This window comes from Mercenaria mercenaria, chromosome 3, assembly GCF_021730395.1.
Source record: "Mercenaria mercenaria strain notata chromosome 3, MADL_Memer_1, whole genome shotgun sequence".
Classification (NCBI taxonomy): domain Eukaryota; kingdom Metazoa; phylum Mollusca; class Bivalvia; order Venerida; family Veneridae; genus Mercenaria; species Mercenaria mercenaria.
Genome location: NC_069363.1, coordinates 4591457 through 4879814, shown reverse-complemented (window position 1 = coordinate 4879814; position 288358 = coordinate 4591457). Strand labels below are relative to the sequence as shown.

Sequence of the window (288358 nt, the reverse complement as noted above, 5' to 3'; positions counted from 1 at the left end):
TTTCCCTACATTACTGTCGATATCTTATTAAAATCGTTATAGAATTCAAACTGTATTACTTCTTAAGCGGTGTTGAAAACTTGAAGCGATAATATTAAAAAATGAATGCACTACGTGTGTTTTTTTTTTAACGTGTTGATTAACAAAAGTAACGTTGAGCGATGTAAATTAGATATTACGATAGGTCGCACGTGCTCGTGGAATGGAAAATTACCGGCATGATGTTTTGTCTCTTTACGATTCCCGGGTAAATTCCAGTCAATCCAAATAATGCTTGTTGACGTTTTTCACGATGTAATTCTGAATTTTGGTAAAGTTACGACGTAAAAACACTTTTCCTAAATTTCCTGAGTGGACTGGAATTAATAAAACTGATTTTTAACAAAATAAGGAATTCTGTAAATGAAACACTGAAAAAGTATTTAAAGGAAGACTATGTTGATAAAGGAAAACGACTACGATACCCGAGACATTATGATCGAGACTTAGTGCATCCTAGAGAGAAGGAAGTAGGAATGAAAATGTTTAAATCTACAATACTTCGCTGTTTTAGCAAAACACTGAATTAGTATTGATACGTTGAAGTACATGAAAAATAAAAAAAATATACTGAATGTACCTGTTTTTCTTCAAGTTTTCACTTTGCAATTATAACGACAAGTATGAAATTAAATAAAAGTTTATCATATTTAACTGCACTTACCTTGTCAGACATTATTTGTCACATGTCGCACATGTGTGCTTACAAATATACTGATTAATTGATATAATCAATAGGTGTGATAATCCAATCAAACTCTTATCAGGACAAATGAGAGGCACATGATTGTTGCGCCGCATATATTCAAAGGATATTAATTGTGCTTTGGAAATAAGCGCAGTAAACGTTTTTATATTTATATATTAAACATTATATAATTCTTTTGAAAACTGATTTTTCTTAATTTATTTTCTTCTTAAATTATCAAATTAAACATGAAGAAATAATTCAGTTAGTTCCAATAACAAACATACGGCCGGTTCTTTCCGATCAGCGCGGTTTATGCACTGACATGTGTTTTGTGTATAATTCATTTAAAAATTGAATATTGATATTTTTTCTTAATTAATTTTCTTTTTCATTTGTTAAACGAAATGCGAAATGTGAAGAATGATTAAATAATTTCCAATTATAAACATGTGACATGCCCTTTCCGATCATGTTATGTCCTTTCCGATCAGCGCGGTTTATGCCACTCGTATTTTGTCTATAATTCATTTAAAAATCAAAAATTGCTATTTTATCATTCATAGTTTATTTTCTTTTTTATTTGTTAAATGAAATATGAAGAAACAATTAAATAAGTTTCAATTATAAACATGTGACATGCCCTTTCCGATCATGTTAAGCTTTTTCCGATCCGCGCGGTTTATGTCGGGACCCGTATTTTGTTTATGATTCATTTAAAATCGAATAATGATATTTTTGTCTTAAATTATTTTTTATTAATTGAGGAAATAATTAAATAAATTTTAATAATCAACATTCAGGTATCTAGTCATAGCGACGTAAGCGTAAAACATTTCCGTAAGATCGTAAAGTTATAATCTCGTATACAGAATTAACTTTTAATAAACTTCTCTCAAATATTCATTCATATTTAATCTGATTGAACATGGTTCTACAATTTACAAAAAATAATAAGAAGTGTTTATTTAAGGGAATACTATTTATTTTTTAAAAAGGACGAGTGCATTTATGTTACGGAAACTTCCCGTGCGCTCGCCAAATCCAAATCTCGTATAAAATCGTTTTGCGTTAAAGTATTTTATTTTCCTTTTGTAAACTTATTATTTATATTATACACGAATTATTTCTGCAATAAACCCTACAAAAATACCATTTATTAATAAAATACGGGTGTATTTCGGTTATAGAAACTTCCCGTGCGTTCACCGAACTTCATTCTCGTATAAAATCATTTTGCGTAAACGTATTTTATTTTCCTTTCGTATGTTAATTATTTATGATATATATGATTGAATTATATCAAAAACCCTTCAAAAATGCCTTTAACTTAAAAAATACAGGTGTATTCCGGTTATGGAAAGTGTATTCCGGTGTATACCGGTTTTTAGGTGGATTCCGGTTTAATGTGTGACCGGGGTATTGATGCTAGAGGAAAGGGTCCCATTTGGTTAACCAAGAGATGGCCCATACAAAGCAACCTAAGTCCAAAGCGAGGTCAATCTCAGGTCAGGGTCAATCTGAGGTCAGGTGATGTTTGAAGATGAGGAATGGTCACAGGTTACATCTATATTAGTATCAATTCATTCTTGTAAGGGGTATTGATGCTAGACAAAACGGTCCCATTTGGTTAACCAAGAGATGGCCCATATTTATAAAGCAACCTAAGTCCAAAATGAGGTCAAGGTCAAACTGAGGTCAGGTGATGTCTGAAGATGAGGAATGGTCACAGGTTACATTTGCATTAGTATCAAGTAATTCTAGTAAGGTGTATTGATGCTAGACGAAACGGTCCAATTTGGTTAACCTCGTACGGACGGACAAACGGACGACAGACGGACGGACAGGACAATCACTATATGCCTCCCACATCAGTAGATGCCGGGGGCTTAAAAACCTACCTGAAAATTAAATAATTGCTCTTTTTTCACGTAGCAGCATCGGTTCTTTAATCAGGAAAATTACCAACATTTTTTTTAAATTTCAATCAAACATGATCATTTTCTTAATCAAAGACACCACTCATTTTCTGTCATGTACCCCACCCTGTTTATACAAAATGTATCAACTTAACCAGGGCTTTTCATCAGGAAATTAGGAATAGGCCTTGGCCTTTCAAATTGGGAAATTTATGCGCGATAACTGTCCATTTTGGGAAAAATAATCAACCGGAAGTAAACACCAAAAGACGAATTAAATTTATCTCCCCTGAAACACAGACTAAAATCCAGTCCATGGAACAAAAAGGATTAGACTGGTAATGCGCCACATGTTGTTCTGTGTGCTGTTAGGTTATAGTGGGACAAAAAATCAATACCAGACAAACGCTTCCTCTGGAAATTCTAAAATGTAAACAAAATCTTAACCATCTGTTGGCCTGATTTTGGGAAATCTTACCTTGCATTTTGGGAATTATCTCTGCCACAGTGGGAAAAAATAGTATATTTTTGGATCGGGAAGTGGCCGAATATAGGCCTCTGTTATATAAGGATGAAAAGCCCTGTTAACATTGATCACACTTAAATCAACGATTAATCAAACACATCAATTATTACCTAATTCAATAATAAGTAAATCAATGCCACTTAACACATGATTGATTTCATTCATCTTCTGACTGCCAGGGTCCAGGAAGAAATATGTACTACAAACAAACAATCAATAAAAGTGTCAACAATGCCATGCTAGATAACCAAACGGTATACCACAGTTTTTATCCTTGTCTACATTGGGTTCAAGATACGGTTTTTTGCCAGATGACTTTTTTTTTGGATTTTTTTTTTTATGGGAGATTTTCATGTCCCGACTGGAGACTGGGAGATATACTAAAAATAAAAAGTCCCAGCTGGAGATATGGCATATATGCACATAAATGAAAAAAAGATCCATGACTGAACCTCATTTAACGGTTAATATCACTAAATTGCAACATAGGTGATTGAATTATAACCTCGTTAATATCACTTACATAAAAGTGATACAACATCACTGACTGAATTAGATTATGATTAAAGGCATGTTTGTTGCACCTCTATACTTGTATGAAAAGGCTAACATAATCGGATTTTGGCGATTAAATACAGTTGATATTAAAACACATTATTTACAAAAACAAGAGCTGTCGGAGGACAGCAACGCACGACTATTCAACAGCCTTGTCAATTGAATGAATACAAAAGTTGAAAAAGGGGCATAATTTTGTAAAATGCAAAGTAGAGGTATTGAACCTCTGTACTGCATGTCATATCATGACATTGAACAAGTGTGTGAAGTTTCAATCCTTTCCAATTTGTGGATACTGAGATACCAGCTTACATACAAAAACTTAACAAAAAAGTGCTAAGTCAAAGGGGCATAATTTTGTAAAAATGCCAAGTAGAGTTATGGGACCTTCACAGTGCATGTTAGATCATGACAGTGAACAAGTGTGTGAAGTTTCAATCCATTCCAATTAGTGGATACTGAGATATCAGATTACATACAAAAATTTAACCAAAAACTGCTAAGTCGAAAAAGGAGCATATTTTGAAAAAAGAGGTAGAGTTATGGGACTTGCTTAGTGCATGTCAGATCATGATAGTGAACAAGTATGTGAAGTTTCAATCCATTCCCATTAGTAAGTACTGAGATACCAGCTTACATACAAAACCTTCACCAAAAATTTCTAAGTCGAAACAGGGGCATAATTTTGTAAAAAAGCAAAACAGAGTTATGGAACCTGTGCAATGTAGATCAGTTCATCACAGTGAATAAGTGTGTGAAGTTTCAATCCATTCCCACAAGTGGTTACTGAGTTACCAGCTTACATACAAAACCTTAACCAAAAATTTCTAAGTCGAAAAAGGGGCATAATTTTGTAAAAAAGCAAAATAGAGTTATGGAACCTGTGCAGTGTAAGTCAGTTTGTCACAGTGAATAAGTGTGTGAAGTTTCAATCCATTCCCACAAGTGGTTACTGAGATACCAGCTTACATACAAAACCTTAACCAAAATCGGGACGCGGACGCCGATGCGGACGCCGACACATGGGCGAGTGCAATAGCTCACTATTCTATGAATAGTCGAGCTAAAAATCACTAAAAGAATTCTTAAACTTCATTGAATATAAACATTGAATGATGGTCCAGGTCTTCAGCAGTATGTTCCGCCTCTTCCATAACTTTTGTCAGTAACTGAAGTTTATCTACAATGAATAGTTCATCCATGGCTCTACTAGTAATTCTAAGAAATCAAAATAACATAGTTTTCCAAGCAAATAGTGGTCTAGAACTTTCAGAAACATGGTCTTGGTCGTGCTACAACGTGCAGTTTGTGTAGGACCAAATTAATGATTTTGAACACTTAGTAATCCTGAGGATACAGTTAACTCGCCAATAGCGGATCACTGCCAACAGCGGGTCACTTGAAAATAAAATGTGAATCTCTCTTAAACTTACTGGAGTATACAATATTTAAGTTTCCAGTTATAAAGACTTATCACTTAGCAATTCTTAGACAAAAGAAGATGGATTTAATCTAATGAGTTTGAGTGTCATGAGTGGATAACTCTTGCAACCATGTTTCCTGACTTGGATTTTAGCACTCTTGAATTCTTCAAAGCAGATTATTTTTGAGCATACTCCACAGTTTCTTTGATAAAACCTTAAAAACCATACAAAATTGGTACCATTTTGAAGCGTGAAACACACACTTTCATAGAAATAATGTGATTTTGAATTTTTGATTGACTCCGATGAAAAAAAGTGCCATCAAGCACAGGAGGCCATTTAACCAGTTAGAGGATCACCCATTTCAGGAATAATCAAAAGGTTGTTTATTCTGCTTAAAAATGCAAAACAATGCTTGATTTGATGTTGTAATGGTTTGAAGTGGCACAATTTGATAAATAAATTAGGTTCTGTGCACCAATATTTTGATTTTAGATATAGTTGGTGCTTATTATGCATAGAAATACAACTGTGAAAACTAGCACCATATTCTTTTACCTAGTATGTCCTGTTTGAAATGTAAACATACTGATTCTTATTATATTCTGTCTTGAAATGTTTATTTCTAATACTTGTAACAGAGGCCTGGCATTATCCTGTTATTTGGAACGCGTTCCAAACAAATATTTAACATAATACCTTATGGCAAAATGGACGATGTTTACATTCCGAACCGGATAACCACTTTGGAACTACTTTTTTAATTCATAATGATGATCAATTCTTTTATGTAATAATACTTCGATTTATTCTGTAATTGAATAGAGTCTAATCATTCAATTACTTTAATTAATTCCACCTCTTGCTTCTAAACAATAGATATAAAAGAAAAACAAGGGCGTTCCAAATAACAGTCCTGAGTATATATATAGCGAGTGAGTTAAGATACTAAAAATGCCTTGCAAGGGGAAGGTTTCCCCGGGAAAAGGGTTTTCTTTGGGGGATATATTTCTTCAGAAAATGGGGCTTGGCAATCTTTTGGGGGTTAAAAGTGTCTGAAAATTGTATTTTTTAAAGAAAAAAAGAAATATTTAGTATGCGTTCCAAATAACAGGAGTATATATACGCGACGAATTAGGTCAGGTTTGTTTACAAAGTATTACTACGCACCTGTGTTACTGTCGGATATTTCGGTGTACATACGATCTTATCCTACCGGCTAGGTACTCGTATCTGTTGCTTGAAACATTGTAATCTTAACTGTTATCTTAATTTCCATCCACTTTTCAAAACTTCTCAATTATTCCTTTCGCTCATTATACATGAATACTACACATTAAATGATTTAAACCTCTGGTACACTCGAGCACAGACTGACCACTAGGCAAGCGGCAAGCTATTAATGCCAGATAATTTTATGGCTATCTTAATGATCCTTATCCAGGCTCTTCCCCAGCCGCATAAGGCGCCGCGCTGCCGCGGCGCTTAAAACACGAAATACAGCTTCCCGCAGCGCTTAAATATCCCGCGCAGTGCCTCAATTATTAGCGCGGCGTCTTAATTCAGTAAGCGATTTCATCCCCGTGAGATACCTCATGTGTAGTGTATATGTAATTTCCCTGTTGACATGCCTCGACGATTTTTGTGATCAGCAAATTACGTCACGGCGAGTGCACACAGGTAATGGGAATCTATGAAGTGTTAAAATTAATTGATAAATAGTATGGAACTTGCGTAAGCAGCCAGCTGATTACCAAGCACGTGAAAAGTGCCCTAGATTTCTTCGCGCAAAATTTAAATTATACCGTTGTTTAGTATAATAACAAGTATATATCAATGCAGTTTGATTCTACTGTAATTTAAACTAGAAAATGCACAAATTTTAATGAATATCGAAAGTAAAAGTACGTTTAGAATGTCCGTTCACGAGTCGTTATTACTCCCGATGTCGTATGCAATTTTTCCATATTTCCTTCAAAAAAAGCTGACAGTCGGTGTATTTTTTACGATGAGAAACATCAAAATTTGAGGAACTATCTCTGGTTTACCCTAGTAGGTCATGTAACTGAGTAAAAACTACTTTCAGACAACATTCCGAAAGTGTACCAGTATCCGGATAGTATATTTTGGATATGCGTTTTAGTAAACTTTAACCTGACTGTAATAGCACTTTTCTGTTAATGAAATATTGATGAAAGACCTGATAAATACAACAGGACTTTTGATAATTATCAGTTTACAATGTGACCTGAAACAGGCCTTTAACTATGTTGTTTACAACATGATCTTGGTTTCAAGATTAAGCTAATATACTAAGGCCCTCCACTATTTCCTATTCATATGAATAAGTTGACATTCTTGGTGACGTTTTTTAAGAGAAAGGCTTGAATGGTTTAACCTAAACTATAAAGTAAGTAAAAAGCCTTTATAAACTTTGTTACTGGTTTTGGGAAGATTTACCGCTTAAATTTATTCTGTGACATTTCCTTTAAGTGTGCAATAAAGATAAATGGAATACATATTAACTATAGACATCTAGAAATGCAACTACTGCTATGATAACTTTCAGGTCGAAAAGAGCACCCTGCCCCTTTCGGACAGCACTCTGTCCCTTTTTGGCAGCACCCTGTCCTTTTTGAGCTCTAGAAATAACACTATATGATATATTGATGGTTATATCATTGTGTGAAAATGTAGAAGTAATGAAATACATGTTGTTGTGTTTTTTTTGCATATGGTATACTTAAAAAAGCACCATTTGGGTTCGATTTTTAAAAAAAAAACGAACACGGGAGGGGATACCCCGCACCCACCCCTTATCCCGCCATACAGACTTTACCCCAGCGCCTTAGAAAATTTCTGGGGAAGGGCCTGTTATCACTTGGAAGTTTGGAACATCATTCAGTTAGGATGTAGCATGCTGGAATTCAGCATAATTTATTAAATAGCATCCATTGTTCAGATGGATCGAACTCTGATAAGGACATCGCATGCACGTTTTTTTTTCTTTCTGACCGTTCCAAAGCATGCATGTTTTTTTTACCGTTCCAAATAACAGGAGTATATATATACCGAGAGAGATTTGATTTCAATAATGCCTTGCAAGGGGAAGGTATCCCCGGAAAAGGGTTTTCTTTGGGGGATATAATTCTTCAGAAAATGGGGCATGGCATACTTTTGGGGGTTAAAAGTGTCTGTACATGGGACTTTTTCAAAAGAAATGCCTTTTTTTAGGATGCGTTCCAAATAACAGGAGTATATATACGTGACGAATTTACTGAAGCACGTGTCACATCCACAGCAGAAACTTAACTTTGGCAGTTCAAATATTTTATAAATACATAAATTGGATAACAATACGGAATAAAGCGAAGCCTACATTCTGCCAGGTGAGTTGCTAAGTTGTATTGTTTTATGAATGAAACTTGCCCCAGATTGCTCCGCCCCAGATAGTATTTCTTCAATGGCGGATGAATACAATCAGTTCTTACTTGACCTAATTCGTCGCGTATATATACTCCTGTTATTTGGAACGCATCCTAAAATTAGGCATTTCTCTCTAAAAAAATCCATTTTCAGACACTTTTAACCCCCAAAAGATTGCCAAGCCCCATTTTCTGAAGAAATGTATCCCCCAAAGAAAACCCTTTTCCCGGGGATACCTTCCCCTTGTGAGGCACTATTTAGAATCACAACTCTCTCTCTATATATATACTCCTGTTATTTGGATCGCATTTGTTTTTCATTCATACCCATTTTTGGAGACAAGATGTGGTATTCAATAGAAGTGAATTGAATGATTTGACAGTATTTAAAAAGCTATACGGAATAAATCGAAGTATTATTATATTAAATTATTCTTTACTAAAAAAAGTAGTTCCAAAGTGGTTATGCGGTTCGGAATGAAACAACGTCCATTTTGCTGTAAAATATGGTAAAATATTTATATGGAACCCGTTCCAAATAACAGGATAATGCCGTAACAGACATGCTTTGTCAGAAAAAAAGCTATCTTTAAATGGATACAAATTAGAAAATGTGATAAACTAGGTGACCCCCTATTGGCAAAAGTGATCCCCTATCGGTAGGGGTGGGTATTGCCAAGAAAATTGGTATTGCGATATATTGCAATATTGTATGTGGATATTGCAATATACTGCGATATATTGTACCAGTTATTTAATGAACAAAAACATGACGAATCATACTGTTTTTTTTTTCAAATTTATTCAATTAAAAATGAGTAAAATGACTAGTATCAACAACACGAGTGTTTGCTCGACCTTCAAAAGCGAAAGTAGACTGCGTCAAAACATTATATAGTCTAATGTGGGGCACTACATTCGGTTTATGGATACAATCATATAAAACAGGTTGCTCAATTCACCGATTATAAATGAGGAAAGTGGTAAAGCTGTTGTATGAATAATAAATTCTAGTTGATAGAAAAATTACTAAAGAGTCGCTGACAAATACGAAATAATATTTATCTTAAAAAATTTTATTGGTTTTATTATGTGGAATTGGGTCCGTAAAATAGCTGTAAACCAGTCTGCTACCTGCACCGGAAATGAAAGGAGAAAAATGAAAACAAAGTTGAATCGTGCTGGCAAGAAAAGGAATTTCTTTTTGTGAATCTTCTTGGTTTACGTTAGCTCTACTTAATGTAATAAAATAACCGGTATTCGAAAATCATATCGCAATATCGTATCGTCCGAAAATACATCGCAATAACCGGTCTACCGCGGTATATCGCCCACCCCTACCTATCGGTGAATCGGACAGGTTTAAATATTTCTTCATAACTTCAGACATAAAAGATCGATTCAAATAAATCAAACATTTATATGAATGCGAGCAACAGTTCTAAGTGTTAGTAAGTTTAGATTATCATGAAAGTCTAAACATTCTTCACTACATGTATGCTAAAAGTGTAGATAGTGACCCGCTATTGGCGAGTAATCTGTATCAAACAATCAGTTTTTTTTTTAGATAAAATCATTCAATTACATATTAGCTTTTTTTAGGATCTCATGGTTCTCCTAAATTGGGCAGAAAGAAGGTTACTAAAAAGGAAATGACAAATTCTGCAGATGAACTTCAAGTTCAACAACAAGTGACTCAGATAATGTTTTGGACAACAATTGTGTCATTGTTCAGTTCACAATTGTTCATACTCTGCATGTCCAATTCTTTTGAAATTTTACCAGACGTTTATATATCTTATTTTCAATTTCAACACCACATCAGTAATACAAATAAAGTTAAAAAGAGCTTGCATACGCTAAAACATTCCAGTGGATCTCCTGCGTTGTGCCCGGCCATGTTTACTTTTTTTTTCGCAATAGCCTCTAAATAAAGTACTTTTAAAATCTAATAGGATATTCCAGCGAACCACTTTTTCAACTAATTTTTAAAATAAAGTTTTATTTAGAAGTTATTTTCATTTAGAGAAGAGAACTTGCAAATAATTACAAGATAATCATTTGACTGTTTTACGGAAAAGAGAATATCCAAAATGGCGCTTTCTTCAAAAATATCATAAAATGAGATTTCTTAGCTAGAGCAAAGAAAATACTGAACTGTTTTTGCAAATACTTCCAGAGTAACTATAGATTTTGAAATGGAAACAATAGATAAGTGGTTTCAGAGAGAAGTAAGCTGAATTCTTGTTTTATATTATAAAGTTTTCAGTTTTCGCGATAAGTAATTGGCGAAAATTTTGCTTTAGAAGTGAAGTAAACCCATTTACGGCCAAGCTCGTCAGAAAGACCCCACATATTCACCACATGAGTCCTTTAAACATTCTTATTGCAATTAAAGTAATCATTCTTTCATACAGAACAGGAATCCAATAAAGGAATTGTACAAAATATTCTAGACTGCCTCGGTAGCCTAGTGGTAGAGCGTCCGCTTCAAGTGCAAGAGGTCGTGGGTTCGATCCCCGGCCGCGTCATACCAAAGACGTAAAAAATGGTACAAGCAGCTTCTTCGCTTGGCGCTCAGCTTTAAGGGGATTCATAATTTTAACATGTCCAAAACATTGCGGAATGATACTTATTTCACTTGGGTAATGATAACATTTTACTCGGACTTTATCATAGACTCCCTGTGTAAAATCTCCAACTTTAATCTAATATAAAGGTATTAAATCGATATAATATTTCAATGAAACTTCAAAGTTTTGTTGTTTGTAGCATTATCTGGGGCATGTGCAATGAGAAATCTTGATTTGATAGCTAAAATAGTGTGATATTTATTGCTAAAGTCACTATATGTTCATTGTAAATATACTTGGTTATACCCAAGTGGAAACTGGCAGGTACTCGAAAATGCAGCTCTCTGATTGGTCAGTTAGAACCCCTAATGTACTGTGATGTCATGATAAAGTTATGAATAGTGCTAGGACTGGTCAGCCCGGTGTCAGTTAGTGTTATTTCTAGAGCTCAAAAAGGGCAGGGTGCTGCCAAAAAGGGGCAGGGTGCTGTCCGAAAGGGGCAGGGTGCCCTTTTAGATGTGAAAGTTACCATAGCAGTAGTTGCATTTCTAGATGTCTATAGTTAATATGTATTCCATTTATCTTTATTCCACACTTAAAAGAAATGTCACACAAAGAGCTATAAAAATAAATTTTATTATACTTCTTTGTGTCACAGAATAAAGTGCTAAATCTTCCCAAAACCAGTAACAAAGTTTACAAAGGCTTTTTACTTACTTTATAGTTAAGGTTAAACCATTCAAGCCTTTCCCTTAAAAATGTCACCAAGAATGTCAACTTCTTCATATGAATGTGAAATAGTGGAGGGCCTTAATATAAGCTTAATCTTGAAATCAAGATCATGTTGTAAACAACATAGTTAAAGGCCTGTTTCAGGTCACATTGTAAACTGATAATTATCAAAAGTCCTGTTGTATTTATCAGGTCTTTCATCAATATTTCATAAACAGAAAAGTGCTATTACAGTAAGGTTAAAGTTTACTAAATCGCATATCCAAAATAAACTATCCGGATACTGGTACACTTTCGGAATGTTGTCTGAAAGTAGTTCTTACTCAGTTTAAATGACCTACTAGGGTAAACCAGAGATAGTTCCACATATTTTGATGTTTCTCATCATAAAAAAATACACAGACTGTCAGCTTTTTTGAAGGAAGTATGGAAAAATTGCATACGACATCGGGAGTAATAAGACTCGTGAACGGACATTCTAAACATTCTTTTACTTTCGATAATCATTAAAATGTGTGCATTTTCTAGTTTAAATTACAGTAGAATCAAACTGCATTGATATATACTTGTTATACTAAACGACGGTCTAATTTAAATTTTGCTCAAAGAAATCTAGGGCACTTTTCACGTGCTCGGTAATCAGCTGGCCGCTTACGCACGCTTTTTTGACGTTTCACAGGATCCATACTCTTTATCAATTTGTTTTAACACTTCACTGATTCTCATTACCTGTGTGCACTCGCCGTGACGTAATTTGCTGATCAAAAAATCGTCGAGGCATGTCAACAGGGAAATTGGCGGGATTTAGCATAAGATCAAAGGCAAGAGGGCACATTTTACGTGCAGCGTGGCGGCAGTAAAAAAGGGCAGGGCGGGGCGCCCCGCTGCGTCGCTCTAGAAATAACACTAATGTGACTGGGTGGGGTATCATGCCACGTGTCTACGGCGTGAAATTTTAAACTGGTCTGAACATATTTTATATATTATTATATATTATAACATATTAATACTATTTCCTCTCAAGCAAACAACTCTCTTAAATTCATCAAAAGAAATGTTCAGACAACAAACAAAAAGGTCAAAGAGAAAGCTTATAACACCTATGTCCGTCCACAACTCGAGTATTGCTCATCCATCTGGCACCCCTGGCAAAAGTCCCTCTCATACAAAGTCGAAAAAGTGCAAAGATCAGCAGCACGGTTTGTCTTTAACGACTATAACTATACAAGCAGTGTAACCCAGATGATTAACACCCTAAACTGGCAAACTTTAGAACAACGGCGCATACAATCTTCTCATCTATTTTTACAAAATCCGAACAAATCATGTATGCGTCGACCATAACCATCTAACTCCGACCAGAAACCTGAACTACCTAATTCCACAGTCCCGTACTCAATACCACATGAATTCCTTCTTCCCCCGTACAATCAGACTATGGAATGGCCTTCCCCAATATGTACAGTCCAGCCCCAGCCTCAACATATTTGCTGAGCGGCTGGCCACTGTACATCTGCAGTAACTTCCTTCACTATGTTTTTTAACTTAGCACCTGTAGTAATTTTTATTCTTTGCACCTAATGAGTTTTCTCATTTTTAACACTGCCCAGACAAGCGCCTTCCAGTCATAATCGTTAATGATTGTTGGAAGTATCATGTAGATGTAGAGATGTAGATATTCCAGTGAGGCAGCACTATATTTTAAAGTTGGGCATTGTGCTCATTGCTACAAGTAGACACGGTCGTTTATATGACTGAAAAATTGTTGAAAAAGACGTTAAACCTGAACACACACAAAATATTCTACAAGTATAGTCGTCCGCGTTATTCTCGCGTCATTGGTAATTTCGTGTTATTTCCATTTTGCACTGCAGCGCCATCTTGACATTGTTTACAAACAACCTACTTTCATTTTCAGTTCAAATTTTAATCAATTTATCCACAATGCATAGAATTTTGGTAAGTTAACTTTCAAAATAGTTAGAATACTTAAATTTCTATCCAATTAAACCCAAATCCTGTATTTTTCACATGTTAACATCGTTTTCGCCAATGTTTTGTTTATGTCGTCTGTTATAAGTAGGCCCGATTGGGATGAACGACGATCCGACAATGCCCCGCTTCCCTTTAATTCCCGCCTTGGTACCATAATTTCCGACACGGACAAATTTTAGTGGTCACATACAAAGGTTCAAAGGTCAGGGTTCTGAGAAGGGACAGGTCTTTCAGGTGTACACACTGTCCAAATGAGTAAATTGTTAAGTACTGGGTGTGGAACATTTCACATAGTTTTACCAATATTCACTGCGGAAAATGGTTCCGTATACGGGAGTGTACGCATTCCGTATACTCCTTATATACGGGCGTATATGGAAACATTTTTCCCGTATATGGAACATTCCATATGCGGGAATCCCATATTCTTTAATTGGACATTCCTGTTTTTCTCACATGGATCCGTTCATTCATACTTAGCATAAATACTTAAACAAAAAAATACGTTTCAACAGTTTATGTCAGTATTTAAAGTTAGGCATTGTCAAGGTCCATGGTTATGTTTAAGGCGTAGGTTTTGATCATACTTTCAGGAAAGATACCTTTTATATGATATTCGTATATTAGACATATACGGGACCGTATACTCCCGTATATGCACATATTTTTCGCAGTGATTGTTATTTATAACTAAACTATAGTCTGACAGCCCGTGGCTACCAAATTTCAGCTCGGGCTACCGATTTTTCACAGGTACAAGCCCGACTGGGCTACCAAATTTTCCTCATTTGTTTAAAAAACATGCTAATTAAACAAGTACTGCATCGTGATTTTCCAGACTGAGAAACGCTTATGGAATTTATTGGTTTTTGCACTCTTACGTGTTGACAATCAAACACAGTGTCAAAGACGTAACCGCAGCGCTAATTGGCTGAATACAATCACCTCTAGCGTAACAGATAATTTGATTAGCTTTCACACTTCTCGCTAAAATCTCACAAGTACCTGCAGTAGGTGGAGCTTAAATTATGCTATCAGCATGTGTGTAATGTGTATTCAGCACTCGGTATTACATCTTACAAATTGTCAACAGTCCGAGTTGCAGTAATTGGTGAGTGCGTATCCTAAAAAATCGGGCATAACAGTTTAGATTTCGTTTTGGCAATGAGTGTCATGTCCGATGCTTTTGGACTCTGACGATGCTGATCTGGACTGGAGTATTTCGAGTTAAATTTTTTCAAAAACATGGCAAACATGTACTGTATGTCTTTTTTATTACTTCAAACATGCATAGAGATGTCTGTAAAAGAAAATGTTATATGGTGCAAAAATTATGTATTTTAAGGTGTTAAAGTTCAGGCAAGTGAAATTGGTGTCGGGCTTGGAAAATTTTTTATCTGGTAGCCCTGAACGGGTTATTGGATTCAAATCTGAATTTCGTACACTGTTAATGTACTGGAAATAAACAAATATTGTGATATTAACCTTACAATAATGATACAACTACAACAACTTCTTTAACGCGAAAATACCAAGGACATACAAAATCAAAATGGTAGAAAGTGTACATGTTGACATGTGATTGTCGGAATATTTTAATTATATTTTGTGTCAAAACTTGTATGTTTTGATAGATAAGGAATTATTTTAAATTAGGTATTAAACAAAATAACTGTTATATCATCATTTGCTTGCTTACTGTATTTAGTGTCACTAGTACCACGAGAATATAGGGGAACAGGCTACTTGGTCCTCTGTCAGTGAGGTGCAAAGACTGTAAAGTTAAAACATCAGGGTTTCTTTTTCTTAAGAAACTGAGGTCGATGTCTTCTCCTAGAAAAAAATTCCGCTACATGTATTTAATTTACATTTTATTTGTTCTAAACTGTCAGATGTCTCTCATTTTTATGGTGCGTTCGTGCATGTGCCCATACATTGACATATGTTGCTGCCGGCAGGTGCGATTTTTAGTCCATTTCTCATTAAATGTTCGGTCAACCCTCTTATTTTTGTACATTTTTTTTTTCACTACAATTGTCGGGCGTTAGTATAACATTTCTTTCCCAGTTCTGCCCCGGCATAATATGTTAGTGACACCATTTTGGTGTATTGTACATGAATGATGTTGCGGTTCTCAGGGTACGATAAATGCCGGTAAGTCAGACCACATCCAGATTAAGAAACAGCGGACCGCTTCAAAATTTTCTGGTCATGTCCGTCGGACCGACGACTTTGCAGAAGTCTGGTCTAAGCCAAACCTGGAAACAAGTTGTTCTACCACAACCCAGAGTCTTTGAAGGACTCCGACTGTGACAGTCTTGTCAGTGCCTTTAAAAATAAACAGCAAAGAGACATGCCACTTTAAATTTAAAAAAAAAATGTTAACAGTTTCTGAAAATATAGTAAAATGTGTGACTCAAACTTGTTTTATGTTGTTAATATCTAAAAAAATATTCCCCAGTTTTAAAAAAAAAAATAGTGCGCTAATTTTTCCCATCTCAAAAGGCCTAGGCCCCTTCCCCAAGTCCTAAAAAAAAAACTGAACGTCCAAAGATCAGACCACCTTCTGGAAAAAGACAAAACTTAAAGAGTAATTAATGAGTCGCTCTCTTTAATACTTACTACAGGAAAGTAAAGAATAAAATCTAAGACATACACCAGGTCAAGTCAGATATCATCTGTTGCACTGAATTCTGGTTAAAACTAGATATCGGCACAGTAGAAATTTACCCAGATAAAACAATCCAGAAAGAAAACATCACCAGAGATGCCAGTGATCCTCATCTGTGAGGGGTTTGAATAAGTTGCTAATGGGGCTAAATCCTGGCGATTGAACATTTCTATAAATTTTGTATTATTATATAAAGTTTATTTTTGATTTTCTGTCCATGCTGAGTCATATCTCAGACATGGTTTGAAGGATTTCAATAAAGAATGGTAGAAATAACATTGTAGAAATGTTAACTTCAATAGAGAAATGTGGCCCTGCAAGTTTCAGTTTGATTGCTTAAGGAAGACAAGATTTATGGCCCTTTGTACAAATAGTACATTATCTTTTTATGACATTGATAATGAATTTGGATTTTTTGAAAACATATTGAATTGTAACAAAATATGTTTTAAAGCAGCATGCCTCCAGATTTGGCTAAAAAATAATCTTTCTTTCAAATTGAAGTTTTGGTCATGTTATGAACATTAAAATATGAATTTTCGTTTCTAAAATATTTTAAACATTCCAAATCAAGAAAAAAAGATGACCGCATCGGGAATCAAACCCCGGACCGCTGCGGCAATAAAGACATTTTCCCGTTGTCGTAACCAATAGCGCTTTAGCTGAAGTAGTGAATAATGACTTCTAAATATAGATATTTATAATCGAGACAGTTTACCCGGAGTAAAGGCGTGACAAACGCTTTTCGATTTTCATCGTAAAAAGTAGTAAAAACAGCAAATTCTCATGTGTTTTCGTAACATAAAGTTTGTCAGTAATTAAGTTTTAATGCCTTCTTAAGAAATGTAGCATTTATTTCAAGATATCTTAAAAAAAAAAATTTTTTTTTTGTCGAACGATATGGAGGCATGCCGCTTTAAGAAAAAATAAGTTGGTGGCTTTTGAAAGAAAATAGCAGTATGACTCTGGCATTAATAATTTCAGATGATTCTGGTGGCAAATGATGTAGTTGCTAAATCTGAACAATAAATTCTGTTTATTGATAATCATATTTGTTTAAGATATTCCGCACAACTATATAGTGTTTGTATGTTGCAGGTACTTCAATGGAGAACAGGAGCTTCTGTAGCATGGTCTGTTATCACATTGCCAGTCATTAGTATTGTGTACTTGTTTCTGACTAGTTTCCAACTGTTTCATCCACTGCAGTGGATCACAGGTAAACAAAGAGATGTGGCATAGTGTTTTAGATTTGATGTCAAGTTAATTGAATGAGTTATAGTTGCATTCCTTAAAATTCAATTTTATTTAATACAAATGTATTTGATCATGTGGGGTCATGATATTGGGTTCTCTGGTCTGTTTGAATTGTAAAAAAAATGCAGTGGAGAGTATAGAACTTTTGAGACCTTAAGATGTTGAAGAAGATAATTATTGTATATGGTAGTTGAAAAAGTTTTTTTTTTCTAAACAGTAGAAGACAGAAATAACACTTTAAGATACAGGGTAACTGTTTCTTTTTGATTCATTATCAAGCATTCCTTTTGACACTTGATATATATTTATTGATGATATTTGTAATGGATTTATTTTCATGGATTTTATGGTTTAACATCAATTTATGAAATTAAATCCCAATATTGAAAAAAATAAAATCTGCTTTATTTAAAAATGTTAAAATCCATTAATTCATAGCCTCATATTAGCTGTTTTGGCTAAAAGCAAGGCCAAAATTAAAAATATGTTTGTTTGCTGTCTCCCTACCTACTCACTTAAAATGCTGTGCCCCGAAAGTTTTTATTGGATAATGCTGGTCAAATTTTTTTCAAAGTTGCGATATGACAAGTGCCGCATATATTTCAAGTAAGCAAAATAATATTTATAAGTAAGAATGTTTAATTTGTATTATTTAGTTTCATCCTTTTTTACAACATATACAGTTTGTCTTATTTTAACAGAAGAAATTCTGTAAGAAACGATCATATATCTAATGGTAAAAGTAAAATCTCTCCACCAAAAAAAAAAAAAAAGAATTGCCTACCTATAGTGGACGCAACTTGACCCCGATGGTTGACCTTTGCATTATAATACATAATGAGGCACAACCTATTATTGAAAAGGAGTGTACGGTAAAACACAAGCTGCACGAAAAAAGAGGAAATATAAATTTGTGTAAATATGATAAGTGTATTGGAAGGTTTTAATTGATCAAATGTTAGTATATACACTTTGATACTGTATTGTATACAAACTAATTCCATATAAATATACACGGCTACCCTAAGCACCCTTGAGTTCTATAATAAAATAATCGATATGAATAATCAGCCTAAGGTCAACCATCGCGGTCAAGTTGCGACTACTATACCTACCCAACTTTAAAAAGTAGGGTCGGGAGACAGCAAACAAAGACTTTTTATGCCCCCACTTTTGAGGGGGGGGGATATAGATTTGCCCTTGTCCGTCTGTCTTTCCGTCTGTCCGTCCTTCCGAGAATGTTGTGTCGCGCCTAGCTCCAAAAGTATTTGACATAGAGTCACAAAACTTTACAGAAATGTTGGTCAGCATGTGTAGTTGTGCACCTGGGGTTTCCCGTCCGGATTCATTCAGTCGTGTGGGAGTTATGGCCCCTGACTCTGTAAAAATTGGTCATTTTAGTGTTGTGTCGCACGTAGCTCCAAAAGTATTTGACGTAGAGTCACCAAAGTTTACAGGAATGTTGGTCAGCATGTGTAGTTGTGCACCTAGGGTTTCGTGTCCGGATTTATTGAGTCGTGTAGGAGTTATGGCCTCTGACTTTGAAAAAAATTGGTCATTTTAATGTTGTGTCGTGCGTAGCTCCAAAAGTATTTGACCTAGAGTCACCAAAGTTTACAGGAATGTTGGTCAGCATGTGCAGTTGTGCACCTGGGGTTTTGCGTCCGGATTCATTTAGTCCTGTAGGAGTATTGGCCCCTGACTTAGTTAAAAATTGGTTATTTTAATGTTGTGTCGTGCGTAGCTCCAAAAGTATTTGACCTAGAGTCACCAAAGTTTACAGGAATGTTGGTCAGCATGTGCAGTTGTGCACCTGGGGTTTCGCGTCCGGATTCATTCAGTCGTGTAGGAGTTATGGCCCCTGACTTAGTTAAAATTTGGTCATTTTAATGTTGTGTCGCACATAGCACCAAAAGTATTTGACCTAGAATCACCAAAGTTTACAGGAATGTTGGTCAGCATGTGCAGTTGTGCACCTGGGGTTTCGCGTTCGGATTCATTCGGAATTGTAGGAGTTATGGTCCCTGACCTTTGAAAAAATTGTCATTTTAATGTTTTGTCGCGCGTATTGTTTTCCCAAAGTTAATCTGTGTCTTTTGTCATGTAGTGGGGGCATATGTGTCCCATGGACACATTTCTAGTTTAAATGTGGCCCAACAAAATTTCACATGATTTCACAGAGTACTAGTAACTAGTGTACAAATATAAAATCAGTAACAGTCCTAAACTGGCTCTTTCTGAGATGATTTACATGTTTCTTGGCAACTCTAAAATGAGCAGACAATTAGTTTCTAATTTAAAAATGATTTTAATTTCATCCTTAATTGCAGGTTTTGTGAGCGGCATGTTTTCTTTTACTTTCGTCAGTACTGTAATATTGATCATGATTGTGAATGCTGGTTTCTGTATCTACTCAAAGAACACATTTACAGGTATGTTAGAGTTAACTATTGTTTAGTTTCAATATATTAATTTCACATGGATTGTGGAGAAAGTTCTCACAAATTATGTTAACAGTGCTCAGCGATAGATTTCTGGACTTCCGACTTTTACTCACACTTTGCCAAGCGATTGTAGAGACTGCGTTCAACTTGCACTCTTACTCGGATTCAAATTCGCAGTCTCTAAGTCAGGAGTCTGATACTCAACCTCTGCACCATTGTGCCTCTCAGTAAACTTGAATACATATGGCTATATGTTTAAACATGATATTCAATTTTGGATTAGAACAGTTTCAATTTGTATGACAATTTAAGACCGGATTCTGGATGGCCCCCTACATATTGTTGTAGCCCGCCCGCTTAGCTCAGTAGGTAAGAGCGTTGGTCTACGGATCTTGGGGTCGCGAGTTCGATCCTCGGGCAGGGCGTATGTTCTCTGTGACTATTTGATAAACGACATTTTGTCTGAAATCATTAGTCCTCCACCTCTGATTCATGTGGGGAAGTTGGCAGTTACTTGCGGAGAACAGATTTGTACTGGTACAGAATCCAGGAATACTGGTTAGGTTAACTGCCCGCCATTACATGACTGAAATACTGTTGAAAAACGGCGTTAAACCCAAAACAAACAAACAGACATATTGTTGTTCTAAATGCCCTGTATTCAGGGTCTGTATAACAATTTTGTATTGTCTGATATGTATCCTACATGGCATTGTGTCTGATATGTATCCTACATGGCATTGTGTCTGATTTGTATCCTACATGGCATTGTGTCTGATATGTATCCTACATGGCACTGTGTTTGATTTGTATCCTACATGGCACTGTTTCTGATTTGTATCCTACATGGCATTGTGTCTGATTTGTATCCTACATAGCACTGTTTCTGATTTGTATCCTACATGGCATTGTGTCTGATATGTATCCTACATGACACTTTGTCGGATATATATCCTACATGGCACTGTGTCTGATATGTATCCTACATGGCTTTGTGATCTGTATCCTACATGGCACTGTGTCTGATCTGTATCCTATATGGCTTTGTGTCTGATATGTATCCTACATGGCACTGTATCTGATCTGTATCCTACATGGCACTATGTCTGATCTGTATCCTACATGGCACTGTGTCTGATATGTATCCTACATGGCATTGTGTCTGGTATGTATCCTACTTGGCTTTGTGTCTGATATGTATCCTACATGGCTTTGTGTCTGATATGAATCCTACATGGCTTTGTATCTGATATGTATGCTACATCGCTTTGCCTGATATTAAACTACAGTCTAACCTGTCTTAAGCAGCCAGCCAAGGGAAGCAGACAATCCGGCCGCTTAAGCCAGGTGACCGCTGATCGGAGGTGCAGCCAGTATATGTATTTTTTTCAGACTTCTGACCAGTCTATAGCCTTTAGGCCCATTTCTTTTTAGCCCACCATCATCAGATGGTGGGCTATTCAAATCACTCTGCGTCCGTGGTCCGGCGTCCTTCCGTCCGTCCGTCCGTCCGTCCTTCCGTTAACAATTTCTCGTTATCGCATCTCCTCAGAAACTACCAGGGGAATTTTGACCAAACTTTGTCAGAATGATGTATTGATACCCTAGTTGTGTCCCCCTGAAAATCAGACTGGTTCAACAAATTTTTAGTAAGTTATGGCCCTTTGTTTATTTCTATAATTTACATAGATTTATATAGGGGAAAACTTTGAAAATCTTCTTGCCCAAAACCACAGAGCCTAGGGCTTTGATATTTGGTATGAAGCATCATCTAGTGGTCCTCTACCAAGATGATTGAAATTATTTCCCTGGGGTCTAGTATGGCCCCGCCCCGGGGGTCACATGGTTTATATAGACTTATATAGGGAAAATCTTCGAAAAACCTCTTGTCCAAAACCACAGGGCCTAGGGCTTTGATATTTTGTATGTGACATCATCTAGTGGTCTTCTACTAAGATTGTTCAAATTATCCCCTTAGGGTCAAATATGGCCCCGCCCCGGGGGTGACATGGTTTACATAGACTTATACAGGGAAAAACTTTGAAAATCTTCTTGTCCAAACCACAAAGCCTAGGGCTTTGATATTGTAATGTAGCATCGCCTGGTGGTTCTCAACCAAGTTTGTTTAAATTTTCCCCCTAGGGTCAAATATGGCCCCGCCCTGGGGTCACATGGTTCATATAGACTTATATAGGGAAAAGCTTTTAAAAGCTTCTTGTCAATAACCTACAACATTCAAATTTTGACCACATGTATGGTTTTGAGTGGCAAGATGAACCTTGACATGAGTTGACCTTGATTTTGACCTAGTGACCTACTTTCACATTTCTGTAGCTACAACCTTCAAATTTGGACCACATGCATAGTTTTGTGCACTGAAATAAACTTTGACCTTGACATTGACCTAGTGACCTACTTTCACATTTTTGAAGGTACAGGCTTCAAATTTGGACCACATGCATAATTTCGTGTTCCGAAATGAAATTTGACCTTGATTTTGACTTAGTGACCTACTTTCACATTTCTCAAGCTACAGCCTTCAAATTTGGACCACATGCATGGTTTTATGTACCAAAACAAACTTTGACCTTTACATTGACCTGGTGACCTACTTTCACATTTTTGAATGTACAGGCTTCAAATTTGGACCACATGCATAGTTCTGTATTCCAAAATAAAATTTGACCTTGATTTTGACCTAGTGACCTACTTTCACATTTCTCAAGCTACAGCCTTCAAATTTGGACCACTTGCGTAGTTTTGTGTACCGAAATGAACTTTGACATTAAATTTGACCTAGTGACCTACTTTCACATTTCTGTAGCTACAGGCTTCAAATTTAGACCACATGCATGGTTTTGTGTACCGAAACAAACTTTGACCTTTACATTGACCTAGTGACCTACTTTCACATTTCTCAAGCTACAGCCTTCAAATTTGGACCACTTGCGTAGTTTTGTGTACCGAAATGAACTTTGACCTTAAGATTGACCTAGTGACCTACTTTCACATTTCTGTAGCTACAGGCTTCAAATTTAGACCACATGAATAGGATTGTGTACCGAAACAAACTTTGACCTTGACATTGACCTAGTGACCTACTTTCACATTTTTGAAGGTACAGGCTTCAGTTTTGGACTACATGCATAGATTTGTTTCTGAAGTGAAATTTTGACCTTGATTTTGACTTAGTGACCTACTTTCACATTTCTCAAGCTACAGCCTTCAAATTTGGACCACTTGCATAGTTTTGTGTACCGAATTAAACTTTGACCTTAAGATTGATCTAGTGACCTACTTTCACATTTCTCAAGCTACAGCTTTCAAATTTGGACCACATGCACAGTGTTGTGTACGGAAATGAAATTTGACCTTGAGCTAGTCAGTAAGTCTTGAAATTTGGAACACTCAAAAATGGCACATTGGTGGGCACCAAGATCACTCTGTGATCTCTTGTTGAGTTTTCCATTATTATTTTACCAGGATACAATGACGTGCATTTGCCTTCGCAATACGAATGGTATTCTTAGCAATCTAAAACTCCGGTGTGTTTTTTTTACCTACAAAAATTGTTACAGACAATTTTCCAACTTCAAAAAAAGTTTGTTTACAATTTTCGCCATTTTGGTAAGGGAAGCTACTCTCGGCGCTTATTGTCTATGCTAAATCTAAGATTGCTGTTACGTTCCGTAAAAGATAGAGTGGTTTATATAATTTTTTCAAACACAATTAATTTTGAATAAATTTGATAGTATTATTGATGACAGAAGTACAAAAAATCACAAATATTATGCTACTAATTAGTTATCAAGTATTATCTTTAACCAAGATGAAACTGTGGACAACAAATTTGACACGAGGTGACACGTTAATTGCCGATAATTACTGGCCATTTGATCATAACAAAAGGGGATTTCACCTTTGGTTATCAGTTTTAATTGAGAAGCTCATGTCATTTTGTCGTTCTTGTGGTGAAGTCACGCGAAACTTAACAACCACATGCTTCTCAAAATCGGGTATCTTCGGCGATTATTGCCTAAAAATAATTGGTTTTGGAAGAAAAATGGCCGCTGAAAGGGGTCAAATACGGCGGTCGGGAGGCAATTTCGGTGGCCTCTGGCCGCGGACGGCAGGTGGCCGCTGAATAAAGTGATAAAATAGAGGAAAATCCGTTGGGGGCGTCATAAAATGGCCGCTGAACGGAGGTGACCGCTGATCTAAAAATCTAATTTTGCACAGGTCCTATGTTCACAAATCATTATTTGGTCTCAGTTGAGTTTGAGACTGAAATTTTGATAGAAGGTTTTACTAGAACTTAAACTACAAATGAGACTGACCATCAGCTCTGAATAGTCGCTTGAAAATTGTCAATAACGAAACATTTAATTTGAATCTTGCAGTTTAGATATAAATTCATTATTAAACTCACATGAGACTGAAAATGTTTTGTAAACATGAGGCCAGAGCTTCATATATATACATATTGTTATTGTACATTTTGAAATATGTGTACATGTGTTACCATATTTGTCTGTGTATAACGCCCACATGATTTTTTATTTAAAAATAGTATACTGTACATGGCTAGGTACGTTGAAATTTCAATACCGGTGGTTCTCTTCAGAGACATGTTTTCTTTCAGTGATACCATCAATGTCAATAACAAGATTCTCCCAGCTGCCTCAGTTGTTTAAAGGTTCTGTGATGCTGTATGCTGTAGTTTGTTGGGGGTGTGGCCTCCTACTGGGCTGGATGTGTACATGTATACTTGGAGACAGATATGCTAGTCTGTCAAGGAAATGTGCTGAAAGCAGGTAAATATTATAGTGAAATTGTGCAAGCAGTTATTAAAGCTACTGTACCCATTTGTATTATCATTTGAATTGTTGATGTCATGAGGTCTGCTTATTTTTGAAGCTGAAAACAAATATTTAGATTTGCTAAAGTGTTTTCTAACATACATACATAAAATTAAATTTGAAATGATAGCATTACATGTACCATTTTTATGGTCTTCAGTGATATTTCAAGCTTTTTCTTCTCAGACTATGAAAAATTGGATCCACATGTGCAATGCTAAGTTTTGTTTAACATTTTTTTCTTTTTCAGTGACCTGTACTGTATCAATGAATACCACCTGTTTATTGTGTTATATGGAGGTTACTCGGGGCTCATGTATATTGTGTACCACTATATAAAACAGAACAATGTTCTACATTTCCCAACATTACAGGTTGGTCTTTGCAAACACTGTTTTGAAAGTATAGCTGCATTCTGCCATTTACATCTAGATATCATTTAATTTTCACAGCTTGATTTTGAATGATATCTGAACCTGAATGATTAGTCACTAACTAACTTCAAATCACAGACCGCTTACCACTGTTGGCTTAATACTTGTGTTTTGAATATTCCATTTAAGGAATCCATACAACTGACACATTGAATGTTGATGGTTCTGTGCAGCACAACATCCATGTTTGAAAATAATGACTGCAGTAGCAATTTAAGTCTTTCTCTTTTGTAAGGCTGGAAAGTGACCTTGAAACCTTAACTGCCTTAGTGTTAACCCAGCAAATTAGATAAATACTAAAAGAGGTAGTGGATGAACATACTGCAAAGATTTCTGTTAAGAATGAAATTAGGAACTTTCAATATGCTGCTTGTTTATACATAAATACCCTTTGTCTTCAGATAGGCAGGCAGAATTAAATATGTTCATTAAAGTCAGATGATTTAGTTTTAGCTTACCTAGTCAGAGAATAGTGAGAGATATTCTTTTCAACCAAGCATTGCCGATGTAAATTCAACTAAGTTGTTAGCAATGCCAAAAGAAAATTATGATTTGTAATAAACTGTTATAAGTCAGTTACCGGTATGTAATGTTTACTAAGAAGTTGTAGAAGTGTCTAAAGTGCTGTCTTACAGATAACTCATTTTCATATATCTTCAGCAAGCCAAATTTTTCCAAGTGAGAGGACAGATTCCTAGGACAGGATGGTCTTCACTTGGTCATGTGATCTGGCAGATAAAATTCTTCTATATATTCTATTATTTGTTTGGTAAGTGCTTGGATAATGCACCTCTTGAACAAAAATATATTCTTTCTAAAAATAGTTACAATGATAATATTATTAAGGTCTGACTATAGTACTGAAATGGTGATCTGTATCACTAGAATAAGTATGGATGGTAAGTGGTTCTACCCAGTTGCCAGCCCATACCAAAATAAGGAAAGTCAACATATGAACTGAAGTTGTCTTGGTGTGACTTTAACCCTTACCCTGCTTAATTTCTTAAGTGAACTTAACCATCTTTCAATTTGGACAGTACCATTAAATGTTAAAAGGGGTGCTTACCAAAAAGATACTGACTGAATAGCGAACAGTGCAGATTTTGATCAGACTGCATGGATGTGCAGGCTGATTAAGATCTACACTGGTCGCAAAGGAAGAATCAATCGTGTCCAGCATGATAAGGGTTAAACCTAACATGACTATGTTTTCAAAGGGCCTTCCCCTGAAAAAGTTGAAAGGTGCTGTGCACCACATTACAACCTTTGTCACCAGGTTTAATCAAGTGCTCAAATGCCCTGTAGACCAAGTTAATGTTTCTGTTGTGATTTGATTTCTTGTCAGATGTAAGTGGCATTAAACAGTTAGTGACACTAAGTAGAATACTAATACATGTTTTATAATCGAATTACAGTAATAGAATTGAAACAAGCATTTTGTCCAGACCAAGGACATTTGTTAACTTTAAACATTTGTGAAGCAGTAATATTCTAGGGACATGTCCATGGATTGTCTTGGTGACATGTTGAAATACAAAACATAGTAATTTATAAACCTATCTAAGTTTATTCATTATAAGTGTACATTATCTCAACCTTACAATTTCAGGGAACATTCCAAGAGATGCTATAGCTGAAACCCTTTCTCTCAAACATGAGTAAGATTGTTTTTGTTTGTAAAATAATGTATTCTAGATTGAAACAAGATCTGTAGTTACCTTTTGGATATGGACACATTTTTTGGTGTTTAAATGTTTTGGTCTGAAAAGTACTGCAATGCTGTTTCATGTTTTATATCCATTTTCTCTTACTTGATATATCTACGTAATTTTTCAAGTTATAGCACTTCACAGCTCAAGGAAGTTAAAAAGCAGAGAATTTTTTAACTAGGTCACCATCTATGCTTTGATGTCATGCTCGGATTTTTTGACAAGTTCAAGCATGTAACTTGAATCAAACTTTGTGACCGTAGAAACTTTGTACTTACAAAGCCAATGATTGTTCGCATATAAAAACTTCAGTTGCTTAAAAAGTGACCAAGTAAACGCATATTAAGTTGAGTGTATGCAGTCATGTTTTATTGAAAAACATGTACTCAGTTTATCGACTGATATAAGGTTTCAGAAAAAGTTTCTGTATTGTTTAATCTGGTACAGGAGAGAATCACGATTAGACAGCTTGTATGGACTGTTGCTGGACTTTGCACTGTTATGGCAGACTTTACTGGTTGGCTTATTTATCCAGTTCTCCTGGAGTTATGGTGCTCTACTCTACAAAGTCTACAATACACAGGTGAGTTTATCCAGTTATCTTTGAATTTTAGTGCTTTTAAAAATCTACAATACACGTGTGTTTATCCAGTTCTCCCGGAATTATGGTGATCTGCTGTTTAATTTCTACATTACATGGATGATTTTATCCAGTTTTCCTGGAGTTAAGGTGCTTTACTAAGTCTACAGTGGAAGGATGTTTTTATCCAGTTCCCCCATTGTTATGGTGCTCTGCTGTACAAAATCCACAATGCACAACAGAGTTCATACAATTTTCCTGGAGTTAAGGTGCTTTACTAAGTCTGCATTACACCAGTAAGTTTTTAGTTGCTGTAGTATCACCAGAACTGTCTGTGTGATTGAAACCAATCAGCTTTACTCAACCCAGATTGTAAACCAGACACTGGTTGCTGCAAATTTCTTATCACATAAAGTGTATCTTGCCTTCAGCACAATTGACTGTCCTGAAACATTAATTGCCCAAATATATTCCTTGATATTTCTTATAAATATCTTAATTAATAGGTTTATTTTAGTATATTCTGTGGAACGAAAAAGTCAGATCTCAGCCAGCAAGTTAAATGTTCATTTATGTTACCGTCTAAAATTATGAATTTATGTCAGCATAAAACCCTCACTTCGGGTGTAAGCACAGACTTGTAGAGAAATGTTTTATTTCAGAGTAAGTTAATAGTCTTAAGGACTACCTATTGAACTTGTTTTCCATATTTTGAAATGCTTCATTCAAGTCTATACAGTTTACTAATAAACTAGATCATAACATAAGATATATTTTTATTCCAGAGTTACGAGTTTCCAGTGAGTACAATGTTTGAGAACTTCAAGAACAAATGTCTGGTAGATGCACTGTCTTGCACAAAACTGCGGCTCCTCCAGGTAAAGTTATGATTTTTTGTTACAGATGTGTTTATCAAGTAGTCCAGTTGAGTTAGTCACTAAATCTGCCTTAGTTTTCAGTGTACATTATATTTCCGGGCAAAAGAAATGCAGAAATGGCTGAAAACCAGTGTTTGGACAGTACCAGTTTTCTGGACACACATAACAATTTTATTTAGGCGTTATTCAAGCAGTCATTTCATCCTGATGATTTGGATGTTTGTTCATATCTGTGGAAAAGCAGTGTTCACAAGATTATTACATTCAGTTTTATGATGATATCTCACCTGTGTTTACAATCAACTTTCAGTCTCAGTGGTGCATTGAGATAACATTATGCATGCCCAGTAGTTATAATTAGTCAAGTGGGGAAGAAGTATTTAATCTGCATAATCCATTTATGATGATGATTTATTCTGCATAATCCATTTATGATGATGATTTATTCTGCATAATCCATTTATGATTATGATTTAATCTGCATAATCCATTTATGATGATGACATGAGTTACTTTTATTTTTACATGCGGGGCTGTGTATATTTGTGCTAATTTTATTCTGTTGATGAATTACATGTATCAAGAATTCACGTAAGATGAAAGTCAAGTTATTGAGAGTTAGCTTCTCATGCTTTCATAGCTTCTTTTATAAGGTTATTTTTAATCTGCTGGAAAGGTCAGTGATAAAGAGATGTGTAAAAATATTTTATTTACTTATTTGGTTATCCATATAACAAGTCACTGGTTTACCACAGGGGGAAACACTATGGCACAATTTGAGGCCCTAGGTAACCAGTACTTTACCTCATTATGTGATGTTAATCACATTTTCAGATGCAGTAGAGGCTGAAGTTTATGCAGTATGGGTTTCTTTATCTCAGATGTTTTTGGAGAAAATATTGCATTAAAAATATGAAAAATTTGTCTTCCTGCTGGTTTCAAGGGAGTACATAACTGTTTGACCAAACCATCTGTTACATATGTTTTTGAAGCTGTAATATTTAAAAGATTTTGATACTATATACAATAGCGTATGCAAAACTTTAAGAGGCAGGGACATTGTTTACTCTGTAAACAGGCTATAGTGCAATATTAACTTGAGAACATTTTTAAAAATGTACAACAAAATCCAAGGTTGACTGTATTAAGTCATTTTCATTTTATCTGCAGGCACTTGGTTTCTTGGATTTGAATTTACTGTCTAAACACTCTTGCACAAGAAGAAAAGAACTTTTTAGTTTGAGTCAGCCTGGTAAGTACAGTAACTTTAGAAGACATTTGAACTTCTTTTATTGTGAAAAATGTTGCAACAACTGTACATGCAGTAGGGTAGAGTAAAAAGGTGTGCTTAAAATGCCTTGCAATAAGAGCTAGCTTTTATAGTTATGTGGTGGAGTGCGTGCCTTAGGTGTGAGAGGCAAAAGGTTCAGTTCCCAGTTAGGGTTGAAATATTTTCAGTCTGTTACACATATAACTCAATGACTTACTGTCATGGACACTAGTATCCTAGATTATTCTCGCATAAAAAATATGTTATGATTTTGTCATAAGCTATGTGTGATATACGTATATAAAATACTTTATTGGTGTTTATTATACTGTTTAATATTATACAGTTATTGAATGACTTACTTTAGACTGAGGGCTAATAGTTTTGATTATTGACTGACATGTTTTACTAAGTATTGCATGAGATAAGAAATAAATGTTTAAGTTTTTATATCAAGCTTGACTTTAGTCCAGCAAACCTTTGTTGAACTATAGACTGATCATACAATACAGACTATGGACAGGCTATTTTTATGCCCCCGAAGGGAGGCATATAGTTTTTTAACCGTCTGTCGGTCTGTCAATCTGTCGGTCTGTCAGTCTGTCAGTCTGTCCGCAATTTTCGTGTCCGGTCCATATCTTTGTCATCGATGGATGGATTTTCAAATAACTTGGCATGAATATGTACCACAGTAAGACCACGTGTGGCGTGCAAGACCCAGGTCCGTAGCTCAAAGGTCAAGGTCACACTTAGACGTTAAAGGATAGTGCATTGATGGGCGTGTCCGGTCCATATCTTTGTCATCCATGGATGGATTTTCAAATAACTTGGCATGAATGTGTACCACAGTAAGACGACGTGTCGCGCGCAAGACCCAGGTCGGTAGCTCAAAGGTCAAGGTCACGCTTAGACGTTAAAGGATAGTGCATTGATGGGCGTGTCCGGTCCATATCTTTGTCACCCATGGATGGATTTACAAATAACTTGGCATGAATGTGTACCACAGTAAGACGACGTGTCGTGCGCAAGACCCAGGTCCGTAGGTCAAAGGTCCTAAACTCTAACATCGGCCATAACTATTCATTCAAAGTGCCATCGGGGGCATGTATCATCCTATGGAGACAGCTCTTGTTTTTGATGAGCCTTTTGATATCTAGGTTATCTATTTTTAAGAATCTTGGATCTCTTCCATGAGTGAGTGAGTTGGGTTTTACGAGGAATCGACACAAAATGGTCATATATCGCCAAGGCTCTTCCATGACTTCATTATTATGCAAAAAGGTCAATAACCTCAGGGTATAAGTGAAAATGAAATACTATATTGCAGGTGGACATCCACATAACTGGAACAAAATTTTGGCAGTTTGTCTATCAGTGATTCAGGAATTAAATGACACAGTGCAAGAGGTCAACTGGAAAATACTGGCTAATGCTCCTGTCAGGCAACCTCATACTGAGAAATCTGGTAAGCTCATTTTAGTTATGGTTTGGTCATTTTCCTATACAATTCAGCACTGATTGCTGGAGGTTGCAAGGAAAAATCCAGGGTTTCAACTTATCAAGACACATAAAATATGAGGAGAAAGGCCAAGGACCACAGAAATGCTCCAGTTAGCCCAGGTTGGAAACCACAAAATTTCATGTTGATGTAATGAAATTATTTCACAGTAGTTAATTAGAAGGGGACGAGAAGGAAGGCTTTTGGTTTTAGCGTCCAGCCCCTTAGACCCTTGGTCAGGGCTATGCCCTTGACCCACCACCTAAATTAAATCCTCAGTTTTTTCAAGATTTTTAACTTTCACTCATGGGTATTTAATAGTAACTTGTAGCTAAATATATATAGTTTGCAAAGTTTTGTCTATTTTGTCAATTTCAGTGAGTAATGGTTCAAGTGATGGTTTAAAACAGAGAACGTCTTCGTCTAATGGAACATCCAAACCTGCAGCAACAGCAGTCAAAGATAAGGTACAATTGATGTTATGTTAGTTTGATTATCTTTATTTTTTGTGGGGAGGGCATTGGTGTTATGGCATGAAAGAATTAGAAAAACAAGTTCTAAGTAAAATCTTCAGCAAAACAAGAACAATATATTCTTAACAGCAATGAACTGTCATCCAGTCTACTTTATACTGCATAAAATAATCGAAGTACTCAGGATATATGTCTTGTGCAAAATCTTATTTTTACTAGTGTATTATGTATCAGTATACTGACGGGTCATGAATATTTAAGGGGAACTAATTTTTGTTTTTCTTTGGTTGCATCAGTCCCTACAATTTAAAATCCCATTTAACATTCAATATCCTAATATTTTTCATCTTCAGAATTTGAAATCTTTGAATTCGTGTCAACTCAAAAATAGCCATTTTTGCAAAAACTAGAGAAAAGTATGCCAACAGTACTTTAATCATTTCACAATAGTGCTGGTAGTTGGCTCAAAAAGTACCTTGCATGAGATGATTTAATTGGGGCAGCACTCACTTTCAGGGCGAATGATTTGAAATTGACATTTGTAATTTACTTACCCTTGTAGATAGTAAATGGTTTGAAGAAGCGGTCCTTACTGACATTTTTCACAGGAGAAGTACCTGACAGTGCACACAAGAATCTGTTTGCTTCAGCTTTTATACAGATATGGGCAGTTGATGGTGGGTGTTCTTTTAATATTGGCTTTTTGACAAAATTAAACTTTTTGGATAAATTATATATAAATGCTATAGTTCTCAAATGCAAGAAGATAAATCACTTGCCCTTCACCAGTGTGGATTCCAGCTGAATTCTTCATGTGAGGAAGCCTTCCAGTTGGCTTATGGAAATTCGGTGGTTCTGCCCAGGTGCTCATCCATGATGAAATGATGCATGGAAGGGCACCTTGAGTCTTCCTCCACCATGAAAAGCTGGAAGGTCACCATACAACCTATAATTGTGTAAATGTGATGAATGTGAGGAAGCCATCCAGCTGAAATACGGAATGCCGGTGGTTCTACCCAGGTGCTCGCCTGTGATGAAAAAATATACAGGGACACCTGGGGTCTTCTTTCACCATCAAAAGCTGGAAAGTCAATGTATGACCTATAATTTTGTCGGTGTGACATTAAACCCGACGAATAAAGCAAGAAAATAATGACTGTTCATTTTGAATGTTATTGCAATTTTCAGATTAAATCCATCATTGATTTTTATGCCCCTGGTGTTACAGACCCTGAACACAGATATATTATACCAGATTTATATAGCACCCTTTTCATGATAAATGTGTTCAAATGCACTTTACGTAGCGTGTGTTTGAACTGTATATCTGTCACACTTCCTTATGTGCTCAACTGCTCCTACAAATCCGTTCGATTCAAATGAAACTTGTCTGTGTGTGTTCTGGTTTAACGTCTTTTTCAACAATTTTTCAGTCATATAAACGATGGTGTCTACTTGTAGCAGTGAGCACAATGCCCAACTTTATAGTGCTGCCTCACTGGAATTTCACGCCGTAGACACATGGCATGATACCCCACCCAGTCACATTATACTGACACAGGGCTGACCAGTCCTAGCACTATCCACTTAATGCTGAGCGCCAAACGAGGAAGCTGCTAGTACCATTTTTTACGTCTTTGGTATGACGCGGCCGGGGATCGAACCCACGACCTCCCACACTCTAAGCGGACGCTCTACCACTAGGCGTGCATATTGTTAGAACTTATATGTCCGAGTTACTGGTACTGATGATAAACCTGGACAGATGATAAAGTCGACCACCTTGGAAATATTCGATTGCAATCGGTTATTTATAAAATAGAACACACCATCTAATAGTTTCCACTTACAACACCAACTGGTGTAAATAAAAACAAAATTGGTATTGGTAAATATTCTGTATAAATAAAAGACTTACATTTATCTGTATAAAATATTTATCCAAAATTACTGGGGAAGAGGGTGATTTTTTGCGCATGCTCACTGTTGCAACATGAAGGCCTGACATTGGGTCATTTTTCATTACTTGATCAGGAATGACTGTTGCAGCTTATTGGGGAAAGTTTCAAAAAGTAATACTACGAAGAAAATTTTGTAAATGACAAAGTGGTCGAATTTATCATCAGTCAACCTTTGTACAGCCCCCATTTTACAAACCCCTTTCAGGGCCTCACTTCGTGTGAGTTTGCTAACTAAATATAAATTTGAATTATGTATAGTTTTCAGCAAATGTTAAGCTTTATTTTGATACTGACCATTGATTACAAATTGCAGAAATAAAAAAGTTACAGGTAAAAAAAACTCATTTTCTGTTCGGGTTTATCATCAGTACCAGTATATCCCTTTTTTGGACTTTGATGTATAACATTTATATCTGCACATTGTGTACTCAGCTGCTCCTACAGTGGCCATCCAATTCAGATGAAGCTTAGTATACATTATTTGAAATATTACAACTTCATCTGTACAGTCTTCTCCCAAGGTTGTTGAAATGGGGGCATATATGGCACGTTTAGGGTTCACCAGAACGAAAAATAGAAAAAACCATTAAACAATTGCTTCTCATGAATCTCTTGATGGGTCTTCACCAAACTGTAGCATCCTTCTATAGATCTCTCTGACATTTGTGTAGGTGGTTCTGCTTGGTCACTTTCTAGGGCTGCCACAGTGAAAAAAAAAAAAAAGAGTGAATACCTTTATATAACTTTTATTGAACTGCATAATGGATGTTTTCAAAGCTTAGTTAGAATCAAGGTCTAAAGGTCATGGTCCCCAGGTGAGTGACTTAGACCCATCTGGGATTTTTGTTTTTTTACAGCTTTATCCTCGTTAGTAGTTGCATCATTCAATGAAGATTCATTTGGAGTTGTTCAGATGTCATTGAGGGATATTATAACAGCTATACTTAATTTACAAGAGGTATAGTATCTCAAATATATATTACTACAGTCTAGTCCAGTTTTACATTTCTCAGATGCAAACATAGCAGTTCTATTTATGAAAGTGCATGGTGTTTAAGGTCACTTGCCTCTCACTGCAGTGAGTTTGAAACATCAGTTGGACGGTATAATTCTTTCATGTGAGGAAGCCATGTAGCTGGATTATGACAGGTTGATGGTTCTACCCAGGCGTACACCTGTGTTAAAATAATGCATAAAGGGGCACATTGGGGCTTCCTCCACCACTAAAAGCTGGAAATTCACTGTGAAGATGGCCCGACCTCCTTCCCAACCCCAAAGAAAGAAAGAAAAAAAGGAAATCTGAAACTGCCAATGATGATTCAGTATAATATTGAGAAAAGTAAAGACTATCAATCCAAAAGGAGTTACTTCCCAGTAGTCTATTAGCAGTATATAAATACATATTTCTGGTAGTAAAAACAGCAACACATGAAAAGAAGGCATATTTGTGATATATAGGAAAAATTTCTCCCGTAATAGGAACAAAATACTGTGTACTTTGGACAGTCTTACTATTGCCTAAAAGCTGAGTTTGATCTTGGAATGGAAATGTAGCTGACATTTTGAAATGTAGTCATTTAATCTTTTGAATGAAATGTTTTCTAGGCTTTTCATCTTGTAAACGGAAGAGAAATCTGAGATTTCAGAATTTTAATGTTTCATGTAGCTTATATATTTTAGCATGTTGCATCATTTTAGAGCATTTGGTGGTATAACATGTAATAAGAAAATTGGACTAGAAAAGCAAAACATTTCTCTTATAAAATCAAAAAGTTTTTTGTTTTTAACAGAATATTGACAAGCATTTCAAGTTAACAGGTGGTGTAAGCAGACGTGTAACAAAAGACTCTAACAGTAATGATGTACCACTCAAATATTTACTCCAGTCATCATTGAGGAGTTCCATCTACAGTATTGTCAACACATTTGGGAAACATCTTTTGTAAGTTAATAGTAGGCTTTAATGACCTGCTGTCTTAAATATTGTCAACACATTTGGGAAACATCTTTTGTAAGTATATAGTAGGCTTGACCTGGTGTCTTAAATATTGTCAGCACATTTGGGAAACATCTTTTTTAAGTTAATAGTAGGCTTTAATGACCTGCTGTCTTAAATATTGTCAGCACATTTGGGAAACATCTTTTTTAAGTTAATAGTAGGCTTTAATGACCTGCTATCTTAAGTATTGTCAGCACATTTGGGAAACACCTTTTTAGCTCGACTATTCGAAGAATACCGGGTAGTCTAGCTATTCTACTCACCCTGGCGTCGGCGTCGGCGTCACACCTTGGTTAAGTTTTTGCATGCAAGTACATACAGCTATCATTTAAAGGCATATAGCTTTGAAACTTATTTATTCTTTTTCTAGGTCAATAACCAACCTCACTGGGTCAAGTTCCATAACTTTAACATGTATTTTGAGCAAATTATGCCCCCTTTTGGACTTAGAAAATTCTGGTTAAAGTTTTACATGCAAGTTACTATCTCCAAAACTAATGCAGATATTGAATTGAAACTTCACATGTGTCTTCAGGGTTATAAAACTAGTTGATAGCACCAAGTCCCATAACTCTGATCTTCATTTTGGCCAAATTATGCCCCCTTTTGTACTTAGAAAGTTTTGGTTAAGTTTTGCGTGCAAGTACATACAGCTATTACTAAAAGGCATATAGATTTGAAACTTATTTTTTCTTTTTCTAGATCAATTACCTACCTCACTGGGTCAAGTCCCATAACTCTGACATGTATTTTGGCCAAATTATGCCCCCTTTTGGACTTAGAAAATTCTGGTTAAAGTTTTGCGTGCAAGTACATACAGCTATTACTAAAAGGCATATTGATTTGAAACTTATTTTTTCTTTTTCTAGATCAATTACCTACCTCACTGGGTCAAGTCCCATATCTCTGACATGTATTTTGAGCAAATTATGCCCCCTTTTGGACTTAGAAAATCCTGGTTAAAGTTTTACATGCAAGTTACTATCTCCAAAACTAATGCAGATATTAAATTGAAACTTCACATGTGTCTTCGGGGTTATAAAACTAGTTGATAGAATCAAGTCCCATAACTCTGACATGTATTTTGGGCAAATTATGCCCCTTTTGGACTTAGAAAATCCTGGTTAAAGTTTTGCGTGCAAGTACATACTGCTATTACCAAAAGGCATATAGCTTTGAAACTTATTTATTCTTTTTCTAGGTCAGTTACCAACCTCACTGGGTCAAGTTCCATAACTCTTAACATGTATTTTGAGCAAATTATGTCCCCTTTTGGACTTAGAAAATTCTGGTTAAAGTTTTACATGCAAGTTACTATCTCCGAAACTAATGCAGATATGGAATTGAAACTTAACATGTTTCTTCGGGGTTATAAAACTAGTTGATAGCATCAAGTCCCATAACTCTGATATGCATTTTGGTCAAATTATGTCCCGTTTCGAACTTAAAACTCTTTTGATATTTAACATTTTTGGTAATAATTTCCTGCTTCTGTGACAATATTTCGAATAGTCGAGCTTGGCTGTCTTACGGACAGCTCTTGTTTTAGTTAATAGTAGGCTTTAGTGACCTGCTGTCTTAAGTATTGTCAGCACATTTGGGAAACACCTTTTTTAAGTTAATAGTAGGCTTTAGTGACCTGCTGTCTTAAGTATTGTCAGCACATTTGGGAAACACCTTTTTAGCTCGACTATTCGAAGAATAGTCTAGCTATTCTACTCACCCTGGCGTCGGCGTCGGCGTCACACCTTGGTTAAGTTTTTGCATGCAAGTACATACAGCTATCATTTAAAGGCATATAGCTTTGAAACTTATTTATTCTTTTTCTAGGTCAATAACCAACCTCACTGGGTCAAGTTCCATAACTTTAACATGTATTTTGAGCAAATTATGCCCCCTTTTGGACTTAGAAAGTTTTGGTTAAGTTTTGCGTGCAAGTACATACAGCTATTACTAAAAGGCATATAGATTTGAAACTTATTTTTTCTTTTTCTAGATCAATTACCTACCTCACTGGGTCAAGTCCCATAACTCTGACATGTATTTTGGCCAAATTATGCCCCCTTTTGGACTTAGAAAATTCTGGTTAAAGTTTTGCGTGCAAGTACATACAGCTATTACTAAAAGGCATATTGATTTGAAACTTATTTTTTCTTTTTCTAGATCAATTACCTACCTCACTGGGTCAAGTCCCATATCTCTGACATGTATTTTGAGCAAATTATGCCCCCTTTTGGACTTAGAAAATCCTGGTTAAAGTTTTACATGCAAGTTACTATCTCCAAAACTAATGCAGATATTAAATTGAAACTTCACATGTGTCTTCGGGGTTATAAAACTAGTTGATAGAATCAAGTCCCATAACTCTGACATGTATTTTGGGCAAATTATGCCCCCTTTTGGACTTAGAAAATCCTGGTTAAAGTTTTGCGTGCAAGTACATACTGCTATTACCAAAAGGCATATAGCTTTGAAACTTATTTATTCTTTTTCTAGGTCAGTTACCAACCTCACTGGGTCAAGTTCCATAACTCTTAACATGTATTTTGAGCAAATTATGTCCCCTTTTGGACTTAGAAAATTCTGGTTAAAGTTTTACATGCAAGTTACTATCTCCGAAACTAATGCAGATATGGAATTGAAACTTAACATGTTTCTTCGGGGTTATAAAACTAGTTGATAGCATCAAGTCCCATAACTCTGATATGCATTTTGGTCAAATTATGTCCCGTTTCGAACTTAAAACTCTTTTGATATTTAACATTTTTGGTAATAATTTCCTGCTTCTGTGACAATATTTCGAATAGTCGAGCTTGGCTGTCTTACGGACAGCTCTTGTTTTAGTTAATAGTAGGCTTTAGTGACCTGCTGTCTTAAGTATTGTCAGCACATTTGGGAAACACCTTTTTTAAGTTAATAGTAGGCTTTAATGACCTGCTGTCTTAAATATTGTCAACACATTTGGGAAACATCTTTTGTAAGTATATAGTAGGCTTTAATGACCTGCTGTCTTAAATATTGTCAACACATTTGGGAAACATCTTTTGTAAGTATATAGTAGGCTTGACCTGCTGTCTTAAATATTGTCAACACATTTGGGGAAACATCTTTTGTAAGTATATAGTAGGCTTTAGTGACCTGCTGTCTTAAATATTGTCAACACATTTGGGAAACATCTTTTGTAAGTATATAGTAGGCTTTAGTGACCTGCTGTCTTAAATATTGTCAACACATTTGGGAAACATCTTTTGTAAGTATATAGTAGGCTTTAATGACCTGCTGTCTTAAATATAGTCAAAACATTAAATTTTGAAAAACATTTTTTGTATAAAGTTTATTGTGAGCTTTAGTGAACTACCCTCTGAGAGTATTATCAACATCTTGGGGAAACAACTGTAAGTTTATTGTTTGCATTAGTGACCTGCTTTATTTTAATAGGTTTAAAGCTCTGGTCAAGTAAGTTCAGTAAAAAAAAAATGGCAGTTTTCCCTATGTGTGCTTCATTTAACTTGAAGTTAGTGGCTGAGTTAACTTGATGATATTCCAGGAACTTGAAACTTCCATGTATTCAGTAGATGAGGAAATACTTTGGATGGTTTGTGTATATTTCTGTGTCCAAATCCTCAACATTTATGAGTCACAAGCTTTTTAAATCAGTTTTACAGCTCTTTAAATAAAACTGATGAGAAAATAAAAATTCTCATAAAATATATAAAGGGTGAATTTTTAAAGTTTCAAACAGGACAAATATTCTAAATGGCATCAGTTACATTTTTGGCCACTTACTTTCCTCAATTAGAGAAGTTTTGGGACATGTTGATCCTGGTATAAAATCTCAGTATGCAATTAAGTTGAACAGGTAATCATTTTAAGGTGAACCTGTAATCAGTTTGAAATGGATTTTCCTTGTTGTCACTTGTTGACCAATTTTTTTATCTTATTTCAGAGATATTGGTCTGCCAGTAGACACAGAGAAGAAACTGCATAACTTCTTAGACTACAGAGAGTGATCAAATACTGTGAGAAAATAGCTTCTTGTTAAGGAAGAAATTAGTGATGCATGGACTGTTTATATCAAATGTTCGAACTTTTATAACAGACTGTGACACTATAGGGGAACAATCTGATCAAGAAATGGTGCTACTCGCAGTTATTCTGTAAAAACATTTTATGATTTCAGCATCATATATGGTATGAGAGGGAGGCACTGTGCTACAAGTTTCTGAAAGAAATGTTTCAGTTTAGCTCACAGAGTATTCTCTCAACATGAACTATTGTGATCATTCACTGTCCAGTATTCGTCAGTCTTTCAGCTACAGTACAATCGCGATCCTATGAAAAGCCAAGGGACGGCCCGATTTTTTCGTGATATCGCGTTTTCGTTGGAGCGTAGCATAGGAAATTTCGCTATACAGCACCTTAATATCTACACGTCGTAACTCCTGATATTTTTACATGTGATTTTCGTATCGGAGTGCATGTATACCAATTTTATATGTACATCTGGGTTTACTACAAATCTTACTTGAATCTAAACTTAGATGATATGTAGAATGTAGAACAGGTTGTTTTTTTCTTCACTTTTAATTACTGTACATAAAACGTATACAGGGTACATTGTTGCACGAGAAAAAAAATCGCACTGATTCCTTGAGACGTATAGATATCGAAGCAAGTGTGTCTTGTATGCCATCCGATCGGACAGTTATAGGAGAATAACTAACTTGTGTCATAGTGTACAGCATATGTGTTTTGAATTTAATTACTAAGTTTTCACACTTTAATCACTGTTTACACCCAGCTAAATGACAGTGACACTTTCCACTCCAAAGCATTTTCACGCCGTTATGGAAGATGTGAAAACTTAGACGATACATTCGTAAAATCGCAACTAAAACCATTTGAAAACAGGCTTGAAGGGGATCACAATACGTTCGTAGGAGCGCATTTTTCGTAAAATTGCATTTTCGTAAAACCGCCACTTTGTTACTTAGAAATAAGAAGGAAAGCAGCCGGGACCACAGCACCTTTTCGTAGTATACCGGTATTTCGTTAAATTGCGATTCGTAGCATCGCGAATGCACTGTATTTTCTTCAAAATACAAATGAAAAATGACTGAGATGTTCCTTGGATAGTCCTCCTTCAAAGTTTATCAAATTGTTTAGCTTGATTACACATTGGATGGCTGAAGCTAAATATTAAAAGAAAAATCATCCTTTTCTTAGCTAAACCCTAGTCCGATTTAGAAATGCTTTGTAGCTTCTACCAATGTTATGCTGATTAATTATGTGTCTAAAAACATGGTTGCCAGTGGGTGTGTTCTCTGTTTCTGATATGTATAGCAGAAGCTTTACTTAATCTTTTATGACTAACTGCTTTCCCGATTTAGAAATACTTTTGTGCAGTGATCCTTGGACCCACTACCCAGATTGTTCAGATTATTTTTCTTTTATCCAGATTGTTGCCTATTTAACTGTCAACTCTGGTGAGTGCTTTAGGGTCATCAAGGTCATTTTTTTTTCTGTGTATATGATTGAAGAGTAAATCATGTCTATTAAAAGTGCTAATTTTGTTTCAAACAAAAAAATTATGTGTATAAAAATAATGTTCTTGTGCTCATATTTTCACCATTTTTGTATTAATATGACTGCTTGTATATTGTTTTGTTTGAATATGTTTTTGTACTTCTTGGAATACATTGATTCATTTTTCAAAATGTTGCACAGTTTTTGTTTCCCTCAATGATTTAGAAGATTGTGCCTACTAAAAAAATTTATGGTGATTTTATGACTGCTATCGATTTTTGTGGTAGAAAGACAAGCAGAAACATGGATAGATAAATTAATTTTAATACATGATACATGGGAAGTCAAGTGGTAGAGTGCTCACTCAAAGTATGGCAGGCAGTGTTTGCTCCCAGGCCGCATTGTACCAAAGACGTGAAGAATACTACTTGTAGCTTCCTCGCTTGGCGCTTGGCATTAGGATAGTGCTAGGACTTGTTATCCCAGTGTCAGTATGATGGGACTGGATAGGGTATCATGTCAGGTGTCTACAGCAAGATATTCCAGTGATGCAGCACTGTAAAGTAGGGCGTTGGCTCTCTGCTACAAATTGACACCATATATGAAAGAAACAATGTAGAAAAGGATGCTAAACCAGAACAAAAACTAACAGACAAACCAAAATTATGAAGATGACGTATCACAAAGCACTTGATCTTTCAACAAGTTTAACCAACATACAGACTTTAAAACAGTAACATAATAAATGTACATTGAATCATGTATAAATAAAAGGTATCTAGTTCTGTAAGTAAGTTGTTGAAAAAGGGAAGCAACCTCATAAACACGAGTTTTATTTGATTTTAATTATTTACTGCTCCACACAGTAAGCTTTGTGTTTAAATTATGAAGAGTGTCTTGAGGAATAAGATATCTTGCACAATCTGGAGCTAGGCCCTTTTTAACCCTTAAACATGACAAAGTATGTTTTATTCAACTCCCTTTTTTAGCTGGTAACCAGTTAAGAGATTTGAAAGGTTCTAGTTTTGTTCCAGTTCAAATTGAGCATAAATCTTGTTAACTTATTCTGAGTTGTCTGTAACTTATTTCTGAAGACTGAAGTCAACTTGTGTCCAGAATTTTTTTTAATGAATACATGCAAGCTGAATAGGCATAGAAGCCTCAAACACAATAAGGGAAATTTTAAAGAGAAAAAAACAACACATTTTGTTTCCCTTTAATTTTAAAACCTAATGACTATTTCGGTAGGATTTTTTAGCTCACCTGCGCAATGCTCATGGTAAGCTGTTGTGGTCACGCCATGTCCTTCCGCCCGCTTAGCTCAGTAGGGAGAGCGTTGGTCTACAGATTGCGGGGTCGCGAGTTCAATCCCTGAGCGGGGCACATGTTCTCCATGACGATTTGATAAAAGACATTGTGTCTGAAATCATTCGTCCTCCACCTCTGATAATTCATGTGAGGAAGTTGGCAGTTACTTGCGGAGAACAGGTTTGTACTGGTACAGAATCCAGGAACACTGGTTAGGTTAACTGCTCGCCGTTACATGACTGAAATACTGTTGAAAAACGGCGTTAAACCCAAAACAAACAAACAAACACGCTGTGTCCATCGTGCGTCTGTCTGTCTGTCCGTCGTCAACAGTTGTGTTTGAAAGAAATCTCCTCCAAAGCCACTGAATGAATTTTCATGAAACTTTGCCTGGATGTTCCTTGGATGGTCCTCTATCAAAGTTGTTCAAACGGTTCTGCTTGGTTTCACATAGGGGCCACCAGAACTAAAAATAGAAAAATCTTCAAACAACATCTCCTCCTAAACCGATCGTCCACTTTTCAAATAATTTCTTGTATGACCGTCTTCCAAGATTGTTCAAATTATACTGATTCGTCAAAAAGCATGGCCGCCAGCGGGCGTGGTCACTTTTCCATATATGCATGTGGTGGAAATTTAAAAAATCTCGTGTGGAACTGCTGGCCCAATTTTAAAATAATTTTACACAAATGGTCCTTATGTGACCCTCTACCGAGATTGTTCAAATTGTTTTGATTCCTCAAAAAAACATGGCTGCCAGACACGGCCACACAAAATATGTGTGACCTATATATAATATATGCTAACAGAAGAAACCTAACTCTGTACTTATAGAAACACACTTGAAGCCTTGTAAACAGGTGAGCGCTTTAGGGTCAACTTAAAAATCCAGGAAAACAAATGTTTCTTTTGACAAAACTACAGAAATAGCCTTCAGTATTTTAAGAACATAGAGTTACTTTTACACAGAGATCATAGTAAAATTAGTATGAGCATATATACAAGATTACTTTGTTCAATATCCAACATGAAATTATCATTCAAGAAAATCAAGAGACAAAATGTCAGTGCTAGTGGAGTTCAGTTCAACAACATAAGATATAAACTTAGCATCAACATTCAACATTTGTAAAACCCCTTGTCTGCTTAGGTAATTTTTCAACAGTGGTAAGTCAGTCTAACATCAATCCAATTTCCAGTATATTCATGAATGAAACTTTGAACTTAACGCATCATGGTGGATAAAAGTCTACATATAAAGGGTGTAAAGAAAGTTTGTTCTGGTTAAGCAAACAGCTGTATTATTTTACTGAGATATAAAACACAACAGGAAAGGTATGTACCATTCACTGGAAGACTACCAATGACCAGGTTTTAGGTTTTGCTGTTTGATAAGTTGAGATAAATGTACCACATTTGGTAAAAAATTGCCAATCTCATAATTTTGTAATAGAAAATGGCATTTTTCACTAAATTGGGAGGTGGGGTGTGTATATGTTACAATAATTATATTTAGAAGTTATTTGTTTTGTTTTACGCCCCATGTGGTTCTGGGACGATCTGTGTATGAAAAGAATTGCTGTAACTCGGTGATTCCAGCTGGTATGCAACTTTTGATTCCATACTTCATGTTTTTATTTCGATGTTAATGAGATGTGAAACCAAAATTTGTAGTCCTGTTTGGCGCCGTATAACCTATACTGTGTTGGTGCGCCGTAAAACCCAAATAAATAAATAAATTGTTTTGTTTTACATTACAGTTGTTTACTTTGTATTGTACAAATAATTCAAGATCTGATATAAAATGTTTGTGTTAGAATTGATGAAAGAAGAAATGCTTGTTAATTTTCAAAAGTTAAAAAATTTAAATTTCTGACCTTAGTACATAGAATAAATTGTTTTTTTTTCTCCAGTAAGAAAATCTGAACTTAACCAAGTTTCTATAGCAGAATTACGTCAGCATATCAACATTTAATATTTATGTCTTACTTTCCATGGTTTTGCTATGCTGATTCACTCTTCCAATTGGAACGAACTTTCCTTACACCTTTTATGTAACCTTGCAGCATTATTTCTATCCCTATAAGTATCTGGGACAATAAGTAACAAAGCATCTATATGTCTGGACTCGTGTTGCATACATTGTCCAAGAATATTGTTTTCATGTGTCCAAGGTTAAGTTTGTTTTCAATAGCCCTGGAAAGGTTATTAAATACTCTTTGTTTTTCTTCATGCTTTCTAAGTTGGTCGTAGATCTTGAACTGATGGAAGTAATGGTACCTCAGGGAATCCACAACAGCCCAGTCCATCCAGAAAGCATTATCTCTGTGAGCCATGTTCTCTTCTGAAGATCTCTACTTTTCATGTCTAAGCTCTTGTGGTTTTAATATACTTCTATGTCTCTGAGGATAATTTCTGGTCTTTGGACGTCTCCGGTGTGGTAGAACATTGACGCTTCTTTCAGTTTACTAGATGTAGCATCTGTGTTCCAGTCTTATGATACCTAGATACTGCCAGTAAAAGCTTTGCGCGGTATTTTATGCTAATGAAGAATGTCATTGGATGCAAGTAAGGATCCCACTGATGAGCAATAATGCTGTAAAAAAGTATATTCTTAGTTTTTTGTAACCCTTTACGTTCATTTATGATTAGCACATCTGATCAGCCTTATAGAAGTGTGACAATACAACACAATCGTCGTTGTGTGTAACATGATATAAATGTTCGTCGATCGTGGAACAGAAGAAATAACCTTATAATGCAACAAGTGTAATTTTTTTGTTATCTTTTCGGGCGACGGTCTGATTTTGCATTGAAGCAATATACCTAAACAATCCATTCAATTCAAGTAAAGCTGTGCTTGTTCTATTTCACCGTGTCCAACGTATACGTCGCATTTACGATATATTGTACGCTCCATGATTTTGTCAACATTCTGTATGGTGAGAAAAAACTACTTATTTTCACTGAAGTTCAACGTGTTTAAAGAAGCGATATATTCAGTACGAGCTGCAGGTCATTCACGCTGCCCAAGGTAATGTGATTTTGGCCAGTAATTCTCTAGTTTCTTCAAACATTCGAGTAAACTGACGTGTGCATTCGGTTTCGGACGCGGACGTTCACTTTCAGGTTCCTTTTCTGTCTCTTAAAATCATTCTGTTTACTTTTGACCTGTTTGACGCGAGAATAGTATATCAAGTTACAAATAAACATATATATCATTGCGTGAATTCATATTTTAGGAGAGCTCGATGCCAAAATTAAATATAAAACGGCGCGCATACAGAAGTACGCCACATAAAAAGGCGGTTATATTTATAGCAACTGATTACATGTCTTCACTCGCATTTATTCTTTCATTATTTTTACATTTTTTTAACATTTATGAACGGTTTTGGAATTATATTATGTAATAAAAGTAATAATGATTATTCGAAAGATAAAATAAACGTGCTGTTTTGTATATTAACCAGTAGATCTACGGTATAGAATTGCCCGTGGGAATCATGAATATTCCATATATTGCATATTTTCGTAAATTTATCTTCGGTATCTGAACCTAAAACGAATTAAAAACTGAAAATGTATATCACAAGTAAAATAATGTCAGGTAGCAGTGCGTACACAACGTTTCTCGCTCCTAATTTCGCAAATTTGTTTTTGGCGCTTACATCTGACCATATCTTTTTCTTTTTTTTTCAAATTTATCTGTAGACATAACAGGAAGGAAAATTCTAATAAGGGAAAACTAGGTTGAATGTACCATTTTTTATATTTTGCCTTCTTCTCGAGCGCTGTTTCAGTTTATCAGTACATTAAGACTATGTTTACATGAAATAACATTTCCGTTAAAAATAAGATGTAACAACCGCGGATATAGTCTTTAGTTTAAATTAAGCATACTGCTAATGTAAACATGGCCTATCAAACATCACAACCTACCCCAAATCTTGGGTAGGTTGTGACAGTATGCGCGGTACACTGTGCGAGGTACATCCTTACCTTACAGTATGGTATAGCATTATAAATCTACATGGCATTTAAACTTTAAGTATTTCTAAATTCACGTAGATCTAACTCAAAATGCTGAATTTCATGATATATCTTATGTCGATATATCTACATGATAACGACCTGTCAGAACACAAATGTGTTATACCTCAAAAATTACTTATAGCGGTCCAAATCGGTATTTCAAACACAGATTGTCCTTTTGTTTACAATGCTTGTGCTTTCCAAGAAGTGTATTTGAAAAATGGCGCGTTTAAAATATTTGAAGTTGACGTCAGAAGCTCTGCAATAAAGATGGGAAGTCACGTGTGGCACGATCAAACCGTGGCACATTCAACACCACTCTCCCCTACTTATCTGATCAAACTAATAATCTTCATTGCTTGTTTATTTCCTGAATAAAAAACAATTGTATTCAAAATAACTGTAGAAGAAATTGTCGATTTTTTCTTTTAAAGTATCTTAGAAAAAAAGAAAGACAGATTTCATGTCATAAGTGTTTCCGGAAAACAAAATGAGCCGAGCCGTGAGAAAACCAACATAGTGGCTTTGTGACCAGCATGGGTCCAGACAAGCTTGCGTATCCGCGCAGCCTGGTCAGGATCCATGCTGTTCGCTTTCGTGTAATGTGTTTTCCACATAATTATGTAACTATTTTCAGCTAGGATACGATTCTTTTATATGCTAACGTAAACGCCCGAAAATATTGGCGAAGATTAATGAGTGCCAGGTAAATGCTTATGGACAACTGACTGAAAATTATACACGATGTCTTATTGTGAATATGGCTCTACAAACACATTAATTTCATATATTTAGTCAAGTTTATTTGATAACATTCGACATTAAAATAAATATTTTAAAAGAGACTATTTGCTAGGAATTTATCATAGTACGCTGTGGTGGGTTTTAGGTAAATTCCTTACAATTGGCAGTAACTTTTGCATTTAGATAAAGATAACGGCCTTTTTATGTGGCGTACTTCTGTAGACGCGCCGTTTTATAGGGCGTACGTCGCTAATTTTTGGCATAAAGCTCCCCACAAACATGAATTTACGCCATGATATATATTTGTATTTGTAACTCGTTATACTATTCTCGCGTCAAACAGATGATAAGTCAATAGAATGATTTTAAGAGACAGAAAAAGAACTTGAAAGTAAACGTCCGTGTTTGAAACCGACTTCACACGTCAGTTTACTCGAATGTTTGAAGAAACTGGAGAATTACTGGCCAAAACCACATTACCATGGGCAGCGTGAATGATCTGCAGCTCTTACTGGATATATCGCTTCTTTAAACACGTTGAACTTCAATGAAAATAAGTAGTTTTTCTTACCTCACCATACAGAATGTTGACAAAATCAACAGGAAATGCCGGTAATGGAGCGTACAATATATCGTGTATGTAGCGTAACCGCCGTAAATGCGACGTATACGTTGGGCACGACTCTTGGGAGTGGGATATTTTTAATGCTTTTGGACAAAATGCACTGACTTGTAAATACACCGTGCCAAACGTATACGCCGCATTTACGGCGTGTACGCAACATACACGATATATTGTACACTCCATTACCGGCATATTTCCTGTTGATTTTGTCAATTAACATTCTGTATGGTGAGGTAAGAAAAACTACTTATTTTCATTGAAGTTAAAAGTCGCATTTACAGGTAGCAGTGCGTACACAACATTTATCTGTAGATATAACAGGAAGGAAAATTCTAATAAGGGAGAACTAGGTTGAATGTGCCATTTTTGAAGTTGACGTCTAAGCTCTGCAATAAAGATGGGAAGTCACGTGTGGCACAACCAACCCGTGGCACATGCAACACCGCTCTCCCCTACTTATCTGATCAAACTAATAATCTTCATTGCTTGTTCATCCTACGTTAAGGATATCAACTCCCTGGAGAAAATTCAACGCCACGCAGCAAGGTTCATTTTAAAAGACTATCACTCTGGAGAAGATGGGTGTGTTACTGACATGTTACAAAGACTCAACCTGGACAGCTTGCAGGAAAGAAGACAGCAGGCAAGACTAATTTTTATCAGGCTATAAAATCATCAGGGGTATGGTGCCGGCAATCAACAAGAACAGTTATTTAACACCAGTATTTAATAAAAGACGTATACGTCCTAAAATTATAAGTGACAGTATCAGCTCAAACATCGTTGAAAAAATCTGCTTTAACCACTCAAACTGTTTCAAAGTAAATAACGCCAACTCAGATCAATACATACATTCTTTTTTTATTAAGGCAGTGCAGGACTGGAATAGACTGAAAGACAATATCGCATGCGCAGAAACAGTAGAGAGCTTTAAAACAGCTCTCACACATCGTTACTGAACGACCCCACTCACCCCGACGCCTTATACCAGAAGTGGTCCTGCGTCGTATACCTACAGATACAGATACATTTCCTGAATGAAAAACACTTGTATTCAAGATAACTGTAGAAGAAATTGTCGATTTTTCTTTTAAAGTATCTTAGAAAAAAAGAAAGACAGATCAAATCATCAGGAAATGCCGGTAATGGAGCGTACAATATACCGTGTATGTAGCGTACCTGCCGTAAATGCGACGTATGGTGTCGGCCCGGTATAATTTCTCCTTCTTTGCTGTATAGTAAAACAAGCACTTTTGGACATGGATTGTGAATTTCACAACATAATTGCAGCATTGACAGCTCTGTATTTCTGAAGAGTAATACTATCCCAGTCAATATATCACAGAAAAACACCACCATCAACGATGAACTTTTTTGCTACACATCAAAGTATCTAGTCCATCTTTAAATTTCCCACTGACATCTGTCATGGCCACCAGTCTGGTTTAGTTTTTTAATCCTTCCGCACAGAAATGTAATCCTGAAAAACACACATAAAACAACTGTTAAAGACATCAGAAATGACAAAAAATGTACACAGTATCAATAAATACATTTGGAATATAACATGTCAAAGTAGGGATAGCGTTAAATTGGGAACTTCAAAATTTCAAAGAACTACTTTCTAGGATACAACGACCCGGAAGTACTTCTATACCGGGGTGACACCTAAATCTTATCAAATTTTTAATTTAGCCAAATTTTTCCCATAAAATCTTGTAACTTAGGGTTTTGCGAGAAAAGTTACACAAGACATTGTCATCGCAAAGAAAATTTTGTCCCGCAGAAACATTTCAAACATTAGACCTACTTTGCGGAGAAATTGGCTCGGAAACCGGAATTTTGAAGAAAAAAGGCACATTACAAAATTTGCCTTCCTTCTGAAAATTTCAATCAGATTTTCATGAAATCAACTGTGATATCACTAGTTAATGCTTATAGTATGTTTTATGTAACTTTAAGCTTATTTATTTTGAAAAATGATGTATCAAAATGAGTATTTACTTTAAAAATATGCAATTTTTAGTAAAAAATGCATAATTTACCCACTACAATTGCAGAAAAATGAAACTTTTAATGATTGAAAGACCAAAACCCACAAGCAAAGACCAATATGTGATTATATTTATGACAATTACTGGAAGTAAAACAGATCAATACATCACAGCCTATCTTAAAATGAATTATTTCTTTTTGAAGTTCGCAGGGGACCAGTCTATCTAGGATACAACGACCCGGAAGTACTTCTATACCGGGGTGACACCGTATACGTTGGACACAGTGGATATAAAATAATCCGTACAGATGATACCGGATATACGAACTTAGTCCAATCTCAATGGCCTGCTGTTGCTAGGACGATAATGAAAACGTGAGGACGAAAACTGCAAATAAAAAGAAAATGACGGATATTTTATGTAGATGGCTCAATGATGAGCTGAAAATATCACAGACAGCGGGTTTGTTAAACTTAAAGATACTGTACTTTGCAAATTTGATCAGAAATTTTAAGCACTGTGTAACAGCCGTCATACGATAAAAACATTCAATTCGTCCTCAAAATGTTTCGAGTTGACATTTCTGTACATAAGTCATAAATGTTGTAAGCATTCAAAACTGTTTAAATGTAATGTCTAAAATGTTTTATTACTGAAAATTTAAATGAGTGGAATATGAAGTGCGATACCAGGTTTTCAATCTTGGTCCATCTTTGACATATGGGGTTTCAGTTCGCAGCGACCACAGATAAGGAATTCCAGACGTTTCACCCCCAAGACTTTTCCTCCCCTAGACATTTCACCCCCAAGACAATTTCCTCCTAAGACTATTCACCCCCAGTTTTACAAACCCTAGACTTTTCACCCCCAATTTTTAGCTCGACTATTCGAAGAATAGTCTAGCTATTCTACTCACCCTGGCGTCGGCGTCGGCGTCACACCTTGGTTAAGTTTTTGCATGCAAGTACATACAGCTATCATTTAAAGGCATATAGCTTTGAAACTTATTTATTCTTTTTCTAGGTCAATTACCAACCTCTCTGGGTCAAGTCCCATAACTCTGACATGTATTTTGAGCAAATTATGCCCCCTTTTGGACTTAGAAAATTTTGGTTAAAGTTTTACATGCAAGTTACTATCTCCAAAACTAATGCAGATATTGAATTGAAACTTCACATGTGTCTTCGGGGTTATAAAACTAGTTGATAGCACCAAGTCCCATAACTCTGACCTTCATTTTGGCCAAATTATGCCCCCTTTTGGACTTAGAAAATTCTGGTTAAAGTTTTGCGTGCAAGTACATACAGCTATTACTAAAAGGCATATAGATTTGAAACTTATTTTTTCTTTTTCTAGATCAATTACCTACCTCACTGGGTCAAGCCCCATAACTCTGACATGTATTTTGGCCAAATTATGCCCCCTTTTGGACTTAGAAAATTCTGGTTAAAGTTTTGCGTGCAAGTACATACAGCTATTACTAAAAGGCATATAGATTTGAAACTTATTTTTTCTTTTTCTAGATCAATTACCTACCTCACTGGGTCAAGTCCCTTAACTCTGACATGTATTTTGAGCAAATTATGCCCCCTTTTGGACTTAGAAAATTCTGGTTAAAGTTTTACATGCAAGTTACTATCTCCAAAACTAATGCAGATATTGAATTGAAACTTCACATGTGTCTTCGGGGTTATAAAACTAGTTGATAGCACCAAGTCCCATAACTCTGACCTTCATTTTGGCCAAATTATGCCCCCTTTTGGACTTAGAAAATTCTGGTTAAAGTTTTGCGTGCAAGTACATACAGCTATTACTAAAAGGCATATAGATTTGAAACTTATTTTTTCTTTTTCTAGATCAATTACCTACCTCACTGGGTCAGCCCCATAACTCTGACATGTATTTTGGCCAAATTATGCCCCCTTTTGGACTTAGAAAATTCTGGTTAAGTTTTGCGTGCAAGTACATACAGCTATTACTAAAAGGCATATAGATTTGAAACTTATTTTTTCTTTTTCTAGGTCAATTACCTACCTCACTGGGTCAAGTTCCATAACTCTGACACGTATTTTGGGCAAATTATACCCCCTTTTGGACTTAGAAAATTCTGGTTAAAGTTTTACATGCAAGTAACTATCTTTAAAACTACTACAGATATTAAATTGAAACTTCACATGTGTCTTCGGGGTTATAAAACTAGTTGATAGCACCAAGTCCCATAACTCTGACATGTATTTTGGGCAAATTATGCCCCCTTTTGGACTTAGAAAATCCTGGTTAAAGTTTTGCGTGCAAGTACATACGGCTATTACCAAAAGGCATATAGCTTTGAAACTTATTTATTCTTTTTCAAGGTCAATTACCAACCTCACTGGGTCAAGTTCCATAACTCTTAACATGTATTTTGAGCAAATTATGCCCCCTTTTGGACTTAGAAAATTCTGGTTAAAGTTTAACATGCAAGTTACTATCCCCAAAACTAATGCAGATATTGAATTGAAACTTAACATGTTTCTTCGGGGTTATAAAACAAGTTGATAACATCAAGTCCCATAACTCTGATATGTATTTTGGTCAAATTATGTCCCCTTTCGAACTTAAAACTCTTTTGATATTTAACATTTTGGGTAATAATTTCCTGCTTCTGTGACAATATTTCGAATAGTCGAGCTTGGCTGTCTTACGGACAGCTCTTGTTAATATAGTGAAAATATTATGAAATATTTTGTTATTTGATATTTAAAATCTTTTTTATATATTTGTATAGGTTGTTAGGGCATTTATGAAGATAATTTGTTACTTTACGGACCATAATTCTATAAAATATACACTGAATTTAGGGTAAAATACATGTAGTCAACGTCATCAACTGATCTTTTTTAATGTCAAGTTGTTGAGACTTCTTTATGATTAATTTTCTTTCTATGTTATTCAACTGGATTCAAGTTTTAATTATGTAATATAATTATGAAAAATATGAGTAGATTTAGATTACAATAGTAGATGTAAATATTAACTAGGGGTTAGAATTAGAGTGTATATGTTTATCCTTTAGTATATTAATGATAGTCTAATTGCGATAACGTAATATGGGTATGTATAATAATAATAATAATAATAAATTCTTTTTTTAAAGAGGGTAACCCTCATTAAGTTTCATACATAACATACAAATCTTATTTTCAATGAGGCCCTCTAACAAACACAAAACCATTTACTCATACAAATGCAAATATCACAGGCATTCCATAGAGCAGACTTGTAAAGAAAAAAATAAACAAAAACAAAAAAATGTATGTATAAGTGAAATATGATGTGGAATTTATTTTTATGACATATTTTTATATATTTAACAAGATATATAGTCTCAGGTAACTCAGTATTGAGTGACAGCATTCGATATGTTTAATGTTATTATATGTAATACATGTATATACTGTGATGTTATTTATGTATGCTGATGAGACTGAAATAAATAAATAAATAAATAAATAAATAAATAAATAAATAAATAAACTAATATTACAATTTGAAAGTCATTCATTTCATTGTAGGTCAATATTTTAAACTCTTCTCAGGTGTTGTGATTAATCAACACCTTTTGATTGACAGAAATAGGTGTTGTGATTTAATCAACACCTTTTGATTGACAGGAATAAGTGTTAAAATATAAATGGATTAACTGGCTAACCTGTAGTATATTAAACTTTAATGAATCTAAACCTTGACTGATCCTATGGAAATAAAAAAAAAATAATCATACTCATCACTCAAAAATGATGTTGCTTCAAAAGTCACATTTTCAATCATTGAACAAACAATAGGGGGTGAAAAGTCTTCATATGCTATAAAACACCAGACTTTTCACTCCCAAATTGGGGGTGAAAAGTCTTGGGAGGAGAAGTCTTGGGAGGAACAGTCTTGGGGGTGAACGTCTGACACCCACAGATAAGTTGGTTGAGTACTGTGAACATTGGTTTAACTTCATCCCAGTTGCACACTCTTTGGAGAAAGATATCAGAATAGTCCCTATAATATATAAATAAGTTAGAATAAAGTAAAAGTAATGTAGTATTTACTAACAATCCCGCATGCACTTATTTCCTGCTTATAACAATAGGGGTTGACAGTATCCAGAGACAGATAGATAGATAGTAGGGTAGAGTATAAGGTAGTCTAATTATTTTGACGCAATCCTAGGAAATACTGAGTTATTTTTCTTACGGGCAATATCTCCACTTGCGTCTAACACTCAAAAGATCACAATAGTGCAAGAAATTTGTGACGAAATTTTTATCGCTGCCATTTTGGGTTTAGATATGCTGATTTATTGTGAATACGAGATAAAGTCAAATAAAACTTACATGTATCAAAAGGGGATTCAATAGCGATGTGGTAGAGTGTCCGCCTTAGGTGCGAGAGGTCCTGGGTTTGATTCCCGATCAGGCCTGAAATATTTTCAGTCTGTTACATTTGGCACCCAACATATTATTAATAACTCACAAGTAGATATGTATGGACACCTTGGAACGTCCCACAGAGGTTCAAACTTCTGGAATTCAAGGATGAATTCTAAAATGGAGGGGTGTATGTGGTAGGGTAGAGTATAAGGGTGCACTTATACTTTCTTGCTATTGAGCTAGCTTTTATAGCAACATGGTAAAGTGTCTGCCTAAGGTGTGAGAGGTCCCAGGATTGATGGTTTGATTCAATGAAGTATTTTCAGTCTGTTACTATATATGTAAGTAAGAATAAAGTAAAAGTAAGAAGATTAAAGTAGTAAAAACATCACTCAAAAAGTAGGGCTGTCATTGATTGGGTCTTAGGCATATCGGCGATACCGATATATCAGAAGACAAATATCGACGATACATCGATATATCGATTATTAAGTTAGATTAATAAACTATTTGTCCGTATGCATACTATATACCTTCCTGTAAATGCTATTTTTAGTTTTATTGCCTACTTTTCATATTACTGTTTGATTGTGTTGTATTTGTATTTATGAAATAAAAGAAATAAATAAAAATTAATAAAATCTTTCATTTTTATTTTGCCTTCACTTCTCTTTTGGATTTATCCAAATTTACAACTTTGTGAACTTTATAGTTTTTGAGGGTCTGAGTGTTTATCTGGATAGTTTTTTCTCTCTGTAAAATATCGATTTTTTGAAAATGGGAATCGATAATCGATCGACAAAAAAATATCGTTGATATATCGATATCGTTTCTATCGATGACAGCCCTATCAAAAAGAGTTTTGAATACCACTTGAAAGAGTCATAAAGCTTGGCATGGCCACATTATTCCAGGGTATAACAATATGAGGGAAAAAGGACAAATTGAAATAATAAATGCACACAATAGTCATAGCTGTATGGCTGATGTATAGACACAGTCCAGAATAGGGCAATGCGCTTTTTTCTGGGAGTAGGCAAGTACTCACCTACTATGGGTTTATATGGTGAGCTGGCTTGGGATCCTCCGCAGGTCCGTCAATTAGTCTCTGTGTACCGGCTTTTGGTACGTCTTTCCCGCACCAATGAATCTCGTTTGAATAAACGAGTTGCACTTCGGTCTATGGACTTGGCTGGCAGTCGTTGTAAGAACTGGTTCTTTTATGTTTGTCAGAAAATGCATGATACTGGTATGTTAAATACATGTATTAATTCACCAATTATATCTTCCAATGTGCAGAAACTTAAAGATCTTGCTATGTGTAAATTTAAACAAGATTGGTTAACAAAAATAAATAATAATACTGGTCCTTCTAGAAATGGTGGTAACAAACTTCGTACTTATTGCACTTTTAAATCAGAATATGTTGTAGAAAAATACTGTTCAATGATTTTACCGCCTTCACACAGATCAGCATTTTGTAAATTTAGACTAGGTGTTGCACCTCTCAGAATAGAAACTGGGCGCTATGAAGGTCTCAGATTTGATGACAGAATTTGTCTTTTCTGTACTGATGTCGAAACTGAAATACATGTACTGATGCAATGCGAGGTATATAGTGATTTAAGAAATGCCTTGTTCAGTAAAGCTTGTGATATTGATGAAAATTTTATGTCACTCACTGATAATGATAAAATTAAGTTTATATTTTCCAACCATGATGTTATAAGGGTTAGTGCCAAAACCTGTTTTAGTATACTTAATAGAAGAATGTGTTTTCTTTGTAAATAATGTCCATTGTATTTTACTTTTAGTACATATGTACATTATTTTTATCATTTATGTAGAATATTACTGCTAATCTGTTCATTTCAGATCTGATCTGAGGTGATACTTAGTTTCTTAACACCATTATTTTCCTAGCGCATTAGTGCATAACTTCCTTGTCAGTGTCTTAGTTCTAGAATCCTTTTATGGCAGATTTTAGTCTTGATTAGCAGTTATAGTCTACGTTTTATCATGTAGATATTAATACTCAATGATATTGTTGTAATGTATAATATGATTGAGATTATGCAGTCTCTTGTAGTTCTTTGTAACTATATTTTAAGTAAGGTGCCATTGATTTGTTAAACTGTTTTAATGTTTGATTTGATATCTATTACAAATTTTTTAAGATTGGCCATACATGTATTTTATTGAATTGATTTCATGTATTATATGTAAGCATGTGATGGAATAGACAATAAACTTTGATAAACTAGCTGCAGTTTGACTTTCTAAACAGCAATTGAGCCCATTCAGCATTAAATTTGATAAGCAGAAAGTAGCTAAAATGTTATCTTGCATGAAAATCAAATTCTGATGAATTTTTTTTTCAGATCCCACCACATTTGAGAGAGATTTTGCCTCCGGATATCTCATTGGAGAAGTCCTTCAAAAGTATCAGCTGCAAGATGACTTTGACAAATTTTCACAGAGCAAGTAAGTATATAGATAAAATAACAAAAGAATTTTCTGGGGTGTACATCACAATATCAAATTTTTAAACAGCTGGCAATGTGTGTCACAAATTTATAATATCTATTTTGCAAATTTATAAGTTTTACATCTTTTGCATTTGAAATAATTATCAATACCATATAATCATGCTGTATGTGAGTTGGAGAATATTGTATACTTTATATACTTTGCATAGGAATCTGTTTAGTAAATTCCTTGTTCTTTGTCAAATTTAGTAATTAAATAAGTGTATTTAAAATGAGTTATCTATGCACTTTTTAAAAAAATTTACTACTAATGTCTTAACAGAACTGCAGACTCAAAGCTCAACAACTTTACAAGGATTGAGCCCACTCTGCATTTGCTCAGCATTCCATTTGACACAAACCTTGCTCGTGCCATCATGACAGAAACCCATGGAGTGGCCACACGGCTCATGTATCAACTCTACATTGCCCTTAACAACAAGAAGAAGTCAAATCTCACTGGAGTTGCCATAGAAACCATGCGGCCAGCTGCTCCTGCCAAATTGAATGCTGTAGAATCTGGAATTTACAAAGATGTAATATTTTTTTTTTATATTTGATGCATGCTTACTTTGCAAGTAGATGCTCAATATTTTGATGGATATTTGAAATTTGGACATTACCAAATCATAGAAAGAGTTGTTTTACATGAAAATTGAACAGCTTATGAAAGATCAGTTTACTGATACGTGTCTTGAATTCAAGAAAAGGACCACATAAAAGAACCACACTTCTGGACAGTTCAACATCTTTGAAACACACCATTTTCAAAGAACTGTCACATGAAGTGGCTTTCATGCATTTGCAATAATGTCCCTGTGCTGAAATTTCACAAAACTAGGTTTAATATCGTTTTCAGATTTTAATTTCATTACAAATGGCATTTTATTTCAAAGGCAGACAAATATCGAAATGATTAAATAAACAAAAAACGTACTTATTTTTTAATATCAGAGTGCTGACATTATTGCAAATACATAAAAATGTTCACATTTAACAATTCTATGACTAAAGTATCATATTGAAATCTTGAGCTATCTGACAGTGTGACCCCTTTCTAGAGTGTATTTCTGGCATATTCCAATAAAATGACAATTCTACAATTCTACATGTTTGAGTTGATGTGCAGTTTTCAAATAATGCACAATTCCTTATTTCCTTGGTATGGTGATATACTGCCAAACCTTAATGTGTTATAATAATCTCAAGTACTGTACATAAATATGTACCTTACTGTATTCTCAGTAGCTTAATAGTTTATAACAGTTCTGAACCGATTTAAATAGGTATTGTTCATAAATGTTGGATGAACAGCACAAGGTATTACACAGTATGAGTAAAGAATTACCGAGGTTAAGGTATGGTCATATGAAGTTACTTTAAAGGAAAAATGATATTGGCAGTATTTCAATGTAAAATCAGAATTTTATTCATCTGTTTTAAGTTATTACGAATAGTGTCTACACTGTGTACATGGAGAAATATAATGTTTTTTTTAGAGGGAACATTTTTTGTCTACACCGTAAACTAAAAGTACCACAACTGTGTTGTTGATAATAACCACTTAGTTACATTTTACCTTTCAGAGACTGAAACATGTGACACCTCGGCAGAGTGACCTTGAACTTCAGGATGTGTTTACAAGATTCCACGAGAAACAGATAGCAATGGAGAAGGTGGCCTTTAAAGAGAGGTTTCTGGAGCAAGAGAGGATACGAGAACAACAACAGAAAGACAGGAAACTCCTACTTGAACGATCTAGGGCTATGAAACTGAAGCAGAGTGAGATGGTTGCTAGGATACAGTAAGTCATGTGTGTTACTGTATCTATCAGAACTTGCATTTACTTAGAAGCAAACACAACTGATATTAAACAAGTTCAAAGAGAAATGCCTGAAGATATTTGTCAGAATTGAAGAAAGTGCTCATTCATCGATAATCATAGAATGAAAAGTAAAAAATTAAGTGATTCAGTGCATTATTTCTTTATAAAACACTTGCATATACATTGCATTATACATATAAATCTCTGGCTTAAGGACTTGACCAGATTTATCTTTTCATGTGAGAAAACTTTACAACAGTCATGTCATTTTCAAATGGTTGCCTTCTTCAATACTAGCAGTCTGGAAGGAAACCATTGACATTTTATTATTAAAACTGCAAACACTTTGTACAGTCAACGTTTTATGGCACATGTACCGCAAACCATAACAAAAACAAAACTCACTTTTGTTTATCAGAAAATTACCTGACATTGTAACTAAGTACATGCAACTAAATATTAAATAAATGTAATGGGGAAGGCCTCTTTTGGCTTGATGTGAAGGCTGTTTTTTTTTTTCTCGTAGATTAGTGTATTATTCAAAGAAAAACAAGTGTAGGCTAAAATAGTTATTTCAGTAATTTTTAAAACTTTTTGTTAATGGTAACCAGTATAAATATAATAGTGATCAAATAAAGAGGTGAATATTTTTCACAATAATCAAATTATTAATGTTTTTATTTGTTTACAGGGCAGCAACAGTACAAATCCCCCAACCTCCTCCCCAGAAGACAGTGAAAGCCATGCAAGCTAGGGCTGCAGGAAGAAGAATGAAAATTGCTGAGGTAGACAGTACTGATATACATGTCTCGGAAATTTTAAACAAAATGCAGATACGCAGGAATGTCTATTTTTATCACCCATTTAGTTACTGATTTGTCTGTTTGATGGTTACCTATTTTTTAAAAGATTTAATTATGCTAACATGTTATTGTTTTGAACTACTTCAGCATTTACAATTTGAGAAAAGTTCATTTATTAACCATTTTCTGGCGGTTTTATTTACTGTTTCCTTCTCTTTTATTTTTAGCTCACCTGTCACAAAGTGACAAAGTGAGCTTTTGTGATCGCGCGGTGTCCGTCGTCCGTCCGTCCGTCCGTGCGTGCGTCCATAAACTTTTGCTTGTGACCACTCTAGAGGTCACATTTTTCATGGGATCTTTATGAAAGTTTGTCAGAATGTTCATCTTGATAATATCTAGGTCAAGTTCGAAACTGGGTCACGTGCCTTCAAAAACTAGGTCAGTAGGTCTAAAAATAGAAAAACCTTGTGACCTCTCTAGAGGCCATATATTTCAAAAGATCTTCATGAAAATTGGTCATAATGTTAACCTTGATGATATCTAGGTCAAGTTCGAAACTGGGTCACGTCCCATCAAAAACTAGGTCAGTAGGTCTAAAAATAGAAAAACCTTGTGACCTCTCTAGAGGCCATATATTTCACAAGATCTTCATGAAAATTGGTCAGAACTTTTATCTTGATGATATCTAGGTCAGGTTCGAAACTGGGTTACGTGCCATCAAAAACTAGGTCAGTAGGTCAAATAATAGAAAAACCTTGTGACCTCTCTAAAGGCCACATATTTCATGGGATCTGTATGAAAGTTGGTCTGAATATTCATCTTGATGATATCTAGGTCATGTTTGAAACTGGGTCACGTGCGGTCAAAAACTAGGTCAGTAGGTCTAAAAATAGAAAAACCTTGTGACCTCTCTAGAGGCTATATATTTCATGAGAACTTCATGAAAATTGGTCAGAATGTTCACCTTGGTGATATCTAGGTCAAGTTCGAAAGTGGGTCACGTGCCGTCAAAAACTAGGTCAGTAGGTCAAATAATAGAAAAACCTTGTGACCTCTCTGGAGGCCATATTTTTCATAGGATCTGTATGAAAGTTGGTCAGAACGTTCATCTTGATAATATCTAGGTCAAGTTCGAAACTGGGTCACGTGCCATCAAAAACTAGGACAGTAGGTCAAATAATAGAAAAACCTTGTGACCTCTCTAGAGGCCATATTTTTCATGGGATCTGTATGAAAGTTGGTCTGAATGTTCATCTTGATGATATCTAGGTCAAGTTCGAAACAGGGTCATGTGCAGTCAAAAACTAGGTCAGTAGGTCTAAAATTATTAAAATCTTTGACCTCTCTAGAGGCCATATTTTTCAATGGATCTTCATGAAAATTGATCTGAATGTTCACCTTGATGATATCTAGGTCAAGTTTGAAACTGGTTCATGTGCCTTAAAAAATAGGTCAGTAGGTCAAATGATAAAAAACCTTGTGACCTCTCTAGAGGCCATACTTTTCATGGGATCTGTATGAAAGTTGGTCTGAATGTTCATCTTGATGATATCTAGGTCAAGTTTGAAACTGGGTCAACTGCGTTCAAAAACTAGGTCAGTAGGTCTAAAATTATTAAAATCTTTTGACCTCTCTAGAGGCCATATTTTTCAATGGATCTTCATGAAAGTTGATCTGAATGTTCACCTTGATGATATCTAGGTCAGTTTCAAAACTGGGTCAAGTGCGGTCAAAAACTAGGCCAGTAGGTATAAAAATAGAAAAACCTTGTGACCTCTCTAGAGGCCATATTTTTCATGAGATCTTCATGAAAATTAGTGAGAATGTTCACCTTGATGATATCTAGGTAAAATTCAAAACAGGGTCACATACTTTCGAAAACTAGGTCAATAGGTCAAATAATAGAAAAACCTTGTGACCTCTCTAGAGACCATATTTTTCAATGGATCTTCTTGAAAATTGGTCAGAATTTTTATCTTGATAATATCTAGGTCAAGTTAAAAACTAGGTCACTATGTCAAATATTAGAAAAAACGACATCATACTCAAAACTGGGTCATGTGGGAAGAGGTGAGCGATTCAGGACCATCATGATCCTCTTGTTTAAAAATGTCTTGATGATACCAAGTGATCTGTGTTTTTTTTTTTTGTTATTTTTAAAAAGACCTTGTATATCTTATACCGTAATAGGGCACTGTGCGAGAGATTGCTGACTTTGAAGAGAAGATGAAAATGGTTCTACCACCAACCAAGGATGAAGATGAGTATGTTTTGAAAGTTTATTTATAAATCTCATACAAAAGTTCCCAAACTATAAAGTTTAATATACAAAATGGAAAATGTTTATTCATCATGACACTCAATTTCAAACTACCATTCTACAGTAAACAGAAGTTGAAATAATTGTAAATGATCAAATGGTCATTTCACAAAATTGCATAAAAAAAATTCTGAAGTTTACTGCTTTCTGTGTGTAATATAAACAAATTCATTGATATAAAGAAATGTTTAATTCAAACTTGTCATTAAAAACATGCCACAATTTGTTGCCTGTCTGCAGTGAAGGTATTGGCATGGAGTATATAATGGGAAGGGATGAAGAAAAGAGTCAGCTGGAGTCAATAGATCTGATCAAGCCTGCATCTAATGATGAATACATTGGTAAGATCAGGAAGCGCTTGCATGAGGATGCCTCGGCGAGGGCAGAGAGGGAAAAAAGACGTAGAAAGGTTCTGGTTGACCAGATCAAAGCTCATGAGAGTCAGGAGGTAATCTTTACAATTACAATCAAAAAGTCTTTGAATAATTGTTTTGGGATTTGAATAGAGACAAACCTATATACAGCCAACAGGCTTAAAAGAGCCAAAAGGTAGTTTTTATTGATAGGTGGTCTTTATTCAGAGGTAGTTTAAATCAGAAATGAAACTAGTAGCTTTTAGTCTGTTCAAGCGGTCTTTTGCACAGGTTTGGCTGTAGCTGGTTCTAATGTAAATGTAAATGTGAATAGCAGAAAAGTACTGTTTTATGATATTTTATATCATTAGTTTTGATGTCCCCACCATAAGATGTTCAGTTCTGCTCAGTTGTATTTGATGCATGAGACATGAGTTTATATCACTGGTCACCGTACCCACTTCTAATGGATTTTTAAGAGAAAAAGTTTTTGGTTTGAAATATGTGAATGAGTGGCTTTAAGACGTTACTGCTGATGGTCAAGTATGTGTTTTTGGCTCTGCCTTTGAGACAGTATGACTTCTTGTAAATAATCATTTAACTATGTTTTTAACAAGGGAAATGATACTTATATAGAGAGAGATTTAAAGATTTCTTTCATCAAAATATAATTTAATTAAATTACATAATAGATTGACTATCTATATTGTTACCAAAATAATTGTACAGGAAGCTCATCGTGAAGAGATGCTGGTTAACAGACTGATGCGACAATCACAGCAGGAACGTAGAATCGCCGTACAACTGCTACAGACAAGACATGAGAAAGAGGTCATACGTAAAAACAGAATCATGAGAGAACAAATGTATGAGGAAAGAAGGTTAAAGGACTTTGAAGAGGCCCTTAACAGGGAACAGGTATATCTGATATTCTGATTTATATGCATGTTTAGTTTTCACACTCGGGATCTTGGTTACACAGCAGTAATTGGGAGTTGAATTGTCATGTTGTACATTTGTCATGCATTTACTGACCTTCTAAAGGCATTTTGATTAGAAATGCTGATGTACCTAAATGAATATATTATATACCTGTCACATGCTCATTACTGGCTGAATATGGTGTTATTAGAGAAATGAACTGTCATAACAGTCACATGATTATACAAGTACAATTTTGTGGTGGAATTATGTTGTTAAACATTGCTTCATTGTTTAATATGTTGTTATTACATTTCCACTATTTTGATATATTTTGTTACAGGAAATGGCAAGATTAGCTAAACAAGAGTATGAAGAACAGACAAAAAAAGATAAAGCGCTGCATGACAAGATTGCTGCAGAGCGTGCTGAAGCTAAATATCGTAAACATTACGAGATGTGCCAAGGAGTCGTTGATCAAATTGTTGATTTCACTTGTAAAGTTACTGAATATAGAGAACTAACAAATAAGTAAGTGCTGAAATTCTTCTTTGATTCAAAAATGTTTATGAATGTTTCTTTGTTATTACAAGAATTTGAATGCAAAGTAAAATACTATTGAAATAAGGCAATCAACTCATAAATCAAATGGTTGAACAGGTCAAAATTATACAAAGTACATTGCAGATATTTAAATTCTGAACAGATACAGTGCTAACTAAATGGCAGTGCATATCTATTACTTTTTACCCTGTCAGTTTTTAGCTTTAAATTCATTTAAAAAGAAAAAGAACATGTAATATGTAAAGTGACTTCCATGGAAGAGTGCTTAAAAGGTCTCTGACTTCAAATTACTTGCCGCTCATCAAAGTGGGTCCAAAACCTCGCATAAGATGTAGGATTCTTCAGGTGAGGAAACCTTTCAACTGGTGTATGGAAGGTCAGCATTTCTACCTGGGTGCCCACCAATGTCTGAAACAATGCCACATCACCTATACTTGTGTCCGTGTGACTATAAACACAAAAAAACTAACAAAAAATAATACCTTAAATCTATAAAAAGGCTGCTTGATATTTTAATGGGAAACATTGCTACCTATAGACTGGTTCCAGCCAAGTTGATGCGAGAATGGCGTGCTCAGTTTGAGGCTGGTATCCCACTGTATGAGAAGGTAGAGGTAGAGGAACCAGCAGAACCAACTGCTCAACAAGTGCTGGAGGAGGAGAGACAAAATCTGCTAGACGAGGGAGACTTCCTAGAATACAAGGTTGGTCCTTGCTCTGTACAGTAGAAAAAATTCTCAACAAATGACTTCTGCAAATTGTCAGTGTCAATTTTAAGATGATCCTACAATTTTAACATGAAGATTTAACATCTGACAAGCAAGAATGGTGTATTTAGTCTCGGGAAATATGCTGAATTTGTATGATTTAGAATCTGTGTTTCTATCCATATGACAAAGTCTGACAATCCGGGTGACGATGATAATGATGAGGATATTAATGACAATGGCAGCAACCATGATGATGTTGATGATGATGGCAGAGGTGGTGATTAGGTAGATATAATGATTTTTAACTCATAAACTCATAAATTATACTTATTTCAGAACATGGTAGGAGAATGGCAGCCACCAGAAGGATGTGAAATATCTGGTCCACCTAGAGACAATCCTGTAGTTGGTCATGTGGTACAGAGGCTGCTTAATATGGTCTATCCACCTTCTGTAAGTTCTTATATTTATACCATTTATTCTAGTTTAATTGTAACATCATCTATCAATTTATTAACTTACGATTTGGTAGTTTATTTCAAAACAAAAAGAATTTATGGAGCACTTAAAGGTTACATTGTCAATGGAACACCTAAAGGTTACGTTGTGAATGGAACACTTAAAGATTACGTTGTGAATGGAACACCTAAAGATTACGTTGTGAATGGAACACCTAAAGATTACGTTGTGAATGGAACACCTAAAGGTTACGTTGTGAATGGAACACCTAAAGGTTACGTTGTGAATGGAACACCTAAAGGTTACGTTGTGAATGGAACACCTAAAGATTACGTTGTGAATGGAACACCTAAAGATTACATTGTGAATGGAACACCTAAAGATTAAGTTGTGAATGGAACACCTAAAGGTTACGTTGTGAATGGAACACCTAAAGGTAACGTTGTGAATGGAACACCTAAAGGTTATGTTGTGAATGGAACACCTAAATATGACGTTCTGATTCATCATCAACTGATTGCACTGCAGCATAACTTGTGTGTTAACAATAAATAATCTCCTGCCATTTAAACAAATATGTAGCGGTAAGGCATTTTGGTTTTGTCAAACAGTTTTATTTACTTTAACAGCAGAAATTTGTTTCAGAGTTCAAATATTCATATTAAGACCTACTATTCAAAAGTCTTAATATTCACCTTCATTTTGTGTATTTCAGACACCACCTCCGCCTCCAGAGTTCCCTCCCTTCCCTATACGAGCTTGTGTACTTGGCAAAGCTTTTGCTGGAAAGTCTTCCTGTATAAGAAGTATAGCTAATGGTGAGTATTTATATTTCAAGCTGGTTAACTATTCACTGACGTTATGATTTATATTCTTTTAACATAATAGTTGTGCAAAAATTACATTACTGTTTAATCTCCCAAGAGATTTATATTTCGCATGGTTTACACAGTATGTGCTCATGTCCATACCAACACTTAAATCTGCAATCCGAAAGACATTATATTATTGATGTAATTGTGAAATGCTAAGTTTTATAGTTGGTGGTACGGAGGCTTCTCTTTTGATTTTAAAATAAGATCTTCTGGGTTCAGCTCGAAACTATCGTATCTTGTTCTTTATCTATATACAGTTACATTAGTTTTGCGCTGAGCCCTCAGTCTGTCTATTACAGAACATAGATTACAACTGCTCAATGTAGATGAACTAGTTAATGAAGCAATTGAGGCTCACAAGGCTGGAGAAGTGATGGAAGTCACTGAGGTAAGATGTCTGTTCTATTTCTTATTGCTGTAATTTCAAAAGCTAGCATCGGTTAATAAAATCATAGAAACTTAGATGAACCCTTGAATTATCTGTAGTTACATCTCTGTTTACTCAGTAAATTTATTGCAATGGTAGAACATCAGCTCATCAAACCAGGATTCAGAGACAGAATATTTGCAACCTAAAATGGAATCATATGATAACAGGAAATTTTGTGCAATAGTTCAGCATAGACTAGCTTTTGGTTAAGTTTCTTTTATATTATTTCAGGAGGAAGAAGAGAAACCAGTGGAAAAGCCGGTGGAAAAGCCATCTTCAGGTTGGTTTTGCATTTTCATACTATGTGAACACACCTTGATTTCATTTTGCTTTGGTTGTAGTTTGTTAGATTTAGTTTAGAAATAGTATGATTTATATTATAGACTTAATAGGTCTGGTAGTTATACACAAATGCATCAAGTCAGTGATTTTTGAAGATATTTAGTTGTGTTCAGTTAGTTTTACTTTTAAATGCCTTGTTTGTTTATAGAAAAATATGCTGATTTAGTTTATTTTGAAATGGAAGAAATGTGTTGATAAAGTTAATTTTAAAGAGTGACATCATGAGATTTATATTTGCAATGAACTACATTTCCGTATTTCACTATTAATTATTGTAGCAGTAGTAAATTTATAGCTCAAACTCAAAGTTGTATAAAAGTAAAATAAAATATAAACAGTTGCCGTTTAACATATTTCTCAAAGTCTGGAATAATTGACTTTTACAAACAGGGCTACTGTATTCTAAAATACAAATAAAAGTACGAGCCCCAACAGGAGAGGGGATAGATACCCCCATACCGATACAACAATTTGAAGGTAGCGAGGGTGCAGCTAAGGTTGAGCACATCTCTATTGTTACTTACATGGTTCTAACATGTTCTTTACTCTTCTTTGTCTCTACAGACCATTCCTGTCAAAGAAGTAATGATTATCTTTCATGTTTTAATTTTCTTATAAAGAGAAAAAGGTCTATAAAAAGAGTATGTTCATGTTACTACATCACAAGCTGTAAATTAAGTATATCCCGCATCCTTAATTTTTAAATGGCAGTCATATTTACATATTTACATTGCTTAGTATTTGCTCTTTGCAGCTGAATATTCTTTCTGGTTTATTGTTGCTTGATATTTAAGTTGTGTTGTGAAAATTGGCTGTAAAACCATTGCAAATATTTCATGGTCTATAATATTGTTTTGACCTGGAGTAAAATCAGGTTAAAATGGGAGAAAGAGTGGTTGCTTAGCTGATCAGAGTTTTGTAATTTTTTAAAAACTTAAAAGGAGGAATGGGTAGATTTGCTGTTTATACACATTTTTGCTGTAGAATAGAATTTATAAGAATGATTGCTTTTACAGATCTGGGATTTTCTGACATTTAAAACATACAGTCTAAGTTAACAATATATGTTGTATATAAATGTATATTAAGGGGTACAACACCACATTAAAAACTGATATAATTAGTGAAAATGATGAATGTGTGAAACTTTCCATATCAGAACTTTTGAAAATTTTGTATCACCATTGTTGCATTTTGATTGCAATATTTGTACCAGTAACCTAAGCAGGAATGAAATGAAGCATGTGAATCATTGTGAACAGTATATTTCCTTTCTGTATATTCTGTTTGCATTCTTGAACATTGTTCAACTTTTAGATTAAGACATTGGAATAAAACAGAACACTGCAATGCTCTGGTACCCAGCCCTACTGTCTATTATAGCAATCATTTGCAATCACATGACTATGCAGTCTGCACTAGGTTTTATTTAGAACAGTCAGCAAGTGTTTGAAAATCTCTTCTATTCCATTAATTCAAGACTATGTGCAGAATGTTCAGAGCAGTCAATGAAATAATGCAGTTGATTTTATTCTCATGTCTGGTTATTGCACAGTATGAATTTATTCTGTTTAACAGCTGTTGTAAAGTTTGATCGTGGTAAGGTCTTTTGGTAGCACTGTTTTTCTATGGTTTTAAAATGTGTTTCACTGATTGAATTTAAAGCTTGTTTCATTTGCACAACTTTACTTCACAAAATCATTACATTTTGAACGTGTAATTGGAAAAATTGACAACCCACTTAGCCCAATAGGGAAAGTTATGAATGGTGGGGTTTGATTCCTGAGATTTTTTAGGTGAATGTGAAAAAAGTGCGAGTGCATATAAATAAAGCAGCACTTCTTTTGCATTCATCTCAGAGAGGTCAGCAGTTACCTGCAGAGAACAGGTCAGTACTGCCACAGTATCCAGGAACACAGTTAGGTTAACTGTTAGCTTTTACGTAACTTAAATTCTGTTAAAAAACAATGCTAAACCCAAAATTAAGGAATAAACATACTGGTAATGAAAATTACACTGGTGTTATGGTGATTTTAACAAAACTACACATGTAAATGGTCTGTTTTTAGCATTGCTCAGGTGATCGCTTGATGTCCATCTGACGTCTGACGTCTGTCAACATTTAGCTTGTGTATGTGATAGAGGCTGTATTTTTATGCCCCCCGGCATCTAGTGATTGTCCTGTCCGTCCGTACGTTCGTTCGTTCGTCCGTCCGTCCGTCCGTACGAGGTTAACCAAATGGGACCGTTTCGTCTAGCATCAATACCCCTAACTAGTATGACTTGATACTAATGCAGATGTAACCTGTGACCATTTCTCATCTTCAGACATCACCTGACCTCAGTTTGACCATGACCTTGAACTTGACCTCGTTTTGGACTTATGTTGCTTTGTATCAACAAGGATGCCACCGGGGGCATCAAGCGTTTATTGAGCGCAGCTCCTTGTTCAACTGATCTTCATGAAATTTGGTCAGAATGATGACCTTAATGAAATCTAGGCCAAGTTTGAAAATGGGTCATCTTGGGTCAAAAACTAGATCGCTAGGTCAAATCAAAGAAAAACCTTGTGTATGCGATAGAGGCTGTATTTTTCAATTGATCTTCATGAATTTTGGTCAGAATGATTACCTTGATAAAATCTAGGCCAAGTTTGAAAATGGGTCATCTAGGGTCAAAAACTAGGTCACTAGGTCAAATAAAAGAAAAACCTTGTGTATGCGATAGAGGCTGTAATTTTCAATTGATCTTCTTGAATTTTGGTCAGAATGATTGCCTTGATAAAATCTAGGTCAAGTTCGAATATGGGTTATCTGGGATCAAAAACTAGGTCACTAGGTCAGTTCAAAGAAAAACCTTGTGTATGCAATAGGGGCTGCATTTTACACTGGATCTTCATAAAATTTGATCAGAATTTTTGTCTGAATGAAATCTAGATGGAGTTTGAATATAGGTCATCTAGGAACAAAAACTAGGTCACCCGGTCAGATTTTAAAAAAACATTGAGTACGCAATTTGGGCTGCATTTTACACTGGATATTCTAGGTGGAGTTTGAATATGGGTCATCTAGGTTCAAAAACTAGGTCACTAGGTCAGATCAAAGAAAAACCTTGTTTTAGCAATAGAGACTGTATTTTTCAATTGATCTTGACGAAATTTGGTCAGAATGTCAAGTTTGAATATGGGTCATCTGGGGTAAAAAACTAGGTCGCTAGGACAAATCAAAGAAAAATGTTTTGTATGTGATAGAGGCTGTATTTTTTAGTTGAGGTTGATGAAATTTGGTCAGAATGATTGCCTTGATCAAATCTAGGTCAAGTTCAAATGTAGGTCATCTTGGCTCAAAAACTAGGTCAAATTAAAGAAAATATTTGTTTACACTTAAGAGACCACATTTTTGGTCCAATCTTAATGAAAATTGGTCAGAATATTTGTTTCCATGGAATCACTAGGTCAGGCATGTTTACACTGTTATGGTGTGTTTCTCAGGTGAGCGACCTAGGGCCATCTTGGCCCTCTTGTTTACAGTTCTTTCTAATAAGACATAACTTTATTTGCAATTATACTGACCTAACAATTATGTCATCCTAGATTTAGCTTATTTGATTGTTAGGACATCGAGGCGCATCAGTAATGAAAGCTAGTCTATCATGAACTATTTATTCATGAATTGTCAGTGTCATGTTTGATCTGCACATCACTATTGTTTATTGTGACTTTTTTTTCACCTTTATTATGAAGAAATGAGTGAAGTGTCACAGGTTGTAACTGCTTTTAGAAAATGAATTATTCCAAACCCATGTTAATTAATACTTTTTCCTGATCAATGTGGGAACTTTTTTTTTCTACTGAGATAATTAAAGAATGATCTTCATAGGAATCAACTTTTCAGCAAATGAACTATAAATAACTTATAGTCATCAAGGTATAATGAAAATTTTACAGAACTACAAAAAGAAGCCACACCAGGGGAAGCAACTCCCTCTGAAAGCCAGACTAATGTCACTGAAGGGCAGGAAAGCCAGGAAACAAAGCCAGCTGAGGACCAGCCAACTGAGAGCCAGTCAGGTGAGAACCAGCCTGCTGAAGCACCGAAGGAAGAGCAGCAGACAACTGCAAGGAAGACACCAAGTAAACCAAAACAACCTAAACAGCAGGTAATTACCCAAAAGATACATATAAAATAGATCTCTTTAAAAACTATCTTTATAAAAATTTCTAGAATTTCTTATGTGAAATTGTAAAAAGTTGAAACTTTACATCTTACAATATCACAGCTTCAAAAGTGTAAATTGCCTTTTCTTTCAGCCTACTCCAAGAGCTAAGCTAGGATCTAAGGCATTCAAGTCATTGAAGAAAGGTCAGCCGGTAGATGACCAGGTTCAGGCTGATATACTTGTAGAGGCTATCAGGTATGGAAATGTGTTCTTTCTGACAAAACTATCAATTTCAAACTATTGTGTTTAAAAACAAATTAATATTTTTAAATACAGATAATTAAGAAACCTGATCTTTGATGCAATGTCTAGTGATGCAGGTAGACATGACTGTATTAATAATTTGTAATGTTCAGTTTTCATATGTCCAGCAAAAAGCTTCAACAATGTTACTGTACCCAGGACTCTGGATGTGACTTTCTGAAAAATACCTTTATTTTGGACTCCCACTTTCCAAAAAAAGAAAAGAAAAAACTGATTAGCTTCTTACTTGGAGACTGATATAGGCAAAGTACTTAAATGCGGTTTACATATTAGAAAAAGAATAGTACTTGATACATTTATGATTATGTTACAGGCGAGTACCTGAGGGGACAGGCTGGGTAATTGATGGATTCCCATTGAACTACAACCAGGCTAAGATGCTGGAGAAGGCACTGAGTGGTTTTGATGCCGCTGCTAAAGAGGGCAAAGGCAAACCACTCAAGTCAAAGAAGTCAGTATTGGCCCCTGATCCCCGCCCCTCACCGGTACCTGCAGACCCTGCCAGTGGTCTCGATGTTGTAATTGTGTTTGACATCAACGATGATCTGTGTCTGAAAAGAGCTGCTGGCAGAACAAGTAGGACATTATATTATATAACTTTGTAACTTTTAAATGTTATTTAAGTTGTTTACTTATTTTCTATTCATAAGAACTAGTGTCCTATGACAGTGCCTAGCTTGTTTCAGTTGATTATTGTTTCAAAAGATCAGTGATTCTACCAAGGTGCATGACCATGGCTAAAGTTATGTTTAGAGTGACTAGGGTTTTCTTTTCCCAGTGAAAACTTAAAAAGTTATTATTTGACTTTAGGCAGCCAAACAACCAAGAATGTGTGTATTGTCTGTTTTACACCAGATGTTTAAAGCTTGTTTATTCAAAGAAAGCCATGGATATAACTATTACGAGATCTTAGGGTATGTGGCTTGATGAAGTATTTTGAAAGGCACATACTTTTTAATTTCTAACTATGGCCTGTTTGCCTGTTAATTGTTACAGAAGCACTTCTAGCTGACAAGGACTACCAGCAGGAGTTCAATCCTCCGCCAGAGGGCAGTGCTACAGGGGTCGGCAAACAGGAGAAGGTGATAGAGGTGGAGGATCCAGCACATGACCAGGAACAAATACAACATAGGTTTGTATCATGATATATTTAATTATATAAGTGTACAGTAGAAAATCTTGTAAAAAAAAATAATTTTAACCAGGAACAATTTAAGTTCTGTGATGAAACTTCAGTGGAGGAAGTGCATATTATCATCTCCACAACAATTCCACTTTATTCTAACATTTTGCCATAAAATGGAAATATACATATCATTAGTAAGATTTCCCTGGAGACCTGCATTATGATAACACTTACAACAGTCCAACCTTGATATTAATTGAGTATTTCATCATTTAGTTATGTCTAAGTTCTTAAAGGTCATGTTGGAGCTTTCTATGTGAAATTCAGCTGAATATTTCATAGGTTATGATAATTTCACGAGACACTTGTGTAAAATTATTTCAGAATAACTGGTTTCCTAGACAACTGGCCAAAATTGGAGAAATGGTTCTCTAAGTTTGGTACCCTGCAGAAAGTGGATGCCACGCAGGGAGCCAGATCAGTGAAGCTGGAGGTGGAAAAAATACTTGAAGACACTCTCAATAGGGTAGGTCGGATTTATTTTATATCCCTGTATATAATGCTTAAGCATAAAGTGTTGCATTAACAAAGATTAACTGACAAGCATTAGAAAGTTCGAAGATTTGAACTGGCTTAAATCAGAGATATGTATGAAGATTAGAAAAAAAAGTACTTCGAATACTAACTCAGGAGCATGCCCAGCTGACTCTGTACACATGCTAGTAATCTAGAGACAAACTTGGATAAAGATGTTTGTTCGCTTTTTCCATTTGACTCTTGGCATTTCCCCGTAAGTTAGTGAATTGTCTTTCACATCTGATTAATGTGTATAAACCATCTGTTACTTAGGTGGAGATTAAGTTACTAGTTACCAATGAAATAATATTTTTTGTAGGTTACTATTACATAACTGGTTATAACATTATATTGATAAAAACTGCAGCTTAACTCACAAACTAAACGAACAAGCATAACTGTGTGGCTGTAGCATCTCATGATTGATCTATATTCTATAGTTACAAGGAAAAGATCAGGAGAGTTCTGCACAACCTGTTGAACAAACAGAGACTGTGGAAGAGAAGAAAGAGGAGGTAAGAGATCTGTTTCACTTTTTAATTGTGAAACTTATTTGAGCCGTGCCATGAGAAAACCAACATAGTGGCTTTGCGACCAGCATGGATCCAGATCAGCCTGCGCATCCACGCAGTCTGGTCAGGATCCATGCTGTTTGCTTTCAAAGCCTATTGAAATTAGAGAAACCGTTAGCGAACAGCATGGATCCTGACCAGACTGCGCAGATATGCAGGCTGATCTGGATCCATGCTGGTCGCAAACCCACTATGTTGGTTTTCACATGGCACGGCTCATTTAATAATCTCAGCATAAAGAAAAAGATCTTTCTGAATACAGTCTTTGAACGGATTCCAGATACAGGGATTTTAGATACAGACAATATTTCATGGGCCGGGCGCGAAACTATTGTAACTGTATATAAATAAAGAACAAGATACAATAGTTTCGTGCACAGCCCTCGATTTGTTTGTTTAAGTGTAAGATTGAGGTGTCTTTCACAGTTGAATATCACTTGCAATATTTTCACGAGTAGATTAGCCACTATAATAGCCACGAGTGAAAATGTAAGGTATGGTCTTTACAAATGAAAGATATTTTGATCTTGCATGTAAAACAAACAAATTTTCTTTTTATTTCATGTTTTGAGTAAATTTACCATTTTTAGTTTCTTACTTTGATATTTTTCACTGTGAAATTACCAGATATACTTCACTCTAATATTTTAATAATTCACTGAAAAACATGTAATAAACAATCCAGCTTCACCTTCTGTAGTATACCTCCCACATTAACATGCATATATTTAAGTGGAATTTACCCTTGTTGTTTAGAATCCACTTTCATCATGCTGCTTAAACATGCACATACAGTTCATTTAGTAACTTGTAGTGCTAAGCTTCTAAATTCTTTCTTTAATATGTCAGAGTTCTTTGAACATTGTGTTACTAGTTTCTGTAAATGGTATATTGATATGTTAGAAACTGGCTGTACCATAATGAAGGGAGCCAAGAAAAAGTACCAGTTAATGTAATTGTTAAAAAATTTCTCTCTTCAGCCCCCAGCACCCCCACCAGAGCCTCCTAAAACACCACCAGAGGAGGAGAAAAAGAGTAGTAGACCATCTTCTAGAAAAGGTATATCTCTTAAAGACTTTTCACAATGTTTCTAATGCTAGAAAATGGTGTAAAAGTTGTCTTCTGTAATAGCGGTTAGTGTTTTTTTTACAGCACAGTTTTCAGAGGATAAAATACTGTATGTTATGCATTTTGGTATCATTTTTGTTTTTACATGTAAAAGTCAGCAAGATTGTTATTATTTGCTTTGATGAGAATTCTGAACAAATAGCAGCTTTTACAAATATTAGTAGAAATGAAACCAATAAAAATTAAACCCCATCTTCAGAGTGACATATATCTTATGGATTTTATGTTAGTTGTATGGAATTCTCAGTGATCAGTTCCTTTTCAAAAAGAAATAAATAAAAAGTTATCTTCTATGTTAACTTCTTGTTACTGCAACTCAAAAGATGAAAAACCATTAATTTAGTCTTCATTATTTAGGCTCAGGGAAGAAAGGTTCACGATCTTCCTCGAAGGAATCTCGCAGCAAGTCTCCAAAAGACAAGGACAAGAAAAGAGACAAGAGTGGTTCACCTAAACGTGGAGCAAGTAGCAAAGGGGATAGTGCTAAAAAGAGCAGAGGTAATCAGTTAATAAATGGAAGTTATTTTAGACTTTTTAGCCATATTTTGTGAAAAACGTGAACTAAATTTCATTGATAACTGTGGTTATTGCATTTGGATGTGTAATTATCTGGCCAGATTTGGTAACAAGGTGGAATTCTATGGGGTTTCTGGTCAAGTACATGTAGTATATTTCAGATTGACATATAGTCAATTTGTTGTAAAGCAGTCTGTTATAGTCACCTAGCTTTGAACTAAATGTTTGGTTGTTAGGGTCAAATGTTGAAAACCTGGTTTTATGGCAATGCAAATTCAGTAATTTCATTTAATATAATTATTTACTTTGTTCTTACGTTGGAAAATTAGTATTCAAAAGGAAGCATAAAATCGCAAGAGAAAACAAATCTATGAAGTTTTAATATATTGTGATTGTTTCTTTTTATCATATAGGACATTATATTTCCTATCCTATTTTTTATACGAAAATTTAAGGATTAAACTCTGTTTGCTAGGTTCATCACCTAAGTCTAAGAAAGGATCTGGAAAGAAAGCCAAAACACCTGAGCCAGAACCCGAGCCTGAGCCAGAGGTACCAGCAGGACCACCCCCACCTCAGCCAGGGTCAGAGGAATGGGAGTTTGTTGATCAGTTCATTAATGAGGTACATACTTATCAATATCTATTACTTGATTATTTGCAAGCATGTTATTTCAAAAGGGTGTCTTTTTGTGCAGAATTGTAACTGGATGATCAACTTTTCACTTATTTTTGTTGACATAATATTTTTAGCTTTGGTCTGTACACATTTCTATCTTTACATTATAAGTTACCTGTATAAAATCATAGATTTGATAGATTAATAAAAGGTCCAGCAATGTAATTTTTTGTTTCCAGTGTGTTCAATTATATATTAATATTTTTCATTTTCATCAGAGTTAGCCTTTTTAGGAGATGCTTGATAAGTTGGTGGTAACTTGTCTAAAGATTGAAAAATTTAGTGCATGCAACAAACTCTTTAAATGCATAAGAAATGTACAAGTGTTTTGTTTGGTTAAAGGATCAAAATTAATGTGATATCTCTTCATACTGATTGTAAAAGCAGTGTAAATTACTTTTTGCAGAATCTGGCTAAAGTATTGGCAGACCATTGGGAGCATGTTGAGAACATGTACATCAAGAATGGGAAGTTTGTCTTCAGGAAAATTAGAGATGAAAGAGAAAATATCTATAGATATTTCTACCAAATCAGGTGAGAATTATCCTGAATTATATGTAACGAAAAGAGGAAGAAGGCCTTTGGTCTTTCTACTCATTGAATCTTCTCATTACTGTACAGGTTATTAGATGTAGTATTGGTTGCTTTCTTAAATGTTTTGTCATTTTCATAGTTCTCAGTTATGACTCTTTTCATTGGAAAAGTCAGGTATATTGCCCTTTTCGCACTTTATGATGAATCGGTATTATAGACTATATTCCTGATAAGACTGAATATATTAGCATGAAAAGAAGGTTTGCAACCTGTTGCTGGTGTTGAGAGAAATGATGGCTACAGCTATTCAAGTGATATTTGACATTGGAATGATTTTTTTTTCTGTTATAGGAAAGATTTCTTGGCATATTTGAGAAGACCAGACCATAAGCAAGAGTTTGTTTCACAGTTTCAGAAGGTACGTGTATTAAAGACATACATATTCTTTTTCATTTTAAAGTTATTAATTCTTCCATTTCAGTTCTTGTTATTTAAATAACAGAACTTCCAAATTTGATAAACATTTATGTATTAAAAATCAGAATTCCCAAAAAAATTGCATTGCTACATTTTTAAAACAGTTTTGCTTTTGATATTATTATTGTCCGCAATGTGTGGATTTTCATGGAGATCTTAGTACATCTGTTTTAATTATCTTCAGGAGTATAATGAAATACCTGATGATATGAGAGATGATGATGAAACCAAAATGGAATTACATCAACGTGTCGACGATCTCCGTGAACGTCTCTGGAACATCTGCGATGAGCGTAAAGAACAAGCTGAGAACGAGCGTGAGACAGTAATGAATGACGGTTGGCTAGATGATAGACTTGGCGTATTGAGTAATTTTTATATTACCTTAATGCAGGCAGAAGTTGACAGGTTCCAGGATACTGTCAGAATGATGAAAGATTACTACAGAGGAATGGAAGGTGAAATTCCGGATGAACTCAATCCAAACTATATCAGATTGCCCCTGGTTGAGGTAATAAATTGTCTCAAAAAAATAGTACTTCTTTCTCATTATAAAATGTCAGACTTTAAAAACATGATTCATCAACTAATGATTGATCCCAGCATAAGACACCTATGCTATCTGCATTGATAGATAACATTTTGTCAAAATCAGTCTTCCACATCAGTAAGAAGTAGGAAAGTTGTCAAGTTGATTAAGGTGATCCTGTAAGTATTGCATATATAAACTGAGCATTTAAGGCTTACTGACTGCTACTGTGTAAGCAAGATATAGTTCTGAAATGTAAATATGAAATACTAAGCATTTTATTCCCATAATACATCAGCATATTTTGTGTTTTTCATGTAGTTGCCTGTTGAGAGACCTGGTTCCCCAGAAAAATCACCAAGTGAAGGCCAGCAGACACCTCCCTCAAATTCCAGACCAGGTACCGGCAAATCTGACAGATCCAAGTCACCACGCTCTCCCAAAGGCAGCCGCAGTAAATCTCCGAGAGAGAAATCTCCAAAGGGAAGTAAATCCAGGTCAAGGACACCGTCTGCAAAGAAAAGAGATAAGAGCAAGGAAAAAGACAAACCTGCTGAGGTTCAAAACCTTCCGACTGAAGCTGGCAAAAGGTACAGTTATATAGTTTACCTTTAGCAAACACGTTTAGCTGCATGTAAGTATAGGTAGTTTAGTAGTAGATTTATTTTGGGTGTTTTAAGCTGGTGCTGTTAAATCTTCTGAATTTTCAGACTGAAACACTGTACAGATCTACATATACGTGTACATTTTTTTTGCAGATTTCTAAGTCTGTAAGTTTGAAATGAATGGTAGTATAATGAAAAACAACATTTTGCTAAAACGTTCTAACTTTTTCTTAGTTTGCATTGAATATTTCTATAGGGTTCATTATCAAATCTATGTTGTACAATTTGAGATCTGCTAGATATTAAATGAGAATGAAATTTTTTGTTAGTTTCAACTCCAAAGAAGAAATGTATTACTTTTAAAGTTAAGTAGTTGAAGGTGCATGCCTTTGGAGCTTTTTGAATGTAGACTGTTTGCAGTATGAGTTTAGTGAAAATTATTCTATTTTTTCCATTTGTGTATTAACTGTTTAGCTGTGTAGGGTTGGGATTGGTGGAAGATTTTGACTCTGAACTGGAAGAGGTTCACAGAAGGCAGGCATTGTTGTTTTCTCATGTTCAGTTTCATAAACTTAGTATTCAAGTTTATTTAGTTTGATATTTGTTCATATTAGTCACATTTGCGTTATGATTTGTGCTTTTTGTGCATGTTACATAAATTTAAAGTTAAAACACTTCACATATTATATCACTGTTTGATGCATGTAAGCTGGTCCCAATCTGTGACTAGTTACCTCCCCTGACTGAAATGAAATGAAAGTGATATGATGCCTAGTTGGACTTCATGTGAGCATGAAAATAGACAATGGTATAATATGCAGTCAGACAAGACTACGATTGTCTGCAGTAAATTTAGATGTAACTAAAATATGATTGCATAGTGTTTTGAAACAATTAGCGCTCTTCTAAATACAGAATGAAGAGTTGAGCTTTCATACTTGTACTAGCAATATAGATATTCTTTAATTTTATACATGTCTGAGATGTAATAATTAAGGACATAATTGTTTTATACATTTTAGCTGTACACTTTCCAAATGAAACTGTAAAATCATTGTCAAAAATTAAATATATGTTATGGAGGACAGAACTTTGACTACATAGGCAGGCATTTAGGCATACATGTTGAAGTCTCAATCTCAGTATTGACTGATACAGGATGGGTATTTAGGAAGCATTTATGAATATATAAATGAGCCACACAATGGGAAAATCAACATAGTGGGTTTGCGACCAGCATGGATCCAGACCAGCCTGCGCAGGCTGCACGGATGCAGCTCAAATGGATTATTATAATAGTTTCATTCATGTAAATACACTTCATATTCTCTGGGAAGAAGATAGAAATATATCATTGCTCCAGATATTCTTTTAAGAATTTCTCCACACTTATTTTCACTTCTTTGTCTGTTTTATATGTACTTCCTTTAAAACACTTTCACCAACAGCTCACAGAGGTGACATTTTCCAATTTTATATGAATTTTTTTTTTTCTGGAAAAATACAGCCTTTTTGATTACCATGAATTGACTAGAGAGTTAGTAACAGCAGCTTTAGTTATTGCTTTACACTCCTGTCAAATATTCTGGATAAATGTATGTGCTGAAATACTGATGATGATGGGAAATTTATAGATCATATAGCAGAAATATTTACAAATTCTGTAAAGTAAAAAATGTGTTAACCCATACCATGCTAAATTTCTATAATGAACTTGTCCATCTTCCAATTTGGACAGTATCATTAACTATTAAAAGGGGTGCATACCAAAAACATACTGACTGAAAAGCGAACAGTGCAGATCATGATCAGACTGCACAGATGTGCAGGCTGATCATGATCTACACTGGTCACAAAAGCAGAATCAATCATGTCCAGCATGGTAAGGGCTAAAGATACAGGTTTTACCAACGTAATAGTCACTTTTGTGCCTCTAAATGGAACAAGCTCAGGACTAAAGGAAAATCTACTTTTAAAGTGGTTTCTGATGTAGAACAGTTAAATATAGTAGAAAGGACTTACTTTGGACCAAGACAGCTGTTCACTTTGGAGAGGTGTCTGTGTTTTAGGGATTCAGCTGTCTCAACGTTCTATTCAACAATATGTAAAGGAAGTTTTGTTTTCATATGTACTTTGTGTTTTCTTATCAAGAGTGTACTATTTTTGCACAGGATCCCACTGGTTCCCCGTCGACCCACATCAGCGGATGAGAACCAGAAAGCTGCTGCAGCTGCTAAATCCAAAGATAAAAAGAAGAGAGAAGAAGGTTATGAGAGTCCGGTACCACCAGAGGATCCTGATGAGAAACTCATTTTCAATGCTTTCCATACTGGACTTACTAATCTATCAAATATTGTAAGTAACAAAATATCTAGCTGAGTTCCAGTAGTATCAGTGTACATTTATACATTATTTGAAAAATTTAATCTAATTTTGTGTATGTGTATACATTTTTTTTGTTCTTGTATTATTATCTTATTTATCCTCTATGTATACTAGTACCTAAAATAAATTTCACAAGTCAAACCTGTGCTTATGACCACATGTGAAAAGAGACAACTTGGCTCTAAAACCACATCAGTTCCGTTTAAAACATTTAAGAGTATATTTTAACATGTAAGTGAACACCATCTGCCGAAATACAAGCCGCCTTTCAGCTGTCCCATTTGTGGTCTTTATAGACAGGACTGACTTTTAAATGATTTAGGAATTAATTCTATAAATACTTCTTTCTTCCAGGTAAAGCAGGATTTTTAAACTTTTATGAATTTTCAAAATGAATTTTATACATTATGCTTACAGAAGTATGAACTTTGTTCATATAATGACCTATTGAAGTACAGTTGTACATCAGTAAGTTGTGCACTCAGTTTCCACTTGTTTTTTGCTTAATAATTATGACATTTTTGTATCTATTTTATTTACTATCACTTCAGATTACTGAAAAGAATTTAAATAGATTTAAAGAACATTTATAAGGCAGCATTAAATTATTTTAGTTTATGAACACAGAGGACTTATGTGATAATTCAAGGGGATATGAATTTGTGGATTTTATCTTTTTAAACACAAAATGAGGGTGGGGGGCAGTTCTATTTCATTGGGGTTTAATTTTGTGAATTCAGTAAGGCAATCCACAAAAATTAGTCCTCAACAAAAATAATGATTTCACAGTATTTGATGTTGTTTTTTTCCATTTCCTTTGTTTTCATATGAATGTAGTGTGTGTTTGAAACTGCACATACATTCTTACTTTGTCAGATATTTTTAAAATTTTGTCAGTGTAAAATTTGTTCACATTAAAGTGTGTAATAAATTTGTGTTTATGTAAAAGGGAATCATATATACTTTTTGAAATTAACTGTCCAGTTTCTTTACATTTTACAAAATAATTTCTTTAAGATAAATGCAGGAATTCATTCAGTTATGTAGGGGAATTCATGTAAAAAATTATAGATTATTTGGAATAAATACAAAGTGCTAGTTGTTTGTAGATCCGCACAACCATGTTCAAATATATCCAGTCAGATCTTTTTGAGATCTACAAACACCCTATGCTAGTTTAGTCCTATCATCACTGGAAACGCTGATATATTATAAAATCATAAAGTGTGTATGTATATATGTATAACTGTTGTGTTTCTTGGCCAGATGTCAGCGGAGGAAGCAGCTAGGGAAGCCGCTGACGAGGCAGAAAGATTGAAGGAAGCTGAGAAACAGAAGGAACTTGCTCTTGCAGCTGCTGCAGCTAAAACAAAACCAAAAGGCAAAGGCAAGAAGAGTCGTAGTCCATCTCCAAAGAAAGGAGGCAAGAAAGATGAAACTGCTTCAACTCCACAACCACGTATGTTAGAAGAGTTCTTTTCTCATTTAATCCATAAAATTGAAATAGAAATGCTTCTTCTAAAGTAGTCATTAACTGAGGCACAAGTCCATGTCAAAAGGTTATAAAGTCTTCACTGAGCATATATACAGAGTTTACATAAAAGGGCTAACTTTCTCTAAAATCTTTATTAAAAAAAAAATAGAGACAAATCTATGCATAACATCCCATTTAAAAAAACATTTGTTTTTTTTTCTGATGTAAACATTTGCAGTTCATTTTGTCTGTGAATGAGGACAACTTTTTTTGCATTCCCAAATGGGTCATACTGAACCTAGGTTACATGCTGAACTAAATCGTGTCATTATTAACATTTCAGCATCAGAGCCAGAATCAGAGGAAGATAAACAGAAGAAGGATGTGAGAGACCGTATGAAGCAGGAATATTTCTTTGCCATCCAGGAGGAGGAGCAGGCATGTAGAAAGAGGATGGAGCTTATCAAAATAACAGCGTCCGCTGTGCTACAGGACCTCAAAAACAAGGCTGACAATGCTTTCAAGGACAAGAATGATTGGCTGGGAGCCAGATATCTGAAAGAAATGGAAAGGTAACAGGTTATATCTATTCCAGTAAACAATTTACATTTTAACTATGTTTAGAAGGGAGATAAATATATAACATCACAAATATAGCAGACCAAAAAGATTGTTGATAGAAATTAATTAATTATGTCTCCCACCACACATTGGTGTGGGAGACATAATGATTTACTCCAGTCTGTGTGTGTGTCTGTCACAAAGCTTGTCTGCACTCTAAGTCAAACATTTCTCATCCGATCTTCATCAAACTTGAACAAAATGTGTTTGCCAATAAGTGCTCAGCCAAGTCCGATAACTAGCCTAATCGGTCCAGGCACTTCGAAATAATGGCCCTTGAAACTTGTTTTTTTTTTATAATCAAAGCACTGAAAGTCTGATAAGGCAGTTGTGTTATAATCAAAGCACTGAAAGTCTGATAAGGCAGTTGTGGGAGACATACGCTTTTCTCAAAAGCATCTCTAGTTTTCCAGTGATTTAAGATTAATACAAAAGTAAGCATTTTAATTAAATCATCTTGAAATTTATTTACAGCAAACATTTTAAGAAGATTAAATTTATCTTTTGACAGGTCTTAGTACAAAATTTGTGTGTACTGTTTATCTTTTGACAGGTCTTAATACAAAATTTCTGAGTACTGTTCACAGCTGTTGAAATAAATGTGTGGAGATCATTCTTTTCAGTCGTAAAATGCATTGTTTTTGTATTTATTGCTAGGCAATGTTCCAATGTGGGTTTTCTATTCATTATTCATACCTAAAACATTTTGCAATTCAAAGATTCACATAAAACCAACTATTTTCTTTGTCTTTGAAAGTTGAATAAAACTGCCAAAAAAGATATTTTGTAAAATTGTAAGGGGTATGTTGTTCATTTCAGTATTGACCACATGTCAGAGATAGTTAGAAATGCCATTGAGAACAAAACAAAGATCAAACAGCAGCTTGTTCTACAGCAACAGGACTTCCTTCTTAACGAGGTATGCATGTAGTACTTGTAACAGGAGGTAAGGATGGGGGTGGGTGAAGGGAATAGGAGGGTGTGAGGGATACAAAGACATTCTGTTCAAACAGTAACTAGTACGGTATCGTCAGGACTTCCTTCTTAAACAGCTTATCACAGAATAGTTGATAGGGGAGTTACTTAGATGATAATTTCATGTTAACTTGTGTCCCTATCAAGTATAAAGGAAAACATGTTTCTAGTGATGGTTTGGTTTTCAGTCTGCATTGTAGAGAATTTATCTGAATTTGTTTTTAAATTGTGGGTTAATTTTGTCTCTAACTAAACATATTTCTGAAAAAAGTCATGATTTTCATTTGAGATAGCTTTGGAATGCTAGAAAAAATATTTTAACCTTGTTTAATTTGTTAGGATGTCATAATGTTGGACCAGTGCTATGTAAGCCTCTGTCTCTCTGTGATGTTTATATTTTATCCAAATCTTGCATCACTTTATTCACGGGTCTTTGTTGTTTGCCTTTGTTTTTCCCCCTTTTTTCTTTCACTTTTCTGTTTTAATAAATCATGGTAAAATACTTTGTCTTATCACTACTATGATTTCTATGTTATTTCTTTGCAAATATTCAGTAAGTTTGTAATACACTTTGACTGTTGTAATAAAAAAAACAATTTGTGGAATAAATTTCCTTGATAATAACATAAAATTCCCTTTCAAATATCAGTTTGAAGAATTTCAAGTCAGGTTTTTACTGTTGTTGAATTTCAAAATATAGCCAAACATTGATATGATGACTATAAGTGGCCTTCATTCACAGGTTAAAAATATACTGCAGATATTGTACTCAGAACTGAGTGTTGTGGTCTGTAGGTCCTGGTGTGTTTAGCATTGGTTTGAATGTACTATATAAGGAAAAGTGTATCAAGTGATCAAAGGGAAATCATATTGAACACTAGACAATATCTTTATGGAATAAATTCTTCACAAATTTCATTGAAATAGACAAATTTTAACCTTTAGCCTGCTGATGGCAAGTGGTTTTGCCTTTGTGACCAGTGCAGACCAAGATCAGCCTGCACATCCATGCAGGCTGATCTTGGTCTGTACTGTTCGCTATTCAGTCAGTAAATATTCAGTGAACACCCCTTCGAATAATAAATGGTATTGCTTAAATTGAATGATGGACCAGTCCATTTTAAAAATTTAGCAGGCTAAAGGTTAATGAGTGTGGAAGGCTGTGCATCAGGAAACATGTACTTTTTAAACACATTGACCATTGCATAGCGATTTGGGAAACATGTGTTTGTCATACAGTTTCTGAAGTGGGAAATTGTGATGAAACCTGTTAAGAAATAGATGTAGAATCAAATTAACTGTTGCAGAAGGCTTTTACTTTTGTCAGTATTTGTTGAGGATGTTTTTCTGAAATTTAAAGTTGTTTCTTTTCTAGGATCTTGCAGTACTGAAGACACCAACACCACTGCCCCCTGAGAAGGAGATTGAGATACCAACATCAGACTGCTTCACAGTGGCACAACTAATGAACTTATACTCACAGGTTTGTATTTATAGTTAATCTATAATAAATATATTCCTAGGCATCACATTTCATGGATTCATTGAAAGTGGTTATTTTGTTGGGTAGTGAATTTGTGGATATCAAATTTTGAATAGAAAAATGAATTACTATTTAAATTTTGTTTGGAATTTTGGAATTTCCTGGACCAAGAAAATTCAGACTTTTTCACAGTGCTGTTATAACTTATGACTATTAGTTTTAATGTTACAAAAACCCATTAAGGCAGTAGTGCATTTTATATAAATATGCAGGATCATAGATCCAGTATAATTGGAAGTACTAAACTTTCAATAGATTATTCTGTTCTAATGATGATGCTTCTTCAAAATATGATCAGAAAATGCACAATTTACAAAAGAGACATTTCACTCCATTTAATCCATAAGCATTTCAATGAGAAATTGCCATCCAAAAATTCTACTAATTTTTTAACCTGAACTAATTGTACCTATCTGACTAGAAATCTGTATAGACTTAAAGTGAACTTAAAATGGTAATTTTTTTGCAGTTTGCAACAACAGCACCAACGGGTGTCATGTCAAACAGGGCGTTCATGGAAACATTTGAGAATATGGTGGCTGTTACACATGGTATGGAACAACTTCCTGAAGTCTGGCTCAACATCACACAACAGCAGGTACGCTAGCAATAATGTCTGTGTCTGCATCAGGTCATTCTTTTGGTATTCTATAAATTGCAAATTGATCTGTGTTAAGGTAGTTCTGCACGTTTGAAAAACCGGAAGTGATGGCGTAACGTCATTTATCCGGAAAACGTAGATTAAAGCCTGGACTCGGCGTACGGAAATGAAAATCAGTTTATGAATTAATCGAAACATGTGAGTAAATTTGTTATAATGGCATTGTTGCTATATTTCTAAAGTCGAAATATGATATTAAAATATATGACACGTTAATAAAATCAAAATAATTTCTTAAAATTAACGTGAAATGCCCGGTTCCCTTTAATCATGGTAAAATATCTCAAAAGTAAGCACACGGACCTATACATTTTATTTCACCAAATTATAGGCCATGTGTTTATTTACAATTGTGAGAAGTTTCATCAAAATCTACATTGTAGAAAAAATTCTATTCGCGAAAATGTTATGAAAGTTATGATTTTCCCATAGACTCCCATTATGAAATATTGCGTGAGGTCCAAATTTTTCAAACCAGCCTAGCAAAAAATCTAGCACACGACACTATCTTTTTTATTTGCTGAATTTTCTAGGTATATTTTGAAGTTTTGAAAAATTGGAGTTTAATCAAATTCTACATTGTAGAAAAAATTTTGATCCAAACGTGCAGAACTACCTTAAACCACATATAATAATTTAAGAATTAGAGGACTTGCAGAATATGGTTATAATTTATACTACAGTAACTGCTTATTGTAGACCAGTAAAAAGGTAAAAACATCAGTAACCATTGAAATACAGTTAAACTTGGTCGGAGGGGTAATGCCTATTGAAGTGTTGTAGGATATGATATTGTCTCAGATTCAAACTTTCTGAAGTCATGAGTCATAAGGTAGTCATAAGGTATCAATACTAGTTTTTCTAGGAAGAATACATAGTGTGGTGTTTGCAAGTGTAAGTTTTCATTAGGGATTCAAAAAAGATATTAACAAGCTATTAAAATCAGAAGAGAATTTTTATGTTTAAATGAAAGACTCAGAATAGCCCACTGAATGCATGACTATTCAGAATTTGAAATTCATGTCCAGATTGTATAGGCTCTGCAATAATTATGTTTATACAAGTTTTGGTTTCTTGGAATTTTTTCAGATACAAGATATAGCTAATGGATCCTCCTCAGACAATGAGTATGTAGACTGGAGAAGATTCTTGATAGCTTTAGTCATGCCCATTCCTGTCCCCACCCAGTCAGAACTGCTCGACACCCTGGCCAGGTTCAAGGATATGGACCAGAAATCTACTGGCTTTGTGACCAGGGAACAGTATGATAGGGTATGCTCTGCATAAGAAAAGTTTATGATAATTATGACACAAATAATAAAGATTAATATTTTCGATTAATCTAGTTTATTCTGGTTACAATTTCTTTCTGGAAGGGTAGTTTCATATATACGGAAGTAATATATAATTCCAAGCGACGCTTAGATCGTTTCCATGGATACACTCGCGATATTTCACGGGATAGAAACCGGTATAAAAAGTCATGTGACCGCCACGTTGTCGCGCACAACTGATTTTGTAGAGGTCGAAGTAACATAAATTAAGCAAGTTGGTAGCAATGCCGGGTAGAGGGAGAGGAAAACGGATAAATTTGAGACGCAGACCCGGGACGATGGCACAGGGGGGAACAGGGCAGGGAGAAACGAGACAAGGCCTAAGAAAACGGCCCAGAGCGGATACAATAGAGCCCACCAGTAGTGGAGCCGGTCGGGAGAAACGCCGACAACCTGCCATGGATGACGGAACAGACCCGGATTCAGGTAATCTAATTGATTTTGAACAAATTATTCGGGCCTCACAAATATCGCATGATATTCAAAATAGAGAACATGTTAATGCTGAGAAGCCTAGCGGGCATGATAGCGCTAACTCGTCAGAAAACTCTGCGACCGTCAGTGCCAGGTCGAATTCGAACCAAAGCTTTATCAGCAGTGAGCAACAGCAAGCGTATAATGGCGACAAAACGTACATGAGGTCGGTATTGGACCTAACATCAAACTCTGATAATCTGTTGTTACAAGGTTATAACGTCGCACGCTTAGCTCAAGATGATATTGCTCTACACGTTCCCTCCAGCCTAAAACAAAAAATTTGTAAAGGCGAATTTGTGAATTTATCTTTACTCTTGAAGGGTGCGGTGGATCTTGCCGAATTTACTGCCGGTAGTACTTTAAGGTTATCAAATAACGGCACCATAAAATGCCGTCCAAAGGAATGTAGAGATGATATCGGCTCAGTAGAACGCTGGACAGATTCTTTCATTATATACATGTTAATTTACTTAACAGCTCATCCACATAAAATCCACGAGCTTTGACAATACCTTTTTATAATCCGTGAATGTGCGTCGCGTCACGGTGAAAAATTTTGGAAAGTGTATGATCAACAATTTCGCATGCGCCAATCAATAGTACCGTCGTCGTGGGCTATAATCAACCATGATCTTTGGATAAGATGTATGCCACTCGGAAATGAAATTTCAAAACAGTTCACGGTTGCACAAAAACCGGCAAATATTTGTTTACCTTTCAATAAAGGAACATGCAACTGGCAAAATTGTAAGTTCAAGCATGTCTGTTACCATTGCGGTCGTTCTCATACAATTCTTGACTGCAATATAAGTTCAAAACCTCAAACCGTGCAACAAACGTCACCGAACGTAAATTCCGGAGACCATGCATATTTTGGTAATTCCTTTTGGGGTCGTGGGTCATGGCGTGGCCAGCGCGGCTACCCTAGCAATCACCGAGGTGCAAGAAAAAATTGAGAATGAACCTGTAGTGCAAGAAAAAACACGTCAACTTAGCTAATTCATCAATAAAAATCCAAGCGTTAGAATTCTGGCTGAGAAAATATAAATCCTCTGATGCTAACATCTTTTTGAATGGTTTTAAATAGGGACTCGTCAAGCTCGTACGTCAAAAAGTCTTAAATCCATTTATCAATTATCGGAAGTGGCTCAACGTTAAATTCAAAAAGAAATTGATGCTGGCCGAGTTGGTGGCCCATTTGATAGCAGTTCTGTTAAAAACATTCAAATTACACCAATTGGTATTATTCCCAAGAAAACACCTGACGAATATAGGTTAATCCACCACTTGTCATATCCAGAAGGCCACTCCACAAATGATTTCAGTGACCCAAAATTATGCTCCGTTAAATACACAGAGTTCGATGAAGCGATTCAAATGATTCAAGATTTAGAGATTTAACTGTTATCTTTTCAAAATGGACATAAAAAACGCGTTCAGGTTGCTACCTATTCATCCTGACAATTACGAGCTATTAGGGTTCAAGTTCAAGGACAAAATATATTTTTGATAAAGCTTTACCATTTGGCTGCAGTATTTCTCCGAGTCTTTTTGAAATTTTTTTATACTTTTTTAGAATTTTGTGTTAAAACAAGAACGCAGTCAAGTCACATGATACATTATCTTGACGACTTTTTAGGCGGTGAAAATAAGGAAACGTTTGTAAAGCAGTCATGCACGTATTTCAGTCAGTCATGCAAGAGTCAGGTGTGCCTCTCGCCGACGAGAAGACCGAAAGCCCAACTCAAGTAATGTTAGGTTTAGAATTAGATTCTCAAAAAATGGAAGTTCGAATCCCGTTCACAAAAATTACTGAAGTAGTTCAAAAAACTGAAATCATTTTGTCCGAAAAGTTAGTAACATTAAAAGAAATACAGTCCTTAATTGGGTCATTAAATTTCTGTTGCCGCGCTATCGCCGTCGGTAGACCATTTTGGGCTGATAAACTCTACTTGCGGCATAAAACAATCTTACAATCATGTCCGGGCGAATAAGGGGATAAAACTGGATCTAAAATGTGGTTACAGTTCTTTAAACAATGTAATGGAATATCAGTATTTCACGATAGATTTTGGGTATCTAATCATGAGCAATTTCACAGAGACAGTGAAATACACAGGCAACAATATACATCATCAAACGTATACTATTCTGCACATTAACATAACGTTATTTTAAACAACGTTCGGATGCTAAATACGTTTTTGGACGTCACAAGATCGTATAAAATATACCCATAACCCAACCCTCCCCCAAAAAAGAAAGCTGGTTGTAACACAATATCTTTTAATGTACGTCCATTATAGATTTCAAATCAAAAATGGAAATAAACCGTAAAATATTATCAGTATAGCAGCTTTAACGTTATGATAATTCAGTTTTTCGACGAGTCTTCGGCATAATTTAGATCTACTTTATCTAAATAATTTTAAAAGTAAATAACATCAATGACCTCGAAATCAAACTATAAATAACTCTCCGCGATGTACATGTACTCTCGATTCCTTTATCGGGTACGCATTACACAGCTATGCTAAACAGGAACGGGAACCAAATGCATCTAATTTTAGATCCACGCATGCGTAGACACTGACACGTGCAGATTTGACAGATCGCGCGAGTTAGAGGGAGATAACTACTGATGCAAAATAAATGCATAGGTTGCTGACATCTTCGCTTTTCCGTACTTTATTTATAAATGGTCCCGTGTGTTCGGGATGAATACAACTTACTCGGGAAAATGAATGTACGAAAAACAAAGAAAAATGGAAATACAAGCAGATTTAAGTAAGAATTTTGGGGAAATAAAAATATTAAGAAATCTAATGTTATTTTTATTTTGTGGCGGAAAATTCTTATGCTTGGAGGCGATCGAGGGTATCAGATAGGAACAGGGGCATTAAATACAATAATTAAAATCTCTTTTGCATACACATGAGTCTCCAAGCCTGTCAGAGCTGTTAACTTTGAAGGCATTGGCCTCATGTGGCTAAAACATTATAGTTTTTTGGGACTAGGTTTTGGTTTAAGAACTGGCCAGAGCGAAAAGGGCTAGCCGTTCTTATAGTAACTCCCCCATTTTTATAGGAATATTTCGTAGTAGGTTTAGTAGGAATTACACAACGTTGCGCCAGTGGTTCTATATTGGTACCAGTGGGGTACCTGGTGTTATTATGGTACCATTGGGGTACCTGGTGTTATTATGGTACCATTGGGGTACCTGGTGTTATTTTGGTACCATTGGGGTACCTGGTGTTATTATGGTACTAACGGAGTACCTGGTTCTATTACGGTACCAACGGGGTACCTGGTATTATTTCATAGCACGAGAGGAGCGTGCTTGGTAAGTATAAATAATCGGGGGCGCAACGGGGATTGGTTTTCTTCATTATATGCCCTTGGTTGTCTCCATGTATGAGAATTTTTCAGTTTCAATAGCTGTTAACTATTGAAACTACTGCGGACATGACCATTTTGCTCCATTTTATTCTGAATTGAATCTGCTATGCTTAAATTAGAATGATGTTTTGGTTTACATGATATTATAATTTATTAAATGGAAAAAACTTATCACGGGTTTGTAGTTTTATGAAATTGAGTCCTAGAATAATAAAGATTAATATTTTCGATTAATCTAGTTTATTCTGGTTACAATTTCTTTCTGGAAGGGTAGTTTCATATATACGGAAGTAATATATAATTCCAAGCGACGCTTAGATCGTTTCCATGGATACACTCGCGATATTTCACGGGATAGAAACCGGTATAAAAAGTCATGTGACCGCCACGTTGTCGCGCACAACTGATTTTGTAGAGGTCGAAGTAACATAAACCCACCCACCGCACCCTCGAGATTTAATATTAATTTGGTTAAACCCAGGATTTATTTTTACCTTGTGTTAATAAAGATTGTCATAATTATTCTGTCGCCCAGTTTGCTTATATATTTCAGTTCATTGTTTAACGGGCAGGAAGCACACAAATGAGACATGTAAGCTATCGCACCAATTACGTATACAGCTGAACTGCTGCAGAATTGTGGTTAACCAAATATGGAACAATACAGAACTGAATAGCTTAAACTAATTGGAGTTACCTGGTGAATATATCTTGTCTGGATAAACATTACAGTATCAGTTCAGTGTGGTGTGAAAGCCAGCCTTGTAGGTTTATGTGTACAAGTTTTCTACAGTCTCGAGTGAAATAGTAATTTTACGCGCCATGGGAACTCTGACAATATTTGAATATATGTTATGAAAATATTTCATGTATCTAAGAGAACTGAAATAAATTTAGGGTTGAAATAGAACAAACATTAACTCTAACAATTTATGTGTAGCTTCATGTGTGCTATATTATAGTAATACCGTAAAAAATCATATTTGTTGATCCATGTTAAATACATGTCTATTGATATTATTGATGCATGTTATATGATTTAATCATTCCTTTTTCATTCAACTTCTCATTATCTTCTTTTCCTTTCTTTGTCGTGTCTGCGGAAAATTCTTATGCTTGGAGGCGATCGAGGGTATCAGATAGGAACAGGGGCATTAAATACAATAATTAAAATCTCTTTTGCATACACATGAGTCTCCAAGCCTGTCAGAGCTGTTAACTTTGAAGGCATTGGCCTCATGTGGCTAAAACATTATAGTTTTTTGGGACTAGGTTTTGGTTTAAGAACTGGCCAGAGCGAAAAGGGCTAGCCGTTCTTATAGTAACTCCCCCATTTTTATAGGAATATTTCGTAGTAGGTTTAGTAGGAATTACACAACGTTGCGCCAGTGGTTCTATATTGGTACCAGTGGGGTACCTGGTGTTATTATGGTACCATTGGGGTACCTGGTGTTATTATGGTACCATTGGGGTACCTGGTGTTATTTTGGTACCATTGGGGTACCTGGTGTTATTATGGTACTAACGGAGTACCTGGTTCTATTACGGTACCAACGGGGTACCTGGTATTATTTCATAGCACGAGAGGAGCGTGCTTGGTAAGTATAAATAATCGGGGGCGCAACGGGGATTGGTTTTCTTCATTATATGCCCTTGGTTGTCTCCATGTATGAGAATTTTTCAGTTTCAATAGCTGTTAACTATTGAAACTACTGCGGACATGACCATTTTGCTCCATTTTATTCTGAATTGAATCTGCTATGCTTAAATTAGAATGATGTTTTGGTTTACATGATATTATAATTTATTAAATGGAAAAAACTTATCACGGGTTTGTAGTTTTATGAAATTGAGTCCTAGAATAAACAGGATTTTAGCTGATTCTTTTTTTTTAGTTATCACTTTTTACTGCATCAGCAGAAAGAATATGTAGCAATATCCATAAAAACTTTATACAGGCTTTCTAGGCAACAAATCTATTAAATGTTAAGCACTTTGCTTGTTGTCACCCTTTATTAACTATAACACTGACATCTTTTTACGCATATAGATTATAATCTTTTCAATTCTGTTTTTAAGATGAACTTATGGTTCAGCACAGAAGATGAGAGTTGTGCTAGACTAGCTATGTTGAAAGCAGCGTTGTTTGATATATTTGCTGAACATAATAGGACTCCACCTGTAGTGGATTATGTAGGAATGGTAGGTATTATAGGGGCTTTACTTTGTAAGGAGGCATATTGGTATAGGGGTAAATTATCAAACACTTACTGACAGTTGGTAAGTTTGAATCTTGCCCAGACTTAATTTAACTTAATTGTTTTACATGACACTTAGTTTGAATGTCAGAAAAGGGTCAGGTAATGTTTTTAATATAATTTCTATAACGCCTGAAGAATATTGATAAATGGTAAAAACATTGGTAATGATGATTGCCGTTTCCACTTTTCTACATATTTACTTTACTCTGAAAATAAATATTTATGTATATATAAGATAAACAAAGCAGATTTATCATTTTTATGACATTATGTTTCAAACCTACGCTTTATATTAATGCATAACATTTAATATGTAATATGTGTTTACTGGGAAAATCGCTTTTTTGTATTTTTACTTATATTTTAATATTAGATTAATCAGGAACATGCATATTTTGTGTTTCAGCTATTGTACTTTAGTGCGACAAGAAATGCCCAGGAAGGGTTGATGCGTGCCCTCAGTGTGGCGTCAGGAACCCATATGCCTAGGATATTGAAACCCATCACCAAGGCAGACTCTGTAGTCAACAGGTAAATAAAAGTATAAGAATGTCTGCCGAGTTAACATAAAAACAGGTACCCATGAGCAAGATATTTCTTTCAGTGATAGATTCTTTTTCTGAGATACCATATGATACAAATAACAGAAGAAATAAAATAAAACAAATGACTTTCTTTACAGCACATTTTTGCTGTTTTGTCAGGTCAAGGTCACTCTGGCATTTTTTTGCGCTGACAACTGTAGCATTCTTGGGCATGCTTCAGGGGAGCATTTGTCACTAATAGTGACAGCTCTTGTTAAGAACTCTATAGAACAAAGTGCAAGAATCAAGGTATTTGATTTGTATCCTGTTTGATGTGGAAAGAAGAATTAAAACATGAATCTACAACATAAATATAATTTATGTCATTAAGCACAAGTTTTCTTACACCTTGGGGTGTAAGACCAAGTTTTTGCAACAAAAGCTATTATGGTTTATGCAATATTTTCTTTCCACATTACTGTAGTGTTGTTTATTGATAACAAATCTTTCTTCATACCATAATCCTTTGATTCATAGGCTATGTGTTTTCATTCTTTAACATTTTCTCCACAGTCCCGACATACCAGATGATCCTGACGATATTACCCCACCTCCACCTCCCGAGGATATCCCAGCTGAAGCTATAGATGCTGTTGTACCCCTTGATGCCTTATATAGAGTCCTTCACCATGGTGAGACAGCTAAAGGGGACAGTCACAGGTTCTCCGTCACGGCTGATCCCGAAGATTCCACCTCTAGGGTAGGGTTTTCTTTTATATTATTTCCAAAGTTGAGCTTTCCAAAATTTCTAATTCATGTAATCATGTCAGGATCAGTTATGTGCAATACAAATGAATACAAGGAAATTCATTGATGCATCATCAAAGACGCCGCCAAGTGTTGTGTCTGAAGTACATTTACTGCAATATGAGAAATTACCTAATCATTACTGACTGACTGGTTACAAATTATCATCATAGACACATCATATATGTTATAAACTGTTAGAAACAGTCAAGAATAAACATGATAAAGAAGTATTACCATGCAATACAAATCCTCTACCTGCAATGACCTTGACATTGCGAGTAGGTGATCCCTGTACATACAAAATTTCATATAAATGCAGTTTGTTTGGAAATGAGGAAATGCTGAAAGTTAATTATTTCAGAGTTGTGGTTCTCAGAAACCATTATTTCGGAGGCATATAGTTTTTGAACAGTCTGTCAGTCTGTCCGCAATTTTCGTGTCCAGTCCATATCTTTGTCACCAATGGATGGGTTTTCAAATAACTTTGCATGAATGTGTACCACAGTAAGATGACGTGTCGCGCACAAGGCCCAGCTCAAAGGTCAAGGTCACAGACGTTAAAGGTCATTTTTCATGATAGTGCATTCGTGTCCGGTCCTGTCGTGCGCAAGACCCAGCTCAAAGGTCAAGGTCACACTTAGACGTTAAAGGTCATTTTTCATGGTAGTGCATTCGTGTCCGGTCCATATCTTTGTCATCCATGGATGGATTTTCAAATAACTTGGCATGAATGTGTACCACAGTAAGACGACATGTCGCACACAAGACCCAGGTCTGTAGGTCAAAGGTCAAGGTCACACTTAGACGTTAAAGGTCATATTTCATGATAGTGCATTGATGGGCGTGTCCGGTCCATATCTTTGTCATTCACGCATGGATTTTAAAATTATTGGGCATGAATGTGTACCACAGTAAGATGACGTGTCGTGCGCAAGACCCAGGTCCGTAGGTCAAAGGTCCTAAACTCTAACATCGGCCATAACTATTCATTCAAAGTGCCATCGGGGGCATGTGTCATCCTATGGAGACAGCTCTTGTTATTATCATAATGTAATGAGTGTTTTCTATTTACTGATAAAGTTTCACGTGATCTGGTAATGTCATTTCCTACAATTTCATTGGATATTTGGAAAACATTGCTCTACAAATAAGGAGAGGAATGACAAATAACATTGTTTTATATCACATAATAATTTGCATTACATACATTTTTGATGTTTCCTTTTTGCCATTTTTAGCTCACCTGTCACATAGTGACAAGGTGAGCTTTTGTGATCACCCTTCGTCTGTCGTCAGTCCGTGCGTCCGTTTACAATTTCTTGTCTGCACGATAGTGGTTTCATTAATAATTTCATTTTAACCAAACTTGCACACAACTTGTATCACCATAAGATCTCGATTCCTTTCTTGAACTGGCCAGATCCCATTATGAGTTCCAGAGTTATGGCCCCTGAAAGGGCCAAAATTAGCTATTTTGAGCTTGTCTGCACAATAGCAGCTTTATTTATGATTTGATTTTTACCAAACTTGCACACAACGTGTATTGCCATAAGATCTTGGTTTCTTTCTGGAACTGGCCAGATTCCATTATGGGTTCCAGAGTAATGGCCCCTGAAAGGCCCTAAAATAGCTATTTTGACCTTGTCTGCACAATAGCAGCTTTATTTATGATTTGATTTTAACCAAACTTGCACACAACTTGTATCACCATAAGATCTTGGTTCCTTTCTGGAACTGGCAAGATTCCCTTATGGGTTCCAGAGTTATGGCCCCTGACCAGCTATTTTGACCTTGTCTGCACAATAGCAGCTTCATTTATGATTCGATTTTAACCAAACTTGCACAAAACTTGTGTCACCATAGGATCTTGGTTCCTTTATTGAACCGGCCAGATCCCGTAATGGGTTCCAGAGTTATGGCCCCTGATAGGGCCGGAATTAGCTATTTTGACCTTGTCTGCACAATAGCAGCTTCATTTATGATTTGAATTTAATCAAACTTGCACAAAACTTGTGTCACCATAAGATCTTGGTTCCTTTCTTGAACCGGCCAGATCCCATAATGGGTTCCAGAGTTATGGCCCCTGAAAGGGCCAAAATTGGCTATATTGACCTTGTCTGCACAATAGCAGCTTCATTTATGATTTTATTTCAACCAACCAAAATTGCACACAACTTGTATCACCACAAGATTGGCCAGATTCCATCATGGTTCCCAGAGTTATGGCCCCTTAAAGGTCCAAAATTGGCTATTTTGGCTTTTGCAGCCATATAGAGACTTCATTTATGGTTTTATTTGATACAAACTTCCAAAATATCTTCAACAACAATAAATTTTGGATTCCATGACAAATCAGATCCAATCGTAGGTTTCAGTTATTTTATATCTGATTACCTCCCCTGATTGTAATAAATATGGATTTATATCAGTAAATGCTTACAGGACTTATTTGAAATTTCATTATTGTTATTAGTTGGACTGAGAATGGTAGATAACTATGTATGATTTTATTCGATTACTCCTTTATTTCAAATTAATGGGTATATCCCGTAACTAATGAAGATACGATCTGAATTCCATTTTTCAACAGATTTATTTGCAGATCTCTTGTTCACTTATAATTATTTTATGCCCGAAGGAGCATATAGTTTGAACGTCTGTCGGTCTGTCGCATTTTGTCCTCCATACTTGTCATCGATGGATGGATTTCAAATAACTTGCATGATGTTACCACAGTAGCGACGTCGTGCGCAAGACAGTCGTAGCTCAAGGTCAAGGTCACACTTGACGTTAAGGATGTGCATTGATGGGCGTGTCCGGTCCATATCTTTGTCACGATGGATGGATTTCAAATAACTATGCATGAATGTGTACTACAGTAAGCGACGTGCATGCGCAAGACCCAGTCGTAGCTCAAAGGTCAAGGTCACACTTAGACTTAAAGGATATGCATGTGGTGTGTCGGTCCATATCTTGTCATCGATGATGGATTCAAATAATTGCATGATGTGTCACAGTAAGACGACGTGCATGCGCAGACCCAGTCCGTACTCAAGGTCAAGTCACACTTAGACGTAAAGGATAGTGAATGATGGGGTGTCCGGTCATATCTTGTCATCGATGATGGATTTTACAATAACTTGGCATGATGTGTACACAATAAGCGATGTCACACGCAAGACCCAGGTCGTTGCTCAAAGGTCAAGGTCACACTTTAGACGTTAAAGATATTTATGTGATAGTGCATTGATGGGCATGTCGGACATATCTTTGTCATTATGCATGGATTTTAAATAATATGCATGATATGTGACACAGTAGACGATGTGTGCACGCAGACCCTCGTAGTCAAAGGTCCTAAACTCTAACATCGCATACTATTCATTCAAGTGCCATCGTGGCATGTGTCATCTCGAGACAGCTGTTTAATTACTCACATTTAGTCTTAAATATTATTTTAGTAACTTTTTTATTGGCCGTAGGGAAAAACTGAGACTACTTTTCTGTGGTACAACATGGATGGTACCTCCAATTTTTAGGTATATTTTGACATATCTATACCTTGTAAGATTTTTTTTTCTTTTTGGTTAAATTTCTTTCCTTTGTTGTTCCTGTCCTTTGGACTTCGATATTTTTTCTGAGGACCTTTTTGTCCTCAAGTGCAATGATAACAGGTGAGCGATATAGGGCCATCATGGCCCTCTTGTTTGTTTATTCACTAAAATCTGTTGTGCAATATTGTGGGTCCTTTAACACACTATTCACTGTGTTCTGTTTATCGTTTCGAAACTATTCATTACCATCTTTACATGGTCCAAAATAAGTGTAGGAGGCGGCGTCGAATCAGTTTTACTTGCATAAAGCATTCTTATTAGTACTGTGAAAATATACATGTATATAGATATGGAGTAACAATTGTGAAGAAGTAATTTTTTTTTGCAAATTTCAAATTTTGGTAGATATATTTTAGGTACTTAAAACAATGGATATTTGTGAGAACTATTCACTTATATAAACAAGTTTCAGATGTCCTGATATCAATTATTGTTTGGAAGATTTGGAAAATGTGTATCAGTATATACATGGTATCTCTAAATGCATTTCCAATTTCACATTGTGAATTCAACATTTAGTGAATAAATTAAACTGGAAAAATTACAGCAGATTTGCTAAATAAAGTTCATGTAAATCTATATTTTTTTATAGCATGCAAATTGGATTTTAAAAAAGAATCAGCACTTCCTGAAGTTCTTTTTGGGATAGCTTCTTACTACATACTGGTGCACTGAAGGTTTTAATAAGGTTTGGTAATAATATTTTGAAATAAGGCATAAAAAAATTGTAAGCTATAGTCATACAATTAAAACTTTTCATTTCAGTATTGTCATAGATAAATTTTGAATACATCATTAAAATAGTAAAAATGTTTTCTGCTTTCAGGAAAAGTTGGCCAGTGTTTACCAGGAGCTAGGAGATGAGAGTTTATCTCCAGTACCATTTAAAGTACTTGCTGAACACCCCCTCGTACAAGATATCATACAAGCCTGTAAAACATTTAAAGCTTTGGTAAGTTTGACTATGTTAAATATAATTCACTTTGCAAGTGATACTCCGGTTGAAATATTCTTTAAAATAAGTGGAAGTAGATCTACTTTACATTGTAATAAAATACTAAGAATTTACATAGAAAAATAAAATGCATGGCTAAATTTATCCTAAAAACTGATTTCAGTCAAATTTTAATAATAGAATTAACAAAAGGTTATTTAAATAGTTATTACATTTAAGTAAGTTTTTCTTTGACTCTACTCGGTGTTCCTATGTTAGTTACATGTTTTCATCTAATTTTTGACCTTTACAGCTTTTTTTTAGATTTTTACAAGTTTTTATGATGTGTTCTTAAACCTTTTGCAGTCAGCTATTCTGTTATTTTGGCATTTTAATTACTAAACACTGGTTCAGGCAGTTCTTGACATTTTTGTCTGATATATGTATATTATTTTTTTTATGAAAATCATTTTAAGTAAGAAACAAAAAGTCCATAAACAGTAATCAGTTATAGTTTATGAAGTGCATGGAGACATGTGTTTATGGGGAACTGCAATATTGCTTATTTACAAACAGCAAAAAGACCCTGCCGTTACATAACTGAAATACTGTTAAAAAATGGCATTAAACCCAAAACAAACAAGCAAAAAGACACCATTTCAAAATTGGAGAATGTCATATATATTTGCAGATACCAATACTAGCATGAGATTGGGGATAAATATTAGATGTGTTGACTGCGGTCATGCAACCGAAATACTGTTGAAAAATAGTGTTAAACAAATCAAAAACAATCATTATTTCTGCTGCAAAGTGTTTGTTTACTGACAAAATTGATTTTAATGTTTCTCTTGGATTAGTTTTCATTCAACTGAAGTGTTAGAAGTAGGATTTAATATTATACCTCTGTTAATTTCTTAGAAATGAACATTTGTGATTTTCTTTTCAGGATCTGAAGTCCATCCTGTCATCAAATGATCCTCTGATTGAGGCAACAAGCACAAAAACTGGAGAATAGATTACCATACGAGATCTGATATGTGCAATTAAGTAACATTTTGACTGAAAACAAGACTTTGTAGAAAAAAAACATTTCTTTAAAGATGTTGGAAATTGGACATTAAAGAAAAGAATTTATATTAAAAAAAACTAATTTGTAACCAGAACAGACTGTTATTTGGACGGATTAAGTTACCAATTTGTGAGAGCATTCTTGACTTGTATTTGTAAATTTTGCATTTACTTAAGAAATTTTGGAAATGTGATAAACAGCTGTGATATTGTATTTTAATTTTATACACTTTTGTTTTATCAGAATAATAAACAAAAAATAAACAACAGCCTATGTTGTCTTTTTCAACAATTGAAAAAATTGAGTGAAGATGTAGATATTCGATGATATATGACCATTTACACTCCCAATTTTTAAGGGATCCTAAATCATTGAATTAATTTTGTGATCTATGAATCCTTTTTTTCATAGAATTTTATGATCTGTCAGTGATAGAAACATTCTCCTTAGATTCTGCATTTGTACATTGATTATTTGAGAGTGCTGAATGGGAATATAGAAATGCTGGTTGTCTGGCACACTGTCCAAACCTGTAAAAGGTGCAAATTAGTTGGCAGACTTCATTAATTACTGATTTATCTCCCCTTCTAACATAAAAAAGACAGCGGGGGAGATTATGGCTGTTTCTTTGAACTAAATTGTTAATTTGGAAGAGAAGGAAACTACACGAAAGTGGAGGATTTTGAAGATTTATTTGACAAGGCATTAAATATTAAACAATATTTAAAAAAAAAATAAACATAGATATCTATAAACTGAGATAAGAAATACTGCAAACTGCATTTTATCCAAAAGTAGATAAAAACTGCTAATGTTATGCAGGTAAAATTTTACACTGTTCAAAAAGCAAGCTGAGTCTGCATTTTGTAGGTTTCCATAGAAATGATCCGTAATGATTCCTTAAAATAAATAACGTAACTTGTCTAGTGCTTTTACAAAAACAGCAAACATTTTACTTATTTAGATTTTTAATCAATATTCATCCACAACCTATTTTGTCTTATATTTTTTTCAACATTACAGTACATCCATAAGGTTATAGAGCTATATTACAACATATATATAGAACAGCGTCTATTTTGTCTTTAGGACAATATAAAGTTTGCAGTATTTTTTGTTCAAGAAATATAAACAAATAGCTGGCAAACTGTGCAGGTCTATAAATCTAAATATAAATAATGCATCCGACGCCAGCATCTTGCATTCATATCGTCTCATGTACATGTAATTAGGATTCTAAAAGGGACATGCCTCGATGATAAACGTTAAAATACAATTTTTAAACCAGATGGAAATTATGAAAAATTACCAGTGATAAAACAGAAGTAGAAATAGTTCTTCGGGAGAACAAGATAATGTACCACTAAATTATTTCCGTCTTATACGGAATTTTTACGTCGTAACTATTACACAAAAACTCACTTTACTACATACAACACAAACATGCTTTTATTGATCAATACTGCACAGAATATACCAAATGACTTTTGTTCTTTTATTACATGTACTAGTAAAGTTAAAAGTAATTCTGTGTATTTCGTATTTCCAAAAACATAGAAAAAAATCTGGAAGCATGTCCCTTTAAATGAAATATGCAACATATCTTTTAATTTTTAAACAAAAAAAATTGAGTTAAGGGATAACATATTGTTTATCCTACCATTCATATTTTAGAAAAAAGTCTGAAAGTTTTGAACACATTCCTCAAGCTGCTAAAGAAGATCCATATAGTTTTTACAGCAATTTATGGCTAAATTCTATTCTTCCCCATATATAACACCAAACTAAACCTCTGTACAGTTAAAATGGTGCAAATAGCAAAGTACTTGCAGAGCTGTTTGTGAGATTCCCCATACAGGCACTTGGCGTGTGACCCAGACCACATACCCTCCTACAAAAGCCCCTCTACTACCCTGGTACCAACACTATACAATCTTGTAAAATATGTTCTTTTTACCATATACCGTACTTACACATAATGATAAAGTTTTGTCAGAAAAAATAATATATACTTAGTGCTATTTAAGTACTCAAATATACAGGATATTTTTTTCTCTAAGAACTTCATTATTTTATGTAGCTATTTGGTATAAACAACAGATTTTACAGTTTGGTACCATGGTAGTAGAGGGGCTTTTGTATGATAAAGGGGGTGGCTGGAGAGGTTGGGGCAGGTAACATGAGTGCCTGTGAATCCCAAAAGGCTCACATAATGAAAATTTATTGGAAGTCTGCAAATTATTATGCTTCATATAATACAACCTCTGTAAATGACACTCTAATGAGCAAACATCACAATAATTATGACCTATAGTAAATGAACTTTTACACAGCAACAACCTCTGCGTAACAAACATTTCCCAGCGATGTTCATTCTACAGAGGTTGTAGGGTATCAATTTTTTTCAGTAGCTTGAAAAAAAAAAATAAATAAATAAATAAAAACTGGGACCCATTTCTACATCATAGAAAAAGATCAGATCCTCACATGAATAACTATTTTAATAATATATTGGCAAAACCAGTCTATAAAAGATGACTGGTCTGCATAAAATTTTTCAAATCATTTTAAATGTCTGAATTGGGAATCATTTTTCAGTAAAGACTTTTCTAGATACAGAAAGTATTAAATTAGCACACACATCTATTTAAAACTACAACAAACATACATTGTAAATTAAAAACAAACAAAAAATCACAACATATTGCAACAGTTCTGAACTTGGAAATACATACCATTACAACAGCACAAAAAGCCATTGTGGCTTGCAGTACAAAAACATACAATAATATAACCATGGTTTTCAGTTCCCAAAATTGTGGGCATTTTTAAACCATCTATAACAAGTCCTGTTACAGATGCACCATTCTCTCATGATTACAGAGTCCAATGATGTCATCATTATTCCACAGGGACTTATTTTCAAAGATTTTGTACCTGTATCAATCTATGAAAACAGAAACAATTTTGTACTAAGTTTGTTTTAAACTTGAAATCAGCAAATTCTCATCCCCATTTTGGCTGAAGCAAGGACATTTCATGCCAACAACATAAATGATCTGACCGTATATGCACATCAGTCCTACATATTACTGCACCTGCGTAATTACACTGGAAAATATTCAAATCTTGGAATTTGTAAGAAATTATTGCATCACTTTTTTCACTTGTAAAGCAACATAATTTGTAGCCTTTTTAAGTATTATCACCACCGTTTGTCATAATACTTGGTTTTTGCTGGATTATTTCTGGTCCTATATCTATCACAGGCGAGTTTGGAAATCCGTAATTCACAATCTTTGGATTGTTCTTTAAGGTAGGGGACACATTTCCGGAGGAAGCATTGTCCGAGTGTGACAACGGTGAATTAGTGTCTGACATATATGTGCTATTTTTAGAAACAGGAGATGGTGGAGAATTATCTCCCTTGTAAGTTTGTGAAACACCAGGTGCAACATCGTCACTATGGTAACTACCATCACTTTCAGTTCCGTGAAAAATGTCTTTCATAAGGGTTTCCTGTTCTTCGTCAGGCTTTGACTCTGCCTCGTACCCACTGTCGCCATTGTATTCACTTATATGATGAAGTGGGGGCGGGGGTGAAGGAGACTCTGACTCATTATCAGCGTCATTATCCTCATCATCTTCATGCTGAAAATATGCAAGTTGATTATATTAGCAAAATACACTAAAAATGTTCTTTAAAAGTCATGAAAACTAGAAGAAATGCAAATAAAACATTCTTGGGAATACATTTTATTTTTTCCTTCAAGAATTCCATACACATTTGAATATTTAAAATTCTACATTCACATCTCACTATGGCCAGTATTTTGCTTTTAAAATCTGTAAATGAGTACATTCAAAATATCATATTATCTTACACATGGCAGCGGTGTGGTTTCCATAGCGATCGGATGTGTGGGTCCATTTCCAAGGTTTTCAAAGTCCTCAATATTATCTGAAACAGAACAGGAGTTAAAATTTCAGTAAAACTGTAAAAGAATGCAAATACAACACATTGGCATAGGAGCGATCTCAAAGTGTTGGGGGACAGGGGCAATGGTTGCTGTTGCTAAGGGGCATTAGGGGGTGTCCCACTCCCCATTAACTCTCATGAACAGATTCAATCAAACTTTGCATTATTTTGCTTGGCTGCATTCCATATTTCCAAAGGATCTTACAGATTTTATTAAGCATCAGAAAAGCAAAATGCCAGGTGGAGCCTGTAAAAAGTTTCCCCACACTTGGATTCAGTGTTGTTATACATGCTGGTCCTTTGGGGTCATTTAGTCCATTCAATACCTGTGTAATGGAGTTCTGCTTAAACCGGTGCTAGGGGGTGTTTAGGGCGTCACACTTTCCATTACCTCTCATAAAAACTCGATCAAACCAAGGTTGCATTTACATTACATTGTACTTGGTTGCATTCTTTGGTTTCAAAGGATCTTTTTAAAGACTTCATTTAAACATTCAACAAATTTAAATCAACAATAAATTACATCTGAACTGATTGTATGAATATAAAGTAAGCTATGCTACCTTTTGTGACTTTCTGTCTCTCCATAAGTTCTAGAACTTCAGATATTGATGATGCTGGTCTGTTCTTCTTACGATTGTAGAATCTTTGTTCTGGATATATTGGTCCCTCATCTTCTGATTGCGGCTATATATGAAATGCCAAACAAATTAAATAGTTCATATATTATTACCTCGAGGTAAGTCAGGTGCAACTTAAATCTTGTTTTCATTAACAAGGTTAAGAAGACCACACACTGGAACTGAAATAAAATTTTAACTTCATCTACCTGAATTTTTGTTTATATTCTTTTTACTGGCTAAAATGAATCCAAAATAAATGATTTAATTAAAACTGTTTTCTTTCCTGTGTTCACTACCAAAAGTATAAAAAAAATGCTTTCAGTCTTTCTTGTGCTATTACAATGCTTGACTAAGTCACTTGAAAAAATATCCTTATTTGGAAGTTTACTGTTTTTTCGTTTAAATTACTTTTATGTTATCATAAAGTTTTATCAAAATCATGCACAATAAAAGTCAGTTTTAAAAGAAATTGAGAGTGAAGTTCCTCCTCCAAAAGTGTATATACATGCAGTTTGTATCCATTTTAGGCTCTATATTGTATAGTATGAAAGATCATACGATGTTTTTTTTTTGTATTTCTGACAAGATGTGATGTGTGCAAGAAGTGTACATTTACACAGTGTTTACAATTTGTGATTTTTTTCATAAAAAAATCACATGTTTAAAGGATTAAGTACTCCTGATATGCTCATTTCAGACACAGACTTGCTATTTTATTCAAAATTTTAAAACATAGTGTGCAAGCAAAAAGTCAGAACCTTGAACAGAAAGTTTTGAAACTAAAACAGACATGTGTCAAGATGTCGTCTCTAAACAACAAAAGAAAGAGCTGCATTCAAATCAAATGGTATCTTACCATTAGTCTTCTCTCAGTTATTAACCTCTAAAAATACATTTACACACTTCACATATGCTGCAGACATACATACTAGTTCTTTAAAACTTTCCACTATTAAAATATATGCTCAAACTATTCCTATTCAATATTGTTACAATTCACAGCTTGAATTTAATAGTTATTTAATCTCTTTTTCTCTTTAGTTTCCATTGGATTAAACAAATCCAAATCGAAGTAGTAACTGAAATACTATTAAAAGTCTTACCACACTTGTATATGTATAGGAAGATTCACTGGGTGGAGGTTTAAAAGTGGACATTCCATCATTTTTCACTGGTTTACCTGTAAAACACTCATTTTCATCAATTTCATGATTTTGTAATGAAAATACAACGAGATACAAACATAAAGACTTTTCATACAGGTATGGAATAGATACTATGCAACAGAACAAATTACCTAATACCATTTTTTTATTTGGGGTTAAAGTAACATTGAAGCTATTCTGGTCATATGGCAACTGTTCCTGTTTTCATCATGGGCAGGCAATTATGTAGAAGCATCGACTTTCCATAAGCGAGCCGGATGGCTTCCTCACAGGAAGAATCCAAGAAGTACGCCAAGCGAGGTTTCGAACATACATTGGTTAGGGGCAAGTTATCTGAAATCAGTGACCTTTACCACTTGAAAATGGAAACCCCAACAAATGACCTACTGTTAGTCCATTGGAGAACTTCTAAATATGACAGAATTTTACCAACTGTTGAGCTAAAAATTTCAGCAGTGTAAGACACATGATTATAAGTCAACTCCCTTAGCCATCGAAGCCCCATTTTCAAACATAGTACCTGATTTTGAAAGCCTTAAAGATATTTCTTTACCGCCTGATTTCCAGCATACTGTATATCCCTGAAAAAGGCTCTGCCAAACATGTTATGATAGAAATTTTCTACTTACTACCAAGAGTTGCAGAGACCATACTAAACTCATCCAGCCTTGCCAGGTAGTTTTGATTCTGGTGATTTTCCAGTACAGGATCATCTTTCTCCTCCAAATATTCTTTCATCTCTATTTCTTGTTTCTCTTTTTGTTCTTTCTCCTTCTGTTTCTCCTTATTTCTCATCCGGACCAGAATGATGGCAATCAGTATTGCAACAATTAGCAGGAATGCCACAACAGTCAAGGCTATTGCTGAAAATTGGATAACAGTGGCAATATGTATTGCAACAATTCAAAGGAATGCAACAACAGTCAGAGCTTACTAAATCTGAGAAATCAAGCAGAACGACTAACATGTAATATAACAAATATGAGATTTTTGTCAATATAAAATGTGAAGTGTCGTGGAGATATGGAAAACATTACAACTAGAGGCAGTTGTGAATCCCAAAGGTCTAATTTTAAGAATTTCTTTCTAAGTTATTCAGCTACATCAGCTTATTTCAGCCAAATAATTCCAACAGACTGAACAGACAGATCTAAGTTAATGTCATTTACTTAGGAGAGAGAAATGTCAGGCATTACAAAACAATTCATATAAACTGTATTACTGTGTCCTGTGGTAAAAAGATTACACTGTCAATCCAGAAAACTCAAATTTACTTGCTGGACACTGAAATTTCTGCATGCCAGTGCTCTACATTGACCACATTAAAACACCAGGTTGTCTGTTCAAAAAGGAGTTGGGCTATGTAAGCCAACCATGGCTGTATCTAAAATTTCTCTCAGTCTCCCTTTGGTGGCTTCCTTTAAATCTGTCCCACCAGTCAGATCACTCTGGATCTGTACTGATAGAGGATAAAGTTTGTGCTTGTGAGTGGCTACATTTGTATGTAAAGCTTCTTTGACTGTGTTTAACCTTTAGCTTGCTGGTGGTGAGTTATTCTGCCTTTGCAACCAGTGCAGACCAAGATTAGCCTGCACATCCGTGCATCACATCAGTCGGTAAATTTTCAGTTAAAAACCCTTTGAATAATAAATGGTATTGCCAAAACTGAATGATGGACCAGTTCATTTTAGAAATTTAGCAGGGTAAAGGTTAACACGAAAAGGGTGTTACATGAATTTTGGTATATGTATAATAAAACTATTAATTGGCTTTTTCATCTGATTTTTATATCCTAGCTGTACATAGCTATTGCTTTATATTTTTGTTTTGTTTTTGTTGGGTCTAACATCACAAAGACACAATTATAGGTCATATGAAAAACCATCCAGCTTTGATAGTGGGGGAACAGCCCAGGTGATAATACCAGGGTAAGTTATTCATTCATTATTTCATTACAGGCGGGCACCTGAATAGAACCACCAGCCTTACAGAAGCCAACTGGATGGCTTCCCCACATAAAGAATTCAATCGCTCGAGTGAGGGCTTTATATAGAGATCAAAGATTATTAACTGATAAAAGATGTGTGCCTTGGGCATTACTTTCAAAGTATAAATATTTTGCAAGATTCAGGATTACCACTTCAAGAAATCAAAAATCACAGAGATACATTACCAACTATTTCGTCTTCATGTTTTTCTCTTGATTCAAAAGCAATATCTGTTTCCATGGCTCTAGATGAACTGGGTGTGGTGTGCCTGGTAACCACTGGGCTGGTACCATTTGCAGGTAATGTAGGTGCAGGGCCAATATATAGTGTATCTGCAGGGGCCGGGTTCCAGGGGGGCATCGTCAACTATAATGAAAATGACAATAATCATCAGATAGTTATGTATTGAATTAGAACTACTCCTTGTTTTGGTGGATTTAAAGCTACTCCTTGTTTTGGTGGATTTAAAGCTACTCCTTGTTTTGGTGGATTTAAAGTGAACACAATTGACATAATTTTCGGTCACATGCCACTGGTTGAGGTGCCTGTGCTGACATTATTAAAGGCATTGATGGTCACCTATCTAGAACCATGGATCTTCCCATAGCCAGCTGGAAGGCTTCAGAGTATTGAACATTCCACAATTCAAAGCAGGCTGTCATACAAAACTGTGGTTCAATTCAAAGTCTGTGTGTATAACCACTCTTCAGACAGAGGCCTCAGAACTAGTTGTGTAAAAATGGAAATGGAAGCAATGTATACTAAAGACACAACCTATAAACTAAGAGGTATAGATAACTCACTGTGAAGTCACCAAGAAAACTCCCTGGTTCACTTGTTAAATTAAGTAACAATGAACCAAGTAATTTTGTTAGGCCACTATGCATAACTTGAGATTCATAAAAAACAAGCTACAAAAAACTAGATTTGATAAAAGTCTATCAAAGAAGTTGTCTCAAGAACCTGACTGATCTTCACAGAACTTGCCTTTAACTTCTTTAGCCAATGAAATCATAACTTACCCTGGTATTATCTATAACAGACTGAGTTGGTGCAGGAGTTGTTGTGGAGGTGGTAGCCATGATGTCCCGTGTACTGCAGCCAACAATCTCTGGACCATAGACTGTAGCTATACCTGTAGAGTTCTGGTTATCTCGTAGGTCTTTCAATGGTCGAAGGGAAAATGGGAGATCACCAACAGGGTAGAATGTCACTTCTATAAATAGAAACAGAAATTCTGTAAGAATAAGTAAGATATAGTAACAGGCAGCCTTAATAAATATTGAACTACATTATGCAGTTTTGAAAATTTTCTTGCCAATTGGCATAATCTGAATAACTGAAATGAAATGCATGGCCATATTGTGTCAGTATTGAACATTTGCTATTACTATAAATGATGGTGATGACTCGAAACAAAAAAAAACAAAAGAAAAAACAAAAAACTTTCTGACAAAAGATACTTCAAATACTTTTTGACAAAAAGTTCCAGAAAGCTAAAACATATAATTATGATGCACATTTTGAGCACTCATCACTGAATATTGTAATTCTATCATCATTATTTATTTGACAGAACCATGATTTTTCATTTTTATTTTGCAATAATTGTAATTTGATTTGATAAAAATGCTTTATTTCAGAAGAAATGTTTTACACCTGCTCTGTACCTTAAAATGCTTTCTCTTGTACTTACCACCTTCTAGTCCTGTCCAGCTACATACAAATACAGACAAGATGTAATAGATATAATTATTTTGTTGTGGTGTGTTCAAACATTTCTAAGTATATGTCTACACGTAATTTGTCCTACACCTCTAATACAGGAATACAGGCTACTTCCACCATGAATACAGGATACTTCCACCAGGAATATTAGATACTTCCATCAGGAATATTAGATACTTCTACCAGGAATATTAGATATTTCCATCAGGAATAACTATACTTTCACCAGGAATATACTATACTTCCACCAGGAATACTGGATACTTCAATCAGCAATATTAGATATTTCCATCAGGAATATTAGATATTTCCATCAGGAATATTAGATACTTCCACCAGGAATATACTATACTTCCACCAGGAATACTGGATACTTCCACCAGCAACATTAGATACTTCCGCCAGGAATATTAGATACTTCCACCAGGAATACTGGATACTTCAATCAGCAATATTAGATATTTCCACCAGGAATATTAGATATTTCCATCAGGAATATTAGATACTTCCACCAGGAATATACTATACTTCCACCAGGAATACTGGATACTTCCACCAGCAACATTAGATACTTCCACCAGGAATATTAGATACTTCCACCAGGAATATTAGATACTTCCATCAGGAATATTAGATATTTCCACCAGGAATACTGGATACTTCCACAAGGATTATTGGATTCTTCTATTGCAAGACTTAAATAATACTTATCAATATTGTTACACCCATAAAAACAGATATACAGACAGACAGACAGACAGACAAATATGTTTTCACTTACCTGACATACAACCGGAGAAGTTCAAGTAGTTAACATAGTCTTTTGTGTCCTTTATTTCAGCAAACTGTGTATCAAGGATTCCTCCAATCATTATTGTGTCCAGTTCATCAAGAGCATTATCAGGGACAGTAACTCTGCCAATTCCCTCTTCATCAATCTGTATTTAAAAACTTTGCAAATTTAAATTGATCTTTTAACTTAAGAAAGTTGTAGAAAATTTTCAAAAACTTTGGAAAACAGAAACCAAAATAAAACATTTTTAAAAAATACACTTGCAAACTATTTGTCAATGACCAAAACAATGACCAATAACACGACTGCTTTCTTACATTGGTCTACAAACTTAATTCCTTCTGACTTCAGGACATGTATAAAAAATTTAAATACTTAACTGCAACATTGTCTTAGAATAAATGTACGAATTCTGTATCGGCATAATTTCAAAATAAACATGCATAGTTAACTTTGTCTTAAAACAAAATTAGTTAGTTGGATGCTTATAAGAAGGAGACAACCAGTAATTTTATCACAACAGAAAGGAAGTTGCAAGAACCCAGCCAACTGTGATGAAAAAACAAGAAAATGTTAAAATATTGGCATAGGAACAGAAACAGTTGGCTCAGTAATAAATGTAAAGTTTATCACCACACTGGGAGAAACATCTTTGGTCTAAACATGTTTGGCAGATGCCATCCCAATGACCCCACCCTAAACTGTAGTTTGGAAATGCTCCTTTGCCAATGTAATTACATTCATAAAGGAGAAAAGCTGAAAATCAAGAGTCAGGGTAAAGCCATGCAATGATTTCTATAAAACATTCCAAGACACACAAACAGGCCTGTAGTCATCAGAAATTCAGACATGCAAAATTATAAATATGCTATATGTTTGCCTATTACAAAGATTTTATTCAAAATTGGAAAAAAAGATATATGCTATAACTAGGTATCTTTAAAATTCCAGCATAAGAATCTTATATACTAGGAAAACATCTTTGGATCTAACCATTTTGTAGAAAAATGTCACATAAGCAAAGAAAGTTCAATAATATAATTCCATCTAAAACAGCTTTATATCTATATTTCTAGAGTCTATAATGATTAATATAGAAGCACTCTTCTGAACCATCAGGATTTACAAAAACTAACTAGAAGTCATTTTTCTCTTGTGGTGTGTATAAAATTATATAAAGGAGGGAAGTCTTTTTCAGTGCTATGGTAAGTCTATATTTTCTCAAATACGAAGTTAATGAATACAGGCCTAAGCCTACTTCCAGATCAAAACATAGCTATCTACAATCTATTTAAATCAACAAGCAGTACTTAAACTTATTTTTTTTTTAACTCTCTTAACATAAGCCTTTCCCTTACAGAAGCAAGCCTCTGTGGCGTACATGCTGCGTATTTGCTGTGTATATGCCGCAGACACAGTAGTACGCCAGAGGAGTACATTTTACATACACCATATGCCGCGTACTATTTCGACGAGTACACAGCATGTATGCAGGAGGTCACTAGTACACTTCAAGTACGCAGCACAGACTCTGAAAATTTATGGAGTACACTGCATGTACGCAGGAGGGACTTGTACAAGAATATAGTACACTGCATGTACACCGCAGATACTTTGAAATTTGTGCAGTACACTTCATATACGCGGGAAAGACGTGTACAATTTCTTTTGGCATTTATACTTAGTTTTTTTTTAGCTCGACTATTCATAGAATAGTAGAGCTATTGGACTCGCCCATGCATCGGCGTCCGCGTCCTGATTTTGGTTAAGGTTTTGTATGTAAGCTGGTTTCTCAGTAACCACTTGTGGGAATGGATTGAAATTTCACACACTTATTCACTGTGACAAACTAAATTACACTGCACAGGTTCCATAACTCTATTTTGCTTTTTTACAAAATTATGCCCCTTTTTCGACTTAGAAATTTTTGGTTAAAGTTTTGTATGTAAGCTGGTAACTCAGTAACCACTTGTGGGAATGGATTGAAACTTCACACACTTATTCACTGTGATGAACTGACCTACATTGCACACCTTCCATAACTCTATTTTGCTTTTTTACAAAATTATGCCCCTTTTTCGACTTAGAAATTTTTGGTTAAGGTTTTGTATGTAAGCTGGTATCTCAGTACTTACTAATGGGAATGGATTTAAACTTCACATACTTGTCCACTGTCATGATCTGACATGCACTAAGCAAGTCCCATAACTCTACTCTTTTTTTTTTCAAAATTATGCCCCTTTTTCGACTTAGCAGTTTCTGGTTAAATTTTTGTATGTAATCTGATATCTCAGTATCCACTAATTGGAATGGATTGAAACTTCACACACTTGTTCACTGTCATGATCTAACATGCACTGTGAAGGTCCCATAACTCTACTTCGCATTTTTTTTACAAAATTATGCCCCTTTGACTTAGCAGTTTTTGGTTAAGTTTTTGTATGTAACCTGGTATCTCAGTATCCACAAATTGGAAAGGATTGAAACTTCACACACTTGTTCACTGTCATGATATGACATGCAGTACAGAGGTTCAATACCTCTACTTTGCATTTTACAAAATTATGCCCCTTTTTCAACTTTTGTATTCATTCAATTGACAAGGCTGTTGAATAGTCGAGCGTTGCTGTCCTCCGACAGCTCTTGTTTTATAAATTAAAGTCTGAAGTAAACTTCATATATGTGGGAGGGACTTTTCTTTTCATTTTCTTTTGGTGTTTATACTTTGAATTTTTTTAGGTAAAAGTCTGAAGTACACTTCATGCAGGAAGGATTTGTACATTTTTTTTTATTTTTTTTTGGAAGCAAGAACTTGATTTCCGAGTAACTTTTATCTTAATAGCATAGAATAGTTCAGATTACCGGTATTCTGAACAATGAAAATTTGCCAAACTATTTGCAATGTTCATTTGTGAAGCTTACATCTTAGTGATTTCTGAGCTGCACCTTGCATGCAGTGTAAAAATATATTCTTTTTCATTTTGAATTAATCCTGGAGCTTTCTAACTTGGATAATTGAAAAGCCTTATTTGAACTTCGTTGCATTACATTTTGTAATACATGAAATAATTACCAAGATAATGCCTCAACAGCCACCGAATGAGAAGAATTAATAGCTCTCACTGTTATTTGAATACTCTTAAGCAAAACACCATTCTATCATGTTTTATAAAGGCTTTAATGCTCATAATGTTAACTCATTAAGGCCTCACCAAATTAAAAAGTTGTTCATCGGATTTGCCGCTCGTATATTTTCAGAACGTTTTTGGCTAATTGCGCTCGCCCCATTGGAAAAAATCAATCCAAAATTTTTTGGTGCGTTACTTTTTACGGACGTAAAAGTGTATAAATGCTTATATAATTCCAGTCCTAGATTGTTCTCAATTGGATTTTAATCAAAATAAATACATACTATGCACACATCGTCTATAATAAATCATAACACTTGTATTTAGTTGCATTAAAGTTGTTTCCCCTTGATGCAGTTACGCCATTTTCTTCAAATGTTTACCAAATTACATGCTACAAAAATTGATTTATTTCATTGAAAAGTGGATGAAGAAAAGCATACTCATTTATTTGATCACTTATCTTTTTTCTGTTTTTTTCTGTCCAAATGATCAGCATTTGCATACGAAAGTTGGTGGGGTAAGGAATTTACATTATCACAGCAGTTTGGCCACAAGAGTACACAGCATGTATGCAGCAGGAGTACACAGCATGTACGCCGCAGGACTCGGGCCAGGGGTACACAGCATGTACGCCGCAGGAGTACACGGCATGTACGCCGCAGGGGTATAACACCGCAGGCTCATTTGCATGTGAAAAGTGTATGTGCCGCGTACATGCTGCGTACTATTTCCCGCATACTAAATTCCTCCAGCGTACATCCTGTGTACTATGTAGTCCACAGCATGTACACAGCAAGTAGTACGCGGCAGAGCTCATTTGCATGTCAAAAGTGTACTACAAATGTACTATCGATGTATGTGCGGTGTATATCCTGCGTACTATTTAAAGCCCTTGATTTCAGTACACATCATGTACGCATCATATACGCTGTATGTACACAGCAAGAGTACGCAGCAGGCCTTTTTCTTCTGGAAGGGTTATCTACACAAGACAATATAAAAAGTCAATTTGATCAGCTTTTATTTTTTTCAGGATGATACAGCTTTTTTATGTACTACACTTCTTTTAAACAGTCCCAAAATGTAAGACATGTTTCTCATAAACATATTTGTAAAATATCTGACAATTATATGTACTGGAAGTGTAAGAGGGTATTAAATACGTTTTAATTTATTTTGCATTTGTTATTGATGCATGAATAAATTAGAAATTTTCAATGTTATAAGCCTTCATTAATAAATGAAGATACAATATGCAGATAGAACAAAATGTTTCAATGTTACAAGCAGCTATTAACACGGTACAAATGCAAACATGCAAAAACACAGTAGAAGACAGAATGTTTCTATATTATTCAATGATGTAAGCAGCCATTTATACATGTAGACATCAAAACACATGCAGAGAGAACAGAAAACATGCAAATTAATAAATACACACAAAAGAATTACAAGCAGTACAAAACAATATTGGTTTAAATACATTGCTTTTCTTTGTGAATCATTTCATATTACAAATATGAAAAAAATATAATCTAGTGATTAAAAATATAATCTAGCGATTCCTGAGGAGAACGTTAGCAATAGCGACAGTGACAAATAGAAGCTTCGGCGATGATTACTTACGCTAACAGTTTTGTTTCTATATTTAGGATGATTCTCGTCTCTTACCTAGTAATGGGGTAGCGCAATATACATAATTAGTTCAAGCATGTGATTTTAATCAAAACAGAATGATAAATAAACACTTTGCTCCTATTAATTTCAAGTGATTATATCTTCACTGCTGAAACCCCATGTGAAAGCTTAGCTAAGCAGCTCTTTCTATGCGGTTTTTCTTCATATTTAAAAGACACATCGTGTAGAATGTGAATTACTCCAGTATACAACTATAATAACTACAACACTGCTTTATGATGTTATCTAACTCATTAAATCAGGCTGCAGGGACTTCCCTTAATGAAAAGTTTGATGGTGTTGTTACCAGCATGTAAGATATCCTCACCTCACTGCAAACAGTTGTTAACCGATTCTAGATGTCCCTGCAGTTAACCACTATTTGCACTTACTTGATGAATTATGATTGTCCATAAACCACAGTCCCTGGATTTCAGTTAGCAACAGTTTCAAAGTTCAATGATGAATGACTTAAGACAAGTTGTCTATGGTAAAATAACAATACCTAGAAATCAAAATTTGAGCTTTCCTAGGATTGTGCTCTCTCAACTGAGGTAGGTGCACAAGTTTGTTTCTATTATGACAGAGAAGTTTTACCAAAAACCAAAAACGTGTTTGTGTGTTTTGAGATGAAGTGTTCTCCTTCATCAACACAACATTGTGCCTAAACCCAACTGTGTGCTATTTTAGCCATTTCCAACACCAAGTGTGTTATATTGTAGTTTGTTTGAGACCCAACAGCTGTTGCTTGAAAAAATGGTGTCTTTTAAAACCAGAACCAACTGTGTATATGGTTATTTGCATGAAACCTATGCAAAAATTAGAACAATCTATTAGCAGAAATCTACCATTTATTTGTAGCCAAAACCATCTGTGTAATATAATGGATTTTTGTTTACCAAAACCATACTGGTTTAGTAAAAAAAAAAAATCTGCGTGAACTGTGATATAGGAAGCATTGTGCAAGGCTCAGAAATGTGTAAAGAGGCTTTTAGCAAAAACCTTTTGCAATAAGCTGCAGGGCAGTTGTGCATACATATCATTGTTTCTTTGTTTTGTAAAGTTCTAAGTCCTATTGATACAATGTATGTCATACTGCACTTCAAATGCACAGGCACACATCCAGGCATTATATCAGGCATAGGAGGGCAGATTGGTAGAACCATCAAACTAATACCCCAGTCACACATACGGCGCAGATAGCTACGTCTAGCCACAGATAGAAACGTTGTAATCCATATCGATCCATACCTGAGCCGTACGGATTGGTATGGATTGATACAGATTACTACTTGAAGGTACGGCTTAGGTACGGATCGATACGGATTACTACATTTTTATCCGTGGTCAAATGTAGCTAACCGCGCCGTATGTGTGACTGGGTATAAACAGGGATCACTGAAGTGAGGAGCATAACAGTCAACACCAGGGAAGTATCTTCTTGACCATCAAGGCCCACGGTATAAAGAAGATTATTGACAGCTATCGAAATACTGTTAAATCATTTAATTTCGTCAGCACGAAATTTCGTGGTTTTGGCCAAAACAGCTGTTTCGTGGGGACGTAAATTCGTGGATTTCAAATTTTTGAATTTTTTTTTATAATTTCCACAGGCCTAGATCAAGTAAATCATTTCGTTCTAACATGTGAAACCTACATGTGTCAAACAGTGCTACCATGGTTACCAAATTTGCAATCTACGACGTGGGAGATAAGCAAGTGATCATGTGCCAATTAACGACCTCGTTATCTTATATGTCCCCGTAATTTCCAAAATTTAATGAAACTGTGAAATATCCCTTACAGAAGCAAGCCTCTGTGGCGTACATGCTGCGTATTTGCTGTGTATATGCCGCGAACACAGTAGTACGCCAGAGGAGTACATTTTACATACACCGCATGCCGCGTACATGCCGCGTACTATTTCGACGAGTACACAGCATGTACGCAGGAGGTCACTAGTACACTTCAAGTACGCAGCACAGACTCTAAAAATTTAAGGAGTACACTGCATGTACGCAGGAGGGACTTGTACACGAAAATAGTACACTGCATGTACACCGCAGATACTTTGAAATTTGTGCAGTACACTTCATATACGCGGGAAAGACTTGTACAATTTCTTTTGGCATTTATACATAGTTTTTTTTTATAAGTTAAAGTCTGAATTAAACTTCATATATGTGGGAGGGACTTGTTCATTTTCTTTTGGTGTTTATACTTTGAATTTTTTTAGGTAAAAGTCTGAAGTACACTTCATGCAGGAAGGATTTGTACATTTTTTTTTTGGAAGCAAGAACTTGATTTCAGAGTAACTTTTATCTTAATAGCATAGAATAGTTCAGATTACCGGTATTCTGAACTTTGAAAATTTGCCAAACTATTTGCAATGTTCATTTGTGAAGCTTACATCTTAGTGATTTCTGAGCTGCACCTTGCATGCGGTGTAAAAATATATTCTTTTTCATTTTGAATTAATCCTGGAGCTTTCTAACTTGGATAATTGAAAAGCCTTATTTGAACTTCATTGCATTAAATTTTGTAATATTACATGAAATAATTACCAAGATAATGCCTCAACAGCGCCCGAATGAGAAGAATTAATAGCTCTCACTGTTATTTGAATACTCTTAAGGTTTAGGAGTGTATCACCAAAACACAGAAATATTTTACAAGAAACGCGTCAATGCCACGAAACCAGGTTTTCAACACTTTTCATAAGAATAAACAAGAGTGCCAGAATGTCACAATATACGCCCGTCACAGCAAATTTCTTTACTCTAGCACCTGTATTTGCAGATGTAATTTTAATTTTGTGGTTGTTTAGTAATCATTGTAATTCTTTTGTTTTTCTAAGTCCACAAAAAAAACCCTTACCAGGTAGAGATACCTTAAAATACACCTAAAATTAGAAAGTAACAACTATGTTGTACCACAGAAAAGTGGTCTTGGTTTTTCCCTACGGTCAATTATAAAAAAGTTACAATTTAAGTTATTTATAGTAACAACTAAAGGAAGTTAATCTTAAAAAAAAAAAAAAAAAAATACAAAAAAAAAATTGTAAGTCCACACAGAAATCCTTACCAGGTAGAGATTGGTCAAAATACACCTCAAAATTGGATGTAACATGCATGTTGTACTACAGAAAAGTGGTCTCGATTTTTCCCTACGTCTAGTAATGAAAAAGTTACAATATAAGCTATTTATAGTAACAACAAAGGGAAGTAATTCTAAAGAATGGAACTGCGCAAGACACTTCGTCTCATGATGGTGTATAATTGTGCCAAGTTACATCAAAATCCCTCTATGCATGAAGAAGATATGCTCCAGACAAACTTTTCATTCTTGTATCCTTTGACCTCTGTGACCTTGACCTTAGACCTAGGGACCTGGTTCTTGCGCATGACACTCCGTCTCATGATGGTGAACAATTGTGCCAACTTTCATCAAAATCCCTCCATGCATGTAGAAGATATGCTAACCCTAACCCTAACCTAACCCTATTTTTAGTAACAATGACCTTGACCTTGATCCCAGAAACCCCAAAATCAATCCCAAGCTACAACTTTATGTAAGTTTTCTATACACCAAGTTTCATCATGATAGCTCATTCCTAAGTTAAGTTATTGACCGGAAACCCTTTTTCTATTTTAAGTAACAGTGACTTTGACTTGACCCTAGAAACCCCAAAATCAATCCCAGCCTTTGTCTTGATATAAGCTACATACATACCAAGTTTTATTCAAATATCTTTACCGAAACAAAAGTTATTGACCGGAAACCCTTTTTCTATTTTAAGTAACAGTGACCTTGACCTTGACCCCAGAAACCCCAAAATCAATCCCAGCCTTTGTCTTGATATAAGCTACATACGTACCAAGTTTTATTCAAATATCTTTACCGAAACAAAAGTTATTGACCGGAAACCCTTTTCTATTTTAAGTAACAGTGACCTTGACCTTGACCCCAGAAACCCCAAAATCAATCCCAGCCTTTGTCTTGATATAAGCTACATACATACCAAGTTTTATTCAAATATCTTTACCGAAACAAAAGTTATTGACCGGAAACACCATTTTGACGCCGCCGCCGCCGCCGCCACCGCCCACCCGCCTGACCGACATCTACCCCAATCTAATAACTCAGGTTTTCGTTGAAAACCTGGTTAATAAACGAATAACATCATTACCAATATTTTACTTAACCATTACATGTTCTGCCGTACTGAAAATATTCTGAAAAAGTTGTCCCCCTTTGAAAATGGTTGCCATTTGTAAAGAAATAAAAATAAACAATTGCTGAAAACTGTGTTCCACTTAATTATGTGAAATTTCAACACTCGCATGTGATTGCAAATGAATCAAAACTAACATGTGTAACAGTTCTTTGAAAATGGTGAGTTTTTGAAGACGTTTGACTGCCCGGAAGTGGGTCCCATTTAGGCAGTCATTTTTTCGGAATTCAATGTTTATATTAGTATACTGACACTTGTTTTGTTGTTTTTGTAATGAAAGCGTGTATATTACTTATATTACTCTACAAAACAAGTGTCAGTATACTGATATAAGCATTGAATTCAGAAAAAAAGAACTGTTTAAACAGGCCCCACTTCCAGACAGTCAAGCGCTTTTAAAAACTCACCATTTTCAAGGAACTGTTACACATGTTTGTTTTGATGCATTTGTAATAGCGTGCAAGTGTTGAAATTTCACATAACTAGGTGGAACACAGTTTTCAGCGATTGTTTATTTTTATTTCTTTACAAATGGCATTCATTTTCAAAGGGGGACAACTTTTTCAGAATATTTTCAGTACGGCACAGTACGGCAGAACATGTAATGGTCAGGTTAAATATTTGTAAGGATGTTGTTCGTTTATAAAATATTTCAATGTTTTGGTGATATACCCCTAAACCTTAAGCAAAACACCATTCTATCATGTCGTATAAAGGCTTTAATGCTCATTATGTTAACTCATTAAAGCCTCACCAAATTAAAAAGTTGTTCATCGGATTTGCCGCTCGTATATTTTCAGAACGTTTTTGGCTAATTGCGCTCGCCCCATTGGAAAAAATCAATCCAAAATTTTTTGGTGCGCTATACATTTTACGGACGTAAAAGTGTATAAATGCTTATATAATTCCAGTCCTAGATTGTTCTCAGATGGATTTTAATCAAAATAAATACATACTACGCACACATCGTCTATAATAAATCATAACACTTATATTTAGTTGCATTAAAGTTGTTTCCCCTTGATGCAGTTACGCCATTTTCTTCAAATGTTTACCAAATTACATGCTACAAAAATTGATGTTTTTCATTGAAAAGTGGATGAAGAAAAGCATACTCATTTATTTGATAACATCAATCTACATAATTTTGGTAAGGGTAAATACTTATTGATGCATGTCACTTATCTTTTTTCTGTTTTTTTCTGTCCAAATGATCAGCATTTGCATACGAAAGTTGGTGGGGTAAGGAATTTACATTATCACAGCAGTTTGGCCACAAGAGTACACAGCATGTATGCAGCAGGAGTACACAGCATGTACGCTGCAGGACTCCGGCCAGGGGTACACAGCATGTACGCCGCAGGAGTACACGGCATGTACGCCGCAGGGGTAGTACACCGCAGGCTCATTTGCATGTGAAAAGTGTATGTGCCGCGTACATGCTGCGTACTATTTCCCGCATACTAAATTCCTCTAGCGTACATCCTGTGTACTATGTAGTCCACAGCATGTATGCAGCAGGTAGAACGCGGCAGAGCTCATTTGCATGTCAAAAGTGTACTACAAACATACTATCGGTGTATGTGCGGTGTATATCCTGCGTACTATTTAAAGCCCTTGATTTCAGTACACATCATGTACGTATCATATACGCTGTATGTACACAGCAAGAGTACGCTGCAGGCCTTTTTCTTCTGTAAGGGATTTTATAAGAAAAGTCGGCTCCAATTAAAATGTGTCAAAACTGCATAGCACCCGGGATATAGTCTTGCACAATTAGCATTCATAATCAAAACAAATATCCAAAATATAATGTTGTTTTGCAAAATGAATGCGCGTCTGCATCTAAAATCACAAGCTGTAGAACTTGTGCATGTGTTATTTCCTGCTGAGAAACGTGTAATGCGAATTGGGTAATAATGCATCGAATGCAAATCTAGCAATTAATTTATAATATTTAATAGTCCCCAAGTACTAGTTGTTTACTACATGTCAGTAAAAATAATGGCTAGTGTATAAACATTTCAGAGCAGGGCTGAGTAAATGCATGTACACATGTAACAGCCTCAGCATAGTGTGGTCTGTCACATGACGCTACGTCAAACTACTATTTTTAGTATCAACTTTTACTTTGACCAGCATGTTGTAAACAAACCACAGGTAAATGTCTGAATGAAATAGTCAGTTTTGTTCCGACGCATACCTATGTTTATCGTTGATGGAGCCTCCATAAACTACACAAAAGCTGCAGTCAGTAGTGCCGCATGCACACAACTATGAACCAGATCACATGGCTATGGTGTCTTTTTTGGCGACATTGAGTACAATTTACATTATCTTGGGTACAATTTGTTCATTGGGACTTAATTTCGTGGTTGGGCTGAACCACGAAATCCACGAAAATGAATCCTCCACGAATAATAATGATTTCACAGTATACAGATATATTACTAAATTCAAGACCTAATGAAGGTGTTGTACAGCATTCTGTTTAAATATATTAGTGCTGAAACAACAGACATATGTATACAGCATGAGTATAAACTAAACATCAACATGTCCTAAGAACATGCACTAAATACATGTATATATAGTCTGGTATAACATGTATAAACATACATGCACATGCCATTTATATTCTAGAATAAGAAACACTTAGGAAAAGTTACAATATCCTGTGAAAAAGAATTTCAAATCTGTACACTGAAGAGATCTGTAATGTCCCTGTAAATGGGATTGTAATGTCACAGCAAAGAGGAATGTAATGTCCCAGCAAAAAGGAATGTAATGTCCTGGTAAAGAGGACTGTAATGTCACAGTAAAGAGAAATGTAATGTCACATTAAAGAGGATTGTAATGTGCCAGGAAAGAGAAATGTCATGTCCCAGTAAGAAGGACTGTAATGTCCTAGTAAAGGGGACTGTAATGTCTCAGAAAAGGGGGCTGAAATATCCCAGTAAATGGGACTATAATATCTCTGTAAAGGGGTCTGAAATGTCAAAATAAGAAGGACTGTCATATCCCCGTCAAGAGAAATGACATGTCCCAGTAATCAGGGCTGTAATGTCCCAGTAAAGAGGACTTCCATGTCCCAGTAAAGGGGACTGTAATGTCCCAGTCAAGAGGAATGTCATGTCTGAGTAAAAAGGACTGTAATGTCCCAGTCAAGAGGAATGTCATGTCTGAGTTAAAAAGGACTGTAATGTCCCAGTAAAGAGGACTGTAATGTCCCAGTCAAGAGGAATGTCATGTCCGAGTGAAAAAGGACTGTAATGTCCCAGTAAAGAGGACTGTAATGTCACAGTAAAGGGGACTGTAATGTCCCAGTCAAGAGGAATGTCATGTCCCAGTAATCAGGACTGTAATGTCCCAGTAAAGAGGACAGTAATGTCACAGTCAATAGGACTGTAATGTCCCAGTAATCAGGACTGTAATGTTACAGTAAAGAGGACAGTAATGTCCTAGTAAAGAGCACTGTAATATCCCAGTCAAGAGGACTGGCATGTCCCAGTAAAGGGGACTGTAATATCCCAGTCAAGAGGAATATCATGTCCGAGTGAAAAAGGACTGTAATGTCCCAGTAAAGAGGACTGTAATGTCACAGTAAAGGGGACTGTAATGTCCCAGTAAAGAGGACTGTAATGTCCCAGTTGAGAGGACTGTAATGTCCCAGTAATCAGGGCTGTAATGTTACAGTAAAGAGGACCGTAATGTTACAGTCAATAGGACTGTAATGTCCCAGTAATCAGGACTGTAATGTTACAGTAAAGAGGACAGTAATGTCCTAGTAAAGAGGACTGTAATATCCCAGTCAAGAGGACTGTCATGTCCCAGTAAAGGGGACTGTAATATCCCAGTCAAGAGGAATGTTATGTCCGAGCGAAAAAGGACTGTAATGTCGCAGTTACAGTGAAGAGGATTGTAATGTCCCAGTGAAGAGGACTGTACTTTCCTAGTAAAATGAGGGTTGTAATGTCTCAGTCAAGAGGACTGTAATGTCCCAGTCAAGAGGACTGTAATGTCTTAGTAAAGAGGACTGTAATATACCAGTCCAGAGGATTGTAATGTCCCAGTAGAGAGGACTGTAATGTTCCAGTAATCAGGGCTGTAATGTCACAGTCAATAGGACTGTAATGTCCCATTAATCGGGACTGTAATGTTACAGTAAAGAGGGCAGTAATGTCCTAGTAAAGAGGACTGTAATATCCCAGTAAAGGGGACTGTAATATCCCAGTCAAGAGGAATGTCATGTTCAAGTGAAAAAGGACTGTAATGTCGCAGTTACAGTGAAGAGGATTGTAATGTCCCAGTAAAGAGGATTGTACTTTCCTAGTAAAAGAACTGAAATTTCTCTGTAGTGAGGGTTGTTATGTCTCAGTCAAGGGGACTGTAATGTCCCAGTCAAGAGGACTGTAATGTCCCAGTAAAGAGGATTGTAATTTCCTAGTAAAGGATTGTAATATCTTTGTAATGAGGGTTGTTATGTCACAGAAAAGAGGACTTTATGTCTCAGTAAAGAAGACTGTAATGTCCCAATAAAAGGAATTGTAATTTCCTAGTTAAAAGGATTGTAATTTCTCTGTAATGAGGGTTGTAATGTCGCAGTAAAGAGGACTTAATGTCTCAGTAAAGAAGACTGTAATGTCCCAATAAAAGGAATTGTAATTTCCTAGTAAAAAGGATTGTAATTTCTCATAAAGGGGATTGTAATGCCTTGGTTATTCCAAGAAAAGGGGATTGTGATATCCCAGTAAAGAGGACTGTAATGTCTGAATAAAGAGGATTGTAATTTCCTAGTAAAGAGGATTGTAATTTATCAGTAAAGAGGACTGTAATTTATCAGTAATTCTAAGAAAAGGGGATTGTGACATCCTGGATGGTAATGTCCCAGTAAAAAGGATTGTAATGTCCAAGTTTTAAAAAGCAAACTCTCCATACACAGGATGCTTGCAGGAAAAGCCTAAGTACTATTTTAACTTTTATAATATGACAATACAACTTTTTAATTGCATACAGATTCCATATTACACTCTACAAAATGTCTTCTGTACAACATGGTAGATTTTAGACAAGATACAAAGCTTTGATTAACTTCAATAAAGTTATAAATCAACCAATTACAAGCTTGCTATGTTATTACAGGCATCTGATCAGTTGCAGCTGACTTCAACAAAATGCAAATAAACCAATCAGATGTGTTCAATATTATTTCTATGAAACCAAATCAACCAATCACTGCTCAAAATAGGTCAGTTAAAAAAATCAATAAACTTAAAGGAGCACACCTCAAGATTCAGTCAATTAAAATGTAACATAAAGAAGAAATAAAGTGATTCATTGCATTTTAGCCAGTGTTTCTCTTGCGGATGGTTAAATATGTAGAAATATTCTTAAAATATTTACATTTGCAACAGTAACTTGATCTGTTTTAAAACTTCATCTGTAGGCAAGCCCCCTTTAAACTCTAGTCGTATTCTGATAAAATGAAATATGTGGTAACTTACAGTAAGTATCATTTCATTCCTATTTCTTCTAAACAACAGTTGGTGAGGTCGACCATCAGCAAACAGCCCTTGTTTACCAACACCGTCTACAATGTCAGTATCAAAAATGGATAAAAATTGAGCTTAAGTTTTTCAACATGTACCATAGAGCTAGGATTCAAATCTTTTCAAGAACAACAAGCAATGCTTTTAAAGGACTAAAAGGAAATTTCAAAATTTTACTGGCTCTTCATTTTACACAAGCAGTAAAAATGTCTTTAAAGTCTAATCCATCTTTAAAATCTGATGCGAACATATACTTACGTATGGAATGGCCATGATTTGTGCTGAGATATACTCCATGGTCAGGGTCCAAGTACACAACAATAAAGTCATGGGTCAAATACCTACAAAACACAGTCATAAGACATAAAAATTTATGTAAGATTAGACTCAGAACAACAGACAACATAAATTTCTACTTTTGTTTTTTTTATCTTATTGCTGTATGTGCAGAACCTTTCTAAAATTCAACTAACATCTTTCTTTCAGAAGGTCAGGGTTGTGTACTATACATAGATATTCAGTTATTATAAATACACATATAAATAATTCAAAGAAGAAACTGCTTGAAAATCAACACTTTGTTGAAAAATACTGTTTATAACTTATTAATTATTATAATTTTACTGGAATAAAAAAGGCAATATTCACATAAAGATGTTTATTTGCTTAAAACAGAGAATAGCAATAATAGGGAAAAATTGGGAAATAAGAAAACCAAAATTCTGAAAAATCACCTCAATGATCTTGCACATGAATTCCTTTTTTTTTTACATATTTTATGGACATGCTTTATTTGCAATTCTTGCATTCCATGAAACACAAAAGATTCCAGTACAATATACCAGCAGCAACAGAAAATATTTGTTAGCATCTTATTTGAATTCAAATAATCTTTTTCAGTTGTGTTCTACACTGTAATAAGTCCAACTTCTGCTGTGAAGAAAACATCTTTCTCCTATCAAACTATATAGACTGCATGAAATAAAAACACCACAATTATTGTGTAAGATTCAATAGAATGTGAAGTTTTTTTCTTTCAATCATTAATTTCATGCGAGATGTATTTATTTAGATACAATGAAAATTAAAATGTTCTAAACATTAACAAGAGGAAAAAAATGTAATAATATAAAACTAGGAACTTGTCCATAGGCCACTGATGACTAACTTTGTGGTGTTAAGGTCACCAAGTGTGACTCCCTGTGAATAATGGCACTTTGACAACAGATCAGAAATACAGAAATTATCTGCTGCATCATCTCGTTATGATGGAAGTTTGTACCAAAGTGCATATAAATGTTATAGACCAGACAAGAAACAAGAGCTGTCAAAGGAGACAGCGCGCTCGACTATTTCGATGCTGGATGGTGAAACTGGGCACATCTGAGGAAACTAGAACTGTCACTGGAGTGTTTAATGACTCCAATTGTGGATGAAGATATTGCACAATAGCCTGAGTCTATGTCAAAAATATCAACTTAAAGTAATAAGAGAGGTAAAGATAAAATGTATCAAAACACTATATAAGTATATCCTAAGCAAAAAGGGGCATAATTCATTAAATATTGGTGCCAGAGTTATGCAGCTTATGTCATATAAGTGTGGGTAATGATGTTGAACAACTATTTTAAGTTTGAATCAAATCCATTCAGTAATAACAGAGACGAGTGAAAGTGCATCAAGACTTTAACCTAAAATTCTAAGTAAAAAGGGGAAATAATTCATGAAAAATTGGTCCCAGAGTTACGCATCTTGTGTCATATGATGTGGGTGATGATGCTGAACAACTATTTCAAGTCAGAGTCAAATCCATTCAGTAATAACAGAGGTAGAGTGAAAGTGCACCAAAACTTTAACCTGAAATTATAAGTAAAAAGGGGAATAATTCAGGAAAAATTGTGCCAGAGTTATGCACCTTGTGTCATATGATGTGGGTGGTGATGTTGAAAAACGATTTTAAGTTTGAATCATATCCATTCAGTAATAACAGAGATAGAGTGAAAGTGCATCAAAACTTTAACCTAAAAATTTAAGTGAAAAGGGGGGATAATTCATGAAATATTGGTGCCAGAGTTATGGCCCTTATGTCAGATGACGTGGATGATGATGAGAAATAAGTATTTCAAGTTTGAATCAAATCCATTAAATAATTACAGAGATAAGTTTAAAAAAGAGAAAGTGCACCAAAACTTTAACCAAGGTGGGGACGCGGAAAGACGCCGACGCCGGGGCGAGTAGGATAGCTCTCCTTATACTTCGTATAGTAGAGCTAAAAAACTAAAAATGTCACTAAGGGCTATTAATACCACCAGACATAACTTGGATACACTGAAAGTAATATTATTGTGATCATGATCTTTGACCTTCAAGTGTGACCTTGACATCATATTTAGTGATGTGGGTTGTGCACCCTGAATATTGTCTTTTGGTGAATGTTTGTGCCAATTTTATGTGAATATCCATCCATTCATACAAAAATTATAGATGTACTGGTAAAATCTTTTACCTATAAGGATGACAACCTTTTAACTATGGGTTTACGTCTTGCATGCAAGACATTGTCTAGTTTTGTAGAATATTTGTGCCAAGTTATTTGAATATCCATTTATTCATATTTAAGGTATAGACTTAACATGGAATATGAAGTAAAATGTGTAATCTTGACCATTAAGGTCAGGGGTATTGGTCTTGTATATGACATATCAAACTGTTAGGATCAATGATAGTGCCAAGTGAATCTAAATATCCTGCAAGTTATAAAGTGGACAAGAAAAATTACCTTAAATATTTGACCTCTAAGAAAATATATGTCACATAGTGACGTTCCAGCTTTTGATGGTGATGGGAGACTCCAGGACTGCTGCCATCCCGGCATTATTTAAAGCACACCCAAGCACCTGGGAAGAACCACCACCAGCTGGATGGCTTCCTCACATGAAAGAATTGTACACCACAAGCAAGGTTGCGAGGACACAGCAATGACAGGCAAGTAATTAGAAGTCACCATTTGGCCTTGGACAAGAAAAATCACATATAGAGTGGGCAAGAAAAATGAATTTTTAACCTCTAAGTAACGCCTTGACCTTTGAGTTAGGGGTCTGGGTCTTGCACACACCACCTTGTTCTGTTACTATGGTTACTTCAAAATCTGACATTGCAAAGCAAATTTATAGGGCAGACACAACTTAGTGCAAATACAAACATACAAACGTAATGAAGGACACACATACAGAAGCACACAGACAGGGGTAACACTATATGTGCCCACATTTTTATTGGTGGGGGCATAAAAATATTGCATTTTATCCATTTAAAATCTATCCACCAAAAAGCTCTTTAAACCATCTGACCAGGTATATTCTGTCACCAATAGGAAAGGAGTGTGTATTGTAAAATAGGAAATACTGTCCGAGATGAAATGTTGTCAATATCTTTATTCATTATTTTATATAAGGACAATGTCATTGAATGATGCAAAAACATTCATGCTTTTCCAAGATGATAGCAAATGTTGTCCAGAGTAAAGACTGTATGTGCAAAAGGTTCACTAATGTCACAATTTAAATCACTTACATTATTATTGAAGCATTGAGAGTATTTCCAATTTTCTGATTCTAAGATTACAAACAAACTGGCAACTGCTTTCAATTTATTTATGTTAAGAAATATTAAAAACAAGATCTGATTGAAACTACTATGCTTTTATTTTTTACTAATCATCCCACCCCTATTTAACTGAAATGGAACTTTCTACTTTATATGGTTCATAGAATTCTGGAATAGTCTACTTCTGTACACTGGGATGAAATGAATAAATTTAGTTTTAAGATTTTGTACTAAAGTGAAATAGAGTCCAGACAAACATAAGCAGCCATGTTACTTTGTTAAATACATTACTTCATGCCATTATTCTGTTTAGGAAAAAAATATAAAAAAAAGACAGCGGTAAAGATGCATCAAATGCAGTTTTAGCAGGAAAAAAAATGACAACAGTAAAGCGCATGTCAGATCAAGTTTTTGTAATCTTACCGATTTTGTCTTTATAACAGAGATCAATACATACAAACATTAGTAAAGTAGAACAGAAATCTAACAAAACATCAGAGTTAAGGCAGTTCTGCACATTTGAAACAAATATTGTTCTACAATGTAGAATTTTATAAAATCATATTTTTTCAACACGTCATTGTATCCGAAAGAAATTCAGCTATAAATGAAAATAAGAGGGTCTTATGCCTGATTTTTGATAGACCTGTATGAAAATAGTGGTCCTCCAGTCAATTTTCATGGTACATTTCTATCTGAAAATCACACATTTGCAATGACATTTTCTCATACAGATGAAGTTCCACCATTGTTTTTGTTTTACCTATTTTAAATCATATGGCCAAGTATAGGTCTGTGTGCTTGATTTTTCATAAAAAATTCACCAAAATATCAATTGGAGTGGTTACATAAGTGTTTATTTTATGCCATTATTATTTAAATATTTTACATCAAAACCTATCTATTGTCAAAATAAATCTTAAGAAAGACAGTAGTGCTGATTGATAAACACTTAAGACATATAAGTTGCGCCATGAGAAAACTAACATAGTGCGTTTGCGACCAGCATGGATCCCGACCAGCCTGTGCATCCGCACAGTCTGGTCAGGATCCATGCTATTCGCTAACTGTTTCTCTAATTGCAATAGGCTTTGAAAGTGAACAGCATGGATCCTGACCAGATTGCATGGATGCGCAGCTGGTCTGGATCTATGCTGGTCGCAAACGCACTATGTTGGTTTTATCATGGCACGGCTCATATGATGTCATAGATTCCCAGCAACATTTATCCTATCAATATAATGACTATCAGGAATTATTCCAGGATTTCTGAATAAATGATGATAAGCTGTCACTTTTGAATAATCAAACATGCAGAATTACCTTAAGGTCATGGACTCGTAATGACAATTGGCAATTTTTATATTTTTTAATTAAGTATTCCTCCGCCATTTATCTAAGTCACACCAGCACATTCCAAGGAATGCTGAAATCATATACTGAGACTATGTTACGGAGACTATTTTATTGAATAGAAAATGCCCACTGTCCCTACGAGTCCACAAGAATTCTCTGAGAACTAATCAAAATATCATATAATAGATAAATATAACTCTTTGTAGATATGTGCAATTCCATTCTATTAACAGTTTTCTTATCATTAATAATAATTTCAGCTTATAAAATCTCTTCCATTTATTTCTATACAGTGACACTGTCAACTATAATTCACTGTTAATATTACAATAAGCCACTCACTGGAAAAACATGATATAAATGAATATTTATCTGATATTATGATAAAAACAAATTTTCTTAAATTTCATTAAAGCATAATAAATTATATATTTTTTACTAATAAAACCACGATGACGTCTGATAATGGAATGCCAGTATATACAAAGTTTAGAACACAGACAACTCCTCCATCTCAAGATCCAAACTTTTTTCTGTACAGATAATTCATAAGAAATGGATAATTTATACCTAGCTTGTTAACATTATTAAACAAAATCGAAGGTGGTGGGAGAAAGGGGATTTGATTTTTCTCAGCTTCTGTAGAATTAAGCAGCAGGGATATTGCACAGCAAACTATTTTTTTCATTCCCCGAGTTGGGGAGAGTCTAAATTCTATTTTAAAATTTTCTAAATTTTTAAAATCAACAAAAATCTAAAAAGTGAAAGCTGCAAAAGACATCCTTACACTAACAAAATACTGTGATTATTATAAATAAAATGAACTGAAGCTTTCAGAAAGACAAAATATAAAACAGAAGTGTAAAAGCAAAATAAGTCTACCTGCCTCTTCATTTATATCCACTTTTGCTTTCACACCTCAAATTAAACAAAATTTTAAAAAACCAAAATGAACACTAACAGCAAAATAGAGACAAACTTGGTATAAGTAAACTGTCATTTATATAATTACCTCTGACTGTATATGAAAACAAGTAACATATTTTCAGATGTTTCCTTGCTCACTTGGAATATCAGCTCCAATCTTTCTGTTCTGGTTTCCTTGGCTTCTTTGGGAGGATTGTACTTATACTGCAGGATCGACTCCCCTTGAAAATAGCCTGATGCCTCTACAATGTATCAGATGTTTATATGTGTTAGTGGACCTCTTTTACTTTTATTTCAGGTGTGCCAGTGAAAATCAAATGAGACAGTCAAATAAGGTGTTCAACAGAGTAAATAAATGTCTATCATCCCAATCAACAAACAAGAGGACCATGATGGTCCTGAATCGCTCACCTCTTCCCACATGATCCAGTTTTGAGTATGACGTCGTTTTTTCTATCATTTGACATAGTGACCTAGTGTTTGAGCTCATGTGACCCAGTTTTGAACTTGACCTAGATATTATCAAGATAAAAATTCTGACCAATTTTCATGAAGATCCATTAAAAAATATGGTCTCTAGAGAGGTCACAAGGTTTTTCTATTATTTGACCTATTGACCTAGTTTTTTAAGGCACGTGACCCAGTTTCAAACTTGACCTAGATATCATCAAGGTGAACATTCTGACCAATTTTCATGAAGATCCATTCAAGGGTATGGCCTCTAGAGAGGTCACAAGGTTTTTCTATTTCAAGACCTACTGACCTAGTTTTTGATCGCAGTTGACCCAGTTTCAAACTTGACCTAGATATCATCAAGATAAACATTCAGACCAACTTTCATACAGATCCCATGAAAAATATGGCCTCTAGAGAGGTCACAACGTTTTTTCATTATTTGACCTACTGACCTACTTTTTGATGGCATGTGACCCAATTTCTAACTTGACTTAGATATCATCAAGGTGAACATTCTGACCAATTTTTATGGAGATCCATTCACAAGTATGGCCTCTAGAGAGGTCACAAGGTTTTTTTATTATTTGACATACTGACCTAGTTTTTGACGGCTTTTTTAATTTTAGACCTACTGACGTAGTTTTTGACCGCACATTACCCTGTTTCGAATTTGACCTAGATATCATCAAGATGAACATTCAGACCAACTTTCATGAAGATCCATTGAAAAATATGGCCTTTAGAGAGGTCACAAGGTTTTTCTATTATTTGACATACTGATCTAGTTTTTGACGGCACGTGACCCACTTTCAAACATGACCTAGATATCATCAGATGAACATCCAGACCAACTTTCATACAGATCCCATGGAAAATATGGCCTCTAGTTAGGTCACAAGGTTTTTCTATTATTTGACCTACTGACCTAGTTTTTGAAGGCATGTGACCCACTTTCGAACTTGAATTAGATATCATCAAGGTGAACATTCTGACAAATTTTCATGAAGATTTCATGAAATATATGGCCTCTAGAGAGGTCACAAGGTTTTTCTATTTTTAGACCTACTGACCTAGTTTTTGACCGCACGTGACCCAGTTTCGACCTTGACCTAGATATCATCAAGATGAACATTCAGACCAACTTTCACACAGATCCCATGAAAAATATGGCCTTTAGAGAGGTCACAAGGTTTTGCTATTATTTGACCTACTGACCTAGTTTTTGACCGAACGTGACCCAGTTTCGACCTTGACCTAGATATCATCAAGGTGAACATTCTGACCAATTTTCATGAAGATCTTTTGAAATATATGGGCTCTAGAAAGGTCACAAGGTTTTTCTATTTTTAGACCTACTGACCTAGTTTTTGAAGGCACGTGACCCAGTTTCGAACTTGACCTAGATATCATCAAGATGAACATTCAGACCAACTTTCATACAGATCCAATAAAAAATATGGCCTTTAGAGAGGTCACAAGGTTTTTCTATAATTTGACCTACTGACCTAGTTTTTGATGGCACGTGACCCAGTTTCGAACTTGACCTAGATATCATCAAGGTAAATGTTCTGACCAACTTTCATGAAGATCTTGTGAAATATATGGCCTCTAGAGAGGTCACAAGATTTTTCTATTTTTAGACCTACCTACCTAGTTTTTGACCGCACGTGACCCAGTTTCGAACTTGACCTAGATATCATCAAGATGAACATTCTGACCAATTTTCATGAAGATCCATTGAAAATTACGGCCTCTAGAGAGGTCACAAGGTTTTTCTATTTTTAGACCTAGTGACCTAGTTTCTGATGGCACGTGACCCAGTTTTAAACTTGACCTATATATCATCAAGGTGAACATTCTGACCAACTTTCATAAAGATCCCATGAAAAATGTGACCTCTAGAGTGGTCACAAGCAAAAGTTTACGGACGCACGCACGCACGGACGACGGACACCGCGCGATCACAAAAGCTCACCTTGTCACTTTGTGACAGGTGAGCTAAAAATTAATACAAATAGTATAATTAAGCTTTGCTTTTGTAAATTTTATTTAGTACTTAACTGGATTTATATAATACTGTTTTACCATAACATTAATTTTACAACCAGGTATCTGGAAGAAGTTTAAAGTGTGTGGGGTTAAAAATCTCTGTCAGGTGAGTAAATTAAATAACATAGTTCTCCCTAAAATTTTGCTTCAAGAATTCACTCTTGTTGCATTCTTAGACAGTATAAAACTTGATCATACATGAATCTTTCCAATGGTATTGTTTATACATAGTATACACATGTCATACATACCTACCATCATGTTCCAAGCTAGTTCAACAATCTCACTGTTTATATAAGTCTATGTTATATGAAACCAGCATATTAACTGTTGTGTTTAAATCATTAAAAATATTCATAAAACATTCTATGTCTACACTTATGCCATAGATACCTGTGTTACATGTTGGTCCAGCATATTCACTGAATGAACAATCACAGTTGAACTGTTTATCTTGCCACTGTTCTTCACAGATACCACCATGATGACAGGGTGCTGCTGCACAGCCATCATCACATAGTGGTGACACAGCTGAAATCAATATCAGACATTGAAATACTTAGTAAGACTACTTCTGGAAAATAGATGTAAAATGTATTAAATTTTCAATTTCTTAAAAAAAATTCTCAAAATGATAATCCTTCACTTCCAATCTTAGGTAAACATCATTTACATTATCTACAATATTTAAATTCTTTACATTTCGTCTCTTTCTACCACCTCTTGCTTTTAACTGCCTCTGCTTTTACCTCTTTTTACCTGCCTCTGCCTTTACCTCTTTTTACCTGCCTCTGCTTTTACTTCTTTTTACCTGCCTCTGCTTTTACCCTTTTTTACCTCCTGTATTTACCTCTTTTTATTTTCTCCTACCTTTTGCAACCTCCTCCTGCTTTTACTTACCCTGCTTTTTATCTACCCCGGCTTCTGTTTTTACATATCCCTGCTTTTACCTTCTCTTGTTTCTACCTCTTTCTATTTCCTTATACCACTTTCCACCACCTTCTTGTATTATTTTACCTCCTCCTAATTTGATCCCTTTCCACTTCACCTGATCTGTACTTTCTACATTTTTAGTAGATGCAACTTTCTACAATTCTGATCTGTAAACATTTTCTCGCCTTCTACCTACTCTCCCTCCTATTATCTCTAATGATTCAATATAATTAGAAAAATAATTTACTGGTGGTTTTAAGAGCTGCTTTCTGCAGTTCAAAGATTATGTTTCCGATCTTGAGTCCCCGTATACAGCCATTGATTGTAGGATATCTAGACATGTGTCCTGGGACTCCACCAACATATACATGTATCCCCTCGACTGGTTGTTTTCTTGGTCTCTCTGGCTTTACCATTTCATCTGAATATATAATCATTATGTAATAGGAACAGAACTACAAAACTGGAACAAAGGCATGAAACACTCAAATCTACAGAAAGTTTGTTAAGCTCATATTTCATGGAAACATTTCACTCTGTGCATTTTAACATTAATTTTACATATCGAAATTCTACATTTCAGAAAAAATAAAAATTTACAAGAGGCCAATGATGGTCCTGAATCGCTCACCTGTCTCCACATAAACAGTTCTGAACTGAGTATGACATCATTTGTTTTATCATTTGACAAAGTGACCTAGTTTTTGAGCTCATGTGACCCAGTTTTGAACTTGACCTAGATGTCATCAAGATAAAAATTCTGACCAATTTTCATGAAGATCCATTGAAAAATATGGCCTCTAGAGAGGTCACAAGATTTTTCTATTATATGACCTAATGACCTAGTTTTTGAAGGCATGTGACCCAGTTTCGAACTTGACCTAGATATCATCAAGGTGAACATTCTCAACAATTTGCATGAAGATCTCATGAAAAGTATGGCATCTAGAGAGGTCACAAGGTTTTTCTATTTTTAGACCTACCTACCTAGTTTTGGAACGCACGTGACCAAGTTTCAAACTTGATCTAGATATCATCAAGATGAACATTTTGACCAATTTTCATACTGATCCCATGAAAAATATGGCTTCTAGAGAGGTCAAAAGGTTTCTTTATTTTTAGACCTACTGACCTAGTTTTTGACCGCACATGATCCAGTTTCATACTTGATCTAGATATCATCAAGATGAACATTCTGACCAATTTTAATGAAGATCCATTGAAAAATATGGCCTCTAGGGAGGTCATAAGGATTTTCTATTTTTAGACCTACTGACCTGGTTTTGGACCACATGTAATCCAGTTTTGAACTTGACCTAGATATCATCAAGGTGAACATTTTGACCAATTTTCATGAAGATCCATTCAAAAATATGGCCTCTAGGGAGGTCACAAGGTTTTTCTATTTTTAGACCTACTGACCTAGTTTTTGATTGCACCTAATGCAGTTTCAAACTTGATCTAGATATTATCAAGGTGAACATTCTCACTAATTTTCATGAAGATCTCATGAAAAGTATGGCCTCTAGAGAGGTCAAAAGGTTTTTCTATTATTTGTCCTAATGACCTAGTTTTGGATTGCACTTGACCCAGTTTAGAACTTGACCTAGATATCATCAAGATGAACATTTTCACCAATTTTCATACAGATCCTATGAAAAATATGGCCTCTAGAGAGGTCACAAGGATTTTCTATTTTTAGACCTACTGACCTAGTTTTTGACCGCATGTGACCCAGTTTCAAACTTGACCTAGATATCATCAAGGCGAACATTCTGACCAATTTTCATGAAGATCCATTGAAAAATATGGCCTCTAGGGAGGTACAAGGATTTTCTATTTTTAGACCTACTGACCTAGTTTTTGACTGCATGTGACCCAGTTTCAAAACTGACCTAGATATCATCAAAATGAACATTCTGACCAACTTTCATAAAGATCCCATGAAAAATGTGACCTCTAGAGTGGTCACAAGCAAAAGTTTACGCACGCATGCACGGACGACGGACATGTTCACAAAAGCTCACCTTGTCACTATGTGACAGGTGAGCTAAAGAAAAAAAAAACAGAATCATGACTAGCTTTGTTTTCATGACATCAAATATTACTCCAGTATATTCAACATCCTGATGCTTACTAAGTGAACTCAGCAAAGAAAGCTTCTTCACTAATAAACAAGATCTCATAAAGAGTTAGACTCTATGTTTGATACCTTATATTTATCAATGTTTAAAAGGTTGCCTTAACCTTCAGCCTGCTGGCGGCAAGTGATTTTGTCTTTGTGACCAGTGCAGACCAAGATCAGCCTGCATGGTCGCTATTCAGTCAGTAAATTTTCAGTGAACACCTCTTCAAATAATAAATGGTACTGCCCAAAAATGAATGATGGACCAGTCCATTTTAGAAATTTAGCAGGGTAAAGGTCAAAAGTACCTTCTGTGAATGGAGTTCTAGTGTATGTATCCAGTCTGAGTTTCTTGTAGGAGTTACGAGATGGTTCGTTATCTTCATCAACAATAACTTTGATATAACCTTCAGCATTGTCTATGACCACTTGGTTCCATTTCCCATCATCTAAATTTTCTGTAAAAATGGGAAAACTTCATAACATTTTCATATAACAAAGTCCCCTAGAAATGCCACTTAAGTAATTAACAAAATTAAGTTTCTACATTTCGAAAAATTTGACATAAAGCTGGAAATGTACCTGGTTCTTCAGAAAAGATTACAAGGATCTTTCAAGCCTGCCTGTGTTAGACAGATATTTTCCGACGCGAGGGACAGCGTGGAACAAGAAATCAGTATTATTCATGCTGTCCGGAGGCTTGGTAAAATGGTTGCTGTTATTCACAGGCAGACATGTTGCTAATATAGCAATGACAAATAAATGTGGGTATTTTCCAGCATTACATATGTAGTTTATGTTGCTATAATATGGTTAGTACTAAAGTGAATTCATTTACACGCACACGCTATTTTAGACAAGGTGTTTTTATAGGGAAAGGCAGGAATATTTTTCCCTGGCATGTGATTGGACAACTGAATGAAAAAAAAAAATTATCAAGTTACCTGTCATAGTCCTGGTTTGGCTAAGTATTGTATTATATCTGTTAAATTTTGCTACAATCTTCTTCCCTTCTGAGAGCTCTACTTGAATAAAGTTGTTGAAATGATCATGTATATACAGCAACAGACAGTTTTTCATAAACGTTCGAAAACTGAATACAATTGTGGAATCCAGGATAGGTTTGTCCGGCGTTTCTTCAAAATGAAGATGAGACACTGCTCCTCCAAGAAATGTTACTGCATCTGTATTCATATCTAAAATGTAAAGATATCATTTAAGGTCAAGTTCAGCCTGAAAATACAAAATGGTGTATATGACTTGTGCACAAAAACTGCAGAAAAGTATGATTTTAAAAACATCTCTTTAAACTGATACATAAAAATTATCTCAACAGGTAGCTTAATTCTAATGCACTTCCTCCTCATTTCACTTGAAGTGTTACACTCTCTATTTCTCTAGTGCTAAAATGATTAATCATAATCTGCACAAAGTCTTTTATCAAGCAATTTTACAACTAATGAAGTCTATGGTATTAAAAAGCTCATTCAAAGACTTACAAAATGCTGTATTGTTTTAAGTCTAGCTGACTTCAAATTAAACTTTTCTTTGCCTTGAAATAATCACTTTAGTACAATTATGTCATTAGTTACCATTTTCACAGTTATGTCCCGAGTGGGCCCACTGGTTGACACAAATACACTGGTGTGCACCCCATTTCTCCACACATTTTGCTCCATTCTTACACGGGTTGGGCCAGCAGCTTGCCATACACTCCTCATACACACCCTGGGTGCTGAAAGGTAAGTCACAATGTTTACTTCATGTTGATGATGTTTACCAAATTTCATCTGAATCGCAGAAAAACTGTAAGAGGAGTTGAGAATTGATGTGCATGTCCACTTCATGCTGATGATGTAAATCAAGTTTTATTTGAACTGGATGGAAATGAATACATAATGTTCTGATGTAGCTGTACAACATCAAAGTAAAACAGGGGCCATAACTCAAGAAAAAATAATCCAACATAAAAGTCCTTTATAATATGGGTATGTCCACTACACTGAACATGAAGAGTATCAACTTTGTTTGAAATGGATGGAAACTGTATGAGTTGAGTATACAATTAATGTTCTGGTTTAGATATACTACTTAAAAGTCCGAAAAAAGCACATAACTCAAGAAACAAGAGGGCCAAGATGGCCCTAGGTCACTCACCAGAGTAACACACTATAACAGTGTTTGTCCTAGTAACCCAGTTTTTGACACTACATGTAGCCTCTAGAGTGTTAACGAAAAGCTTCGATTTGACCAGGTGACCTAGTTTTTGACCCAACATGAACCAGATTCAAACTTGGCCTAAAGATCATGATGATAAACATTCTGACAAAGTTTCAAGAAGATAGGGTCATAAATGTGGCCTCTAGAGTGTCAACAAGATTTTCCTTTGATCTGGCCTACTGATCTAGTTTTTGAACCCACATGACCCAGTTTGGAACTTGACCTAGAGATCATCAAGACAAATATTCTGACTAAGTTTCATTAAGACTGGGTCATAACTGTGGCCTCTAAGAGTGTAAACAAGGCAAATGTTGACGCACGCCGGATGACGCACGGCACAAGACAATGACCTGTCACAATAGCTCACCTTGAGCACTGTGTGCTCTGGTGAACTAAAATTAACCAGACATAAAAGTCCTGAAAATAAGCATATGTCTACTTTATGTTGATGACATAAACCAAGTTTCATTTCAACCAGATGAAAAATGTAGGAGGAGCTGAGTACACAAGGTTCTGATTTAGATATAATACTTCAAAGCCCGGAAAGCCACATAACTTTAGAAGAAAACAAAACTCACAAAGCAAAAGTTCTAACAAATGTGCATGACTATTTCATTCTGATGAAGTATACCAAGTTCATTTGAATTTGATGAAAACTATAAGTGGAGTTTAGTACACAAGGAAATGTGATGGACAGATGGACTGACAGCTAACACACTATATGCCTATGTTTTCTGACACCAGGGGCATAAAAAGTATTACTGTAGAATATCTGCTGCTTTATTGTGCAAATGAAAAAACATGCACTACAACTGCATGTACAGCTGAAACAGTTGAAACATTTTAATTAGAGATAGATCGAAATTCCACTTAAAATGATATTTTGTGCAAGTGTTTTCTGGACGGGACTTGAAAATGTCTTCGAGATAGTTTGAATTATGAGATAAGAGAGTTTGAGATATCCAGTTTCAACTGTACTTGTAGTACTGTACCATGCATATGTGGCATAACTCTTGTTTAGTATACAGCGTACTATTCATACGGTATATATAGTAACTTTATCAATATTTTGTAACACTGAGCTCTGATAAAGAAATTTAAAACATTCCTGTTACAACTGTGGTGTCAGAAGGTAACTTACGTGGAATCTATGAGGTCAGTGAGTGGATAGGATCTGTGGTTATAGAACAGTCCTCTCATACATCCAACTATACCATCAACATCTGCTATAACCTTCTCTCTTGGTACACTGCAATATTAAAATGTTATATACCTTATTTCAATACATGTGATGCCAAAGTCATGTCATCCAGTCCATTAAACAGTATAATGACCGCACTTGTTTGTATGGCCTGGAATGAGACTTATACCGACATGTTTTCCCTAGCACAATGTCCTGATATTATTAAGTTTCATGGAATTCGTAAATATTAATGTCATTTGAAACATAATTAAGATTTATGAATTTTGAAAAACTTGAGCTTTATTCATTATTGTACAACAAGTAATATACGAATAAAATCATCTACCACTACATGAATATTCAGAAATCAAACTGCAGTAAATAGTTCTTCATGGATTTGTATTTGCACCTAACATGATGCAATGATATCATAACTGATACAATGAAGAGTTAATAAACCGACCTTTCTGGTATTCCTCCAATGTACAATATCCCCGAGAACAATGTCATTTTTGGTACATCTTGTGGTATATCCAGGATTTTTTCCATCATGTCCAACATACAACGCACATTATATTGGTCTGTTTCTATGGAAACCTGGTGCCACTCTCCATTATTCACCGGCTCTGGACTGGTAACATCTACATCAAGTTTCTTCAGACCCCAGCGGAAATAGAACTTCACTGTGTACTCTGTCATATAAACAAGAACCAATAATGAAGCTAACAATGTCATTAAAAAAACAAATTTTATACAGTTTAAGTACCTAAATTTTCACCCATACATCTACAAAGACTATCAGTCATGACACAATAATTATTATCTAACAGTGTAGTCAAACTAATATCACAAACTCATAGGCTTCACATTAGAAAGCCAAAAGTAAAACACATATTAAATTACCTTGTTATATTTACATTGTAATATTAACCTTTAGCCTGCCTTTCTGCCTTTGTGACCAGTGCAGACCAAGATCAGCCTGCACAGATCATGGTCTGCACTGTCTGCTATTCAGTCAGTGAATTTTCAGTGAACATCCCTTTGAATGATGAATGGTACTGCCCAAATTAAATGATGGACCAGGGTAAAGATTAATCAACTAGAGATGCTTTTGAGAAAAGCGCATGTCTCCCACAACTGCCCCTATCAAAAATGTTAGTTTCTCTAGATGATTTAGATGAGAGGATCCAATCAGTAATTCAAGGGCCATAAATCAAAAGTGCCTGGGCAGATTTGGCTAGTTATCAAACTTGGGTAAAGTCTTATGGCCAAACACATTTTGTTCAAGTTTGGTAAAGATCGGATGAGAAATGTTCGACTTAGAGAGCGGACAAGAGTAAACAGACGTATTTTTTCGGTAATTCAAGGGCCGTAACTCTAAAATGTCAGGACCGATTTGGCTAGTTATCGAACTTGGCCGAGGTCTCATGGTCAAACACATTTTGTTCAAGTCTGGTGAAGATCGGATGAGAAATGTTCGACTTAGAGTGCGGACAGGAGTAAAAAGGCCGATTTTTCGATAATTCAAGGGCCGTAACTCCAAAATGCCTGGACCGATTTGGCTAGTTATTGAACTTGGCCGAGGTCTCATGGTCAAACACATTTTGTTCAAGTTTGGTGAAGTTCAGATGAGAAATGTTTGATTAAGAGTGCGGACATGAATAAAAAGGCCAATTTTTCGATAATTCAAGGGCCGTAACTCCAAAATGCCTGGACTGATTTGGCTAGTTATCGAACTTGGCCGAGGTCTCATGGTAAAACACATTTTGTTCAAGTTTGGTGAAGTTCGGATGAGAAATGTTTGATTAAGAGTGCGGACATGAGTAAAAAGGCCAATTTTTCGATAATTCAAGGGCCGTAACTCCAAAATGCCTGGACCAATTTGGCTAGTTATCGAACTTGGCCAAGGACTCATGGTCAAACACATTTTGTTTGTGGGAGACATAAATACATCCTAATAATAACTCCGGGTGGTCTCTGTTCATGGGTGTTCAAAGCACGTGTTTGACTGTAATAGATTTCCCTACTAAATATTTACGGATGAAACACCCATAAGTCTAGATGATAAATATCTGACTTTTTCATCAAAAATGAGACTTATGTCTGTGAAGTTACTGCCATGGATTAATGTTAAAAGCAAGTTTGAATTTATTATGCACTTCCATTTTCACTTCTATCATGCATGAAATTATCATGAAGTACATTAAAATATTTCTTGCTGTTTAATTATAAGTGCACCCTCCTACATGCATAGATACCTTCATGGCTGCATTTACTTGTATAAACAACTTAAAAGAATACAAATCTGTTCCTTTCAGTTGTTTATCTGTAATTAAAGAACATTTCCTATCAGGAAATTGCTCTTCAAGTGATAGAGGAATTAATTTTCAAAAACAAAACACAAGTTCTTAATTTCATAAAATGGAATAAGTCACTGCAGGTTTAATCAGTTCAGTTTGAGAAACAAATTTTGAAAGGAAACCCAGATGTCTATAGAACGATTACATATTAACAAAAAAAAGTTAACAAACCTGACGTGACTGCTACAAAGAAGTAATTTATATTTTGATCTGTTCCGGTCTGGTATAAAATGATAGCATTGTCATGATGTGTCCGGAAGCTGATACGTATGTCACCAGATCTCCATGCTTGACTGAGTAAATATCCTGACTGGCCACCAAATGTGACTGCAGTTGCTGGAAGCTGATTTTCTGAAAAGCAGATATATATTTGGGTTTTATAAATCTCATCTGATGTAAAATGATATTTTCTTACAGTGTCTGCAGAAAATGTTACTTTCTTTATAAATGTTACCCTATACGGACCTGCTACATTCACTATAAATGTTACTATCTGCGGAAATGTTACCCTATGCAGAAATGTAACTGTCTCTCAAATGAATGCCAGTTCCTGTTTGCAAGTTTTAATAACCAATGGTTAAAATTTATTTATACTAAAAAGAACAGCAGACAATTTTCAAATTATATTAACATAACGGAAAATGACTGACTCTGGAATATTGGTCTCTATTTACCAGTAGTTTTTAATATGGAGTTGAAATCAATTTATACTGAATAACTTTATATATTTTACATCTGATTAACTGCTTTTTGAAATTGCCAAAAAAGAAAATGTTTAAGGGGACTAAATTTTAGTTATAATTGTGTTTATTAAACAATGTCTGCCTAAGAATTTCAGCCTAAAGCCAGCAGAAATATCTGAATTTACAGATCATATTACAAACGGTATTTTTATTTCCTGAGAATTTTAACTGATACCTATATCCATGCAGAACACTTTCCTCCAAACAAAGAAAATCTATGTTTTGATTTAAAATGGAAATGTAGCAATATAAAAATACCTTATGTACAGAAAAACAGACCCTGATAAAATTTTACCTCTTTAGTAATATTTATGAAAAACAAGCATTTCTTTACAATGATAGATATTTTTTTCCAACTTGACACAATTTTTTGTCAATATGCCTCTTCAGAGGTACAACCTCTGTACAACAAATATAGTTCTTCCTAGAGGTGCCTGCTCCATACAGGTTACACTGTTACAGATTCTAGGTGTACAACAAATATAGTTCTTCCTAGAGGTGCCTGCTCCATACAGGTTAAACTGTTACAGATTCTAGGTGTACAACAAGGTTAAACTGTTACAGATTTTGGGTAAAATATTTATCTGTAACTCTAGCCTATACATAAACACCACCAACAGAACATGTTTTTTTTCAGTACAGGTAAATGACAGCTTACTCACTGTTCCCCCAGCAGATGAGAGGTCCTAGAGTCATGTTGCCCGAGCCGGGTGTCAGCGGGTCCTTGTCTTGTTTCACCGTCATCTCTGTGATAGGTAACTGTCTTGCTATACTGTTGTTACCTTCATCATACTGAACTACCATTGTTTCTGAAATATGGTTTGTCATGTTTATCATACGGCAGGCACTATGACTGTTTCTGAAATATGGTTTGTCATGTTTATCATATGGCAGGCACTATGACTGTTTCTGAAATATGGTTTCTCATGTTTATCATATGGCACTATGACTGTTTCTGAAATATGGTTTCTCATGTTATCATATGGTACTACGACTGTTTCTGAAATATGGTTTCTCATGTTTATCATATGGCAGGCACTATGACTGTTTCTGAAATATGGTTTCTCATGTTTATCGTATGGCACTATGACTGTTTCTGAAATATGGTTTCTCATGTTATCATATGGTACTACGACTGTTTCTGAAATATGGTTTCTCATGTTTATCATATGGTACTATGACTGTTTCTGCAATATGGTTTCTCATGTTTATCATATGGTACTACAAATGTTTCTGAAATATTGTTTCTCATGTTTATCATATGGTACTACGACTGTTTCTGAAATATGGTTTCTCATATATATCATACGGTACTACGACTGTTCCGGAAATATGGTTTCTCATACTGTACAAATATTGTTTCTGCAACATGGTTTATCATACAGTAAAATATGGTAGACCATCCTTGTGGTAAACATGCAGTACAATGACAATGTCTACAGTATGTCTGGACATATAAAGTGTACCCACTGTTATCACAGTTACACCGGTCACCTCCTGCACAGTCATTGGTCAGTGAACATGTACAGTAACCAGGGCTCTGGTCATTGGTACCCACATATTCTACCATTTCTCCACTAGCAGCTGTAAACCAAGTATCTACTCCAAGTCTGAAATTGATTTAAAACATGATTTGACTTCCATATCTAATATATTTCTCTTTGTTGTCTTTAATGAGACAGAAAAGGATTAAACGAAAAAGGAGGACAAAATTTCAAGGCTCATAGCCACCCATACCACTAAAGCAAGAAAACAAAAACATTTACTAGTAGGTTGTAAGAAATCTTCTTGCAAACTTATAAGTAAGTGCTATCTAATTTTACATTCCTTTGGCAATGTGCCAAAATGTGACAGGGTCAGACAGGACTAAAATTCCTACATATAACTAACCAGTGTCAGTATGCTTTTCCTTGAGATGGACAAAATTACTGCTTACTGCAATGTTCAGTAACTGAAACTGAATTTTAATGTGACAGAAAAAAACTCTGACTTACCTGAGTGGTGAGTATTTACAATCATATCTGATGTATTGTTCACACCAAGCAGATTCTCCAGTCAGTCTGATCAAGTGCTCTCTTTCTAGTTCCCTAGAATATAGGACTACAGGCTTATCATGCTTGACACGACTGATTCTGCCTTTGCGACCAGTGTAGATCATGATCAGCCTGCACATTCATGCAGTCTGATCATGACCTGCAATATTCGCTATTTGCCAGTATCTTTTTGGTAAGCACCCTTTTTAACAGTAAATGGTACTGGCCAAATCGGAAGATGGACAAGTTCATTATAGAAATTTATCAGGGTAAGGGTTAAACATTAACAAAGTTTAGTGTTAACAAGGATCAGACAGATGCTGGACCATGTATGAGGAACAAAGGAAGATCTCAATAGCTTTCCCTAGCCTTTGCCTCAGCAAGTAATGAAAAAAACTTGAAAAAATGCCAGAAGTATAGTAAGTTTTTGTAATCACATTTTGACCTTCTCAATACTAAAGACACTGATATTATCTACATCATCAATATTGCTTCACAACTTCACAAAGTCTAAATCAAAGTATCTTTTTCAGCATTCACATTCTGCAGACAGGTTGTTGTTTAATATCTGCAACAAATACTTATGAAAATGATACTATGTCACACACTTCTGCACTTCAAGGTGATCAAGAGTATAATATCTTTCATTACAATCAACTAAAATTGAGGAAGAAATCTGCACTATCAACTTCCATGTAGCAATAATGCAAGTGTATGCATTTTTCATTTTGTCTATGTACGAGGGCTCTTGACTCAGTAATGTTTGGATCAACCTTGAAAAAAAAAAGTCACAGACATCTAAACATCATGTTGACTATGTGCTTGAAGTTTCATTGGAATCCTGGAATTAGTTCATGCCACAATTTTTTGCAATATTCTTACAGATCAACTGACTGCCCATAAGTGGACTATATATACTCCCTTTTGACTTTTGCTTGTGGCAGTATAACTATATTTACTGTTTTGTTCAATGCTTATTCTACATACCTGTATTTGATATATTTTTTCATATCCCTCATCATTTTTCCCCTCACTGTTGTATTTGCAATGAAATTATGTTCCACAAGTGTCTTTCCAAAGAATTCAAAATCTTTTTCATATCCCATAATGCACTTGACATAGACTGGGTCCATGGATCCACTTCCATCAAGGTCAATCAACATGACCCCTGTCTGATTGACCCCAGCCTGGAAATACTCATCACAAGTGCGCTTGTACTTGGCTTAAATATAAAAACAAGACAATTTTTCATGATGTACCTGAATAGACTGGTTTATAGAATTTATTTCTCTTAAAGTCACTATAATGTTTTTGAAAGAATGCCTTTGCGTTACCTTAAATGAAAATGCGAATGATAATCAGATATTAAGCAACACACAGTTCATTTTTAAACTGCCTAGAGACCAGTTTTAGAATGCAGCCTTACCATTGGTCAATTTAAAGATTTAGATAAATAACAACCAATCAGATGCCAGAGTTTTGATATTGGTCTCCTAACTGATCTCTATAATGACAGTTTTGAAGAAACTGAAGGTGAAAAAGATTTTTTGACAGTCATTTATGTTTATGTTTTATGGTCATTCTAATTTGTTACTTGTGTAAATCTTACAAATTTTCTGTTACAAAAAAAGAAAAAGTAAAAAATTAAATTTGCACAATCCTACACATTAACAAAGGTATAATACACTCACCAAAATGACAAGCCCTGCCTGTATAATAGGTATCAGTGCAGTCACAGGCTACACCAGTCCACTCTGACAGACAGATTCCCCCATGTTTACACATCTTGTTTTCCTTACAATAATCTGTAATGTTACATCCATCAATGATAAGCCCAGAAGCTGCACGGGTCTGTATAAGGTCAAGGGCATCCTTAGTTTCACCTTGAACTTTCAGGTTTCTTATACAGCCCACAAATCCTTCGCTGTCTGAAAATCATTGAAATACAAAGTCATTACTGTAAATGTAACAAAAGATAAAGCAGTTTATTTATCTGACTAGTGTCTGTGACCATAATTGCTCAACTTGTGTGAAAATCACAGACAAATCAATTCTAATAAACAGCCTATGCTGGCAGACTATAATCCATATCTCTATTTTGATTTACTTTAACTTGGTTTGAATGATTGTTGTAGTCCCTTCTCACAATTTACCACAATGTACTTTAGAATACAGAATACTGTGTATTACACAAACCAACAAGAGCACTGCAGTGCGGAGCAATATACGCCCAAAGGTATGACCTTTGACCGCTAAGTGTGACCTTGACCTTGAAGCCACTCTCCCAAACATGCGATCTCAATGTGGTGAACATTTGTGCCAAGTTTCTTTAAAATTCTTCAAGCAGTTCAAGAGTTACAGAGCAGACAAAAACAAAGTCATATGACCTTTACACCTAAGTGTGACCTTGACCTTGAACCAAGCCATCCAAAACAGCTCAGCACATTGTCTCAATGTGGTTAACATTTGTGTCAAATTTCTTTGAAATCTTTCAAGGGGTTCAAGAGTTACAGAGCGGACACAAAATTGAACAGGACATATGGTCAGAGGGATGGACAGACACTGGTATCATAACATAATATGTCCCTTCGGGTGTATAAAAACAAGAGGACCATGATCGTCCTGAATCGCTCACCTCTTCCCACATGACCCAGTTTTGAGTATGACGTTTTTTCTATTATTTGACATAGTGACCTAGTTTTTGAGCTCATGTGACCCAGTTTTGAACCTGACCTAGATATTATCAAGATAAAAATTCTGACCAATTTTCATGAAGATCCATTGAAAAATATGGTCTCTAGAGAGGTCACAAGGTTTTTCTATTATTTGACCTATTGACCTAGTTTTCGAAGTACATGACCCTGTTTTGAACTTTACCTAGATATCATCAAGGTGAACATTCTCACTAATTTTCAAGAAGATCTCATGAAAAATATGGCCTCTAGAGAGGTCACAAGGTTTTTCTTTTTTTATACCTACTGGCCTATATTTTGACCGCACGTGACCCAGTTTCGAAACTGATCTAGATATCATCAAGGTGAACATTCAGATCAATTTTCATGAAGATCCATTGAAAAATATGGCCTCTAGAGAGGTCAAAAGATTTAAATAATTTTAGACCTACTGACCTAGTTTTTGACAGCAGTTGACCCAGTTTAAAACTTGACCTAGATATCATCAAGATGAACATTCTGACCAACTTTCATACAGATCCCATGAAAAGTATGGCCTCTAGAGAGGTCAAAAGGTTTCTTTATTATTTGACCTACTGACCTAGTTTTTTAAGGCACGTGACCCAGTTTCAAACTTGACCTAGATATCATCAAGGTTAACATTCTGACCAATTTTCATGAAGATCCATTCAAGGGTATGGCCTCTAGAGAGGTCACAATGTTTTTCTTTTTCAAGACCTACTGACCTAGTTTTTGATCGCAGTTGACCCAGTTCAAACTTGACCTATATATCATCAAGATAATCATTCAGACCAAATTTCATACAGATCCCATGAAAAATATTGCCTCTAGAGAGGTCACAATGTTTTTTTATAATTTGACCTACTGACCTACTTTTTGATGGCATGTGACCCACTTTCGAACTTGACGTAGATATCATCAAGATGAACATTCTGACCAATTTTTATGAAGATCCATTAAAAAGTATGGCCTCTAGAGAAGTCACAAGGTTTTTCTATTTTTAGATCTACTGACCTAGTTTTTGACCGCACATGACCCTGTTTCGAACTTGACCTAGATATCATCAAGATGAACATTCAGACCAACTTTCATACAGATCCCATGAAAAATATAGCCTTTAGAGAGGTCACAAGGTTTTTCTATTATTTGACCTATTGACCTAGTTTTTGACGGCACGTGACCCACTTTCGAACTTGACTAGATATCATCAAGATGAACATTCAGACCAACTTTCATACAGATCCCATGAAAAAAAATGGCCTCTAGAGAGGTCACAAGGTTTTTCTATTATTTGACCTACTGACCTACTTTTTGATGACAGGTGACCCACTTGCGAACTTGACCTAGATATCATCAAGGTGAACATTCTGACCAATTTTCATGAAGATCTCATGAAATATATGGCCTCTAAAAAGGTCACAAAGTTTTTCTATTTTTAGACCTACTGACCTAGTTTTTGACTGCATGTGACCCAGTTTCGAACCTGACCTAGATATCATCAAGATGAACATTCAGACCAACTTTCATACAGATCCCATGAAAAATATAGCCTCTAGAAAGGTCACAAGGTTTTTCTATTATTTGACCTACTGACGTAGTTTTTGATGGCATGTGACCCAGATTGGAACTCGACCTAGATATCATCAAGGTGAATGTTCTGACCAATTTTCATGAAGATCTTGTGAAATATATGGCCTCTAGAGAGGTCACAAGGTTTTTTCTATTTTTAGACCTACTGACCTAGTTTTTGATGGCACGTGACCCAGTTTCGAACTTGACCTAGATATTATCAAGGTGAACATTCTGACCAATTTTCATGAAGCTCTTGTGAAATATATGGCCTCTAGAGAGGTCACAAGGTTTTTCTATTTTTAGATCTACTGACCTAGTTTTTGACCGAACATGACCCAGTTTCAAACTTGACCTAGAAATCATCAAGATGAACATTCTGACCAACTTTCATAAAGATCCCATGAAAAATGTGACCTCTAGAGTGGTCACAAGCAAAAGTTTATGGACGGACGGACGGACAAACGAACGCACGGACGAATGACGACGGACGCCACACGATCACAAAAGCTCACCTTGTCACTTTGTGACAGGTGAGCTAAAAACAAACCACAAAGGTTTTTAGTAAAACTGATTGTGCCAAAGTATCCAAAAGAATTCTTGCCATTCCTTTTAGACATAATACTCCAAGCTCTCCAACTTATATAATTATCTTGAATAAAACTGGGCAAACCATGTATCCAGTTTTCTTCACACAACTATACAGAATCAGTGATTTTAAAGTTCACTATACTAAACTTTAACTAGAGTTGTCACAGGATAGACTAATTATACCCCCATAATATGGCCTTGTCACAGAACTAAGTTAATGTCAAAGCCCAACTTGCTTGACCTTTGACCTACTGATCTCAAAATCAATAGGGGTCATCTGCTGGTCATGATCAACCTCTGAATGAAGTTTCACTCTGACCTTTTACACTTGAAATCAAAATGAGTCATCTACTGGTCATGACCAACCTTCCTATTTAGTTTCATGATCCTAGGCCCAAGCATTCTGAGGTAACTGTTCGAAAACCAATTAAATGTTCCCGGTCTCTGTGGCCTTGACCTGTGACCTACTCACCTCAAAATCATTAGGGGTCATCTGCTGGTCAAGACCAACCTACCTAGCTATTTTCATTCATGATCCTAGGCCCGAGCGTTCTCAAGTTATCATCCAGAAACTGTTTAAACTGTTTTGTGTCATTGTGACCTTGACCTTTCACCTACTAACCTCAAAGTCAAACTTGACCTGTATTTAATCATGTTTCGCCTGTGTACAAAAATTTATCATCCTAGGCCCAAACGTTCTCAAGTTACCATCCAGAAACTGTTTAACTGTTCCAGGTCACTGTGACCTTGACCTTTGACCTACTGACCTCAAAGTCAAATTTGACCAGTATTTCATGATGTTACACCTGTGTAGCAAAATCTTTGATCCTAGGCCCAAGTGTTCTAAAGTTATCATCCAGAAACCATTTAGCTGTTCAGGGTCATTGTGGCCTTGACCTTTGGCCTACTTAACTCAAAGTTGAACATGACCTGTATTTTCTGATGTTACACCTGTGTTTTAAAAACTATTTAAATCTGTCAAGCCTTTCACAAGTTATTGTCCGGAAACCATGAAAACCAACGGACAGACTGACAGACCAACAAGCTCACTCCAATATAACCCCCCCCCCCACCAAACTTTGTTTCATTGTGGTATAATGAAAAACAAAATATTAAAACTTTGTATGTGGCATAGAAGTGTTTGCTAAATAGAAAATCTACCTTTATAAGTGTTGAAACCATATCCAACAATGATATTACTGCTGATCTCGAGTGGTCTTCTGAAGTCTCTAGTTGTGACTGAATTACCATCAACTTTCAGTTTGGCAACACTAAAAATTTAAACATAAAATCTACTGTTTTCTTCTTTATGCAAAAATAAGACCATTAAATTTACCTCTCCACTGGGCCCAAGGCACCCAGTTCTACATAACCATCATCTAGCTGTTTTGGAGAGGGTATGTGCAGTATATACCCCAAGGCTTAATCTACACTGAAATACTCTACATACTCTGTATGCTGAGCTATTCTATTAAATTTCTAATGTCAAACACATACAAACAAGGTAACTGCGTTCCAGTCTAAGCAATGTACTTCCGATAAATTCAAGCAAGGCAACTTTTATCCATTATTCAACCCAAGCAAGGCAACTGTAATAAAGTCCAAACAAGGCATCTATGATCAAATTCAAGCAAGCTAACAGTTATCGAATCCAAGCAAGTGTTATCCAGTCCAAACAAGGTCAATGTGATCCAGTCTGTGAAAGGCAACTGCGATCACATGTTCACTAAGTCAACAAAAATCATTATCACTCATATGATATGTGCAATTCATACCCATCTTTAAAAGCAAGTTGTAGACTGTGCCACTTGTTATCATTGACAATGTTTGGTATACTCAGGTTCTGGGTACGATCAAGGGATGTCACTGAACCAACAAATCGCAGACTGGGCTGACCCTGGTGCAACCATACCTGCAAACAGACAGAACTACATTATGTTTTATACTGATGTGTTTTTCTACTGCAATTACGTTTAAAAAATTTAAGAAATACATCATAATTAACAAATCAAGTAACCACTTGCAACACAATCAGCCCTTCAAATTTTTTAACTGATCCTACCTCTTACAAATGCTTAACCTTTGGACTGTTGGCGGCAAGTGATTCTGCCTTTGCAACCAGTGCAGACCAAGAGAAAGTGCAGGCTGATCATGGTCTGTACTGTTTGCTATTCAGTCAGTAAATTTTTAGTGAACACCTCTTCAAATAGTAAGTGGTACTGCCCAAAATGAATGATGGACCAGTCCATTTTAGAAATTTAGAGACAGTTCACAATGTTTTTATATTTGCTAATATTGGCAAACAAGGGAATTCGAAACAGGCAGCTAAGTATAACAAACTACTAATTTTCAATATGGTAAAACATATTTCTTGTCTATCAAATTGCAAATATAAAAGTGATGAAAATTTTCCCAAGCTGCAGTACAAGACATTTAATTGCCTATAAGAAGCAGAGGGAAGGCCTATTTACCTCGATATATCCAAAATGGTAACCAGTAGAATGGTCTGTATCATCAATGCTTACAAACACAAGTACCGCTTCAGTTCGTACTGATTTAAAATCAAACTCTATTTCAAAATTTGTCTTCATATCATCTGTAGATGAGATGCTAAGTTTCGATGCTGATGTTGGAAATGAAATTGGAATGTTAACAACTTCTTTACAAGTATATTCAGGTTGCATTGAACCTCCTCCTTGGTATACGATAGCTGGATTATTCTCTTGCATCTGATGTAATATTGAGACTTCATTTATGTAGACATTCTTGATACATCCGACAAAGTTTTGAGTAACTTGTAACCCTGAAATATATGATACAATTGTCCTTTTTTTCTAGCTATAATGACCCCTGTCTGTTAAATAGTTGCAACAAGAGTGGTTTTTACAAGGATGTTACAAACCAAGTTTAACTATCAACAAAAGATACTACAATATAAACAAAATTTATTTTTTCTTCATTTTTCAGAAATTGTCCAGTCACTATGTAGAAAGATTGTACTGTAGTTTTTTATTTGGATGTGAACAACACCAAAAGCCGCAACAGTTTGAAATATCAAGATCTGATATTTTGAGAATTACAGTCGAACTTCGATGGCTCGAACTCGAGGGTTTCGTGGAAATTAGTTCGAGTTTTCCGTTGTTCGAGCCATCCAAATGGCGGCCATTTTGAATCTGGGAATTCGAGGGCATTTAAGCGTAACCCTCTTTGATCGACCTGACTTTTCTTATCCAGCCAGAGAGCGTGTTTTTTTTGGAACATCAAACATTTTAGCTATTTCAGTTTTTGATTTTAGACCCTTTTCACATTCGATGATGGAGTTATATTTTGTTTCTATAGTTTTTGGATCTATTTTTCGTTTTGGTCCTTGCTTTCCAGTAGCCGACTTAGCTATTCTTCCGTTTCCGCGTCCTTTACTAAGCTGGTCAGCCATGCTAAAGCAGTATAAAAGTTAACATCGGACCTCCCGTTTTTATGCAGAAAAAAATTAAGACAAACATTGCTCAATTATTTCAAATAAATTTATTCGTAATATTCAAACAGATTAAAGTATTGCAGTGAACGAAAGACACTTTGTTTTATTTGTTTGTCATATACTGACGCTAATTACATAAGCGTGTGAAAATTACGCAAGCGCCGGTTAAAGGGGACGCTTGGCAAATGTCAGACAGAAGTGTGAAAAACTTGGTAAACACAAGTCATTCCGGCGACAAATTGTCTGTTCGACTGAATAGGTGTAATTATCACTCTAATTGAGCCGAGGGGACCGCAAAATGAGTTCGAGAGTTCGAATTTTCGAAGTTCGAGCGATCCGAGGTAGAACTATATAGAATAAAGAAGGAATTAATTCGGGACCAGGCAAAGAGTTCGAGCGATCCCGGGTGTTCGAAAGATCCGAGTTCGAGCCATTGAAGTTCAACTGTATCTGGAAAGACTCTAAAAATAAGCTACAACACTTCTTTTAGTGAATATATTTTCTGTATTCAACTAAATTTTGATTTTCATCAAAATTTCAGATGATTTACATTTCTGGATTTATGCAGTTATTTTACTTGAATAAATATATTCTAAACTTTTTAATTAAATCCAACTGATCTTGTAACTCACCTCTAGTAACAACAAAGTCATCCCCACCACCGATAAATATTTTTGGATCCAGCCCAAGGTGGTACTTCTCTCCAAGTATATCACGAACTTGTTCCCGCCCATCTAAGTAGACGCAAACTTTCCGTATATCATGGATAATTGTCAAATTATGCCACCTGGAATACGTAATCAAAGAATTAGTGCATCATGAAAACAATTAATGGAACAATTATCTTATCTACTTGATGGAATGCAATGAAACAATCAAACAAAATAGTATTTGATGTTATAAGTAATGATGCCAATGGCATGAAACTATCAACAAAAAACTTAATTTCACAATAAAATCAATTCACAAATTACAAGATGCAGGTTGTTTAGCACAGGAAACGTAAAAACAAGACTTTATTTAAATAAGACGATTTACATTTATGTGTTTTGTTACCAACATGCATGGAATATATGAAGTTATTATTAGTGTAATTAATTAGTTTCAAAATTGTAAAGCCAGATTCTTGCATAACATGTAAGTTTTCAAGTTTTCTTTACTTTTACTCCTTTGTCTTAAAATTTACAGAATGGAAACTTTCTTTCCAAAGAAAAAGGATCAGTTTCAACATCAGTACCAACACAGGATTCTACAAACACAAACCTATCCCATTTTATTGTATACATAAAGTAAAGCAGAACAAACAAAAAATATCATTTTCAAATTTTCTTGCATCTACAACAGAATATGACATCACAACATTTCCTTGACAACAAACAAAACAAAACCCCCTTACAAAACACTTGATTTAAGCAGCTGCTATTTAACTACCACGTAAGTTGTTTCCAAACTGGAAGCCAGTCAAAAAACTCAGAATCTGATTGGCTGTTTCTGAACACAGTTTTGAAATTGACCAATAACAAGGTTTGCAGCCTCAGACTGGTTTCACAATTCAATTTTAAATTCTAGAGCCAGGATGGAAACAAGAAGGATTAGAAATATATCAAGATGCTTGCATGTAAGCAACAAGCTCAATTTAGCCATTTTTGTGTTTCAGACTTTTGACAGCAATGTGCCAGGACTTCATCAAGAATATCTAAGGAGATTTTTTTTCTTCATCCAAAGCATGGTTCTGGTATATCATAGGAAACAGCAGGGAAGCAGCCTTGTAAGCTTAAGAATTCCATAAAAACAGTCTGAACCGAGATCTTATTGTCAGAGATGTTACTTTTTTTAAACAATGAGCACCATAATAACTTTGAAATGGAAAATACACAATATTCAAGCTATAATTATATGAAAAAATAATGGATATTAAAGCATGACTTGTTATGAAATTATTAAATAATGCATGCTTGATTAGCGTGTACTATGAATGCTTCCATCCTGGCTTTTCACTTTTTATTTTAAAAAATTCTTATTACGGTACCTAATTCTGGTTTCCAAACTGAAATAAATATTTACAAATTGTATGAAACTGTATTTCTTCTTACTTCTAATAGAATCAGGGGTCAAGGAGTACATGGGGATAAGATGTCTTTTGGATAAAAATAAAATTGAATATGAAAAAAAATATATGTAAGAAATGATGGAAGAATATAGATTTACTAAATTTTCACCAAACCGATCAAAAACTGGGTTCTGTGAAGTGAAATACCAAGGCTTTAGCTGGTACTTTAAATTAAATGAAGCAATTTGTAAGCTGGTGAGAGCAAAACAGGAAAAGAAAAAGGTGCATATGTTTTTGCCCATTTACTACATACGGCAAATGTCTGAAAAAGAGTGAAATGATGGAAAATTAAATGCCTGTTTTGACTTAAAGTATCTAAAAAACATTTTGTCAGTTAGCTCCAAAATCCAAGTTATTCATTTTCAACAGATTAAATTCTTGTTTATGTGTTATCTTTTGTGGAAGGAAACAAAATATAAAAGTCCCAATAATACTTACAATCAAATAAACTAACATCTCAAACTTACAGAGTATTTAGGCGATAAAAAAACTCTATAAAATAATGTATAAATTCACTTGCAAAACACACAAATTTTCCGTGGGATAACATTGTAACATGTGTGAAATAGAAACTTGGTTTTTAACAAAAAAAAAAGAAGTTTCTCTTGATTGCAAAACAAAAAGTCAATGCAGAATTTCTTGCAACAGCAATATTAAGCAGAAGAAAAATAAAAACAAGGATTTTGAGGCAAGCTGACACAACTGGATGAATATTTTGATTTATTTTCATCAATTGAAATAAAGATGGAAATGGTCCAAATTTCTGGAAAACTGTAATCCAACCAGTTTGGACAGAAAACATACAATATGACAAAATCTCCATCATGCAAAAGGAAACAATGTTCAACAAACAACTCATTCTACTGTCACGGTACAGGACTTGAATATTAAAACAGGGAGAAAAATGTGCAGCCAGACCGGGACTCGAACCCGGAGCCTCGGAATACTGTTCCGATGCTCTACCGACTGAGATATTCAGCCGCCTACACATTTTCTCCCCGTTTTAATATTCAAGTCCTGTACCGTGACATACTCCCCTGCTATATGAAATTCGTCTTTGAATTTCTGATAGGATAGAGAACAAGGTAAACATGATCTCGGAGTATATTCAGTCACGGTCCCAAGTTGGGCGCCAAATGTAACAGGCTGAAAATACTTCAGGGGTGGACACTCTACCTCGTCGCTATAAAAGCTAGCTCAACAGCAAGGAAGTATAAGTGCACCCTTATACTCTACCCTACTACATACACCCCCTCCATTTTAGAATTCGTCTTGGAATTCCAGGAGTTTGAACCTCTGTGGGACGTTCCAAGGTGTCCATTCATATCTACTTGTGAGTTATTTACGTTTAAATTACTTTAATATTAAAATGGGGAGAAAATGTGTAGGCGGCCGGGTAGCTCAGTCGGCAGAGCATCGGAACAGTATTCCGAGGCCCCAGGTTCAAGTCCCGGTCTGGCTGCACATTTTTCTCACCCTGTGTCATTTGGCGCCCAACGTGGGACCGTGAGAGCATTACACTGGTTAGTCTCCGACGCCTGTAATTGCTTATATATAAAGTAACCGCTGAAATTCGAGGAGTTATTAACTACACTATTTTTTTCATATGTTTGGCAATCAATCAGTTATACTTCTAAATAACAAGAGCTGTCACTATTGGTGACAAATGCCCCTGAAGCGGAGGACACGGACACAAAACAGACCCTGTTAACCTTTGACTTCTAAGTGTGACCTTGACCTTGGAGCTAGGGATCTGGGTCTTGTGCACGACATGTGGTCTCATTATGGTGAACATTTATGCCAAGTTATTTTAAAATCCCTTCATGGATGGCGGAGTTACAGCCCGGACAAGAATTTACACGGATGCACGCAGGGACGTGCCGCCGAAATGAAGGAGGTGGCCATTTCTTTCGTTATTTTCTTTTGTTGTATAGTGGGCCCTGGCCCTATAATCTATTGTTAACGGATTGAAACTATTGTTCTCTTTTGTTCTATTGACAGTTAGATGGCCCTCTCTATTTTTTAAGTTCCTCGGAGGGATGCACAGTCAGACGGACAGTGCGATTTTAATATGCCCACCTTCGGAGGCATAAAAATGAATTATTAACATTCATGGTAATTAAAAATGAAGCTTTTTGTTCATATTATCTATTTCCTTCATCCAGAGTTGTCGTTCCTTTCTTTATTTTCCATAGCATTCACTAATCTGCCAATGTCTTAAGGTCCAAACTGTCAAAATTTAAAGATGCAGCAAATGGCAATTTAATCATCTAGTTTTCTAGGACTACTAATCATTAATTTCCATGAGAAATTTACAAATATAAGTCTTAATATTTTTTCTGTGCTGTCATCTTGCCTACTTGTAAAATTGTATAAAAAGAGGTTCTTATAACTGTAAGTTATTGTTTCTTAATTATTATCACAAAAAATTAATGCATTTTACTTGTCATCAGCTGTTTGAAATAAAAACAACAAAATTTAATGTTCTACTGTTCTCGCCTTACACAGCACTGAGTGGTACTTCATAGACATTATGACAGAGACAAACGACAACTCTGTGAAAGACGTTACTGTATTTATAAAAAATTAACTATTCATTCATAGTATTTAATATACAAAATGAAACTATTCGTTCATATTAGTTTCCTTCTCCTCATACCCATTCACATACAACTATAAGATATTTGTTTCTAAAACATTCTCATCCAGTTTAACAATAAAAATATTACAAGAAAATAATAAAATATACTGATGAACCAGCTGAAAGTGACACAAAACACCCAGACATCAATGGGGGGGTTGGGGGGGGGGGGGGGTATCCATGATTTTGTTAGGGGTTGTAGTTTCTATAGGTTCCCTGAGGATGTTTTTGCAAATATACCTTAAATGGAGCAATCTGACAATTACCTGAGCACAAAAATTTGACAATGTCATCTTTTGTAGGTCTTAATCTGAGCTGTAAGTTTTTACTGTTGATCAGTCCCTTCACTTCAGCAATTATAAATGACAGATATATGATTAGTATCAAAGATGTTCCCCTGTGTAAAGTATAACTATCATGACCAGTTTATGAACTCCTGAACAAAATCTTGAATCTGTCCAATCTGTTCATGAACTATTTAAGTTCACAAACAAGTAAATGAACTACATGTATTAAAAAGATGTTCATTTTCAACGGTGTAAAGCTAATCTCACCACAGTCATACTGAATGAAAAATGGAGTTTTGTGTCACTTTAAGTCAGTATAGGAGTATATATCACATTGCAAGCATAACATGATATTCATAGATGGAAATATATTTCTATAACACTGTAACAGACAAAGTTTTGGAAGACTTTGTGCAAACTTAGACAAAAGAAGCTATGAAGGTATCAAAATGCATTGTATGTTAGAGTATCTTACCGTTTAGGGCTTGATGTTGAATGAAACAAATTGTAGGATGAGATGATTTCAATGAAAATCAAACAATGAAAATGTTGTTTTGTTTTTAAAAAAAAAAACTAAAGCTCTTTAAATAAACCATGTATGTTTATTAGTCAACAATTGCATTCAAAGACATGAAAGTTATTCACACAAAATTTATAAACTATGTCCTTGAATTATGACCAAATGAACTATGCCCTAGTATTTCTTGAAATGAGTCATGGCCCATTACTTCTAAGAACAAAATGTGTCCCAGTATTTCTAGAAATGAACAATGTCCCAGTATTTCTTGAAATGAACTATGAACAAATGAACTATACCCCAGTATTTCTTGAAATGAGACATGGCCCATTACTTCTAAGAACAAAATGTGTTCCAGTATTTCTAGAAATGAACAATGTCCCAGTATTTCTTGAAATGAACTATGAACAAATGAACTATACCCCAGTATTTCTTGAAATGAGTCATGGCCCATTACTTCTAAGAACAAAATGTGTTCCAGTATTTGTAGAAATGAACTTATGTCCCAATATTACTAAAAGTACCACATTTCCTAGTACTTCTTGAAATGAACTATATGCCAGTTTTTCTAGGCAAAAACTCTGTCCCATTATTTCTAGAATTAACTTTGTCCCAGTATTTTTAGAAAAGAACTATGTCCCAGTATTTGTAGAAATGAACTGTGTTTCTAGAAATTTAATACTTCCTAGTATTTCCAGAAATGAACTATGCCTGATATTTCTAGAAACTATGTCCAAGTTTTTTCTGAGAATAATCTGTAAGTATTTTAGACATTAACTGTTTTAAAGCATTTCTACACAAAAACTCTACGTACAAGTACTTCTAGAAAAAGAAGAATGTCTAAGCATTAAATTAAGTACTGTCTATTCTCTTGTAATTAACTGCACCTCTAAATTGTTAAAACCTCTTTTCAAAAGATATATTCTCTCACACAGGATGTAATCTGAAATAAGAGCCACAGTCTCTGTATAATGCTTACCTAGAGAGGTCCAGATGTACTTCTCATTTCTAAAAATGAACTATGTTATTTTCAAATTCACAGATGAGGAATTTATTTTGCAACCACTCAGCAACATGCATTTTTGTTTCAAGTCACAACATGATTATCTTCCAACTTTACTGATATTGAGGAAGACTCTAGGTGCCCCTCTAGACATTATTTCAGATGTATGTGTGAGCACCTTGGTAGAACCATCAACCTTGCACAATCCACCTTAAGACAGCTTCCTACCATGACAACTCAAGCAGGGTCCCACAGAGAGATGACAGGAAAGTGATTAGAAGTAAGCAAGCTTAACTACTTGGCCACTGAGGCCATTCAATTCAGCAAAACTGTAACTACAGATCATGTTCAATAACAACAGCAACAACAACTGGTACCTGTAATCATCTATTCCAATGCCAACCTCAACCTGGATATCTTCATCACCAATACCAACAGACACCTGCACCGTCCCAGCATGCACTGAGGAAGTCACATGACTGTGATAGGGGGTGCCACCAACAGCATAAAACAACACACCAGATCCTCTGCTGGTCTAGACATTAAAAACAAATTGTACTAAGTATAATAATAATAAGACTAAATTTTAATTTGTGCATTACTTAAAAAAATGATTTTGCATAATATTACTGGAACATGTCTAAATTCATAAACAAGAGGACCATGATGGTCCTGAATCGCTCACCTATCCCCACATGACCCAGTGTTGAACTGAGTATGACGTCGTTATTTCTATTATTTGACATAGTGACCTAGTTTTTGAGCACATGTGACCTAGATATCATCAAGATAAAAAATTCTGACCAATTTTCATGAAGATCCATTGAAAAATATGGCCTCTAGAGCGGTCACAAGGTTTTTCTATTATTTGACCTAATGACCTAGTTTTTGAAGGCACGTGACCCACTTTTAAACTTGACCTAGATATCATCAAGGTAAACATTCTCACCAATTTTCATGAAGATCTTTTGAAAAATATGGCCTCCAGAGAGGTCACAAGGTTTTTCTATTTTTCGACCTACTGACCTAGTTTTTGACCACACATGACCCAGTTACGAATCTGACCTAGATATCATCAAGCTGAACATTCTCACCCATTTTCATGAAGATCCATTGAGAAATATGGCCTCAAGAGAGGTCACAAGGTTTTTCTATTTTTAGACCTACTGACCTAGTTTTTGATCCCACGTGACCCAGTTTTGAACTTGACCTAGATATCATCAAGGTGAACATTCTGACCAATATTCATGAAGATCTCATGAAAAATATGGCCTCTAGAGAGGTCACAAATTTTTTCTATTTTTAGATCTACTGACCTAGTTTTTAACCCCACTTGACCCAGTTTCGAACTTGACCTAGATATCATCAAGGTAAACATTCTGACCAATTTTCATGAAGATCCATTGAAAAATATGGCCTCTAGAGAGGTCACAAGGTTTTTCTACTTTTAGACCAACTGACCTAGTTTTTGACCGCACGTGACCCAGTTTCGAACTTGACCTAGATATCATCAAGGTGAACATTCTGACCAATTTTCATGAAGATCCATTGAGAAATATGGCCTCTAGAGAGGTCACAAGGTTTTTCTATTTTTAGACCTACTGACCTAGTTTTTGACCCCACGTGACCCAGTTTCGAACTTGACCTAGATATCATCAAGGTGAACATTCTGACCAATATTCTTGAAAATCTCATGTAAAATATGGCCTCTAGAGAGGTCACAAGGTTTTTCTATTTTTACATCTACTGACCTAGTTTTTAAACCCACGTGACCCAGTTTCGAACTTGACCTAGATATCATCAAGGTGAACATTCTGACCAATTTTCATGAAGATCCATTGAAAAATATGGCCTCTAGAGAGGTCACAAGGTTTTTCTATTTTTAGACCTAATGACCTAGTTTTTGGCCCCACTTGACCCAGTTTCGAACTTGACCTAGATATCATCAAGGTGAACATTCTGACCAATATTCATGAAGATCTCATGAAAAATATGGCCTCTAGAGAGGTCACAAGGTTTTTCTATTTTTAGACCTACTGACCTAGTTTCTGATGGCATGTGACCCAGTTCCGAACTTGACCTAGATATCATCAAGGTCAACATTCTGACAAATTTTCATGAAGATCTTTTGAATTATATGGCCTCTAGAGAGGTCACAAGGTTTTTCTATTTTTAGACCTAATGACCTAGTTTTTGGCCCCACTTGACCCAGTTTCGAACTTGACCTAGATATCATCAAGATGAACATTCTGACCAACTTTTATAAAGATCCCACGAAAAATATGGCCTCTAGAGTGGTCACAAGCAAAAGTTTACGGACGGACGGACGGACGGACGACGGACGCTGCGTGATCACAAAAGCTCACCTTGTCACTATGTGACAGGTGAGCTAAAAACCAAAAAATTATAGTCCTATAAAATTTAGTATGCTTGATATATCTTTATTCTATCACTGCTGTCATTTTTGTCTTGAAAATTTGGAAGTAAGTTCAAAACCTAATCAAAGCCATTAAAGAAAAATTCCTTTATGACTGGAAAAGCAACTGGCCTGGTAATAACTGATAATACCAACATAACTTTTTTTTATTCTCTTGTCTCCATTGATTTTTTCAAAATCATTTTACAATAACTGTTTGATGTCCTAAGAATAGATTGTGATTGACTAAAATACTGCCTAATGCACTTAGCAATAAGCTAATTAAAGCCTTGCACATTAAAAATGAGCATTAAATTGATAACAACTGGAAAATTATTAATTTTTGTAATTTAATTTCCGACAAAAAATGGCCGTGATTAATGAGGACAAACTCTGTATTGAACCTTCAATAATACCTAGGGACCAACACAATACTGCAGTACTATTTAGAAAGCATGAACTAGTGAGTACAGTTTCATTGCGGTACACCATCACGGTACCATCACAGAATGACATGAAAGAAATCTACGCACGTGTTTAATTAATTTTAGCCGCTTTAGAATCCATTTTAATCAACTGTTAAATGACATCATCAATCTTTCCATAGTCTCAATCTCAGCAGCGTATAAATCAAATCAAAGACAAAAATCAAACAGAAATTTCAATACCTTAAATTCTAAACTGAACCTCATTTTCTCTGCGAGGACGTTCTGTTCATTCATATGCAGGTTGTATGTGAGCCATTCGTACCCTCTCAGTGTTACTGTAGCAGGGCCTGTAAGAATAGAGTATAAAGTATATATATTTCGTCTTCTTTTTTTATAAAGAATGCAATCACATGCTTACTTGTATTACATCCACTTTTAACATAGCACACAAACTTTCACATTTTGAGCCATAAAGGGAGGTAATAAAAATCTGTTACAAAAGATTCAATAAAGTTTTCTACTATGTACATCAGTATTAATGTAAAGAAAACCATTATCTGAAATAGGGTTTAACATGAAATTTATATATTTTAAGTTCGTAACAGAAAACTTGGTAGCCACATTTTAAAGATGCATTGTCCAAAGGAGTGTTTATTTGGAGGTATACGGTCAACAAAACATAGTACATCATCTACAACACTAAATGAAATCCAATATGAGAAGAAGAACAGTTTGCCAAAATTAAATGCAGGAACAAACTCCCAATGGTCTCATATAATTACAACAATAGGGCAAAAACTGCAGAAAGTGTGAATTTGTGGGAAATTTTATGTCAAAAGTAGATTAAAGTAAGTATTTATGGTATTTATGTAGCGTAAAATGTTAAGTACAATTTTCTTTTGTCTATATATGTACAGTAATCAAACAAACCAACAGTGCAATACTAAACATTGCCTGACATTGAAACAAAGTCTTTACAGTAATTTCAAAGTCTTTATAGTAATTTTCAATGTCAAACTGAGTTTCGAGACTTTTCTCAAACCTTAAGCATCTGAGTGGTTTTTTGAGAGCATGATTTTATAACTGACCAATAGCAAGGTACCATTCTAGAACTGAACATTTAACCTTGAGTCTGGAATTTTTTGAAGTTTGATACACTAGAACTAAACTTAGTGAGATATACAGGGCTGTTTCATTCACATTTCATACTCATAACTTCAAACTTCTGTACCTTTGATTTTATACAAAGTGTTCAAAGTTGTTGCTAGGAAATGACATTCAGCTTATCTAATTTCTCTTGGAACCAAAATTTGCTGGAGCTATTTTAACAACAACATAAAATGATGTCAATGATATTGTATCAATATAAATTCATTAATGAAATAAAAGTAAAGAAGGTTGTTTAGTATATGAAAATTTCAGGCTATAAACTAGTAATTCCGGGTTGGTAGATAGAAGTAAAACTCCATGCTTGTCTTTTTACCTAAATCGGAACAAAAAGGTCCTTGATAGTCAGTGCCAAAACAGTCACAAACTGCATCACTGTATGCGTTGATACAATGTCCGCCGTGGTGGCACGGGTTGTTTGTGCATTTATCAACACATCCTTCCACAACACCTTCCATCATATCAACAGGTATAGGAACTAATTTCTCATCTTTGTTTCTGTACTTGATGTCCTTCAAACAGCCAATGAAATGCGGGTAGATGTCAGAGAATAATGTATTTGGGTCTGTGCCTGTAATAACAATTTATCATTGCATAAAATAATTACAACAGAACTTTTATAACTGTTAGGAAGATAGCACTCAATTGAAATGAACTGGTTATTATCAGTTATTTTGCCAAAGAAAAGACAAGTTTAATGTCTCTTTTTCTATAAATACTCAATAATTCCTAAAATAACAACCAAGCTAGTACTACTTGGTTACATATAGCATTTATTGTCATCCATAACTTGAGCTTTAAGTGCAATTTCTGTAAGCCTTTCTTTTAATGAACTGTTATCAACTATACAAGTATTCTACGGAAGCTTCAAGGAGACAAGTGTGCCTATTTTTTTTATCTTGTGGCAAGGAAAAACAAGTAACTTTTCTTGTGGAAATAAGACAGTAACTCATGGTCACTAGATAATTAACTTGTGAGCATGCAATAACTAGCCTGTGGCCATGAGATTCTATCTCCTTCTTCTCATGACTTAATTAACTTATAGCCATGAGATTCTATCTGATTCCTACAACTTGATTTGTGACCATGAGATATTTTATACTCACGGAAATACGATAACAACTTGTGGAGCTGCAATAATTAACTTGTGACTTCAAGACATGTTTTTCTTGTTTCCACAACATAATAATTATTGTCATGAAATAGCAACTCATGGGAGTCAGATATTTGCTCATGGCTATGCAATAATCAACTCATGGCCATGATATAGTATTTCATTCCAGTAAGTAAGTATCAAGTGTTTTTCTTGTTTTTATTGGGTTTAACGTCGCACTGACACAATTATAGGTCATATGGCGACTTTCCAGCTTTGATGGTGGAGGAAGACCCCAGGTGCCCCTCCGTGCATTATTTCATCATAAGCGGTAACCTGGGTAGAACCACCGACCTTCCGTAAGCCAGCTGGATGGCTTCTTCACATGAAGAATTCAACGCCCCGAGTCAGGCTCGAACCCATATCGGTGACGGGCAAGTGATTTGAAGTCAGCGACCTTAACCACTCGGCCACGGAGGCTCCTAAGTATCTAGTGACTAAGAAATAAAGCTATATGTATGTCCATAGGACACTGGTGCCTCCTTCCTGTCACTGTACATGGTTTCATGACTCTAGTTGAAATATTTATTCAATAACAACAACATTAACTTTAAACACTTCATGTGTATTTTTAATTAAGTCAAGGACCATAACTCTGGTCTGGCTGACTGAAATCCAAAACAGAACACCAGGTGAACAACTTTACATGCTATTTAACAATCCTCTAGTGTTTTATGACTCTAGGTCAAATACTTTTTGAGGTACATGTGGCCCTTATTGCATATTTTTGACTAAGTTATGGACTAAAAAACTCTGTGCACAAATCCACATGCTGAATATATACATGTATTCCTACATGGTTTCGTGACTCTGAGTCAAATATTTTTAAAACATATGTAACGGAAACATTTAAACACTTAATGTGTATTTTTCACAAAGTCAAGGACCATAACTCTGGTCTGGCAGAGTGAAATCCCAAATAGAATACCAAGTGCACAGCTTAACATGTTATATAACAATCATGTAATGTTTTAGGAATTTATGTCAAATACTTTTTGAGATGCTTGCCACACAAACTTTTATGCCCTTTTATACATAGTTTTGACTGTCAAGGGCCATAACTCTGGAGTTTTGACTGTCAAGGGCCATAACTCTGGTCTGGTTGAGTGAAATCTCAAACAAAACTCCAGTTACTTCACATGCTGAATAACAGTCCTACAATGTTTCAGAATCCTAGGTCAAATACTTTTTGAGACACAAACTTTTAGGTCCTTTTTATTCATAATTTTGACAAAGTCAAGGGCCATAACAGTGGTGTGGCTTTTGGAAATCCCAATTAAAACACTAGGTGCACAACTTCACATGCTGATTGACAATCCTGTGAGGTTTGATGACTATGTGTAAAATACTTTTTGAGATATGCGCAACAAAATTCAGACATACGTATGGGTGGACAGATGGACAAACAGACAGACAAGGGCAAATCTATGTGCCCCCAAAATATTTGTTGGGGCATGAAAAACATGTACACTATCTCCCTGGAGCTTCCAGTTATATGTCACATTTTCAAGAATGGATGATTTAAATCTAATCTTACTCACCTCCAAAATATATAGCTGAAGAATAGTCTGACCAGTCCAGCAAAGTGCTGAAATCTGCATGCTGAGAGTACGGCTTAAGAGATGTAACTTTCGAATCACTGTCAACTGTCAGAGTTAACTCCCCTGTCTTTGAATTTAGTAACACATTCATGGAATGCCATTGGTCATTGTTTAATGCTGAAAGTAAAGTTGAAAAAAAAATACTAAAAATTTAACAAGTCAAACAAGAGATCACAGAGTGATCTTGGCGCCCACCAATGTGCCATTTTTGAGTGTTCCAAATTTCAAGACTTACTGACTAACTCAAGGTCAAATTTCATTTCCGTACACAACACTGTGCATATGGTCCATGCTTGTGGTCCAAATTTGAAAGCTGTAGCTTGAGAAATGTGGAAGTAGGTCACTAGGTCAATTTCAAGGAAAAAGTTCTTTGTACACAAAACTATGCATGTGCATCAAGTTTGAAGGCTGTAGTTTGAGAAATTTGAAAGAAGGTCACTAGGTCAATCTTAAGGTCAAAGTTTTTATTGCGTACACAAAACTATGCAAGTGGTCCAAATTTGAAGGCTGTAGCTTGAGAAATGTGAAAGTAGGTCACTAGGTCAAAGTCAAGGTCAAATTACATTTCAGAACACAAATCTATGCATGTGGCCTGTACCTTCAAAAATGTGAAAGTAGGTCACTAGGTCAATGTCAAGGTCAATTTCCTACCTATGATTTTAGAGAAGTTGTTGTTAGAAGAAATGTGTGGTTAAATGAATGAATAACAGGTGGAAGAATGGACGGATGACTGAAGAGCACTGGTGAGTGACCACAACAGTTCACTCTAACCACAAAGTTGTCAGTGAGAATTAATGAAACAAAAGATATGGAAATTCTCTAAAAACCAGGTTTTTCAAATATCTTCTATATTTAATAACACTTGACATAACACTGACCTTGACCTAAGTGGCCATAAAAACAACATCAAAATCTTTCTGTCATACTAAGAAACATACATACAAAGTTCCATTGCAATATTTGAGTGATAATTATTTTTGTTTTATTTTTTAGTGACCTGAATACAAAGCAAATCTCATCACCTGCAGCTTTTCATAAAATGGGATAGTAATATGACCAAAATCATAATTGATATATTAATAATAAGCAAATTTAATGTTTTTAATATGTTAATATTTATATATATTTAACTGTTCTATGAAATAATAAACAAGAGGGCCATGATGGGCCTAGGTCGCCTACCTGAGAAACAAACCATAACAGTGTAAGTATGTTTGACCTAGTGATTTCATGGAAACAAATATTCTGGCCAATTTTCATTAAAATGTGGTCTCCTGAGTTTAAACGAGTATTTTCTTTGATATGACCTAGCGACCTAGATTTTATCAAGGCAATCATTCTGACCAAATTTCATGAAGATCAATTGAAAAATACAGCCTCTATCGCATACACAAGGTTTTTCTTTGATTTGACCTACTGATCTAGTTTTTGACCTCAGATGACCCATTTTCTACCCCAACCAAGATTTCATCAAGGCAATCATTCTGACATAATTTTATAAAGATCAATTGAAAAATACAGCCTCTATCGCATACACAAGGTTTTTCTTTGATTTGGCCTAGTGACCTACTTTTTAATTCCAGATGACCCATGTTCAACATGGACCTAAATTTCTTCAAGGCAATCATTCTGACCAAATTTCATGAAGATCAATTGAAAAATACAGCCTCTATCGCATACACAAGGTTTTTCTTTGATTTGACCTAGTGACCTAGTTTTTGACCTCAGATGACCCATTTTCAAACCTGACCTAGATTTCATCAAGGTAATCATTCTGACCAAATTTCATGAAGATCAATTGAAAAATACAGCCTCTATCGCATACACAAGGTTTTTCTTTGATTTGACCTACTGATCTAGTTTTTGACCTCAGATGACCCATTTTCTACCCCAACCAAGATTTCATCAAGGCAATCATTCTGACATAATTTTATAAAGATCAATTGAAAAATACAGCCTCTATCACATACTCAAGGTTTTTTTTTAATTGACCTAGTGGTCAGAGACCACCAATTCAAAAAAGTACAGGGAACTTACTGGGAATGAGGTAAGTGTATACCTGGGAATAAGGTAGCATCTGTGCGTTCTGATTGGTCAGTCATGTAAACAAACCCAAGAAGTGATTATTTTTTTCAAAATGGAATATTTTCACTGCATTTACAGTATTTCATTATACATTTTGACAAAATTTGCTACATTTTATGTGTATTGAAAAAAAGTTTCATCAAATGAATTTCTCCCGCCATGACAACAATGTAAACAGGGGGTCATCTCATTCACACGAAAATTACTTAAATAAAGTATCACTATTCATATGTTTTTCGTCCGATATTTTTGTGGAACTAAGATAGTTCTTGAAAAAAATGTGACTGGATATACATGTTTCGATTTATGGAAGGCCGTACACGCCATAATGTTATAATGGAAGTCTATGGGAAAACAACTGGTGTTCTCTACCCTAGTGACCTTGTTTTTGACCCTGGATGACCCATATTTAAACTTGACCTAGAATTCATCAAGGCAATCATTTGACATAATTTTACGAAGATCAGTAGAAAAATACAGCCTCTATCACATACGCAAGGTTTTTCTTTGATTTGACTTAGTGACCTAGTTTTTTGCCCCAGATGGCCCATATTCGAACTTGACCTGATTTCATCAAGGAAATCATTCTGATCAAATTTCATGAAGATCAATTGAAAACTACAGCTTCTATTGCATACACAAGGTTTTTTTTTTATTTGACTTAGTGACCTACTTTTTGACCCCAGATGACCCATATTCAAACTCGACCTAGATTTCATCAAGGCAGTCATTTTGACAAAATTTCATTAAAATCAATTGAAAAATACAGTCTCTATCATATACACAAGATTTTTCTTTGATTTGACCTAGTGACCTAGTTTTTGACCCCAGATGAACCATTTTCGAACTCGGCCTAGATTTCATCAAGGCAATCATTCTGACTAAAACTCATGAAGATGAATTGAAAAATACAGCCTCTATCGCATACACAAGGTTTTTCTTTGATTTGACCTAGTGACCTAGTTTTTGATCCCAGATAACCATTTTCAAACTTGGCCTAGATTTCATCAAAGTAATCATTCTGACCAAATTTAATGAAGATCAAATGAAAAAAACAGTCTCTATCGGATACACAAGCTAACAGTTGACAGACGACAGACAGACAGAATATGGACGCCAGACATCGATCGATCACAAAAACTCACCTAAGCATTGCTCAGGTGAGCTAAAAATGCTACATTTTCATAGCAGTAAATATCCAAGTCACATATCTATGTCATGATTATAATTTAAGGTATATTGCATTGTTATATATTACATAATTATTTTCTAACAGCTTTTTCAAACGCATGCATTATTTGATTACACTGTACTGTATGCCAATGTTATTACCTTTTTTCACGAGTTCGCTTTATTGTGCACCTGCAGGTCAAATTTTCTCAATCCCTGGTGAATTATTTTTAATGTAAAAGGGCTGTACATTCTATTTTATGGTTTTTATAAGTTAATTGAGAGCCAAATCAAGACTAATATATTTCTTTGCTCTTTGCTCGCTCCGGATCTTCTCAAAAAAAAAAAAAAAATATCTAAATTATTTTTTCGCTCACTTTTTCACTCGCGCCTCAATTTTATCAGAAAAAAATCTGATGAACAAGTCAACTTTTTAATTTGGTGTGGCCTTAATTTGATATATGTAAAGTTGAATTCCTTTTTTTAACATGATGCTAAAAGATTACTGATGTTTAAAGGCACTTTGGTTTCTCAATTAAAAAATAAAACAATGGAACATCCAAAAGACGCACTGTTGAATGGCCAGTTCATACATCTATATACAAACATAATATTTCATATTCAATAAAGTATTCATGAAAACTAGAATCTTAAGAGTAAAATTTTCAGAAGAAAGATATTCTACATTATGGAAGAACTTTAAATCATTAATATTCACAGGGGATTAATTTTCACAGATTTTGTGGTTTTGTCAAACCAAACCAGGAATATAAAATCCCAATGAGGAAATAAAATTCCCAGAAATTCTACCATTATGAATTCATATACCCACAAAACAGCCATTTTCACCAAAGCCACGCAGATACTTCCCAGATCTCTGTACCAAATTACATTTACTTTTATTTACAATTACTAACTAGAAAATGCTTTTGTAAAAAAGCGCATGTCTCCCCCAATGCAAAGTCCTATAGGCAAGAAGTCAATAGGGGTCAGGAGCGAAAGTCAAAAGGACACTGATGGTTGGCTGCAATAGGGATCATCTACTTGGCATGTCCAGTCATCCCGCTAAATTTCAACACTCTTGGCCTTGTGATTCTCAAGTCACTGTTCAGGCTCCTGTGACCTTGACCTTTGATCAAGTGACCTCAAAATAAATAGGGGTCATCTACTCTGCATGTCCAATCATCCTATTAAGTTTCAACATTGTAGGTAAAGTGGTTCTCAAGTTAATTCCAAAAAATGATTTTACATGAACAGGCCACTGTGACCTTGACCTTTAATAGACTGAACCCAAAATCAATAGGGGTCATCTACTCTGCATGTTCAATCATCCTATGAAGTTTCAACATTCTGGGTCAAGTGGTTCTCAAGTTATTGATCGGAACTGGTTATCAATGTTCAGGCCCCTGTGACCTTGACCTTTAACGGAGTAACCCCAAAAACAATAGGGGTCATTTACTCTGCATGAACAATCATCCTATGAAGTTTCAACATTCTGGGTCGAGAGGTTCTCAAGTTATTGATTGGAAATGGTTTTCCATGTTCAGGCCCCTGTGGCCTTGACCTTTAACAGAGTGACCCTAAAATCGTTAGGGGTCATCTACTCTGCATGACCAATCATCCTATAAAGTTTCATCATTCTGGGTCAAGTGGTTCTCAAGTTACTGACCGGAAATGGTTTTCAATGTTCAGGCCCCTGTGACCTTGACCTTTCACAGAGTGACCCCAAAATCGTTAGGGGTCATCTGCTCTGCATGACCAATCATCCTATTAAGTTTCAACATTCTGGGTCAAGTGGTTCTCAAGTTACTGACCAGAAATAGTTTTCAATGTTCAGGCCCCTGTGACCTTGACCTTTAATGGAGTGACCCCAAAATCGATAAGGGTCATCTACTTTGCATGTACAATCATCCTATGAAGTTTCAACATTCTGGGTCAAGTGGTTCTCTAGTTATTGTTCAGAAATGGTTTTCCATGTTCAGGCCCCTGTGACCTTGACCTTTGACGGAGTGATCCCAAAATCAATAGGGGTCATCTACTCTTCATGATCAATCATCCTATGAAGTTTCAACATTCTGGGTCAAGTGGTTCTCTAGTTATAGATCGGAAATGGTTTTCAATGTTCAGGCCCCTGTGACCTTGACCTTTGACGGAAAGACCCCAAAATCAATAGGGGTCATCTACTCTTCATGGCCAACCATCCTATGAAGTTTCAACATTCTGGGTCAAGTGGTTCCCTAATTATTGATCGGAAATGGTTTTCAATGTTTAGGCCCCTGTGACCTTGACCTTTGACGGAGTGACCCCAAAAACAATAGGGATCGTCTACTCCAGCAGCCCTTCAACCCTATGAAGTTTGAAGGTTCTAGGTCAAATGGTTCTCCAGTTATTGCTCGGAAATGAAGTGTGACGTACGGACAGACGGACGGACGGACGGACGGACGGACAGATGGACAGACGGACAGACAGACAGGGCAAAAACAATATGTCTCCTGGGGGAGACATAATAAAACAGATGTATTTTCTAAACTCCTTAAACTAGACTTGATGTATATTAACGGGGTACATTATGTGCATTGAACAGATGCATGTTTGATTTTAACTTATAATTTTATGCAGTTCATCCATCAAAAGAAACTAAAAGTTTATCAAATCAAAGCAGTCTTCATTATGTCTGTGGATAAAAGGACTTAAATAGCTTGAAAGAGTTTGATTTTCATCCTCTTTACAATCTAAATTCTCCTTTTAAGATAAAATTCTAGAACAGTAAACTTCTAACATGAAGTTGTCATTTGAAAACAAAACAAAAAGAAAACAAGTTTAACAGCAAATGAAGTAACATTCAATTAACTGACTTAATTACTAAAAGATGTGACAATAATTAAATGAAAAGACTTAACCGAAGTCAGTTGAACACATAAATAATAAACCGTCTTAAACTTAATAACCTTTTCTGTGGGATATGATTAAATATGATTTATAACATAATAATGTAGGAAGCTTGATTATTTACATGAGAAGAAAGTTTATTACATACTTCACTGATCAAGAGCATATTTTATTTACCAAGATTAACACCAGCTGCTGGTCACCCACCTCAATCATTCACCTTTTAATTACGCGTTTCATTTCATTAGTTTAGGGGAATGGTAAAATTGCTAGATCATGAAAAAAAACTTTAAAATATTCCTAGATAAAACTGCTGACATTCTGGACTTCCTGGTAATTATGACAACAAGAGCAGGAATCAACATGCAGAGGTAAAACCCAGAGTGATTTAAAGTCAGTAATCTTCACAATACTTGCAGGTTTGGTTCTTTGGCAAGACAATTTTTCTTTATGACACAAAATATTTTTTGATATTTGAAGTGAAAAGGACAGCTTTAAAGTAATTAAAATTAAATATTAACTGCAGTAATTTATAACTACAAGACAAATAATCTTACTATGTCTTCTTTAAAACATCATTTATTTCAACAACCAAACTATTTTAATAACAACCTTCAGAATTGTATGTGTCATTTATAGCCTCATATTTTGAGTGAAACAAATTCTTCTAGACATATTCATCATACATAATAAATTTGTTTCATACCTGAGTAATTAAGCATGTACTTTAGTTGAATACCACATACATTTTTATTACAGAACAGTAAATATTTTGGCATGAGGAAATGTTATTTCGGACATGGATACTTGGCATCCAAGGGCTATTTCTGCCAAGATAAATAAATGATAAGCTTGGCTAAACCAACACTTGACCTCAAACAGTGTCACCAAAAAGCATTAACAACAAGCTGGATATGTTTTCTGCAAGTTGTACTTTCTTATACTCCACTAGGGCGGAAGTATGTAAAACAAGAGGGCCATGAAGGCCCTGTATCGCTCACCTGACCTATTGACCTAAAGATCATCAAGATCAACATTCTGACCAAGTTTCATTAAGATATGGTCATAAATGTAGCCTCTAAAGTGTTAACTAGCTTTTCCTTTGATTTGACCCGGTGACCTAGTTTTTGCCCCCACATGACCCAGATTCGAACTTGACCTAAAGATCATCAAGATTAACATTCTGATTAAGTTTCATGAAGATACAGTCATAAATCTGGCCTCTAGAGTCTTAACAAGCTTTTCCTTTGATTTGACCTAGTGACCTAGTTTTTTAACACACCTGACCCAGATTTAAACTTGACCTATAGATCATCAAGATTAACATTCTGACCAAGTTTCATTAAGATATGGTCATAAATGTGGCCTCTAAAGTGTTAACTAACTATTCCTTTTATTTGACCCCCGTGACCTAGTTTTTGACCCGACATGACCCAGATTCGAACTTGAACTAAAGACCATCAAGTTTAACATTCTGACTAAGTTTCATGAAGATATAGTCAAAAATGTGGCCTCTAGAGTGTTAACAAGCTTTTCCTTTGATATGACCTAGTGACCTAGTTTTTGACTCCATCTGACCCAGATTTAAACTTGACCTAAAGATTATCAAGATTAACATTCTGACCAAGTTTCATTAAGATATGGTCATAAACGTGGCCTCTACAGTGTTAATTAGCTTTTCCTTTGATTTGACCCGGTGACCTAGTTTTTGACCCGACATGACCCAGATTCAAAATTGCCCTAAAGATCATCAAGTTTAACATTCTGACTAAGTTTCATGAAGATATAGTCATAAATGTGGCCTCTAGAGTGTTAACAAGCTTTTCCTTTGATATGACCTAGTGACCTAGTTTTTGACCCCACCTAACCCAGATTTGAACTTGAGCTATAGATCATCAAGATTTGACCAAGTTTCATTAAGGTATGGTCATAAATGTGGCCTCTAGTGTAAACTAGCTTTTCATTTGATTTGGCTTGGTGACCTAGTTTTTTATCCTACATGACCCAGATTCAAACTGGACCTTAAGATCATCAATATTAACAATCTGACCAAGTTTCATGAAGATACAGTCATAAATGCGGCTTCAACAGTGTTAACAAGCTTTTCCTTTGATTTGACCTGGTGACCTAGTTTATGATCCCAGATAACCAAATATCGAACTCGTCCAAGATTTTATTAAGGGTAACATTCTGACTAAGTTTCATTAAGATTGGGCCAAAAATGTGACCTCTAGAGTGTTAACAAGCTTTTTCTTTGATTTGACCTGGTGACCTAGTTTTTGACCCCAGATGACCCAATATCGAACTCGTCCAAGATTTTATTGAGGGTAACATCCTGACCAAGTTTCATTAAGATTGGGCCAAAATTGTGACCTCTAGAGTGTTAACAAGCTTTTCCTTTGATTTGACCTGATGACCTAGTTTTTGACCCCAGATGACTTAATATCGAACTCGTCCAAGATTTTATTGAGGGTAACATTCTGACCAAGTTTCATTAAGATTGGGCCAAAAATGTGACCTCTAGAGTGTTAACAAGCTTTTCCTTTGATTTGACCTGATGACCTAGTTTTTGACCCCAGATGACCCAATATCGAACTCGTCCAAGATTTTATTGAGGGTAACATTCTGACCAAGTTTCATTAAGATTGGGTCAAAAATGTGACCTCTAGAGTGTTAACAGTCAAATTGTTGACGACGGACGGACGGACGGACGGACGGACGACGGACGACGACGGACGCCGGACACAGGGTGATCACTAAAGCTCACCTTTGAGCACTTCGTGCTCAGGTGAGCTAAAAAAACCTATAAGTTTCAAAAGTATAGCTGTAACATTTTCATATCACACTGACTTGTGTCTTTATCAGCTCTGCTTTTGGAATGACAGACAGGAAAAATACTAAACTCCCAATATCTGTATATTATCTGGCACAAAATGTTGTGGTTCGGATCAAAATGGCAATTACTTCTTTACCAGTGACAGCAGAAGTTTTTTTAAACAAGAGGACCATGATGGTCCTGAATCGCTCACCTCTTCCCATACGACCCAGTTTTGAGTATGACGTCATTTTTTCTATTATCTGACATACTGACCTAGTTTTTGAGCTCATGTGACCCAGTTTTGAACTTGACCTAGATATTATCAAGATAAAAATTCTGACCAATTTTCATGAAGATCCATTGAAAAATATGGTCTCTAGAGAGGTCAAAAGATTTTAATAATTTTAGACCTACTAACCTAGTTTTTGACCGCAGTTGACCCAGTTTCAAATTTGACTTAGATATCATCAAGATGAACATTCAGACCAACTTTCATACAGATCCCATGAAAAGTATGGCCTCTAGAGAGGTCACAAGGTTTTTTTATTATTTGACCTACTGACCTAGTTTTTTATGGCATGTGACCCAGTTTCAAACTTGACCTAGATATCATCAAGATGAACATTCTGACCAATTTTTATGGAGATCCATTCACAAGTATGGTCTCTAGAGAGGTCACAAGGTTTTTTTATTATTTGACCTACTGACCTAGTTTTTTATGGCATGTGACCCAGTTTCAAACTTGACCTAGATATCATCAAGATGAACATTCTGACCAATTTTTATGGAGATCCATTCACAAGTATGGTCTCTAGAGAGGTCACAAGGTTTTTCTATTATTTGACCTACTGACCTAGTTTTTAATGGCACGTGACCCACTTTCAAACTTGACATAGATATTATCAAGATGAACATTCAGACCAATTTTCATACAGATCCCATGAAAAATATGGCCTCTAGAGAGGTCACAAGGTTTTTCTATTATTTGACCTACTGACCTAGTTTTTGACCACACATGACCCACTTTCGAACTTGGCCTAGATATCATCAAGGTGAACATTCTGACCAATTTTCATGAAGATCTCATGAAATATATGGCCTCTAGAGAGGTCACAAGGTTTTTCTATTTTTAGACCTACTGACCTAGTTTTTGACCGCACATGACCCAGTTTCGAACTTGACCTAGATATCATCAAGATGAACATTCAGACCAACTTTCATACATATCCCATGAAAAATATGGCCTCTAGAGAGGTCACAAGGTTTTTCTATTATTTGGCCTACTGACCTAGTTTTTGATGGCACGTGACCCAGTTTCGAACTTGACCTAGATATTATCATGATGAACGTTCTCACTAATTTTCATGAAGATCTTGTGAAATATATGGCCTCTAGAGAGGTCACAAGGTTTTTCTATTTTTAGACCTACTGACCTAGTTTTTGATGGCATGTTACCCAGTTTCGAACTTGACCTAGATATCATCAAGGTGAACATTCTGACCAAGTTTTATGAAGAACTTGTGAAATATATGGCCTCTAGAGAGGTCACAAGGTTTTTCTATTTTTAGACCTACTGACCTAGTTTTTGAAGGCACATGACCCAGTTTCGAACTTGACCTAGATATCATCAAGATGAACATTCTGACCAACTTTCATAAAGATCCCATGAAAAATGTGACCTCTAGAGTGGTCACAAGCAAAAGTTTACGGACGGACGCACGGACGGACGACGGACACCGCGCGATCACAAAAGCTCACCTTGTCACTTTGTGACAGGTGAGCTAAAAAAAATAAGAGCTGTCACTATTAGTGACAAATGCCCCCTTTGACCTCTAAGTGTGACCTTGACCTTGGAGCTAAGGGTCTGGGTCTCAGCGCATGACATGTCGTCTCATTATGGTGAACATCTAAGCCAAGTTATTTCAAAATCCCTTTATGGATGGCAGAGTTACAGCCTGGAGAAGAACTGACATGGACGCACGGATGTACCGAGGGACAGTGCGATTTTAATATGCCCACCTTATGCCACTAAAAAATACTTCAAATCAAATTATAGAAAATCAGTTTCTTTCTTAATTTGATCTCAACAAGATCACGAAATCCACGAAAATAAGTTCTATAAATTCTATAAAGTTTTAAAAGGAACAACAATGATTTCACAGAATCCAGATGGTACTTTTGTCACATGACAAGAAGTTAAGAACATTATATTACCAATTTGGAAGTCCCTAATAGAATAGTTGAACAACAAGTCTAAGCTTGACAAGCTATCAACCAGCTATTACAAGACATAGACCCAGAGACCTATAACTTTTACCGACGGGTCATGCAGAGGAAATACTGGTCCAGGTGGTGCAGGATCTTGTGTTTTTCTACCAAGTGGCGAACGGATGGAGTTAAAGCAGCCAGTTTCTAAAATGGCTTCAATTCTCCTTGGTGAGCTTATAGCTATAAAGATTACATTAGAATTCATGGTAAAGGAGCAAACAAAATACCTCTCCTACAAATATTTTCAGACAGCCAGTCAGTAATTGGGATTTTGACATTAGGATGGGACAACAAGTTACATATCGGGGCTGTTCAAGAAGTTAAAAGTATCTGGAAAGCAGTTGAAAAGGGTGGAACCACTATAAAACTTGATTGGTCACCTGGTCATGCCGCAATTGCTGGAAATGAAATTGCAGACCAACTAGCTAAGGAAGCTGCGCTACAGGCTGAAGAAATGAAAGAAGAGTCACAAGAACCCATCACTCAATGGGATGTAAAGAAGGCAGCCAAGGAAACAATTACAATGTTGTGGCAAAGACGATGGGAAACATCAGGAAAGGGAAAGCCATTGTATGAGATGAAGCCAAGAGTAAAACTGAAACAACTGGATTACAGCACAAGTACAAACCAAAGAATTCTCATACAATTACAGAGTGGCGATTGCAATTTAAAAAGAGCACAGACACAAGGTTGGACTTGACAGTAACCCTCACTGTAAATGTGGTGACCCAGAATCAGTAGAACATTACTTGCTGGAATGCCCAATTATTGAGAATCACAGAGATATAATGAGAACAAATTTGCATCTCAAAACTGGTATACGTGGCCTGGATCTGAAAATGTTAGTTACTTATAGTTTAGGAGAAAATGACCCATGGAAAGACATAAGACCCGTTATAATAGACGAACTCAATATATTGAATTTGTTAAAGTCAGTTCTGGCCGATAACACAACTGGACTCCACATAATGCTTAAATGTACAAGTTACAAATTTCAAAACACCACCTGAGAGGCATTTACATTGTAAGACATATTTACCTGGGATCGAGATGACAACGATGAGGTATTTTGGCCGGAAGGCTTCGAAATCAAGATCAAGACCCCAACACTAAGTAGGTAGTCTCAACAAATTTAAGAGGATGCTTAAAACCAGCCACAAGAAATCAATTTAGAATACTATAACTAATTTCTTGTTATTTATCTTGCTAATGAAAATACATTTAATGAGAGTTAAATTGTTCCCCAACGATATCTGCTATGTATCTTCTAATTTGGATGGCACTGTTTTGGATAATATCCAGTGACATGCTGAATGGTAGACTGGCTCCCGTCCCTTAGTATGTTTGTTCTGTCATATTTCTCGTATATAAATTTTCTTCATTAACAGCAGGTTGTTTCTGTATTGACATTTTTATTGTCCCTGGCTCTGAATGTGCTATTTTAGAGGCTTAAAATTTACTTATGAAAGGTTTGCAGTATTTAAAAAAAAATAACCATGGAGCCAGGATGCCACTGGCTAGCTGAATGGTTAACCTGCAGAGTATAATCTCCAAATGTGAGAATCTTGCCTACAAGTTAACATCCGTATCAAAAAACATTTTCAAACATTGATAACGTACCTTTTCCAACTGAGAGTCGAACTTCATCATAATCCAACAATTTGTAACTTAGCTCAAATAATCCATACTGAAGTTCAGCACACAGTCGGTAATTTATCCGTTCTAATTCTTTTACATCCAAGTCTTTTAAATAGTGACAAAAAATTAAACCGTTTGGATTTCTAGTTCTAAAACTGAGAGAAATATGTTGATTTTGCGTGTTTGTATACACTGGTGTAAATGAAAGAAATGAGATTCCTGGAATGTTGAATGTCCATGCTTTTAAATCCTGAGATAAAATTGTTGGTAACATTTGTAGAACAACTATTAAAACTGCCAGTTTTAAACTGTGAAGAAACTTTGGTCCCCGAAACTCCATTTTCTCCTATGTTGCTTTGTACTTTGTAGAAGTGACTTGAATATCTGCTAGGTGAGTTCAATTCAGTTTACGTCCTTCACATTATGGTCAAAGTCCTGCAGACTTGTAAGAGCTCTAAGTACTTCCACTGTTTATCCTGAAAGTATAACAAATGCTTTAAATTTAATAATCAAATCTATGTTAAAGAGCTAAAATCCAGAAGATGTCTAAAATCAAATGGAATAGTTACATCAAATATGACCACACAGAGGTCAAGGTTATAAAAATTGCTTTGGAGACCAGTCCCAGAATGCAGCCTTACCACTGGTCAATTTCAAGATTCAGCTCAGGATCAACCAATCAGATGCTGGAGTTTTGAGACTGGTCTTCAAAGTTGGTTTTATAAGCTTGGAACCAGTCTTCTTAATGAGACTGTGTGCTCTTCCTGGTAATTTTACTCCATTCATTATGTATACGTTTAGCTAACAATACTGAAAAATATTAATACACCATTTTTTTTTTTACAAAACCTTGTAATATTCTAAAAGAAACAAAACATTTAATATGGTAACAGTCAATTTCTCCAAAGTTCTTAAGATTGTCTGAATCAAGCAAGGAATAATATGTACATTTGTTATTATGCCTTCACTCTGTTTAAATACTGCTATCAGAGTCAGACAAAATCAACTAATTTATTCTGAACCATTTGTAACATAGTACAAAACCATTCGTCTAATAAACAAACAGTAATCAGTTATAAAATATGAACTTATTCCAATCAGGTACTATATGTACTAAATAATTCTCACTTTTTTTTTGCCCATACAAAAAAAAAACATTTCCTTTTTGGCACCAAGTTTGTTCGAGGTATGATAATTATGCTTTTATCTTCAGTTTATGTCAGTACTTTGCATATGATAAAATAATCAAAAACTAATTAATTTGTCAAAATCTTATAATAATGCAACAAAAACTCATTTTTTGCTTTTGATAAAAGCTATCAGAATTTGTTAATCAAGGAGTTATTGGCAATTAATGCCTCTGGGAAATTCTCAAAAAACTGCAGTTGAATATTCCTTGTTCAAAATTTTAAAAAGTTATCCCAGTTGCTAATAATTGCATTTATAGCAGAAAAAATAAGATTTGAAAAATAAGAAATTGGCAGGGAGTGTTCCTGACTTGATAATAAGACTTGTTTTGTTACAATCTGAAGATGCTAAACGGAATCTACCTGTGAAAAATATTGAAAAAATTAATTGACAGCACAATATAATTGATTTAATGTTTATTATATAATATGAAGGTGTTTTTATGTATTTAACTTTTTACATATAACAGTAAAGCTGGTTCAAATTGAAGTTAAATAATATTGTAAACAGAAAAATCTCTTTAAAACACTGTATTGACTCATAAAACTAAAACATAAATCCCACCATAGAAATATCAAGTAAATGTTGTGCATTAAAAATACAGTTAAAACTTCCTTCATGCGAACTCGGATAAATCAAACACCAGGGTTCACTCAAACTCATCCTCAGGTCCTTGCAAAATCCCTGTATAATATATGAGCTGCACCATACTATTCGCTTTTAAACCCTATTTCAATTAGACAAATCGTTAGCGAACAGTATGGATTTTGACCAGACTGCGTGGATGCGCAGGTTGGTCTGGATCCATGCTGGTCGCAATTGCACTATGTTGGTTTTCTCATGGTGTGGCTCATATGCTGTTCGATGACTCAAACTACTGATATAACTCGAACAATTTTTACCTGTCCCGTCGAGTTTGAGCGAGCGAAGTTTGACTGTATGTTATCCCCGTGCATGGCATTTATGCAAAGGAAAATGTGAAGTTTTTTATCCAATAAGATTCATGATAACTCCTCTCTGATAGCATTATTCTGAACATTGTTTCCGAGTTTACAGAGACCAGGAATTCCAGTAACACACAAACAGTGTTCGAGATATCTTGATTTAGTGGTTTACAAAATGTTTCTGAATAGACACTGCATCAATTCTTTTTGGTATGTTTCTCTGCCGGCAACTGACTAGGCATTATAGGCATTTCTTGTCACTTGCATGACCAGTGTGAGCCAGATCTCAAGAGTCATTGGTGCAAAAGCTCCCCTGCGAAATGCAGTTCTTGAAATCATGAACACTTCAAACCATTAAAGAACTGTTTATGAACTAACCTTCAACAGTTCTTGATTTGTGTTCATGAATTTTTGGACAAGAACTGTCCTTAAAAAGTGTTCTTGAACAGTTCATGTACTACTAAAGAACCATAGAGTTCTTGAATTGTCCATGATAAAAGGTTAAAGGAACATTATCATGATGTTATTTTCTTGAATCTTTCATGCATTACTCATGACAGGTAGTTCATGAACTAATAAAGAATCATGTTCATGAACAGTTCACTGCTAGTTCATGAAGATAAAATGACACAATAAAAACATATAGCAAGAAGTTCATGAACTATTAATGTTCAACAAAATATCAAGAACTATTTATGCAGTAAATAGTTCATGAACTGTTCATGTACATTAGTTCTTGAAGTCATCTTTCACTTTTCATGCACTGTTCATGAACACAGTATTTAAGAATGTTTCAAGAATTTGTGCCATTTTATCATCACAAACAATTCATGAAGTGTTCATGAACTCTGTTCATGTTCATGAACAGTACATTTCATTTCGCAGGGGCTAGCATGAAATTTGTCTTGCTGCTGCTGTGATTAGCATGCCCTGGATTGGCTGAAAGAAACTAGCGTTGTAACACTGTATTCTCAAAGAGCAGGGACTCAATAATCTTTACAAATAAATCCCCCAGCTTTCTTCAAAACTGAGCTGAGATATTCAAAATATTGAAACAAGTTTAATTGCAAATCTGAGTAAAAAGGATGTTTAGACTAAAGCTGCATTTCAAAGGTATTGACTAAATTGTTACCTTTAAAACCATGTTAATTATAATAAATCTATTTTGTTACATGTTTTTTTTAATTACCGTCCTTACTTGAAAAATAATTATAATTTTACTAAATGGATAAAACTGATCATAAACACACTGGAAAGCATCAAAATTCAAAAATCCTTGTTCTAAACTATGATTGCTGAAAACTGAACATCAAATGTTTCTGTGCAAACTGAAAACATGTGGAAACTCATTATAACAATGCCTAAGTGCACAAGTTCTTTCATCAAGTGTAAACATATACACCTCATTAAATTGATGCAGTTTATCTTCCTTCAAACCTGCCAGAAAGAGGTTTAAGGGGCTTCCGACATGCATGAAATGCACTTAAATGTATTTTAATGCATTTTTCTTCAACGCTATTTGTCTCTTGGATCAATTAACACATATCTGTCTGTCAAAAAGGCTTGTTTATGATGATTAAGCATGCATTCAAGTATGCAGAACTTCTGAAAAGGCAATCAGGAGGGTCACTGTGTTCCATCAAACTATGGTCAAGAGTTACAGAAGTTTCAAAATGCCGAACTACATGGAGTCTACAGCCCATTTCACCAAGCCTAGTTAGGAAAAAGTCATTTAAGTACATTTATTTCACTATTCAAGTATTTCTACAACCAGAGCCAAACAAAAATGTGAGTTCAGTCAAAAAGTTTTATTAAAGGAAACTTTTTAAAATGATATAAGTAATATCTGAGGACAGAAATGTGTTTTAAAAGTCTATACTTAGTAAAGAAAACTCAAGGTAAGAAAACTCAAACTTCTGAACTGATTTACTATCATGTATCTGTTCTGAGAAGCAAAGACACATGTCAGATAATATGGCCAGTTCGAATGGTAAAAAAAAATGTTTTTTACTTGTGCTCAGGTCTGTTAAAAACAACCACCTTTATATTGAAACTATAATACAGGTGGCTGTGAGTTGCTGTCAGAGAAATCACATTTTTCCCTGACATATTTTGCATATTTTGCACATATTAAAGGTCTCCGTCTTCAAAAACATTAAAAACTACACATAAAAAAACTCAAAAAACAAAACAAAAAAAACACTGATGTGCCAAGGGATTCAAGTAGATTTATCAGGCAAATACTAGCAGAGTTCCAACATGACCATTACAGACATCTAAAGAATAATTAATACTGAAATATATTGTACTTTGCTGGCAAATTTGCCAAAAACAACATTTTCTGTTTACACAAAGCTACTACAAACATTATGAAACTGCTAACAGTCTTCTGTATTCCTAGTCATTTTGTCAAAATTACATTTCACAGATTCATTTCTCAGACATAAGATATTAATATAATCCAAATTCCTGATAGGGAATGTACTTTAGCAGTGGACATAATTATGATAATTGCAAGAATGCTGTAGAGTATGGTGTTCCATTTTGGCCATTATTGTTTCATCTAACAGACTGCTAAGAAGACAGTGCAAAATAATTGAAGACAAGACACGCTGTGATGCTGCAATAATATAATATCAGACTTTTGCATTGTGTTTTTGCATAGCACGTTCTTTGCATTACAATCGCATTATCTCACCTTTACATGTTGTTACCATGTTTTTACATCAAACCATAGAACCCTTGTAATGCATCTTCGCATTGTATTACCACTCTATTGCACCTACACCTCATTTTTTTATCATGTTATCATGTCATCATAATTCCCTACTGCAAGGCGAAGGGACAATCGTTCAATAATCTGTGCGAAAACACAATGCATTAATGGGATGTTAATATTGCAATATACATTCTTTACATCATGTTATCACACTTTTGCATCATAGTAAGAATACAATCATATCATATCTATCCCATGTTATCTGCAATCACATCATATCTTCCCTCTGTATTGCTATACTATCGCCCTTATCAATAGTCAGGTTGCTACAAAAAATTGGCCGTAATGGAACACCATTGCAAAAAAAAAAGTGTGAAATCAGAAAATTTGTTGCAAGGCTTAAAATTTGCTAAATTAAAAATTGGTATTACAATAGTAATTAAACACTTTCAAGAGCATTTATTTAATATAAAAAATGTCAAATACATCCCTCATGGAAATTATTTTACAGCATGATCTGAAAAAGTAGCAACATCAAAATGGTCATTTTCTTCTATTTTAGCCTGCTTTTAGCCCGGGCTTCAGTGCTGTATTTGTTGGTTGCAAATAAGTTTGCTTTTTTTTATGCCTGAAACGTTTTTGTTAAGCTTACTTATAGAAATCTGTTTTGACAAAATTAATATAGAAATATTTACCTTGCAGTACTAAATGTATAATCTTGTTTGACATATAAAAGCATTTTGTTTACATAAACTTACAAAATATTTTCTCCTTTAATAATAATGTGTACCTGCTAAGTTTCAGGATTACATTAAACATAATTTTAATTGAATATCGATTACCACACTTAATCTTTTCTATATTTTCAATTTACGAACAAGTTCTTTTTTACCAATAATTATAATTACACACAATGAAAGCTTTAATTACTCATTAATTCAGTTTTTAATTCATAAATATCATTGTATCTTTTCCCAGAACCAATGGTTTTCAAAAAAAGATCTACCAGGTATCAGTAAACCGTCACTGCATAGCACTACAGTAAACCGTCACTGCATAGCATTAAATAAAGTCCATGGTTTTTCAATTTTAACATCTATTTCAGAGCTAATTTTCTCATCTTTTTCCTGTGCATTTCATAAAAGTTAAATCCCACAATGAAAAAAAAAAAGTCAACTAAAAGGAAGTCAGGCGTTACTTCGGTGAAATGCCAGTCAGTCATTTTTTATCTACACAATACACACATATACGTTTGATTTTCATGTACAAAGATTACCATCTTTAAAATTTTAACACAAAAAATTACTTTCTGTATTCTTACTGACAAAAAGCGTAATTTAAGCACAATGTTCTATGCATATATGCCCAAAAAATGAAATGTACAGTAGGAAATATTCACTAAGTGCTTCTTTTAACTGTGCTTTTTGACAAAATAACTAAGTTTATTCCACAAGTTGTACATAGCATGCAAAAACATGAAGAAGAAAATGGATTTACTTAAAGCAATAATAATAATGTCAGTCATTTCTGTAAATGTTAATGCAAGCAACTCAGTATCCACATGACAACAAATTTCAATCCCCAGGATATATTCTATACAACTTACAACTACAATACACATCATCATCTTATTTAAGCCATGAAATTGCTGTAGGTATCAAATACAAGGAAAATAATATAGTCAATATTAACCTAGTCTATTGTTATTCTGTAATGACCAGTAAGTGGACAATTTAGCAGACAATCGATTCTAACTAACGTAATTACAAAGTCGTTTCCTGTTATTCCATCAGAGCTGATAATAACTGTTGCAGATAACTGCTTCCACAAAATATGAAATTAGCAGCAATTTTGGTCAATTTCTGAGAGACAAACGACAATGATAGAACCAACCAGTGTCACGGTGACCATGACCATACAGCTAAAGCAGACCTTCAATAAATTAGCCAATCGGGAAATACTAACATAAAAAATAGCCAATCAGAACAAACCAACAACAACTAATTAGCCAATATGGACAGATGCTTATTTCTTTTCTGACAGATGTTTACATATTAACAAAATTATCATCATGTTGCTATTTATATCATAGTATTGAGAGAACAGTCTTAAAAACAGCTTTGTTCATAATTTGGTGGTCACACCTTTTCTTATGAATATAAAATTCATTAATTTTTTGTTATTTCCTATTTTCAGTAAATGATATCTTACATATTTGTCTGATAGGTATGAATATTTAATTAACAAAGTTAAAATATTATGGAATCTCCTGTATTTTATTACCTCCCTTTATGACTCTGACAGCAGATGTTCATGACATTGTGCAACACTGACATTAGTGCTTTTCTTACATAGCAGTAAATGCCTTATCTACAATGACATTAATGTAAGAAATGACAAAAAAATGATAATATACATGTAATTATCCCTTTTCCATCTAAAACTTTCAAATGAATGATCAAACATTGACTAAGAATGTATATTTATTTTACCTCTTATAAAACACTAAAATTCTTATCCAATCTTACAATCACATTGATATAATTTCACCAAATACACTAGCAAATTCTATTTTGTTTATAACCTTGATCAAGAGGAGTATAGATCTCTCTTTGCATGATAAATCAGATATTGAACAGTCTCAGTTTTCTGTCTGATTAGTTGCACAAAATTCTTGTTTTGTGCACAGTCTAGTCTTATTGAAAAACAAAATCTTTCCGACAGATCCGTTATGACGGGAGAAATAAGAAATCATTGAGCAGCAACATACATCAACGCAAATCATTCCTAAATACGTTTAGAATAGTGTAAACTCGAATTAATTTAAATCTCAGAGGATCAAGCACAGACAAATAAAAATCTTCATTTTTGATAAGGTAACTGCTCTTCCATGTAGCCAATATGAAACAGAACTTGAACTGCATAACAGCAGTATGCTGAATCTGCATTACCAATTCCATGAAGAAATTATTGTTGGACTACAACTGAACTGAACTTTATGAAAAAAAGCATGCATGTTCATTGTTCAAGATATTGAGATTTGACTAAACAAGTTCATGAATATCGAAATTCATGAAACATAAATTTTGACTCTCATGAATATTTATTCATGAACTATTTCATTAATTTGTTCATGAATAAATTCATGAAGTTCATGAACCTTTTTCACAGGGGTTCAGTTCAAATTGAGCTATAATAATGAAGTGTGCTTCCTTAAATAACCAGCACTGGTGTCATATGAAATGGCATTATTTTACCTCTAGTAGGATTTAATCCTATGACCTCGAGCAGGATAGAGCATCTGATGCCTTAATACAAGACACAAACACACACAGAGAAATTCCTAAGTCCAGAATATACATTCAAATACAAATGCATCACTTGACAAACCATCTTGCAGAAACTTCATGCAGACATTAAGTAACCCAGACATTTATTATAGAATCTTTTTAGACTTGGTACTTAGACCTTGAGCACTGCAGCTGATCACGCAAATGGGAAACTTAACAACAGGACAGGCAAGATAATAAATAACATAGTAGAAAGTAATGCAATCAAAAGCAGCTTTAAGATATAAACACAGCTGAAACCTAACAGGTTTCGGATTTTCTTTGAGAATTTGTTTACCTATAAACAAACAATGCCTTTTTGTTCTCCTATCACACAAATTCCAGACTGAAAAGCAAACAAATAAAATAATGTATCTCAATTAATTTTGCACTTCCTCTCTAAAATTTTTATCCTTTGCAAAACTAACATAACAAACACCAAGTCTTTTATGTTATGACTGCTTAGAATATAATTTTCAGAAATATTTTTAACACCACAAAGCTTTTATTAATACTCTGACATCGCCAAAATTTTTCATTTGATTGTTCGCTAAAATTTTTCATGATAATTTAAAATATTTGATTGTTCTCGTATCAATAGAAAAAATCAATGCAATTTACCTTGTCATTTGTGGATAACTTGAGATAAACATTCTGATATTGACATTTCTACTTCTCCTAAATAATAACATGTTCCTTACAGTATCAGTTAAGGTTTTTTAGGGTTGTGTATTGTTTAACGCTAATTGATCTGAAACTTCAACATGAACTTATTCAAAGTAATGGTATGTTTTTCTGACACTGATATAATTAAATTGCACATGTTGAGATCCATTCTCATACACAGTTACAATTTAAGCAGAGGATAAATAATACATGTCCGTGCTATGTTTAAAGAATATTTGTATTAATTTGCTCACCTACCTAATTAACTTTTAGCCAAAGAGTTTTGTAATTAACAAAAAAGAATAGTAACACACATGCACAAAACACTTAAAATTGCCATCTTTACTTAATGGATAAAACTGAGTGTAAATGCTCCAAAAGCTTGTGGTTCTAAGACGTGTTGGATGTCTCAGACTTTTTAAAGACTGACCAAAACTGAACATCTGAAAAGATTCTTGTGCAAGATACCAAGATGTGATATAAGATACATATTTAATGTAAACAAGAGCTGTCTCCACAGGATGACACATGCCCCCGATGGCACTTTGAATGAATAGTTATGGCCGATGTTAGAGTTTAGGACCTTTGACCTGGGTCTTGCGCGCGACATGTCGTCTTACTGTGCCACACATTCATGAGTAGTTATTTTAAAATCCATGCATGAATGACAAAGATATGGACCGGACATGCCCATCATTGCACTATCATGAAATATGACCTTTAACGTCTAAGTGTGACCTTGACTTTTGAGCTACGGACCTGGGTCTTGCACGCGACACGTCGTCTTACTGTGGTACACATTCATGCCCAATAATTTTAAAATCCATGCATGAATGACAAAGATATGGACCGGACACGCCCATCAATGCACTATCTTGAAATATGACCTTTAACGTCTAAGTGTGACCTTGACCTTTGAGCTACAGACCTGGGTCTTGCGTGCGACACGTCGTCTTACTGTGGTACACATTCATGCCAAGTTATTTGAAAATCCATCCATGGATGACAAAGATATGGACCGGACACGAATGCACTATCATTAAAAATGACCTTTAACGTCTAAGTGTGACCTTGACCTTTGAGCTACAGACCTGGGTGGACCGGACACGAAAATTGCGGACAGACCGACAGACAGACGGTTCAAAAACTATATGCCTCTCTTCGGGGGCATAAAAAGACTGAGCCTGAACAGGTGAAATATGAAATATTCTAAAATGTTTGTTTCTGTTAAAATACGCTTACGCTAAAATGTTGTCATGTTAACGTGCGATGACGTCAGTGTTTTTGTTGTGACCAAGAAAGAGCGCTACTACGTTTTATCTACTGTTTTAGTTTAACTTAAAGGGCATATTAGAATCCAAATAATGATAATAGCAAAATTGTGTTTTACTTAAATTTATTACATTCACAATCGGTTATACATCGCCAGAATAATTCGCTTGGGCTACGCCCTCGTGAAATTATTCCGCAGACATAAAACCTCTTTCCGTGTATTAATAACGTTGAAACACAATTTTTCTATACATTATTTCTTAATTAAAAATTCACACCGAACACTATATACACATTAAGTTTTAATGGAACACTGCATTTAAATGGAAATGTATCATTTTGAATCTGTCTTTTACTCACAGTCCTAGGAACTTCATGCATACATAAATTTACCCAAGAATCATGGTTCTATACACGGACATTGACCATTGCAGCTGATCAGACACTATTACAACAAGACAAGCATGATGAAAACAAAGTAGTAGAAAGTAATGCTATCAAAAGCAGCTTTTAAAAAACACTGTTAAGAAAGATTTTGTAAAAACAGCATTTTAGAAATATCGTATGCACAAAAAAGCTTTTATTTATAAACAATGATAAAGTTGTTCATGTCGACAATTCTCATATGTATAAAAATCAATACATTACTTAGCTTTTCATAAGCGAATTATTTGCAGATCGACAGCCTGAAATAAACAATATGATTGTTAAAGTTATGATACTGACATTTTTGTTTCTCATAAATAATAAAATGATCCCTAGGGTATCAGTTAGGATTTTTTTAGGTTGTGTATTATTTAACGCTAATTAATCTGAAATATAGACAAAAAGTTATTCAAAGTTCTGACACTGATAGACTTAAATTACACATCTCTAAAACATTAACAACCATTGTCATACACTGTTACAATTTAAGCACTGAATAAATGATGCATTGAAGTATTATATTTAAACAATATTTGCATTAATTTGCACACCTATTGAAAAAAATGCCAAAAAATCATAATAAGTTCCTACCTGATTAACTTTAACAGCCATACAGATCATTATATTTCCACGAAAACAAATACCACACACACACATATAAATTGTGCCCCTTAAACAAAATGATTAGCAAAAAGTATCACAACTAAATTACCAGAACACCTTAAAAATATCCACAATAAGAATGTAAGATAACTCAGTTTATCCTAACATTATAATAAAAGATCTGAAAAATACATTTATATCCATAAAATCTTCCTATACCCAGTAGTAAGAATTCATTTCAAGAGAATAAAATACCTGAAAAATACATTTACATCCTGTGTAATCTTCATACAGGATCAAACAACAAGGAAATTATAAAAACACAAAAGAATAAATCATAAATGTCTGAAAAAATCCTGAATTACAAGAGAAATTGTAAATAGGTCGGGCATGAACGAGAAAATAGCATTCCAATAATATTTACATAGCACCCATAGTATTTGTAGTAGATCTGACCTGATTCCTTATAGTACTAGCGAATTAATAACAGACTTTCCTACAGTGCCAGGCAAAAAATAATTTAATTGCATCTATTTCACAGGCTATTGGGTCTGGAGTCTGCTGGAACAACAGCCAGCAGGGAAGCCAACTGACTGACCACATTCCAGTATCAATAAGTTATTCTATAATTATGTATCAATTATTCAGCATCAACATTTGCCCACTGATGTCATTATGATAGCACAACTTATATTGGTTTCTACAATTGGTACTGCTTCTGGTTTATAGATAATCTTACTTTATCTTATCCAAGTCTGATAGTTTGACAGAGTTTCATGCAAAGAGATTGTCCTTTCCACTGACTGTCAGTCTGGCTACTGACTAAATTCTTTTAAATCTTTTTTTAGACATTTTTTACAATTTTTGTTTTTTGCTTTCATATTTACTATGTCAACAATCTGATTATCTGTTAAGAAGGAAATGGGAACAATTATATAAACTTTCAAAAGCTTCATTATATCTCCTGACAAGACAAGGCGATTGGTAACACCGATGGATACTCCCCGAAATTACTGCAGCATAAGGCACTTTTCAGTCAAGGATGTTACCTTATGGACAAAATAAATTAATGTACTAATGTGGTCCAAACGAGTTGTGCGGTTCTTTAACACTGCACTCCCTTTCACTGATTTCTATGACTATGTAAAGTACGAAGTCAATAGCTTACATATAGTATTCGAGTTATGCCCCGGACAAGGTTTTCAAAAAAAAGGGAGATAATTTAAAAACAGGACCGCCTTGAGTTATGAATCTTGTCATTGCACTTCCTCTCAATGAGGTCTATCATTGTATAAAGCTACAACTTGGTACCTTCAATACTTTTTGAGCTATCCTCCGAACAAGAAGTGTGACAGACAGACGGACGGACAAGGTGGTGACTATAATTATGCTCCCCCACTTCTGGAAACACAAAAACAGATCAAGATACAATTATATAGAACTGTGATATCATTTAATTTTGTGGTCAAATTTGGATAAAATCAAATTTTTTGTAAAGCTCTAAATTTGTGTAACTGATTACTGATGAAATACCATAATGGAAATGATTAATAATCTTTGTATGATTGATCAACCGTGAAAATAACATAAACAAGTCTTTCAAAAATAATAATGATTTTATGTAATCTATGACTTGACTTCACTGCAAAGATTATTATTATTGCTGTTATATTGTGCCAAATTATTATCACACACTCATAATTATCTTCTTAAACTTGACAGTTACCTGTTTCATTATAAATCACTTATTATTATCTTATCACTCATCTTTTCATGTAGTTTTAATCATTTTTCACCCAAGGATGCCACTGCTGCTGCAATCTGAATACAAATATCTGTTATCATATCAGTCTAATTTCAGGAACATTAACGTAATATCGAGGTACAAAAATTGCTTTAATTATATGGCCACTCAAAAAGTCTGTTTTCTAATTAAAAAATAATAATTTAAGAAAAGATAAATTATTTAAGGTTTAATAAAAGTACAAAGCAAAGGCATTTCAAGATTAAATCATGAAAACTTGTGACCATATTTCCCTACAATCAAGCTAAATTCTTTCAAAACTTTTAACTCTTTAGTATTATGTCCAGTTGAAACTATCTCAAAACCTTAACTATAAAAATATGTACCATTAAACTCATGGATTTTGATTTAACTTAATTCTGTAACGAAGATTTTAGTATTTAAAGTGAATTATTAGCATTGTGGTACTTCTATTCACATAGTTTCTTTGAAATAAAGCTAAATTCTTTAAAACTTTTTCAGAAGTATGTCAAGTAAAAGGTATTCAGCGTCTTCAATTAAAGCATGTACCATTCATTTGTAATCTGATGTATTGAAACATTTCAGCAGATTCAAATATGATAAAACTACTATCTGCCTTTTTAGTAACTGATATGATAATATTGATTGTTTTTTATATGAAAATACAACACTAAACAGATTGTAAAACATTTCTTTCCTTCAATCAAAAAATTCTACTGATAATGTTGCAAGTTTTGGATGGTAATACAACTAGTATGGCTTACATCAAACTGCAAAAAGTTGCAATATTGATGAAGCATTAGAACAAAATCATGAATAAATCATATACAATGATCTAATATTGGCTGTGGAACTGAGAGAGAACACCTGTAAAAATGTTTTTATTATACTGATATAGAGTATTTCTGTTATTGTTATTGTAGAGCCTGGTCAAATATATTTTCTGCAACTTGTCAAGACTAGAAAGATAATAACCTTGTTATCTCTATCTGCATCATCTCTTACCATGGCATTTTGTTCTTCAAAAAATGTTGCTTTTTTTTATAAATTTGTTTGGCTTGTGTCTTTTATGACACTGTCTAATAAATTGGCCCTCAGTACTTCATGTATTAAGGTTCAAAATTCATTACCAAAGTTACATTTAAGTAAGGATGATTGTATCTCTAAATTTCGTTATCAAGGAAATATAAAAAAAAACTTTTTCTTTATTATAACTTGAATACCAGAATACATTAGTAACGCAAACATGTGTTTTTTTTATTGACCAGGCGCACATGTTACAAGGAATTTCTTCATCTACTTTTTATAAACCACTAAACAAACTGGCAGATTAATTCAAGACATGGTTGCTAAGTAGCCTTATATTTTTCACCACTAATGAAACATAAATCAACATTTATTCTGATGTTTTAAGATGGAAATGGAAAGGTTAATGACAAATGAAATACCTTTTAATGTTTTATATAAATGGTTTCTCAGATCCTACCTTGCAATAGCCTATCCTAAAACTGCAACATAGCAACCAGGGTTATTACAATGAAAATACAGTCAACCCTGTATTAAACAGCCAGATAAAGGAATTTTTAATATAACTGATGGTTTGAAACAGCTGGGAATTTCATCAACCTCTTCAATTACTGTACGTGTTTTTAAATTTCACTAGGATATAGTCTTCATAATCCATGTAAATACCACTAAACACTCTTCTTTATTAACCATGCAAATATTACACTAAACATAGGTGCTCTTCTTAGTAAAATTCTCCTTGATAAAGAAAACTTCACATAACAGTTATGATAACATTCTTCTTCATAAACCACACAATTCCACTTTTTCATAATTCATAATTTTATGATTTTACTAAAATGCCTTCATAAACTATATGTAAATTTTACCAAAACTTTTTCACAAACCATGTACCATAGATACCTGTGTATAATGCGCACTTTTTTTACCCCTAGGATCACATAATATAATTGTATGGACGATTTTCCAACTTTACAATTTTTGCCGATCCAGTAAAGGGAAACTACTCTCAGAGCTGTCTTGGCTAAAAACTAACATTAATAATGTTTCAATTGAGTATTAAAGTCAATGGATGTCTACTGATTCATTTAGAGAGCTGCAAAAGCTGAACCAGTTTTATGAGCATAATTATGGATTTGTACTATTTCTATTGTATCTGACAAACTACCTCAACCACCCCTAACACACAGTTCTGTCCTGAACTTTTTCCGCTTTTTGACCCTTGACTGCTACTGACTCCAAACAGAATCAAAGGAAATTTAAGCCTTTGTAATATATATATAGCAAAATCCATTTCATAAAATGTGCTTCATTTTCAGATGTTGTAATATCACAAATTTACAAATGACGAATTCCCAGTTAATGTCTGCAATAAAGTAACATTAACAACTCTGGAGACAAATTGGTTCGGCATTAGTTTGTCTAGTCATTTATGGATTATAATAGAAAATTCCGAGAGAAAGGCATGCACTTTCTGCAACTTCTATAGATAAATATAGTGCAATGTCCATTGAATAGTGCCTTCTACTTTAACATTATAATCAGCAATATTGTCTAGATCATCAAGAGTTGGATCATCCTAGAGTTAGACCAGCAGTAATTTAGCACTCAGGGCAACTCTAGGATAGGGAAGAATACCTTAGTTAGGATGAGTATTAAGCATCTGTAACTCAATACTGGAACTTGGAACTTGTATTTTTTTGTTTTAATCCAATCTTTGTTGTTATACAGAAAGATTGCTTAAAGGTCCATTACTAAGGGAAAGTGAGTTGGCAATTTTTTTCATAGCCAGTGCATAGACTTCTGCAAGATACTAAATAATGAAGATTGGCAGGTCAAAATTTACAGAAGGTCTTTGGAACTCAAAGAAATGTATGTGTATTATGTTTAAATTTCAATGAATCGACAGAATGACCCCCCAGGTCTTTTTAACTTTCTTCATACTTCATAGAAAAATAAGTGTACATATACTGCGATTTATTTCGAATTTTCACATACCAACTTTCATTTTCCAATAAAATGAAATAGTTTCTGTGCTTTTTAAAAGAAATTAAAATGTTCACTTTCCTTAGTATTGGACCTTTAATATGTATGTAAGGATGTATTTAGACTAGACTGAATTTTTTTCTGTTGGGTTTAATGTCATACTAACACAACTCTTGGCTTGAAAAATTCTTTGAAAGCAACTCTTTCTGAAGAGCTGCCTAGAATTTTCACTTGCCCTGCCACAATTTGTACTCATCCTGCAACTCACTAAGAAAATGATATTTACAGACAGCATCTATTTTAAAGTCCATTAGAAATAGTATATACTGAAACCTTGTTGTTGACTATCAAGTGTCTAGCTAATGCAGTCATAATGCGGTACCATTACAGAGTTTGGCGGACTTTAGAGTTTCGAACAACACAGTAACTTTCGTTTTGGATCTTTAAGCTATCTGGCTTCTTCACAGCTTAATTAGATTTATTGTATTTGTGGTCAAAAATCGCACAATTTTACTCACTCAGAGCCAGTTTCTACTGGACAAGTGTATTTGTCAAGCCCTGCAGCTGTATGACATATGGTGAATTTCTAGCTTTCCGTGATGGAGGAAAACCCCAGGTGCCTCTCCGAGCATTTTGCGCATATGTGCAGGTCCTTGGTTAAACCACTAAATTCAACAAGTTGGCTGGACACTTCCTCACATGAAAGAATTCTATACCACAATTAAGTTGGGTTTCAAATCCATAGCAGAGAGAGCAAGTGCTTCAAAGTCATGCAGCAACTTTAAACACCAGCCAGTAATTTTGAAAAGAAAACTGCAGAAACCATGGATTACTCAAACATTAATTTTGCTCAACTCCTTGAGTTCTCCAGTGATAGATGGTTTGTTGTAATTATTATATCTAGTTCTCTGCCAGCAATATCATCAAAATTTGGTTTTGCCCTAAAGGACCATAGACAAAGGAGCAGGTTTTTGTTTTCATTTGCCTTCATAAAAACTTTCTTCAGTTCTACTTTTACATTCATTTCCAACTGCACTCCTTACTGAACTAGACAAAACTATGACTGCATGACAAAACCATCCTCAGAAAAACCAAGACAGACAAAAACTCCCTTTTGAATTTGTTGGAAAGAAAACCCTCTAAATAGATAATCAGAAATTAAAAAAAAAAAAAACAAAAAAAAACAATGTCAATTTTATATGGAATGAAGTGAAGTTACTGAAAAACATTTTGTTTGCCTTGGTCATATTGAGCAAGGAGGACTTTGTCCTTTGGGAAAATTGTTTGTATTTCAAAAACTGCCATTGCAGTCTGAACATGCATTTATGTTAAGATGCTTGCCCAATTTAGGAAACTGCTTTACTTTAGTTAAAGCATAGATAATAAAATCATCTTTTTGTTAAGTATGTGGACTTGGGCTGTAGCAAATATTCTTATTTGTGGAATAAAAACATGATCCAGCCAAGACAACTGCTCAGAGAAAAGTAGGAAGCAATGTTTTTCAAAGTCTAGGACAAACATGGCAAGAAAAGTTTTGTTGATATGGCTTGATATATTGGCAACATTATGGGAAAATATCCATAATTCTAGACAGAACAATAGAAGAAGTATTGATGGAATCTTGATGATGCCGGATCCCATTAACACTTCACAAAGCTGATATTGAACACTCCAAAATAAATCTATATACACTTACAATATTATGACTTTTTAGATTACATTACAGGACAAATATAAGTAAAAATCTGGTTAGCATTTTGTGGCAGTGGAAACTGCCTAGGGACATAGAAACTGTTTAGAAACTCAAAACAAACTGAGGAAACTGTGATACACTTATTAAAGCTAAAATAGTAATTTTACTATTATATAATTGTTATGTTAAAACAAAATTTCACTCCTATTTTAAAGTTGTTTTTGCAGAAGAAAAGGTTTTTAATTTGCTAAATTAAGTTATGACAATTAAGCTTCCTATCCTCTAATTTATTAAGACAATGTCAAATTACATGGTAAAGATGACATAATGCACATGTCTTCAAGGAAAACTATCATCGGCAGCAGCTGATATCAAGACTAAATTACAAGTAGACCATGCTAGAAAACCAACTAAGATATCAATATAGGTCAATTTTAAAACAAACAGACCATGCATAATGTCACAAACTTATATTTTAGTCCTGACTAGAACAGAAGCCAAGATATAAACACAAATAACTGACATAAACAAGTCAACAATGTATAATGTCATTAATGGGAAACAGCCAAGATACCAAATAACACCTAATGTCATTCACAAATAGACCTTACTAGAACAGAAGTCAAGATATCAAGATACATAATGACATAAAATAGATATTGCATAATGTCACCAACAGAAAACGGCCAAAATACCAAGTCACTTAATGTCGCAAACAAATAGTGTAAAGCCAAGACAGCAAGCCCCAGAACGTCATAAGAAGTAGACCATGTTAGATAAGCATCCTGATATGAAAACCCCTGCAGCGGTTACCTCCCCTTGTGCTACATTAATGACATGGAGATTGCATGAGGTCATAATTATCAATAAAAAATTTGTTCTTTATATCTCCATATAAAGTTTGCAATAAAAACAGGCCTTTAATTTATTTATTTATTTTGTTGGGCTTAACATTGCACCGACACAATTATAGGTCATAATAATTATGGCAACTTTCCAGCATTTCATGGTGGAGGAAGACCCCAGGTGCCAAGCATTGTTTTAAACACATTTATAGATTTTCATGCCATGACAGCCATACCTTCTCTGAAACTTTAATCTGTCTACATTAGGTGTCAAAATAAATAGTATGCAGTGAAATGCCCGCTGACTGAATCTCTGCTGGTTGTGTTTACTGCAAAATTCTCAGAAAATCTACTTTCAATTTGGCAATACCTGTTTAAGGAAATACCCAAATCCAAACTAATGTACACATTGTGTTGAAAAAATATGCCCAGATCAACAGTTAATTGACAAATTATGCATATAAAACAACGAAATTTGCTTCTTTGCGCACCCTCCCCACACCCGCCCCTCAACAAAAAAAGAAGTTACTATTTTTATATTGGTACAACTTTTGACAACACCATGGCAGCTTATGACTGAATTGCTGCTATATAACCTTGGTATGAAGACTTATAGTATCACCAACAATTACATAATGTCACCAGTGAGTATACAGCCATGACATACAAACTGCTAGAAAACAAGACATATTCTATGGCAAAAGTAAAACTACCTTTCAGTGTCCAATAATGAGACTGGATGAATCAATGTGATTTAGTGACACTGCAATGTCTTTGAGAACTTCTGACCTGACAAAGTGACTCTCAAATGGATTGGAAACATTAATTAGCACTGCATATCTATCTTGATAATGAGAGACAGGTTTATTTGGTTCCCTGGATGGACTGTATTTAAATAATTTGCCTTGGGATTATTTACTGTAGACTGTGGGAGAAGTGCATCATGAAATGTCACTTTTAGTAAGCAAATGCAGACAGCCTTTTTTAAATGAAAACTACTTAAAAGCTCATAATGCCTTTGTTTAAAACATGGCTGCCACATTTTCCATTATGAATATAAAATACATTAGTTTCTTGCTGAATCCTATTTCTGATAGTTACTTTCTGTAACATTTGTTAAATGTTTGAATATTGCTGAATATACTAGAATGTTCTATTGAATCTATTGTTTTTCATTACATCCCTTTAATTTTCTAACTATAACAGTTCATGTGCAATATTAAAAGTAGTGTTTTTCTTACCATGTAAGTGCGCATAACATCTATCTGGAAAGCTGTTTCATCTGTTTTTAAGATAAAAATTTAAAGCATTATGGACCTTTAATATAGGTGACATGCCACAATCTTTTACTTGCAGAAAGTCAAATGAGTAAGAATTCTGGTGTAAGTGTTTTCTTGACATCTGAGAATTCAAAGATGATATTTTAGATTTGTAGATAAATCTGAAGATCTGAATATATGGTAATGAGTTTCAAATTTAAGTAATACTGCCATAAATTGTTGATAATTTGCTTCATGTTGTATATATAAATAAACAGCCGACTTCAGTCACAATGAGACAAATGAGCTGATAAAAATTATATGGCTTTTATAGTCACTGCAGTGTGTAGTCAAACAGTCTGAGTACTTAAAGATGACATTGTGAATGATTGTGAAAGCTATCTGACTAACTTATTTTTTTACAACGACATACATTTGAGTATTTGAAAAAAAAAGTCAAATAAATACCTTATTCAACATTTAGACATTGCAGATTATAATACCTTTATTTGTTAGAGACATATAACACGCTTTTTTCCCGATCTCCTGTATCAAAGTTTAGGATAACAAACATGTACATCACACACATGATCATCATAAAAATGATCTTCACATACATGGTCAGCTCATGCATGACCTTAACATACAGGAATCTTCACAAACATGATCAGCTCATGCATGACCTTAACATACAAGAATCTTCACATACATGGTCAGCTCATGCATGACCTTAACATACAAGAATCTTCACAAACATGATCAGCCCATGCATGACCTTAACATACAAGAATCTTCACATACATGATCAGCTCATGCATGACCTTAACATACAAGAATCTTACAACATGATCAGCTCATGCATGACCTTAACATACAAGAATCTTCACATACATGATCAGCTCATGCATGCTTAACAAATCTTACATACATGATCACTCTTGCGACTTACAAAATTACATAACATGAGTCAGCCCATGCATGACCTTTAAAAATACAAGAATCTTCACATACATGGTCAGCTCATGCATGACCTTAACATACAAGAATCTTCACATACATGGTCAGCCCATGCATGACCTTAACATACAAGAATCTTCACATACATGATCAGCCCATGTTTGACCGTAACATACAAGAATTTTCACATACATGGTCAGCTCATGCATGACCTTAACATACAAGAATCTTCACATACATGATCAGCTCATGCATGACCTTAACATACAAGAATCTTCACATACATGATCAGCTCATGCATGACCTTAACATACAAGAATCTTCACATACATGGTCAGCTCATGCATGACCTTAACATACAAGAATCTTCACATACATGATCAGCTCATGTTTAACCTTAACATACAAGAATCTTCACATACATGGTCAGCTCATGCTTGATTTTAACATACAAGAATCTTCACATACATGATCAGCTCATGCATGACCTTAACATACAAGAATCTTCACATACATGATCAGCTCATGCTTGACCTTAACATACAAGAATCTTCACATACATGGTCAGCTCATGCATGACCTTAACATACTGCTCATGCTTGATTTTAACATACAAGAATCTTCACATACATGGTCAGCTCATGCATGACCTTAACATACAAGAATCTTCACATACATGATCAGCTCATGCTTGATTTCAACATACAAGAATCTTCACATACATGGTCAGCTCATGCATGACCTTAACATACACGAATCTTCACATACATGGTCAGCTCATGCATGACCTTAACATACAAGAATCTTCACATACATGATCAGCTCATGCATGACCTTAACATAAAAAACCTTCACAAACATGATCAGCTCATGCATGACCTTAACATACAAGAATCTTCACAAACATGATCAGCTCATGCATGACCTTAACATATAAGACCTTCACAAATATTGATCTTTCAACTTAACATGTCAGCTCATGCATGACCTTAACATTATAAGATCTTCACACACATGATCAGCTCATGCATGACCTTAACATACAAGAATCTTCACATACATGGTCAGCTCATGCATGACCTTAACATACAAAACCTTCACAAACATGACCTTCACATACATGGTCAGCTCATGCATGATCTTAACATATAAGATCTTCACAAACATGATCAGCTCATGCATGACCTTAACATATAAGACCTTCACAAATATGATCTTCACATACATGGTCAGCTCATGCATGACCTTAACATATAAGATCTTCACAAACATGATCAGCTCATGCATGACCTTAACATATAAGACCTTCACAAATATGATCTTCACAAACATGGACAGCTCATGCATGACCTTAACATATAAGATCTTCACATACATGATCAGCTCATGCATGACCTTAACATATAAGACCTTCACAAATATGATCTTCACATAGTTTACATGGTCAGCTCATGCATGACCTTAACATATAATATCTTCACAAAAATGATCAGCTCATGCATGACCTTAACATGTAAGACCTTCACAAATATGATCTTCACATACATGGTCAGCTCATGCATGACCTTAACATACAAGATCTTCACAAAAATAATCAGCTCATGCATGACCTTTACATATAAGACCTTCACAAATATGATCTTCACATACATGGTCAGCTCATGCATGACCTTAACATATAAGATCTTCACAAACATAATCAGCTCATGCATGACCTTAACATATAAGACCTTCACAAATATGATCTTCACATAGTTTACATGGTCAGCTCATGCATGACCTTAACATATAAGATCTTCACAAACATGATCAGCTCATGCATGACCTTAACATATAAGACCTTCACAAATATGATCTTCACATACATAGTCAGCTCATGCACGACCTTAACATATAAGATCTTCACATACATGGTCAGCTCATGCATGACCTTAACATACAAGAATCTTCACATATATGGTCAGCTCATGCATGACCTTAACATATAAGATCTTCACAAACATAATCAGCTCATGCATGACCTTAACATATAAGACCTTCACAAACATGATCAGCTCATGCATGACCTTAACATATTAGACCTTCAAAAACATGATCTTCACATACATGGTCAGCTCATACATGACCTTAACATATAAGATCTTCATAAACATGATCAGCTCATGCATGGTCAGCTCATGCATGACCTTAACATATAAGACCTTCACAATTACGATCTTCACATACATGGTCAGCTCATGCATGACCTTAACATATAAGATCTTCACAAACATGATCAGCTCATGCATGACCTTAACATATAAGACCTTCACAATTATGATATTCACATACATGGTCAGCTCATGCATGACCTTAACATATAAGATCTTCACATACATGATCAGCTCATGCATGACCTTAACATAAAAGACCTTCACAATTATGATCTTCACATACATGGTCAGCTCATGCATGACCTTAACATATAAGATCTTCACATACATGATCTTCACAAACATGATCAGCTCATGCATGACCTTAACATATAAGATCTTCACATACATGATCTTCACATACATGGTCAGCTCATGCATGACCTTAACATATAAGATCTTCACATACATGATCTTCACATACATGGTCAGCTCATGCATGACCTTAACATATAAGATCTTCACAAACATGATCTTCACATACATGGTCAGCTCATGCATGACCTTAACATATAAGACTTCACAAACATGATCTTCACATACATGTCAGCTGCATGACCTTACATTAAGATCTTCACAACATGATCTTCACATACATGGTCAGCTCATGCATGACCTTAACATATAGATCTTCACAAACATGTCAGCTCATGCATGACCTAACATTAAGATCTTACAAAGATTCATACATGATCAGCTCATGCATGACCTTAACATTAGACTTCACAAACATGATCTTCACATACATGTCAGCTCATGCATGACCTTAACTATAGATCTTCACACAGATCAGCTCATGCATGACCTAACATATAAGACCTTCACAAACTGATCTTCACATACATGGTCAGCTCATGCATGACCTTAACATACAAGATGTTGACAAACATGATCAGCTCATGCATGACCTTAACATATAAGATCTTCACAAACATGATCAGCTCATGCATGACCGTAACATGTAAGATCTTCACAAACATGATCTTCACATACATGATCAGCTCATGCATGACCTTAACATATAAGACCTTCACAAACTGATCAGTCATGCATGCCTTAACATATAGATCTTCACAAACATGTCAGCTCATGCATGACCGTAACATGTAAGATCTTCACAAACATGATCTTCACATACATGATCAGCTCATGCATGACCTTAACATATAAGACCTTCACAAACATGATCTTCACATACATGATCAGCTCATGCATGACCTTAACATATAAGATCTTCACAAACATGATCAGCTCATGCATGACCGTAACATATAGACTTCACAAACATGATTTCACATACATGATCAGCTCATGCATGAACATAACATATAGATCTTCACATACATGATCTTCACATACATGGTCAGCTCATGCATGACCTTAACATATAAGACCTTCACAAACATGATCTTCACATACATGGTCAGCTCATGCATGACCTTAACATATAAGATCTTCACAAACATGATCAGCTCATGCATGACCGTAACATATAAGATCTTCACAAACATGTCTTCACTACATGATCAGCTCATGCATGAACTAACATTAAGATTTCACAAATGATCTTCACATACATGGTCAGCTCATGCATGACCTTAACTATAAGATCTTACAAAATGATCAGTCTGCATGACCTAAATTAAGATCTTACAAACATGACTTCACATACATGATCAGCTCATGCATGACCTTAACATACAAAACCTTCACAAACATGATCTTCACATACATGGTCAGCTCATGCATGACCTTAACATATAAGATCTTCACAAACATGATCAGCTCATGCATGACCGTAACATATAAGATCTTCACAAACATGATCTTCACATACATGATCAGCTCATGCATGACCTTAACATATAAGACCTTCACAAATATGATCTTCACAAACATGGTCAGCTCATACATAATCTGCACACACATGATTCTTTACATATGGTATGTTGTACACATTGAACTGTGACTGCAAACTGTTATTCTTTTTTCCTTGCATGCATGGGCAAGATAATTCAGTATTTCTTAAAAGATATGTTAACTGTCATGCAGTATGATAAATTCATTGACACATCTTAAACTCCTGGTGAGACATTATAAAATCAATTCTATTAAATAGATTCTTTAAATTTCATGTTAAAAGATCCTCTTTTATTTAAGTAAATAATGTAAAAATTATACTTAATCCTATTCATGTGACAATCTTGCTAAAAGCTGTTTTCTTGAAGATGTTTTTCAATATCAAAATCCCTCTTTAAATATTTTAACAGAATTTGGCGAATCTTTAAAGTAAATAGAGCTACTGTGAAGACTGAGAAGTCAAAAAGTCAAGTCCACTTCACATAAGTGCCTAAATCTATTTTGATTGATTTGTTTGGATTTTGAGCAAATAATTTTAATATACACTGGGATGATCACCCTGTGTGAATGCTATTACCACAAAAAATAGGAGTTGAATACTTTATAGCTAGGTTGTGGGCATTACTTCTGGGCATGTCAAATATTGTAGATAAAAAACCCTCCTACTGAATTTTGCAACTACCCAAATAAAACACCACATGAATAGGATTCACAGGTCCGACAAAACACCTACCTTGGAAATTTTGCCTCTAACAAATTTTTATGGTCATCACACATAAAAAACAAGAGCACCGCCTTGCGGGTGCTGACGCTCATCTGATTTTTTTTGTATAATAGAAATATTGTCCTACCCATGATTTTCTAAGTCTAAAGAGGGCCATCATTCTTGCAAAAAGCAGGATAGAGTTATGTTTCTTGATGTACAGTGTCCTCTTATGATTGTGAAAAACTGTTGCAAGTTTTAAAGCAATAGCTTTGATAGTTTATGAGAAAAGTTGCCTTAAACATAATACTCAACCAAGAAAATGATTTTCTAAGTCCAAAAGGGGCAATAATTATTGCAAAAAGCAGGATGGAGTTATGTTGCTTGCTGTACAGGGTCAGCTTATGATGGTGAACAAGTGTTGCAAGTTTCAAAGCAATAGCTTTGATAGTTTAAGAGAAAAAGTTGACCTAAACATAAAACTTAACCAAGAAATCTGATATTTTCTAAGTCCAAAAGGGGCCATAAATCTTGCAAAAAGCAAGATGGAGTTATGTTTCTTGCTGTACAGGGTCAGCTTATGATGGTGGACAAGTGTTGCAAGTTTTAAAGCAATAGCTTTGATAGTTTAGGATAAAAGCTGACCTAAACATAAAACTTAACCAAGAAAACTGATTTTCTAAGTCCAAAAGGGGCAATAATTCTTGCAAAAAGCACGATGGAGTTATGTTTCTTTCTGTACAGGGTCTGCTTATGATGGTGAACAAGTATTCCAAGTTTCAAAGCAATAGCTTTGATAGTTTAGGAGAAAAGTTGACCTAAACATAAAACTTAACCAAGAAATCTGATATTTTCTAAGTACAAAAGGGGCCATAAATCTTGCAAAAAGTAAGATGGAGTTATGTTTCTTGCTATACAGGGTCAGCTTATGATGGTGAACAAGTCTTCCAAGTTTCAAAGCAATAGCTTTGATAGTTTAGGAGAAAAGCTGACCTAAACATAAAACTTAACCAGGCAACGCCGACGCCGACGCCGACGCCGACAACCGCTCAAGTGATGACAATAACTCATCATTTTTTTTCAAAAAATCAGATGAGCTAATAAATTTTATTTATAGATCCATTATTGTGAGTATGAATGAATTTATGATATTATCAGAGAAGATTGCTAAATTGATTAAAACAAAGATTGTCAGAGACAAATTGAATTTGAGGCTGTTTGTGCAGCTGCATGCAATGGGGATCTGTAAATTATTTAGTCTGTGCATCAGAACTTTTTGATCACTCTATAAACATTAATGGGAATCAGTCTCCACTAAAAAAATATTTAAAGATCAGTGTGTAAATTATTATATACAAAAAAAGGAATTTGTCTGTGACTGATCTGTTACTACACTTTTGTTCTGTATTTTTTTCTTACATTTTCAAGCCCTTGATAAACAAATCTTATAGAAATGTTTAGGGATTCAATGTTGAAAAATTCCTACAGTCTATGCATACTTTTTTTTAATGAATGAATTGTTTTCTTTCATAAGATCGTATTAACATGTCTGTAAATTATCAGCAACAATGAATTCTGTTTCTTTCTGTGAATTACTTTGTTTGAAAATTAAAGATAATTTTCATTATTTGAATGATTACCCATAAATCTTATTTAAAAGTAAACTATATTTTTTGAGATCTATTCTTTGTACAGATAACTGAATAACTGAATAGTTCTAGGAGAGTTATCTTTCAGTCTTCACTTTTTCATTCACTTTCAGGTATTCCAGTATCAAATTTTCAACTGAAAGCATATTATCAGGCAAAATTTGAATTTTTAGGAGCATGATTATCAAAGGATCAAAAAGAGACTAATGCATACAAACCTTACTCCCTGAATTTGTATTACACCCAAAACTGGGTGGATAAATAAACTATAGATTTAGTTATTATAATCATTTGAAAAGTAATGGTTTAACATGTTTTACAACATAAAATCAAGAATATAACTAGTGTGTGGGATAACAGACTAGATGAAAAGATAAATCTTTACTGTAATTTAAATCATGACATTGTAAAATTCACAAATCATGCATTGTCATATTGTATTCATCATAATAAACACGTACACCAACCCCTCCCTCAGATTTAACACAAAAAAAGACAACTTAACAAAAACATTTACAAACTTTTCTTTTTTTTAAAAGTTATATTGATATAAAAAAAAATGAATAAGTAGCAAAAAAATATATATCCTATCTATCCAACTTCCTAAAACTGGCACCAAAACTAGTAGCAGACTAAGGAAAGTCTCTGACTTTACAAATAAATATCACACCACTTCCTTACACTGAGCATCATAAGCTCAAGCACCAGCACTCACTCATAGTTTGTGTGTTCCCTGGTTAATTCTAACATTTTTGTCAGACTTAAGGTACAACAAGTTACAAGGTAAAAAACTAACATGATTATTGCAACAGATTCTTCTTTACTTCAAGGAATTCTGAGCTCTTCAACATTTATATGAAGATGCATCAAAAGAACTTACAAATCAAATGTAAATTAAATGTTTTCATTTTTTTTTAACTCCTACACAGATCAAATCATGAAGAAGAAACAACGATGTAAAAGAAATAGCAAATTACACAATGGCAATGTAAAACGTGCCAAAATAACATACTTGTCAGTCAGTAATTTACTTTTATCCTACAGAATGTTAACTGTCATAAAATACACACATTTGTAACAATATCCGACCATTTTAGAGACTTAATGAAGCATCCATTTTCAATCATATATAATTTCTGTCCAAAAATGATAGCCAATTTACTACTGAAGTAATATAATAAAGTGAAATGACTTCTGTCAAAGCAACAGAACTGTCACATTTTGTGACACACGGCAAGCACTTTCACGACTACAGCAATCAGGTTTGTTATTTCAGATTGTTAGGTGTTTAATGCCTGATCGCTTCCAATCAGCGTAAGGACCTGAGCTTGCGGCTTCCATTCATATAAGGTCAAGATAAGACGTAGAAATGTCAGTCATGCAGAAAATTCCAAACCATCACAGATTGCAAAAAATGTATTATCATAGACTGGGTAATAATCATCAAAACATTATTTTCGCTTTTTAAGATACATCATTCTCATCCATCAGAGGTTCGTCAAAATCCCGAGACGAACCTCTGATTTATTTCCATCGTTTACTTGGTGAGCATGCGCACTCGTAATTACTATCTGGAGTGGTTTCAGCCAATCATTGTTCGCCATTATTTGGAACTCCGAATTAAACTTCAAAAAATATGTAAACAAGATACTTGCTTACGATGGATAAAGGCTGTATTCCATGATTGTGATAAATAAAGATTTATTCCTGTAATTCGACGTTAAGAGATTTACATCAAGAAATAATAATATTCGTCGTAAATGGACATCGTATTCCCTCGATAATATTGAAAGGACGCGGTCATGCTTTTCACGGACTATTTTGATTGGTTCGCTACGATTTGTCGCGAAACGACGCTGATTGGCTGAAACGTTTTACCTGTAATGTAACCAAACCATAAATATCGGCGAAATGTGCCAGAGGTTCATCCGGGGAACCACGGTAGACCTCTGGTATGCGAGAATGAAGATACATGTACATTGCCACTTTTAAAACTAAAAGCTGCAAAGATTTACTTTTGTTTTCCTCACATTTTCATAAGCTGGTTTCAATCCACCATAGTGATGTACCATATGGCACTTCTTACATCAGAATTTAGTGTCGATCAATTCATTAACATTTATCATTCTGGAAACTAATTACAAATTATACTGTAAGAAATAATATGAAATATTTATGTTCAATGGTATAATAGTTTGTAAAGACTACAGAAAAGTAAAATATTTTCGCAAATTCTAGAAATTGCAAAAAAAGTAAAAAAAGTAAATCTTTAAAACAAAAATGGAGAGAAAAAAATCACAATCTATGGAACTGTTAATGAACCAGAGCTTGTATTTTTCACTTTTTTTTTCTTTTATCTAGTAAATACTTAGGAAATAATGTACATTTCTTGACTAAATGAAAGCTAAATTCAAACTTAGCGGTACTTTAATGCCAGTAATATCACAAAAGAAGATGCCTCTGTCATCCATAAATGACTCAGCAGTTTTATAGAAATGGTAGATATATTCAGATTTTTAATTTAACATCAAGGAATTGTGGAACTGGATATGGTGCCATAAACAGGCACGGTAATATCCCTCCAGAGTGTTTAGTGACTAGACACAGCAGATATCTTGAAGGATCCCTAATACCTCGGGAAATGGCAGACACATATTACCAGAACTGAAGTCTGAATATTGGTCTTTTATGTCTCTAAATAACAGTAATCATGTCTTTATACAGAAGATCATGTCTTTTCGAAGAAGAAATTACTGATGCAGAGTGTATGGCAGTTTCAAATTTGCTGTATTATTATGCCTGGCAAGTCTCCATGATTTTAGCTGTAAGAAAGCTTTTACAAGTAATAAATACAATATCAAAAGGATAAATTTTGTTGTATCATAAAGTTGAACAAATTTAAAATTGTATTTACTGTCCCTTGAAATAATTTCATCTCACAATTAACAACTTGTACTTTTCTAAACATTTCATGCATACCGTGTCTTTCGGCTTTGCTGTACAATGACATCAGAAACAAGAAAAAACTATTTTTCAAGGAAATATTTACATTTTACTTACTGGCAGTGATTCCTTTGTTTTAAACATGTTTATATTGTGTGAACTGAAATTTATCCTTACAGATTTCAGTTCTTAATAAATAACAAAAATCTTAAATAAATTTTAAGACAAGAGTTAGAAATTTGTATTACTATTGATAGAGGAAATCATGTGAAGAATAATCATATAATGGCCGTCTATATAAAATGTAAGAATGCAATATTTTGCTGATCCTGCTTGAACAGTAATTTAGAAATTTAAGTCTTACCTTCCGATTGTAAATAATCCAATTAACTTTAAGTGGCCTGCAATTTATTCCATAACCCACAGGTAAAGTTTATCCTTGTAAATCCAGATTATCCTGTGACAAAAAAGTACTTCAAATTCATTTCAAATCACATTAAATCAAATTTTAGATATAGTTAATGTATTCAATTCTTAAGCACAGGGAGCAAAACAAACTTAATTCAGATAATTTCCTTCGCAATTCATTTTATCAGTATGAAATATGGCAAAAAACAAGCGTCACATTTTGTCATTCGTAACCCATTAAAATCATAACAGTGCAACAAATGATATTGACAAAACTGAAATATTACGGCATTAAACGCAGTAATGGATTGGAGAACACTGAGGCATACGGTGCATTACAGTAAAATAAATAATTCACACACAGCTTTCCATATAGTAAAGCTAAAATCAATGTGACGCCAGGACACGTTTCTCATCGATAGCAAAAGGAGTCAAAAATTTTCTACATTAGAGCTTACAGGATGGACTTTGTGGTCATTTGTTATTATTACGCGACCCAAAATTTCTATCTTTCAAAGATTTAGTAACTCTTCAATGACCTTGGCTCAACAATCAAAACAGATCATGTAAAACTATATACTAATAAATAATGGTTGGCAATTTAATCTTGACACAATAATATCTTACTACAACAGAATCTGATACTTTAACTTAAAACAATAATTTTTAAAGAATACTTATGTTAAGTATAAAACTGTATAAGTTGTGCTAAATGAATTTCTTTATTAAAATGAAAGCTATTCATCTTCATATAAATAGATAAAACTTAGATCTTCAACTCCCTCAACATCCTTGATGAAATAAAAAAACATGTCTGCTTCAATTAAATCTGTTTATGAGAATTTAAACAAAATTTCTTTTAAAGATAAAACACAGCTGCTTTTAAAGTCTACTGCTATAAATCATGTATCAAAGTTATATATGCAAAATAAATATTTAAATTACTTGGATAACAAAAACCATATAAATAGCACAAGATAAATATTCCTTCTGTAGTAGCGATTCTTTCAAAGAAATTGAAGTTTACAATAAAAATGTAAACAGTTTAAATCCTCCACTAAGTCTTGCGTAAATCCTTAAAACATTTTCATTTTCTTTTTACCTTAACACCTTTTAAAATTTAAAATGCAGCTTGATAAACAAATTACATACAAATATATTTTTCAGAGGTTATTAATCTTTTCTGAAGCATTCACTACTGAATAAAATTCTATTTTCATCCCACAGTACTGAGAAGAAATGAATATTTTTTATCGCAAAACATACTAATTGAAAAAAACCCATATCATTGTAAAGCATCTAAACATACACAATAATTACAGGTTTTAAATCGTAAAACAGCATTATGATCAGTTCACATTATATTTTGTATAATATTCATCTTATCGTACTGTATGGTTGGTACATTCTTTCGGTGTGGTACGGGTATGTAAACAGTGATTATACTGGAGCCAATAATTTTGAACTTAATCTACCGTTTTGTCACATTTTAGTATTAAAAGTGATTTGTGATAAATCGCGACATCAATTTGTCTCCAGTTGTAAACAACAAGAAAGCATGCCACATATTAAGACAGATAGGTTAAGAAATGAAATATATAGAAATAAGCTCAGCATTTCGAAAAGATTTTCAAATTTAATCACATTGCATTTCTCAAAATGATTTTTCAATTTCAATAACTTAAATTAGAAAATGAATTGTAGTTAACAGTCTCCTTGTTGGATGCATCTAAATCATTAGACAAAGATAATAAATTTCAAAATTTCATTCAGACCATGTCATATACCTCTTTAAACTTTATCAATGGAGAATATTTAATAATTACATAAATAAGAATATATCAAAGACCTTTTGACATATTGTCAAAAAATAAAATTCAGGACAAAAATAGCTTTAGAAAGCCATTATGGCAAATTTAATTCTATGAATTATTTGTGTTAACCCAAACAGCAATATTTATGCGGATATGTCAGTAGTTAAAGGGATCAGAATGCTGTTGTGTTTCACTAATAAAATGATTTGTACAACAGAATAAGGTCAATGTAGCATAATTTCAGATCAATATTTTTTTTGAAACTCATTTTGAAGATTAATTTGATTGTGAATACCCAATCCTCTCTTCTGCTTCAAAGATTTTGCTAAAATTTAATACTTATAGTAGCTCTGGTGATAGTTTGTTCATTCTAATTAATGACTTGGCTGCAAAAAAATTACATATCTTTCTTTTCACCAAAGTTTAAACACTGACTGACCATCATTTTTGGCGGCTGATGCCGGTAACAGTTTTGGTACCAAAAGCAACTTTAGGTGTAAAATCGTTCGAAATCATTAATTTTTTGTGGGGGGCTGATTTTTGAGGATTTCATGACCGTGTAAATCCATGAAAAGAAATCCCAACAAACTAGTAAAATACCCATCATTTTATATTCAAAAATTTAAATCTACAAATTTATACACTCAAGAATACCCCTTTTTTGTAAAAACCACAAATTTTTGTGTCCATGAAATACACAATGTAATATGATTTCACTGTATGTGGCCATTAAAAGCGTAATATTATTTCTTGTAATTACCAGACTGGAATTTCTGGTGATTTCACTGGTGCTGGAAAACTCCATCTTACATCCCGGCGTGTAAGATGACTCTCATGCTGTAAATAATGTATAATGAACTACATCTGTATAGCAAATTTGTGTAGTATTAGATAATAATGTTTTACATAAAATAGGATAAAAATCAAATACATTGATAGTTTTTTTAGCTTGATTATACGAAGTATAAGGAGAGCTATCCTACTCAACCCGGCGTCGGCGTCTTTCCGCGTCCCCATCTTGGTTAAAGTTTTTTACACTTTCTCTTTTTTCTACTTATCTCTGTAATAACTTGATGGATTTGATTCAAACTTTCAAACTTAAAATAGTTATTCCTCATCATCACCCACATCATCTGACATAAGGGCCATAACTCTGGCCCTAATATTTCATGATTTATCCCCCCTTTTCACTTAGATTTTCAGGTTAAAGTTTTGATGCACTTTCACTCTATCCCTTTTATTACTGAATGGATTTGATTCAAACTTAAAATAGTTGTTCAACATCATCACCCACATCATATGACACAAGGTGCATAACTCTGGCACAATTTGTTCCATAAATTATTCCCCCTTTTTACTTAGAATTTCAGGTTAGTTTCGATGCACTTTCACTCTATCTCTGTTATTACTGAATGGATTTGATTCAAACTTAAAATAGTTGTTCAACATCATCACCCACACCATATGACACAAGGTGCATAACTCTGGCACAATTTTTTGATGAATTATTCTCCCCTTTTACTGAGAATTTAGGGAATTTGATCAATTTTCACTATATCTGTTATTATGAAATACATTTGATTCAAATTTGAAGTAGTTGTTCCACATCATCACCCACATCATATGACACAACATGCATGACTCACCAATATTTAATGAATTAATATTTTTGCTTAGAATATACTTATATAGTGTTTTGATACACTTTATCTTTACCTCTTTTATTACTTAATATTTTTGACACAGACTCAGGCTATTGTGTAATATCTTCATCCACCATTGGAGTCATTAAACACTCCAGGGGCAGCTCCAGTTTCCCCAGATGTGCCCAGTTTCACTATCCAGCATTGAAATAGTCGAGCACGCTGTCTCCTGTGACAGCTCTTGTCTTAGTTCCGTATAACATATTTCTCGATTCAAAAAATGTCATTTTATGGAAAAACAAAATGTTTCACTGCAGATGATAAAACAAAATGGGAACTATTGTGATGTTTTCGTCTTGGTAACGTCATGATGTACTTCCTGTTTACGGACATAAAGTTACCGTGCTTTGTTAATACGCTACTATAAGAAAAAGGTGTGATAAGAAAATCATTTGTTTGAATTAACCTTCAACAGTTCTTGATTTGTGTTCATGGATTTTTGGACAGGAACTGTCCTTAAAAAGTGTTCATGAACTACTAAAGAATCACACAGTTTTTGAATTGTCCATGATAAAAGGTTAAAGGAACAATCATGATGTTATTTTCTTGAATCTTTCATGCACTACTCATGACAGGTAGTTCATGAACTAATAAAGAATCATATTCATGAATGGTTCACTGCTAATTTGTGAAGATAAAATGGCACAAAAAAAACATATAGCATGAAATTCATGAACTATTCATGTTCAACAAAATATCTAGAACTACTCATTAAGTGAATAGTTCATGAACTGTTCATGTACATTAGTTCTTGAAGTCATCTTCCACTTTTCATGCACTGTTCATGAACACCGTATTTAAGAATGTTTCAAGAATTTGTGCCATTTTATCTTCACAAACAATTCATGAAGTGTTCATGAACTCCATTCATGAAATATGCATGCACTGTTCATGAACAATTCATGAAAGTAATGTTTCATTTCGCAGGGGGAATTTCTGCTGACTCATCATGGGTTACCAAATTGGTAATATTTTGGTAAACAGACTTTTGTATCATTTTCAAATATAAATTCTCTTTCATTACTTTTTATATTTTGAAAGTACCCTTTATTACCAGCATCCCCAATTGTAAGTATAGCACCTTTATAAAAAAAATGTCGAAACCAGATTTTTAATTTTTCATAAATCTTTAACCCGCATGACTTCATGCTTTTGCATTTAATTTTCTGATATGAAGATAAATCTCAAGTCTGGCATAACTAATTTTGATATTTAATGTATTTTTGCAAACTTTTAATCAGTGTGGGTGTTATAGTGATAATATGTGAAGCAAAAACATTCTTTATCAGAATTATACTGTGAATAATAAGTAAATCAAGCATGAAAGTGAAAATAATTATCGTAACAAATGAGGTAATGAAAGGTGTTTGAAAAGTAAGGTGAAACGGTTACGAAAATAAAGTATTAATAAGATTAACACCTGAAAAAATCCAAATATGTAATAATAGTACTTATACAGTCTCATGTATTTGCAACCCAACTATCTACAAAGTGCATTCTCCTGTCTGCACAGGTATGTTTTGAGAGCACAGATCAGGGGATTGCAGGGTCATTAGTTTGATTACAGAGGTGAGATGTTTGTATAAAAGTGATCTTGTGTATGAAGTTTCATTAGAATCCCATTAAAACTCTGAAAGTAGTTCACATCACAGATTTTTTGCAGCGGACCCTGAACCAGCTAACTAGCCAAATGACTGATGAATACTTAACCTTTAGGGGTATAACAATACCAATATTGCTTTAAACTTGAAGGAACAATAATTTTTTATGAAATGATGAAAGCTTAGGTCCAATTGTCATACCAACAGCATTACATGAATAAGAAACTTGTTATATATATCTAATTTCATATTATTTAAGTATGAAAATGTTCATTCATTATTTAGTTAATTCTAAAATTCACCTACTTATTCTTTTCATACTGTGAAACAAAGTGTACAAATTACATCATTTGTTTGTTTCAGTTGAGGAATATTGTGGACTGGATTTGGGACACTTTTATTTTCTATACATTCATGAAACATGCCACAAGCATAATAAAAACTGTCATATAATTAATATTCTAGACCATTATCTCCCAAAGTAAGAGTGTCAAGTATTTTCAAGTAACTAGTAAGGCAGCCAAAAAATCACAAAATAAAAGTGAAAGGAAAATAACTCAATCTACAATACCAAGCAACATGATTCATTTAAAATCCTTATCCTGTTACCATTATAGTTTTTTATTGACATATACTACTAAACAGAATATAATTTGGTAGTCATGATGACAGGCAAGTGATTCTGATAGGCTTTAAAAAAGTTCCATTTTCAATGGTAATTTTGTGTTGATGATTACATGTTCGGTCCGGAAAAATTGCTATCTTTCTGGAACAAAGGGGATCTGGTTTAAATGAGTATTTTTCTATTGAAATAAGGTCAAATCTTGAGACAGCAAAATAACTTCAGGTTGGAGGGGTGTCCAGAATCAAAGAGTTCCAGTTTAGTGGGGTTCAACTGTACTGATACACCCCATGAAACATTCATATTTTAATACCCCTATATAACATTCATCCTGATCTACTATAGTACACTCATACTAATCACCTACAAAAATTCATACTGATCCCCCATAGTACATTCATATTGATTCACTATAGTACATTCATACTGATCCTATAGAAAATTCATACTGATCCCCTATAGAACATTTATCCTGATCCACTATAGTACATTTATCCTGATCCAGTATAGTACATTCATACTGATCCACTGTAGTACATTCATACTGATTCTCTATAGTACATTTATCCTGATCACTACAGTACATTTATCCTGATCCACTATAGTACATTCATACTGATCCACTATAGTACATTCATACTGATTCACTATGAAGGGTTCTAGCCAGGCTATTATCGCCTGTCGCGTGCGACATGCCTTCAGGCTTTGAGTTGTATATTCGACATCCCTTATTTCCCCCGTCATCCCTTAATTGCCAAAGCGACATGTCTTTAAAGGCATTCCAATAAACACCTCGATTAATCCGATAGTGTATTCGAAAGTTTACCACGTGCTCACCCGATAGTTCAGGTAAAGCGATGTCAGTTAAGATATACAATAAACCAATGACAGCTTCCTATGTAGAAACGTGTGACGTAAATTTCATCGTATCTCCACCTTTAAATCCTTTGACAGACGGTATCTTGTGATGGGTACATGAAAGTGTTTTAAGATTTTTTATGTAATCAGAAATAATGACTGATGACTTTCGACAATTATTGTTCGAATGTTTTTCGCAATCAAGGAAAGACAATGGAAGGTACTAAGTCAAAAATTGTGCAACACGTTAAAATGATTTTGAACAATTCTCAGCGTAATATAATGTTTTTTTGACATGTATGAATTGTGTTTTCTCGGGCGGAATATCGAAAAGACAATGCCAGAATTAATGTTTCTGTCGTCACTTTCAAAATAGAACTTGTAGAGAAAAGTTTGAAAAGCGAGACAAATCTGTGAATGACATTCTTCCTGGACCAGGTACACCTGGGAAAATGGTCACAAATTCAGAATCCAACCCAGCCACGCCGGATGGCCAAAGGAAATCAGGCATAGATCCAAAATGGAAACAAGCGTTTCCCTGGATGACTGTCTCAAGAGATTGGTAATTTAAATCATTTTTAAGTAATCCCAAAAATACTGAACGGTCTATTGAATGTATCATATCATATTTTTGTATCAAGCAATCAGTTAACGTATTTAAAAAAAGTTCAAACTATCAGTTGTTAAACAAATTATAAGAATTCCCTTACAGAAGCAAGCCTCTGTGGCGTACATGTTGCGTATTTGCTGTGTATATGCTGCGAACACAGTAGTACGCCAGAGGAGTACATTTTACATACACCGAATGCCGCATACATGCCGCGTACTATTTCGACGAGTACACAGCATGTACGCAGGAGGTCACTAGTACACTTCAAGTACGCAGCACAGACTCTGAAAATTTAAGGAGTACACTGCATGTACGCAGGAGGGACTTGTACAAGAAAATAGTACACTGCATGTACACCACAGATACTTTGAAATTTGTGCAGTACACTTCATATACGCAGGAAAGACTTGTACAATTTCTTTTGGCATTTATACTTAGTTTTTTTTTATAAGTTAAAGTCTGAAGTAAACTTCATATACGCAGGAGGGACTTGTTCATCTTCTTTTGGTGTTTATACTTTGAATTTTTTTAGGTAAAAGTCTGAAGTACACTTCATGCAGGAAGGATTTATACATTTTTTTTTTTTTTTTGGAAGCAAGAACTTGATTTCCGAGTAACTTTTATCTTAATAGCATAGAATAGTTCCGATTACCGGTATTCTGAACAACGAAAATTTGCCAAACTATTTGCAATGTTCATTTGTGAAGCTTACATCTTAGTGATTTCTGAGCTGCACCTTGCATGCTATGTAAAAATATATTCTTTTTCATTTTGAATTAATCCTGGAGCTTTCTAACTCAGATAATTGAAAAGCCTTATTTGAACTTCGTTGCATTACATTTTGTAATACATGAAATAATTACCAAGATAATGCCTCAACAGCGTCCGAATGAGAAGAATTAATAGCTCTCACTGTTATTTGAATACTCTTAAGCCAAACACCATTCTATCATGTTTTATAAAGGCTTTAATGCTCATTATGTTAACTCATTAAGGCCTCACCAAATTAAAAAGTTGTTCATCGGATTTGCCGCTCGTATATTTTCAGAACGTTTTTGGCTAATTACGCTCGCCCCATTGCAAAAAATCAATCCAAAATTTTTTGGTGCACTACTTTTTACGGACGTAAAAGTGTATAAATGCTTATATAATTCCAGTCCTAGATTGTTTTCAGATGGATTTTAATCAAATTAAATACAATACTATGCACACATCGTCTATAATAAATCATAACACTTATATTTAGTTGCATTAAAGTTGTTTCCCCTTGATGCAGTTACGCAATTTTCTTCAAATGTTTACCAAATTACATGCTACAAAAATTGATTTATTTCATTGAAAAGTGGATGAAGAAAAGCATACTAATTTATTTGATAACATCAATCTACATTATTTTGGTAAGGGTAAATACTTACTGATGCATGTCACTTATCTTTTTTCTGTTTTTTTCTGTCCAAATGATCAGCATTTTGCATACGGAAGTTGGTGGGGTAAGGAATTTACATTATCACAGCAGTTTCGCCACAAGAGTACACAGCATGTATGCAGCAGGAGTACACAGCATGTACGCCGCAGGACTCTGGCCAGGAGTACACAGCATGTACGTCGCAGGAGTACACAGCATGTACGCCGCAGGAATACACAGCATGTACGCCGCAGGGGTAGTACACCGCAGGCTCATTTGCATGTGAAAAGTGTATGTGCCGCGTACATGTTGCGTACTATTTCCCGCATACTAAATTCCTCCAGCGTACATCCTGTGTACTATGTAGTCCACAGTATGTACGCAGCAAGTAGTACGCGGCAGAGCTCATTTGCATGTCAAAAGTGTACTACAAACGTACTATCGGTGTATGTGTGGTGTATATCCTGCGTACTATTTAAAGCCTTTGATTTCAGTACACATCATGTATGCATCATATACGCTGTATGTACACAGCAAGAGTACGCAGCAGGCCTTTTTCTTCTGTAAGGGAAGACCACATTTTATATTTCAAATCTGATTCCTTCGGGGAAAAAATATTGGACATGCATACTTAGAAAATAGGGAGGAAAAGTTGATGACTTACTAGAAATTAAGTTGTCATGGCTGTTTCACACAGGGCTATAGTATGTTTTATGTGTTTGTGTCCTTTTGTTACATATTAGTTCTTGAAATTCATTAAAAAACATTTAGATCTCTTATCATAGCAGTTACGGATCCCTTTGGCTATGTAAATAACAAAATTGTTTTAAATTCTTTACTTCAGGCCAATGTGGATGTTGTGTCCAGTATGTGTAAAGCACCAAAGAAGGCCAAAGAAGTGTGTTCCTGGTAGATCTGTGTGGGTTGACATTCCATGTACGTCAATAAGGTGATCATCTTTAGTATTTCATAAGGACTCGGACTCACACAAGAAAGCATTGGTATTTGACGTTGCGGAAGCAAAAACAGGTGTTGGGACCGAGGCTTGTTTTGTGAGAGAAGAACATGTGAACTGTGAGGCAATGACAGCATCTATGACACTGCTTTACTTTCTGTGTAAGGAGGAAATTCCCCACACCACCAAACACAAACCTTTAGTTGATGTAGCTAAGACATTAGGAGAGGATGTTCTAAATAGTTTGGAGAAGGGGGATAACGCCAAGTACACAGAATTGATAAGTTTATGTTGTCATTCAGCAAATAACTCCCACAGGAATAGAAGACTGAAACTTTAATGTGCAGTGCTAAAATTGTGTTGTTTTATGTAAAATAAATAGTGAACATTTTCAGAAACTTATATAACTGGATAAGTTTACATTGTCATTCAGCAAATAAACTCTAGATGAATTTTTTATGACACATTATCTCTTATTTGTTCTTGTTGAGCATGTAAATGATGCTTATTAAACATTGAAAATAACACTGTGTTTTTCACTCTGAAATGCACCAAAATGAGTTGTAGTAATACAAAATTTTCTGGGGTTGGCCCCCCCATACCCCCCATCTGGAGGGGGGTACCCCTCCCGCACCCACCCCATTGTTGTCCACGCTCTTTTCAAAAATACCCTTCAGAAACATGCCTTCAGAAAATCCTGGCTAGAACCCTAACTATAGTACATTTATCCTGATCTACTATAGTATATTCATACTGATCCACTGTAGTACATTCATACTGATTCACTATAGTACATTCATACTGATTCACTATAGTACATTTATCCTGATCCACTATAGTATATTCAAACTGATCCACTATAGTACATTCATACTGATCCACTGTAGTACATTCATACTGATCTACTATAGAACATTTATCCTGATCCACTATAGTACATTTATCCTGATCAACTACAGAAAATTCATACTGATTCAGTATAGTACATTCATACTGATCCACTATAGTACATTCATACTGATTCACTATAGTACATTCATACTAATCCTCTACAGTCCATTTATCCTGATCCACTATAATACATTCATACTGATCCTCTACAGAACATTCATACTGATCCACTATAGTACATTCATACTGATCCACTATAGTACATTCATACTGATTCACTATAGAACATTCATACTGATTCATTATAGTACATTCATACTGATCCACTGTAATACATTCATACTGATCTACTATAGTAAATTCATATTGTTCTGCTATATTACATGCATACTGATCCCCTATAGAAAATTTATACTGATCCAGTATAGTACATTCATACTGATTCACTATAATACATTCATACTGATTCACTATAGTACATGCATACTGATCCCCTATAGAAAATTTATACTGATCCACTATTGTACATTCGTACTGAATCACTATAGTACATTCATACTGATTCACTATAGTACATTCATACTGATCCACTTTAGTAAATTCATACCGATCCCCAACAGAAAATTCATACTGATCCCCTATAGAAAATTTATCTTGATCCACTATAGTACATTCATACTGATCCACTGTAGTACATTCATACTGATCTACTATAGAACATTTATCCTGATCCACTATAGCACATTTATCCTGATCAACTACAGAAAATTCATACTGATTCACTATAGTACATTCATACTGATCCACTGTAGTACATTCATACTGATTCACTATAGTACATTCATACTGATTCATTATAGTACATTTGTACTGATCCACTATAATACATTCATACTGATCTACTATAGTAAATTCATATTGTTCCGCTATATTACATGCATACTAATCCCCTACAGAAAATTTATACTGATCCAGTATAGTACATTCATACTGATTCACTATAGTACATTCATACTGATTCACTACAGTACATGCATACTGATCCCCTATAGAAAATTTATACTGATCCACTATTGTACATTCATACTGAATCACTATAGTACATTCATACTGATTCACTATAGTACATTCATACTGATCCACTTTAGTAAATTCATACCGATCCCCAACAGAAAATTCATACTGATCCCCTATAGAAAATTTATCCTGATCCACTATAGTACATTCATACCGATCCACTATAGTGCATTCATACTGATTCACTGTAGTACATTTATCCTGATTCACTATAGTATATTCATACGGACATAAAATTCATACTGTTCCCCTAAAGAACATTCATATATTACATTTGTATTTAACTCCTATAGAACATTAAAATGACCCCCTATAAAATACAGAATATCCATATTTATTTGATTCCCAGCTATGTGCACTTGGTTTGTTTTTTTCGCTTGACCATTATATTTAAACAAGTGTAGTCAATCTACAGACCCATAACTTTGAGCCTCTTGTTAACATATAGAAAAGTAAGGATAATTTTCCAACAATAATTTGTTGTGTGGAAAAAAAAATGAAAAAGATGAGCAGTGTGTTTTCACAAAATAACAGACTTTTGGAAGTGATGTACCTGAAAGTGTTATGTAATTCACGGATCATTAACAGTAACATTTAAACACACAATCATCACAATCCCACACTTACCTGTAGGATGTAAATATAGCAATAAATAGCAAAACAGCAAAATATAAAATTCCTAAATTTCTTAACATCGATGCATTAAAAGTAACAAGCTCAATGCAGAGGTGAGGCTTCTGATTATGATCCTCTAGAATTCATGTGTGAAACCAAGGGCACAGCTCTTAGATAAGAATACATGTAGGGAGTGGGGATTGGGGGCGTTGCATAGTGGCTAAGTGGAATTGACTTGTTAAATACTGCTATCAACTATTTATAAACTGCTTGCAGAATTGATATGACCAAGTTATTCAAATCACTTAATCTTTCATTTTAATTGTACACCGACTTATTTAAAGTTACTTGAAAACACATTAAATAACTAATTATTAAATATTAATATACTAACATTTCTGCATCAACAACTTTATAACTTTATTTTTAGTACAGAATTTCGAAAAGCATCAATTAACGTTTCTTTTATTTCCTTATATCTTCATTCATGACCAAATTGCAATAAGAAATAAAACAGTTTCACACATATTCTATTTGAAATAATTATAAAACTGACTATCAAGATGAAAGGAAATGGAGGAAAACGATTTTATGTCAGATGAAAAGGAATAATTAATACTTAGGGGTAAAAGTTATGAAACTTAAAGTGAAAAATAAGGATCTTCACAAACTGGTACAAACCTCTGAATTAACTTATATTTAACTAATTTGTATGAAGTCATTTAATTTATAAAATTTTAAGGAACATGGTTAAGTGCATGAAATACTTCATGTTTAAAGTGCACATTTTTCTCTCTTTCATTTGTCTTGTTTATGTGATTCTTATAAATCTCTAGAAAACATAATTGTTAGTTTACATTGGCTGTTGGAATAGAAAACATTCTAGCATTGTGTTCCAAATGCCTTTTTGTTTTTGTTTTGGGTTTAAGCCATTTTTCAACTGTTTTTTTTCAATTATGTAATGGCAGACAGGTAACCTAACAAGTGTTTCTGGAAAACCTGTTCTCCACAAGTAACTGGCAACTTCTCCACAAAAATCAGAGGTGGAGGACGAATGATTTCAGACACCATGTCTTTTATCAAATCGACACGGAAAACACATCGTCTCACCTTGAGATCAAGTTAATAACCTTGTGATCCGTAGATCAGATGGCCACACATACCACTATGCTTTGCATGCTCTCCTGTTCACAATTAAGTTGACAAACCCAGTCGAAATTGATGGTTTATTACCATGGTAATTCATGGTTTACCATGGTAGTTCATGGTCATGGGACAATGGTTTACCATGGCTGTGGTAATTGGCACGATAGTCATAAAACATTGTATCAGACCATGGTCAAAACCATGGTTGTGGACCACAGTCAACCATTGTCGACCAAGGTCCACGACCATGGTAGACAGTGGTGATTATTGACTATCAAAAACTGTATAAATATGAATATGAAAGGGTCATGAAAATATATGACAATTGCTGTCTATATCTATTTTTGAAAGCCAGTCATTTATTTGTCATAAAATTGCTAAGACGACAACAATTTATAGTCAGACTATGAAAGTTTACCTTTGAATATGTCTAAAAATGCGGGAAAACTATTTTACAACTAGGAAAATTTTTGGAGCCAAAATGCAGTCAGGCATCTTTGGTGCATTGTAAAACTTGATAAGTGTGAAAATTACTAACATGACCATGGTAGTCCATGCTCAACCATGGTTGAAAAAAGATGACCACGGTAGACCATAGTCAAACTGTTGATTGCCTTTTCTGACCATGGTTGACCATGGCAAACCTTATTTCACCATAGTTGACCATGGCTGACTGTGCTCCTGACTATGCTTTCACCATGGTATTTGATGGTTGATCAAAAACCATGGTGACCATGGTCATCATTTCACCTGGGAAATCCCAATGGAAAAAATCCCACAGATGTACTTACAAATTTTATACTGTATCAGCCCTGCATATTTATTTTTCAAATCTAAAAATTATAAGAACCTTTAATTAAAGTGATATTAATGTATTATAAAACACCCTCAATCTTTTACACAAAAATTATGTTTTTAATGAGAATTCTTCCAAAAAAAAACCAATATAGTCACAGCTCAAAATTTTGAAAAGAAAATGTTATAGCATTTTCATTTATTAAGAGGTGAATTTATGTCTATTTTATGATGCTCATTGGATTGTATCTGGTCCTTATAGAAATACTTGACATATTTTATTTTCTTGTACATTTAACTATGATTTATTAATGTTATAATGTCAGCCGATACCTTTCATGGGGTAACCTGACTTTAATACAATGTCATCAACCCTAAAACATCCTTTGTTGTATAACTCACTGATCATCTTTGCCTCATTTGAGGCTACTAAATATACATACAATAAATTTTTGAAGTAAATATCATACTTTCAAAGGGAAGATTCCTTTTCACTCTGCATCATGCTGGGACTATATTGTTCACAGGGAACTAATTTTCATCATTGAAAGTTAGTCCAAAAGAAAAATGAAACTTCACATTAAGTACTTGAAATAGTTCTTTTACTCACTCGTAAACACCCAACTACAATATATATGAACATTATCACTTGTATTAATGAAGTATCCAGTTTTTAAAAATCTGGTACCTCGATAAAAATGCTATAACCGCTCATGGGTATTTAGCAAATTTTTGAATTCCCCAGACTTGCAATAAATGGTTAAGACAAAGAAATACCAGTGTGTGTGTTTTTGCTTTTCTGTGCAAATTGACTTAAAATGCTAAAATGAGTCCATTTACACAGTCACGCTTAATATAAATATCTCAAACAAAGTCCTTTCAAATCCCACTCCCATTATGTAATACTTGTGCAAAATCTTTTTATGTGCAGTATAACCTCCTTAATTTTGAAAATAAAAAAACAGAATGAAATTTTATGAATCTGTAATGCATATTAAATTAAACTCATTATATTATCTATATCTTAACTGTCGAAAGTTTAAATGTATGTTTCAATCACTGTATATATTATAGCATTCTATATTCATATATTTCTGATTTACTTCAAAATGATCTATCACTAAATTATGCAGCACTGACAAAATTTTCATAAAATAATTTGCTTTCATGTCAATTTTGAAAATAATATTTTTTTTTTAAAAAAAGACATATTTATATAAATTTCAAACCATCAATAAAACTTGATAAAATGTCTCCTTTTTTTTTTGATTTTCTGAAACAAGCTAATTAAACTGAATATAGTTACCTTTTCAATATTATCCAACACTACTGCATTTGAATCTATGGCAACCTTAAGCCATCTTTAAAGAATTTTGAAAATCAATTTCAGCTTAAGGTCAGCATAAAAAAATGTTAAACTGGAGAAAAAAGACTGGGTATAAAATTAAAGTGACATTACCCAATAATAAAACGACAAATTGCCCACTATAGTAGCTAAAGTGGTTGTAATTTAGTACTTATTAAGTAGTTATTACCAACTTGTTAAAAGCACTTGAGGGTTTTCTGTAGATCAAAGAAAGTAGGTGTTACCCATTATGTCAGGTATAACAACATTTAGGCAATACCTGTAGACAAGGTGTAATAGACAAGGAAATGAAAACTACAGGGTGCCTCAAAGTCAGGATAACCCCAGGATTTCAGTGGCAAGTGGGAGGCTGGTACAACCAACAAAATGTTTAATTATGCAAGTTATTTCAAATTTATTAGGGAACAGGTGTAAGATTTATTGGTATGAAGGTTTTTGTGGCCATTTAATATATAAAACGTGAGTTTGCATAAATAAGAAAACAAAGTCACCATATTGGTAAATATCATTTAATATGTACAATAGTGAAATTTTCTCTGTGAAATAACAAAAAAGTTTATAAAAGGTATCACTTAGGCTTGTCTTGCCTGCGCCATTTTAAAACCTGGAGTGTAGGAAAATCCACCTATGATAATTTTGTTATTGATACGTTTTCACAAAAATAGTAAGTGTGCATTGCATAATACGTCCTGTTTTTTTCAAAATGACTATAAAAATGTAACAGTATGAAGTAACACAAAAAATAAGATAAAAATTAATCAAAGTTTTTTTCATTTTCTTTTTAAAAATAACACTAGGGCATTTAATCCTGTTGAGCTGTTGTTCATGAACTGATGAGTGTTCACGAACTGTTCACGAACTGTTCATGAACATTCCTGAACCATTCGTGAACAATGCGATGAATGTTCCTCAAAAAGTTTGTGAACTGTTCACGAACCAAAAGTTCATGAATTGTTTATGAAACTATTCCTGAAAAAGTTCACAAACTGTCTGTGAACCTAAAGTTCAAGAATTATTCATGAACTGGTTCTTCAAAAATTTCACCTTTGGTGCATGATTTTAAGTTCATGAATTATAAGTTCAGTAATCAAACAAGTGACTTCATCCAGAACTCCAGTGCAGTATTTGATTTTATTTCAATTATGCTGATGGTTCATGAACCTGAAGTTCATACACTGTTCATGAACTTCAAATTAGTGAATTGATCAATCAAGTCTGAAATTCATAAAACAGGATCCATTTACTTGTAAAAGCTTCTAGTATTTACAGCTGAAGGCTAATACCAGAGTTACTGATAACATACATATGACTAGGAATGTTACTACATGTATTTTGTATTTTATGTTGTCTGCAATTTGTACAAAATTTTGATTAAACATTGGGGATAGCTAACACAAGTTTCATCATTATTTGGCAATTTAGAAAATGTCACTGGAAAAGAATAATGGTGTACACTGATATTTGGTTGGTGAATTTATTGATGTCTTTCATTTCATACCAGAGGTCCTTGAAATATTCATGAACTTGTTTAAGAATGAATCAAGATTTTTTCATGAATGTCAATATACCTATAGAATTCGTTTAAGAATGAATCAAGATTTTTTCATGAATGTCAATATACCTATAGAATTCAAGAAATATTCTTGAATAAAAATGACGAACATTTTATGAGCAGTTTAAGAATATTGAATTCTCAAAACATTCTTGATGTGTTCTTAAAAAAAGGTCATCTAAGATTCAATAAAAGTACTAAAAATTCAAAACCTTTTTCTAGTTCAGTACCAGTTCTTGAACCCAATCTGACTAAAGTACTTGATCTTCTAAACAAAGATCTGAGAACGACCCATTCACATTCGTCTTCTGTATATTTTGGATTTCCAGTATTGCTATTTTTATTTTATCCAATCAGACGACTTGTTCGAATGTCAAAGAGTAAGAAAAATGTGCAGTCATTCCAGGGCTCGAACCCGGGACCCCTCGCTTACAAAGCAAGTGGCCTACCGACTGAGCTAACCGGCTATCTGGTACATTATGACATAAAAATTGTAAATATCAAAAGTCAAGGCTACAGGTAGATTTGCAAGATGTTGTAAGTTAGGCTCTGATTGGCTAGGGAAAGGGTCGTCAGAAAGAGGCAATGAATAGGTTGTTCTCAGATCCTATGCGTAGCGTAATAGGATATGTACTTTAGTCAGATTGTTCTTGAACCCAAAAAGGAGTTTCTGAACTGTTCACTCATTAAACATAAAACTTAGGTTTTCCTTTTACAATAAATGAATAAGTTCATGAACTGTTCATGAATGTTCATGAACATTAAATTTATGTCACATGATCATTTTCCATTATTTTGTTGCATGCTGGGAAATTTTTTGCACATGTGATTCAGCAATTTTTCAGAAGTTTGTGCAGCAAATGAGAAGGAAATATTTATCATACTACAGTAAGGAATGGTTTAAAAGGAACACGAGTATACTGAATATCAAATAAGTAATTATGGTGTTGTCATAAATTGTTCATTTTAAAAATATAAAATCCTTTTAAAATGTCACATGTTTTCATGACCCTGAAACAAAGCTAGTATCTAATCTGAATGTCAATCTTGAGATTAAAGTAAATTAGACTATCTAGCAACTGAATTTTTGGATAAAATTTCACTTGGGATTTTGTTGTTTTTTCCGCTTTTTAGCTCACCTGAGCAATCCTCAGGTGAGTTTTTCTGATCGCTCAATGTCCGGCGTCCGTCGTCTGTCTGTCAACATTTAGCTTGTGTATGCGATAGAGGCTGTATTTTTCAATTAATCTTCATGAATATTGGTCAGAATGATAACCTTGATGAAATCTAGACCGAGTTCGAAAATGGGTCATCTCGGGTCAAAAACTAGGTCACTAGGTCAAATCAAGGAAAAACCTTGTGTATGCGATAGAGGCTGTATTTTTCAATTAATCTTCATGAATATTGGTCAGAATGATAACCTTGATGAAATCTAAGCCGTGTTCGAAAATGGGTCATCTCGGGTCAAAAACTAGGTCACTAGGTCAAATCAAAGAAAAACCTTGTGTATGCGATAGAGGCTGTATTTTTCAATTAATCTTCATGAATATTGGTCAGAATGATAACCTTGATGAAATCTAGGCCGAGTTCGAAAATGGGTCATCTCGGGTCAAAAACTAGGTCACTAGGTCAAATCAAGGAAAAACCTTGTGTATGCGATAGAGGCTGTATTTTTTCAATTGATCTTCATGAATATTGGTCAGAATGATTGCCTTAATTAAATCTAGGCCGAGTTCGAAAATGGGTCATCTCGGGTCAAAAACTAGGTCACTAGGTCAAATCAAAGAAAAACCTTGTGTATGCGATAGAGGCAGTATTTTTCAATTAATCTTCATGAATATTGGTCAGAATGATAACCTTGATGAAATCTAAGCCGTGTTCGAAAATGGGTCATCTCAGGTCAAAAACTAGGTCACTAGGTCAAATCAAAGAAAAACCTTGTGTATGCGATAGAGGCTGTACTTTTCAATTATTCTTCATGAGTATTGGTCAGAATGATAACCTTGAGGAAATCTAGGCAGAGTTCGAAAATGGGTCATCTCGGGTCAAAAACTAGGTCACTAGGTCAAATCAAAGAAAAACCTTGTGTATGCGATAGAGGCTGTACTTTTCAGTTGATCTTCATGAATATTGGTCAGAATGATTACTTTGATGAAATCTAGGCCAAGTTCGAAAATGGGTCATCTGGGGTCAAAAACTAGGTCAAATCAAGGAAAAACCTTGTGTATGCGATAGAGGCTGTATTTTTCAATTGATCTTCATGAATTTTGGTCATAATGATTACCTTGATGAAATTTAGACCAAGTTTGAAAATGAGTCATATGGGATCAAAAACTAGGTCACTAGGTCAAATCAAAGAAAAACTTTGTGTATGCAATAGAGGCTGTATTTTTCAACTGATCTTCATGAAATTTAGCCAGAATGATAACGTTGATAAAATCTAGGCCGAGTTTGAAAATGGGTCATCTGGGGTCAAAAACTAGGTCACTGGGTCAAATCGAAGAAAACATTGTGTATGCAATAGAGGATGTATTTTTCAATTGATCTTCATGAAATTTGGTCAGAGTGATTGCCTTGATGAAATCTAGGTCGAGTTTGAATATGGGTTATCTGAGGTCAAAAACTAGGTCACTAGGTCAAATTAAAGAAAAATCTTGTGTATGCGATAGAGACTGTTTTTTTCAATTGATTTTTATGAAATTTGGTCAGGATGATTACCTTAATGAAATCTAGGTCAAATTTGAATATGGGTCATCTGAGGTCAAAAACAGGTCACTTGGTCAAATCAAAGAAAAAACTTGTTTATGTGATAGAGGCTGTATTTTTCAATTGATCTTCATGAATTTTGGTCAGAATGATTGCCTTGATAAAATCTAGGTCGAGTTTGAACATGGGTTATCTAGGGTCAAAAACTAGGTCATATCTAAGAAAATGCTTGTTTTATCACAAGAGACCAATTTTTTGGTTCAATCTTAATGAAAATTTGTCAGAATATTTGTTTCCATGAAATCACAAGGTCAAACATGTTTTACACTGTTATGGTGTGTTTCTTAGGTGAGCGACCTAGGGCCATCTTGGCCCTCTTGTTTATATTTTGGAATTTAAAGACCTTTTTCAGTGTCTTATGAGGGCGTAATAATTTTTAAATGCAAAATGGACACAATCGGATGTCCTTGGGATTTAATCACAGGTTTAAACAGTGCAAAGTGTTCTCAAGTCACTGACCTGAAAAAGCCTGCTTTTCTCAGACAGGCTTTATCAGGTAGTTGCTATAGTAACGTCACTATTGTCAAAATCACTGTTTCTAATTCAGCTGGGTTCATCAACTTTCAGTTTATCTTGTTACTTTCTATGAACTATGGTTCATCAACTTGATGAACAGTTGATGCTGCAAAAAGTCCCATTTGTAGTTGATGAACTGTTCATGAATAGTTCACGAATAGTTCAAGAATTATTCATGAACTGTTCATCAAGTTCGCAAATTTCTGGTTCATCAAATTCATGAACCTATCAATTCATGAACTTTGATGAACACAGCCATTTCATGAACTTTGATGAACCAGTCCAGTTCATGAACTTGATGAACCATGCCCAGTTCATGAATTTTTGATGCCGTAAAAAGTACCATTTGTAGTTCACGAACTTTCATGAACTATTCGTGAACTGTTCATGAACAAAGTTCTGGAATAGTTCAAGGATTATTCATGAACTGTTCATGAATTTCTCAACAGAGTATACACGGTATCTATGGTTACCCCATCAATTTTGCCAAGGTCATTATAAATGCCTTGTTGCTTCTGTTGGGGAGATTTTGAGCACTTTTTAATTTTTCAGCCAAGGGGTTTTGACCAAGGGTATGTTGATTTGCACTGGTAGTTATAATCCAAAAGAGGGGTAAGAGTTTACTGTACTCAGAGATTAATCATCTGCAGCAATAATTATTGCAAATTGCAATGTTTTTACTTTTCCCATAATGCCACAAATTCCAATCGCATTCCTTGTCAAAAGGAGTGATAACTGGCTCTTGGGGACAATTCTGTTTCTGACATTTCGTTTGCAGAAGATAATTATGTCAGTGCCTTGTGAAACTATTACTTCCATAACAATGTATCAATGTCATTACTGGTGATCACTGTCAGCAGGAAGGAAGAAAACAAGTTTTTATCAAACCAGATTACAAGAGCAGATGACACAGTTGTAGGAACCAAAGTCGCAGAAACAGAAATGATAATGCCAGTACAGATAGAGATTTACTATAAAAAGGACAAATTACAGTAACAGAAAACATAATTATTATTTATGATAGCAAACATGGTGGACATAAAAAAATCAAATATGGAAACAAAAAGACAATACAAAAGTGATGACCAAAAAATCGTTCCTATTTCACCACACAGCAAAACAGCATGAAGGACAAAAACAGCCACATTACATCATTCTGTTTATTCATTTCAAGACAGAAACTGATATAAAAAGAACAGTAAATAACAAGAAAAAATGGCAGAACAGAACAGATATAGCAAAAAATAAAATGTTTGGAAATTACTATCATAAATCATACAGACAAGGAAGCAAACATTCAAGACAGAATTAAAAACAGCACAGTAATTTTGACAGAGATGCAAACAAGACTGTGCAGACATTGAAAAATATTATCAATAGAAGCAAAATAAACTGGAACAAGAGCCATGTTAGACATGGCCAATCCCCCCACCTGGCATATTATAACTGAAGGCTAAAGTTCCTGGCAAGTTTGAAAGTATTAATTTTGGGGAAAGCTTTGAAGAACCATTTAGTTGTGGTCCGCATTAGGGATTTTAAAGATGTGGAAGAAAGAATAAGTCAGTGCATGGTGAGGTGGTTTACTGCTAAATTTTATTACTTATCATGAACAGTATAGCTATGATGTTTTTCTATATGGCTACTGTAAAAAGAAGGAATGGAAAGCTAACAGGGAAAACGAGTGCCAGAATGTCACAATATATGCCCGTCACAGCAAATTTCTTTACTCTAGCAGCTGTATTTGCAAATGGAATTTTAATTTTGTGGTTGTTTAGTAATCATTGTAAGTCTTTTGTTTATCTAAGTCCACAAAAAACTCCTTACCAGGTAGAGATATCTTAAAATACACGTAAAATTGGACAGTAACATCCATGTTGTACCACAGAAAAGTGGTCTTGTTTTTTCCCTACGGTCAATTATAAAAATGTTACAATATAAGTTATTTATTGTAACAACTAAGGGAAGTTAATCTAAAAAAAAAAAAAAAAAAAAATTGCAAGTCCACACAAAAATCTTTACCAGGTAGAGATTGGTCAAAATACACCTCAAAATTGGATGTAGCATGCATGTTGTACTACAGAAAAGTGGTCTCGATTTTTCCGTACGACTAGTAATGAAAAAGTTACAATAAAAGCTATTTATAGTAACAACAAAGGGAGGTAATTCTAAAGAAGGGAACTGCGCATGACACTTCGTCTCATGATGGTGTATAATTGTGCCAAGTTACATCAAAATCCCTCCATGCATGAAGAAGAAATGCTTCGGACAATGTCATTCTTGTATCTGACCTTTGGCCTCTAAGTGTGACCTTGACCTTAGACCTAGGGACCTGGATCTTGCGTATGACATTCTGTCTCGTGGTGGTGACCATTTGTGCCAAGTTATATCAAAATCACTCTATGCATAAAGAAGAAATGCTCCGGACAATTTTTTTTAAAGAAAATATGATAAAGGGGAATAACTCAAAAAATAGGCAAGGTAGAGTTATTGTTCTTGCACACTGCACTTCCTCCCAATGTGTTCTATCAGTGTATGAAGTTTGAAGAAAATCCCTCCAGTACTTTTGGAGTTATGCTCCAGACAAAATTTTTTAAGAAAATAAGATAAAGGGGAATAACTCAAAAAATAGGCAAGGCAGAGTTATTGTTCTTGCACAATGCACTTCCTCCCAATGTGTTCTATCAGTGTATGAAGTCTGAAGAAAATCCCTCCAGTACTTTTGGAGTTATGCTCCGGACAAAATTTTTTAAGAAAATAAGATAAAGGGGAATAACTCAAAAAATAGGCAAGGTAGAGTTATTGTTCTTGCACACTGCACTTCCTCCCAATGTGTTCTATCAGTGTATGAAGTTTGAAGAAAATCCCTCCAGTACTTTTGGAGTTATGCTCCGGACAAAGATCGTTGCGGACGCACGCACGCACGCACGCACGCATGGACGGAGAGCATTTCAAATATCCCCTTCGCCTTTGGCGGGGGAATAAATTAATAACAGGAAATTATTGTGGCAATAATGGTGTCAGGAAGATTTTTACAGAGAACCTTAGAAGGTAGAAGTAAAGAGAACTAGAGACTGTTTTTCACTATGGACATATGTCTCCCACCATTTACCATGCAGATATTGTAAAATGCCACAAATGAAGGGCCATAACTCCAGGGAATATCACTGAACCATAATTTTCCAATGATATGAACAACAAGACTGTGAAGTTTGGTGGAATTCCAACCAGTGGCATACTAGTAACACAGATAAAAATAGACAAATCAAGGGTCATGACTCCGTTAAAAATCAGTTAATCAGAAAATGATGATAATATGTACAACTACGCTTCACATTAATTGCTCGTGAGGTTTGGTGGTATTCAGCTTAACTGTTTACAGCAAGTAGTGTAAACACTTTAAAAATGACAAATCAAGGGCCAATAACTCTGCGGAAAATTACTGAACATGAATATGCCAAAGATATGCATAACTAGGCTTTGCACTGATGACACCTGTAAAGTTTGGTGTAAATCCGCCCTATGGTGTCAGAGATTTTTTTACAGAGAACCTTAGAAGGTAGAAGTAAAGAGAACTAGAGACTGTTTTTCATTATGGACATATGTCTCCCACCATTTACCATGCAGATATTGTAAAATGCCACAAATGAAGGGCCATAACTCCAGGGAATATCACTGAACCATAATTTTCCAATGATATGAACAACAAGACTGTGAAGTTTGGTGGAATTCCAACCAGTGGCATACTAGTAACACAGATAAAAATAGACAAATCAAGGGTCATGACTCCGTTAAAAATCATTTAATAAGAAAATGATGATAATATGTACAACTACGCTTCACATTAATTGCTCGTGAGGTTTGGTGGTATTCAGCTTAACTGTTTACAGCAAGTAGTGTAAACACTTTAAAAATGACAAATCAAGGGCCAATAACTCTGCGGAAAATTACTGAACATTAATATGCCAAAGATATGCATAACTAGGCTTTGCACTGATGACACCTGTAAAGTTTGGTGTAAATCCGCCCTATGGTGTCAGAGAAGTTGCAATAAACATAAAATTAGACAAATAAAAAGCCACAACTCCCCTGAAAATCACTGAACCAGAACATGCAGATAATAAAAGCCTTGAAAACGGATAAAGCAACCAAGAAAGAAAGAAAGAAAATAATGGAAAAGAACCATAACAATAAAAGCCTTGAAAACGGATAAAGTAACCAAGAAAGAAAGAAAGAAAATAATGGAAAAGAACCATAACAATAAAAGCCTTGAAAACGGATAAAGTAACCAAGAAAGAAAGAAAGAAAATAATGGAAAAGAACCATAACAATAAAAGCCTTGAAAACGGATAAAGTAACCAAGAAAGAAAGAAAGAAAATAATGGAAAAGAACTATAACAATAAAAGCCTTGAAAACGGATAAAGTAACCAAGAAAGAAAGAAAGATAAAATGGAAAAGAACCATAACAATAAGAGCCTTGATAAAACTGATAAAGTAACCAAGAAAGAAAGAAAGATAAAATGGAAAAGAACCATAACAATAAAAGTTTTGATAAAACTGATAAACCAAGAAAGAAGGAAAGATAAAATGGAAAAGAACCATAACAATAACAGCCTTGATAAAACTGATAAAGTAACCAAGAAAGAAAGAAAGATAAAATGGAACAGAATCATAACAATAAGAGCCTTGATAAAACTGATAAAGAAACCAAGAAAGAAAGAAAGATAAAATGGAAAAGAACTATAACAATAAGAGCCTTGATAAAACTGATAAAGAAACCAAGAAAGAAAGAAGATAAAATGGAAAAGAACCATAACAATAAGAGCCTTGATAAAACTGATAAAGTAACCAAGAAAGAAAGAAAGATAAAATGGAAAAGAACCATAACAATAAGAGCCTTGATAAAACTGATAAAGAAACCAAGAAAGAAAGAAAGATAAAATGGAAAAGAACCATAACAATAAGAGCCTTGATAAAACTGATAAAGCATTGAGGGAAGAAAGAAAGATGAAAAGGAAAAGAACCATAATAATAAGAGCTTTTAAGTGATAATACTAATAAAACATCATACAAATGCAGAGAGATGTAATGGAAAAGAACTACAGCAACAACACCTTGATAAAACTGTAAACTGATATAATTGAAAAGAACCATAGAACTGTTAACAAATATATTCTAGTATAATACAAAAGGACCTTGACAAAATTGGCATAAAAGCAAAAAACAAACAGAGACATAATCAATAAAAAAACCATGACAAACTGGAAATGCAGATAACAAGTACAGAAACACACAACAGTAATAAACTTATTTTAGATGTTGCAAACAAGCTATTACATGAAACTTCTAAGGCAAAGAACCATTTAAAGCTGGAGAGGAACCATATTAACAATAAAGTAAACTTTAAAGAGGTATGTTAAAGAAACAGCTGAAGTAAGGTTTCTATAACTCTGTTATTATAAATCAAACTTTCAGTTATCTCAAAGTGAAGATCTTGCCAGTTTTGTAAAAAAATGACAGTATTAACACTGTAATCCAGAACAAAAAACTCCAATTGAAATTAGGCAGAAACTCATCTGCAATACTAATCAATTCTAAGAGGGTGATAACAAAAATAACAGTAATTCATCAACTTAATTTATTACTAAATATTTAATTCTATGAGGCAAATAAACTATCAATTGCCCCTGCCAATCATTCAGATTAGTTAGAAGCTACTTTGTGTACAGGAGGTAATCTGATGGCATTTTCACAGACATATGTTGAATACATTAAGTATATATTTTAAGTAATGTTAAGGACCAAACATTTTAGAAGAAAGACAAAGACCTACTCAGTACCCTGTATGCATTCCCATTCTGATTCAATATATCTATCTATTGAATGGCTATGATGTGTTGACTTTGCACAAGGATATAACTCTTCATGAATTTAAATAACCAATAAGGCCAGAGTTTTTTTATCTTTCGTTTTACGGGAGATTTTTGAAAAATGAGCAGGGGGAGGAGGGAATAAAAATAAAAATAAAAAGCTTGAAAGTCAGCATCTCGGAAAAAAATAAAAATAAAATAGAATTTTTTAAGATTTTTTTTATTTTGATGAACTTTCGTTTTAAGTTTTGTTTACTTGTGTTTGTGTCCAGTATTTAATATTGTGATGTATTGTTATGTTTTAAGACTATAAAAGCCATTTATACAGGATGAACATTGAATAAAAGTTTCATGCATACTTGTGAATAAACTGCTTCAGGCACTGTAACTCACACTGGCAAGTCTTTAAAATTCAGAAAGCTTGTTTTACTTAATTTAAGTGGAAGACAAAAATTATTTTATCTGTTACAACAGCCACAGTAAATTTCAGTGACAGCAAGTAGAGACTAAACACGTCTGGTATAAAGTGGCTTAGTAGTATAGTAGTTTTGGTGGTTTGGTTTGCTTGCATCTTCTGCTGTGTAACCTCTGCTTTTTATACATAATATTTACTTATTGTATCTTTCACCAATATCATCTTTAATGAGCTAACTTTACAGTTTATGCCAGCTCATAATATACTGGATTTTATCAGCAAAATAAAGTATTTAATAACTTTGAATAACAGTCACAGTGCAGAGGGCAAGATTTTTTTTTCAGTGATGAAAAACGAAAGATAATCTAGCAAAAAGTAATCTGAAAATTTACCTCATTTAACTCATTTGCACCTTTTTATAATACACTTAGTTCAAGTACTGAAGTTGCTTCTGTAATTTGCACCTTTTTATACTACACTAAGTTCAAGTACTGAAGTTGCATCACTTTTTGTCAAAATATTGTCTCCAATAAAAAGTATTCTTTATTATTCTTTATACACTTATGAATTCTATTGAAGTTACAAAAGAAATGGACCATCTGTCTGAGATTTTGCCAACACTACCAGCTGCTTTATGCCAGACAGTCCCAAGCCTGTGTAAAGTGTGAGGGGTCACCATTGAAATAAAAATGTAAAAAAAATCTGCTGTTACAAACATTTATTTGTTCTGCAAACAACTAATTAATGTTTTGAATAAAATTTAATGTCAGAGCACCTTTGATATTGTTACTTTGTATTACCTTTCTATGGCAAACTTGTAAGTTGAATCTATTGAAAACAAAATGTGAGTAAGACAATCTTTAGACAATTTAATACTTTTAATATTGTCACTTTTATGAAATGAGTATTATGTACAATAGTATTATTTCCCGAAAAATATATATTTTGAAAAGTGTCTAAAAAATTTTGGACACAATCATCGTCCATCCACCCGTGTAGAAAGAGAGAGAAAAAAACGTTAAAGATTATCGGTAATTATTCAGTGATAAACCAAGTAATGTTGACCTTGTTTTCATGATCAATTTACACCCCCTCTAAGAGCTAAAAGAAGTGTGTCAGTATCTTGACATCTGAAGCGGAGATCAAAGCGGTATTTTTGCTCGAGATTGTCATGGCATTGCGTCATGTTTTCGCGCCATGTGCATGTATCACTGTCTGATCGTACCACATCGGTTCTTAAAATTGCTGAGAAATAGAAATCAATAAAAAATTTCTTCTTTAATTTGTTATCAAAAGCGAATGTGCTATATATATAAAAGGTAAATGTCTCAAACGATAGTTACTATAGTGGATATCCTACCTCTGTGACCTATTTGCCCTCGAGGAATTTACATTATTGTTTGACAAGAAAAACGTTTAAATTGTTGGTCAAAAAATACATGTACAAAGATTCATTTAAAACTTATTAAAACCCGCAGTGACATCACATTGCTTTATTTTAAAATCGCATTTCTACTTACGTTCACGAGGTCACGTAACCTATTTTGCCGCACTAACAGAAATCTGTTTGCCAAAAATCGTCTTACTCCATGTATTGTAATCGCAGCCGCTTTTTCATTATTTAAGATTTTTTTATTCTGTTTTTTGTACTTTCTGGCCAAAAGTCTGAATTTTAAGCCCATAGTATTCATCATTTATTTACTTTTAGAAAGAAATAAGTAACTAAGATCGCGCTGTTTGAATTTTTACAAATGATTATATGAAAATTCGACCGTTTTTATAGAATTTTGCCTACATTTCTGTCGATATCTTATTAAAATCAGTATAGAAATCAAAAAAGTATTATTTCTCAAGGGGTGTTGAAAACTTGAAGCGAAAATATTAAATAATGAATGCACTACGCACGGTTTTTGTGTACGTGTCGATGTAAATTAGATGTTACGATACTAAGGTCACACGTGCTTGTGGAATGGAAAATTACCGGCATGACGTTTTGATATCTTTACGATTCGCGGGTAAATTCCAGTCAATCCGGGTAGCGACTGAACCATCTCAAAGTTTGTTGACGTTTTGTAGATGTAATTTCTGAATTTTGGTAAAGTAAGGACGTAAAAAAACCACTCGCCCGATTGTCCGAGTACACAGCGAGGTCCACTCGTCCTACTCAGACTTAACTCGCCAATGCGAGCAGGCGAGTGGAATTTTACACCCTGTTAATGCCGATAAATGTGCGGCAAAACACGATATTTTGCACGCGTTAAACTCCCTTCCTGTGAAATTACGTCCAGGTGAATACACTAATTTTATTTTCTTTGGGGCTGTAAACAGCCGACCGGCGGAAAAAATAAAATTAAACTCGGGAAAATGAATTTTAATTTTATTCCACTTTTGCAATATTAAGGACCGGCGCTCCCGTAAAACGAAAAATAAAAAAACTCTGGCCTAATGGCAGGCCATTGGTGTTCAATAAGTTCTTTAGTATTCAGCGAAACATCCCGTCTTGAGCATTGGCTTGCCGAGGCAATTCATGTGTTCCGTTGTCATTTTCCTTAAATTTCTATGTTTGGATCAATCAAAACCCTGGATAACATGTGCATTTTGCTCATTCTGAGAGTTGTTTTACTGTATACCTTAAGGTAGTTTCTGATTATCAGCATGGAACGCAGTATGCAGACACTGAAATAATTCTGGCTGATGGCAACCGTTACTGGATTCTGTCCTGTACAATTCTGCTACTATCTATAATAAGTTTTATCTAAATAGTCACAGAGGTGATAATCAAAAGAAAGTAAAAATATGCCAGCAACAAAAAATGTTATGTATGCTTCTTTTATAAGGCAGTTTTAATACTGTCTTGCTAGCTCAATAAGGAGAACTTCAGATCATGCAGAAATCATGGATTGTGAGTTTGTACTCCCAGCAGATGTGCTGTTCTAGGAACAAACAGAACATATTTTTATGCAAAGTTAGAGAAACATCAGGAACTCAAACAACAGAACTTATTCCTTTTTCTTGCAAAGTTAGAGAGAAACATCAGGAACTCAAACAACAGAACTTATTCCTTTTTCTTGCAAAGTTAGAGAAACATCAGGAACTCAAACAACAGAACTTATTCCTTTTTCTTGCAAAGTTAGAGAAACATCAGGAATTCAAACAACAGAACTTATTTCTTTTTCTTGCAAAGTTAGAGAAACATCAAGAATTCAAACAACAGAACTTACTTTTTCTTGCAAAGTTAGAGAAACATCAGGAATTCAAACAACAGGACTTATTCTTTTTTCATACAAAAGTTATAGAAACATTAGAAATTCAAGTAACAGACCTGAGCAATGACAAAATTCACTTTAACACACCATATTCTAAATGTTAACTGAAAAACAACAGCTTTTCCAATCCCTTAGCATATTTTCCATCTATCATCCTTTGATAGTACATTACTAATTGCAGTTTTGTGTAATTGAAAAAAGGTCTCTTTTATAGCAAATATGATCAATGTTTCTACTCATCAACAGCCAATAGTATTTTTCATTTGGTATTAAAGAATTACAGCAACAGCTTGTCCAAGAAAACACATAATCAGATTATTAGAAAAAATCTATTGCCAGAAGTCAAACTACATGGGTGACATTTGGCTAAGCTATTCAGTGTGTGATGCTTTTCACACCGAAGGTAATTCTAATTAAGTCTTACTACTACATCCATAAGGAATTAAAACTGGTATTAGATATTAACTCAATTTGGCATGCATTGTGGACAAGAAAAAGGTTCTTTCCTACTGGCAATGTTTTATTCATGATCATCTGTTGCTGGCAATGTGTTATGCAAAGACTACCATATACTGGAATTGTGCAATGTTAAGTTTATATCATAGTGACAAAGTGTTTCATGAAGATTACCTCATACTGTCATGTCAACATTATTCCATATTGACAAAGTGTTTCATGAAGATTACCTCATACTGTCATGTCAACATTATTCCATACTGGCAATGTGTTTCTTGCTGGTTACCTCATACTGTCATGTCAACATTATTCCATACTGACAAAGTGTTTCATGAAGATTACCTCATACTGTCAGGTCAACATTATTCCATAATGGGTGTTTCTTGCTGGTTACCTCATACTGTCATGTCAACATTATTCCATACTGACAGTGTTTCATGAACATTACCTCATACTGTCATGTCAACATTATTCCATACTGACAAAGTGTTTCATGAAGATTACCTCATACTGTCATGTCAACATTAGTTTCTTGCTGGTTACCTTATACTGTCATGTCAACATTATTCCATACTGGCAATCTGTTTCATGAAGATTACCTCATATTGTCATGTCAACATCATTCCATACTGACAAAGTGTTTCATGAAGATTACCTCATACTGTCATGTCAACATTATTCCATACTGACAAAGTGTTTCATGAAGATTACCTCATACTGTCATGTCAACATTATTCCATACTGACAAAGTGTTTCATGATTACCTCATACTGTCATGTCAACATAATTCCATTTGACAATGTGTTTCTTGCTGGTTATGCAGGTTCTGAGGCATGTCAAAATAACTACTGGAAATGTATTACAACGAGATAATCTCTTGATTATAGTGTTTGTGTCAAGATTACTAAATGTTACCACTAATGTGGTAATCAAGTTTGTCTCTTGCTTGATGTATGTGTTATGCCAAGATTACCTCATGCTGGTATGTGTTAAGTCAAGATTACTTAATCAAATGTGTTGTGTCAAGATTACCACATACTGGAAATATTTGTTGTGTCATGATTAACTTAAGCTGTCAATGTGCTTTGTCAAAATTACAAAATACTGGCCATGTTTCATACCAACATTTCTATATGGCGGCTTGTGTTATGTCATTCCATACTGGCAAAATGTCGTGACAAGGTTACTTATTTCGAGCAATATGTTGAGTATTTAACACTAGCCGGCAGTTTGACGTGTGCATTGTTACATGTCAAATTTACATGATGTGAGAAACTTATGTCAAATTTACATGATGTGAGAAACTTTGACAAGTACAGTTTTCATGTAGACAGTTTGATATGACTAGATTACTTCAATGTGAAAGATAAGGCCATTCCTATTGTTACAATGTAACAAGTCAAAATTACCATTACCTCATGGTGGCAATGTGACAACATGTCTGAATCACCTCATTGTGGCATGCAACATGTGAAAAATATGTCATGTGAGCAATGTGACATGTCAAGATTACTTCCTGAGAGCAATATGATAGGTCAAGATTATCTCATGCTTAAATATTTCAAAACTGCAATAATGACATCAGGGTACAATATGACATGTCAAGTTTACCTTAAGGTTGTGAAGTTGCATTTCAAGATTACCTCCTGTGAGCAAGATGACAGGTCAAGGTAATCTCATGACTGAAATGTGACAGGTCAAGATTACCTTGTGTGGGCAATGTTACTTGCCAACAACACCATAATTTATACAAGCAGAGTAACAGGTGATGATTACCTTATTGTTGCAATGATTAACTCTTGGTACAATATGACATGCCAAGATTATCTCCTGTGAGCAGGTAAAGATAACCTAATGTACATAATAAAGATAAAGATAACCTAATGTACATAATAAAGGTAAAGATAACCTAATGTACACAATTATAAAAGTCCAGATTACCACATGGTGGCAATGAAACATATAAATTACTATGATGCAATGTGTCAGGTCATAATCACCTTATCCTGACAATGAAACATGTAATGTTTCAAGATTACTTTAATAATGATGCAATGTGACGAGTCATTTTTACCTGAAACATTTAAAAATTACTTTATGGTGCCATTTGGCAGGTCATGGTTATGTCATCATGGTACTAAAACATTTAAAATATAACTGAATGGCGCAAAAAAGATAGGTCTTTGTTACTTCATTGACAAGTCTCAATTACCAAAAAGTGGCAATGAAACATCTAAAAGATTACTTAATAGTGTGATATGAAAAATTACTTTATGGTGCAACGTGACAAGTCATTAAAACATTATGGTGGCAATGAAACATTTAAAAGATTACTCCATGATGCTATACAACAGGTCATGATTACCTCATTGTGGTACCGAAACACTTTAAAGGTACTTTCATTATGCAAGGAGATATGTCATGAAAAGATTACTTTATGGTGAAATGTGACAGGTCATGATTACCTACTTCTGGCAATGAAACATAAAATGTTACATGGCGGCAATGTTAATTCTTTAATAGTTCAATCTGACCTGTAAAGATTACATTCTGTGAGCAATTTGACATGTCAAGACTTAAGCATGGTGATAGTGTGTGACAGTTCAAGATTACCTAATATAAGCAATAAGACTTCTGTCCCTTTTGATTACAAACTTGGGCAGCTACTACACCCATTCAGTTTTACTGTACGTTAGTGAGTTGAAAGTGTGCAACAGTTCCTAAGTTGTTTCCAGCCTCAAGAAATGTACAAACTTCCAGGACCATTTCTAATATTTCTACTCTGAGGCCCACATGGTAGATGGAGAAACTCAATGTAAAGCCTCTAGAAATAAAGTAGTTACTTACTTACTTCTTTTTCCATATTTCTTTTATTACAATGTGACTTGTATCTGCACTGTTAATGAGCTAACTAAAAATGCCATTCAATAATAATAAAGATTTTAGAGTGTGATTTTTGTCAAATTGGGAATTAAAAAAAAAAGATAAAATAAAAATCCATTAAAACTGTTATATTTCATAAAATAAACCGAGTAATGTCTAAACTGAACACATTAATTATACTTGTGTTTCAAATACATCAGTTGACATAATATTATTTCACATATCAGAAATAATGTTCTAGCCAACCCAGTTTTTCAATCTGTTACAAAAAGTAAAAAGGCTCTTAACATAATTAACTGATGAGCCAATTTAGCAAAAATATTACAAAAATAAGGGTTAGATGCTTCATTCTTTGACAATTTACACACAGACATCAGAAAAAAATAGCTTCATTGTACCAAACTGATTATTTATGACTTGCGAACCTTGACAAATATTTTGGCAACATTCTGTCCATAAAATATCCCTTACCTTTATAACAGAACTGTTAAATCCATCAATTATAAAGAGTATCTTTCCTTCTGTAAGAGAATATCCAGTGAAAACTGTATAATACCTAATCAGAATTGCCTGTGGTTCTCTGAAAAACAGATCAATACATTCTTTCCAATGAGGAGAATTGCATAGGGCTCTTAACACATTTTAGAAAATCTCAGATGATTCTCTACAAAAACAATTATTCTTTCATTGAGATTTACTAATACTAGTATGCAGCCCCTTGTTATTTGCAATAAAAAATCAAGGAAATTCCTCCAAGACAAGTGGCATTGCTAAAAGCCTTCATAGCAGACAAAATTTCAAAGGAAATGATTTAGACTGTGGCTTCATAAAAACTGTCACAGACAGATCCGCAGCAGATTTACCAGCCCTCATAATCCATGCTGTGAAATTGACAACCAGCAGTGACACTGACAACCAGTTATCACTGTGGCAAGTTATGGATTAACTTGTCTCTTTTGGTGACATAACTCAAACATGTGAAATTGGAATATTGCTACAGGTTTGGATTTGACAGTCTGATATTGGAATGGCATTCTGATGTAGCTAGTGTATTTTTTCACCCTATATTTTTGATAACTTTAACTCAAATAAAGGTTAACTGCTCAACCTGAATTTATGATAACTTTTGCTCAGATAAAGGTAAACTGCTCAGCCTGAATTTATGATAACTTTAGCTCAGATAAAGGTAAATTGCTCAGCCTGAATTTATGATAACTTTAGCTCAGATAAAGGTAAATTGTTCAGTCAGTATTTATGATAACTTGAACTCGGATAAAAGTAAATTGCTCAGCCTGTAACTCAGATAAAAGTAAATTGCTCAGCCTGAATTTATGATAACTTTAGCTCAGATAAAGGTAAATTGCTAAGCCTGTATTTATGATAACTTTAGCTCAGATAAAGGTAAATTGTTCAGTCAGTATTTATGATAATTTGAACTCGGATAAAGGTAAATTGCTCAGCCTGTAACTCAGATAAAGGTAAATTGCTCAGCCTGAATTTATGATAACTTTAGCTCAGATAAAGGTAAATTGCTAAGCCTGTATTTATGATAACTTTAGCTCAGATAAAGGTAAATTGCTAAGCCTGTATTTATGATAACTTTAGCTCAGATAAAGGTAAATTGCTCAGCCTGTATTTTTGATAAACTGAACTCAGATAAAGATAAATTGCTCAGCCTGTAACCCAGATAAAAGTGAATTGCTCAGCCTGTTTTTATGATAACTTGAACTCAGATAAAAGTAAATTGCTCAACCTGTATTTATGATAAATTTTGCTCAGAAAAAGGTAAATTGCTCAGCTTGTATTTTTGATAAATTGAACTCAGATAAAGATAAATTGCTCAGCCTGTAACTCAGATGAAGGTGAATTACTCAGCCTGTATTTATGATAACTTGAACTCAGATAAAAGGTAAATTGCTAAGCCTGTATTTATGATAACTTTTGCTCAGAAAAAGGTAAATTGCTCAGCCTGTATTTTTGATAAATTGAACTCAGATAAAGATAAATTGCTCAGCCTGTAACACAGATGAAGGTGAATTACTCAGCCTGTATTTATGATAACTTGAACTCAGATAAAGGTACATTGCTCAGCCTGTATTTGTGATTACTTTAATTCAGATAAGGTAAATTGCTCAGCCTGTATTTATGATTACTTTGAGATAAAGGTAAACTGCTCAGCCTGTATTTATGGTAACTTGAACTCGGACAAAGGTAAATTGCTCAGCCTGTTTTTATGATTACTTTAACTCAGATAAAGGTCTCAGCCTGTATTTATGATAACTTGAACTAAGATAAAGGTAAATTGCTCAGCCAGTATTTATGATAACTTTTGCTGATTGATAACCTTTGCTCAGAAAAGGTTAATTGCTCAGCTTGTATTTATGAAAATTTTTGTTCAGATAAATGTAAATTGCTCAGCCTATATTTATGATAACTTTAACTCAGATGAAGGTAAATTGCTCAGGCAGTATTTATGATAACTTTTGCTCATTGATAACTTTTGCTCAGATAAAGGTTAATTGCTCAGCTTGTATTTATAATAACTTTTGCTCAGATAAATGTAAATTGCTCAGCCAGTATTTATGATAACTTTTGCTCAGATAAAGGTAAATTGCCCAGCCAGTATTTATGATAACTTTTGCTCTGATAAAAGTAAATTGCTCCACCTAAATTTATGATAACTTTAGCTCAGATAAAGGTAAATTGCTCAGCCTGTATTTATGATTACTTCAACTGAGATAAAGATAAATAATTATTTTGCATTGCACAATAATACTATTGACAAAATGACCTAAGAAATATTTCATTATTTGCACTAGAACTGACAGTATTTCAAATAGACTTTCTTATTACACATGCTCAAGCAGCTAATTTCATACCTTAGGCTACAGTTCAGCAATAATCTAACAAATACACACTGGCCATAGCTTTATCAGATCAAGTGGTTCCAACGTTGTTTGAACGGTGAATTTTACGCCGATCAGATGGAGAAATATTGCCGATACTACAAATTTCCGGAATTGTAAGTATGATTTAAAGGAATTTCTATCCGTTAAATAACGAATCAAATGAAAAGGATGGGTGCACCTGGAGCGCAAATGTGTCTATATTTTAGCACATGTGTCTATTTAGCTGAGATTTGTGCCGTTTATTCAAACACTTCTGTACAGTCCGGCGGGGGAAGGAGATTTTTGACAGTTTTTGACAATATCGCCTCAAATATAGTGTTTATCGGGAGCAAGTAACTGTTAAAACACTTTTTATGTATAGGGCTACCTCTTAAAACAAAGCGTGTGTATTTTCATAGAATTATTCAGGGTTGTTTCTGAACAATCGGTCGAAAAGCTAATGCAACGCCGTTTCGAGTGGGTCGCTATGCAACGCAATCAAGTGGATACCGTTCTGTGTCTTACTTGCGAAGTCTTATCCGTCTTTAAAACAGTCATTAAAGCATAACAATGAATAAATTTAGTGAGTTTTATATCATTATAATGATCCCGCCATTTCTAATATCTTGTACTAAATATATATAATACACGTTTATGCTTGCTTAACATTTAACAGATTTTTGCGGACATTGTCAAAAACATCAAAACAAAAACATAAAGCAAGGGTGAACATCGAACAATATCATTTAGTAAATAATACTAATAGTTTGTAAAAACAAGAACCAGTTCAAGGACATTTATCTCCTCCACGAATGGTACTGAACAGCATGCCAAAAACGGATTGTTCAAATATGAATGCATCTGAGCACATAAAAATGTATCCTTGATAGATATCAATGAAAGTTTTATTTGGTCCCCTCGAAGTATTCACCTCCGACAGATTTGCAAAATTTCAGTCTTCTAATCCAATCCTTGAAACCTTTTTCGTAGTATTTTCTAAGTATACTATGAAGACACTGGAATATTGCAGAACCGAGGTGTTTGCGCTGCACAAAGTTTCGACCAGAAAGGTATTTTTGAGCCTTAGGAACAAAAAAAAGTCACACGGGGCAAGGTTAGGCGAATAAGGAGGGTGATGAAGGGAGCACAACTACCCTTTCAGAAAGACTTGTACAATAGACGCCTTGTGCGATGGCGCATTTTCATGTAGCAATCTGACATTGGCCAAACCAGTTGCGAGTCTACGAGTTTTGAAATATTTCTTCAGTTTTCGAAGAACTTTAGTCCTGTTAAACTTCGAATTTACGGATTTGCCTTTAGGTACAGCAACCGGAATGGCAGGACCATGAGTTGTGAAGAATATGGCATACATTACCTTCTTGACACTCATGGTCCGCTTTGCAATGCTTGGTCTTTTGCCAGACTTTGTTGCCCATATTTTGTTCTGAGTCTTTCGTTTGGGCTCAAAAAAGTGAACCCATGTCTCGTCACCAGTGACGACATTTGCGAAAGATCGTGCATTGTAATTTGGAAACTGTTTTCAGCAACAAGTTTGCGCATTGCACGCGTGCCTTTTTCTGCTCATCTTTTCCCAGGCCAATTTTAACTGTCTCTGTGATTTATCTCTCTGAAAATAAATGAACATTTCACCAGGAATATGAATGAAAATATATACAAACATCTGATCAATACTTTTATCATGGACCAAACTTTATTTATTTTGTATGAACAGCTTAAATGCACAACAAATCAGTAATGAAATCGCAATGTATTGGTTTTAAGGGACTAAAAGTAACCAGCTGTAACTATACTGATTTAAAGAGTCAACCCGATTTTGGCATGCTGTTCAGTACCAATGATTCGTGGAGGAGAAAAAATATCCGTGAACCGGTTCTTGTTCTAACGAACTAATACTATTATTTACTTATATTAGAAATGGCGGGATCATTATGATGATATAAATCTCTCCAAATTAATTTATTCATTGTTAGGCTTTGAAAATAATGACTGTTTTTAAGACGGATAAGACTTCGCAAGTAAGACACAGAACGGTATCCACTTGATTGCGTTGCATAGCGACCCACTCGAAACGGCGTTGCATTAGCTTTTCGGCCGATTGTTCAGAAACAACCCTGAATAATTGTATGAAAATACACACGCTTTGTTTTAAGATAGCCCTTTACATAAAAAGTGTTTTAACAGTTACTTGCTCCCGAAAAAACACTAAATTTGAGGCGATATTGTCAAAAACTGTCAAAAATCTCCTTCCCCCGCCGGACTGTACAGAAGTGTTTGAATAAACGGCACAAATCTCAGCTAAATAGACACATGTGCTAAAAAATAGACACATTTGCGCTCCAGGTGCATCCATCCTTTTCATTTGATTCGTTATTCAACGGGTAGAAATTCCTTTGAATTATACTTACAATTCTGGAAATTTGTAGTATCGGCCATATTTCTCCATCTGATCGGCGTAAAATTCACCGCTCAAACAACGTTGGAACCACTTGATCTGATAAAGCTATGGCCAGTGTGAAATAGGAAGGAGTGTATGTTAAAAACACTGATTCAGGGTGAGTGATATTGTCAAAACATACAGTACAACTTATATTGCTGTGGTGCTGCAGCTGCTGCTGCAGTAAACTGGATTAACTGGTGAACAGCCTGGTATCGTTTACAAATTCTTCAATATTTAAAGATATAGATTTTTTATGAGTTTTGATATAAAAGTTAGATCAATGAAATGAAGAGCTTTAAAACTTTTGTGACAAAATTAATACTGGATGTGAGATAATAATACCAGTTAGGTAGAAATGAGATTATGTTTGTCACAAAATGTATTTACAGTGTATATATATCCTAATAAAATACAATATTCCTTTGAAGTAAATCACTGAATTTTTCATGAAGTGTTTTGAAAAGCAATGAAAAACTTTCTATTCAGAAAGCCACAAAATTGAAAAAAAAAGGACATTTTTTAATGTGGTTTTCCATTCTGTCTGCTATGGTGGCAGATTTGTGCCATTTCATTCTGTCACAGTGACACTGTGAAAATGCACACTGCTGAAGACGCCCCCACCTAATGTTACACCAAGAAACATCACCCAGCCAAATGTTGTCTCTCAAAACATCCTCCCCTAACATAAGTGACCCCACCAAACATCATTATTGTGCCACATGGAACATGATTATGGTGACAAAAACTGTCTTTCCAACTTCTGGAATAACATGCACATATCCATGCATGCTATCATAATATTGGTGTATTTCTGGAGGAGATTTGCTGTCCACAAGTCTTTCAATTTATCAGTAAGTCCACAGTCACACAATGTGTAACTTTAAAAGTACAAGATATGTTTTTCATGGAAATATGTACACATATAGACAGCAATATGAAGAATATGCCCATTCTTTTTGCCTGCTTACAGAGATCATGACGTAGTTTTCCAAACTCCTGGTCGGTGTATGTGCATTATTACTATGCACATGAATCATGCCGATTTTTTTTGCAGATTATAATTTTGCCATGCAATCTTTTTCATATTTTGCAGAAATGTTTGCCTCAATGTGGAAGTGTCATATGCAAACCCAATGTCCTAATGTTAAAGTTCAAGGTCAGTCCCTATCTTCAATATCAAGCTCAACACTTGGGGGTTCACCCAGTGTCAAGGATCATGACAGATTTTGTCCAACCAGTGGCTTTGACAGGCATGGAGCAGTATGTTTTTATTTGGCAGTAATGTTAGTGACAGAATAATTTTTTTTGCACACTGGACTGGCATTTCCAGTGATTTTACCCATGCCGGCAAAACCCATCTGAAACCCCCCATGCCAAATGACTCTCATGCTGTTAATGACAACTAATGATTCATACACTGATGTTTATTTTTATGTAAAATGTAATAAAAATCAAATACCTTGATAGTTGCTCTTCACTCCGTATAGTATATTTCTCGGTTAAAAATAAATTATTTTATGGAAAAAAAGTAACGTTACGCTACAAATGACAAAACTAAACCAGAACTTTGTTGTTTTGCGTCATTCAAATGTCATGATGTCACTTCTGTTTACGGACATTCATACGCTACAATAAGAAAGAGTCCTACAAAGGAAGTATTTCATTTAGCTTTATTTAGTCTATAATTTGTAAAATACGGTATGCAAGAAAAATAATCTATCACTGGTTGCAGATGCAGATGGGAATATCGGGCTCTTGGGTAACTGTTTTAGCGGTAACTCGGCAAAGCTTGTTACACCCAAAAACAGTTACCCTCAAACCAGAAATTCCCATCTGCATCTACAACAGACAAAGACAAAAGATAAAACTTTTATTTTGTAATGTATATATACATGTACAAAGGGCTATAAACTTGTCTTGCTCATGCAATCTGACCCAAACTTTGTTCGCCCATATGGTTCTCTGGTGGCAAGAGTAAATAAAAGCAAACACACACAAATATCTGAGGTACAGTTATGTTAATGGGACCTCTTAAAAACATTTGGTAGTGCCCCCTTAAATACATTTGGTGGGACTCAATAAACTTGAGACCTTGTGTGGTGATGTTCTATTGGGTGACATCTTTCCGGCAGTTAACAGGACAATGTTTGGCATAGTGACCTTCGACAGATGCCATAATAAAAAGCGCAGAAAGACATTTGCTTGGGCACCATAACAACATTTGTCATTGTGTTGCTGTGACAGAACAACATAAAGAGATGGCACAAATCAACCAACATAGTCCTCTGTTTAAAAAGGAAATAACATATAAATCAAGCTGAATTCTCATTTCATTTTGTTCTCTCCACAACCAACCTTAACCTTATTTAATTTCAATTAAGTTCTTTCTCTAATTTATCAACTACAAATTCCTCTTTACACTTCTGAAATTCAATTTTAGCAACTGAGCAATGTTATTTCATTACAAAACGAACTAAGTCATAATCAAAGACCTAGCTAAATGCTAACTGAAAAGTAGTTTAAATTCCAGCATGAAAATCACTATAAATCACTCAAACTGTCATGAAAGTATTCTACCAGAATTTCATAATTTTCATGTTAAACCACTTCATGCCAGTTTTTTAATGCAATCAAAAGTTTAAGAATAATTAAACAAGAGGACCATGATGGTCCTGAATCGCTCACCTGTTCCCACATGACCCAGTTTTGAGTATGACGTCGTTTTTTCTATTATTTGACATAGTGACCTAGTTTTTGAGCTCAAGTGACCCAGTTTTGAACTTGACCTAGATATTATCGAGATAAAAATTCTGACCAATTTTCATGAAGATCTTGTGAAATATATGGCCTCTAGAGAGGTCACAAGGTTTTTCTTTTTTTAGACCTACTGACCTAGTTTTTGACCGCACATGACCCAGTTTCTAACTTGACCTAGATATCATCAAGGTGAACATTCTGACCAATTTTCATAAAGACCCCATGAAAAATGTGACCTCTAGAGTGGTCACAAGCAAAAGTTTACGGACTAACAGACGGACAGACGACGGACGACGGACGCTGCGCGATCACAAAAGCTCACCTTGTCACTGTGTGACACGTGAGCTAAAAACAAGAGGGTCATGATGACCCTGGATCGCTCACCTGAGTTAAATGAGCGGCATGTTTCAAATGACAAGAAAGTAGGTCAGTAGATCAAGGTCACAGTCAAGTGACTCCTAATCATAATTAAACAGTCTACGAAATATGATCCGATAATATTGAATTATTTTTTCCTATATAACTCATATAATAAGTGACCCCCAGGGCACCGGGGCCTCTTTTCATCCCAGGAGCATAATTTGAACAATCTTGTTAGAGATCTACTAGGCCTAGGCCTTGAACTTTCAGACAAGAAGATTTTGTTTTTTTTCCTATATAAGTCTATGTTTAACTTTGGACCCCTGGGCAGGGCCTCTTTTCACCCCAGGGGCATAATTTGAACAACTTTGGTAGATGAACACTAGGCAAGGCAACATACAAAATAACAAAGGCCTATGCCTTGAGCTTTGAGAGAAGAAGATTTTTAAAGTTTTTTCCTATATAAGTCTATGTAAAACTTGAGACCCCCCGGGGCAAGGCCTCTTTTCAGGCAAGGGGCATAGTTTGAACAATTTTGGTAGAGGACCACAAGGCAATGCAACATAACAAATATCAAAAGCCTAGGCCTTGAAGTTTCAGACAAGAAGAATTTTTTTTTCCTATGAAAGTCTATGTAAAACCTGAGACCCCCCATCCACAGGGTAGGGCCTCTTTTCATCCCAGGGGCATAATTTGAACAATTTTGGTAGAGGACCACAAGGCAAAAATAAATACCAAATATCAAAGGCCTAGGTATTGTGGTTTTAGACAAGGAGATTTTTAAAGTTTTTTCCTATGTAAGTCTATGTAAAACTTGGGACTATGGGGTGGGGCCTCTTTTCACCCCAGGGACACAATTTGAATAATTTTCATAGAGGGCCATTAGATGATGTCACATGCCAAATATCAAGGCTCTACGCCTTGCGGTTTTGGACAAGAAGATTTTTAAAGTTTTTCCTTTCGGTTGCCATGGCAACCAGAGTTCTGCATGGAATTCAATTCTTTGAACAATTTTGTAAGGGGGCCAGCCAAGGATCATTCCTGTGAAGTTTGATGTAATTCTGCCCAGTGGTTTTCAAGAAAGAAGATTTTATTAGAAAATGTTGACGGACAGACGATGGACATTGAGCGGCCACAAAAGCTCACCATGAGCCTTTGGTTCAGGTGAGCTAAAAATACTCAAAACAAAATTCTTATGACACTTAAATACACTAAAAACAGCAGATGTGTTTATTTGCTTTTATAAAGTAATTTGTGTACTATTTGATATAAAAAAAATAAATATTTCAAATCTAAATAATTTTCAGTTTAAATAGATAAATCGCCTTATTTCATAAATACAAAGGAAAATTTTTATATAAAAAGCCTTGCCAATATTATTTGGCGTCTCAAGGAAAGACAACATAACATGTAGGGGTTTAAATTGCATCAAATATTGATAACAATAGCTGTTTTATTGTCCATATTTCTTTTGATCAGATTCTAAATTACCAAATAAGTAAATTGTTCAATCTTTTTTATGGTTGCCCAGATACACTCTAGTTTGAAAATAAAGTGTTCACCCTATACAGATATGTATTTCAAGGAGTTCAGGTTAAAACTGCTGCCTGTAGCTGAAGGAGTGTACTGCGAACAGACTAAATCAAACACAGTTTTTGAATGGACTAAATCAAACACAGTCTGTGAACAGACTAAATCAAACACAGTCTGTAATTAGACTAAATCAAGCACAGTCTGTGAACAGAGACTAAATCAAACACAGGCAGTGAACAGACTAAATCAAACACAGTCTGTAGTTATACTAAATCAAACACAGTCTGTGAATAGACTAAATCAAACACAAGCAAACACAGTCTGTGAACAAACTTAATCAAACACTGTCTGTGAACAGACTAAATCAAAAACAAACACAGTTTTCAAATAGACTAAATCAAACACAGTCTGTGATTAGACTAAATCAAACACAGTCTGTGATTAGACTAAATCAAACACAGTCGGTGATTAGACTAAATCAAACAGTCTGTGATTAGACTAAATCAAACACAGTTTTCAAATACACTAAATTAAACACAGTCAGTGAACAGACTAAATCAAACACAGTCAGTGAACAGACTAAATCAAACACAGTCTGTAGTTAGACTAAATCAAACACAGTCTGTAGTTATACTAAATCAAACACAGTCTGTGAACAGACTAAATCAAACACAAGCAAACACAGTCTGTGAACAAACTTAATCAAACACTGTCTGTGAACAGACTAAATCAAAAACAAACACAGTTTTCAAATAGACTAAATCAAACACAGTCTGTGATTAGACTAAATCAAACACAGTCTGTGATTAGACTAAATTAAACACAGTCAGTGAACAGACTAAATCAAACACAGTCTGTGAATAGACTAAATCAAACACAATTTTCAAATAGACTAAATCAAACACAGTCAGTAAACAGACTTAATCAAACACAGTCAGTGATTAGACTAAATCAAACATAGTTTTCAAATAGATTAAGTTAAACACAGTCAGTGAACAGACTTAATCAAACACAGTTAGTGAACAGACTAAATCAAACACAGTCTGTGAACAGACTAAATCAAACACATTCTGTAATTAAACTAAATCAAACACAGTCTGTGAATACAGACTAAATCAAACACAATCAGTGAACAGACTAATTCAAACACAGTTTTTGAACAGACTTAGTCAAACACAGTCTGTGAACAAACTAAAGTAAACAAAGTCTGTTATTTGCATGTTTTGTCTGGTTTGGTTTCAAGCTTTTGGAGGATTGTAACTAGCATACACTTTCTAAAATTATTCTGTCAATATTCCATGCATAAAGTGACACTAGTCATTATGACCATTGCTTAGATCAGGGCCAATAAATTCATCAAAGTGTAAGTCTGAAACTTATTAGATGCTAAATTTTCTTTCTGCTCAGTCATTGTTAAATTTGCTCAAATTCTGTGATGAAACTCTGCATGAGCTACAAATAGCTCTTCTGAATTTGATTCATGAACAATGTTATTTTTACCATTTGTAAGTGCAAGTTTCACAAATATTGGGAATTATCAATGCTACTATGGTGGCTGATTGATGCCATTTCATTCTGGCGTGTTGGTGCATTTAAAGAGCGCTTACACGCCAACATGCCAAACTAGCATTCCAAAACGTATTTCTCATATTGGTGCACTAGTATGTCATTTTGGTGTGTTGTTGTTTTAGTAGGACAGAAAGAAAGCACATCAATACGAAAAACAACGTAAATTTGTCGTATTTGCGCGATGTCAGAAATCAGCCACCACAATGCTACTGATCTTTATGAAATTTGAGATTATTTTGGCCACTATATCTGGACTAGTTTTATCTCTCAGGCAATTTTAATGAGAACAATTATTCTCTGAATGCACCAATTTTCCTGTTAGGAGACTAAATCAATCAATATGGACATCCTGCAGTATTTGGCATATAATAACATGCATGAGCATTTATAGAAAACAGAAATTATAGAAAATATCAGACACTCAATATATGGATATTTATACAAATACCAGACAACATTTCTGTCGAGTACGAATTCATGAAAAATTGCTGCAGATACAGAAATTATGGAAAATCGAATATTATGATAGTAATAAGTTCTTTCTTCCTTCCTTTTCATTGATTTAATTCTGCTAGAACAATAACATTTAAATGTTTTCAGAAGAACTCATTAGGGTGTTTGGTTTTCTATTCAATTGTTCTGGTAAATAAAGCAACAACAAGAGCGGGGTTTTTTCTATTTCAAGTAACAATGACAATGACAACCTAACAATGTCCTTGACCCTAGCGGCTAAAAACATGACCCATCCCATCTATCCTATAACAGTACTACATATCAGGTTCCACTGCAACACTAGTATCACATTCTTAACTTAAAGAGTTACTCAGCACAAATCATTTTTCTGTTTTCAGTTAACAATGACCCAAAATACAATCAAATGCTAGTACCTTAACCCTATGGCATCAAAATGACTCTTTATTTTAAACAAAAACAAAAAAAAAACAACATGAAAAACAACCTTAAAGCTCAGATAGGTGTTAGAATCACTACCTTTCCATTGCCATGCAAACTTCTACTTTCAAAAAGGTACAACAGGCCAATGTCTTACACCACTGAACCAAAGTGGAATTTTCAAAGTATTCAGATAACTTCTGCTGACCTTGAACTTGAACCAACTGACACAATATACAATCCAAAACTTGGTTCATCTATACGCTACCTATAGGCAAAGTTTAATACAAACTAAAGTTAATTGAGAGGTAATTGTTTTCTATTTTTTTGTAACTGTGACCTTGACCTTGACTGCTGGTCCCACAAACAATCTTAACCTTGGTCCGAACTGTATGCTACCTGGCAAGTTTCATTTAAATATTTACTAAGAAACTTTCTTGTAATCAATACAGTGTAGAGTTATGTTATATGACTGTTAACATGTGGTTTGTTTTTTTTCTTTACAAGTCTGCTCTATGGAATGACTGTGATATTTTCATTTGTATGAGTAAATGGTTTTGTATTTGTTAGAGGGCCTCATTGAAAATAAGATTTGTATGTTATGGATGAAACGTAATGAGTCTTACCCTCTTTAAATAAAGAATTTATTATTATTATTATTATTTCATTTAAATATCTCTGTCCAAACTTAAGTCCATTCATTCCTGTGTCATCAGTCCTCTTTCAATGCCATTGAAAAAAAAAAAATACTGGTTAACATAGACTGTCCATCCTGTCTAAAAATATAGGACAACAAAATCATCAACTAACAGGTGCTATTGCAATCGCAAACTTTCTGACATTGCATAATAATGCGTTCTTTCTATAGGTAAAAGGCAGTAAAATGCACATATATCATGGACGACATATCGCAGCTATAGATCAACTAAACAGCCATACAGGATAAAACAAGCTGTAAGACTTAGCTTATTATAATAAGTTTTTACAATCATAATGCAATTTCATTTTAGTTAAATGCTCTATAAAATATCATTCAACTCGAGTAGTAAATCAATTAAATTGTTATGAAAAGCTAGAATTTTAACTCTCCAAACTGCAAGAAGTTTTTTATTGAAAGGAAGCCAAATGCTTCTTTCTTTCCTCTACAGTTGTTATGGTATTAGCAGAAAAATGCAAATGTGTTTATTGGCCTCTGTGAGATAACTCGTAAAAAAATAAATATCTGAAATGTAAATAGACAATAAATCACCTAATTTCATAAATACAGAAGAAATTATGTTACTTTAAAAGCCTTCCTGTTATCATACTGGCGACATGGACCTAGACAATGTAACAAGTAGGTGTTGAAATTGCATAAATATGGATAACAATTGCTGGTTTTATAGTGTAATATCCTTTGAAAGAAAAGTAAATTGTTCATTCTTTAGGATAAAACAGTAAAAATGAAGCTGTTTTCTTACCTTATTTTAATAAAATGAACTTTGTGAAGACATGTTTTTCACAGAGTTCATTCAGATTTATTAGTAACAGAGTACTGTGAAATCATTTAATTTCGTGGGCATGAAATTTCGTGGTTTTGGTCAAAAAGGTAATTTGAGCACAAAATGAATGGGAATTTTAATTGTTCGTTGGGATTAAATTTCGTGGATTAACTAAACCACGAAATCCATGAAAATTAGTCCCCCACGAATATTAATGATTTCACAGTATAGCAACAACAGGTCTGGTGCAAGGGGTTGTGAGGGATGATACACATTTCATTCCCTCTCACAAATAGGCTCAATCAAACTGTGTCTGCTATTAATTTGCTTGGTTGTATTCTATGCTTCCACAGAAGTTTCTTTCAAAAAACTTTTAAAATTCTGCTGTAAGTGATAGTATATACTCAATATATGATTCACTGTTCATATAAGAAAACTATTATTCCTGCTACTGTCTTCTATCAAATCTGAGATAAATGGCCACTTTATCCGGATTAGTTTTATTTCTGTGGTAGTTTTAATGAGAACAATTATAAATGACACGGTATTGTCCAAGAATGCACCAATTATCTTGTCAAAGAGACTAAATTTGTATACCACTGTCAATCAATATAGGGATTTCCTGTGGCATACATGTGCATCTATTCAGAATAATAGCATGCATGAGCATTTATAGAAAACAGAAATATGAGACTTTATTGAGTTCAATACATGGATACTGATACAAACACAAGATAATATTTCTGCTACGCAAAACTTTTGTAGAACTTCCTGCACATGTTCGACATTTCCTGCAAATTGCTGCATTTATATTAATGACAGGGAAATTATAGAAAATCCACAGAAATGATCTTTTTATCAAACAATTACACAATAAAAAGCACTGAATTCCTAATGAATGTCTCCTGATGGGTTGTGCTTTTACTATTATTGTATATCATGTTCTTCTTGAAAATGTTTCCGGTACACATCAAGCAAAGTATTTTTACACCCCCTGCCCTTCTGCAATTCTGGTCAGGAATCTTTCTCAGCAAGAACTGACTCAAACTGAGCGAAACTTCATAGGAAACTTCTCTCCTAAGATGAAACGCGCATATTACCTTCCTGTTTCAATCCGCTGACTTGTCACTGAGTTATTGCCCTTCTGGTTGGATGATTTTTCATTGAAAGATTGCCTTTTGATTATTGAACAATAGTAAACTATAGTAAACTATCCTTTCCATAGTATTTCTCTGCAACCATTGGCTGGAATTCAGTGAAAATTCTTAGGAAGCTTCGATCCAAAGGAGAGATGCGCATACCTTGTGCAAACTTTTTCTCAAGAAATAATTCTAAGAAACTTCTGTAGAAGCTTCACTACTAAGACAAGGTATGTGCCCTTAGATGAATTCCGCTTGTTTACTTTGATATCCTTTCCGTAGCCGTAACATACTAAAACGTATTAGCCTCTGATGGCCGTTTCACGCTTCCGTAGAATCAACATTTATAATACAAAATTCATTTTTGAAATGCCTAGATCTGCAGCTCTTAAATACAGAAATATCTTACATCCGAGGCATATCCTGACATTTTTAGACAATATCAAAAAGGACCTTTTGAACGATTTGACAAAGTTCCAAAAATCTCCATACACCCTTGCTCCGTTACGGATAGACTAGCTCCTAGACTATGATATATCTTTTTATATTTTTATGATTGAATGTAGTGAACTGAGCCAGTCTATATCCTATGTCCAATATCATATCATCAGTCCTGTGTGAAAATCTCTAAAATAGACTGGCTTTTGTCTCTATGAAATTGAATTCGTCAAAAAAGGGAAAAATATAGAAATATAGTTATTATCAGTCTAGTGGCTAGTCTACGTTATGGACTGCTATGGGATTTTTGTTTTTCCCCAAGCACAAATAATTGTTTGTAGATGAAAACCTTACATGTTGTGCTAAAGCCCAGGTATTTTCAATTTATAAGAACGTGCTGAAAATTGACTCCCCACTAGCAAAAAAAAAAAGTCCACGCACATACATTTAGATGGGGTGACCCTGCGTGTGAACCCTGACTACAGACCAATTCAAATGCGACTTTAGGTTTCAGGTTTAGCTTGTGTACTTTCATTTTCTTTACTCTATCCAGGAAAAGATGCCTGGCAAGATTGTATAAAAACATGCCGGCCCTCCTAAGGATATGCAATAATGATAATTCAGGAGAATCCATCGATTTTACCAGTATTTTCATGGTTCCCAGTTTCATTTAACAGCAGGAAAATGCTGAATGACTACAAGCATGTAAATGTTTACAAAACAGAAAGAAAACAAAGTAGACTTCTATATGGAATTACTGACAAGAGGCAAGTAAATCATCCACCGTCAGATTCCTCCTAACTTAATCATGATATAGTAGAAGGTCTAGACTGTTTCAATAAGATACAACATACAGGCATACACGGTTATTATTCTATATCATACATATTCTACAAATTAATTACAGCAATCAATCAGTGTCTAGTTGTAAAATATGGTCCAAAACAGATAATGTTACTGTCACTTGGATTCTTCATTTTCGCTACAACAGATCATAATATGCTATGGTAAGTAATTTTACTATTTATTCAGTGACTACAGGAAATACTTAAGTAAAATATCTCTCCAGTTTAAGATATGGAGATATCTTTTCAATACCAAAAGATAGGAGATATCACTATAATTATAAAAGCTGTCTGTATTATAAGGCCATTTGGAAGATATCTCTTTGCATAAAAGTGATATCTTTTTATGTTTGAAAGCTAAGCACTTACAGGTAAAGTGAGCTAAGCACTAACAGATAAGGAAAGCTAATTATTAACAGGTAAAGAGAAATAAGCACTAACAGATAAAGAAAGTTAAGCTCTAACAGGTAAAGAGAGCTAAGCACTTACAAGTAAAAAAGGCTAAGCACTAACAGATAAAGAAATATATTGATAAACAGGTAAAAAAAAAGCTAAGCTCTAACAGTTAAAGAGAGCTAAGCACTAACAGACAAAGAAAGATAATGATTAACAGGCAAAGAAAGCTAAGCTCTAACAGTTAAAGAGAGCTAAGCACTAACAGCCAAAGAAAGATAATGATTAACAGGTAAAGAAAGCTAAGCACTAAAAGGTAAAGAAAGCTAAGCTCTAACAGCCAAAGAAAGATAATGATTAACAGGTAAAGAAAGCTAAGCTCTAACAGTTAAAGAGAGCTAAGCACTAACAGCCAAAGAAAGATAATAATTAACAGGTAAAGAAAGCTAAGCACTAAAAGGTAAAGAAAGCTAAGCTCTAACAGCCAAAGAAAAATAATGATTAACAGGTAAAGAAAGCTAAGCTCTAACAGTTAAAGAGAGCTAAGCACTAACTGCCAAAGAAAGATAATGATTAACAGGTAAAGTAAGCTAAGCACTAAAAGGTAAAGAAAGCTAAGCTCTAACAGTTAAATAGAGCTAAGCACTAACAGCCAAAGAAAGATAATGATTAACAGGTAAAGAAAGCTAAGCACTAAAAGGTAAAGAAAGCTAAGCTCTAACAGTTAAAGAGAGCTAAGCACTAACAGACAAAGAAAGATAATGCTTAACAGATAAAGGAAGCTAAGCAATAACAGATAAAGAAAGATAATTATTAACAGGTAAAGAAAGCTAAGCACTAACAGACAAAGAAAGATAATGATTAACAGGCAAAGAAAGCTAAGCTCTAACAGTTAAAGAGAGCTAAGCACTAACAGCCAAAGAAAGATAATGATTAACAGGTAAAGAAAGCTAAGCACTAAAAGGTAAAGAAAGCTAAGCTCTAACAGCCAAAGAAAGATAATGATTAACAGGTAAAGAAAGCTAAGCTCTAACTGTTAAAGAGAGCTAAGCACTAACAGCCAAAGAAAGATAATGATTAACAGGTAAAGAAGCTAAGCACTAAAAGGTAAAGAAAGCTAAGCTCTAACAGCCAAAGAAAGATAATGATTAAAAGGTAAAGAAAGCTAAGCTCTAACAGCCAAAGAAAGATAATGATTAACAGGTAAAGAAAGCTAAGCTCTAACAGTTAAAGAGAGCTAAGCACTAACTGCCAAAGAAAGATAATGATTAACAGGTAAAGTAAGCTAAGCACTAAAAGGTAAAGAAAGCTAAGCTCTAACAGTTAAATAGAGCTAAGCACTAACAGCCAAAGAAAGATAATGATTAACAGGTAAAGAAAGCTAAGCACTAAAAGGTAAAGAAAGCTAAGCTCTAACAGTTAAAGAGAGCTAAGCACTAACAGACAAAGAAAGATAATGATTAACAGGTAAAGGAAGCTAAGCAATAACAGATAAAGAAAGATAATGATTAACAGGTAAAGAAAGCTAAGCACTAACAGATAAAGAAAGATAATGATTAACAGGTAAAGAAAGCTAAGCACTAACAGATAAAGAAATATAATGATTAACAGGTAAAGAAAGCTAAGCACTAACAGGTAAAGAAAACTAAGCACTGACAGGTAAAGAAAGCTAAGCACAGACAGGTAATTTTACCTTTTCCGTGTTACGTAGTATAGCGGAAAAGTTATGTCTGCAAGTTACGGTTCATTAAACTGCTTCAGTAAGAGGTATTGAAAGGGTAGCCAATGGTTCATTGTTTTGTCTAAAATTTGTCCAATAGAAATCATTTGTATCGGGTATGTGATATGTTGATGTAAAATTGGTCAGTTCTAGCGTGCACCTCAGTAGTACGTTTAATACAGACATTAAGTTTTCAAACGTTAGAAATTTTAAGATTAAAATTTCATCTGTGATTTACATACATGAAAAAAGCTTTAGATTTCAATATGCTCATGTTAGCAATTGTTTAAAAACTGTATAGCATTTTTAAATACTGTTGTATTGTACTATTTAGTTGTCCTGTCGGGGCATGTTTCTGGCATTCATGTTATTCTTATACAGGCATGAACAGATTTGGTGGGGGCCGGGAGCAGTTTTTTACAGGTCAAATAAATTTTACAATATATGTGTGAAGTCCACACACACCACTGAGGAAGGCACTGAACTTGTTGTTTTTTGGACACAGGTTTTCAGAGCTAAATTCTCTGTTTTTTCCTGGACGTCGTGTTTTCCAGTGAGGTGGAAAATTGAGAGAGCCACAATGAGTTATAGTATCATTTGTATAACACTGTATAGTTGTATAATGTGTATCGTAATAAACGGCCTCTCCTAGCCAGGGTGCATCGCTACAAGGCGAAATGTATATATTTGTTGAGTTTATTTGTAGTAAAGAGAAGACAGAAAGCTAAGCACTGACAGACAAAGAAAGATAATGATTTACAGGTAAAGAAAACTAAGCACTGACAGGTAAAGAAAGCTAAGCACTAACAGATAAAGAAAGCTAAGCACTTACAGGACAGCTAACCAAAGGTAAAAACAGCTAAGCTAACTAACAGGTAAAGAAAACTAAGCACTGACAGGTAAAGAAAGCTAAGCACTGACAGGTAAAGAAAGTTAAGCACTTACAGATAAAGAAAGCTAAGCTCTAACCGATAAAGAGAGCTAAGCTCTAACAGAAAGCTAAGCACTTACTAAGCACTTACAGATAAAGAAAGTAATAAAGAAAGCTAAGCACTTACAGATAAAGAAAGCTAAGCACTTACAGATAAAGAAAGCTAAGCACTTACAGATAAAGAAAGTTAAGCACTTACAGATAAAGAAAGCTAAGCACTTACAGGTAAAGAAAGCTAAGCACTTACAGTTAAATAGAGCTAAGCACTAACAGGTTAAGAAAGCTAATGATTAACAGGTAAAGAAAGCTAAGCACTTACAGGTAAAGAAAGCTATGCTCTAACAGGCAATGAGAACTAAGCACTAACAGGTAAAGAGAGCTAAGCTATAATATTCTCAATAATATTCTTGAATACATAAATTAAACTATTAACATAAAGATATGCCACTAAAAGACCTGTGTCTCTGCTCCATTTCGGTACCATTTTTATTACTAATTCTTGCCTACCTAGCGGGGAAAGTATATATTTGTCCAAGCACGCGCCATGAATAAATATTCCTGTCTTTCCCTAGAGAAAAACCTTGTCTAAAATAGTGTGCACTTAGGTGACGTCACATACTACTGACACTATTATGACATCATAAAAATATAAATAATGTCAGGAAATACCTAAATTTATTTGCCTCCACGATCTATTTTGAACGCAACTGGCAAGAAAAATGATCTAACATGTCTGCCTATGGCATGTCAAACGTTGCTAAATTATATATGTATGTTATTATTATTGTATGTTTGTTATTGTTATTCAATGTCTTGTCATTCATATTCTAAAAGTCATTATTGTTATTCTTTATTTCGTTATTCTTATTGTATCTTCGATATTGTTATTCAATGTCGTGTCATTCATATTCTAAGTCTTACCATTGTTATACTATATTTGTCGTTATTCTTATTGTATGTTCGATATTCTTGTGGTAAACGTCATTATTGTTATTCTATATTTCGTTATTCTTATTGTATCTTTGATATTGTTATTCAATGTCGTGTCATTCATATTCTAAGTATTACCATTGTTATTGTATATGTCGTTATTCTTATTGTATGTTCGATATTCTTATGGTAAACGTCATTATTGTTATTCTATATTTCGTTATTCTTATTGTATCTTTGATATTGTTATTCAATGTCGTGTCATTCATATTCTAAGTATTACCATTGTTATTGTATATGTCGTTATTCTTATTGTATGTTCGATATTCTTATGGTAAAAGTCATGATTGTTGTTCAATATCTGACGATTCTATTTACAAAACGTGTCATTCATATTCTATGTTATGTGATTGCATTTTTATAGTGTCGCTGTGCTATTTATATCGCGGGAATCGCACATACAATAAGAATATCAAGCTTACAAAAATATTAATGAATATACAACAGCAATAACGTCTTTTACAATAAGAATATCGAACATACAATAAGAATAACGACATATCGAATAACAATGGTAAGACTTAGAATATGAATGACACGACATTGATAACAATATCAAAGAATGCAATAAGAATAACTAAAAATATATAGAATAACAATAAGTACTTTTACATAAGAATATCGAACATACAATAAGAATAACGACATATACAATAACAATGGTAAGACTTAGAATATGAATGACACGACATTGAATAACAATATCAAAGATGCAATAACAATAACGAAACATAGAATAACAATAATGACTTTTACCATAAGAATATCAAACATACCATAAGAATAACGACATATACAATAACAATAGCAAATTTTAGAATATGAATGACACGACATTGAATAACAATAACAAACATACAATAATAACATACATATATAATTTAGCAACGTTTGACATGCCATATCTGCCTATGTAAGACGGCTGTTTTCCCAACCCTCGGGACAGCTTGGATAAAAAACCTCGCTGGCACTCAGTTTTCCATTCTGCACTGTCCCTCGGGTAGGGAAAACCCCGTCTTACACAGGCAGGCATGTAAGATCCTTATAGTCTTAACAGTAAAACTAATGAGACACAGAAAGACAGAGGAATATCACATTAGCTCATCTTCAAGGAGATGAAGACAATATCAGACATTCAGATCATGAATACTGATACAAACGCTAGATAATATTTCTGCAGAGTGCAACTTCTATGGAATTTCCTGCATTTGTTTGTCACTAAATGCAAAATTTGACACAGTTAAGATAAAGTTACCGAAATTATTGCAAATCGAACATTGGAATAGTAATAAGTCTGAAATCAATATGTCTTACTTTCTTTTTATTGATTCAATTTTGCTACAAACATTAACATGAGCAAAAGTAATCAATTTCTTTCAAATATGTGCAGAATACATCAAACTTCTGTTAGGTTTTGTTCTATTTCTATGTTTCTTATACAAGATGAAAAATGTTTCTGTTCCAAGTTCAAGTTGCAGCTAAAGTTGCTGAAAATGCTTAATATATGGTGTTCCATTAGTATCAGTAAATACTCCCTATGAGACAAGAAGTGTGAAGTTACGATCCCCTGTGAAAAAGGTTCATGAACTTCATGAATTTATTCATGAACAAATTCATGAATAAATATTCATGAGAATCAAAATTTATGTTTCATGAATTTCGATATTCATGAACTTATTCATGAATTAAAAATAATACATGAACAAGTTCATGAATATTGAAATTCATGAAACATAAATTTTGATTCTCATGAATATTTATTTTAATTCATGAACAAATTCATGAATACTGAAATTCATGAAACATAAATTTTGATTTTCATGAATTTTTATTCATGAACTATTTTTGTTAAAAAAGAAGAAGAAAAGTTCATGAACAAATTTATGAACTAGTCAAGGAAACCTGGTAGGAGTGTAACACTATGAAACCTGTAAGATCTGCATGTAATCGGAATTCTTTTAACAATTTCGGTAGAGCTTAATACAAGAAACAAGAGGACCATGATGGTCCTGAATCGCTCACCTGTCACCACATGACTCAGTTTTGAACTGAGTATGACATCGTTTTTTTCTATTATTTGACATAGTGACCTAGTTTTTGAGCTCATGTGACCCAGTTTTGAACCTGACCTAGATATCATCAAGATAAAAATTCTGACCAATTTTCATGAAGATCCATTGGTCTCTAGAGAAGTCACAAGGATTTTTATTATTTGACCTACTGACCTAGTTATTGACGACACGTGACCCAGTTTCGAACTTGACCTAGATATCATCCAGGTGAACATTCTGACTAATTTTCATGAAGATCCATTCAAAAGTATGGCCTCTAGAGAGATCACAAGGTTTTTCTATTTTTAGACCTACTGACCTAGTTTTTGATCACAGTTGACCCAGTTTCAAAATTGACCTAGATATCATCAAGATGAACATTCAGACCAACTTTCATTCAGATCCCATGAATAATATGGCCTCTAGAGAGGTCACAAGGTTTTTGTATTATTTGACCTACTGACCTAGTTATTGATGGCATGTGGCCCAGTTTTAAATTTGACCTAGATATCATCAAGGTGAACATTCTGACCAATTTTCATGAAGATCCATTCAATAGTATGGCTTCTAGAGAGGTCACAAGGTTTTTTTATTATTTGACCTACTGACCTAGTTTTTGAGGGCACATGACCCAGTTTCAAACTTGACCTAGATATCATCAAGGTAAACATTCGAACTAACTTTCATGAAGATCCATTGAAAAATATGGCCTCTAGAGAGGTCACAAGGTTTTTCTATTTTTAGACCTACTGACCTAGTTTTTGACGCACGTGACCCAGTTTAGAACTTGATCTAGATATCATCAAGATGAACATTCTGACCAACTTTCATAAAGATCCCATGAAAAATGTGACCTCTAGAGTGGTCACAAGCAAAAGTTTACGCACGCACACACGGATGGACGGACGACGGACGCTGCGCGATCACAAAAGCTCACCTTGTCACAAAGTGACATGTGAGCTAAAAATCCTGTAGGTCAAAGTGTTGTTCAGTTAGCCTGGCCAGAGACTGTTTTTTTTAGTCTGCAGAGTCACTGTGACAATGACATTTAACACCCTCAACAAATGACGTTGAGTAAAACAGTAAACTAGAGTGGGATTGGGAGCATAATAAGAAGTTTACAATTGCTGTATAAAATACAAAACATTAAGTTAAACAATGTATAATTTACTTTAATCTCAAGATTAAAATTCAGATACTAGCTTTGCTCAGGGTCGTGAAAACTTGTGACATTTTAAAAGGATTTTATTTTTTTTAAATGAACGATTTATGACAACACCATAATTACTTATTTGATTTTCAGTATACTCATGTTCCTTTTAAACCATTCCTAACTGTAGTATGATAATTATTTCCTTCTTATTTGCTGCACAAACTTCTCAAAAATTGCTAAATCACATGTGCAAAAAATTTCCCAGCATGCAACAAAATAATGGAAACTGATCATGTAACATTATGAATTTAATGTTCATGAACATTCATGAAAAGTTCATGAACTTATTCATTTATTGTAAAAGGTAATAAACCTAAGTTTTATGTTTAATGAATGAACAGTTCAGAAACTCACAATTGGCTTCAAGAACTGGTTATTTGAATTTTAGTACTTTTAATGAACCCGTGTTCATGAACAATTTTGGTTCTTAGTCTTAGTCTAGACCAGCAGTAACTGTTCAGGAACTGGTAAAGTTCTATAAGTTCTTGAACTTTTGCAGTTTTTGAACCAATGTTCAAGAACTATCATTGTTCTAGAATCACAGTCTAAGAACTGTTATGCTGGTTCAAGAACTAATACTAGTTCTAGAACATTTTTACAGGGTCATAACACTGTAGTTCCTGAATCACAATTTCAATCATTATCTGAATTTCATTTTCAAGTTCATGAATTTCTTAAATTATTTAATGGATTTTCTGAAATATTCATGAACTACATTTACAAGTTCATGAAATGAAAGTAATATTCTTGAACTTAGACTTCATGAATTTAAGTTAATGAACTTTTTCCTTGTAGTTCATGAACTTTTTTTGATAATTCATGAAATAATTCATGAATTCTTAAAAATTCATGAAGTTCATGAACCTTTTTCACAGGGGATGGCAAAACATCGTAGGTTTGCACTTTTACATATCTCTTTTTGACATGCAGCATGAAGGTTTTGCTGATTTCGTGTGTACTTTCATAAAGGAGAAGTACGGAGCTACTTAACTCAAAACTTGTATGATCACTTACCTTTTGTCTTTTGAAATAAAACAATACATTGAACAAGCTCCAACCGAAATAATATCTCAAATTATCAGTTCTTCAATTTTAACCTGTTGTTGCATAAAACAGTCAGCCCATGTTGAAGACGGGTGTTTTACACAAGCAAGAATCTTTATAAGTATAAGAAATCAATTTGAAAACTAATCCATTAATTATATTTTGTTTATACTTGTTTATATAATGTAAAATAAATCAAATTTGTGTCTTTAATTGGATTAGAATTCTTAAAACATCAATTTACAAGAAGCTGCTGTTTTTCAAGTCTTTATTTTATTTTGGCTAATTATGATAATTATTTTTCTGAATAGGCTTAAATAGTCTTACTAAGATGATAATGCAAAATAAAAACTATAGTAACTATTTTTGAATAAAATCTGTAAGAAGATCTTTTGGAAGCATAGAACGCAACCAAGCAAACTAATAGCAGACTTGGTTTGTTTGAGACTGCTCATGAGAGGTAATGGAAAGTGCAACACGTACCCTCATGCCCCCTGGTAGCACCGGCTTAAGCGAAATTCTATTACACATGTATTGAATGTACTCCATGATCCCAAAGGACCAGAAAATATAACAACACTGAATAACTAAACAAAAATCATTCAAATTTTAAGTTGCCAAAACAGTGTAACTGAATAAATCTTACCGTATTTTCCCGTATTAACGCCCCCGGGGGCGTTACATTTTCCAAAGAGGGGGCGTTTATTTGAGGTAAAAAAATAAAAAATGAAAATTTTTACAAAACTTAAAAACATCGTTCAAACTAGCTGTAAAGTGTTTCTGTGTTGTTCAATCCCCCAAAACGTAATTATTTGGCATCCAATTTAATGCAGTGTGTCCTTTATGCATTTAAATACGGTACCTCGTGTATTCCATGTCTGGCTTTTTGACACGCTCGCGACACTACACATTACGTCATGACCCAAACAGCTGTGTTTCCTTAGTACATGCGGGTACACGGTGGCGATACCCTGGGTATGCAGGGGTGCAAAATGGCGGCGGAATCTCTCGATTCAGGTAACATTTTTCATTATTACTGTCTTAATACTTAACCAATTTTAACAAAGTAAAGACGAGTGCCCGCTCATAAGAATACTACACCCTCGGCTATAAAGCTTGGGCTCCTGAGTTTCGTAGTTTTTGTGAAAAGTGCAACGGCGCATTCTGACGGAAAAAATGCAACTGCTATGTAGGGGGGCATTTTTATGAAAATGACTAAACCAACTATCCCCGTGTGTTTCGAAAGACGGCTTGTAGGGCGGAACCGGGCTTGACATGTTCCAAAGCTGTTGTAGAACTTTAGCAAGTGCAATCGCCAGTTTTCGGCAATTCCGTGCGATTGAAAGGAAATGCTATGTGGGGGAGGTGTTTTCATTATGTTATGTGGGGGAGCTTTTGACATGTGGGGGTGACTTAACTGGCTGCTAGGCTGCTAGAAACTTGAAACTTGATCACAATACTGCTATGGCCTTTGGGGAGTGCATTTTCATACGACACCTAGATATAAAGCTATAGTTGTCATAAGGGGCCTGGATCTATTATACTAAATTTGGCCATAACTTGTTCTTAATTAGTACTTGATCGATTTGGCTAATAATCAGAAAACAACATTGTTGACAAGACGTTCAATTATATTCTTTAATATTTGACCATTTTATAACCATGCAACCCAGAGTTTTACGTGCAAAATAATTTGATTTTGAACGATCGGGCAGTTTGTCACTACCCACGGTATTATACGACAAAGATTGTCTTCATTTAATGGAGAAAATGCTTCACGACCTCGTTTACCATCGGTGCAAATGTCATGTGAGAATAGTAAAATTTAATTTGAAATACAAATGCTGTTTCAATAAGACTAACCCCGACGTATGTTACTAAAAGTATATTATATCTGTTGGATTTTTTTTGCGAATTTTGCGACCGGGGTTTATATCAGTTGATCGGCTGCATCTCCACAAGCAGGAACAGCGATGGTTACATTCATAAAAACTCTTTTAAAGAAATTGAGAAAAAATATTAAAGGTGGAATTAGAAATTGTATTGTACTGAAGTATAGGCATGACAGTTGAAACTTAAAATATTCTATGGTTCTAAGTGGTAAAGCAGTTGTCTAAATAACGATTTTTAACATTTTCTATATCACTATCTTCCTCCTTATTTTAAAAAGAAACTGCACGTAAAACATAATATTTTTTAATAGAACCTTTCAGTTCTTTTTTTTTCAGTTGCAAGAACCGTGTTGGCCCGTATAAATTTACTGCTAGTACACGGGAAATAATTCGGCGTTCGAACAATATTTTGATGGGTCAAACTCTTTCTCATACACAGGCTAAATTTCTGTCCGGAACAATATACAACAATTCGGTTTGAAATATCATGCTACGATTTTGACTTTCACTATATATATTTCTGTTTACGTTGTAATTAATAAATACACTAACACGTTCTTTTTCATTTTTTTTGTCAAAGTTAAAACAGTTAATCAGAAAATTAGATAAGGAAACATTGCTGCCACAACAAAATAAAATATTTGGTAGGTGGGGCATGGAGTACGCTAACTGACTATAAGTATATGAGAAAACTAAGAAAAACTAGCTGTGTTTTTGAAGCACAATGCCCTCGTTGAAATATGAAGCTGGAAAAAGAGCTAAGTGCTTGACGTATAAATATGCCAAAACGAAGACCAAGGTCAGATGTTTATTTACCAATGTAATGGGCATGTACAATGAATGGGATGTGTGAATATGGAAGGATTTCATAAAGATATGAAAAAGTAATGGTAAAAGTGTTTGGCCTCGAAAAAGTTATCTTGAATACCGAGTTCATATTTTTAAGCGAGAAGAAGCATGTGTGAGTTTCAAATATATATATATAAAGAAATGAATCATTCATTAGCATTAATTTGATAAATAGGAAAATTGCCGAGTGTCTTACCGTGAAAAAGTTATCTTGAAGGCCATGGTAACATGTCTATATATCAATGTAAAGGTAATATGACATTGATATGTAAAGGTAATATGACAAAGAGTAAAGTATGTGAGTTTCAAAGACATCAATTAAGATATGAATTATTGATATGATATGTTTACGTTTCGTGACAGAGACACACACACAGAAAGAGAGAGAGAGAGAGACCAACAAAGATATTGCCCCCGATTTATCAAAATACAAGTACGAATCTGAGCGGACGGAGTTGACAATCTGTTCTAGAGATATGTACCCAAATGTGTCCGTAGAAGAAGGCATTTATATGTTTACTTCACGTCCACCTTCAAAATGAAAAATTCTTGAAAAGGCTTTTTTTCTACTGAGATAATTTCTATCCATATTATATATACTTTATATATCAAATGATCATATCACCGCGTGCCTCTAGCAGCCTAGCAGCCAGTTAAGTCACCCCCACATGTCAAAAGCTCCCCCACATAACATAATGAAAACACCTCCCCCACATAGCATTTCCTTTCAATCGCACGGAATTGCCGAAAACTGGTGGTTTCACTTGCTAAAGTTCTACAACAGCTTTGGAACATTTCAAGCCCGGTTCCGCCCTACAAGCCGTCTTTCGAAACACAGGGGGATAGCTGGTTTAGTCTTTTTCATAAAAATGCCCCCCTACATAGCAGTTGCATTTTTTCCGTCAGAATGCGCCGTTGCACTTTTCACAAAAACTACGAAACTCAGGAGCCCAAGCTTTATAGCCGAGGGTGTAGTATTCTTATGAGCGGGCACTCGTCTTTACTTCGTTAAAATTGGTTAAGTATTAAGACAGTAATAATGAAAAATGTTACCTGAATCGAGAGATTCCGCCGCCATTTTGCACCCCTGCATACCCAGGGTATCGCCACCGTGGGGTAGCTAATTGCGCAATACACAATGTCAATGGTTTGACACGCTGCTGTGCCTGCTTTTAAATTAAAAGTTCTTAAAACTGCCGAAGAAAAGGGTATATCGTAAACACATTGCTGCAAGTTTGTTTAAAGTCGGCAGGAAGCGTGTGCGCGAGAGGTTTAAAAACAAATCAAAAATGTATTTACCGTTTAATTTTCTGTTACGTACCGTACTTAGTACAAATGTTTTGGACTTACGGTACATGGACTGTTTAAAAGTGTGTTTAATTTTTAATACATTGGACTTTAGTACTGTAAATTACTTATTATGTGGACTTATAAAAATGAGGTAGGTGATTTTTTCCCGTTCTTGTTGATTTTTTCCCCTCCAAAATGGGTGGGGGGCGTTAATTAGAGGGGGGGGCCTTAATTCGGGAAAATACGGTATATACTGTTGGATCCGACTTTTCGTAATGATTTCTCTTACTGATACTTTGAGGGCGGAAATAGAAAAAATTGAATCTTTCAAAATTTATTTAGATTTTAATTTATTGTCAAAAAAAGAGGTACTTTTTCCACAGTGAATTTCAGCCATTTTTCCCAGCAAAATTTGTAAAAATTTCAACTTTTTTACTTTCCTTGTGAATGGGTTGTTATAAAACTTTCAGGAAAGCATTAAAGCAATATTTCCATGCAAAACTTCTGTAAAATTCCTAAATAAGTTATCAAATTTATTTATTTAATTTATTACTTATCTCAGCCATTTTACTCATAATTTCTATATCTGGATCAACTGTGACCCTGTATAACTCAGCAATTTGCTCATCTAATCCTGTAGCAACTTGTTTCACTAAATGTGTTGTTATTTTGTTGTTTGCTTTTATCATGCACACATAGCAAAATGGAGATTAATGTGATTATAAAGTGCAACAGAGTGCATTATCATTGAAACATTCTTAAAGTAGTCTAATGCATTCATTGTAATTCTTTTCACATACATAAATTATAAGTTGTATATGGAATTGAAAATGAATATACACTGAATGAAATTAACATTTTAGCAAAGGTGTATCAATTACTGCAAAAATTATCCCATTGTACAGCATGCAACATACAAACACTAAATTTGGAATCATTTAAATTTTTTTTTTTTGTCAAATGAGCACACTGATTCCTGCGTTTCAAATTTAAAGAAATGGGAATTTTATTCAGTTTCAGGGAATTGTCAAAATAATATAGATCGGGCTACACGATTTGACAGACAATAGACGATATCTGCATGGTTATGAATTTTTTCTTGGCAGCCTGGAGGTAATTTATGCTGCTCAATATTCATGGGTATTTAATTCATTGGGAGTATTCACAAATAACAATTCAAAATTAAAATCATCACCAATATTTCCTAATCGATAGTAACATTACTTACTATGCAATGGGATTACTGACTATACTGGTGCCAGAAGAGATAAAAGAGAAACAAAATATACAAAGAAAGGTCCCTCCTGCCTATATTAAGAAAGTCTAGACTTTATTATTAAGTTATTGCAGACACTATATGCTTAGTAAACAATTCATATCCTGCAAAACTGAAATACGGAAATAGATCAAGGTCTTCAAGGCTTGTCAGAAATGTTATTGTCAATCAGAAGAAACAAAAAGATTTATTTTTCTTTCAAATGGTCTTGGGAGTTTCCTGTTGCCAACACTAATCTTACATGACTTTTTGTAAGACGCCTCTTGTGCTATTAAATCACAGCAAACTACATTTTATGAATGAAAGCATAAATTCATATGAATTAACTGATTTTAAAAGAAAGTCATTTTTTTTACTTTGTACTTGCTAGTAGTTGAAGAATACAGCATGCAAGAAAAACTAGAACTGTCATAGGAGTGACTCATACCCCCACCATACGGTCTTGTCACAGAAGAATGGCAACCATAAGGAATCTTAAAAATACTTTGGAGTACTTCATCCTGGGCTTCCACATATAAGTAATACTAGTATAATACTAGTGTAGTAATACTAGTAAATATATTAAATCTCTAATATTAGAGATACACTAAAAGTGAATACAAAAAAGTGTCTTACTGACCCATGTTACCACGGAAAAATGTTTTTACTTTTTACATAGGACTTATAATAAAAAAAGTTAGAAAAATACCTAAAATATTGAAAATCTAAAAATAGGATTTCTAAAAATAGACTAATTCCTGGAATTTAAGGGGAAGAAACTCAGTACAAAGGTTAAAAAAGGTTACTTCCCTTTGGCTCTAAGCCAATCAGAATGAGGTATAGTAAAAATACATCAAAATTAACATTAAATTCTAGGTAAAAGGGGACACAATTCAAGAAAAATAGTGTCAGAGTTATGCACCTTGTGTCACATGATGTGGGTGATGAGGTGGAACATCTATTTTAAGTCTGAATCAAATCCATTCAGTAGTAATTGAGATATAGTGAAAATACATCAAAATTAACCTTAAATTCTAAGTAAAAAGGGGCATAATTCATAAAAAATTGTTGTCAGAGTTATGCACCTTGTGTCACATGATGTGGGTGATGAGGTGGAACATCTATTTTAAGTTTGAATCAAATCCATTTTGTAATAATTGAGATATAGTGAAAATACATCAAAATCAACCTTAAATTTAAAGTAAAAGGGGACATAATTCATAAAAAATTTATGTCAGAGTTAAGCACCTTATGTCACATCATCTGGGTGATGAGGTGGAACAACTTTTTTAAGTTTGAATCAAATCCATTTAGTAATAACTGAGATATAGTGAAAATACAACAAAATTAGCCTTAAATTCTAAGTAAAAGGGGACATAATTCATGAAAACTTGGTGTCAGAGTTATGCACCTTGTGTCACATCATGTGGGCACATGATGTGGGTGATGAGGTGGAACATCTATTTTAAGTTTGAATCAAATCCATTCAGTAGTAACTGAGATAAAGCGAAAATACATCAAAATCAACCTTAAATTCTAAGTAAAAAGGGGCATAATTCATAAAAAAAATGGTGTCAGAGTTATGCACCTTATGTCACATGATGTGGGTGATGAGGTGGAACATCTATTTTAAGTTTGAATCAAATCCATTTAGTAATAACTGAGATATAGTGAAAATACAACAAAATTAACCTTAAATTCTAAGTAAAAGGGGACATAATTCATGAAAACTTGGTGTCAAGAGTTATGCACCTTGTGTCACATGATGTGGGTGATAAGGTGGAACATGTATTTTAAGTTTGAATCAAATCCATTTGGTAATAACTGAGATAATAGATTTCGGGACGTGACGGGACGGGACGCGATTGGACGCGACAAAACTGACTCCTATATACCCCCCTCAAACATGTTTGGTGGGGGTATAACTAGAGCTGCTTTTGACAAAAGCGCATGTCACCCACAACTGCCTAATCATCTAAATAGTAAGTCAGTTTTTATATACTGTTTACTCACTACAAATATACATTTGAAGAGTAAAAAGGCTGATTCTGGGTAATTCAAGGGCCATAATTCCGAAGTGCCTGGGCCAATTTGGCTAGTTATCGAACTTGGCTGAGAACTTATTGGCAAACACATTTTGTTCAAGTTTGGTGAAGATCGGATGAGAAATGTTCAACTTAGAGCGTGGACAAGAGTTAAAAGGATGATTTTCGGTAATTAAAGGGCCATAATTCCGAAGTGCCTGGGCCGCTTTAACTAGTTATCGAACCTGGCTAAGGGCTTATCATCAAACACATTTTGTTCAAGTTTGGTGAAGATTGGATGAGAAATATTCAATTTAGAGTGTGGACAAGAGTAAAACAAGAGGGCCATGATGGCCCTATATCGCTCACCGGTTATCATTGCACTTGAGGACAAGAAGGATAAGTCCAAAGGACCATAACAACATAACAACAAAGGGAAGAAATTTAACCAAAAAGAAAAAAAATTCTTACAAGGTACAGATATGTCAAAATACACCTAAAAATTGGAGGTACCATCCATATTGTACCACAGAAAAGTGGTCTCGGTTTTTCCCTACTGCAAATAATAAAAAAGTTACTAAATATAAGCTATTTATAGTAATGTAAAAGGAAAGTAATTAAAGAAAAAATTATTGTAAGTGAACAAAAGAAGGATCTGCCAAATAAATCTGTTGACATAAATGAAATTTCAGATCAGTATCTTCATTAGTTACGGAGATATACCTATTTTAATTTGAAATAAAGGGAGGTAATTTGACATAAAATCAGTCCATAGTTATCTACCCTAATTGGTATATTAAATTATATAAAATAACTCTGAACCTACGCTTGGATCTGATTTGTCATGGAATCCAAGAATTATTGTTGTTGAAGTTATTTTGGAAGTTTGTATCAAATAAAACCATAAATGAAGTCTTCATATGGCTGCAAAAGCCAAAATAGCCAATTTTGGACCTTTAAGGGGCCATAACTCTGGAACCCATGATGAAATCTGGCCAGTTCAAGAAAGGAACCAAGATCTTGTGGTGATACAAGTTGTGTGCAAGTTTGGTTAAAATCGAATCATAAATGAAGCTGCTAGTGTGCAGACAAGGTCAAAATAGCCAATTTTGGCCCTTTCAGGGGCCATAACTCTGGAACCCATTAAGGGATCTGGCCGGTTCAACTAAGGAATCAAGATCTTATGGTGACACAAGTTTTGTGCAAGTTTGGTTAAATTCAAATCATAAATGAAGCTGCTATTGTGCAGACAAGGTCAAAATAGCTAATTCTGGCCCTTTCAAGGGCCATAACTCTGGAACCCATAATGGAATCTCGCCAGTTCAAGAAAGAAAATAAGATCTTATTGTGATACAAGTTGTGTGCAAGTTTGGTTAAAATCAAATCATAAATGAAGCTGCTATTGTGCAGACAAGGTCAAAATAGCTAATTCTGGCCCTTTCAAGGGCCATAACTCTGGAACCCGTAAGGGAATCTGGCCAGTTCAAGAAAGGAACCAAGATCTTATGGTGATACAAGTTGTGTGCCAGTTTGGTAAAAATCAAGTCAAAAATAAAGCTGCTATTGTGCAGACAAGGTCAAAATAGCTAATTTTGGCCCTTTCAGGGGCCATAACTCTGGAACCCATAAAGAGATCTGGCCAGTTCAAGAAAGGAACCGAGATCTTATGGTGATACAAGTTGTGTGCAAGTTTGGTTAAAATAAAGTCATAAATGAAACCACTATCGTGCAGAAAAGAAATTGTTGACGGACGCACGGACTGGCGACGGACGACGGGTGATCACAAAAGCTCACCTTGTCACTATGTGACAGGTGAGCTAAAAAGGCCGATTTTCAGTCATTCAAGGGACATAATTCTGAAGTGCCTGTGCTGATTTGGCTAGTTATCGAACTCGACCGAGGACTTATCGTCAAACACATTTTGTTCAAGTTTGGTGAAGATTGGATGAGAAATATTCGACTTAGAGCGTGTACAAGGGTAAAAAGGCTGATTTTCGGTAATTCAAAGTCCATAATTCAGAAGTGCCTGGGCCAATTTGGCTAGTTATCGAACTTGGCCGAAGTCTTATGGTCAAACACATTTGTTCAAGTTGGTGAAGATCGAATGAGAAATGTTCGACTTAAGAGTGTGGACAAGATTTGTGACAGACAGACACACACACACATACATAACACAGACAGGAGTAAATCAATATGTCTCCCACACCACTGTGTGGTGGGAGACATAAATATATCACAAGTTGCAAGAACATATAAATAAAGTTTAAAATTCTACTCAACTCAGTAAATTTTCATTTGTATTAATGTACTATAAACAGAGTGATGGAGAACTGAGGATCTGCCATTCTAAAGACTAAGTCTAAATTTCAGACTGATAGATCAAGACCCTTATCTCTGGTAACTGAAGAGCCTCCTTACAACCTTAACTGTTAGCAGAGTCTCCTTAACACCTTAACTGTTAGCAGAGCCTCCTTAACACCTGAACTGTTAGCAGAACGTCCTTAACACCTTAACTGTTAGCAGAGCCTCCTTACGACCTTAACTGTTAGCAGAGCCTTCTTACGACCTAAACTGTAAGCAGAGCCTCCTTACGACCTTAACTGTTAGCAGAGCCTTCTTACGACCTTAACTGTTAGCAGAGCCTCCTTACGACCTTAACTGTTAGTAGAGCCTCCTTATGATCTTAACTGTTAGCAGAGCCTCCTTAACACCTTAACTGTTAGCAGAGCCTCCTTAACACCTTATCTGTTTGCAGAGCTTCCTTACAACCTTAACTGTTAGCAGAGCCTCCTTACGATGTTAACTGTTAGCTAAACCTCCTTACGACCTTAACTGTTAGCAGAGCCTTCTTACGACCTTAACTGTTAGCAGAGCCTCCTTACGACCTTAACTGTTAGCAGAGCCTTCTTACGACCTTAACTGTAAGCAGAGCCTCCTTACGACCTTAACTGTTAGCAGAGCCTTCTTACGACCTTAACTGTTAGCAGAGCCTCCTTACGACCTTAACTGTTAGCAGAGCCTTCTTACGACCTTAACTGTAAGCAGAGCCTCCTTACGACCTTAACTGTTAGCAGAGCCTTCTTACGACCTTAACTGTTAGCAGAGCCTCCTTACGACCTTAACTGTTAGCAGAGCCTCCTTACGACCTTAACTGTAAGCAGAGCCTCCTTACGACCTTAACTGTTAGCAGAGCCTCCTTACGACCTTAACTGTTAGTAGAGCCTCCTTACGATCTTAACTGTTAGCAGAGCCTCCTTACGATCTTAACTGTTAGCAGAGCCTCCTGAACACCTTAACTGTTAGCAGAGCCTCCTTAACACCTTATCTGTTAGCAGAGCCTCCTTACAACCTTAACTGTTAGCAGAGCCTCCTTACGATGTTAACTGTTAGCTAAACCTCCTTACGACCTTAACTGTAAGCAGAGCCTCCTTACGACCTTAACTGTTAGCAGAGCCTCCTTACGACCTTAACTGTTAGCAGAGTCTCCTTACGACCTTAACTGTTAGTAGAGCCTCCTTACAATCTTAACTGTTAGCAGAGCCTCCTTACGACCTTAACTGTTAGTAGAGCCTCCTTACGACCTTAACTGTTAGCAGAGCCTCCTTAACTGTTGGTAGAGCCTCCTGAACACCTTAACTGTAAGCAGAGCCTTCTTACGACCTTAACTGTTAGCAGAGCCTCCTTAACACCTTAACTGTTAGCAGAGCCTCCTTAACACCTTAACTGTTAGCAGAACCTCCTTAACACCTTAACTGTTAGCAGAGCCTCCTTAACACCTTAACTGTTACAGAGCCTCCTTAACACCTTAACTGTTAGCAGAGCCTCCTTATGACCTTAACTGTTAGCAGAGTCTCTTTAACACCTTAACTGATAGCAGAGCCTCCTTAACTGTTAGCAGAACCTCCTTAACTGTTAGCCTCCTTAACACCTGAACTGTTAGCAGAACCTCCTAAACACCTTAACTGTTAGCAGAACCTCCTTAACACCTTAACTGTTAGCAGAGCCTTCTTACGACCTTAACTGTTAGCAGAACCTCCTTACGACCTTAACTGTTAAAAGAGCCTCCTTAACACCTTAACTGTAAGCAGAGTCTCCATATGACATTAACTGTTAGCAGAGCCTCCTTACGACCTTAACTGTTACAGAGCCTCCTTATGGCCTTAACTGTAAGCAGAGCCTCCTTAACACCTTAACTGTTAGCAAAGCCTCCTTACGACCTTAACTGTTACAGAGCCTCCTTACGACCTTAACTGTTACAGAGCCTCCTTAACACCTTAACTGTTAGCAGGGCCTCCTTTACACCTTAACTGTTAGCAGGGCCTCCTTAACACCTTAACTGTTAGCAGAGCCACCTTAACAGTTAGCAGAGCCTCCTTAACACCTTAACTGTTAGCAGAGCCTCCTTAACACCTTAACTGTTGGCAGAACCTCCTTTACACCTTAACTGTTAGCAGAGCCTCCTTAACACCGCAACTGTTACAGAACCTCCTTAACACCTTAACTGTTAGCAGAACCTCCTAATTATAAAATACATTGCAAGTACACATGACAGCTGGAAAGTTTCAAATTTACAATTTAATAACAATGTAGGTGGTAAGAAATAAATACTTTTTACTAGTGAAAACCTTATTCTTGCAAGTCATACCTGTCAATCAAAATAATAGTCAGCCTGTGAAACAAAAAAACTTAACAAATTAATTAACAAATGCCACACAAATAGCATTACATAATTAAATAAAAAAAAATAAGAGAGAAAAAACAACAGCTAATTTCAAAGCATCAAAGTTGAATGCAAATTGATTTAAACATGGTGCTATTTAAAGCTTCATATTAAAGGAAAGTTAATTAAAGAATGAATTTAATTTGTGATATAATTTAAAACCTAGATATAAATTCATTTTCGAATGTCTAAACTAATGACTAAAGTCATACGAATGAAGTTTAAGTTTTTGGCATAAATATATGTCTCTCTTCTAAGCATTCAATATAAGTAGTTAATGTCTTAAAAGTATGATTATAACTCCAGGGATGAAAGCATAAAATATTTTGAGCAATCCAAACTAAGTTATACAGCGGATATTATTTTTTCTCTATCTTTTGAAAAAAGTGACCATGACTCTGACTTCCCCATATAGCTACCTATAGGCAAATTTTCATGTCAACACCTCAACCCAAACCTTAGTTACTGAATGGAAATCCATCTGCCGCACACCAAATGACCACCCTGGTTAAAAATAAATTGACTCCTAAATGAGGCAACTTACAGTAGTGAGGTAATATTGCATCATTAAAGGACACTGGCTGCTTCAAAGACTTTTGTCCTTCAACTTGTCAATAAAATATCCATTATCACAAAGACATTATTTTGTAGATCAATCAAGACTAGCTGAAAATACCATTATATGGAACCAAATAGTACCATTTTATTGCTGATAACTCACATCTAATTGACTGAAACCATTTGTCTTTTCCTAAGTAAAATGTTAATCAAAGACATTCTTAATCACTGACTAACACCTCATTAAACTACTTAGACATTTGAAGCTTGGCATAAAAGGATACTGAAATATAATATGCCTATACTGGTACACACTATATTAGCAGCAGTTCCAGATACTACTGTTGACAAGCATCCTTGTAATGCTGAAAATATTGCATCAAATATTAAACGGATATTTAAAAATTCCAATAGTGCATAAGGAACTATCTGAACAGACTACCTTGTGAGACTGATGAAAAGATTGCATCTCTCAAACAAATCAAGAATCTCATGTTTACAAAAAGCACCCCGAAGACAATATAAATTACTTCCTTTTCTAGAGCTATACTCTGATATGTATAGACAGCACTCTGGAGACATTGCCAAGACTGATAGACAAACTTCTCCAATGTCAACATGTTTATGGCATTTAGAGCCTCGCAGTGCCATATTTCTTGACTCCCTTAAACATCAGGTATATTTATTGTAGAACAATAAATTATAAATGTGATGATGTTTATACATCCTTGAAAAAAAAAGTCTAAAGTTGTGTTATGTTTTTTTTTAGAAACTCCTATGGGAAGGACTGGTGTGAAAATAAATGCTGTGACTTTGATTCCAATCTCATATATTATTCAGTAAAAACAGAGTACCCTGATTGCATCATCTCATGATACAGTCATACAGATTGCTATATTCCCTTTGAAATTAATAATAATACATTTTGTTTACTCATTTGTACATTTTCTAGGGAATGGCAGAACTGAAGAAGAAATAGCCAGTTGTATCAATTCATTTCACCTTTTAGAACAGCACAAATCTCTGAAACTGTTAAAGGCATATGGAGAGAGGTGTTGAGGAGTTTCATTTTCTTCTGTCAGTGCTAAAACACAAAAAAAACCTACTTAGGAAATAGCTCATTCTTTTCAAATATTAATAGACGAGTTACTGGCAGATTTCTTTTTTGCAGACAGAAAAACTGAAAAAGCCCATCCATAAATGAAAAAGACTATTAAGAAATTAAAGAAATTAATTCAGATAAGATTAGAGAAAGAATATCACAATTGTGCTAAATGTAAATCATCTGCAGTGGTTTTCTTCACATAACAACATGTTTTTACATCATGGTAAAGGTGAAACAGGCAAATCTCTACACAAGTGGCATAACTGTGGCAGTTGAAAACATATAATTCATTTACAGAAGATAACAAGAGCAGCAATTAGAGATGAATCAGTTGAACAACTACATGTGATATATTACAGCTAGGAATGGAATGACCCCAGACAGATGAAACAGAATGATGATTCCCCTACAGAAGATACAAGCATGGAGGAGTGGTATGATTACTGCAGACAAATCAGTCTGTTAGTTGCAGCATAAATAACGTAAATCATCTGCACAGACTATGACCATGAACAGGCAAGGCTATGGTAGATAAAACAAGGAAATCATTTAGCCAGACAAACATGGACTGTCTTGGCTGCAGCAATTTCTCATTTACAGGAGATAGGACAAGAATTGGCTGCAATGTGGCAGATGAAACAGGAAAATCATTTACAGGAGACAGAAGCAGGAAATGTCTTAGTTGTGACAAGTGAAACAAGAAAATCATGTCCAGAAGACATGACCAGTAAACGGTAGGATTGTGACAGAGTAAAAATATGAATTATCTCACATGTACATAAGCAGGGAGTAGTATGGCCAGGAGGAATGAAGCAGGAACATCCAGCGGAAAAGACAAGAGCAAGGAATGGCAGGAGAGATGAAAAATAGGCAAAAATGAATTATATTTATATTAAAGTAGTTAGATATCATATTTCCCACTCTCTCATATACATAAAAGTGTCTAACTCCTCTAAATTAAAAATGTGGATTCTTTTCTAAACAAAACAAATGATATATAATTCACTTGCCAATGGCATGATTTCTACAATTATAGATAGACAAACAAAGTTGATACAATTTTGAACTTGGTGAAAATGTCATGCAATGAAGAATTATTTAAGTGTAAATATCTGCAGAACTCTTCCTTGGAAAACACAAAAGCTAGATTTCAATGATTTTTTTGGCACTATGTATCATATTTTTGCAGAATTTTCAATTTTACTATACCTTGAGAGAGAAAGAACTATAAATCAGCCAGAAAGACAAGCACAGAAAACTAAAAAGTCCTTAAATATTTCTCTCTGCAATCATTTTCTTTCATGAGGACAATTTGTAGAAGAAATGACTGACAGTCAACAAGTGCACTAGGGTGTAAGAAAAGCAAGTGTTTTGTTAAGTGTCAAATCTCTTGTTGTTTGAGCTAAAAATCTCCATTAAACATGATATTCTATCTTGCCCATCTAATTTAAAATAAATCTAATGGTATGAATTTCTTTCTTATTGCTAAAAAGTAACTTAATGGATCTATTTTCAAAGGAGTTACCTCATATGTTATGCACACTTAATAGTTGGAAAAAAGGCAACTTAATTATGCTTTCACATGATAACAACCATGTGCAAGTCCCTTTGTATATTGGGAACAAAACAAATACCAGCATATTTCAATGAAGGATATGGTCCCTGCTGAGTAATTAGAGGAATAAATTACAACATGGCTCTGTGAGTAAAGGCTTCTAATACAGTTTGTAGCCTGTAGGAAAGTCAGTGAATCTCATTTTCCATTTAAGGTAAATAAAAAACATTATTTTTTAACTTTGCTGACATGCATGGGAATGCAAAGTATCATAATGAAGGTAAACTGAATTCAGTGCAATATAAAAAGAAAATGGATCTTTCAGTTGCATGAAATAAAAATCGAAATTCAAAATTTCGAAACATTTAGCGCCAATTTTCAGCAATATTTCACTTATGTAAAGACAGGGTACTGACGGGCAGTTAACCTTACCAGTGTTCCTAGATTCTGTACCAATACTAAGCAGATCTCTGCATGTAACTGCCAACTTCTCCACATGAATCAGAGATGGAGGAATAACTGGACCCAGTACTTCCAAATCGCAATACTTATGTGGTCACTGTGAAGAGGAAGTCACTTGGACCCAGAAGGGCATTCTGTGCGACACCTGTGAACAATGGTACCACACAGACTGTCAAGGTATCGGAGACAGCACGTATGATCGTCTTTCTGACTCAAGGTTTGCCTGGCGCTGTCAATACTGTGGACAGGCGAACTATTCCTACTCCCTAATTGAATCCCTTGACTCCCTTAATGATAGTAACAAATACTCCCAATTAGATTATAGTTCTACCATTTTAGATGCGAGTCACCGACCAGATCGGTCAGTTAGGTCACTCTCAGATACCCCAAATTTCAAACCCTCCCCAAAAGATACTTCTACTCCCAAAACAAAGGTCAAAAAACCCTCCAAAGTCAAACATGACAAAAGCGAGAGGATAACCATTCTTAATATTAACTGTAGGTCCATAAAAAATAAAATCCCGGATCTCCATCAATTAATACAACAGGTCAAACCAGATATCATCTCTTGTACGGAAACCTGGTTGAAACCAGATATCCAAACCTCTGAAATCTTCCCAAGGACCTAAACTTCCAGGTTTTCAGGGATGATAGAACCTCAGGCCAGGGAGGAGGTGTCCTTACTGCAATCTCCAAACACCTCATTTCTAAGAACAACCTGAACTGAAAACCAACTGCAACCTGTCCTGGGCGAAAATTACTATCAAAGGGGCCAAGGATATATACATTGGCACATACTATAAGCCCCACGAAAATGATGAGGACTCCCTCACAGTTATGGTCATCCCTTTCTAAAGTACCCCAAGACAGTACAATTTGGTTACTCGGTGACTTCAATCTACCTGATATAGATTGGTCATCTGAGGCCCCCAAGTCCAAATGCAGATTCAAGGAAATGTATGAGGACTTCATTGATAGGATAAATTCCTTTAATCTACAGCAAATGGTCAAGATCCCAACCAGAAATGAGAATATTCTGGACCTGTCCTCACTAACTTCCCTTCCCTAGTTCAATGTACTAAAACAATCCCTTGTTTAGGTAAATCTGACCACGACATTGTTTTCCATGAAATCAACATAAAGATAGGCCGTCCCCTCCAGCCCAAAAGGTCAATAAAATGCTTTAACAAAGCAAATTGGGATGATTTCAAAAGGGACCTATCAGAGTTTGGAAAGAAATTCGCTGATTCTGACCACTCTGACCCCGCCTCAGATTGGAATCTGTTCAAAGATGAACTAAAACGACTTAGTTCTCTACACATTCCAACTAAAACTACTAAGACACGCTGCGACCTCCCATGGTTAACTCCCAAGATCCTTAGGCAATCCGCAAGCGTGATAAAATGTACACTAAATTGAGGAAATCCAACCAATCCCATGTAAAAGTAACACCTTCAAAGCCCTTAAATATAGCATCCAAAAACAGCTAAGGAACTCATACTGGTCTTACCTAGAATCAGTCATATTCATGGACGATTCACAACCAGGTAAAAATAAGAAATTCTATTCCTTCATAAAACATAAGAAAACAGAAAATTGTGGTGTAGCACCTCTTAAGCATGAGGGTCTAACATATACTGACCCTGCCACCAAGGCCAATATACTAAATAGGCAATTTGAGTCGGTCTTCTCAAAACCACAACCACTCAGTTTGAAGCAACTCTGCAAAAAAGTTAACTACAAACACTTCAGCACCCAACATGCCCATGATCTCCGTTACAGAAGAGGGTGTTGATAAACTCCTGCAGGGGCTCTCTCCAAACAAAGCCTCTGGCCCAGATGAACTCTCACCAAGAGTTCTAAAAGAGCTACACCACGAGATAGCGCCCATCCTTACAATTATATTTAGGTCATCCCTGGAAACTGGCTGTGTCCCGCCAGATTGGAGAAGTGCAGTTGTCGCCCCTGTTTATAAGAAAGGCCCGAGATCCAAGGCCAGTAACTACAGGCCAATATCTCTCACCTGCATAGCTTCAAAATTATTGGAACACATTCTAGTCTCCAACATCATGACACATTTTGACAATAATGACCTCTTAAGCCAGTACCAGCATGGCTTCAGATCTAAGCATAGCTGTGAATCACAACTGATCAGCTTTACACAAGAAGTTTACGACAACCTTGAGCAAGGTCAACAAACAGATGTAATAGTAATGGATTTTAGTAAAGCATTCGACAAGGTTGATCACAATAAATTGATATTTAAACTTAATGAGCTGGGTGTCCACCCTCTGGTATCACAGTGGATAAAGTCATTTCTGAAGGGTCGAACCAAAGAGTAGTTGTAGACGGCTGCACTTCTGACACCCTGCCTGTCCTGTCCGGTGTCCCTCAGGGATCCGTCCTAGGGCCCTGTCTCTTTCTGGCTTACATTAATGACCTACCAGATTCTATTAGAAGTAAGGCAAGACTGTTTGCAGATGATACCATAGTATACCTTACAGTCAAGTCCTCATCTGATGCCCAAACACTACAAAAAGATTTGTACTCCTTGAAAAGTGGGAACAGGACTGGTCAATGGAATTCAATCCAGACAAGTGTGAGGTGCTGAGAATTACTCGCAAACGAAACCCTGTCATGTTTCCTTACACCCTGCATGACAAGGAACTGAAATCTACCGATACCGCTAAATACTTAGGTGTTACACTAACTAAAGACTTAAACTGGTCTGAACATATTAATACTATCTCCTCTAAAGCAAACAACTCTCTTAAATTCATCAAAAGAAATGTTCAGACAACAAACAAAAAGGTCAAAGAGAAAGCCTATAACACCTATGTCCGTCCACAACTCGAGTATTGCTCATCCATCTGGCACCCCTGGCAAAAGTCCCTCTCATACAAAGTCGAAAAAGTGCAAAGATCAGCTGCACGGTTTATCTTTAACGACTATAACTATACAAGCAGTGTAACCTAGATGATTAACACCCTAAACTGGCAAACTTTAGAACAACGGCGCATACAATCTTCTCTCATCTATTTTTACAAAATCCGAACAAATCATGTATGCGTCGACCATAACCATCTAACTCCGACCAGAAACCTGAACTACCTAATTCCACAGTCACGTACTCAATACCACATGAATTCCTTCTTCCCCCGTACAATCAGACTATGGAATGGCCTTCCCCAATATGTACAGTCCAGCCCCAGCCTCAACATATTTGCTGAGCGGCTGGCCACTGTACATCTGCAGTAACTTCCTTCACTATGTTTTTTAACTTAGCACCTGTAGTAATTTTTATTCTTTGCACCTAATGAGTTTTCTCATTTTTAACACTGCCCAGACAAGCGCCTTCCAGTCATAATCGTTAATGATTGTTGGAAGTATCATGTAGATGTAGATGTAGATGTAACTTTTTTTGTGAAATTGTCACAGAAAACCCACCCTACCCAGGGATTAAACTCACGGCCCTGTGATCCGAGCTCTGCACTCTCCTTACTCAGAGCTTAGGAGGCAGGCTTCTGAAATATAACATTTAAATAGTTATACATTAATATATCAAGTAATAAATATAAATCAAAAGTATGATATATGAAATGAAAAGTACAGCTACTGTCAAATTTAAATGCATAATGCTTTCAAGTAAATAAATGAACTTAGTTAACAATATCAGAAAATATTTCAATTTTAGCTGAGTCAGAAGTAGCTATTTGGAATATGATTCAGCCCATCATTGTCAAAAGTTCTGCTCAAAAAATCTTATTTCCAACAAAAGTAAACAACTTCATTAATCTAAATTTCAAATGGAAAACTTAAGAAATGATATGATGTCGGTAAGGAAATTAATGAATAAGTTTTCAAATAGAATATTCCTACTGAAATTTCTTATCTAAATTGGACATAAGAGAGTGTTGAATAATACTAAATTTCAAACCATTCTCAACTGACATTATCAAAATCAAATCAAGTTGATTGTAACATAGATTCATATCTGTAGCTTGAAGAACATTATTTTTATAAGGAACTACAAACCAGCCTGCATCTCTTGGGTATAATTAATGGTTGGGTCCTATAATGAGTTTTATATCCCAAGTTAAGAACTTCAGATACTTAATATGAGTCTAGGGATCAATATAGGAAGCAATCAACAGAAAAAAAATACATGGTCCATTAATTCCAAATAATCAAATGACATTTATAAGCCTTTGTTTTCATGTGAAACTCAATATTGATAGATTGATTTTTGTAACCTATCAACTTCATTTTTTCCCTTTAAAAGCTCTATCATTTTACCTATTAAAGAATTAAACATCAACATCCCCTCTTAAAATTGATGAAAATATTATATGTTTATAAATATTTTAATGACATGTTTGACCTTGTGGGACTGAAATAAAGCCATGCCATATTTTGTATAATACTAAATGTTTTACATTGACCTATTGGGTATACTTGATTTTGCCCCTGAACAGTTACAAAAAGTTAACTTGTGATAAGAAGAATCTTACATACACTGAATAAAAATCAAAGCACTGAAAGCACAGAAAGGTAGAAACCCACATTTGATGTGCAATAAGCCACTCTGCTGTAACAGTTCAAGTCACTTCAATGAAACACCATTTGCATCAATGATACATTATTATATACACAAATATTCACAAAGAGAATATAGATAATAGAAATATATTATTCAAATTAAAGAGGCATACCCTACATCTAGCAGATTAAAATTTTGCAAACATAAAAGAAGAACATATTACATTTTTCAAGAAGAACATCAATCGAACTATTCCGTTTTGGGCAAATAATCATCTATATAGTGTCTGTCTATAAATAAATCGCTATCCACCCAAAATTGTACAACAACAACTTGATAAATAGTAAAACGTGAATTTCACTTATTATTGCTGGAATGTTTAGCTGAAATTTTGAGAGTTGATGTTGTCTTATGAATAAATACATGTGTCTG

At 34.7% G+C, this 288358-nt stretch overlaps 4 protein-coding genes and 1 long non-coding RNA gene across 10 annotated transcripts; 3 read left to right on the top strand and 2 right to left on the bottom strand.

Moving 5' to 3' along the window:
• Positions 1-10659: 10659 nt before the first annotated feature.
• Positions 10660-42228, top strand: LOC123525941 (nucleoporin NDC1-like). Its single transcript, XM_053537773.1, has 16 exons — positions 10660-10810; positions 17649-17769; positions 20138-20239; positions 24894-25065; positions 25361-25484; positions 26205-26313; positions 27154-27202; positions 27701-27836; positions 28619-28711; positions 29882-29963; positions 31309-31446; positions 31858-31946; positions 32515-32629; positions 34771-34871; positions 35704-35855; positions 39859-42228. The coding sequence occupies exons 1-16, from the start codon at positions 10778-10780 to the stop codon at positions 39920-39922; spliced, it is 1680 nt and encodes a 559-aa protein (XP_053393748.1). The 5' UTR covers positions 10660-10777; the 3' UTR covers positions 39923-42228.
• Positions 42229-50472: 8244 nt separating this feature from the next.
• On the top strand, positions 50473-100252 carry LOC123525549 (sperm flagellar protein 2-like). 3 transcript variants are annotated; one of them, XM_053537770.1, is made up of 41 exons: positions 50473-50609; positions 56929-57031; positions 57359-57611; positions 58662-58879; positions 59592-59685; positions 61894-61967; positions 62264-62471; positions 63106-63294; positions 63641-63828; positions 64400-64565; positions 64908-65024; positions 65746-65848; positions 66205-66293; positions 66567-66615; positions 67068-67154; positions 70624-70835; positions 70987-71090; positions 71473-71735; positions 72156-72291; positions 72670-72811; positions 73302-73376; positions 74414-74492; positions 74919-75059; positions 75553-75701; positions 76162-76289; positions 76641-76707; positions 76951-77277; positions 77617-77885; positions 78375-78434; positions 80072-80255; positions 81552-81744; positions 82103-82331; positions 83200-83299; positions 84731-84838; positions 85368-85496; positions 86649-86831; positions 92849-92971; positions 93437-93561; positions 94128-94314; positions 98805-98930; positions 99862-100252. In XM_053537770.1, the coding sequence occupies exons 1-41, from the start codon at positions 50552-50554 to the stop codon at positions 99928-99930; spliced, it is 5904 nt and encodes a 1967-aa protein (XP_053393745.1). In that variant the 5' UTR covers positions 50473-50551; the 3' UTR covers positions 99931-100252. The 3 variants fall into 3 exon arrangements, with proteins under 3 accessions (XP_053393745.1, XP_053393747.1, XP_053393746.1); XM_053537772.1 differs by lacking the exon at positions 67068-67154; XM_053537771.1 differs by lacking the exon at positions 78375-78434.
• Positions 86879-92594, top strand: LOC123561715 (uncharacterized). Its single transcript, XR_006688494.2, has 2 exons — positions 86879-90157; positions 91323-92594. It is a non-coding gene; the product is annotated as an uncharacterized LOC123561715 (long non-coding RNA).
• A 405-nt stretch (positions 100253-100657) lies between the features above and the next one.
• On the bottom strand, positions 100658-243523 carry LOC123525942 (axotactin-like). 4 transcript variants are annotated; one of them, XM_053537763.1, is made up of 37 exons: positions 243447-243499; positions 209752-209844; positions 179345-179838; positions 166435-166611; positions 164057-164311; positions 162814-162920; positions 160107-160264; positions 153804-153958; positions 152168-152499; positions 151472-151608; positions 150858-150967; positions 146535-146771; positions 145831-146065; positions 144805-144897; positions 144281-144420; positions 143473-143619; positions 142239-142418; positions 140171-140399; positions 139666-139773; positions 137897-138039; positions 137249-137500; positions 136613-136762; positions 134427-134600; positions 133640-133777; positions 130827-130983; positions 125111-125193; positions 124808-124893; positions 115019-115063; positions 110250-110406; positions 108763-108956; positions 107926-108106; positions 106382-106615; positions 105690-105766; positions 105443-105469; positions 104527-104650; positions 103869-103945; positions 100658-103635 (listed from the first exon to the last, which is right to left on the bottom strand). In XM_053537763.1, the coding sequence occupies exons 3-37, from the start codon at positions 179700-179702 to the stop codon at positions 103180-103182; spliced, it is 5913 nt and encodes a 1970-aa protein (XP_053393738.1). In that variant the 5' UTR covers positions 179703-179838; positions 209752-209844; positions 243447-243499; the 3' UTR covers positions 100658-103179. The 4 variants fall into 4 exon arrangements, with proteins under 4 accessions (XP_053393738.1, XP_053393739.1, XP_053393741.1 ...); XM_053537764.1 differs by lacking the exon at positions 209752-209844 and having other exon boundaries at positions 243447-243523; XM_053537766.1 differs by lacking the exons at positions 115019-115063; positions 243447-243499 and having other exon boundaries at positions 209752-210169.
• On the bottom strand, positions 220051-221109 carry LOC123525943 (uncharacterized). The gene is made up of 2 exons (XM_045305103.2): positions 220446-221109; positions 220051-220316 (listed from the first exon to the last, which is right to left on the bottom strand). The coding sequence occupies exons 1-2, from the start codon at positions 221107-221109 to the stop codon at positions 220051-220053; spliced, it is 930 nt and encodes a 309-aa protein (XP_045161038.2).
• Positions 243524-288358: the final 44835 nt, after the last annotated feature.

Bases quoted from the DNA above. Each gene is read 5' to 3' on its own strand.
- LOC123525941 (XM_053537773.1), top strand. From the start codon at position 10,778: ATGGAAACAATAGATAAGTGGTTTCAGAGAGAA. The intron at 26,314-27,153 runs GTAAGTGCTTGG...TTACAATTTCAG, and splicing joins TATATTCTATTATTTGTTTG to GGAACATTCCAAGAGATGCT. The intron at 35,856-39,858 runs GTAAGTTAATAG...ATCTTATTTCAG, and splicing joins ACATTTGGGAAACATCTTTT to AGATATTGGTCTGCCAGTAG.
- LOC123525549 (XM_053537770.1), top strand. From the start codon at position 50,552: ATGACGGATATTTTATGTAGATGGCTCAATGATGAGCTGAAAATATCA. The intron at 78,435-80,071 runs GCAGGCATTGTT...ATTTTTGCACAG, and splicing joins CTGGAAGAGGTTCACAGAAG to GATCCCACTGGTTCCCCGTC. The intron at 81,745-82,102 runs GTATGTTAGAAG...TTAACATTTCAG, and splicing joins TGCTTCAACTCCACAACCAC to CATCAGAGCCAGAATCAGAG.
- LOC123525942 (XM_053537764.1), bottom strand. From the start codon at position 179,702: ATGGAGTTTCGGGGACCAAAGTTTCTTCACAGTTTAAAACTGGCAGTT. The intron at 162,921-164,056 runs GTAAAAAGACAA...CTATTCTTACAG, and splicing joins ACCTTTTTGTTCCGATTTAG to GCCCTGCTACAGTAACACTG. The intron at 150,968-151,471 runs GTATGAATTGCA...TTAAATTTTTAG, and splicing joins CAACTTGCTTTTAAAGATGG to TGTTGCCAAACTGAAAGTTG.
- LOC123525943 (XM_045305103.2), bottom strand. From the start codon at position 221,109: ATGAATCAGTATGAATGTACTATAGTGAATCAGTATGAATGTACTACA. The intron at 220,317-220,445 runs GTATTATAGTGG...AATTTTCTGTAG, and splicing joins TGTAGAGGATCAGTATGAAT to TTGATCAGGATAAATGTACT.